This window comes from Mytilus trossulus, chromosome 4 (assembly GCF_036588685.1).
Source record: "Mytilus trossulus isolate FHL-02 chromosome 4, PNRI_Mtr1.1.1.hap1, whole genome shotgun sequence".
Taxonomy (NCBI): Eukaryota; Metazoa; Mollusca; class Bivalvia; order Mytilida; family Mytilidae; genus Mytilus; species Mytilus trossulus.
This window is the reverse complement of record NC_086376.1, coordinates 2,410,903-2,657,089: the sequence shown is the minus strand read 5'-3', so window position 1 is coordinate 2,657,089 and position 246,187 is coordinate 2,410,903. Positions and strand designations below refer to the sequence as shown.

Sequence of the window (246,187 nt, the reverse complement as noted above, 5' to 3'; positions counted from 1 at the left end):
GAAACTGGATAAAAATCGTGTTTTCATGATTTTAGCTAAACAAATGTAATTATAAGTATTGAATACTTCTTTTTGAAACTTTATAGGGTTGTAAAAGCGTTGACCGTGCGTACATTTTTAGAATGAAGCGCTTCCGCGCTTCATACAAAATGTACTTCGGTCAACGCTTTTACCACCCAATAAATTTACAAAAAGAAGCATTCAATTCTTAAATAGAGCATAGCTTAACATGTGGCATTTAGACAAGTAACATGAATAAGTTCATACAAAAATAAATGCCAACAATAGCAACAGTCGATCAATATCTAATTTTTCATCTATTTTCCGGACAAAACATTTCAGATTGCTCTTCCAAAAAAAAGAGATTATACCAGCACTAAATACTGATCATAATTCCATTAAGCAAAATTAAATCCGGGTAATAAACAAATCCGACGGAAAACGTCTATTATAAGAAGAAACCAATGTATACATTTGTTTTTCGTTTGCCAATACAAAAGTAGAAATTCAAGACACAATTTTGACATCATGAATCTGGTCCTTTCATCTAAAATTGTTTTTCTTCGATTTTCTTCTTTTTTCTTAAATATTTTTTTGTTTATTTAGTTATATTCATATATATTAATTCAAATGTTATCAATATTTCTTTCATAATCAGGTTCAATCACTCTTTTTTTATCATCCTTATTTTCATTTTTTTCCAAAATGCATATGCTTTTATCCATTCGTTTGCTGTGTTCCTCGGCGTTTAGTATTTTTGTGCTTTTATTTATTAGTGTGTTTAATGAGATACAATTTGTCGATGAATAAATTGAGAATGGAAATGGGGAATGTGTCAAAGAGACAACAACCTGACCAAATAAGAAACCTATTTTTATTAATGAATTAATGAATGAAACCATTCATGTTTCCAAATGTATTTAATTGCTCACAGCACAATGTTTTACATTTGACAGACATTGATTGATTTTCGCCAAATACTGCTAAGGCTAACATTATATTTAATTATTGTCAAATATGAACCTTTGCCACATAAATGTAGGCTATAAGACTTTTCATCCAACGTTCACATCATTCATGGTGTGTTTCTAATTTTTAAGTCCCATGATATGTGACTAGTGTGTCGAAAAAATGAAAAATGTTAACAATGAATGTACATCGATGAAAGACTTTACAAAAACATATTTAATAAATTAGTACACTTCGGACGCATGATAAAGTGCTGCTTTCATTCCTTGTCAAATTCTTTGTATCCTCTGGCGTACCAAATCATAATTAAGTTTGATGAATACACATAAAACCTTCGCATGCTTTCTGAATATCGACATTGCAATACTCAAGTTTAAGTATCACAAACGAATCTTGTTCAATGAAGTACTTATAAATAAACATAACATAATGTAAATATTTTAGGTTTGGCCTTTTTAAGGGCATACGATACAGTTTTGATCCTATATTTACAAGTTCATGAAAATCTGCATATAGGCTATTTTTTACCTGATTAAATCAAATATGTAATAAAAAATATACCTTCATGTGCTACCTTTTGAGTAAAATGAGGTCGAAATTTTGTATATTTGCTCAAAATTCAGATTTGTGGCCGTAATTTCTTTTTCGAAAGAAAGACATAACTTTTTTGTTATAAAAAATAAACACAAATTGTTTTTTGTTAAATAATCGGCAATTTCTGTATTTTAAAAATATCCTAAAAATATATGCATTTTTTTATTCAGAAATAACTCATATTTATCAAATGTTCATGAATTGAGGAAAAACGTCATTTTTTACTGAATTTTTATCAAAATTAAAAAAAATCCTCTATTTACAGTTTTATAAAATTTTGGTCACATAATCTCCCTGCAAAATGAAACAAAATGCCGTTTTCAAAATTTGGGGTCCATGAACTCGTTCTCAAATTAAATCAGTTTGAATGATAAAAATCAGTCGAAAAATGCATCTTTTCCCGATATGTCACAGTTTGACGTCGCGAAAATAACAAATTACGTTAGCAACGTCATTTACTTCCCTGTAACTGTATCGTATGCCCTTAAATCAAAAAAGGATAATTAGAAAAATTGAAGTGAAAATAGAGCTAAAACAAAGCGTTGTAACTCTATGGTACGATTTATTACAAAGGCAGAGGCCTGCAACATTATTACATTAGTTCAAATTTGCCAGGAAGAGTTGCAATATTATTTTTTTGTTATGATTTTCGATATAAGCATATAAGGTAAATTACTATTAAATGGTTACAAGGATGTAAACGGGCTTGTTTGATATATAAAGTTTCACTAACCTGTAACCTTGTCTGTATGATTAAATCAACCACGCTCTAAGGTAAACATATCCCTTTCAGGTTTGCTGTTTTCTATCACTACATTACCTCATACGATTGTCAAAACTTAGGTCAATGGCTAAATATGTTACACCATGTGTACATTGTCACGATTGTCTGTATTTTTAAATTATTCAAAATGAAAATATTTCAAAAAGGACCATCTTTTTCGGTCTCTTGCTTTGAAATAACAAGGTGCATTAGTCACGATTGTTTAGTAATCTTTTTTTTTAAATTCTTTTATTTCCATTATTTGCTTGTTACATTGTCTTCAACAAGTCCAAGTTACTTGTGAAGAATTCATATTTTAAATTCTATTATATTGTTAAATAAATCATTAACTAAAAATTCATCTTCTTTTAACTTCTTTGAATGATACATTCGTTTTGTGAATTCTCTAATAAATAGACAAAAACATCAAGTGTTTTTCATTTTCTGATCAGATACATAGTTGGATTTATAAATTGAAAATAAAAGTAATAAAATAGTTAAAGCCAAAGTAATATTCATCAGATATTATGTAGCTAAAAACATTATCTTTCAATGTGGAATATTTTTCTATATTTCATTTTTGCAATAAATTATGAATGTTTTTCCCAAAATCATGTAAAAATGAACATACCTAAAATAATGTTGATAAACTTCTTCAGTTAAGTATTTGTTACAGTAATCTTAGTATTCATTCAAGTATTTTTTAGGTATTGGCAATAATTTGATTAAAAAAATTAATGTATGTATTGTTGTAATTTGTTTGGAAGTCAGTTGCTTCAATGGTTTAATAAACTATGGTAAAATACCTTGATATACGATATACTGCAATATGTATCAGTATTATTTTTTTCGTTATTTTGCACACTTCTAGTTACAATGTATAAGAATTTATCAATATCTGATGTACTTGGGATTTACACTGGTTAATTGTGAAATTTGATTGTTCATCCTGTGTATACAAATACGAACATCAACTCATTAATATATGTTGAAATTAGTGTGTTCCATTTTGTTATACATGTAACTGTTATATTAGTTTGTCATTTGAGTGGGATCAAAGATTCCAAAGGGTCATTCTAACTCATAAATCAAAAAAAAAGAGAGAAGAAAGATAACAGAGGGACATTTAAACTCATAGATCGAAAGTAAAATGACAAAGCCATGACTAAAGAAGAAAAAGGCAAACAGACAAATTAAAGTACACATGACACAACAAAGAATAATGACGACTAAGCAACACGAACCCCACCAAAACTGAGGTGATCGGATGTGCTCAGAATGGTAAGCATATTCGTAAATAGGGAACGGGATTATAGTGACGACATAACGAATACATCCGATATCATCTTTACAACGGGTATTACATAACGGTTAACCAAATCGTAAGTCAAGATATCAGAGAGACTTAACTGTATCTGTTGCATTCTTTATCTGTAGTTCGATTCATGGATAGATGCGTTCAACATAGTAACCAAATCTTGCATTATATACCTATATATTGAGAGAATATATATATAGAGGAAAGTAAAGTTAAAGGAAATTGTTAACTTTTTCTTTCTTCGTAACAAGTTCCTGCATGAAGTCAGATGCATAGTAATAAAGGAACTAGTCGGCAAGAAGATGGACACAATGATTGGAACACATACAGTTTGTTGTCAACCATGTAACAAAAATATTGTCAATCAAGAAATCAAGCATCTTCATACTGTCAGTTTCAAAGTATTTTTTGTTTGAATGAGAGTGATCAGAATTTATTAACTGAAAACTCCTGGCTTTGAAAGAAAAAGACGAACAATGGAACACAAAACACAACATAAAAACAAAAAACTAAATAAAGGTAACATGAGTTTACCTATGATTAACAGTCGCAAATCGGTTGAGGGAAAACAAATTGCGGGTTACCAACTAAAACCGAGGAAAACACACAAATAAAGAAAAAACAACGAAAAAAGATAAACCCTGAAGTGCAACAAAAGTAAACGCCAATTAAAAATGTATATAAACAAACAAGAATATATCAACTGTCATAGTCCTGACTTGGTACAGAACATATTAAGATTAAATGATGGGTTGAACCTGGTTGTGTGGCAAGCCATTCTCGAGTGTAATATTCTTAAAGGCAATTTTACAAATACCACGTATGACAACATTACATGACAAAAACACTGTACAAACAAATGCAACAACACTCAGGACAAATACACAAATAAATAATATTATAGTACTGTTCGACCTGTTAGCTACCCAAGAACAACAATTCTATATGATTTATATACGATAAAACACAAAAATAGCCTAAAAGAATTGCGAACTGTGCGTTACACGAATGTATAAACACCACAAAGAGCAACGTCACTGGTCAATTTTTAAATAACAAATAAAGTATACTAGTATCAGGATTCATTCTGCAGTGGAGTCATTTGATGTATTTCACAACAGCTATAAAAATACAAACATAGAATTGTGTCATTAATTGTGTTATGATGTAATTAATTGTATTATCTAAGTTTGCCGGCTTTTCCTCTAAACCAAAAGAGGAAGGAAAGATACCAGAGGGAGAGTCCAACTCGTAGATTGAAAATAAACTGACACCGTCATGACTAAAAATATAAAACCAAAAAGCAAATAAATGTACACAACAAAGAAAAATAAAGACTAAGTAACACAAACCCAATCTAAAACTGGGATTAGCAGATCCTTCTCCACATGCTGTCACCTGTCATGTTGCTCATGTTATTACAAATTAGGTAAATAGTGCAATTTGGTAGGTCCATTCGTGAAAAAGGAAGAGTATTGTAGTTACGACATAAATAACATATCCGATATCATCTGTGAAACGGTTATTTCATAACGGTCAACCAACTCGTGATTGTTGTAAAACAAGTAAAAAGCATGAGCAACACGAACTTCACAAAAACATGAAGTGATCTCAGGTTCTTCGGAAGGGTAAGCAAATCCTGCTCCACATATTGGTTACACTGTATGCTAGTGATTTATTTAATCAATACATTAAATATATAATGTAGTTTACTGACCCAATATATATATAGCATAGCTTAACATGTGGCATTTAGACAAGTAACATAAATAAGTTCATACCAAAAAAAAATGCCAGCAATAGCAACAGTCGATCAATATCTATTTGTTCATCTATTTTCCGGACAAAACATTTCAGATTGCTCTTAAAAAAAAGAGATTATACCAGCACTAAATACTAATCATAATTCCATTAAGCAAAATTAAATCCGGGTAATAAACAAATCCGACGGAAAACGTCTATTCTAAGAAGAAACCAATGGAACAACAAAACGAAACACGCCAAATAACCCAATATTAAATATAGACGGTCTCCTCGCGGTCGTATTTAATTTATGATAGATATAAAAAAAATACTACTAGAAATGAATAATACGCAAGTTAATTGTTCATGTATCTTTTGTCCTTCTCGTCTGATGTCTAAGAGCGCATAAATACTAACAAGGAATATGAACCAATACCTGTCAACGACTTTAAATCATAAAATAATACAAGGTAAAAATATTCTATTTTTCCTTTAATAAAGTAATTTATAACAAATGTCTTTTAATGTTAATCCCTGCTTAAAGTCATTCATAATTCTAATACACAATTTACTGCATGAACTGACTGAAGTGTTTTTATTTTCTTCTTTTTATTCTTTCGTTCCTTCTTTTTTTCTGAAACAGGAGAAATGTTTCAAAGGTTTAAAACTTCCATTATATCATATGTGACGATATAGCCAAAAAATTGCAACCCTTACATCTTTGAATAACATTTTATGTTTCTTTATTTATAGAAAGTAAGGCACAGAAATTGACTGCACACGTTTTAAATTAGGGTTCGTTTAAGCCTGGACATAAACTCAACAAATAAAGAAATTGCACGACATACTGCACAGATTATATTTAAACACATTAAAAAATATAAACTGAATTTCATATTTTCTAGTGAAATGAGTTCCTTTAGTGAACAAACATATACATTTACACCGGTTTGTGTAAATCATTAACGTTTGATTTAAGTCGACAACCAAAACACTTACTCAGCAATATAATATGCAAGATACGCTTGTAAGATAGTGTTACTAGTTTCTTTTATGTAATCTGTTGAGGTAGAATTACTTTTAATAAAAATCATGGTGTATTCAACGTATAGTACTATGAAACTCTGCATTGGTTCACAAATCGTTCATTTTTTTACTTAAATAAGGCCGTTAGTTTTCTTGTTTGAATTGTTTTAAATTGTCTTATCGTGGCCTGTTATAGCTGACTATGCGGTATGGGCTTTGCTCATTGTTGAAGGCCGTATAGTGACCTATAGTTGTTAATGTTTGTGTCATTTCGGTCTTTTGTGGATAGTTGTCTCATTGGCAACCATACCACATCTTCTTCTTTTTATATTGACATGTATTTGTCAGACACACCAAAAATTATAAACTCACGATCGGTTTCCTGATTAGAAACATCATTCCCATCCCTGCATTTCCTCAATTTACGATAAATTGACATGCATAACAAAATTGGTCTGATAACTAGATTTAACGGTGCAGGTATTATTGTACGATAGTCCATTATCACTTCATATCTCAAGTAACGCCATAATTTCCCGGAGTTTTCTTGAACTCGTCTAAACTTAAAGCTGAAATGAAAAAAAATATCTCCACTTTATATCAATAGTGAAACTAATAAAACCTTTGAATACTACTAAATGTAGTAACAGTGATAAAAGTGGTTTTGATAATTATCATTGTGGTTTTCAGTTCTTTGCATTTTGCTCAAAACAATAAAACTGTTTTCTTTATATACAATGTATTCTATAAAAACGTTACAATCTGCGCATATCAACACTTGTTCAAAGATACTGAAAATATTGAAAAATTATATTAAAAAATCAACAATGATGTGAAAAGAACCTGTATTAAGGGTTTATTATCTGACTTAACCTATTATTTACGCACATTACACATGACATTATATTATATACACTAAACAGTTGTATGCATCAATTCAAATTTAAGTGCCTCATAATACAATGAATCTAGAACACCTTTCTTCCGGTATGATAAGATTGGCAATAATAGCCAATCAGTAACACAGTATTTGATGATTTTGTCTACAAGCAAATATTGGACGCATGCAGAAGAATATTAGTATACACTACTTAAAGAGAATTAAATATTTGATAATAAAAGGTCGTAAGTCAAATTAAAAGTTAGATAGTAGAGAAAGCAAAGTTAAGGTCGCTTTAAGTAACCAAAGAATCGTTTAGAGGAATACTTTTTTAATAACTATCAAAATTTCAACCTTTTCAGAAGTTTGAAGATAGAGCAAAAATGTGTCGGACAGGAGACATACTGATGTTTTCGTGTGTAAATAAGTGAACTAGTTATACAAATCCAAGTAGTATCTTAGATAACATTTTGAGATGTTCCCCTTCTGTCAAATCTTATATGGAACATCAGAATGTTTACTGATTGGTAAAGATCTATTTTTAATCTTTTGTTTTCATATTAATCTATTTTTTAATAATAAACTATATCTTCTTTTTTATGTTTACGTGTATAATAACGTTATTTTGTTTTTGTTTTAATTTTTTGACAGGAAATAACAAGGTAAATCTATTTACTGAATGAAACATTTTTTTGTACGAATTTGTAGTTGATGTAAACAGATATCTTGTACAGAGAGTGAAGTATAGACTATATACATAGGTTCAATAATTTCAAAGCTATTACAATTTCAAAAGACACGATTTGTATGCCATTCAAATCTATACACTCAAGTAAACTGTTGTGTTTTTATTCCTGCTCTACAAATGATCGACTCATATGTACATAAAATCTTTACATAACAGCCCAGGATATATAGCACCCGTCAGTGCATTATCATAATATATATTTAACTGATTTGTTTCCTATTATTTTGGAATGTCTAGAAATTGATGGACTGTTTAAAGAATGGGAAAAGATACCATCCAGATATTCAACCTCATATATCGAAATTAAACAGACAACACCATGGCTAAAAATGAAATTAACCAATTAAAAATCAATAGTTCATAAATCGCAAAATAGAAAATGAAAAACTGAGCAACACGAACTCCGAACAGAAACAAGGGGGTTACATCAGGTGCTCCGGAAGGATAAGCAAATCTTACTTCATATGTGACATCTGTCGTGTTGCTTATGTTAAAACAAATCCGGTCATATATAGTATTCGGTATGTCACATTCTTACAACGGGAACGGAATTTTAGTCACGACATTTAGGGACATAGTTGTAATCATCTGTGAAAAGAATAATGCATAACACCCAAACAACTCGTAATGACGTTCGTCAAACTCACGAGAGACTTCAACTTCATCGCTAAGAACTCTAAGTTGTTTAATAGATTCATTTTGTTAGTTGGTTGCAATCACAACCAGTTAAGGTTTTGACTCAGTTTTCCAATTTTTTTTATTGTGTTTCGATTACTGTTAGTCTTTTGGTCGTTTTTATTTTATTAGTTTTTGCTATGGTATTACTTTGTTTTCAAATTATGAGTTTGAATATCCTTAAGGTATATTCAATGTTCTTCAAATTTGTACTTATTTTGGCTTTATAACTATTTTGATATGAGTCTTATGAAGACGAAACGCGCGTCTGGCATACTGAATTATAATCCTGGTACCTTTGATAACTATTGCCTCTCTATTTCAAATAATTTTAAATACAAACCTGAATAGAGCAATCACAAGGTTGACGAGAAGAAGATTCGAAATCAACATATAAAAAGCAGCAATCACAATGAGTACCCAGTCATACCGATTACACCGTTCTATGTCTGGGTTACTCTCCCATTCGCTCTGTATAGTGGTACATGGTGTTGTACTGTTAGCTGAAATGATTTGTTGAATATATTTTATTACCATTAAACATTGTCTCTGATTTATCAACGTTTAAATATACATTGAATGTCAATTGTACGTTAGATATTAACTATGGACAATTGATTTAAGAATAGAATAAACTATTGTGACGAATAAAAAACACGTCTAAAAATATATTGTATAATATTCCTTGATAGCTGTACTAAGTTTTCTTTACACAGCTGAATTGACAAAACATTGTTTTCACTACTGCATGTAAAAACAACAAGCATAACACAATATGTTTCAGCTGGTTACATTTGTTGTTTGTATAAAATAGGTAACAAAGTCCTTGCTAACAATTAACTTAGCTGATAGTGTAATTGGATCTAACTTTATGATAAAAAAAATCAGAAGAAGTAATCGTTTTGACAATCTGCAAATAATTCATTGAACAGACAAAGGAAACTTAATAAAATGCATAACATGCAAGGAGTTAATACAAACATTATTCTCATTGTCTACTTCCTACTGATAAATTGGGGTATGTTGGTGTGAATCATGAAAATGACAGACCCGTCAAACACGTGTGAATGTTATTACTACCACTGGGTCGATACCTCTGTTTGTGGACTGTTAGTCTCCGAGGGAATCACCAGCAAAGTAGCCAGCACTTCGGTACTGGCATGAAAATACTTTTTTTTTGTGTTATTAAAATTTGCTGTAACAAAAAGTTATCAATTATTATTTATCAAGGAATATATCTCCATCATGCAAAGCTCTGATTCTTTTCACGGATTTGGCTATACTTTTTGAACCTTTTTGATTATAGCTCTTCATCTTTTATATAAACTTTGGATTTCAAATATTTTGGCCACGAGCATCACTCAAGAGACATGTATTGTCGAAATGCGCATCTGCTGCAAGAAAATTGGTACCGTTAGTGTTATTACAATGGTTTTTTATGCAACTGAGAGCGTGGACCGATCTCAAAACTTCTGATCGGATTAAACGTACAAATTCTGACCTAACGTGGCTGCCTATATGTACATATCGCACAGCCAAACTGACGCTAAAAGTTGTTTTTTTTCTGTCACCCGGAAAAAAGGTTGTAGTGATTATATATCTATTTCCCAATCATTCTTGAGATTATGAAGTTGTAAAACGTATTGTACAGTCTTTCAGTCTTCAGAACCCGTTTCTTTTGATCAACATATCAACACAAGTATTACCATAATGAATATAAATATAGCACCCACATAAAGATAACACCATTTTTATTCCCAAACTTGTAATCACTTGGAATTACTAAATGTGAGCAGAAATGTGCGAGCATTTACATCTGGAATTTATTCCACAAGTACTGCATATCGTATTTCGCAGTTTTTAAACAAATTACCTGTTTGAATTAACTTCTAAAGCAAATGTTCAGACATATTTTTCATTTACAAGTAAGTTCCATGAGTTAAAAAAAATACCATCAAAAGAATCCAAAAAATTGAATCCATATATTTGCCAGTAAGGCATATACATGATTTTCCAAATTCTCCAGTATGTCCATCCAGCTGGATTCCACATATCCTCGTGCTTTGGATACATGTTTGCATGATAAAGTACACCGACTCCCATCATAAATACCAACAGAATTCCTATAAATCTAAGCAGTTCTTTCACCTAATAGTAAAATATAAAACAAATATGAAATGATTATATAGTTTAGAGGGTTACTGTTCACAAGGAAGCTATTAAACCAAGAGTTCCAAATGGTGAAGTTGAAATCATCCCTTCGTAAATTTTACGGACGCCGTTATGGAATAACCGTTTCACAAATGATATCGGATATGTTCCTTACGTCGTAACTACAATCCCCTTCCCTTTCATGAATGTGACCTACCGAAATAGACTATTTACCTGATTTGTAATCACATAAGCAACACGACGGGTGCCGCATGTGGAGCAGGATCTGCTTACATATCCGGAGCACCTGAGATCACCCCTAGTTTTTGGTAGGGTTCGTGTTGTTTATTCTTTAGTTTTCTATGTTGTGTCATGTGTACTATTGTTTTTCTGTTTGTCTTTTTAATTTTTAGCCATGGCATTGTCAGTTTGTTTTAGATTTATGAGTTTGACTGTCCCTTTGGTATCTTTCGTCCCTTTCTAAACAAAATTATCTGGATTTTTAATTGAAATTCAATAAAGTATTTAAACAAAATATAAACATGTGTAATTTTTTTCAGAAAACGGAGAAAATTTTGTTTTTAAATACTGTTAGAAAATACAAAATATCAGAATTTAATAGCATATGGACTGACTCCAATAGAATTAAGATTTCAAAACAGATTTTGGTATTTTTTTATACGAAACACGGAAGCACTTCATTTTGAAATGAAGACTTTTTGACATATTCACCATTTCCTTTCTCAATTTTATCTTTCGGAATGATGCCAGATTTATGTTCGTCAATCGATATAATGTACTTTAACGAAATATATATAAAATGTAATTATTGTACAGTATGTTCCCTCTAACATTTGCCCTGGTCACCATTATTTGGGATCAATTTATATACTTATAGATTATCGTTGATTATCTCAACGAGATTGATTTTCTGGCTTGAGCTGGAACAGCGAAAGTGAGAAAAGCAATCGAGTTGAGATGACCAATGATAATCTGTTTATCGCTATTTTACCTATGACGACGTTGTCAATTTCAATGTCAATTTCGTTAACAACGCACGTGGCGTCCTTAGTTTCTAGCGATAATTTTTCCATCTCAAGCGAGTAGCATGATATGAAAATTATCACTAAAAAAGATCAAAGAAAAAATGCACAAAATAGCGATAATTTGATTTATCAGTCCCCCATTCAAAAATTGATCATATTTTAGAATACGAAATTCAATGTTTCGAAAAATAATTATGACATTGTTTAATATGTCGATATCGCATTATCAGATTCTGAAGGATGTTGGCTTATATTCCCTGATAGAATGTTTTCCTCGCGTTACTTGAATTTGTTAAATACTAAGGTTTTTCTACCTCAGGAATAGATTACCTTAGCTGTATTTTTGCTCTTCAACTTCGTATTTTATTTTGGCCTTTTTAACTTTTTTTAGTTGGAGCGTCACTAATGAGTCTTTTATAGACGAAACGCACGTCTGACATCAATACAAAATGTAATCCTGTTCTGTTTGAGGAGTATTCATATATTTACAAAATTAAAGTGAATTACAGAATTACAGATTTACAGAGTTTTCTTTCGCACCACTATGTGCTAAGTGGAGGACTTTCGTCTTTATTTTAAACATTTTAATTCTTGCAGATTGATGGTGTATTGCATTAAACGTATGCGTATAAGATCTCATGAAGAGACGAGATTGTGCTCGGAATTTTAGAATAACGGAACAGTCAAACGAAAATTTCTGTTGATCATCGGTTTTACTGCCAGGTGACTATATTTCTATACATTCGTCAATTCTTGGAGCAAAAGTATGATTTTGACGATCAAATGACTGCTTTCGAAAGTTCCTCTCATTGGCAATTGCTAGATTAATTTTGTTTAAACTGGCTTCCCGAAAACGACATTACTGTTCGATGAGTTCAGTATTGTTGTTAGTTATGAGTTTTTGTGGGAAAGAATATTAGGATCTCCATTTAAGTTTATTTGGTATTTACATTGATCTAGTATGTCATTCATATAACCATTGCTATGTTCATTGAAATATAAAAAAATATGTTGTTTTAAGTGAAAACATTATTTGTTTCAAAATTAATATTATATGAGATAAAGATACGTACCATTTCCTTGATCATGATAATTTTTGGTCCTAGTTTTCGTTCTACCAATATGATATGAAGAAATCTCATGTACATTGTAAACAGACTGAGACTATAAAATCGTCTGGTTAGATTATGTGTGGTGGTTGGCTTAAAGAAGCGAATTAAGATAGCAGTTACTGTCAGTATGTATGATGTGACATCAAGAATGTTCCAAAAGTTGTACAGGTAATTCTTAACTCTATAAAACCAGGAATGCCTTAAAAGACATTGTGATCCATTGATCTCTTCTGTTAAATCTGTAGGAAATTTTGGTTCTTTTGGTGCTTCAGCAGCTGTTGTACAAAATGTTGGAAGGAAGAACGACTGAAATCAACAATTCACTAGAGTTTATTCTCATGTATGCTGTATATGTGTATAAACTTACTAAAGATGCTTTAATAGTGTTATTATTGAAGATATGATAAGAGCTTTCCGGTTTGTAGTCCTATTTCTTTCTAGATGACTTTAGACTTATTATAATTGCAGTGATGCAAGCATAGAAAAGACGATTGGAGAAACCATCTCTCTGTCAGTGTAATTGGTGTCTTGCGTTGGAATTTCAGTAACTGTTTATAGCTTTTTGTTACGTTATTTCAATCATTGTCGTTTGCTTAATTACTTCGAATACCTGTTCTAAGATCGGACACAGACTTCTGTTGAATTGAGATCTTAAATGTGTTTTTGCTGTGTATTTGTTAATTCCATATATAGTGACTAGAGGTGAAAGAAGAGGATTGAGATCCCTACAACTGTACACATGTATTCCCTGAAACCTCTCAATTTACTTGGCTAAATCACGTAGTGGTTTTCTTCGTTGGCTATTTCAATAACGGTTTTGATTGTGATGACATGTAGATGTTAGGTTCAACTGGCAATAATCCCTGAAACATGCCCTTGCATATAAGAATCCAACAATAAACCAACTTTTATGTTGACATAAATATGCATAGAGAATGGCTTTGGGTAATAAATCAGGTGCTTGAAATTACCAACATTTCTGAGCTTAACGAGTTTTAGCTGGACAGGACCGAAATTAAGGTAACATCATATCACTAACGCAAATCTGCATATAATTCAATATAACACTGTACTTTGTGTCGTGTAGATACAATAAACCATGTAGAAGTAATGACACTATCACTTCTGTAGTTGGTCTGGACAGACAGGAAGCATGACTAAGTTATCATTTCTTTTCATATAAGAAGTAAGAAAAAATAAGTCATTTTCTAATAACATGGTTTGTAGAAAAAAGATATTGAAATATTAGGGACTATATTTGCATATAAGAATATATAGTTAGCAAATAATAAGCATTCAATCCAAGTCCTTTATACCCTCTACTTCTTGTGCTCGGCAGAATAGATACATATGTTAATAGATGTTTTATATTTACCACATGTCGATACTGTTCAAGAACATCTCCAAGCAAGTGTATGTAGACAATCCATTCATATGTTCCAACAGATTGTATTCCATCAATAAAATCAAGTTCTGTCAAAAGGAACGCACTGTAGCACACCAGAGCAGCAAAAAAGAAAGCCTAAACATCAATAATAAAACTGTTAATATTTCAGATATTTCAGATAATGTGTCGAATGATGATATGTTATAAGAAACAGGTTTCAAACAACATAAACAAACTGCACCCAAAAGTTTTCCTATTGACTTGTTCATTTCCTAACCTGCATTGACTTTTAATTATAGAAACTTTGTTTTACAACTATATTACTTCTTATTTTGGTTTTTGATTATTATGGCAAGTGGTGCCTAGCAAAAGCTGTGTAAGGATTTTAACGTTTTAATTTACACGTCTCATTGTCAAAAAGTAAACTGATATTTTAACAGATAAGCAATTTACTATCAAACTGTACTTTTTTTTTAAATTTCAATTCTATAAACTAAAGCGTATTGCCAATAAATAGATGCAACAAAATAAAACAGAATAAACAAGTAGAACCAATTTCAACATTATTCCCAAATAAATAGGGGCAAACATGTATACAAACAATTATTCGATAACAAGCCTATCATTGGTTATACAGACGAATGTTTCGTGTTTACAAAACACGCAAAATGACTCTAGATTCAGTTTAAAGTTAAAATCATATTAAAAGATTCAGAGGATTTCGAAACCGATACTTCGGAAGATCTGTTTTAATACAGATAAATACATCTAGGCTGTATAGTTGTTGATTTCTGTGTCATTTTTGGTCTCTTGTGGAGAGTAGTCTCATTGGCAATCATACCACGTCCTCTTTTTTAAACTTAAGGTATAATTAGTTATCAAAAGTACCAGGATTATAATTTTATACGCCAGCTTATTTTTCTTACTTAATCTTGTAGATTTTGTTCACTCATCAATTGATTCTGATATCAAATTCATAAGTCTTACATTTACGTACAATGAAACAAAAATGATAATAATTCAGATTTTTACTCACATAATGTATACCGAACCTTGCCAATGGCGAACAAACGAATTTGCGAAGCATGTGAAGTCTACTTTCGTCTTTGGTATCTTTCGTTTCTCTTTCATTGTCCGTGGCGAAACAGAAACAACCAGTCAACAGTCCTTTCTACATAATTCAAATATAAAAATTAACGAAAATTAATGAAAGTTTTAAGTATCATAAGTCTGTTTTATCTGTTCCTATATTTTTGAAAATGATTGAAAAAATTTAATTTATCAAAATCGCAAAAATAATTGCTCCCGTAAAAAGTACATATGCAGTATCTGAAGCTAGATATAAAAAAAAAACGAACAGATATGCTCACAGGCCGACACTCGGCTTGCACTTTTAAATTTAAATGTTCCGTGAATCTCAATTTTTTTTTCAAATCCCAATTTAATATTTGTTTAAGTTACAAGTTTATATACAACTTTATGGTAAACTACCTCATTTCAAAACCTTAGCCTAATACGAGACGGACAGATAAAAAACAGACGGATAGACAGACCTGAATACATAATGTGACCTTTTGACCATAAGTGTAATAGCAGGAAACTCAAATATGTTTAAAGATAAAACTGAGAATGGAAATGGGGAATGGGCCAAAGAGACAACAACCCGACCATAGAGCAGATGTTATAAAAACTAAAACCAAGATATCTCTAGAAAGAAAATAAGTTTTTTGCCTATCCTTTAAGATGTTAAATAAAATTTTATATTTAGAAAACTTCGTTTAACTTACATATACGATGGTTTTATTTCAAAGAGGTATACAATATATAGTACTACTGAATAACTTAACTTGCCTTTAAAACACCTTTCAATGACCCACCTATGTCATTGTACCATATCTTGTTTAAACGTCTCTGACAACAGGATTGTGAAATGAAATCAAGCATCATATTTTCGTGGGCACACTCTAGAGGACTAATTGTGATGTCCCAAACAGAAAATTCCGTCACAACAAGTTCCATTGCAAGTGCAGCATTTTCCTCATATAGTTTTGATTGGAGGTAAACACTCCTTTCTTCGTAAATCCTTTGAGCCAATAAACAAAATATATAAATTGATGCCTCTAGGTTTTAGTTTGAGTGAATTTGCTCTAATATTTGTCCTGATAAACAATGCTAATTCTGTTTAAGAAAAAATGACTGCTTATATATTACATCCCTGCTGGACACAATGTATATCAAAGTGATAAACATGAAATGAGAACCATCAAGTAAAGATGGAATATAAATTCGATGTAGATTGATTGTGAAAGGTTGTGTTTCTTCTAAAGACGTTGAAAATTTGATACTTCTGTGCGGTCTGTGTCTTTAGAAGATGATATTGCTTTACATTTCTTCTAAAGTTTTGTTTAATTCAACACCAAATTGTCTTCATTCTTGGAAATCTAGACCCTAGAAAATTATTATTATAATTACTGATAATTATTCCGGACCTTTGTTAATTTCGTTTTTGTTGCTCTTCTTCTGTCATACTTTTGAGTTTCCGCTTTATATCTGTTAAAGGTGGTACATGACACTACAGGGTGACATCTTTGTAAAATCAGCTGTACGTTCTTAATCACGTTCTATTGTTAAGAAAAAATAAAGCTTCTCAATGATGGTTAAGATGAAACCATCCCTTATACGAACGACATCACGAATTAGTTGACAGTTAAAAAAAGAACATCTGGTTTACAGATTACGATAAATGTGTTCCAATAATTATCAAAGGTACTAGGCGTATAATTTAATACGCCATATGCGCGTTTCGTCTTAACCATAATTCCGTTCTCATTTCCTGGAATGGGACAAACAGAATAAGACTCCGGTTATGGGAACTAGTATTACTTAGTGGTTCCTGGACATTCTCTTACCTGGCCTGTTTTCTCATATCATCATATCGTGACTGATCTTTTGTGCTTTTGACTTTGTAAGCCATTTTACTGTATAGACAACTTGCAAGCAGAGCGCAAACTGAAATAAATACTTAATATATAGTTAATGAAAATTTTCATTTTCAACTTTACTAATTGTAATGATCATGGTAATAAAAAACATACTATATTGTTGCAAATCAAGCGGATTCTAATCTTGAATGAGGTATTGATACTATAATGATCCCAAACCTTTTAAAAATAATATATGCAGGAAAATACAAGCATTATCATTTATTAACAATTTACATTGAAAAAGTAACGTTTTTGTCTATGTCACATAGGTCAATGAACAAGAGTCAAACTCTGTCGTGTGTTAGATTTAATTTTTGGTGAAATACACGTTTGAAGTGCTAACCTATATTATATATGAGTCAGTCGTTTGCTATTTTCAATGAGATAGCTAAACACCGTCAAAAATAAGGTGCCAAATATTTTGGCTTCAACGAGTGTTTACTTATGCAACTTACTGTGCAGAAAAATCATTGTTCAAAATCATCCAAACTGGTTTATATTATCATCAAGATAGTTTAAGGTATGATTAAAGGGCTATTTTGCGTTTGAATTATCGCCTTTTCATTAATATGTTTGATATGCTAGTAGCTCCAGCACTTTTTTTTTATAAATTAACATGATAACTTACACTATTTATCCAACAAACTGGGTGTCAAAACAAGGTTACGATTTCAAGTCTATGTATTGTTATTTGTTTTCTTTTTGTGGATTTTTATTTTGGTGATGTATTTAAATGTATGAGATACGTTAATTTAAAAATTGAAACAAGTTCACGATTGAATAGAAAATATAAAACAGATTCAATAACTCTTCTGTTATTGGTTAATTTTTTGTAAAATATTTTCATAGCTTACTGAATTTGTTTTTTAGAACTTGACTTAGAAAAAATGACGTGAAACTGAAAATAATAAATAAAATATGACTTACGCAATTGATTTTGAGATTTCATCCAGAAAATCGAAGCCAGCTTTGGTCTGTTTTCCAGAATTGCCCAAAGCAACATATCCTCATATGAACAATTGATCTCCCAATCTATAGTGGTACCTGTACATAAAAAAAGTGATTACGTAAGAAAAAAAGGAATTCTTCCGAAACTGGAATCCTAATAATTTTTGTTTGATAAACATCCGTTGGAAAGTCAAAAAGCACAATTTTCAAGGATTTTTCGGTTAAGGGACCGGTCATGGTTGATAAGCTGGCAGTACTTCTGAATTTTTTTCATTAGTATTTTAACAAAAACAAGAATAACATAATTTGTTTTCAAATTATTATAACTGTTTGACTCCCTAAAATACAGACTAAGGTTTTTTTTAACAATTTGCATGTACATATTATTATGGAAATAAGTCACATTACAATTTACTTCCTGTTTCATTGTTTTATATTTTAATGTTCTTTTGAAACCACGATTGAATAAATGAAGTGTTGAAAAACGCAATTGTTTCTAAAATTGTTTTATAATGTTTTATTTTCATACGCCAGATGCGTGTTTCGACTTCACAATGCTCATCAGTGACGCTTAAATTAAAATAAATATACAGCCAAACAAGTACAAATTTGAAGAGCATGGAGAACCCACAAGTCCAAAAGTTATGCCAAATACGGCTAAGGTAATCCATGCCCGGGATAAGAAAAACCTTAGTATTTCATACTTTTGTAATTAGGAAATTTATAAAAATTACCATATACATTATATAATTGGTATTGAAAATTATACTTAAACAATACGAGGAAACCAATGAACAACAGACACATGGAACTACAATAAAAGCAAACGATCGATAAATTAAGGCAACAGTAGTATACTGCTATTTAAAAGTCATAAATCGATTGAGAGAAAACTAATCAGTGTTCCAAACTAAAACCGACTTATAATTAATACCAATTAATTAAGAGTTTATATTTCCCCAGCTCTTTAATTCGACATAAAATTCTGCCAGTAAACGTCACATCTCAACAAAACACAAAAACAAACCAAAACATTTATTTATATTATGAGCTCTTAAGTGATGATATGATCATGTTCTTTGCTCTTTTTCGGATGTTCATGCGATTAAAGTTTTTTGTTTGGTTCTCAGATTTGTCTGGTCAATTATGAGAGTTATGTGATTTGAGCATTGCTAAACTGCAGTAGGCTTAATTTAAGTGCAGCTGTTAGATATGACAACAACCAAACAAAATAGCCAGTTGGTATTACAAAGGGTACTAATGGTTAACTCCTATTAGTCTATTTATTAGCCAAATAGTTGTTGTGTAATGATGTGAAGAAGAATTGAGACAATGTTTCTGAAAGATTAAAAATAATTATCATGTCAAGGTCGTTATTAGACTTTAAAATACATTGATAAAGGCTTCTGTACTGTTTTGCTCTTGCTCGACTTTACAAGCATAAATTTACCATTACATTTGGACAACACAAGGTTGGAACACATAAGCGGCGCGTATCTAATCAATGATTGTTTCTCTATGTTTCATATATTTGCGGTATACCATCTTTTCCGCAAGTTAACAGTTTTCTGTTTGGTAATAAATTTATAATTAGATCCATCTTGTTACATAAGGTGATCCGTTTATTTGGCATTCACCAATGGCAATCAGCAGGGTTTAAGAACATCAGTTGTTCAACCTGTTATTCAAATGCATTTTGTTTTAACATACTTTTACACCTTTTCGGACTTTTGAAAAAAATTGTTTGTTCTTTATTAAGACTCTTCTACCAACAAATTAGTTCTGCATGCACACGTATGAAGGTTGCGTTTTTAATCCAACGCAATCATAGGTTTGAACATTGTTTTCAGTTTATATATGTTTATATAATCATATCTTTTTATATATACCAGGGGTAGTAACCTTGTCATATCGAGAAGCGTTTAGTACAGTGATTTTGTCATAGTTTGGTTAAGATGAACATTGCTGTGTTAAGTGTTTTTGATGACATACAGTGCCAAAAGAATAACTATAAGAATATTTTGAAGAAAAAAAATGGCGAAAACTTCAAGCTAGTAAGTATATTTGTGTATAGCTAATATGTAAGTGCACCAAACATTGTAGCATAAGGTTATTATTTTGACACATAATAATTCTCGCGTATGTCAATATTTGATAGTTGTGATTCGTTTCTAATGCATAAAGAAAAATGGTTTTCTTTCTGTTTGCTGCATCACATATTTTGTAATCATATAATACAGTCGTCAATTTCCCGAAAAACAGCCCTTACTGCACACAATTTGAGATTACAGAAAAATCGGTGTCATGGTTTGGTTCTCTAGTTTCATGGTTTATTTCATATTGAACATGCTCCAGTTATTTGAAGAATAACGATTAAAATAAACCGATATTATACAACTATTAAAATACTCTCTTTTAAAACGTTTTATCTGGACATTTAATGTAGTAGTATATATATATGAAGTACATGCGGTCTGATTGCAAATGAACAAAACTATACACCGAGACCAACATGACGTAGATTTTAGCAACTATATGTCGCCGTACGGCCTTCAACAATGAACAGAATGCACACTTATTAGCAAGGTATTTAAGGCTTTGATAAAATTATATGTAAAAAAATAAATACGAAAACCAACGTATGCGGTATAGCCTATGCTCATTTTTAAAGGTGACCTACTGTTGTTAATTTCTGTGTCATTTTGGTCACTTGTGCAGAGTTTTCTCATTGGCAATCATCCCATATCTCGTTCGTAATAATAATAATTGATAAAAGTGGACATTCAATCGGCTTCATTCTAATTCGAAATGGTGATTTTTCATATATTTCAACTCGGCACTTATGTGTACTAGAAAAAACTAAAACAAAAATTGTATTTTGACTATTATGGACATTGTTAAGGAAAAAAATCTTTGTGAATTAGAAGCAGCGATTTATGTTTTTGTAATTATCATCTTAAAAGACATTCTAAAAGAACAGTTCGACTATTAAAATTATAAAAGCAACCAATGCTCTGATTTAAATTATAAAAGCAAAATAACAAAAATTCGGGACTTCGAGGACAATTCTTATCGGAAAGTTCCTAATCAAATGACAAAGTCAAAAACTAAAACACAGCAAACAAATGGATAACAACTGTCATATTCCTTACTTGGTACGGACATTTTATTCTGTAGAAAATGGTAGATAAAACCTGGTTTTATAGCAAGCTTTATCTTTCACATGTTTGACATTTGCAATGAAATTCAATTATATTCACCGTGGTGTGTGAACAAAACAAACAGACATAATATGTAAAAATAAGGGTACAGCAGGCTACATTGTGTAATAATGTTGATCACTATAACACAAAACAAATATGTCAACACAAAAAAACAAAAAAAACTCATAAAGACAACTCACATAAGCAAAAATAACCACACAAGAATACAATAAATTACCATAGCACAATAGCATAATGACGGGATGTATATAAGTACCGAGCTACGTCAAATGGATTAGCTCAAAATAGACTAAACAGTTAATTAAACTAGTTAAACAAACAAATGAATCAATACAAAAACATGCCTTTAGATGTTTACAAAGTCTCAGTAGCATCTGCAAGCTTTTGAATAGTTATCAAAGATACCAGGATTATCGGATGAGTTGGGAAATGTATATCCCATATGCAGGAGAAGTTGATATATTGCTACTAAGGTTAGGAAACTGACTATTAAAAAAATTAGTATGTTCATGTCATAGAATCTGGAACTGAGATTACCGCTCATGTCGAATTCGAGTTATTAGTCTAAAAAGGAGGCAGAGAAAGCCGTGTTGTTTGTTCCTTTAATATCTAGTTCTGGCGGATATATCAATGGAATCCAATCAGAAAAATTGCGTAACTTAGTTTAATAATAAGTGTTTTTTTTTAACAAACTACCAATATTGAGCTCAAACAAATATATATTAATTTGGATCTAAACCATGACAATTTTCTAGAGACTTAACCGGACCATGTCATAGCTTAACCAAACCATAACAATTTCTAAAGTTTGCGTATTCTGCGTCTCTTGAAAACAACAATTCTAATGTAGATTGTTTGACTATCAAATCAGATTAAAACACATTATTTGTTTTTTATTTACTCATTTACTCAAGAGCTGAGGCAATCTTTTGGGGAAGTAACTTAACACAACCATGTTCATCTTAACTAAACTATAACAAAATCACATACTAACTATTCTGGATTTGACGAGGTTACTACCCGTGTATATAGTATCTCAATTGTTATTTTTAAACGGTACTATTGACATTTGAAACAGATATTCGCAAACATATAAACAAGATATATAAGTTAAAATACATACTTTTTGGATATTCCAGCAGTGATTGACAAATATTTCTACTAGCTAGGATACACATTTTACTCGTAAATACGGGTATGATTGATATTACATCAGATATTGTCTCTTTGCGATTTTTATTTGTCAGTGTCTTCCAATTTTCTCTAAATTCCCTTTCCTGATTCGAAATTTTTTTGGCAGCAGGAGTATCTACTATTTTATTCAATATGCCAATTATTTTGTCAGAAATGTCAATGCATTTCAAATCAAATTCTCTTTCTTTAAGTTTGTACGCTGTCTGTAATCTTTCAACAGCTCTTTTTGAGGCCCACTGAAATAAATAAATGAATTTCCCATTTTGACTTAAATTCATTTACGAGTATCTGAAATTAAATTGATTATAATTACTTTAGATGTATGTTTTATTATAATACGTTATTCCGATTGGCTTAAATTAATCTTTGGTCATTCTGAAATCGACCTTCAATTACAAATAATTGTAACATTCATATTGCCATATGTTTCTACAATAAAGTGCACAGGGGAATCAAAGAAAAACTTAACAGTAATCGTATTTTCATGATCGTAACGAACATATGTAAATATAAATAGTGGATGCTTTACTTATATCGTAGGGTTGTAAAAGCGTTAATGTGTACATATGTTTATAATAAAGCGGTATCGCGCTTCATACGGGTGCCACATGTGGATCAGGATCTGCTCACCCCGCCGGACTACCTGAGATCACCCCAAGTTGTTGGTGGGGTTCGTGTTGCTTATTCTTTAGTTTCTATGTTATGTCATGTTTTCTATTCTTCTATTGTTTGTCTTCTTTTATCTTTAGCCAGTCGTTGTCAGTTCAGTTTCTATTTATGAGTTTGACTGTCCCTCTGGTATCTTTCGTCCCTCTTTCATACAAAATGAACATCAGTCAACGCTTTTACACCCCAATGAAGCTATAAAAAGAAGCATTCAATTCTTAATTAAAGTATAACGCTGACAGTGTCTATATAAAAAGAAGATGTGGTATTATTGCCAAGGAGACAACTGTTCAAAAGAGACTATAATGACACAGACATTAACAACTATAAGTCACCGTACGGCCTTCACCAATGAGCAAAGCCAATGCCACATGTTAAGATTTCGATTGTTCAATTGGCCTAAAAAGTTTAAAATGATGGTAAAATAATAACAAAAATCGTGCTGCTTCTGAAAGTCTAGTTGCAATCAAGGTAGTTTCTGGAAAAATGTTTGATATTGTCAAATTTATATAAGGCATTTCAATGTTGTCTGAATTTTCAAAAAATGGAAAAATGCTGTGAAGCTACGTGCAGAAAATGTATTTAAAGAAAAAAAGATTTATTGTTAGCAAATATATATATAAGGAATATCCCTACAATAATGATAACTCAGATCGAATAATAGAAACGCCAACTATATTAATATACAGTTAATAATCTAAGAATCATTTAAAAAAATGCGGATTCTGAATTGAGGGGATACGGATACAGGTTAGATATTCCTAGGTAAAGCTATAGTAAATTGTAAGATTTCATATGGGAAATCCAAATAAGAAATTCATAAGGCTTTCATCGTTGACATTTTACTTTATAACTACTAAAAAAAATATTAATAAGGGGCAGTCTATTCAAAATGATTCATCTATGGTGTCTTAGGATTTGATTTCATAAATTTCATACAAGAAAGTTGACAACATTTTAATTGACCGAAACCATCACGTTTCGAAAAAGATCAAATAAAAGACTAAAACATATTATGCTTGAACATCATTGGACTTTTATCTGGATGTTATATTATAATCGTATTGATCCTAAAAAAACACTTAATCATAAGTCTGTCTATGATCCTTTGGAATTGCAACCAAGAATGAAGAAGTGGATCTTCCATCACTGTATTGTATACCTAATCTACCTAAGTGTCCTTACAGACAACGGTATATTGCTTGATCGTCCAAGTGCTCCACAAAACTCCTTTATAAATAATTTTAAAACATCTATTTTATCAGCAATCAATGCTGGGCTCCAAAGCTATTAGTAAACTGCCTAGGTGGCGTGAATCAGATGTGGATACTAAAAGATCTTTTAGAGCACATACAATCAAAGACTGACTCTCTCATCTTGCAATAGTATAGTTTGACTTTTCTACACTTTACACAAGTATTCCCCATTCCAAACTGACATTATCAAGATGGAGGAATTTCAATGGGAACCAATTGTGCCCCATTTCTTGCCGACTTTTTTCTTTATTATTTTGAGGCTGACTTTATACAGGAACTTCTTAGGAAGAAAGATAAGATTTCAGCAATATCCTTTAACTTTACGTTCCGCTATATAGATGATGTTTTCTCACTAAATAATACAAAATGTTGTGACTATGTTGAACGTAGCTATCCTATCGAACTAGAGATAAATGATACTACAGATACAGTTAAGTCTGCCTCATATCGTGACTAGCATCTAAAAATTGACAAAAAAGGTCGGTTGAAAACAAAACTTTACGACAAAAGAGATGACCTTGGGTTCGTGTTCCTATGGTGTGTCTTTTGTACTATTATTTCTATTAATTCTCTGTTTGTCTTTTTATTTATAGCCATTGCGTTGTCAGTTTATTGTCAATCTATGAGTTTGACTTTCCCTCCGGTATCTTTTGTCCGTCTTTGACCACTTTAAAGCAGAATGATGTATTGGTACAAATATTATTTTTCAACTGATGTAAAAAAAAAAAATCAAAAACAAAGTTGATTCCTCAGATCAATTTCATTATAGCTAGTATTTTTTCTAGATATCACTAAATGTAGAAACATTTGTTTTTTCTCAAACGTCTGTGAAATTACAAAGTTAATACACCAAACGACCTCCATAAGGACGCAAACAGCATAAAACAACAATCGAAAGACTGCATAGGAATTTTGATATATTTATAAGCGAAAAGAGAAGATATTACCATTATTATAATCATAGGAAAAATGAACTGAAGAATTACAATCATAATGTGTTTTTTGTAAACCTCAAGAACGTGAATATGTTGAAAATAGATATAGGAAGATGTGGTGTGAGGGTCAACGAGACAACTCTCCATCCAAATAACAATTTAATAAAAAGTAAACCATTATAGGTCAATGTACGGCCTTCAACTCGGAGCCTTGGCTCACACCCAACAACAAGCTATAAAGGGCCCCAAAATTACTAGTGTAAAACCATTCAAACGGGAAAACCAACGGTCTAATCTATATAAAAACAACAAGAAACGAGAAACACGAATATATTACATTAACAAACGACAACTACTGTTCAAAGTCTACAAAAGTTACAAGAGAGACAACCTTTAATACTGAATAATTAAACGAAGACTATCAAATCATTCTTTTTTATGAATTTCATGCACTTACCTTGAATACGCCTTGAAAGTCAGTCTTATCGGCTGCCATTCCATTGCGGAGAAGTGTTTTCTTAAAATGAAGTTTTTAAGTTTTTAGGAAAAACGGATTGTAGTATAAATATATTGGTTTTATTTAACACAAAAAAGGTTGACTTTTTTTTTATCTCATGTGTTCAAGCGTAAAAGATGATGGTATGATAGTGTTAAAACAGAAGACCCTAGTTAAACTATCATAGTTGTCAAGTAAACACTTAAATGTTTTTGCTTTGCAAATACAAGAAGCTATACTTGAAACTATCTTTTCGCGGTTCCTTTTTTGTTTTAGTTTAAATAAGGATTAGTGTTTGTATTATCCGTCCAAGTTCACAATTACGGTTACCGTATTATATTTCATCTATCTAAAGACTTTATTCTTATGATATTCTCGATGTATCAAATACTTTATAATAATAAAAGTACGTAGAACGAATGAAATCATTCATTCTGAAAAAATTGTTCTTGTAGTTTTGGTAAACCAATATGAAAAGGCCAATAATGTCATACAACACGGCTTTTGGATTTTTTTCAGAATTGAACTTTTTAATAATGACGAAACATTTTCAAAATTTGTCAAGTTCATCATAAGATGTCGCATTTTCTCAAAGGCGTAAGTCATTTGCAAAATGAAAACAATTGAGTATGTATTAGGACTTATTGTTCATATTATTTTAGAATTAATTACATTTCACGTTGACATGATTGCTCAACGGATTGATTTTGGAAAACAAACCTTTCAGTGTCTTCAACAAAACGTTTTATATAGTTTGTGCTATTACTTGAAACTTCTAAATGTGTTATATCCAAAAACAACATTTTTACGTTTAAATCATCAGAATTAAAAGAATTTTATAGATGGTTTTAAAATTTACTTTGAATTGGTTTATACATAAACATCCATTTGACTTTTTTTCATTATTTTAAATGCAAGAAAATAATACAAATGTCTTGTTTAGAACTCCGACTTTTTTTATATATAATTTCTGCGTTAAATCCAAGTAAGTATTTTATTTAGACAATGCAGTATGTATTCATTAGAACAGAAACCTTTTTTTAAATTAATTTAATTAATAACCTTAAGTCAATTTGAAAATTTCTTAAATAAGAACAAGATAAGTGCTTTCAGAGTATGTATATGTCAACAATCAATGACTGAATATGGGAACTTGACCTACTTAAACTTTATTCCATCTTTGTATTGCAAGATTGTTTCCGATTAAAATACAATTTTTCACATACCTGATAAATATCGGAAACTTGATTGAAAGCTACTCGAACCTTATGTTCTTCCAGCAAAACAGACACATATTCATGCCTATCAGCAATAATCGCTTCCTTTAGAAGTATCTTGAAATTCTGTTGAAAAAGAAAAAAATGAACAAACAGACAGACAAACACTGGTATTGATTTTTGAGTATTGAAAACACTTCATCGAGGTGTGATTTCAGTTTTGAAAACACTTCATCATAGAGATATCGTTTTAAAAACCTAGTTCACTGTTGGAGTGTTGCTTTTTATTTTATTTCCTTGAGTGCCAGTATCCAAACTATATCTTTTGCTACTTTAGCAAGCTTCCTTTACCTTAATTAATAGTCACATTATAACACGGCTTTTAAACAAATAATATTCTATTTTTCAAGGTACCATTTCTCTAGTTGGTAGTATGAAAATAAGATGTGTGGGTATGATTGACAATGAGATTACTTACAATGAAATGCAATTCAAGTGGATATAAGCAATTATAGTCAACAACAAAAGAGATTATTTAATGGGAATTTATACTAAAATATTCCGGCATACTTATAACAAAACAATTTGCACACGTTAACATAACCCACATAGAAGCTGGTACTTGAAGTTCAGTGTGCATCGCATTTTTTTTCTTCAAACAGACAGAAAATATATTACAATCAATTATTATTACCTGTGTTTTGTTTCTTTTATTCATATCCTGGATAGTCTGATATGCAATATAATAAAATAGTGGTAACGATGCAGGACTCAAAGTAGCTTGATAGTTTTCCATAAATGTCCCTGTATTAATTGTAGATGTTTGCAGGGAATTTTCTGTCACTGGTTTAGAATTGTGTATGGTTTTTTTCTGGACGTTTTGTCTTATTCCGTTTGTTAGCGTTGGTAGTTTCCGATTACTTTCACAGGGCTGCTTTACATCCGTTTCCTCTAAAAATTTAGAAATTGCGAGTAAGCATTCATGAATGAACATAAAAATTGTCGTAACATGTAGGAGGTTTTATGTAAACCATTTTCAAACGAGTTTAGCATTAATTTACATAAAGATTTTGCATACAAAATTGATTATTAAAAGGAGCAAGATATTGAAAGACGACAGGGTAAGAGTCCTCTTGTGCATCAGTCACAAGGTCACACATGCGGATCAGACGACTTTACCTGTATCTAAAGATCTGAGACCACAAAAAAATATGATGCGAGTAAGTTTCAGCAGAAAAAGTTAATTAATACCAACCAATTATTAATTATGGTAATTTAAAACTTGAATAAAACCGACGTTGGTCGCCCATTCTTATAAATTAAGCTCTGTTGGTGGGTAGTTGTTTTTGTGTTAAAGCTCACACCTTACATGCAAGCTGTGTTACCTTTGTTAAAGTAAATATAGTGTGAACATGATTTTGCAATTTGATTTTTTTCATGTTTTGATTGTTCCATTTGATTCTGGAATTTCCGTTTTAATTAATCCTCAGCGTTCGGTATCTTTGTGGTTTAGCTCCATACAAGAGTGTAACTTAAAAACGGTATTCTGATTTAAGCCTGAATTTTTCCAAATAAAAGCATGTTTTTTATTATGATTTTTTTGGTCAAAATTACCTTCAGTTCCTTTACTCTCTGAGCTTTTTGTAGAGTTGCAACGTCCGCCATTTGACAATCCATCTCTTGATATATGTGACCAACCGCGAATAATTGATGTAGTTACCGAATCTGTGAAGTGTGATGGTTTAGTTTCCCTGTTTATATCAAGGATGGTTATCTTATAAACAAAAAAAAATAAAAATATTGTTAATTGCAGTTTTGAAAAATAGACAGTAATTTCTTCATCTCTAGCGCTGCACATAAATCATGACATGAAATTACTTCAATCCAAATACAAAACCGTAGACTTCCATCTTATATCCCTCCTGATTTTAATGAAATTCATAGCTTTCGTTTTTGCGTTTAAAGTCTAAAGATTTGCACAACGGTTCTAACATAAGATGGTAATATACGAAGATGATGTTATAAAATCGTGTTCACAAATATTTCTGCTTAACAAATATACTTCGTCAGTGTCATTATTTTTACAAAACATATATGTATATGTATATAATTCGTCTAAATAGCAGCACAACATTGTTAGATCTTCAATTTTTTGGTTTTCCCTGACAGGGATTCGAACTTACAAATTAGTGTAGGATGCAGTCTTTGAAATACTAAGGCTTTTCTACCTCAGGCATATATTACCTTAGTTGGATTTGGCAAAACTTTTAGGAATTTTGGTCCTCAATGCTCTTCAACTTCGTACTTTATTTGGCATTTTAATATTTTTGGATTCGAGCGTCACTGATGAGTCTTTTGTAGACGAAACGCGCGTCTGGCGTATATACAAAATGTAGTCCTGGTATCTATGATGAGTTTATTCACAGAAATAATTATATTATAAGTACGTCTGAAACAGTGACAACTCGACTACTATTCCAGATTTTATTCATGAGATCACAAATGATGGTAATACAAGGCTGAAAACCCATTCTGTATATAGAATCCGTCTAAATAACAGCCCATTACAATGTTAGATTTTCGCAAATATTTGATTTTCCCTGGCTAGGATTCGAATGTATGCTTCTTAAATCGCACTATGCCCGGCGCGCTAACCCACTCAAACTCCAACGTCCGACTAAAATCACGCTTTCGGCAATAATATATAAACATATAATAGCATCATCGATGATTATGTAGAAACTATATACCGGTGGAATAGAAATAAATTTTAACATGGTTTCGAATTATCTTAAAACTGACAAATTACATTACACGTCTTAAGTAAAAAAAGTTATTACATAATGTGTGACATAACAAGAATTTTATAACACTAAAATAAATATTAATAGGTTTTAATGTAATTGAAATTTAGATACCACATTATTTAATTTTTTGTTGACTGTTTTTTTTCTCATTTATATACTATTATATATGAATTACCGTTTTACACAACTTTAAACAGTTATATTTTCCATGGGTTAAATATTTCGCAGTGGTGTCTTGCCATGGCTTTGTTTGGACTTGTTTGTTTGCTTTTTGGCCTTGGATGTTTGTCCCTAATATTTTATTAACTGTGCATTTGCATTCAGATATCGCAGATCAAATTTATTCGTTCATAGTGTATTATTTACGTTATTGGATTGAGTTAAGCCTGCCAATTGATATTTTATTGTGTTTTTCTATATAAAAAAAGAAGATGTTGTATGATTGCCAATGAGACAACTATCCACAAAAGACCAAAATAACACTATGTTGTGATGTTATGCTATTGTTTCAGAAAAAGGGAGAAGGTTTGGTACCATTTAAACGTTTAATCCCGCTGCAAATGTTTGCACCTGTTCTAAGTAAGGAATCTGATGTACAGTAGTTGTCGTTTGTTTATGTAATGCAATGTTTTTCGATTCTCGTTTTTGTATATAGATTAGACCGTTGGTTTTACCGTTTGAATGGTTTAATATTGGTAATTTTGGGGCCCTTTATAGCTTGTTGTTCGGTGTGAGCTAAGGCTCCGTGATGAAGGCCGTATATTGACATAGAGTAGTTTACTTTTTTAAATTGCTATTTGGATGGAGAGTTGTCTCGTTGGCACTCACACCACATCTTCCTATATCTATGTTTTGTTTTTTTGTGCATTTATCGAGAGAGAAAAAATCAAAGAAGACTCTTGTGTATGCTGAAACAACATGCTTAAATGGCTTATCTTTTCAAAATTCAAAGTGTACGATATATAATATTATAGACATATCCTTTTTAAACGATAAAACTAAATTTCAGGGCGAACAACCCCGAAAGACGTATCCATTTGATATCTGGCTTTGTTTTCAGAACAAACTGCTTTGTTTACAAAACGAAAGATGAATTTCAACTTTTTAATCAGGTGCTTGGAATGATACATTTGACAAATTGTAACAGAAATTGTTCATTTCTACAGTTAAATGTTTCTTACCAAATATTTGCATTCATAAATACATTTTAATCCTGCTTTAAGTTTGTTGAGACTTTTATCTTTTGGAGATACTATTCCAAACAATATTGCTGATTTTTCTTTAATATATTTCTCAATGCTTGAATCAGAACTAGTGTTACCATATCTAATATGAGATAAAGATATGAAGTTAATGTACATCATAAATATGATGAAGTTAGGCATATTAAACGTCAGTAAAATGTAAAATCCCAAAAATTCTAAACTCAGGGGAAAATCCAATCGGAAAGTCTTTAATCACATAGCAAAATCTAATGACAAAACTATTGATGCTTTAATATTATGCATTATATAATTATAAATCTAATGAGCAAACCACATAAAGAGAGAAAGATCTACAAATGCAACTTCTTCTTTTTGTCCGTAAAAGGTATCTAATTCAGCAGACTTTAAGACTTTGTTATGGAATTGAATTGACTTACTCCTCTATAAAACCAGCCACAAAATCCGCTGCTTTTCCCGATCCTTTCAACAATAGAATTGGTAGATCAATTTTAAGAACCTGAACTATAGCGTCTATTGTATATAAGTCTCCCTCAGCGACAACTGTTAGAACAGGCAATCTCCAGATAACTGTAATACATCAAACAATTGAATGCATAATTGACGAATTTAAAGAATAAAGTGTAGTTTCCAATATTTTCAAATTTTTCGTTGATGGGTACATTCATTAAGAGTTACACTCTCTTTCAGAATATGATGACATTTTTGGGGTGAGGATTTGAAAACGGAAATAATAAAAAAAAATCTTCGAAATACACACTGAAATAGATTGTATCACTAAAACTTATTGTTCAAGTTGTGCTTGACATAAATTTATAATTTAGATTTCTTCGTGGTTCTATACTATTTTAGGTCTGTCGTTAATTACAAATTGTAATCTACTGATATCTAATGTGTATGCATATTTAACCAGCTAGGTACTTATGTTTCTCTGAAAATTACCAATATATATATATTTACTTAAGTACCATGAAGTTTGTATTGTAATTCCTTAGAGAGAAGCGCATATACTTCTTGTATTGCCGTCACATTGTCTGCAAATGTTTTTCACTATGTTAATAAAAAAAATGATAAAGATTAATTTTTGTGTTTGTTTTATACATAAGCTAACGTCTGAAAGCTTCAGGGAATTTGTTTAAAGACATTAATTGTATTAATCTAACGTGACTCTGTATTTTAAAAGATCCCGTCAGCATGATATTGGTCTATTTTATGCAATCATGATATATTTCTATTAAGAAATACAAAATACGTTGAACCACAAACGTCAAAATCATTCAGTTTCGAGAGTCGGCAAGGTATAAATAGAGGCTCTAAAGAGCCTGTGTCGCTCACCTTGGTCTATTTGAATATTAAACAAAGGACGCAGTTGGATTCATGACAAAATTGTGTTTTGGTGATGGTGATGTGTTTGTAAATCTTAATTTACTAAACATTCTAGCTGCTTACAAATATTTCTATCTATAATTAACATGGCCCAGTAGTTTCAGAGGAGAAGATTTTTGTAAAAGATTACTAAGATTTACGAAAAAATGGTTAAAACTTGACTATAAAGGACAATAACTCCTAAAGGGGTCACTTGACAATTTCGTTCATGTTGACTTATTTATAAATCTTACTTTGCCAACATTTATTGTATTAAAGTTTATCTATATCTATAATAATATTCAAGATAATAACCAAAAGCAGCAAAACTTCCTTAAAATTACCAGTTCAAGGGCAGCAACCCAACAACAGGTTGTCAGATTCATCTGAAAATTCCAGGGCAGATAGATTTTGACCTGATAAACAATTTTACTTCCTGTCAGATTTGCTTTAAATGCTTTGGTTTTTAAGTTATAAGCCAAAAACTGCATTTTACCCCTATGTTCTATTTTTAGCTATGGCGGCCATCTTGGTTGGTTTACTGGGTCACGCCAGACATTTTATAAACTAGATACCCAAATGATGATTGTGGCCATGTTTGGTTTAATTTGGCAATGTAGTATCAGAGGAGAAGATTTTTGTAAAAGATTACTAAGATTTACGAAAAATTGTTAAAAATTGACTATAAAGGACAATAACTCCTAAAGGCATCAACTGAGATTTTCAATCATGTTGACTTATATGTAAATCTTACTTTGCAAAACAATATTGCTGTTTACAGTTTATCTCTATCTATAATAATATTCAAGATAATAACCAAAAACAGCAAAATTTCCCTAAAATTACCAATTCAGGGGCAGCAACACAACAACGGGTTGTCTGATTCATCTGAAAATTTCAGGGCAGATAGATCTTGACCTGATGAACAATTTAACCCCCATGTCAGATTTGCTCTAAATGCTTTGGTTTTTGAGTTAAAAGCCAACCTATGTTCTATTTTTAGCCGTGGCGGCCATCTTGGTTGGTTGGCCAGGTCATGCCACACAATTTTTAACTAGATACCCAAATAATAGTTGCGGCCAAGTTTGGTTTAATTTGGCCTAGTTGTTTCACAGGAGAAGATTTTTGTAAAAGATTACTAAGATTTATGAAAAATGGTTAAAAATTTACTATAAAGGGCAATAACTCCTAAAGGGGTCAAATGACCATTTTAGTCATGTTGACTTATTTGTAAATCTTACTTTGCTGAACATTATAGCTGTTTACAGTTTATCTCTATCTATAATAATATTCAAGATAATAACCAAAAACAGCAAAATTTCCCTAAAATTACCAATTCAGGGGCAGCAACCCGACAACGGGTTGTCTGATTCATCTGAAAATTTCAGGGCAGATAGATCTTACCCTAACAATTTTATCCCATGTCAGATTTGCTCTAAATGCTTTGGTTTTTGAGTTATAAGCCAAAAACTGCATTTTACCCCTATGTTCTATTTTTAGCCATGGTGGCCATCTCTATTGAGTTGGCGGGTCACGCCACACATTTTTTAAACTACATACCCCAATGATGATTGTGACCAAGTTTGGTTTAATTTGGCCAAGCAGTTTCAGAGGAGAAGATTTTTGTAAAAGTTAACGACGACGACGACGGACGACGACGGACGACATTCGCCGGAGCCAAGTGATGAGAAACGCTAAAATCAGTACAAAACCGTTTTACCCCTATGTAAATCCTGTGTGAGCAAAGGAATAGCACCATTTATACAACGACATTACGGAAAGTCAAAGAACTAGAGGCTCCAAAGAGCCTGTGTCGCTCACCTTGGTCTATTTGAATATTAAACAAAGGAGACTGGTGGATTGATGACACAATTGTGTTTTGGTGATGGGGATGTGTTTGAAGATCTAACTTTTCTAAACATTCTTGCTGCTTCAAATTATCTCTATTTTTAATGAACTTGGCCCAATAGCTTCAGTGGAAATGTAAGTGAAAATTTACAAATTTTACAAAAAAAATTTAAAAATTGACTAAAAAGGGCTATAACTCCTTAGGGGGTCAATTGACCATTTTAGTCATGTTGACTTATTTGTATATCTTAATTTGTTGAACATTTTTGCTGTTTACAGTTTATCTCTATCTATAATAATATTCAAGATAAATACCGTAAACAGCAAAATTTCCTTAAAATTATCAATTCAAGGGCAGCAACCTAGCAACAGGTTGTCAGATTCATCTGAAAATTTCAGGGCTGATAGATCTTGACCTGATAAACATTTTAACCCTGTTCTATTTTTAGCCGTGGCAGTCATCTTGGTTGGTATGCCGGGTCACTGGACACAATTTTTAAACTAGACAACCAAATGATGATTATGGCTAATTTTAGTTAAATTTGGCCCAGTAGTTTCGGAGGAGAAGTTTTTTGTAAAAGATAACTAGGATTAACAAAAAATGGTTAAAAATTGACTATAAAGGGCAATAACTCCTAAAGGGGTCAACTGACCATTTCGGTCATGTTGACTTACTTGTAAATCTTACTTTGCTGAACATTATTGCAGTTTACAGTTTATCTCTATCTATAATATTATTCAAGATAATAACCAAAAACAACAAAATTTCCTTAAAATTACTAATTAAGGGGCAGCAACCCAACAACAGGTTGTTCGATTCATCTGAAATTTTCAGGGCAGTAGATCTTGACCTGATAAACAATTTTACTTCATGTCAGATTTGCTCTAAATGCTTTGTTTTTTTAGTAATAGGTCAAAAACTGCATTTTACCCCTATGTTATATTTTTAGCCATGGCGGCCATTTTGGTTAGTTGACCGGGTCACCGGACACAATTTTAAAACTAGATACCCTAATGATGAGTGTGGCCAAGTTTGGTTTAATTTGGCCCAGTAGTTTCAGAGGAGAAGATTTTTGTAAAAGTTAACGACGACGGACGACGACGGACGCAAAGTGATGAGAAAAGCTCACTTGGCCCTTTGGGCCAGGTGAGCTAAAAACATAGATACACATAAGCTCTAATGAGCTTTTAACCGACATATGAGACATTTTAAACAAAACAACATTTATAACAATACAACACATAATATAATACACATGCAATAAATTTCACAACACAAAAATGAGGCACTAAAAAAATATAAGCATAAGATAGGTATTAAGGCTAAAAGCATATAAGTGTAAACTAGGCATAAAAGCTGGCAAAATGCATAGCATAAAAAAAATGGGGAATGATCTAGATGGTATATAAATTTGCATAATATATAAACTAAAAGTCTGCACAAACTGTGCACTTACAGTCATTGAATAGTGGAATTAAGTATTTGTGGATTCTTATAAATTCCATATAACTTTTGGACTACTTTGAGTCTCGGTCTATTTCTAAAATTTATTCTTACATAATTTTGATTTTTTAACCCTGTATGCTAACATTGCCTATGTGAAATTTTAAAATTGTTTGTATGTGCATTGAACGATAAATATATGTGACGTATAAAATTTCTGACATCAGACACGCAAATCAATAAATGTGTTTGTAGATAGATGTTTTTGTGTTCTGTAAAATTGTTCCTTTTAAAATTGTTACACGATGATGACTGATGTATCAATATTTTGACTATTTTAATTATTGTGTCTGTTTAGTTAACTCATCATTGTAAATATAACGAAATTTGATGAGACTGTCACTAAAGTGAGAGGTTTAGCGCTATAAAACCAGGTTTGATCCACCATTTTCTACATTTGAAAATGCCTGTACCAAGTCAGCAATATGACAGTTCTTGTTTATTTGTTTTTGATGTGTTATGTTATTTGAGTTTGCCATGTGATTATGGAATTTCCTAATTGATTTTCCTCTAAGTTCAGTATTTTTGTGATTTTACTTTCTACTTACGATCTTGATTTTCTGCAAGTGTCATAAACTTTATTTCTCTTTCAGCAATGATTTTCATAATTTGAGCGTGAAACATTGCAAATATCTTCTTTTTACCTAAGGCACGTTTCAACTGCATCTGAATAAAACACTTAGTAAGTGGATATGCGTCGTGTATACTGACATGCGATAGGAAGAGGATAACATTGACTCGTTTTAGCTTTTAATTGAATTAAAAAGATTTTATTTCAAATACAAAAATACAAATTAAAAGTTCATTATGACCAATGAAAGGTACAAATATATAAGAAAATCGAAAATAGTACAATACATGTATAAATACATTTCCTTTGAATTACAATTAAGTGATTTTTTTAAATAGCCGTTTGTGTTCACCAAGTATATAACTAATCCCTCACAAATCGTGTTATTTCCTTATTTTAAACCTCTTCGTCCTCATAATTTGTTTCTATCGGTTAAATTTTTATATCCATGCTTTTTGCTTTCGATGTTTTTTTCTTATTTTTCCCCTTAATCGTGATTCTTGGTTATAACTACAAGTAGTGTAGTCTAAATGCATTTTGTCAACTTGAAACTAAAATGGTGCTTTATCTTCGGCCAATGGTTCATCTATGAATGAGCATCCAAGAATATTGACTGGTGGTAGACAATGGTAGATGCGCCTAATTTGTTGAAGAGGATGATATAGTACGTAAGGTGTAAAACAGGTAGAACTAACTGATCAACAACTGCTGTATAAATGGAAATGATGTTCTTATCCTTTTTCAAGTTTCTTATCATTGTATTCAGCTTTCATAAAGCTTATTCGTCCTTTTTTCACGCCTTTCAACCAACAAATTTGTCTTCCAATGTAGTAATAAAATTGAGAACAATTGTATTTGTATCCTTATATACTTGCACCCGGTATGATAATAAGAGATAACTGGGATGTTCTTTTTTAAAAAGTAAAGGGGCATGTCCTCAATATGAACCAATAATGATAACAATAAAATAGGAACAAACCATAGCTTTTTATTTGTAAGACTCACTATTGATTTTAAGTTGACTTTAAACTTGTTATTTTCTGGTACATTGTCTGCATTTTCATCTTCTCGTAAATACCATAAGTCATCTATTGCTTCCTCCACAATAGAGCTTATTCTTTCAGTTGTTCCTTTGTATAATATTAAGTAATCTATTGAATATAATATTGAGTTGTTATGGATGGTTATTAAAACTGAAATAAAACGGTCGACTCAGACAGAAACCAAATATTTCTATTACGATAATCGGGATAGATATAGTGGCTTTGAACAATTATTACATATAACAAAGATACTGGCGTCTAAGACATGGCTTATTCTGAATAAAAAGATGAGGTATGATTAACTTTCCATGAGAGACCAAATAACACGAAATCATCATCTTTTTTTGTTTTTCCTTGGTTTTGTAAGTTTATTTTTGACTTATGAATTTGAATGTTACTTCGGTATCTTTCGCCTCTGTTTGGTAACTATTCGGGAAAATGGGGAAAGTTGGAGCTAGATATAACAAATTTAGACAATTAACAAAGCGAGGCTGTTCGTTCATTCATATTAAAATTCAAAAATAATGTAGTACAAAGAACACCGTTTCTTGGAGCCCAGGATTGAGTATGCTTTATTCTACCTATACGCAAAACATTTCCAGCAGACCTTAATTCACCGACAAATCCTTTGAAACACTATATATACCCTGATAGTTAAAATTTTGATTTTATTTACATTTTCCCTTCTGCCTTCAGAAGCATGGTTATGAGGTTTATTCGACAAACGGTGACAAAAAGACGGATTTTAACAAATTTTTCAGATTTTTCTCAGAACTATACTTTTTCTATACGTGACATATGAATACAGGTACGTGTTTCTTTGAGGGAAAAAACTGTATAGTTATGAAGAAGAGCGACGGAACTAGAAACTACAAAAGTTTAACATGTACCAATATTATCACGAATTGTTTGACTGATACAGTTGGCCTTGTTCTTAACTAACTAGCCACTTGTTCACGTGGTCGTTGATTTTTTGATAGCAGGATTTATTTTAATTAAGCTATTGTGTCCGATTACCGACTGTGAAATTTTGACTCAGTGTATATTTTCATAGCATCAGGGGCATGGATTACAAAAGACGTCTATCTAGTCGAAGCACCAAGTCTTGATTCTTTTAAAGTTCTTGAATTTAGTATCTTCTTGATACATTTATGATAGTTGAATATTTTCAAAATACTTTTGCCTCAGATAATAACACTGAAATTAAGTAAAACAAGTGTGATATACCTTTAGCACCCTTTGCCGTGGCTATTATTCCAGTTTTCAATACAGGTATCAACCAAGGCTTCGGAACAAAACTACTAGAATCACCAATTATTGACAAAACCAGTTTCGGAAGTCGTGATCGTCCTCGAAATAATTCATTTATCAAAGCTGTTTCAAATGATTCATTTGCTGCATTTTCGTGATTCTGATTCAGCATTGGATTGTTATTCGCCATTTTTTCCTGTCTGTTTACAGTCCGAATTTCCTGGCTTGATAACTGGTTCGGTAATATTTTTCATATATTTTGATATCTACTTTGATCTGTCATATCTGTATTAAAATATACTATCAAGGTTTTAAAAAAATGATTTATTATACTTGTGGGTTAACTGTTGGTTTTTTTTCAATTCAAGATTAAATATCATGGTATCGTTAGTTTGTTGTCGACTAATGAGTTTTTAATATCTCTTTATTATTTTTTGCCTCTCTTCAATGAAATTGTTTCGACATTTTTATATGATCTGTACTTTTATCACTGTATGGGTGTCAGTATAAGTATCGTCCAAATCATGTCTTGGGCTTGAAAGACTGCACAAAAAGTATTATAAATTTAACATTACAAATTGAAAAAAAATTTACACATGCATAAAGACACCCTTGTAGATTTCGAAAAAGAGCAGGTTAATGCCGCTACACGGCCTAACTTGCACCCTTAAAGTTGAAAAGGATTCTTATAAGTTGCAATTACGTCTTTTCCAATCCACTATAATTGAATATGCTTAAACTAAACATGCATAAAGTAAAAGATATCAAAATGTAATTCAGCCCTAGTTATCATTGCGGAAGTTAATTTTGATACAATACAATAAAACGCTTTTGGGAAATTTAGCATTTAAAGCAGCTAATTGTAAATAAAGAAAACCTTTTGATTTGTATATTCTAGCGCTAAAATTCTCTTTTCAGTTTGTTAATAGACATTATATGGAGTGTATATTCTATAAAACAGACATACATTTCCAAAATGCGGTGAACTCGAATAAATCCCATTGAAATTTTAAACTTTCAACTTTCTATTTCCTTCTCAAATATGGTTTCCAGTAATCAGTCAGTCCTCTAGTCACAGTGCAAGGGCGAGGGGAAAACTATGATGGAAACGTGTAAACACCTGCTCTTGGAGGTAAATAAAAATAAAAAATTCTTATACAACAAACCATTAAACAACTTTTAAGGAACAATAACAAATGGGGACACATTGAAAATATAAAAACAAATGGCAATATCGTTTATCAAAGTCACGATCCAATAAACTTGCGACCAACAACCACTGAATGAATTATTATGTGTCGATAATACATTGTAGATGTGTACTAAATAATTGTTTATTAAACGTACATGCAAGACCTTTTTAGTTAAGGCATGCATTGGTTCAATAGTTTCGTCAAGATTAAAATTTAACGAAACTCGTTTAATATGTCTTCTATATTTTGCCATTATAAATCTGATATTGTAAAACGCTGTAAACACAAAATTGTCCGAAAATTTTTTTGCTTGTTTTTGGAATGTTAGTGGGTCGTTGACATTCCAAACAAGGATGATATGAAAGCAGAAATTTGAAGTAATTATTTTGTCTTAGCCACTATACCACACGACATTTAGGGGGAGTTAGGCGGATTCCCAAGACGCTTATAGTATGGATATTGACCAGGGACGCCTGGAATGATCCTCCAGATTTCGGATGAAACGACTTAACTTGGGTGATCAATTCATCCTATTGTTTTATTTTAACCAAGTTCCCGAATTTTCACAGGAAGTTTGCATATATCTTGCAATTTTTAACCTGCTTTCATAAAATATTTGACGATTTGTTGTACAAATTTCTTTTAAACGTGGAAACTGATTCATTTTGCAGGATAGTTCATGAACGAGGTTACGTACTTTGTGTAATTAGCTCCCCTCACTGTTATCAACCCATATTCATCAGACACGACGAAGGCACACGTGTTGAAGGCATGAATGAACCTGCCATCATGGAAAAGCTAACATGTCATATTTCAATTATTTATATATTCAAAATAGAACAGGTCTACTGTTTATTTTGGGTTAATCTGCTTTTAATTATATTTGAAATTGATAATATATGATACTTAACATATTGGTTACGTTGAATATGATATCATTGATTATATCAAAGTCGCTTATCGGTCTGAATTGTGGCTTTAAATACTATAAATGTTTATCTCGACATATTATCATGTTTAAAATTAGTGCATTCGGTATTATCCAATTGTTTATAAACTCATCATATACCATACGTACATCATCATTTAATTGCGCAACAATTCATTTAGTTCAACACGCGTTCAACATACCAATACAGTGATGTCTCACATTTCGTGCTTCATTCATTTGACCAATCTCTGGTCTAAATTCGGGTATCGTCAACATGAGTTTAAGGGGGTATGTGTTGTGAAAACTGTAACAACAGTGGTTTTAAAAACCAAAACGTATGAACAAATAAAAAAAGTAACTGACAGAATCAAAGTATGTTGTTGACGGTAAAATCAAATGATTATTTTAGTTATAAGGGATATGTATCTTATGGTATAGAAAGTTCCAATGCTCATTTTCTCCTATAGAAATAACGCAATTTTCGACCATTTCTGCATTCGAAACGTGTCTACTCTTGTAATGTTAGACATATAGTATTGTCTTTTTTCATGTACATAAATGCATTCTAAAATACTGGGGTCACAACTGAACCATCTTAATTAGGAAACTTCGAATAATGCAAAAAATGTATAGAACTCACTTGTCGATGTGTAACAAACCTCTCCTTCTGTAAAACAACAAAATCTATAAATAGTTAGAACATGTTAATTAAAGTTAAAGATCACTGCAAAAGATAAACGTTGTTTTATTTGTGACCTTTAAATATGAACGGTTTGAATGAAATATATGTTTTCCGGAGATCGAATTGTAGAACCTTGACAATGCCTAGCCATTAAAACAAAGGAAGGTATTTTAAGCATTTAAAAATCTATATATATATGACTCGTAGTATTGGAATACAAATCAATTACAAAATGATTACAGTTATGCATCATACCTGCATGTCATGGCTACTAGACTAGATTTTCATAGTGAATTGGCAAACATACAATCTAGTCAATTTACTACGGTGTATGGTATTACGTAATTAGTTTTCAATATTACAAGTAATAGTTTTATATTTTATATATTTATTTATGAGTTTGTATTGTTTTGAATTTTTATCAATGTTCATCAATGTTTGTTTGTTCTTTTGTATTGCAGTTCTTTTTCAATTTGACACAACTTTCAGCTTCATGAAATAAGGGACACAATTAAAAAGTAATACACAAATACATTTTACCTGGTTATCTTTAAGCTACGTACAAAGTGTCATTTAGCTTTATCATCTACTCAGAATACTCAACTGAATCTTGATATCAAAACCACAAAAATCACAAGATATATCAGAATCCCTGCAGCAGCTATCAACACAAAGCATTTCTACCTGTGTTAACACTCCATGAAGTGCATGTGTTATTTCTTTTTGAAATGAAGGTTGTTTTAAGACATAACTATTTCAATCCATACTTCTTGTAGTTACTAAAATGCTATCCGGATGAAACGGAATTTTTGTAAAAACAAAACATTTCAGTAATGCATGATTATCAAATGCGAAATATAGCATAAAAAATATATGGAATTTTGATGTTAAGAAAAACTTATTGTTTTTTTTATTTTTAAAGCTCCCCAACGTTGTATTTTGCCTTCCAACTGTCTTTGGTAATAAAACATTGTGTTGAAATTCGTACTCGATCACATATATCCAATAGGTATTATAATTATAAAATTAACGGTACCAATTTTCTTGCATCATATGCGCATTTCGACAACACATGTCTCTTCAGTGATGCTCGTGGCCTAAATATTTGAAATCCAAAGCTTAAATAAAAGATTAAGAGCTATAATCCAAAAGGTCCAAAAAGAATCCGTGAAAGGAATCAGAGCTTTGCATGAGAGAGATACATTCCTTAATTTATAATAATTTCTAATATTTTGTAGCAGCAAATATGAGCTTGGTTAGTTCAAGATTTTTAATATCAAACAAAATACAGGGAGACGAACTTCCACCTGTCTGGCAATAAAATAAGATAAGGAAGACATAAATAATTATTCTCATAGTTTGACCCAAAAGGCCTTATCAACTTTTCATAAACGAATGATATCTTGAATATGATATCCGAAGTAAATTTATTGGGAGTCTCTTTGAAAATTTATATTGACCCTCGTCACACTGAATCTACTATCTGGTACAAGAATTATTCATCTGTCTCCATTTGAGATATAATATATGGTAATCCGACAGGGAACCAGAACATTTTCTTCTAATTATATAACTTCATCTTCGCTAGCCAAGGGTTACGATCCACTCCCGCTATCTTCACCCTTGGCGGATTGAGCCAACGTTTGTGATAACAATGTTGCGCCATCTATCGGAAGATAAAAATCACGCCAATTCTGAATACATTAGTCTTGACCAATGGTAGCACTTGAACTCTTCAATTTTGGAGGTAAAAACACGGTAGCGTCTAGATTCTACACACTTGGTAAAGCCGGAAATAGAAGCATACGTCAACATTCATGCATTTGTGCATGAAACATACACAGGAACTTCTATTTGTTGACTAAAAACATTCAAGTTTTCACTAAATATAGTCGTATGTTTAGGGATGTAAAGGCTCGTTGCACAAAAAACACGTGGCAATTGTTTACAAACACTTTCTACATTTACACTTGATCATGTTATAGGCGCATTTTGATTGGATGCAGTGAGTTTTGACTGCAACCAATAAAAATCCTTACCTTGTGTCTCCGAAATGTTATCTCAATCCGCCAAGGGTGAAGATAGCGGGAGTGGATCGTAACCCTTGGCTAGCGAAGATGATATAACTTAAAACCAATTCAATTTCTATGATTTGAAATATACTTCCATATTAAAATACAATTCACCTCTTTTGAACTGTATAAAAAGACTTTTAACATTAGCTTTTATTCCATCACACGTGTATGTTGATGTCTTGCAGCCAAATACAGAGGAGCAAATTGATCTCCTCCATATGGAAAAAGTTATCAAATCTACCAAGATTATAATTTAGTACGCCAGACGCGCTTCGTCTACATAAGACTCATCAGTGACGCCCATATCAAATTATTCATAAAGCCAAACAAGTACAAAGTTGAAGAGCATCGGGGATCCAAAATTCCAAAACGTTGTGCCAAACACTTAGGTAGACAAACACAATATGTCACAGAGAGTAACGTTTATAAGCACACCGACATTCTCTAAACATGTGAAAGTATATTAAAGAAAGAATGTAGTATATGTTACATAAAATATAACATCTGCAATCAGTTCTACGTGATATATAAATAAACTAATAATGTAAAGTTTCAATGCCAACGCAATAAAAAAGAAAGAATTTTTTGAATTCATATCAGACACAGAGAGATGGCCCTATATTTTGGACATAAACAGTTTGTTCTACTACTATTATCTGTAAATACTGTTAATGCAACTATGGCACCAAATGAGAATAAATACAACAGATTTAGCAAAGTGATAATTCCAGTCGAATTTGACTTATCCAGTTTCAGTCAAAATTTGAAAAAAACAATCAAAAGTGATACAGAAGCTATGGTTACAAAAACCATGGTATCAAGAGAACAAGAGATGAACGAAACAAAATCTAAACATTCAGCAAAATTTAAGGAGATGAAAAACGAGCTAAAATTTGAAATGAACAGATTATTTATCAAGGAATTTAGAAAATTTATTAAAAGGAAAATAAGCAAAAGGATGCGTTCAACTATTATCAACCTACAGAAAAATATCACTACGATACTTTTGTCTAATTTGAAAACGTCAAAAAATGTTTCAGACTTTCTGGAGTTCAAACATGATGGTACTGCAAAACTGGTATGGCTTTACAAATACATAAAAGGTAAGTTTTCAATTATTTACTTTCAATAGGTATTTCATCTCTAAAATCTCTATATGGTTTGAAAAGAGGTTCGGCCGTTTATCTCTGAATTCATTTCAAATCAACGCCATTGTCAGATTAATCGATTATTAATACAGTTCATCAAGTCATAGCATCATGTGTCTATAATTTGGTCTATTTATGAACGTGATATAAAATTATTAATCACTAATTAACAGATGTCTAAGTACTACCATTCAGATAAATGTATGCTGTCTGGCTTTTTAAAGGCTTTAAGAAGGGTAAAGAATGTTTGGTTTAATTTTTCAAAAAAATAGGTGTTATTTTGTTTATATTCAGGATATATCTGTTTGTGACAAAACTGCAGGCTTTTTTTTCATTTGATGCAACAACTCATTTATCATCGATGGTGACAACTGCGCCAATTCTTATCTACCAAAGTGAAGACTTATGATGCACACACTCACACAAGAAATCATTACTGATTGATCCACACACAAAAAACCTTACAAACCACCAAAATGTGACCGAACAATAAACCTCACTAACCACCAATAAATGACAGCACAATAATGGTTATCAAAGGTACCAGGATTATAATTTAGTACGCCAGATGCACGTTTCATCTTCACAAGACTCATCAGTCGCTCATATCAAAATATTTATAAAGCCAAACAAGTACAAAGTTGAAGAGTATTGAGGATCAAAAATTCCAAAAAAAAATATGACAAATACGGCTAAGGTAATCTATGCCTAGGATAAGAAAATCCTTAGTTTTTAGATAAATTCAACGTTTTGTAAACAGGAAAATATAAAAATGACCACATTATTGATATGCATGTCAACACCGAAGTTTTGACTACTGGGCTGGTGATACCCTCGAGGACGAAACGTCCATAAGCAGTGGCATCGAATAAATTTAACCAACCAGCAAAACATGACAGAACAATAAATCTTACCTATCACCAATACGTGACAGAACAATAAATCTTACCTATCACCAATACGTGACAGAACAATAAATCTTACCTATCATCAATACGTGACTGAACAATAAATCTTACCTATCACCAGTACGTGACAGAACAATAAATCTTACCTATCACCAATACGTGACAGAACAATAAATCTTACCTATCACCAATACGTGACAGAACAATAAATCTTACCTATCACCAATACGTGACTGAACAATAAATCTTACCAATCACCAGTACGTGACAGAACAATAAATCTTACCTATCACCAGTACGTGACAGAACAATAAATCTTACCCATCACCAATACGTGACAGAACAATAAATCTTACCTATCACCAATACGTGACTGAACAATAAATCTTACCCATCACCAGTACGTGACTGAACAATAAATCTTACCCATCACCAGTACGTGACAGAACAATAAATCTTACCCATCACCAGTACGTGACAGAACAATAAATCTTACCTATCACCAGTACGTGACAGAACAATAAATCTTACCTATCACCAATACGTGACTGAACAATAAATCTTACCCATCACCAGTACGTAACAGAACAATAAATCTTACCCATCACCAGTACGTGACAAAACAATAAATCTTACCCATCACCAGAACGTGACAGAACAATAAATCTTACCTATCACCAGTACGTGACAGAACAATAAATCTTACCTATCACCAATACGTGACTGAACAATAAATCTTACCTATCACCAATACGTAACAGAACAATAAATCTTACCCATCACCAGTACGTGACAGAACAATAAATCTTACCCATCACCAGTACGTGACAGAACAATAAATCTTACCTATCACCAGTACGTGACAGAACAATAAATCTTACCTATCACCAATACGTGACTGAACAATAAATCTTACCTATCACCAATACGTGACTGAACAATAAATCTTACCTATCACCAGTACGTGACAGAACAATAAATCTTACCTATCACCAATACGTGACTGAACAATAAATCTTACCCATCACCAGTACGTGACAGAACAATAAATCTTACCCATCACCAGTACGTGACAGAACAATAAATCTTACCCATCACCAGTACGTGACAGAACAATAAATCTTACCTATCACCAATACGTGACTGAACAATAAATCTTACCTATCACCAATAACCTATCACCAATACGTGACTGAACAATAAATCTTACCTATCACCAATACGTGACTGAACAATAAATCTTACCTATCACCAATATGTGACTGAACAATAAATCTTACCTATCATCAATACGTGACTGAACAATAAATCTTACCTATCACCAATACGTGACTGAACAATAAATCTTACCTATCACCAATACATGACTGAACAATAAATCTTACCTATCACCAATACGTGACAGAACAATAAATCTTACCTATCACCAGTACGTGACAGAACAATAAATCTTACCTATCACCAATACGTGACTGAACAATAAATCTTACCTATCACCAATACGTGACTGAACAATAAATCTTACCTATCACCAATACGTGACTGAACAATAAATCTTACCTATCACCAATACGTGACAGAACAATAAATCTTACCTATCACCAATACGTGACTGAACAATAAATCTTACCCATCACCAATACGTGACTGAACAATAAATCTTACCTATCACCAATACGTGACTGAACAATAAATCTTACCCATCACCAATACGTGACTGAACAATCAATCTTACCAATCACCAATACGTTACTGAACAATAAATCTTACCTATCACCAATACGTGACTGATCAATAAACCTAACCAACAACATCGTACTCACCCGACAATCATTACGTACAAACAAAAAGAGACAATAACATCCACTAGATTTATTATTTACAAATAGAACATTTTTTCAACACGTACGATATTGTATTTTTTTCTAATTTGACGGTAACTTTATTCCCCTCATTGAATCCGTTAACCTGGGCATTTTGTGGATTATACCTTATATAACAACTTGCAGTTGATATAGATGTGTCTAAATCAGTATGATTTATGATAACTAAATGTATCCTTTTTCTAATAAGACCTTTTTCAACATGCCATTTTTAATATAAAAAAAAAGGGACACTGCAATGACAAGAATGAGTACATATAGATTATTTTCTCACAATGATGAGCCAGTTTTTTTTAGTTTCTTTTCTTCCTTTTTACCTTTTTTTCATTTTCGAGTAGTAGCCTATTATTGTTTTAGTTACGTATTTTGTTTTGTATTTGTTCTTTGCTATAAACAGCATTGGTATTAAGTGTACAAATATATATATATTAGATCACTATAATAAAAAAAAAAGTGTTTTTTCTATATTTAGATGATTTTGGTCATGGTAAAAAACGAAGACCGACCAGCCATGTGGAACCTAGGACTGCTCCTATCAAAGGTAAAATTATTACTCTATTGAGGTCTCATTTTTGTTTCATAATATTTAGATTAAAAGAACATATATAAATAAATGAAATATAACGATGCTAATTTTTCGTGACACCTATCGAAAAAGGCAATCGGCTTCAATACTATAAAAGAGGGACGAAAGATACCAAAGGGACAGTCAAACTCATAAATTTAAAACAAACTGACAACGCCATGGCTAAAAATAAAAAAAAAGACAAACAGACAAACAATAGCACACATTACACAACATAGAAAACTAAAGAATAAACAACACGAATTCCACCACAAACTAGGGGTGATCTCAGGTGCTCCGGAAGGGTAAGCATATCCTGCTCCACAAGTGGCATCCGTATAAACTATTTAGTTTAAGAAATAATTTGTCAGAAAATAATCTATAGAAATTTTTTACTTTACATGCATGTTTTCATACTCTTTCATTTAAAAAGGTACAAAGTAAGAAATATTCGTTTAGTGAAATAGTCTATTGATAGTTCAGTAAAGTCCAATGAAGATATTACATGGTATCAAAACTAGACTTGCTAATGTTATAAGTTGAACCAAGCCCATGATGTATTACTTTCCAATTGTCAACTTCCCATTTCTCAGCAGTAATATCCTCACTGTTGCATCGTATGGTGTTTATATATGTCAATTAATACGGTGTACTCAAAAACATTGACATTTTCCAATTAATGTATTATGTATTATAATACTATTTTTAATGTCATTTTCATTATTACTACAGAATTTTATTGCGCTATCTTTAACTTTCAGACCATAAAGGAAAAGAATTCATTACAATGTTTCCCTCACATGATGATAATTCAAAATATGCCTCAGCTGTGCAGCTGATTATAACAGCAGATATTCCTACAAAATTCAACATATATTCGGCCTATCCTGGTGTCAACCAAACAGTCAACATTACATCAGGTGTTGCCTACGTTAACCTACCACTGCATTTAACAATGATTCCTATTGGTAGAACGTCCACGTCTATTTTGATTCGTTCAGATCAGCCAGTAAGTGTAGTGTGCTACCGTGCCTTCGTAGAAAATGCACCCTGTGAATATCCTGGCTATACATGTTCATCATACGCCTTTAATGTCTTGCCTGTTAATAGTTTAGGAAAGTCCTATAACCCATTGATGTACGAGAATTCTGACATACATATTGCTATCGTCGCAACGGCTCCGTACACAAAAGTGTGGATCGAACCATTGCAAACTAACTTAACGATCATGGATACGACTATCAAAGCATTGACAAACGGAACAGTTACGTTAGGATATTTAGAAGGTTTACATTTGAAAATAAATAATGGTCGATTCATTGCTAATGTTCAGGCTAATAATTCCATTCTTTTAATATCGGGAAATAGTAAAATTATATATGAAGGCTTTAAATATTATGTCGCATCCATGTATGAATGCATGTTACCGAGCAACAAATGGGGACAGTATTTCGTAGTGCCAATGATGGCAAAAGTGACAAACGTTATCCTGCATATAACTACAAGATATTTTAATACAACTGTAAATATTACCGATAATGTACGTTTTTCTTCAAAAACAATAGTTATTCAATCTGGAAATTCATTATCAATACAGCTATCGCCCTATGTACATACTGTAATTTCTTCGCAACCAGTGCTAGTTACAATTGTCTGTCGGAATAAAAACGGAGTTTTCATGACATCTTTGTCAGCAACCACCCATTTTTCCCACAATTATGTAGTTGCACCACCACTTCTTCTTTATACGAATCTCGAACATTACATTTCGATTATTATACAATCTTCGCAGGCTGCAGGGCTTCGATGTGTTGGTAATTTACTGTCAATGGGTAAATCTGAAATCGCTTTAAGCAATGAAACGTATTCTTCAATTGTCATGAGCATGCGTGCCAATACAGTGATTAAAGTGAACCATATCACAGATAATGTTATGTTTGGAGTTACTGTTTATGGTTTTGGACCTTATGAGGCTTATGGATTTTCGGTGGGTTTACTAATTTAGTTCGAGAATACATCGCAAAATATGATACCCGTATCATGCCAACAACTAGGGTAAGAACAAACGTGTTTATCTTCGATGTAAATACCCTATGAGTGAGTCAAATTGGATATTAGTACAAAAATATGCCTTCTTTAATGACATATTATCAGTACTGTAACTATATTCCACCTGAATAAGTTTGTTTAAAAGTATGGTTATATTTTGGAGTAAATACGACGCTTTTGTGATTTGTATAGAATATTACAGTTAAATAACGGATGTGAAATACCTGACCGAATAAGATGTCTACATGTTAATTTATATTTACAAATGATGAATTTTAGCAAATGTTTCAGCAACACAATTCAAACATCTTGAATTTTATTGATTACAAAATAACATAACAGTATTCGAGCACTGGTAAAGATTCATACATTTCCGAGTATGTATAAACTTAAGTATAAACAGAAACATTAAATATCACTTATGATAAATGCCATACAATCTGTGTCCTCTCATGGTGTTTTTCGTAAATTGTATCCAAAGTATAACACATGTTAAAGAATACATTTGTGGAAATCCAGAAGTAATTATGAAGGACGCTAAACTTTAATACGGCATTACATATCCTTATTATTATTAGGGGTTTGCTTAATGCTACATGTAACGAGTGCATCTTGTTCCAAATCCGTACTTTGGGTTTTAGGGCCTAAACCAGACCAGACACAAACAGCGAATTATCGCACAATTTATATAGCTAAATGGGTGCTTGTTCCGACAAAATTATGCGCCAGAACAGAAGATGTTCAGTAATGTTTGTGTTGTTAGGGTGCGGCATCATTGATGATTATTTAATGTGTCCATTTATTTACTAACAACACAGAAATAATGTATCTCATATTTTCTTGATAATGTGCTAGATGATAATAATTGATAAGTTAAAAAAGAAAATGGCGTTTGCGTTTGCAACGTAAAAAGCGAATAGTTTTGCCACATACATATTTTATTAATGACATAAGATAAAAATAAATGTGATGTAAAAATCTCAATTAAATAAAAATTTTATAATGAGTGAATTTAATGTGGCTTCAAATACAGAGTATAATATGACCAGGGTTCCGGAATGTACAATAAACCTGGATACTTATGTCTTAGAATAGGATCATTCCACAACCAAAGCACCCACACCCCTACCAATACAAAGGTGGTTGTAAATGAATAGAATAGAAATCTGCCATTGACATCCATTTTCTGTCCTTTGCTCTTTTTAATTATTACCATAGCTAACATACATATAAAGGTTATAATGTATACGGAGAATATTTGTCCCTCGGTCACCAAATACCTGTAAAAGATCAAAAGTACTGGTCAATTATTGTACTGGTCAATTATTGTAGTCTATTGACCAAATAAGTGATTATTGTGTTGGATTTAAAGTTTCCATCCGCTTATTACCGTTTATATTACTTAGTTCAAGCTCGTGACCGATTACTCTGAAAGCAAAATGCATACTTAATATTGTGAATATGATACAAAAAAGGGACATAAAACAGACCAGCGAGATCTGATTGAGAAGTTTAATATTATCTTTAAAAGAAATCAGCTTTATATAAAATTCCGAAATTTGTTACTTAACGCTGATGACATATTGCTTGTTTGATTGTCGATTTTTACATCTTTTATTATTACCAATTGTTTCTAGAATATGGCGATTTTGAACTATGATCTTCTCTATTGTTGAAGTCCAAAAGAGCACTTTCACTTAGTTAGTCTGTATTGTATGAATACTGTCATTGACTTCTGTTGTTAATTACGTACTTACCAGTAATATAATCCACTGACTAACATCAGCAGCCACCAGGATACTGTTGAAGATGGAGTTGTGACTTTGGAAGTAAAACAACCAACAAAGTATAAGAAGAAACTGATGAAGAATGGAATATACCTGCAAGAAAAAGAATTATTTGTTTTAAATTTCATCTATTTAAAGTATAGTGATAATTCATTACGTACTTTGACAAAAATTTGTTGTTTTATAAAAAAAGAAGATGTGGTATGATTGCCAATGAGACAACTATCCACAAAAGACCACATTCACACAGACATTAACAACTATAGGTCACTGTACGGCCTTCAACAATGAGCAAAGCCCATACTTTTTCGTATTTTGAACAAGAACCTATGAAAAAAACAGAAGAAAAAAACGGTTTATAATCAATTATATATTTGGCATTAGAAAACATTTATTTCATTTAATAATTATTTAAATCATAAATGTGTTGGCTTTCGTGTGTGCTCTTTCATTTGCCATCTATTGTAGAATTGTTGAAGGGTTAGGTTAAGATTTTTTGTATATGTAAAAGTAAGTATACATCCAATGCAAGTAAAACTATTATCAGTTTAGAAATAAACGTTTAACAGCCTAACGGATGCCTTCAATCACTTGCAATAGATCAATCCTCAAAATCACCATCGGCCTTATAACTTCTGCCAAATCAGTAGTAAAATGTCCTTTGAAGATCCAAAACTAAGCACTCACCACATTAAATGACCTATAACTTCATCGTATAGGTATAAAAGTTCAAAAGAATCCACCTGTAATAAACAGAAATATTAAGTTGATTGATATAATGAACCAACGATTTGAGGGTGTCCCATTCGTAACGAATCTGATGTTCAGTATTTGTCGTTTGTTGATGTGGTTCTTAAATATTTATCGTTTCTCGTTTTCATATTATAGATTATACCGTTGTTTTTCATTTTTGAATGGGTTTACACTAGTCATTGTTGGGGCTCTGTATAGCTTGCTATTTGGTGTGAGTCAAGGCTCCGTGTTGAAGACCGTACTTTGATTTATAATGGTTTACTTTTACAAATTCTGTCTCGGATGGAGAGTTATCTCATTGGCATTCATAACACACCTTCTCATCTCTAAGACAATGAAATCGATTTACTAATGCTCAAATCTTTGTATTTCCGCAATCTTGTTCACTACCCAGAATGTTTATTTCAGCAGTTCGATACATGCATAAAATCTAAATTTAACGTGTTATTGTTTTATATTATTTACCAAATTATCATTTTTGTTTGTTCTGTTAAAGTTTGGACAATCTCGTACTATATGTAACAACATTCTATATAAATACATATCGGATTAAACAGGATGGTACCGTTACTTTTGAATTATTAGTCATTATATTACTATTATGAACGAGTTGCAACAACACTGGAATACGTTAATTGTGGGTCCTAAAACTCTTTAATTTGCAAAAATGCCTGTCTCCAACGCCTCCAACGTTCGTGTTGATGTATTTTTTTTAAACACGTGCTATATGCGTAAAAGTATTTCTTATAAGTTTTTGTTCTTGAGTGAAACACGATCCCTTCAGACGGTCATATACAATAAGTTAAGATCTATTTGGAATGTTGTACTCTTGAATATGGCAACAGATAAAACTAAACATTCTATGTTAAATGCTTCGTCTTATCAGAATTTCTAAATGCATTGAGCCAAAAATAATCTGACTAGACAGTGGGTGTCAGTTTCAAGACACTTATATACTTTAATAATGATAGTTGTTGTTAATGTTGACTTGTGGTTGCTGTTGGTGGTAGTGGATATACGACGGGAAGGTAGTAGACCATAAACGAAATAACAATAATTCGAATTTTCAGAAGATACAATCAAATCAATGCCAAAAGGAACAGCATTTAAAATGCTAGTAAATAGTTATCAAAGGTACCAGGATTAAAATTTAGTACGCCAGACGCGCGTTTCGTCTACACCAGACTCATCAGTGACGCTCATATTAAAATATTTATAAAGCCAAACAAGTACGTTGACTTGAGGATCATTTCCTTGGTAAACGAAATTGTCAATTTGAATAAATACAGTTTATAAATTTGATTTCAAATTTGTTATGCAAGTATTTAAAAGAAGCGAAAATGACATTCGTTGAATTTAGCTAACGACAAAATATTACTCTAAACAACATACAAAAAATAACGTTACTTACCAGTCCTGGTGGTTGCATCTGTTGCATCATGGGATTTTCCCGGACTGACAGATGAAGCTCGTATCCTAGCAACACCAATCTGTGGTTAATAGAGTCTCCTACCAGATGAATGCTGGCACCCATAACAAATGTGATGATACATAACATATTGAATGTTGTTGAGGATTTGTTTGGGCTTCTTTCAAAAAGCTGTAAATATATACATATATTATCTTATAAAAAACAATTACCACCACCCAAAATGACGCAGATGTTTGCAGTTATATGTTACCGTAATAAGTCTTTGAATTATCCTCGTATAGTACTCTCGATTTTGGCGGAAGTTCGTTTTGCTCAAATTTTAATTCAGTCAAACAATCGGTAACAGTTGTGTTTCTTTCAATAGTTATTTTACTTGTACAAAGCAAAATACAAACTATATATTGAAAATAAAGGTAAGGAGAAAATCGGTTAATGTTATGCCTATGCTATATATGCATTAGTGTCAAGTCTAGTATGTATTCTTAAGTTCATTTACATGTATGTACGATCATGTACAAGTTTGACGAAGCTTGCAATGTTGCTCAATACGTTTGATAAATTTTATCCGCTATTGTTTGTGTTATCTTAATACGTTTGATTAATTTTAATCGCTGTTTTTGGTGTGATCTCAAAACTTCTTTTCTGGTTTATCAATCATATCATCTTTAGCAGTCTGAACTGTACGAAATCTGTATAGGATATAATACCTTGAGTAGACAAAATGGTGTAATAACATTGTAAGCCATATGACAATAGTCCCCAACACTAGGGTAGTTCATTGGAAACCATTTCTGGGGCACAAATAACTGGAAAGAAAATGTGTTTTTTAAACAGTTAAAAAGCTTATCAAATAAAGAATAAAAACGTGTCACATGTCTTTGCGTCATTTCAAACAGAACGTTCAGTATTCTTTGATTCGAAAAATGAAATGGTTTCAGGTCCAAATCTTTTATAAGCGTCATTTTTAAATTTGTTTCTATGCTAACTTGGAAAATACTTTTATGATGTATATATAAATATCTTCATTACTGCAATTGACAACATTATTTAAATTGTAAAAAATAATATACCCAAATTTTCAAGATATTCCAAGTAAAATGGTCCTAGGACTTTATCTTGATATTGACGCTATTTTAAAAGACAACTCAAAACTTTTAAGTCTATATCAATCGCTTTGATCTTTGTATTCTACATCGTTGGATTCTCATTTTGGAATAATAACAAGTTTGTCTACATGCATATGTATTTGTTTTTACCATTGTTATTGGTATTGTATATGATTGATTATATATATTTTTAGAATTTGTAAGAATCCCATTCCTTCTTTACATCGTTATTATAAAATAAAATACAAAATATCTAAAAGAGTCATTATATTTGACACTTGAAAATGTTTGTTATTTTCTTATAAGAGTTTGTTTATGTGAGTATATTACTAGGTATATAATAATGTTTGTTCTTACTGCAAATATAGGTCGGCCAAAGTCAAACAGCCAATTCTCTACCGCCAACAACAACCACAAATCCCAGTGGAACTTGTCATGAGACAATGGTTTCTTCTCTTTTCTACAAAACAGTCGTAGTTGAAATGTCTCTTGTTTTTTTATATGCAAACAATTTAATCATGCAATGTATTTCATATGACATGAGATTGATCTTTTATCGAACCATCGTGTTAACTAACTAAGATTATAATCGCTGTTGTGTTCAGGATGTTTCCCTATCCTTTCTTTATAACTTGTATTCCTTTCTTGCTTTTTCCTAGGCTAAAAACGTATTAATTTCTAAATGCCTGTATCTAAAAAAAAATTTATAAAAAACAAACGGACGGACGGACCTATTTCATTTTTTCCACAGTTGTATCATTTATTATACATTTTCATTATTCATGAGCGTTTTTCAATTTGTTATTCTGAATTTCAATACAACTTTAGATGAATAACCCTTTCCGAATCTTAACAAATGCATTAAATAATGTGCATAAAAATACCGGCTAACGAAAATATGCATACATAGAAAATAAAAATAATAGTCGATTCTATGCAAACAGTGTCCTTTTCCTATCAGTTTACTATGTCATTCTCAAAGTTTGTACTTGACCTTTTAATATAAACCATATGTACACGACGAGAAAGACTTATTTATGATCTAACGTTCCTGTTTATATTACCGTATGTACCATTAATCTATTCATTTATTTTTACAGTAGATGTTTCTCTTTTATCGGCTAGTGTTTCAACGTTGATATAGGTATGATTTCTCCAGCACTTACATCCGACTTGTTGAGATAGATAAATTGAGAGACTAAACAAATTGAAAGCGCATTTATCTGACTCACCTGAAATTAGTGTCTTGGTCCTCAACGTCATACGGTAGATTTTGTCCTCTCTTCCGTACTTTCGACGCCATTATTAAAGTATTAAGTTTAGATAAGTTGCAAATGTTTGTTTATCTCATAATTTTGTCAAGTGTATGATTACATGTACATTGTAAATGTGTAGATGTGGGTATGGGATACAAAGATAATAGTACAGGTATAAAAACTTAAAAATATACCAGGATTAACTTATGAAGTGTATTTGTAAGATGAAAAGGCATGGCCATATTTTGATAAGTGTGAATCTCAGGTCATATTTTGAAAAGCTTATCAAATCGGTTTAAAGTCAATTACTGTCCATTTATTATTTTCATTGTAAGCGGCTTATCAATACCGACGAACAAGTTTAAGAACACAACACTATATTTTTGTTTACAATTTTCATTTTTAAAGATGCAATACTTGTAACGTATGTTTCATTTAATACCTGTAACGTCTAAATAAAGTTGGCAATTTTAAAGTTGGAACGATAACATCTCGCCGTTACAGCTAATTTCCTAATGCTTGTAAAGTAAAACTTTAGTTGGCTTGCCGCTTGCTTTGTTTGTATTAAGGTTTGCTCCAATAACTTTATACATACTGAATCCCTGTCTATCTATTGATTGCATATGGCAATTGTAATTATAAAGCTTGAGCAAACATTTAGACAAGCAAAGCAAGCAAGTCAGCCAAAATTTTAAAATACATGCATTAGGAAATAGCTCTAAATGGCCAAACACTGAAACCATAGCTGGTGCTTCTCTTATCAATTAAAACGACTGCTTGTAACCAAAACATAAATGATTGACAGACTGCCGATGGATATATAAACGATACAATCAATATAGATATAAATAGATAGCGAACTCATGCAATCAGATTTTTCTAGGTCTGTTTAAAATCATATTCTAGGTAAAATATATATGAAAATCATCGCTTTACCTGTATAAGAACGAGTTTTATGGATTACTAGTAAATCGTTCAATCAAATGATTTACGATTGTTTACCTTTATGTCATTATCAATGTAGACACTACATAGATCTACATATGATTATTATTTTCTTTTGATAACTGAACCGATGCATACTTAATTCATGCGCAATCCATCTCTAGCTAAGGGGTTGAATTGAAGGTCACATGAGTGCGGATTTAATGAGGTTGAATTATTCACTTGCAAGCATGTGGACAGTTTATCAGTAATGTTTTTAGCTTATTAGTTTTTACCAAATTGAAATTGAACTTGAAATGGTTTAAAACAAAGATTCCATTTGCATCTCTCTGTTATATGAGGGGGAGAACAGGGGGTACCCTTCTCCCTTCTCCCATCCCTCTTCTCCTTTCTCCAACCCCTCTTCTCGTTTCTCCTACCCGCTTCTCCTTATTTTTTTTAATTTACCGGAAAAAAGAGAGATATTTTTTTTTCTTCATATTTTATTTTTTTCTCCAACTTTTTCTCCTTTCTCCCAGCCTTCCTCTCCTTTCCCCTACCCCCTTTCTCCTTTCTCCTACCCCTTTCTCCCTAGCTCCCTGGCTCCCTTACCCCTGTCCTCCCCCTCTTATATGATTCCAATGTGAACAATGCCAACATGAAAACAAATATGTCACAGAAAATACAAGACCTAACTTACTTGTGTTTCGGCTGTATGAATCTGAAATAATAAATTAGATAAATGTGTAATTATTACAGCTTCGTTCGATTATTTTTCTTGGTAACTCAGTCTCTTGTAAGAAACCTACGAAGTGGAGTCATGCTCGAAAACGAAAGACATAATTTACCTACACCATCAAATATCACAATACAATGATCGCTTCTCTCCCTTCCCTTAAAAGATACATACACAGATTTCGATGACAAAAAGATAAAGATGTCAAAGGATATAACAGAAGAAGCAGTAAAAAGTTTGAAAGCAAAGGTGTATGCTTGTGCCAGAGATGGTATGGCTATCAGTATTTTCGCCATGCTGTGGAATTCAGACAAAACAATTATATACGAAGTTCTTAATCACGTTACTGAAGAAAACGAACAGAAAACTACACCATTAATTATTGCGGCTAGAAATGGGTCCGAAAAAGTAGTATCTATATTATTATCAAACTTCAATGTAGATATAGAACAAACAGGCACTGTCAAATTCGAAAATTACACTATTGATAAAGCAACAGCTCTCTGGTGCGCTGCAGGGGCTGGTCATTTTGGAATTATTAAATTACTGATCCAAAACGGTGCCGATGTTAATCACCCAACTAAAACGAATTCAACGCCTTTAAGAGCTGCATGCTTTGATGGAAGATTAGAGATTGTCAAGTACTTAGTCGAACATAAGGCAGACATCAGTCTTCCAAATACTTACCGTAATACCTGTCTTATGATAGCGTCATACAAAGGTCACATTGAAGTAGTGAGGTATCTGTTGGAAAAGAAGGGAAATCCAAACACTGTTGCTCACTGCGGTGCAACTGCTTTGCACTTTGCTGCTGAATGTGGTCATGTCAGTATTGTGAAAGAACTTATAAATTATAGGGCAAAACAAATTGAAAATGATCATAAAATGACTCCGTTGTTAGTTGCTGCAGAGGCTGGGAAATATGAGGTTGTTGACTATATGGTCTCCTTACCTAGTTGCACTAAAAAAGATAAAATTGATGCTTTAGAACTATTAGGAGCTTTTTATGCAAATGACAAAATTGAATATGACCTAAACAAAGCTGTCCAATACTTTGAAGAAGCTATGCATGTGCGATACAGTGATCCAGATAACATTATTTATAAAGAATATTGTCCACCTGTCCCTGCATATGAGAATGTGAAGGAATGTCAAACTTTAGAAGATTTACAGAAAATCAAAGGACATCGTAATGCAATTCACATGCAGGCTCTAACTGTCAAAGAGAGAATCCTTGGTGAAGACAATCCAGAAGTGGCTAGTGCTTTGATATACCGTGGGGCAGTCTATGCAGATAGTGCTAGGTTTAGTCGATGTATTGAGTTGTGGTTTCATGCATTGAAACTGCGTCAGAAGAATAAGTTTTCGGTTTCAAAAGATTTATTGAGATTTGCTCAAGTTTTCTCCCAAATGATTCATGTTGGAGAAAAATTAGCAATAGCTGTTGTGGCTCAGGTTTTTGAAAAGGCTGTAGATGAACTTTTTTTTGATTCAGAGAAGTTAGTATTGGATGGGGAAAATGTAACAGCTAAAGAATTGTTTCAAATTAATATTCACACATCTTTATATCTTTTAGTTATTGCTCTTCACTGTGACCATTCAGGAGAAGAATTAGAAAAACTCAAAGCTTTGACTTACAAATTTGTCAAACTAAATCCTCTATTAGAAAACCACTATACTCCACTTCATATGGCAGTAGATTCCGCAACCATGGTGGATGACTTTCACGTTGAAGAAGTGGTATCATTTCCTAATGGACTGTTGACTGAACTTTTTATGCAATGTGGAGCATGTCCAAATGTAGTTGACTGTCAGAAAAACACTCCATTGCATATCATTGTCCGACACAATGATCCTGAAACACTAAGCCAGTGTATGCTTAGTCTAATGAAGAATGGTGCTCATACAGATATGTGTAATCTTGAGAAGAAAACACCATTAGAATGCTCAAAAACTGATGTTGCATCTTCAATAATGAGGAATAACAGTGAAACTTCTCTAAAGTGCATTGCTGCAAGGTGTATTCAGAAAAATACGGTTCCGTTCATGGATTTAGTGCCAGACTTTTTGGAAGAATTTATAGCTATGCATTAATTAAAACGATCTAGGCTTTAACAAAATTTATCTAAGAAATTGTATTTACATGTGCTAAATGTACCTGATATATTAAAAACCAAACATAGTAAAAAATAAAACCACTGTTAAATTATTAATTAATTATGTTAATGGATCAGACAATTCTATTTAAAATTTAATAAATTGGAACTGTTTAAAAAAATTAATTACATAAGATTCAAATTAAGTTAAAAGGAAAAGAGCTGATGTTATTAAAATTATTAAAATAAATAAACTTTGAACTTACATCATGTACATGTACATACATAATCATGCATTTGCAAATGGGAAGGGGAAATAAACAGTGTGTTTTTGCAGAGCTCTGTGCTTTGACTTTTTACCTGTTTCAACTAAGAATTGGTGTTCCACTTGTATTTCATGTCATTTGTATTTCATGTATTTATAGACTCTTAATCATTGTTAATCTGTACAAATGCTGTATGATAAGATAAGATAAGATTTATTTTATTAAAGTGTCACCATCCATTACAATATCAATATATATATATACACATAAAGTCATAAGAACCCAACATTTATGTAAAAGGATGCCAGCCGAAAACTACTTATGAGACACTATCATTAAAACAAACATCTAATACATACATAAAAGGACAGCTTTGATACATTTAAAATGTATTTCGTAAATTAAAAAAAAAATTAAAAATAACAAAACATATATAATTTCTAGATGACATGTTTTCGTCGATAAAACATATGATAAAGGGAACTAGCTAAAAAAGGAACCATATTCTCATTACACATAAGATAACGAAGTTTTTCAACATCACATAAATTCTCAAAATCAACATTTAAAAGACAGGCTTTGGCATATAATTCATGTCTGATATCAGAGTAAAAACAACAATTAAAAAGAAAGTGTTTTTCATCTTCAATTTGGCTACTATCACAAAAAATACATAAACGGTCTTGTAGAGGTTCTGGTGGTCTAGCATATCGACCTGTTTCAACTTTAAGTTGTAACGAACCAGCTCTGAATAGTGACAAAATACGTCGGTGGCATCTATTATTAACTACCTTTACATAAGGCTCCGTACCAATACAAGTTTTAAACAATCTATAAAATCTTAATTTATTACCATTGACATTGTATGTGTGCATTATTTTATAATTCTGATTGTGAACTCTTTATTTCATTTTGATTTAATTTAAAAACCGAAATCATGTTCTGTAACATGTGTAAATTAAACTATTTTTTTGTATAACAAATTTTTTATTTTATATTTTTCTTTCCAAATTGGTTAGCTTTTATTTAGATTGTAGTAGTACATGATCTTGTCATGCTTCTGTTTATCATGTACATTTTTGTACGTGGTGTATAATATTAACAAAAAAGTATGTGCCATACACAAATGCAATGTTTTGTTTACAACCAATGTTTGTTTTGTTATGTTTGTCATCTGTCACTCATTATGATCATTTACAAAAAGAGTGTATTGAGAGAGATTGATTTTATTTTCCATTTGCCAATTATTTAATTCAAACTATTTATTTGACTATTCAGAATAAACATGTACATGATGTACATGTAATTCACTAACATTGTTTATCATCTTCTGTGATTGTTTGACAAAAACTGTTCTCTTTTATTAAGATATAGTACTAAACAATGATTTGATCTTCCAGAGGCACAATCCCATAATACATGTTTTAACTATAATATAAAACAAATACTGGTCATGCTCATTGCTGGTAAAGTTTGTTTAATGTTTGTACTAGGCAAGTATGTTTTTTTTTCTTTTTCATGAAGTTGTCAACTGGTTTCAACAGGGAAAACAGTCTGATCAAATAACTGTTTGTTAAAGAATCTTAAGGTTTGGCACTAATTACTACAGTCAGTTTGGGTAGGAGAAATATGTATTTTTATGCCTTAGCAGATTAGTAACAATTTGTCATAATTCTATGAGAAATTCATTATTTATCTTATTATGAGTATTTATGTTGAACTTTACAGGCATTTTAAAATTAGCACTAAAGCAATTTAAATGGATTTTTACTGCTGGATTTTTTTTTATGTTGTGTATTTTAACATCTTTGTATCATGAATTTCAAATTAACGAAGTAAATTATATTAAATGTTTGTCAGTAAATTATAAGAAAATATGAGATTTCCTCCTGTGTACATTTTTTTTAATCATACATCTAAAACAGCATTTGATACAAATCATTGTTCATTACTATGTCAAACTGACATCTGAAATTTACATGTAAGAATGATGGAGTTGTCTCTCTTTGTCCAAATGTTGTTGGATATCCTTGAATCCTTAATAAATTAAAAAAATTATATACAATCAATACAATTTTATTCTAATGACCATTATTCTCTTATTAGTTTATTGTTCAGTTTGTTTATTATGCTATGAATAATAACATTGTAATTAATTTGCCCATCGAAGGGCATATTGAATGGTTGAAAAAATCATATGTAAATTAATATATATGCATCATTTCTTCACCTCATAGTTTTATAGAGTATTTTAAACATATATATCATGTTAAAAAGGGGTATTTTTCACAAATACCCCTCAAGAACATGCTATAGGCCCAAGACCACAATTAATGACCCTGCTTTCGTTGTCCACGAATATAGTTCCTTTTAATTGGAGTGTATTTTGCCTTAATTTTTTTTCTTTCCCTTCCTCACTCATTTCTTAGATTTTTTGGGGTGGAAATGGAAGAAGAGAGGTGAAATAAATTTTTGGATGTTGTATTTAAACTGATTTTGATATGGAATGAGTGATTAGGCCAAGTGCAAAAAGGTAATATTTACAGTTTTCGGAACATCTCTTGACTTGTCAATAGGGGTATGGATGTGTATTGGCTAAATTTGTAAGATGTGTGAAAGCAATCTTTCTGAATTTTGGATATATTTTTGGACTTGAACTATACATTACACACACAAAAATTGGACAAAAAGATTCGGTGCAATTTTTTTAATAAGACAAAAAGTTATAAAGAACTAATAGAGAAATTAATTGTGGTCTGTGACCTATACCTGTTTAATTACACTGAATGTCAATGTTCAAAAATGCTTTGATGATTGTGACGTTACAAGCGTCCAGATAGAGTATTTTTTGGCAAATACCACAGAAGAGAGGGCTAAAAAAAGGCATATCCTTTTTGCAAATTCCCTGGTGGCGTTAAAAAAATGAATGATATTCATTTGATATTAACAGTAAATTGTTGAAAAATATACTGACTATCAACCAATCAAAACCCAGGATTCTTACATAAGGTGTATACGTAATTATGACAAGTAACACTTTACAGAGTTGAGTGAAATTCATGTAACATTTGTAATCAGTCATTTTGCTATTTGTTGTCTCCCTTTGTTTGCCAGAACATTAATGTACATGTATAATGTCAGTTAACTATTTGTTTACTAAGATTCTTGTTGAGATTTAAACATTGAGCAATCATGATCAAAACCCTATTGTCATTGGCTTGATGTTGTTATCCATGTTTCATTGTATTTTTCACCATATTTTAGTCCTCCTCTGTATCTTTGTGCCAATGTCATGTAAACATTTGATAATGTATAAATGTATACTTAAATATTGATTTCTAAACCAATTTTTTGTATACGTGTATGTAAAAATACATTGTGTGGTCATGTACTTGTCATGAAAAATATTTTATTTGAAAATATATATAAGTTGAAAGAAGTAGCGCATGAATTGTACATGTAGCTTATTAATCCACTTGTTTACCTACATTATACAATTATAGACAAAGAAAGATACAAGTAAATCAATTTAAAATTTGGCCTAAATAAAAATTGCTGTGCAGAGGCGAATATATCATATCATTGGACCCCATTTATAAAAATTTCTGGATCCGCCACTGCTTTGCTTAATTAAGATTTTCATTTGAGTTATAGATTGGATTGTTTAGAATCAGCTATTAATGTTATAGTCCTCATTTTATTGTTTTGTTCTGGATAACCCTGAAATATTTGCCACTGCTTTAAGCATGCTTAATCAATCAATAAGTGTATCATTGTTATTTAAGAGCTTAAAGCTTGCTCTGTTATTGTTGTCATTGTAAATAGTATGATATTCTGTTATTCTGTGAAATTGTAATTTATTGAATAAGTGTCTTTGAATACAAGTTTTTGATCTACTTTGTGTTTTCTTGTAATCTTTGTATAATTCATTGTATACCCAATATTAATATTATACTGACTTCACAGTGTTCAAGTCCAAATTTAAAAATAATAAGTGAATTGCAGGGGCTTGTAAATGTAGTTGTATCATAATTGTTTTAGGGACTGACACAAGTTTTATCAACAACTAATTCCAAGGAACACTCAGATATGACTACCACTGACAAGGTTCTTAACTTGAGACGGGCACATTAATATGTCGAAGAGTTGAACAGTGGTATACTGGTTTTTTTTTGTTTTTTTTATGTTAAGTTGTGATTATTTCATTCCTTTAAAGAGTAGGCAATATGAATGATAAACTGCCAGTGATTCCCCCTGACCATGATCTAATATTCCTGTTAAGATTCTTATATTCCTGTTAAGATATGACAGGTCAACTATATTTGGTGTATGGGTTCACTGTCATAACTGTAGTATTGAATACATTTATCTTCAATATTTAAGGACCACAGCAATAACCAACTCCTCTGAAAAAAAAGACATACAAACGTTTGTTTCTATTGTTTGAAATTTTTCATTTTCGGCCTTTTGTGTTTGGATAAGCGGTATTGTAATTGCTCATTGTTGAAGACCTTGCAGTGACCTATAATTGCTCACCTTTTTAAATCCTTTGTTTTAAGTTGGAAAGTGGAAAGATTGTGGTTAAAGTAATGTGTAAACCAGTTTTACATGCTCACAAACCTCCCCTTTTCCTATCAAGACAAAATCATAGAACTAAAACTATATGAAAAAAACCATGCTGAATGCACCAATGATCACCAATATAACCAACCAACAGAATTAACACTAAATATAACTTCAATAATGAATCAAAAACAACACATGATTGGGAAAGAATGAACCAAAATACTGGCTCTTGTTGTTATTGATGACACATGGATGAACAACATTTGGTGAATGAATCAGTTTTAAGCTAATTAAGGTGGTATGGGTGTCTTCCTCCATATTGTAAAAAAACAGAGAACCAAAGGTCTAGATTTTCTATCAATTCAGCAAAATTTGATGCAGGAATGCAGATATTTAATATGAATTTTTATTTAAAAGAACCAATTTATAAGAATATAACTTATAAATATTAATATTTTTGCAAATATTAATTAATTTTGGTTGTTTTTATTTTTTTTTAAATTTGCATTTTCAGGGGAAGTAACTCTAAAACAGTGCATTTTCTGAAGGAATCTACATGGAATTTTCCTAGTTTGTATTTTTGTCGGGAAAAACGTACGGTGACCCTATGTTTTCTTTTGATATTCTCAAAGCATTGTCTGAAAGCTATCTTTTCCTTAAGTATTTAACAATTCTATCATTTCGTTTAGTTTCTAATCCCAAAATGGTGTTTTTTCCTGTATAATCCATACAAAATGTGTCATTTTGTCACGTCCTGTAGCTTGAGAAAATGCGCGATGACCTATCATGTTTATTATATTTTTCAACATATATCAATAGATACAACGTTTTGGCAAAGTATGAACAAATTCTATCATTTTTATTTTAGACTCCCATTCCACCTTAAACACTAGTTTAAGTCAGTATTTCATCTACTCAGTAAGTTTATATGGATGACATGCCAGCAGTTTCAAATGGTACTGATGTCTGATTGCTTTAATCTCAAATGTACAGTCCTCATATCTCTAAATTGTAGATGTTCTGTACAAAAAAAAAATCATTTGCATATGTCATTAGACTATGACTTCTAGTCAATTGTATTCAAATGTGATTTTTTCAAATATTGTGACAGGCAAGACATATTGGTATCAACTCTTGTTAGTTATAGAAATGAAAGCAACAGTTGTGGATTTTGTAATTTAATATATAAATGCTGGTAGTTGTCTTATGTTACAAATGCATGTTATTGCATAGTACACAGAAGTTCACACACAGAGTCAGCTTTTCTGCTTAGAAGTCTATAGTATTGACCAATGAACCATGAAAATGAGGTTAAGGTCTGATCAACCCTTCTGACAACAGTGCTCCAGTGATAGCATGTTAGCCTTAAGAGGTTGTCATTGGGTTCTAACTCCTGCAGAGATAAAGTTGGTTAAAACAGCGAAAAACTAAACCTGGACCAATGGTTTATGAAATTGTGGGTCACGGTGAGATTAAACCATTCAGACACAAGATAAACACACTGAAATGTCTTGCCTTGTTTATTAATCATTGATATTATGTTAATAGTCCTTAATATAAAGCTTAATTACATGTACAACTGTCACATAAACTTAAATTAACATTAATCAAGAAAACTTAACATTGACAAATGAACAATGAAAATGAGGTCAAGGACAAATGAACCAAGTCAGGCAGAGAACGACATGTACAGCTAACAATTCTCCCATACAACAAACATAGTTGACCTATTGCTTATATAGTTTATGAAAAACCAACCGAAACACAAAAACTTAACACTAAGCAATGAACCGTGAAAAGGCGGCCAAGGTCAAGTAAAACCTGTGCGTCAAATATATTTCTATACATCAAATATAGTTGACCTATTGCATAAAGTAATATAAAAAAAAGACCAAAACTCAAAAACTTAACTTCGTTTTGAACCATGAAAATGAGGTTAAGGTCAGATGACACCAGTCCAGCTAGACATGTACACCTTATGATCATTCCATACACCAAATATAGAAGACTTTTGCATACAGTATAAGAAAAACAAACCAAAACACAAAAACTTAACTATAATCACTGAACCACGAAAATGAGGTCAAGGTCAGATGACACCTGCTAGTAGGACATGTACACCTTACAGTCCCTCCATCCACCAAATATACAACACCTCTTGCTTATAGTATCTGAGATATGGACTTGACCACCAAAACTTAACCTTGTTCACTGATCCATGAAATGAGGTCAAGTAAAAACTGTCTGAAGGACAAGGACTTTGCAAGGTATGCACATACCAAATATAGTTACCCTGTTACTTATAATAAGAGAATTTTACATTGCCAAAAATCTTCACTTTTTTCAAGTAATCACTGAACCATGAAAATGAGGTCATGGTCATTGGACATGTGACTGACGGAAACTTTGTAACATGAGGCATCTATATACAAAGTATAAAGCATCCAGGTCTTCCACCTTCTAAAATATTAGGTTTTTAAGAAGTTAGCTAACACCGCCGCCGGGTCACTATCTCCATGTCAAACTTTCTTCGCCAAAAGTCTTAGGCTGGACAAAAATTGTAAACTGCACAATAATTCTATACCCCCTATTTTAGATTGAGAATGGAAATGGGGAATGGGTCAAAGAGACATCAACCCGCCCATAGAGCAGACAACGGCCAAATTGAGGCCTTTTGTGGAGAGTACAAATGTATCGGAAAAACAGACAAACTTAAACAAAATTTAACATATTAAGCTGAATATCACAACACTATATTGTTGACCAATTGCTTATAGTATCTGAGATATAGACTTGTTCTAGGGACCTCAATCTTGATCACTGACTCTTCAAATGAAAGTGAACAGACATGTTGACCAAATAAGTACAAAAAATATATATCTTGATTAAATGTAGATAACTTTATAGACATTTTTAAGTGAGTTTGATAGAATGTTACAAAAGGACATGACCACTTGAAAGATAATTGCTTTAACTAGTAGACTTTTGGTTATGAATTATTTGAGTGAAGTTTTATTTTAAAACCAATTCAAACTGTGCATCTTTTTTCTTCTTCTCCAAATGTTTATCTTAGATTTTTTTGTACTAGCTATAGCATCTTGAGTAGAACACATACATTTATAAAAATTACATTATGCATAAAAGTGTTCTTCAAAATAAGATGTATTAAACTCAAATACAAGTAGTTATTCATAAAATTCTTAAATAATTTTAATGTTAACATCCTGATATTGTCACTTGATAAAGCCTCGATTCATTTTCTTGACCTCTACTGGATTTTGAACATCCTATAAAGAGTTGCCCTGTTGGTGTAAAGGCAAGGCAGTAAGGATGAATTCTTTTCATAATCTTGGTATCATAATGGAAAAAAAGTTGTCCTGTATTATTCAGAATATGAAAAACCTCGGTGCCTACATCCACTACAATAACATTGTCTCTGGGTGTTGTCACTATTCTGACTGGTGTGAATGGTATATCCCTGTTGATATCTGTATGTCCTGTATATATATTGACTATATCACCTCCCTGTCCTAAGACCACCACTCTACCTTGGTCACTAGCCTTCTCACTATCTGCCACATGTATGTTCCCATTATTGGTCCTGGTAATACTCTGTGGATAGGTCAAGATCGGTTGGTTGAGTTGATCATGTTCATACACTGTCTCATGATCTCCATTCTCATTCATAACAAACACAGCTGTTCTACCTAGTTCATCATCATTGCCTCCAACGACAACTTTATTACCACTGGTAATGTGAATAGCAGTACAAACGAAAGGGTTCACATTATATACAGTGTCTGTCAATTCACCAGTGATACTATTAAGTTGTTTTAGAGTGGATTCTCCTTCTATACACAGGAGAATATCATTAGATGGAAGTATGGCCATGCCATAGATATTGATGTTGAAAGAAGATAGTATGTTTAGGTTATTTCCTTCAGGTTTTATTTTCACTAACTTTTCATCTGAATCACAATTCATCCAAATTGATCCGTCAGAACATGGAATTATATCCGTTACAATGGAAAGTTCAGTTTGATATTCTGAAATAACTTGGAGTGCAACACCTAATTTAACTGGACTGACTTCATTTTGTAGGACTCCAACATTAGACTGAGTAATCTCCCCTGGAACAAATTTTGGAATGGAATTGTATGATGATTTGGTTCTTGGTATGGGTATATATAATGAATTCTCAAGTTGGACAACTTCATGAAAAAACTTGGCAATATCTGTTGTCTTAATAAAATCATCTATTTTATTGTTCTTGTCCTCAACCTGTTTCATAGAATTTAAAATGACATCAAGATCTGTGTCAATCGAATGTATTGTTGCTTTTTGATATTCACTTACTTCATGTTTTAACCCTTCTATGTGTTTGTCAACTGTTTGCTTTAAAGAATTCCCATGACTTTGAATGTTTTGAATAACCTCTGTGTACTTTTCATTTTCTTGAGACTTGCATTGTTCCAAAAGTTCTTTCTTTGTTGCCAGCTTAGCAACGTTGGTTTGAATTTTACTTTGTCCTCTCTCTAGCTTATCTATTTTCATATTGAATCCTTCACTGATTTCGATTAAATTGTGTCCTTTGTGAATTTTAGAAATGCATATTGGACAAACTAGACTGTCACAGATTGTACAGAAGCGACAACACATTTGTCCAAAGTGATCTGTACACTTTATGTTCAATAAATCCACTTGGTCAGAATGTACACCTATTTGTTTAATGTCAATTATCTTGTGATTTTGAGAATTTTTTATTTTTGAATGTTTCCTATCCCTACAGTTTGTACACAATAGTAATCCACAGTCTTCACATTTCCATTTTATAGTCTCATTTTCACACAAGTTACATTTTACTGGTACTTGACATTTTTGGAATGATTGAGAGGACGCCATTTAAATAGTACTACCGTACAATCACCGCTTCAGATGTTGGTTCACTAGATATAATTACAGATCTACAGTTTATTAAAGACGATGATGAAACTTTTTAACAACCATGACTGGCTAAACTTCTGTCGTCAGGTTTTATGATGATTTCTTCCTGGTATTTAACTAGGGACATCCTGATCTTGTTGTGGATAATTAGGATGGTTTATACACTTATAAGGAAAGACATTCAAACTTTAATATTTGACAAAGTTTTATATTTCTTAGAACAGATAAAATTACTTGAAACTTTAAATGAATTATTATATTGATATTTGTTTATCAGTTGCACTGTATATATAAAGTGATGACTGCATGCATTTTCAAAGGAAAGCAATTGTTGTTGAAATATAAATTGGATGTAAATGAATTAATATTATCAATTTTAACTACATAATACATCATATATGCAATGAGTATAAAAAGTTAACCTTCAGATTGCCCTCTCATAATCTATGCAAAAAGTGCTTTTTTGAATCTTTCATAAGTTTTTCGGTTTTCAAGGTTTTTTTTATTATCAGGAAACCACTGTTTTCATGCCTTATGAAATTTGTTTTCTTATAAAACATTGCCTGTTTAACCTCATATACATCAATATAATTTCAACAGAAACTACTTAAATGTTTTGTGTCAGTATTTCACCATAGTTGTCAAAAAGTCTATCATGATAATAGTGGTGAAAACTGATGATTTGGGGTTAAAATCATTTAAAAAAAAATAAATTCAATGAATGAAAACTAGGAAATTTCAATCATTATGTCATGAATGGAGCAACATTTTGTATCACAATATTTATCTTTTTGACACATCACAATCATGAATGAATAAGGAAACGAAAATAAGTCCAGAAACTAGTAATTTGAGGAAACAAGTAGATCTTTATCACCTTTATCATGAAATCTCTGTGAGCAGGAAACTGGGAAAATTTGTCAATGTAAATGTACTTAAAACCTAACAATCTTTACTGTTTTATATTACCAACTTCAAGAATAAAGTCATGAAATAATTATTTTTAGCCACAAATTATCATAAAATCTATGAAAACAGGAAACTAGAAAATATGACAATTGATATGAAATTAACAAGGCAAGTTAGTCAATATAACCTAAAATGTCAACAGAAAAAGCTATGATATTAAAATTCTTTCATGGCATAATCATTTCTAAATTCGTAGTCAAAAATTCTTTAAAAAAATAAATCTATAACTGGCAAATTAAACTAAATAAGTGTTTAGTTGCTAGTTCTTCATTATTTGGTATGTGGTAGAAAGTTGTCTCATTGGTAATTGGACCACATAAAAATATTTTTGAAATGTAAACAAATTATATATTTTAGTAAATTTGTAAAATCCCTGGTCAAAATTAAAATCAGTGATTTTATAAATTAGGTATAAGGTCAGAATTCAGTGATAATACATAGCTCCTGAAATATTAGAGATTTTACAAATAAACTGTAAAAGTTTAATTAGCTCATAAGTTAGTTAGCTCAGAAGTTTAAAGTTTATATCTGACAACATTTTTAGTATTATTCCAATGATTTTGTATGTTTTTATTCAGTTATAGAATACAATTATTAAATATCAAGACCTTTATTTAAACATAATAATTTCACGTTCTTATTTATCAAACACAAAAAAAAGCAATTTTAATAGGTAAAATATTAAAAATTTAATCAGAAATCATCTTTTAATTTTTTAATCGGTGTTTTATATTGAAAATTATAAAATGCATTATTGATATTGAAAAATATAACACCACATGTAGTTTTTGTGGGTATTTGTACATGAATTTTCATCATTGACAGTTAATTTTTTTGTTCAAGTGAATTAATCAGTGAGTGATAGATTTCTCTTCAAAAAACATCTCCACAGAGAACAATAGCTATTGTATTTATTTAATGGGAAAAATGAACTTACACCGTTAGACCGTTAGTTTTCCCGTTTGAATAGTTTTACACTAGTAATTTTGGGGCCCTTTATAGCTTGTTGTTCGGTGTGAGCCAAGGCTCCGTGTTGAAGGCCGTACTTTAACCTATAATGGTTTAATTTTTAAATTGTTATTTGGATGGAGAGTTGTCTCATTGGCACTCACACCACATCTTCCTATATCTATTTACAAAAGTTTAATCGACAGGTAACTTGCTGGTGAATCTGTGGAAAAGTATCATTGGGTTCGCAATAATCACATGAATTATGTTTACCATAAATCTATTGGAATTTGATGCAACTGTCATACAAGTGAGAGGTTTAGCTAGCTATTAAAGCAGGTTAATCCATCAATTTCTACATAAGAAAATGTCTGTACCAAGTCAGGAATATGACTGTTATTATCCATTCGTTTGAAGTGTTTGGGCTTTTGATTTTGCCATTTGTCTAGAAACTTCCTGTTTTGAATTTTCCTCTGAGTTCAGTATTTTTGTGATTTTATTTTTATTGGTGGTAGGCGGTATAAAAAGTTTATAAAATCACTATTAACTTTGGAAAACACAGAAATAACATTAAACATAAACAAATCACATTCATCATTTTACTTTTTATCTGACAACACATTCATTCAAATCACAATTAATCAAAAATATCAAAACACGCAAAATATTCATTGATCTGTCAATTAGAAAATATGTATTTATCTACATATATGAGAGTATCAAATCAACATTTAAAATATCAACAGTGTTCTTCTTTCCACAATTACATTGACCAGCAATGCATATTGTTATTGGAAAGTTTTAATATAAGGAATACAAATATTTTTTTAAGTTTTGAAAATCGCTACCATTTTCTTTCATCTTTCACTTAAGTCAATTTGGTATATTAAACTGCAGAATATTTACAATATTCCTTATTATGGAAGTTTTTATAATTAAACAAACCTTTTTTTGTTGAGACTATCCGTTGTGTGCTTGAATAAAACATTGTATGTACCTCATATGAAATAACATGGGGTTCATATAACATTTCAAGACACTGTGAAATCATCATAAGCATGGTGTTAAAGCATATTTCATTCATAGCTTCACAAGCTTTGAATGATTTCAGCAAGCAGTTAAAAACGGACATCAACACCCTATTCCTAACAAACAAATAAATATACATAACAGACTACCACCATTGTTAACATTGCTGACTTCAATTTAAGATACTCAACTAATGTTGGGATTAAATCAGTTTGAGAGAATTTAACTATTCTATACTGTAGTTGAAAATGACAATTGTTTAAATAAAAATAAAAAAAAACTACAGTAAAAATGAACAAGAAAATTCTTTCAATAACATCAATTGTAATTAAAAAAAGATTGAAAACCACCATCAGCAAAAACCAACTTACATGATCTTACATTACCTAGACAGAATTGACAAAGGTAAAATATGTTTTTCATACATGTAATTAGTTTAAAAGAATTTACATTTGAATATTTTGACACCATTCCTTCAAATTTATCTCCCAAAGTTCATGTATAATAGGCATATCAAATGCCTTACAATGTAAATGTGTCTTGAACTGAAATAAACAAAAACAAATCAGTATTGAGGTTCACTAAGGAACCCAAATATGATTAAAACACCTTAACTCAAAACAAACAGTCACTCACAAAAAATAACATGCATAACAATAAATTACACATACTCTCATCACAAAAAAATGGAAATTAAAATTCAATTACAAACACAATATATGAAATTATAAAATTACAAATTTAACAAATCAAGTCCATAATAAAGTTGGTCTAAATAGTATAAGACTTGTATAACCATTTTTAATAATGAAATGTATATAAAGTTGATCTGCCTTGTCATAGTTCATTTTCCATGGCTTTATTAGCCAGATGTGGTCCATCAAAATATATATTTTTTATCAAATATGGTTAAAAAAATCTAATATTATTTAGAAATGTACAAATTTGCATTTTACACTTTTCAATTAAATAAGTGATAAGACTAACTGATTTTGTATTGCAGTTGGAAGATGCATTGAGTATTCTTGTAATAAGTATATATGAACATATGAATAAATAATCATCCAAAATAGGAACCGAAAGTTTCTGATCTCCAACAAAAATTAAATTTCAATTTTTTCAAATGATAGACTAGAAATTATCACTATTTTGTGCATTTTTTCTTTGATCTTTTTTGGTGATATTTTCATATCATGCTTCTCGCTTGAGATGGAAAAAATATCGCTAGAAACTAAGGAAGCCACATGGCATTGCTAATTATATTGACATGAAATTGACAAAGTTATCATAGGTAAAATAGCAATAAACAGATTATCATTGGTCATCTCAACTCGGTTGATTTTCTCACTTTTGCTGTACCAGCTCAAAGGAGAAAATCAATCTCGTTGAGATGATCAACGATAATCTATAAATACATCATTTCAGTGTCATCAATGTATAAACCTAATAATGAGATAAAATTGTATACCGGTAATACAAACCAATGGGAAAATAATGTTAAATGACTTGAAATAAAGGAAAAGTTTTACATTTACAGCCGATTGTATTGAGTGTGTAGGTAAAGACAATATCTTTGGTTGTCTTGCTTGCTAGCTGAACAGTAAAGACATAATTAAGTTAGGTAAACTGCCCTCCTTTAAGAGTAGACTAGCCCGATAGATAACCAATCTATATGTCTGTAGGACTAGGCTACTTCAAAAAGAGGGTAGTAAATCTCACCTCATGACGACTACACTGTTCAGCTAGCAAACAAGCTAACCAAAGATATTACCTGTGCAATCAATTTACAGTAGAAAAGTTATTATTAGTACTTTTCACAATAATATAGGAGTCCTTAGAATAAAAAATAACAAATTAGATTTCTTAAATAGCACACATTGTCATATAATAACTTCTTCATCAGAGAGATGATCATTGTCAGCATTCCTAGCCAACATATAATTGTCCATGTCTATAGACCGACAGTTACTAATGGCATATCTAAGTTTCTCAGCTAACATCTCTTTACTGGAATATATAGGTAGCTTAAGCTGGAAGAAACAAGTCTGGGCTGTTGGTAAACCTTCTGGTCCCTGAAACAACAAAAAAATATTATTATATGGTGGATTCATTATCATTTGTTGTGAACCAACTATTAGGATTTTCTAGTTCCAAATCTCCACCAAAATACAATATTCCTGATGAAAAGTTTGTTAGAACAATGAAATAGATCACATACAAAAATACAATGTGTACTCAATCAACAAAAATCTGTATCTAAGGTAATAAATTATTCAACAGTATTCAACATACAAAATCAATAATAAACTGTTGCCAGAATTTAAAATTAGTTTACTTTGAAAACACAATTTTATATAAATAATAAATCAGAAAGATTTTTTTTTCAAATTACAAAAATAAATTTCACAACCTACACTTTTCTGAACAATGGAAATTCTACTAATGACATCAAGTTATTCTAATTTTTATTCTGAAAAGTTTATTTCCATAATGTATATCAAATGGATTTAGTAGTTCAAAAGCTATTCATGCCTGCATGAATGGCATCATTGAGGCATGCAAGTATGGTATCAATACTTACCCTATCTGACATCATAATTTGAAATCTTTGTGATATGTCTGCAGGATTAGCAGGAAGTCTTGTTCTACCAGACACAAATCTTAGGAACTGAATTCTCTCATCATTGGAGAATGATTCTAAAACTTCCCAGAACCAAGTGATAACATCTAACTTCTCATCTATACCTCTGTATCTAAAGAAAACAGAACAGTTCAATATCAATGGTTACCTGCTATTTGTGACAGTTGGTATGAAGTCATACTTAAATAAGATGGAAGACTATAATTTGGCGAGCTATTTAATACAACTTTTGAATTTGATATAGGTGGATGAGAATATGTCCTACCATTGTAAAAGAAGGACATACTGATATTTTCTTAAATATTTCAATAATTTATAATTTGAATTTATTGTATGCATTTTTTATTACAGCTTTTAAAAAATGAACAAAAATGCAAAATTGATTATTGGAATTTAAGCAAAATCTGCTTACAGAAAGATGTTTTAGATATCAAAATGCTAGTTTTTATAATTGTGATAATCACCAAGTTGTATTATTGCCATTAAAGGGAAAATTCACGATTTTTTACTTATGGTTTAAATATGTTCATTATGACATAATATATATATTCACAAAGTTTTATCGCTATATGTGCAGTAATAAAGGAGAAATTCAATATTTAATGAAAAAATATTAACTACTTCCTGTAGGTCGTGACGTTTTCTCCTGGTTTTTGCATGCCGGGATTTAAAATACAATCATTAAAAGTCTTGTTTTTTAATCATATTTTAACGTAATCGTAAGCGCGCCGATGACTTATGCTTTATCTAAATAACCCTCCGATAATAAGAAGATAAAACGCACAGACGTTCAATTGTTCATATTCTTGAGATAAATTTTCTATGTTAAACGTATATATTCGAATTATTTTTGTAGACAACACAAAAAGTTATAAATTTATTTTTAATTAATATATTTTCGGACTGATAAGGTGAACAAAGTAAAGTACAATAATCTGTAAAAACAATATGTTGGTGTACTCTTATTGACCTTTTACTATCTCTGCTATGACTTGGTTGATACGATGTGTGTATTCACGGTTCTGTGGCAATACTCGTAGATGGCTTGTTGAAAGGTAAATTGTTATTTGCACTTCGGTATTTAACCACGCCTCTAGGGCACACCTTGCCAGGTGTGACTGTCTATTCGGATCAGAGAATTATAAGACAAGGGAGTATTCAATACACATATTTAAAATATATATTCAAGTTGGTGACAAATAAAAATTGATCGCCGTGGAATTATTTAATTATGTTTGGTGCTATTATTTATTTGAATTCAAATAAGTTAATTTACTAAGAAATACACAATTTTCGGTTAAAGACGGGAAACTTAAATCATATGTCCGATTGAAATGATTTACACCTTTTGTCCTTGATTGATGTCTAATAAAAAGGAGAACTAAGAAAATATAAATAGCTTTACCAAAGTATTTTTATTTGTCTTTATTAGGCAAATAAATGAATGAGAACACTTAGATTTAGACTTTTTAAAAGCCACGTATAAATTAATAACTGGAACTCACTGAAGGTAACTCTACCGAAGCGGAATATGATATGAACGAATAAAGAAAAAATATTTTTCTACTTGAGAAGTTTTAAAAAATTGACAGCAAATTTAAGGTCTTCTTGGAATGGAATCGAAAAATTACGAATAGATATTCTTTATCAAGTGTGAAAAACGTCAACCAAATTTAATCATAATCGGGGACGTCCTTATTAAAATAGTCTTCGTCTCACAATGTACAATACTTAATAACTATTTGACCAAAGATGTTTAAAAACAAAAGACAACGAATTTAATGTCATCTTTCCCTATTTTTGAATGTAATTATAAGTCTGTTCAACTGGCAAGAATACCCCTAAAGCGGACAAATATCTGACAAGCAGTTTATTCTTTAAATTTGCTGTCAATGAATACTAGTATCAAGAAAGAAAATAAATCCCGAAAATGATTTGAAACTTTAATACTCAATAGCTTTCCTAGAAAATATTCACATCCCTCGGGGATTATTAGTGTACGTCCAGTTGCATATGTCGGAACAATTGTGGTGATGACGAATTTCTTTCTTTATTCGAGAACAATCAATTGATATATAAATCTGTGATTTTACTATGTTCATAACTTCGATGAACCAAACCAAGTTATAGATCGACCTGTATTTAAATCAAATTGGTCCTCTTCTTCTTCTTCTTCTTTTGGTATACAATAGTCTATCGAATTGGATGATTACATACTGTTGGTATACGTGGACTAGTCTATTTACAAAACTTTTACCCCAATTTGCACAAAATGTATGTTTCTTTCTTATGTTCAATGTATACATGTATATATTTTAAATTGCGCTGTAGTTCCGTAACTTTCTATCCGGGCGTATAAACGAATCGTCGACAAGTGCACACATTTTTTTAATCAACATTTCTGGAATGATCCAACTATGACCTTTACTATTGACAACGAGTAAATATTACATTTTCCCAGAGACATATAATACAATTATATGTCTCTGATTTTCCCAAATTAACCCTTGGAAAAAATACGTATATTTGTATATCTTCAATTTTTTTTTTTTTTTTTTTGTATCATTTTTTTTTTTATAAATAATATTCTTTACACCAGAAATTTTATTTATAAACAAGTGTATGAGTTAAGTAATGACTAGTATATTATATCACGTTCGGACTCGCAAGACAGAGATGTATACATATTATACATGCACCTGATAGTTCAAAATGGAAAGTTATAAGTTATCGGCCGTGTACACTGATCAATACCTACAGAAGTGAAACGATGCATGAACTTGCAAGCCCGACAGGAAATCGCTTGAATACCTGGACGTGTCACCTTACACCCCTCACAATACCTTTGGGAGTAATACCTTAAGCCATGCGGGTGACCAGTGGAGCGAAGATCCTAATTTATTTGAATAAAGTATATTACTTTAAAGAATTATGAACGAATTAGATTTTCGAAAACAATTTTCACGGAACACTTATTTATGATTTGAACTTTGACTTTTAAACTAATTCCAATATAAACAGTTTAAAAATAACAGACTATATGGTTATTAAAAAAATAAGAACATTTTCCGTATCAAGTTAGTTAGTCAGATAAAACAACCGCTCGATTGACAAGATATCGACACGTAATTAAGACTACATCGGTTACTGTAGTTTTGTTTCTTTGTGGTTTATAGACATATCGTGATTTTTATTTGGACAAGATAACAAAATGGCGGAAGGCAAAGAACTGATACTCAAAATTTAAAATCGATGGTGATCTCTTATCTAGCGGAATAAAACTTTAATATGTATAAATTTGAGCATTTTTATACAGAATGGACATAATATCAATTTTTGATTTTTTTGCGAAGTTTCCCTTTAATATAAACCTTGCAATATTTTCTGAATTTATGGTTATTCAGTTACCTTGTGACTTTTCTGAGTACATCCACACTCATTTCCTCCATACCACAGACCAGCTGTTCCAGATTTTTGGGTGTCAACAAAGTAAGTAGAGGTACAGGTATTATCCATGACATACCTTCCCTTACTGCTGCAGCCTGCAACATAAATACATCAACAAGGTAAGTAAAAGTACAGGTATAATCCATGACATACCTTCCCTTACTGCTGCAGCCTGCAACATAAATACATCAATAGAAGCTAAATTGTTAACTATCACATAGATTTTTTTTCTCAAATTTGATTGATTGACGGATATTTACTATGTATTTTAACACTTCTACTAACAATATACACTTAGTATGAATTGAGTTAATTGCAAAAATACAGGAAATTTATGAAAACTATTTCTACTGGGTCCATCTAAACAGACTTTTATGTTAGTATGTTTTTTAAGTTTAAGTTTAAAAACTGTTTGTTCTATTTTTCAGGCTTCATTCATAGACCCTTGGTAGGACAAAGAGAGTCTTAAATTGCCACCATAGATGGTTAACTTATTTTGAAAGTGCCTTCCCGGAGTATAAAGTAGTTTTAAATGGATAAGCCCTTTAAAGATTTATGTTATCCACATGTTTCATTTCTATTGTTTGTTTGTGCAAATATTAGGCGTGCTGACAAGAAAAATCATAATATTGATAATTGTGGGATTATATCATTTTATCACATGGAAGGAAATAAATGGTGTTTTTTTCTTTTCATCCTATTGCTGAATTATTGCACCTGCTGGTTCATTGTCCTAAGTCTGTAATTAAAGACAGATTCTACTGTACCTGCTGATTCATTTCCCTAAGTCTGTAATTAAAGACAGATTCTACTGTACCTGCTGATTCATTTCCCTAAGTCTGTAATTAAAGACAGATTCTACTGTACCTGCTGATTCATTTCCCTAAGTCTGTAATTAAAGACAGATTATACTATACCTGCTGATTCATTTCCCTAAGTCTGTAATTAAAGACAGATTCTACTGTACCTGCTGATTCATTTCCCTAAGTCTGTAATTAAAGACAGATTCTACTGTACCTGCTGATTCATCTCCCTAAGTCTGTAATTAAAGACAGATTCTACATATTCCTTCCTGTTGTTGAATGTAAGTTGTATAGTCCTACCACCTGGTATTACTGGGACTAGCTGTCCTGTAACACTCTGTCCTTCAAACGAATCTAGTGGGATAAACTAAAAAATACAAATATACTTTATAATAAATAGTTAGAATAAATGTTTATTGTGTATGGTCTGATATTGTCTACTGTCTTTTTTCTCATAGAAATTAATAAAATTATCAACATATTCTAAAATTTATATTAAAGATTAATTTTAAAATTTGCATTTATTTGCCTTGAAGGGAATATCTCCTTTTGTAAATGTTTAAATTGAAATAATGTCCTTGAAGTTTTTGTGTCCATTTTATCATAAAAATTTTGCTAAAAAAACCTAATTAATTCCAATGTTTAGCATAAAAGTATAAGTTTAAACATATTTTATTGTTCAAAATGACAAAAGGATCAGACACAAGTTTTACAACTTAGTAACGTCTTCTCCAAAAAGTATTGATATTGTTTACCTCATGGAAGTTTGTTTCGTTGACTCCACTTTCATGGATATCAATAATCCCTTTCAAACTCTGAATATAGATGTGGTCAACCTAAAATTAGAATAAACCTAGAATATATCTTTAAGATCTTTATTTATAAATGCATCCATCCATGTATTCATGAACCAGATGCTCCGCAGGACGTAGCTGTATACGACCGCAGAGGTTGAACCCTGAATGGTTGGGGCAAGTATGGACACAACATTCAAGCTGGATTCAGCTCTAAATTTGGATTGTGATTAAATAGTTGACACAGCATAGGTTTCTAACACAGAATGAATGTGTTCTAATGAACTTAAATTTTTTGTTTTCTCTTAGAGCAATTCACTATGCTGTTGAATATTAATCCTCTCAAAAAAATGTTTGAAGAAATTTTCTTTTTATTTATGAAATTTCAAATGAGAAAATTGAACCCAATTTTTTTAATCACATCCCCTTTCCCTTATTCCAAAACTAATCTCAATTATAATTTTGCAACAATAACTACTCATTTAAATACATCATAAAATATTAAGATGTAAAAAAACTGGTTGTTATCACTGAATAGTAAAGATTATTTTAATTTATCAGTTGGTAGTAAAAAGTGAATATACATTGTATATTGTATATAACAAAGATTTAAGTTGATTCTGGACAAAGAAAGATAACTCCAAAATTCTTGCAATTGCACAATATTGTGCAATTAGATATTTCTTGCTTACTATTCTGGACAAAGAAAGATAACTCTAATTAAAAAAAAATTGCTATTTCACAATATAGTGCAATTAGATATTTCTTGCCATTGCGCAATACTGTGCAATTGAAAAGACTTGCTATTGCACAATACTTAATATAATAATTTTAGATCCTGATTTGGACCAACTTGAAAACTGGGCCCATAATCAAAAATACATGTACATGTTTGGATTCAGCATATCAAAGAACCCCAAGATTTCAATTTTTGTTAAAATCAAACTAAGTTTAATTTTGGACCCTTTGGACTTTAATGTAGACCAATTTGAAAACAGGACCAAAAATGAAGAATCTACATACACAGTTAGATTTGGCATATCAAAGAACCCCATTTATTCAATTTTTGATGAAATCAAACAAAGTTTAATTTTGGACCCCGATTTGGACCAACTTGAAAACTGGGCCAATAATCAAGAATCTAAGTACATTTTTAGATTCAGCATATCAAAGAACCCAACCGATTCATTTTTTGTCAAAATCAAAATCAAACAAAGTTTAATTTTGGACCCCGATTTGGACCAACTTGAAAACTGGGCCAATAATCAAGAATCTAAGTACATTTTTAGATTCAGCATATCAAAGAACCCTACCGATTCATTTTTTGTCAAAATCAAACTAATTTAATTTTGGACCCTTTGGACCTTAATGTAGACCAATTTGAAAACGGGACCAAAAGTGAAGAATCTACATACACAGTTAGATTCGGCATATCAAAGAACCCCAATTATTCAATTATTCCTAAACTGTTGGGACCAAAACTCCCAAAATCAATACCAACCTTCCTTTTATGGTTATAAACCTTGTGTTTAAATTTCATAGATTTCTATTTACTTATACTAACATTATGGTGCGAAAACCAAGAAAAATGCTTATTTGGGTCCCTTTTTGGCCCCTAATTCCTAAACTGTTGGGACCTAAACTCCCAAAATCATTACCAACCTTCCTTTTGTGGTCATAAACATTGTGTTTAAATTTCATTGATTTCTATTTACTTAAACTAAGAGTTATTGTGCGAAAACCAAGAATAATGCTTATTTGGGCCCTTTTTTGGCCCCTAATTCCTAAACTGTTGAAACCAAAACTCCAAAAATCAATCCCAACCTTTCTTTTGTGGTCATAAACCTTGTGTCAAAATTTCATAGATTTCTATTAACTTAAACTAAAGTTATAGTGCGAAAACCAAGAAAATGCTTATTTGGGCCCTTTTTGGCCCCTAATTCCTTAAATGTTGGGACCAAAACTCCCAAAATCAATACCAACCTTCCTTTTGTGGTCATAAACCTTGTGTTAAAATTTCATAGATTTCTATTCACTTTTACTAAAGTTAGAGTGCGAAAACTAAAAGTATTCGGACGACGACGATGATGCAAACAACAACGCCAACGTGATAGCAATATACGACGAAAAATTTTTCAAATTTTGCGGTCGTATAAAAACAAGTGAATCTGTGAGCTATTGCTCACTAATGATACACCCGCAGACTAAAAGTATAACGTGAGCAGGAGGTTGTTGAGTGAAACCACATCACTCAGTATAGCTGACTCATATAAACCATGAAACAACATTTCAGAACTCTTTGTAATATAGTTCATTGGACAGACGTACAGATGGACTGATGGACAGATAAAGGTAAAACAGTATACCCCCACTGGATTTGTAATTACGTTCTTATCAATTTTATGTTTTGGCAACCATGCTTTAAAATAGATATATCTTATTCTCTATGATTAAATAAAACATGCCTAATAGAAAGTTTTAAAACAATTTTACTTTCATTTGTTTTCTGTCCTTATATATTCACATACATTTTTTTCAAAACTTTAAAGTCACTACTAAGTAATTCTATGTTTTTCTTTATATTTGAAATCACAGAGTTTTAAACTCTTGTAAACAGATTGCTATCTGACCCTTAAAGGCATGAGTACCTCTTCTAAATCTTCAATTCTAAGTGGAATTCCCACCAAAAGTTTCCAAACACTTGGTGCTAAATGTAGATCTAATGGTTTCTTAGTTCTGACGGCCACACCAAACAAGATTCCCATAAATCTAAACATAGCTAGATCTTCATCTGAATTCAGTGATGGATTTAAAAGGAACCTAGAAAAAATATGATATTAACATTATTAAAACAACAATCATAACAATATTTATTTCACTTTATTTAAATGAAACATTTAGAGCTTGATCTCAATGTAAAAGACCATCACAAATGAAACAGACTCATTGAAACACTGCATTTAAAATTACTTTAGAATATACATTATCTGTCCAAAGATTCTTGTCAATAATAAAACAAAAATAGCATCCATTTATATGATAGTTCTCCATTTCAAGAGTTCCATCAAATTATGTGTTTTGATTTATCCTATTGTTTACAAAGAATAAAAGGGCTTTGGATTTATTGACAATGTCTTCAATCAAAAATATAATTACCTATCTCTGTTATTGCCAGACTCATTCAGACAATTTGGTGTAGGGATCAGAAATGGTACAACTCCAGTCTCTAACTCCTGCAAAAAGTATTAAGATGATGTTAAAACCATTTGAATTTCCACTTTAGTATTATAAATAAACAGTAAAGCAGGAATTTTGTTTGCCAAGTTTAAAAGTCTGTCTATCTATAGTTAACTTCATATGGACAGACTGATAAGATGTATGTTATTATGAATTTTCACTGCAAAAGAGATTTTTCAAATTTTTATTATCATTCAACATCTTGAGATGTTTTTCACCCATACCCAGTGCATAAAATAAGTGAAAACAGCATGAACAAGAATGTGTCCACAGTACACAGATGCCACATCCACACTATCATTTTTCTATGTTCAGTGGACTGTGAAAATAGGGTAAAATCTCTAATTTGGCTTTAAAATTAAAAAGATCATATCATAGGGAACATGTGTACTAAGTTTCAAGTTGATTGCACTTCAACTCCATCAAAAACTACCTCAACCAAAAACTTTAACCTGAAGCGGGACAGAGGAACAAACAGACGGATGCACAAACCAGAAAACATAATGCCCATAAATGGGGCATAAAAATCTGAGACTGTAGATGAGCTGCTCATCATTTACATCTGTTTAGCAAACTATGCCATCAAATATCTTTTTCTAAAACAAAGCTTATCAATAAACCTCTGTCTACTGGCTATATACATAGACATTTCTACCCCCATATAATGAATACAGACAGTTTTGGTTAATATATATCCAATGAGAGAAAAAGTTATATATAAGTAATATAATACGCCCAATATTACCTGACACATTTCTGTGATTGTATCATCAAACACGCCCCCAGCATCATCTGCCCCTTCACCAATCAGTTTAACCTTCCATGCTCTAGCTGGTAACCGTAAGTCTTCCTGTCTTAACTTCACAACCTGTTGTCCTATCTGGGTATACACTGGTTTACATTTCTTTCCTCTATAAAAGTAAATAGATCAATTTTACAAATATATAAGGGTGCAAATTGAAAATAAGCAAAGATAAAAAAGGAAGAAAACTAAAAAATACCAGAATAGTTTGTCTAGAAAAAATCTTGGCTTTAAATGACCAATATTTGTGAAATTAACTAATTATGATGTCACTCTGACTTCATAATTGATAGTGAGCATATCAAATTATTGTTCAATTTAAAAAAAAAATAATATGAGAATTTTAGAATTTTTAAGTCACACTGAATTTCAGGACAAACAAGCTAAAATCATACCAACTGCCTTGATCTTAACGTTGAAAAGAGCATTTATTGTATATAAAATAATTTTGGCAGATAGTTTTACCTTGTTGAGAGCCTTCTGACTGTTATCTGTGGACCATAGTTCTTACCCTGAACCATAGTTTTACCTATAGCTCTAACCATGGGTAATGTATATACTCTTGGAGATAACAACATTCTTAGTCTACCATCAATGATACCCTCCATTCCAGCATCATATCTGTTTAACTCACTCTACAAAATAGTGGTGTAAAGCTAATTTAAGTTAGGAAGTGAACAGTGTTACACATGGTATTCAATATTTACATGTTTAATTCTGTTTTAAATCCTACTACTTGTTGTCATGTACTATCAATTCATTCAATTTCTTAATTGTAAAAACTGAAAATAATTCAATTAAATGTTTTAAATGTAAAACTGAAAGTCAATTATGCTATATCTCTTCCTAAACTCATTCACTTGACATACAGCCATGTAAATCTTGACAACAAATCTGTCTTATGTATCTCTCTATGTTATACATATAAATAATAAACTCGTATATAAACAGAGTACAAAGTGCAAGTAATCTCTTATATCATTGATAGATCCTATTTATTTACTAACCGACAGAGTAGTAAGAGGGAGTAATCTCCATGATGTATAAATCAGATCTGAGAAATGATGAAGTAGTTTTAGTCTGCCTTGAACCTCCTCTAGGTTGATTCCCTTCAGACTACCAAACTGAGTAGGAACACTATCTGGTAACCCTAACTGTAATGAGACTGGTACCCCGGGTACTCTAGGTAAAGCAGGTACAGCTGTCCAGGCACCACTGTGTGTTCTACCGGCAGATATCTGAAAGGAGAACAGATTATTTTCTTTATACATATTTCATTTGATAGAAAGATAAGGTTGAACACAACACAAAAAATTACAAACCTCAATTACTGAGATATCTTGGGGACCAAGCTTCCATTTTGAAAGTTAATGACAGGCTTGATGAATAATCAGCTCAAACTTACAACACTGATTGTTTCATGTAGAACTTCTCAGTCATGACAATGATTATAGAAATTTTTACCATCTTATGTTCCTATAATATAATTAATCAAATTACTAACTTTTAAATTATTTTGCATATCTTCCAACTAAATGATCTGCAATGCAATTAAAACAATGGTTTTTACAATTAATGCATAAAAATAAAAATACCTGTTTGATATTTTTGCCAGTTAAACAAGGTACCAGTTGAGGTTCTCTGACAGGTGAATTAGTGTGACCTAGTCCCAATTGGCCTTCATTATTGTTACCCCAGGCCCATACATCTCCACCACTGGTCAGGGCTAAAGTGTGATCTGACCCGCATACCACATCTTCAATATAATACCCTGCCAATGATGGGACTTCCTGAGGTCTTGTACAACTTCTGGCTCTTATATCTGGTTGGCCAATCAAGCGATCTAAAAAATCAATATAGAATACATATAGTTTATCCTTAATATTTAAAAAAAAAAACAATATTTTCAAGACAAACAAATGAATTAAGGATGACAAAAAAGTTACTGTTCATAAAAAAAAATGTTTGGCCAAACAATAGGCAATAGATGTTCTTGGCATTGCTGTTTTTTCTTTTCAAATGGTAATTTAGACTTCACCGTGACATGGAGTTGAGTTTTAGATATTGAGTGAGTTAGTATTAAAGTAGATACTATAGAAAAAAACAATTTTATCATACGAAGAATTTCAAATTACAAGTGATGTATCTATAAGGATCTCAAGGAAAATAACATTAAACAGTTGGAACAACATTCTCAGTCCATCAATTTGATATTGAAATTCAAGTCTTGTCTATGTAAGGGCTATTCCAGAAAAAAATGTATGGGGGAATTGGAAGGCACATTGTATTAATAATACATGGGTGATGGGTATCAGAGCAACTTTTCACACTATAATGTACTATAATTCTTAATTACAATTGTCTGGGTGGCGGCTGCTGACAAAAACTGCCTTCCAACACCCCAATACATTTTTTTCTGGAATAGCCCTAAGAAAGTTTCAGAATATTTAGAAAAAAATACATAGTTATCAAAGGTACCAGGATTATAATTTAGTACGCCAGACGCAAGTTACATCTACATAAGACTCATCAGTGACGCTCATATCAAAATATTTATAAAGTTAAACTAGTACAAGTTGAAGTAAATATTACCTTGTCCCCATGTAAACACTCTTCCATCTTTAGTCAAGGCAACAGAGAACTGAGCACCACAAGCTACTTTTTTGATGAACTGTCCCTGTAAAGCCTCTATCTTTGTAGGTACCAGTTTACCAGACGTATTACCCAGTCCAAGTTTACCATAGTCTCCATCACCAAAGGACCAAACTGTAGCACCATCAGTGGACACACAAAGGGTATGGTTCAAACCACAAGCAACCTTATAGAAATAAAAAAAACATTTAAAATTTTTATTTTGGAGGTAGAAACAAAGTGTCTTCATAATTTCCTTGCTAAAAGAGAATTCAAGTTTGTACAGAAAATCCTTTTGGCTGTAACTCCTTGATGAATTAAAACAAATCTTGTTTATTTCTGGGCATTAATGTCAGAAAAATCTTCAGCATTGTTGTCTATGCATTTTGTCTATCTATAATGATATCTTCATCTTGACACAAATGTCTAATATTGAATATATTTTTCAGGTATGGGATATTTTTGTTGTTAATTAAAGTATTCTATATGACAGAGTCTTCTGTATACAATAATAAAACAATAACCGCTCTAACGTAAACTTACGTAACCAACTGGATGACCATCAAGGCCCATAACTCTTTCTGGTATTTTCTTGTTAGATGTTGACCCATGACCTAGTCTGCCATAGTCGCCATTACCAAAGGTAAACAGTTTACCATCAGATGTTACAACAGAACTGTGTTTAAATCCACAGGAAAGCTGCAATTAAATCAAGGAATATAATTTCTAGGATTGACTGTTCCAAAGTCTAAGAAGAGTTGTTGATATTTGTGCACCAATGACCATTATTACAGACTTAAGATCAAATTGTTTTAACCAATACTTTATTTTGTAACTGTTTTAAGGTGTTTTTTTAAATAGCTGACTCTTTATTTTGTTGTTTTCACTGATATATTTATATAAGGAAATGTCCAGTTTCACTTATTCGCAATGATTTATGTTCACATTCTTTTTCTACTTGCAAAAGTGGCTTTAAAACAAGTTAGTTTACAACAGAGTTAATGGTATTTTTGGTACTTAGATTCACCATAAACGCATCATTAATACTACTCTACTTCACATTAGTTCAAAAATCATAACAATTCAAATGGAACCTATAGGAAACCATGGCACAAAATAAAGACCCTATAGTGTGTCTAAAATATATGGCTTTATAATTGGAGTTAACAAACAAACAAACAACTCATGGATGGATCAGTTTGAAGAACAACCTTTGAAAAACTTAAATTTGATGAATTTGAAAGTTGATATGAGTTGTAAAAAGTTTATATTGTTACTTGAACTATTTCTTCCCCTTGTAGAGCCTCAATTTGTCTTGGTCTCCTCTGTCTATCACTGTTACCATGACCTAGTTTACCATAATCACCATCTCCCCAGCTGAATACTTCTCCACTCTCTGTCAGAGCCAAACTGTGACCATCTGATCCAACCGAGGAACACAAGTTAGTCACCACAAAACCTGAAATAATGAAGAAACCTGTATTAACAGAACTCTTCATTTTTTAAGAAAATTCTTTATATTGACATGTTATAATGTATTAGACTGAAAGATTGTCTACCTTAGTAGTGTAATCATATAAGAGAAAATACAAGTTAACACTATTTTATCTACTGGTAAAAGTTGAGTAAATAAATCTCTTTCGAAATCTACTAAGCTCACTGTACCTTCAATGGTAATAACCATTGCATACTGAAGACTGTTCCCTTTTACTCAATAAAAGCCCTTCTCAACGATCTGATGACAATCTGAAACCTACCTTGTATGGATGATATCACAGTTAATGTATGGTGGTCATCGGAGTTACCCTGTCCTAGTCTCCCATAACTCCCCTCTCCACAAGCCAACACTGTCCCACTACTTTGTACTACAAAAGTACAATTCTGTCCACATATAATCTGGAAAGAGAAACAGAGTTTTTTTTTGTTTTTTTCAATACATAAACTTTCATCCAAACTTTAAAGCTATCATAATACTGGGCAAAATATATAAATATCAAAAGTGAACAAACTGAAATCTATCCCAAATAATATTAGACTTTTTATTTGGTTTACTATTATTGAACATGAACACTAGAAGAAAATGACTTAAACCTGACAAAGAATAAATGCAGATATTATTTTTCCATAAATACTTCACTGTTAGAGAATCTTGAATTCACTACCAAAATTTAGTGAAAATAGCTATATGACCTCTTACAAATTATTGTTTGTAACTTTGTATACATGTTTATTTTTATTTACAAGTTAAGAAAGATTAATACCGTTTGTTTGGATATATATATATACCTGCTGTGCACAAGAAAAAGTTGGTACTTTAGTTGGTACAAAGGAAGCTCTTCCTCCTTCACATATCTGACCATGTCTACCATTACCCCACAGATAGGCCTCACATTTCCCTCCAAGCTGCCAATCTTCTGGTCTCTGCATTGCCCACACCATGATCTGGGTATCCATATTTAAATCCCATTTCACATTGTCCTATTTAATACAAATTAATATTTATTATCAAATATATCTTGATCTGCACATGCTAACATAAAAACAACACCAAGGCTGAATGATTAGAAGAAAATCTATAATTTGAAGAACAAATGCTTTCAAATGTTCTAGTCTCAACTGAATAAATCTTTGTTCTCATGAAAAGAGTAATCAAGTAAAAAAAAAACTACATATTTTTCAACACTGTTCAAGATCTAGATTTGATGTTATTATTTTCAACAAGTTTTTCAGTTACTTTAAATGAGGGCTATTCCATTTAAACATACATCAACCCCCAGGAAGGCACTATGACAATAGGGCAGCCACCCAGAGAAGCATTTTTACAAATTTTGAAGGATTGTCCTCATCACAACTTTGAAAAGGGCACCCACCACTAGAAGTGGTTTCAAAATGCCTTCCTGGGGGTTGATCTATGTTTAAATGGAATAGCCCTGGTAAGTTATTTCATAAAATTCTAAAATAAAAGAGAGTAATGTAAAAATCTAAATAATTAAACATTTACCAGAATTTCAGGTCTTCTTTCTGTCATTTCCCTGTTTAACAACTTAAAGGATTCTGGGAAGTGTGTTCTCTTTGTTAATGCTTCTGTGGATTTCAGTGCAGTTGAAAAAGCCAGTAACCACTGCCACTCTGGAACAAGTCTTTCTATATCTATAAGTAAAAGAATTATTCCATGATGTGCTTCCAATAAATTATTTATGTTTCATTATGCTTATAGTTTTCCTTGGACTAATTAATTGCCAAAAACACCCAACAAAAAATTCAGGAAAACATGTGACAGTGTGTATTAATTTATTCATCTTACTACCATATGCCTCATTATCTCTGAAAACTTTTCTTTTTTTCATAAAAGAAATATCCGTACAAACAATAAAGACTAAAATTTTCAACTTGACCAAATCATAAACACTTCAACTCTTCAATGGCAAAAAAAAAGCAACTATTTTTTTTTCTTCTCTACAACGGAATTTGGTTGCTATATAATTATCAGTTCAATAAATTATATTGTCATCAAACATAGCTTTGAAGATGCCTCTTTTGAGATATATGCCAAATTTCAAATCCGAATTTAACCTTTATATTTTTTGAATTTTCATTTAAAATCCCTATAACTTTGCCACATACTAGAAGTGTTGATGTCATAACACTGAATATGGAACACATGTACTTACTATTAACATCCTGACAATGATGAGGAGGAACAGGACTGTAACATAAAGCTTTCTCTAGATTCAGTCCTACGGCTAGTACTGCTAGGTACTGTAAGAATGGACTATGTACTAACTGCTGTCCTGATACAACAATTGCCTGAAAAAAGAGCACATAAATATATTAGATTATAAATATGAACTATGTAGTGATTCAGCAAGCAAATCCAATCCAGAATCAATATTGACTGAAGAATACAAATTAGTTTTGAATCCTGATTTGAAGTAAATGTTATTTTAAATACATTGTAATTCTATGTGTCAATAATACTGACAATTGTTCGACCACTTCCTTTGGTATTAACATAAAATAAATATAACATTGATAAACATCTAGATCATCCATTTTCTTCCTTTTGAAATTTGAGTTATGGAGAACTAATGAACAAGTAAGGAAGCCAGCTGAAGCCAGTTGAGGGTCCAGATGAAGGACGCCTCCAGGTGCGGGAATTTCTCGCTACATTGAAGACCTGTTGGTGACCTTCTGCTGGTTTTTTTTTATTTGGTCGGGTTGTTGTCTCTTTGACACATTCCCCATTTCCATTCTCAATTTTAACATCAGATTAAAAAATATGTAAAGTAAAAATAATCCCAATATTCCTTCGAGACAGTGAAGTGATTGTTGTATACTGCATTTGCTTTTTTTAACAAAGTTTTGGGTTCAATTTGCGTTGCATTGTTATTCCACCAGTATTACCCATCTTATATTAATTGACAATAATTATTACCTTTTCATGTAAGTACTGGTCCTGCAGAATATTAGGAAGACACTGGAGCAGACCTTGAAGACATGGTGCCTGACTCAATCCCACAATGCCTTGTTGTTTTAGTGATTTCCTGGCAATAGCCTGTGCTCTGTATTTCAAGTATGTCTCAGGTAAATAATGTAACAGAACAACATCCTACAAGTAAATATCAGCAGACATTATCATTGGTGGATTATAATGGATAGTTATCACATATTTTTTTTAATTTTCAAATTGTTTCTATGTTTTATATAAAGTCCTTTTTCATTGATGAGCAGCATGGCAACCATGTTCAATACATAATTTGAAGATCCCTGCTCTTTACAAAGGCAACTTTTGAATGAGTATCAGGGAGAATTTCAAACTTTACTAAAAAACGGTGTGCATCTGTTTAAACATCATATATTACCTTTACTCTATTGAAGCAAGCAGCTAATCCAAAATCAGCATACCAGCTAAGATCATTAACACTGCCATTCTCTATATGGGTTTGTAATAAACAGCCATCCTGTAAAAAAAAAAAAAAAAAATAGATGAAATGAAATGAAATGAAATGCTACTGTTAGTGCATAAAATTTCTTTTAAAAGTTTTGTTTTTATTTCAATTGTTTTTTGCTTAGATTAAGAAACTATCCTTATCAAAATTTCAATTATTAATTTTCTTATAATTTTTGCAGCAAATGTGAAATTAAGGTTTCACTAGCAAAATATAGCATATTCATTCTCTAGAAATCAATTTCACTCAGTATAATCAAAACATTATTACAACTTACTGGAAGAGACCAAATATTTAACCATCCTCTAGTACATCCAGAAGATAACATCATTCCATTAGGACTGAACGATAGAGCTGTTATTCCTGTAATGTGTCCATACAGTGATACTACGGGAGACAGAGTTATCTCCTCATGGCCGTCATACTCTCCATTCTCAGTTTGTTCCTGTAATTATATTCAGTTTAACACATAAATTGTTTACGCAGTAGATTATAAAACACGAGCATTTAATCATTTCTATACAACTGATATCATTCTAACTTGTAACTAGTTATTTTGTTTATGTGTTATTTATTTGTTTATGTGTTATATATTTGTTTTTCGTTCATTTTTTTACATAAATAAGGCTGTTAGTTTTCTTGTTTGAATTGTTTTACATTGTCTTATCGGGACCTTTTATAACTGACTATGCGGTATGGGCTTTGCTCATTGTTGAAGGCCATACAGTGACCTATAGTTGTTAATGTTTGTGTCATTTTGGTCTTTTGTGGACAGTTGTCTCATTGGCAATCCTACCACATCTTCTTTTTATATTATACTGATAATTAAAAAAAAAAATCTCTAAAAACAAAGTAGCCTCCTTGATTGATTATCTTATCACTGCAATACAAAATATTTAAGGAATATATAGCACAACTGACAATGTGATTATGACTGTAGGGTCGCTGTGTCTCTTTTTTTCCAACAAAAGTCACAGGCTTAACAAAATCCATAGGATTTAAGTACAAATAATTTTAAAAACTTTTAATTAACTTTGAATTTACTCTACAAACCTTGAAAAAGTAATTGAGAAGTGTTATTTTGGTCAACTGACTTTGCCACTAAATTGCAGTGTCAATATATGTCTACCAAAATGCAATCATTTTAAAATCCCTTTTATATTGATATGATATCTTATACTTTTTTTCAAATGAATCTAGTAATATCTAAATCCAATATTTATGTTTTTTATGATTTACCTGTCTTCTTCCTCTGAATGGGGAGAGGTTGATGTCACTATTCATTATCTGTTTTACCGCCCAAATATTAACACAACCAATATCACTTCCACTGTAATAAATCCAACATTTTAACACATGTAAATATTGATATGATAAAGTAAAGTCTGTAGCAGCTTCATATATCTGATCTAATGTCCTTAAATTATTTTTTCTTCTTTCATAACAATAGGACAGATAATAAAAGTATTTCTTAGAAAAACCTAATCAACATTTGATATTTTGTTACAATATCCAATGGTAAAACAAACAGATATTAAACTTACAATATTTAACACTGTCTTCAAAAAATTGGTTTATGCCAGAAAATGTGAATTATTACTATTTAGAGGTAAAATATTTTTTTTCCTTTCGTCACATTTCAATATCAGTTAACATACCTTGCTAACATGAGTTGTTTATTATCTCCCTTGCCAAGCATGTTACACCATTCCAATGTTCCAGCAGGAGTAGTATGGGGAAGTACATACAACAGTATTAACCCCTCCCTTTGGGGGAACCAGAGTTTAACATTCAGGTCACCATCAGCACATGTTGCCAGTATATGACCAGTGGGATCCCACTTCAGACTCGATATGGCACTCTATAATAGCAATATCAAACTTTTACTTTTAATATATTTCATTTTTCATATTGTGGATTCTGAAAGAAAAATGTACTTTCATCTAACATTAAAGTTTGTGGTTTGCCTATCACAATGAAATCCACAAAAAGACACTAATCAAAATTAATCAACAGGATGCAGGGTTTAAAAAACACCCCTGGAACTTTCATTATAACATACATGTATCAGAGGATGTACTTATATTTTGAACCTTTATGTTCTATAAAATTTAGACCTAACAAATTATGACCAATGAACTACTGACCTGATGAGCCTCTGTTGTGACAGGCTGCTCTATATCTAGCTTACTACAAAGAGAGACTACTCCATCACTGTAGGCAACAGCAAAGTTTTTATCCTCATCAAACCAGGCTAGTTTTGTGACCGACACTACAAAATTTAAAAATGTATTTGGATACTAATAAAATATCATAGGTATACTGTAGTTATTTATGTTTGCATTACTTAAAATTTACAGGAATTTAAACTTGAAGTTGTAGAATTTAATGTTCCTTTTTTAAAAGTTCAATATAATTACATTGTATCTGAAGTTGTATTTTATCAGTGTTTCACCAAATTTTGTGGTTTATTTTCCTAAAAAAGTCTACTTTCTTTTACATTCCTTCTTACATACAAAGTCCTACGAATATTTATTGGAAGAAATCCTTTGATTATATGATACTTGTTATCCAAAGATTATTTATAAATGTTAACATCCTACCATTTCTTCTATAGCACTGTTCTAATTCTTGTCTTCTAAAGCTACTGGTATCTAGAATATCTATACAAGCTAAAGAGCCATCTAGACGTCCAATTAATAAACTGTCTGTAGTTAAACCAAGACAGCCACCAATTACTCCTTTATGTTGAGGCCAGGCAAGGGCAGTCACCCAATGTGGTTGTACATCTAGATAGCCACGTCCACCTAATGAAATATTTCATAAAATACTTCAGTTTAAGCAGAATTTTTAATTTCTTAAAATGTTTTTTCTAGCACAACTAGTCATGTTCATTAAAATCATTCACATCAAAGAACTACATAGCTATTTTTTTCTTTGCCTAAAAAAAGAATTAATAGAATAAAACCCAATGCTATTTGGTGCTGGATGTTGTTTTTTTTTTTAATTTTCATGTACTGTGAAAGTACTTTAATTCGTGGGTATCAATTTTCGTGGTTTGAGCAATATTTACATGTTCGAGGGTTTTTTAATTCGTGGATTTTAGTTTTCTTGAAGAAAAAAAAGAAACATTATAAAAAAGAAGGTTACAAATATTCTGGATTGAAGGAAATTGCAAAGTAAACATTGACCGTGTAAATCGTACTGATAACACTATTTAACCCATGATAAAGTGATCAACGGATTAAGGACCATCAAAGGTGTTAATGAGGCCATAAACATGTCACATTAAGAAAACAGTAACATAAACAAATGCCATAAACGTAAATTGAATTATCAAATATTTCTTATCAAAATCAAGCACAGCATGATATTATTATTTCCCATATGTACGAGAACAATGATGATATAAAATGACCACTTTATCATATCAGCATATCAATACCGGAAATCTGTCTTTTATCGATCAAAATATTTTTTATGAGAATTTAAAGATCAAAAGTTATGCAGTTTAGGTTATTAAAGATTAAATGGGTATAATCTTGCATGCGGTTGTAGTTCTGTGACTGCCATTAAAATATTCTCAGATTTGGCGTTATTCAATATATTCTCTAGATCATATCAGTATTCAAACCTTCCGATGGGGATCTGTCCGTGTCTTGATTTCAAATTTTGGACAATGATTGTTTTATTTCGTTGGACACTTAAATTCGTGGATAAAGTCATCCACGAAAACCACGAAAATTGGTACCCCACGAATAAAAGTACTTTCACAGTAAATCTATTTATGGGAATGACATTATTAAAGAACAAATGAAAAGAAGATTGAACAAATTGTATGCAGCCCTCACTTCAATCAAGAGTCACAATAATTACCTCCTGTAGTCCATATATTGACTAGACTATCCATAGATCCAGCCAGTAACTTTCCAGTACTACTCCAGCCTACATTATCTAGTAAATGACCATCTAAATCTTCCCCAGATATGTCCTCTCCTCTGTTGAATATACAGGTGTGTTGTAAGAACTGGTGGATTCTGTTTGGCAAGTTCCAAAATCTCACAGTTCCATCATATCCACTGGAGATTACATACAATATTCAAAGTTAAAATGAAGAAATAAAATTTGTTCAAATTTGTACTTTTATAAGGAACACTTTCAAAGCAACCTCTTGTGTGTTGTATACAATAAGTCAATAGCATGCTCTTCATTCTTTAAACAGATTGCACAATATCAATTGGGAAAAATATTTCATAAAGCTTTAACAATTTTATATTTTTTATATGAGTGTCCAAAGTCAGATGCCAATAGTACAGTGTTAATTTTGTTCATGTCTGCCATATTTGTTTTTCGTGAAGTGTTTTGTGCTATGCTGTTAGATTTCTTGGTTGAATTGTTTGACATTTTTCATGTTGAGACTTTTTATAGTCTACTACAGTAAAACCTGACTATACTGAACCCTTTCAGGACTTGAGATTTTGTTCGGTTTTGACAGGTATTCGGTTTCATCAGGTTTACAATGCATAAAATGTGATATGATTGGACTTCAGAACAAGTTTGGATTAGACAGGTTTCCAGTTTATTCAGGGTTCAGTCTAATCAGATTTCACTGTATATGGTATTCGGTTTCCTCATTGTTAAAAGCCATACAGTGGCATATAATTGTGTATTACCCGTTCAAATATCCTGTCATTTCTTGATAATGTAAAGCGTCTGGATACAATAAATTTGATATTAGTTTTAAAAGTTCTACCTTGTAGCTAACAGATTCTTCTTATTACTCCATTTACAACTATCTAATCTGTTTTGGTGAGCTTCTAATTTGGACACCTGACAATGTGGCAGGTCTCCACCTAGATCAGCCTGATTCTCCAGCCCCTGGGGGATTATCACCTGTGTAGATAGGGATTGCAGCAAATGTTTGGCAGCCCATTGTTTATGATGGGCTAATAATTTAGTTGATAATATACATGCTGACAGAGCATTAATAAGCTGTAGAGGTGATACATCATCTGATGTTGGGAAGTTAGATGTTGGACTTGATGGTACTGATTCTACTACAGGAGAGATTGATTCACCTGTAATTAAATATAAATAATGCTATCTATATGAGTAAACAAAAAGTCACACTAAAAAAGAAAACAAATTCAGTTTTGTAACAAATGTATGACAAATATATATGTTAAAGTAGATACAAAAAAAGGTTTGCTAATTGGAATAAGTGTGAAGAAAAAGATGAACACTTTATACCATGATAAAAGCTAAGAAACTAAGGAAGGCCTAAAAGAGAATAATCAAATAAGCTTTACTGTTTTCATTTACTATTTCATTTTCTTATTTCTCATTGACAAAGACATGAATTTATTTTAAAATCTACACTTTCAAAATTTTAATGTCTCACATTTCCTCCTATTTTCTATTAATATGCAAAACACTACAACATTAAATAAGTGCATTAGCATACCTCTTAATAATCTGGCTCCAGATAAGTTACATGATCATACCTCTTAATAATCTGGCTCCAGATAAGTTACATGATCATACCTCTCAATAATCTGGCTCCAGATAAGGACCTGACTAATTTTGACGTCCATCCTTTCTGTGTAAGTAGAGAAACTAATGCCTGAGTAACAGCAAATGTTGAAGATTCTGTGACTTTTGTCAAAACTTTTGACTTCTTCCTCACAATCATATCACTCTTAGAAGAGACCCCCATGGCAGCACCAAGTAATTCCTAAAAACATAAAATATTGATTGCAACATGTTTACAAATTATTCTGACTGTACAAAGGCTCAAAATGAATATTAAAACTGTTTTCAATTGTACATTCAAACCTTATCTCATTAATTCATAGTAAATTTAATGCACAACTCAACCCTGTTTATCATCAACATCTGAATAGAAAAATCCTTAACCATAGATGTGTGGGGTCAACATGTGCCCCTGTCTACTGCCAAATACAATTTTGACAAGTTTTTTAAGATTATAAGTTAATTTTGGAAAGAACTTCATCTGAAAATAACTGTTGGAAAATTGAAGGATAGAGATACCTTGGTAACACTATATCAACAGCCACTAAGTATAGGGACATAACAATGAATTCTACCCCTTTACCCCCTCCAATCTTTTGGTATACAACATTTCACTTACATTGTTATGTTTATATAATGAGATACACAGATTAAACCTAATCAGCTTCCTGGCTTATGCATATTATTTTTGAATCATGCCTGACTGTTTGTTTCTAATAAAGTACAGCAAAATGTCATACCTGTGTGCAAAGCTGAATCAATTGCTTCAATGCTGAAGTATTTTCCTGAACCAATGCTCCAATGCTCGTAGTCAAGTGAGACAAACTCTCATTAGCATCTCTTGGAGAGGACAGGGTTGTTGTGTACATTATCTTTCCTGTGGCACACAAACACATCATTTGTACTATTAACATTACATCAGATAGACCAATGTTCTCCAAGGCAGCTGGTAAACTACAGGACGGACCACTAGAATGTAAAAAATAACATTTGTACAATTAACATTACATCAGATAGACCAATGTTCTCCAAGGCAGCTGGTAAACTACAGGACGGACCACTAGAATGTAAAAAATAACATCAGTACAATAAACATAACATCATACAGACCGATAATCTCCAGGGCAAAACAAAATATGAATTAAAATCTAACAAAGCTTCTTTATATTGAATTTTGTATTACATTTATTTCTATCTCCTTAAAGAATTTTGGGATAAGCTTCTTTGGAGTAGCATCTTCTTATTACCCTTAACATATATGCTTACCTTCCTGCCAATACTGAGAGGACTTTGACAACCATACTCCTGGCTAGCATTACCATCATAGATGATGTTACCCTTTTAAGAGCTATTTGTCTGTCTACAGAGTTCTTTATATTGGCTGCCTGCTCTCCTAACTGTTTCTGTCTAATCTCAAGTCTATTTGGTTTCTTGGGTGTAGCTAATTAATATAATAAAAATGCATTTATACTCTTAAATTTATATATGTTTAATGATGCACATAAGACTTATAACAACATTACCAAAAACAATAGTTTCATTTACTGATTTACACTTGGTTAGTGAATTCCTTACAGTATTTTTTTTCAGAATAATTTGTGGATAAATTCAATTTTCAAAGTGGAACCTAAATTATTGTTTGGCTTTTATTGGCTTATCAATCAGTTAACAAATAACTTAACCATCCATTCATCTACACAATTTTGGTCAAATTGACTCAATTTGTAGTGACAAAATATCATTCTCTACCACAATTTTTTTTCAAAATCATTCACTTGATTTCAATGGCATGCAAAAAACATCAACAATAATATAAAATGCAGTATATACCCTAAATTTTTAGGTGAAAAGACAATATATTTAATTTTTGCTGAAGTAGGCTTAATCTTCCTTATAACATTTTGAAATAGAAGCAAATCTTTAAATACTCTATGTGATATACCACATTGTTGTGTAAACCTTACTTAATGATTCAATAGCAGTAGTTGCATTATTTTTAGAATTAAGCATCAGTTTGGAGCCCAGTGGATCATTCTCAGTAAATCTGATCGGATCTGGTGCTGGTTTCCTGTCTGTCAGTCCCAGTCTGCTCATCACATTGTCATATCCACTCATTGAGGCATTGTGATGTTCATTGAATGGAAAAGGAGTTTCTAAAATATAGATGTTAAAACATGACTTTTGCCCTTACATAAAACAATTTTTCAAGCACATATGTTAGTAAAAGAAAAACTTAAAATGCAGTATTAAGCCATTTCAATAAAACCATACATCACTGAGTGGATCATCTATAGAAATACCAAGTTTTTGAAAGGTAAAAAAAGAAAGAGATATTTTTTTACATAACTGTAAATTATCTTAATGTGAACCATAGATTATTTTTGTAATGTTATTCTGACTTAATTTTCAATGTCATGTTTGAAAACTATTTTTCTTTAAATCACATGTCCAATAAGAAATTAGCAATAAGATTGAGTAAAGAGCTTACCATAACCCTGATCTATAATATCCAGAAGATCTGGTGCCCTGTTATAAGCTTGGACATTAGAATAAGCAAGTTTATCAGTGGGTGGTTTGGCTTGGGATCGTGACGGCTGATCATTATGGCCACTAGCTAGCATATATCTATCACGACAGTTCTGACACATCAGGAAAAAAGGATTTCCGAATCCACACACTCCACCAAACCATCCATCCACGTAAACACCATTACTTCTGTATCCATGGTTACCACAACTTCCTGTTTAATAAATAAAAATTAAGACTTAATTCATATTTAATATTTATTATTTATTGCAAGTCTATCAAGCATGATTATATTATTATGATTAAACAAGGAAAATAGTTTTTGAAATAAACAAGAATGTGTCCCCTGTACACAGATGCCCCACTTCCATTATCATTTTTTATGTTCAGTGGACCGTGAAATTGGTGTCAGAGCTCTAGTTTGGCATTAAAATATAAAGGTCATATCAGAAAGAACATATATACTAAGTTTCAGGTTGATTGGACTTCAACTTCATCAAAAACTACCTGGACCAAAAACTTTAACCTGAAGTTGGACAGACAGACGAACGAACGAACTGACGGACAGACGGACAAATGGACGCACAGACCAGAAAAGATAATGTCCCTCTACTATCATAGGTGGGGCATATAAATACATTTTTTTGAAACATGTATACAAAATTAGTGAGTAGAAATAATAATGACATTTACCTCCACAACCCGGATGTTCTAGTCTCATGTGTCTATTGAAGTTAACCGTCTCTTGTCCACATAGTTCACATGTTATTGTACTCTGTTCCTCTATCTCTCTTCTCTGAAAAACACAAAACCACGTTTTAGATATAATGAAAACTTATGTAAATATTTCTCATAAGATAAAGGTATATATATATATCTTCAAGGCAAAAGCAAAATAACAGATATTACATTGTTGGGTTGATGTTTAGACGATCGCAAATTATATATCTTCTTCATATACTTCATTAAGCTACAACAAAATCTAGTGATTTTATACTGAGAATTTTGGAATACAAAATTTAATAAGATTTTTTCTTTTTAATTTAATTTGCCCCTATCTTGTCTGTAAAAGAGTGGTGTTGAATATGAGACATGATTCATATCTGTCAAAAATAGTATCGCCACCCTGGAAAAGATTTATTTATTTAAAAAGCACATAGACTTTTATAATGATCAGTACACTGAAGAGGTCCAAGTATCAGTAACTTTTATAAATTGATTTGGTTACTTCAGCGCAACAATTCTAGATGATTTAAATTTTCTTTGCATTATAATCTTTTGTTGCAGTTTTTGCATAAATAATTACCAGAACATTGAAGAGGTCCCATGTATCTAGAGCCTCTGGTTCCATATCAAACAAATCACTGGTATCATGATCTCTGTATAGCTCTTCCTGTAGATCTAAGATGTCATCATACAGTCCTACCAGTGACATGGCTTCATTAGAGGTGTCTAGACTATCTGGTCTCTCCAGGAAGTCAGAGAAAGATACAGCATCATTGGAAGGAAATGGTGGTTCAGATCTTTGGGCCTCTCTTTCATTATCTGGAAAAAAATACAAAATATTAGCAAGCTTTTATTTGTTTCCATGATTCTGTCTTTTCGAAAAAAAAAAAAACAGCGGATAAAATTTTACCAGACACCTTTGAAATGTAAGCTTATTTTCTTGCAATAGTTCATTCTTTTTTAAGGGGGCTGCCAAAGTCATTTATTCATACTATCATACTGGGCACCTTTTAACAGCCAGTATAAGTTTATCAAACTTACGAATATTTGACAGGAAACTTCTGATATCTACATGTCTGGTCCTTGTCAGAGGTCTAGGGCGTCTTGTAAATAAAGAACTTCTAGATTCTTCTTCTTGGTTTGTTTCATCTGAAGCACTCATTAAACCATCAATTGACATGGACCTTCTGTTACCAATCTGTCTGCTAATTCAACATATAACAATACTCAATTAAAACTATTTAGGGCACACACAAGCCCTCTGACACATGAAATCATAGAAAGAAAAAAAAAATGTTTAGACTAAACTTTAAAGTTGTTGTGAAGTTTATTGCAGAAATTAATTTTGGCAATTGCAAAGACCAAAGAATTGAAAGAAATGTCATTTATGAGATTAACATAAATGCAGATAAGATGTATTTCTTCTAGCTCTCCTTTTTATTAACTGATCAAAATATCCTTTATCTGGGTACTAGTATTTATGTGAATACCTCTGCCTAGTTGGCTCTGTAGCTGATTCCTGTACTGGACTGTCCATCCTGATTCTGATTTCAGATCTATAATTAGGTTTAGCCAGATCTTCATTACTATCTTCCTGATTAGGGTGTTCTAGTATCCACATGGCTACAGTATTAATACCCGACAGTGAAACCTCTGATGGATTTACACCTATAAGAAAGAACCATTTTCATCTATTGAAGACTTCTTTTTTTCATTGGAACATATTTTCTTAGTTTGAGCAAAAATTCCCTTTTCCCAGGAAATTATAGATTTTTGGTTTAAACAAATTCTGCATAAAAGTATAATTTATACCAAAATTTTATTTTGTTGAACACTTCATTGATTGTTCACCTTTCCCCAAGAAATCCATGAAATTAGAACCCAATAAACCGTAGTGAATTCAAATTTCTTACAACTACGATCGGTTTCATATAGTCTTGTTTGGTCTCTTGTAGAACCAATACATTGTTTTTTGTTTTGTTTTTGCATTTAAACTTTCTTCTAGTTTTAGTTTTATGAAGTGTTGATTCCTTAGTTTTCATAGATGTTTGTGAATTTCTAATTTTGTGGTTTTATCCGCAACAAATAATAATAATGAATCCACAGTAGTCTTTTAATACTGTAGATTTATTTAGTTTTGTTTTTGTTAAATATGGTGGATGGACAAATTATGTTTCATACTAAAGAAATCTTTTCATTCTGTCAAAAGTTTTAATAGTACAAACCTGTTTTAGTTATAGCCTTTTTAATAGAAGGCATAGTGAATCCCATTTCCAGAAGAGGTGTGGCTATGGGAGGTGGTGGGGGTGATGGAGATCGTGTCCTGATTGGTGGGTGTGGTGGCCTCCTCTGAGGAGGTGGAGCTACCCTCAAGGGAGGGGCTTGTGGTGGTACTTGTATGTTATTTGATGCTCTTGTTGATATAATGCCTGCAGGATGTCGTTCTCGTCTTGTTCTTCTGCTGAATAAGTTTCTTGATAAAGTACCTGCACTTTCTTGTCTAAAATAAAGCATTGTAGTTAGAAATATTATGTCACAATCACATACCTTCAAAATTCTACAGAGCACCTGTTAGGCTTAAGGTTTCCTTAATATCATGGTCATGCAATATCTTTTGCAAAAATGAAAACATTAAACACACGATAGGATTTCCTTTTGAGATAAGAGATTGCTGTTACCTTAATATGTAATAAGTGAGAAACATTTAATAAATTTGACTATTTGGAACTCTATCTTAAGTCAAGGCACTGATCGGATCAATAAGTAAGTAATCCATACCCTCTTCTTAAGTATTTCAGTATAGATGTCTGTGAATTGCCATTATTTCTGGTGTCTTCGTTTTCTCCTGAGATCATCTCCTCTGTTCTATTAGCTAAGTCTGTTGTAGAAGTTTTAGTAGAAGGAGGGATGTCATTTATTATCTGTTCTGGTTTTATTTCTAATTCTTCTATTGACTTTGATAATAATGTTACTTTGGCTGAAAAAAGAATAAGATTCAGTTTTACCATAAAATCAACCTTTCTGTAACACAGCCATATTAGAAATTAACACACTGTTTATCTTGCTATTTTACAAAGAATGTATTACCGTATAGACACCATTTGTGTACATGAGCTTTGATGAGCCTTCATTTTTATGTAAATGTCCATTTTACTATTGTATCTTTATAATTGACCATATAGGACATAAATAGCAGTGATTGTGTTTGCATATACATGTATGGGTTTTTTTTGTGTGTTTTTTTGTCTTAGTGTTTCATTATAAATATGGGATCATAAAGGATATATGCACTTCTCATATTTTGAAGTAAAGATTGTTTATGCAATTCTTGCTAAGCGATTTTGAATTTACTATATCTTGTGAACTCTCTCTCTCAATTAAACTCTAACTGTGACTTTCAAGACAAAGTGATTTTTTAAGATTCTGTTACACTAGAATACCAAGAGAAACATTTCTACATGTCCTGCTTCTTGTTCACATATTGTATGTTATGTATGTCCCTTACTTACCACATAAATCACCAATACAAGACTCCTCCTCTGCTGTACATGTTATTAACCTTACTTACCATGTAAATCACCAATACAAGACTCCTCCTCTGATGTACATTTTATTAACCTTACTTACCATGTAAATCACCTATACGAGACTCCTCCTCTGCTGTACACGTTATTAACCTTACTGACCATGTAAATCACCAATACAAGACTCCTCCTCTGCTGTACATGTTATTAACCTGACTTACCATGTAAATCACCAATACAAGACTCCTCCTCTGCTGTACATGTTATTAACCTTACTGACCATGTAAATCACCAATACAAGACTCCTCTTCTGCTGTACATGTTATTAACCTGACTTACCATGTAAATCACCAATACAAGACTCCTCCTCTGCTGTACATGTTATTAACCTTACTTACCATGTAAATCACCAATACAAGACTCCTCCTCTGCTGCACATGTTATTAACCTGACTTACCATGTAAATCACCAATACAAGACTCCTCCTCTGCTGTACATGTTATTAACCTTACTGACCATGTAAATCACCAATACAAGACTCCTCCTCTGCTGTACATGTTATTAACCTGACTTACCATGTAAATCACCAATACAAGACTCCTCCTCTGCTGTACATGTTATTAACCTTACTTACCATGTAAATCACCAATACAAGACTCCTCCTCTGCTGTACATGTTATTAACCTGACTTACCATGTAAATCACCAATACAAGACTCCTCCTCTGCTGTACATGTTATTAACCTTACTGACCATGTAAATCACCAATACAAGACTCCTCTTCTGCTGTACATGTTATTAACCTGACTTACCATGTAAATCACCAATACAAGACTCCTCCTCTGCTGTACATGTTATTAACCTTACTTACCATGAAAATCACCAATACAAGACTCTTCCTCTGCTGTACATGTTATTAACCTTACTTACCATGTAAATCACCAATACAAGACTCCTCCTCTGATGTACATTTTATTAACCTTACTTACCATGTAAATCACCTATACGAGACTCCTCCTCTGCTGTACACGTTATTAACCTTACTGACCATGTAAATCACCAATACAAGACTCCTCCTCTGCTGTACATGTAATTAACCTTACTTACCATGTAAATCACCAATACAAGACTCCTCCTCTGCTGTACATGTTATTAACCTTACTTACCATGTAAATCACCAATACAAGACTCCTCCTCTGCTGTACATGTTATTAACCTTACTTACCATGTAAATCACCAATACAAGACTCCTCCTCTGCTGTACATGTTATTAACCTGACTTACCATGTAAATCACCAATACAAGACTCCTCCTCTGCTGTACATGTTATTAACCTTACTGACCATGTAAATCACCAATACAAGACTCCTCCTCTGCTGTACATGTTATTAACCTTACTTACCATGTAAATCACCAATACAAGACTCCTCCTCTGCTGTACACGTTATTAACCTGACTTACCATGTAAATCACCAATACAAGACTCCTCCTCTGCTGTACATGTTATTAACCTGACTTTCCATGTAAATCATCAATACAAGACTCCTCCTCTGCTGTACACGTTATTAACCTTACTGACCATGTAAATCACCAATACAAGACTCCACCTCTGCTGTACATGTTATTAACCTTACTTACCATGTAAATCACCAATAAAAGACTCCTCTTCTGCTGTACATGTTATTAACCTTACTTACCATGTAAATCACCAATACAAGACTCCACCTCTGCTGTACATGTTATTAACCTGACTTACCATGTAAATCACCAATACAAGACTCCTCCTCTGCTGTACATGATATAAACCTTACTTACCATGTAAATCACCAATACAAGACTCCTCCTCTGCTGTACATGTTATTAACCTGACTTACCATGTAAATCACCAATACAAGACTCCTCCTCTGCTGTACATGTTATTAACCTTACTCACCATGTAAATCACCAATACAAGACTCCTCCTTTGCTGTACATGTTATTTACCTTACTTACCATGTAAATCACCAATACAAGACTCCTCCTCTGCTGTACATGTTATTAACCTTACTCACCATGTAAATCACCAATACAAGACTCCTCCTCTGCTGTACATGTTATTAACCTTACTTACCATGTAAATCACCAATACAAGACTCCTCCTCTGCTGTACATGTTATTAACCTTACTCACCATGTAAATCACCAATACAAGACTCCTCCTCTACTGTACACGTTATTAACCTAACTTACCATGTAAATCACCAATACAAGACTCCTCCTCTGCTGTACATGTTATTAACCTGAATTACCACGTGAATCACCAATACAAGACTCCTCCTCTACTGTACATGTTATTAACCTGACTTGCCATGTAAATCACCAATACAAGACTCCTCCTCTACTGTACATGTTATTAACCTGACTTACCATGTAAATCACCAATACAAGACTCCTCTTCTGCTGTACATGTAATTAACCTTACTTACCATGTAAATCACCAATACAAGACTCCTCCTCTGCTGTACATGTTATTAACCTTACTTTCTATGTAAATCACAAATACAAGACTCCTCCTCTGCTGTACATGTTATTAACCTGACTTTCCATGTAAATCATCAATACAAGACTCCTCCTCTGCTGTACATGTTATTAACCTGACTTACCATGTAAATCACCAATACAAGACTCCACCTCTGCTGTACATGTTATTAACCTTACTTTCTATGTAAATCACCAATACAAGACTCCTCCTCTGCTGTACATGTTATTAACCTTACTTTCTATGTAAATCACAAATACAAGACTCCTCCTCTGCTGTACATGTTATTAACCTGACTTTCCATGTAAATCATCAATACAAGACTCCTCCTCTGCTGTACATGTTATTAACCTTACTTACCATGTAAATCACCAATACAAGACTCCTCTTCTGCTGTACATGTTATTAACCTTACTTACCATGTAAATCACCAATACAAGACTCCACCTCTGCTGTACATGTTATTAACCTGACTTACCATCTAAATCACCAATACAAGACTCCTCCTCTGCTGTACATGTTATTAACCTGACTTACCATGTAAATCACCAATACAAGACTCCTCCTCTGCTGTACTTGTTATTAACCTTACTTACCATGTAAATCACCAATACAAGACTTCACCTCTGCTGTACATGTTATTAACCTGACTTACCATCTAAATCACCAATACAAGACTCCTCCTCTGCTGTACATGTTATTAACCTCACTTACCATGTAAATCACCAATACAAGACTCCTCCTCTGCTGTACATGTTATTAACCTTACTTACCACATAAATCACCAATACAAGACTCTTCCTTTGCTGTACATGTTATTTACCTTACTTACCATGTAAATCACCAATACAAGACTCCTCCTCTGCTGTACATGTTATTAACCTTACTTTCCATGTAAATCACCAATACAAGACTCCTCCTCTGCTGTACATGTTATTAACCTTACTTACCATGTAAATCACCAATACAAGACTCCTCCTCTGCTGTACATGTTATTAACCTTACTTACCATGTAAATCACCAATACAAGACTCCTCCTCTGCTGTACATGTTATTAACCTTACTTACCATGTAAATCACCAATACAAGACTCCTCCTCTGCTGTACATGTTATTAACCTTACTTTCCATGTAAATCACCAATACAAGACTCCTCCTCTGCTGTACATGTTATTAACCTTACTCACCATGTAAATCACCAATACAAGACTCCTCTTCTGCTGTACATGTTATTAACCTTACTGACCATGTAAATCACCAATACAAGACTCCTCTTCTGCTGTACATGTTATTAACCTTACTTTCCATGTAAATCACCAATACAAGACTCTTCCTCTGCTGTACATGTTATATCCCTTACTTACCATGTAAATGACCAATACAAGACTCCTCCTCTGCTGTACATGTTATTAACCTTACTTACCATGTAAATGACCAATACAAGACTCCTCCTCTGCTGTACATGTTATTAACCTTACTTTCCATGTAAATGACCAATACAAGACTCCTCCTCTGCTGTACATGTTATTAACCTGACTTACCATGTAAATCACCAATACAAGACTCCTCCTCTGCTGTACATGTTATTAACCTGACTTACCATGTAAATCACCAATACAAGACTCCTCCTTTGCTGTACATGTTATTAACCTTACTTACCATGTAAATCACCAATACAAGACTCCTCCTCTGCTGTACATGTTATTAACCTTACTTTCCATGTAAATCACCAATACAAGACTCCTCCTCTGCTGTACATGTTATTAACCTTACTTACCATGTAAATCACCAATACAAGACTCCTCTTCTGCTGTACATGTTATTAACCTTACTTTCCATGTAAATCACCAATACAAGACTCTTCCTCTGCTGTACATGTTATATCCCTTACTTACCATGTAAATGACCAATACAAGACTCCTCCTCTGCTGTACATGTTATTAACCTTACTTACCATGTAAATGACCAATACAAGACTCCTCCTCTGCTGTACATGTTATTAACCTTACTTTCCATGTAAATGACCAATACAAGACTCCTCCTCTGCTGTACATGTTATTAACCTGACTTACCATGTAAATCACCAATACAAGACTCCTCCTCTGCTGTACATGTTATTAACCTGACTTACCATGTAAATCACCAATACAAGACTCCTCCTCTGCTGTACATGTTATTAACCTGACTTACCATGTAAATCACCAATACAAGACTCCTCCTCTGCTGTACATGTTATTAACCTGACTTACCATGTAAATCACCAATACAAGACTTCTCCTCTGCTGTACATGTAATTAACCTTACTTACCATGTAAATCACCAATACAAGACTCCTCCTCTACTGTACATGTTATTAACCTTACTTTCCATGTAAATCACCAATACAAGACTCCTCCTCTGCTGTACATGTTATTAACCTTACTTACCATGTAAATCACCAATACAAGACTCCTCCTCTGCTGTACATGTTATTAACCTTACTTACCATGTAAATCACCAATACAAGACTCCTCTTCTGCTGTACATGTTATTAACCTTACTTTCCATGTAAATCACCAATACAAGACTCCTCCTCTGCTGTACATGTTATTAACCTTACTTACCATGTAAATCACCAATACAAGACTCCTCCTCTGCTGTACATGTTATTAACCTTACTTTCCATGTAAATCACCAATACAAGACTCTTCCTCTGCTGTACATGTTATATCCCTTACTTTCCATGTAAATCACCAATACAAGACTCTTCCTCTGCTGTACATGTTATTAACCTGACTTACCATGTAAATCACCAATACAAGACTCCTCTTCTGCTGTACATGTTATCAACCTTACTTACCATGTAAATCACCAATACAAGACTCCTCCTCTGCTGTACAAGTTATTAACGATCTGTACAGTACAGTTTGGGCTCTCTCTAACTCAGCCAAGGAAAACACTTTGTTAAGTAAGGAGGTACACAAGGCAACTTTCACCATCTTCTTCATGAACAATCTCAGCACAGTCTTCATATCTTCATTCCTTCTAACTACAGTGCCATCAATTAATGCCTTGTTACTATCAGCAGCCAGATCAGACTTTGGAACCAATAACATTTCTGAGAACTTGTTTGTCCAGATAATATTATTTAATGCTTTCAGAGCACTGACTTGTACAAACGAGGCTTGAAACTCCTTCTTTTCTGATATTTCAGGTTCTAATAAGTCGCAGCTCTCAGATAAATCCTCTGGCTCCAGTACTGGCTGTATATCTGGTTCTTCTATAGGGTGTGTTTGTTCAGCAGATTCTCTAACTTCTGGTGGAGACACTGCAGGTAATTTACTAGAATAAGAGGCAGATTCCTGCTCCCTCTCCTCGTCCACGGAACTTTCCTCTCTGGGAGAAGACACAGTAGAACCAATACTACAGTCCTCTAGTTCTAATGTCTCCAGTGAAACCAAAGGGGCTTTCCTTTTATCAGCATTGTGATCTTCTTTACCTTCTTCTAATTCCTGCTCGATTACCCTGGCTATGTCTTCATCAAGTTTCTTCATCAAGGCATCTGTGGCAGCTTTTTCTTCTTCTTTATTTTTAGAATCTTTTTCTGTCGTTGTTTGAGTATTAACATCCTTAGTTGGCTTTCCTACTTGGTTACTTGGGAGGGACAACAGTTTTACTATCGCCCCTAAGTGAGCAGCTGTGAAACCATCTAAATGATTGGCATCAAACAGGACTGGTTCAACTGGTTTCAGCTTGCTTATTAGAACATCACTGAAAATAAAGCAAAAGATAGTCTTACTTTTGTTTCAAAAACATTTTAGACATTAAAATTCTAAAATGATAAGAACACCCTCAACAATATCAATAACAAACATAGCAGAAATGGATTTTTTTCTTTTTATTTCTTGCTTATTGTGCTGAATGTGCTATATAGGTGCACCACTGTTTGGAAGGTTTAATTTTGGAGAATAAAACCATGGACTATATAACCCTTTTTTCAACAAGTCTCTTATAGTTACTAAAGAAACATAGGCTCAGCATATAATAACAGTCAAAGAGAAAATCACAGAGAATAATCTTATCCATAGATTGACATTGAGAAAGCGTTATTTTTCTATTGTATTATCTCAATTACATTTGAAATGTGTGAACTATTTATATTTTTATGTTAAAATGGGCTATAATACCTTTGGGTTTATAAGCTTCATAACTATAAAATTTGGAAAAAGAAAATTTTTGAAAAATATAAAGTCAGGAACATTACAATTGTCAGCTATGTAATAATGGTTAACAAACCTGCTTGTAGAATCTCCATCATCCCACTGGACTTTAACTGTGGTGGCTCCCTCTATAGACATACCCATTATATAGCCTCTCTTTGATGTAGAGGTGTGGATACATCTTCCTCCAACACGTAGGCCTGGATCTAAACCACCTATCACAGCAAGACTGGGCCATACCTCAAATGATACAAAAATAATCAAATCTGACAAAATTGCATGTCACAGTGAATATATAAACCATCAATGAGCCAGACATTCATCTCACTTTAAACTGGATTTGCACATGCAACATATCCAAAAAATTCTGTTTCAAGAAAATATTTAACACTTGTATGGTATACTGGTATGAGTAAAGTCTTATATACCATTGTAAAAAATTGCAAATGATGATGATTGCATTTGATTATATTAATGCTTTCAACATTCCATAGTAGAACTGACCAAGAGAATTTACTGAACTTTATAAATTACTTGCAATATTCATAACATGTGCAACCAAAAGGTGATTCTTAAAGTTATTGCCCCAAATATCAACGATGTGCAACTTTCATACAAATATGCAACAAAAATTGCATAATTTTTTCTCGAACATCAATATGACATTTTACAATACCTCATTACATAAGACTTTAATTGTTTCCTCATCACTGTAGTCAACAGTTTCCTCCTCTGTAGTAAGTTCAACATTGTCTTCAGACTCCACCTTTTCTCCTGTCTCTTTGTTGTCAAGGTCAGGTTTGGAATTATCCTGATCTAAAGTAAGGAAAATAAAATTCACATTCACGGATATTGTTTCAAATTGTTTTAAAACAAAATTTCAGTTATGGGTTGGGAATGCCATTACTACCATGTTAATTTAACACTTATCAATTAGAAAGTTGTTAATGAAAATACACTGAGTTTCATTGAAATTCTGTCCCAATTGTTTTTTTTTATAATAGACATCTTGAATTTGTATTAACAGTAGCAACAAGAGGGAGATCTTACTCTTTTGATGCACCTGAGATCATCACCAACCTCTAATGGGATTGGTGTAGTGTTTAGGACTTTGTTTGTCGTTGTCTTTCATTTTTTATGACAAGGTGTTGTCTGTTTTTCTTTGACTTGTTAGTTTTTAATATCCCTTGGTATCTTACTTCTCTATATAACACATTTAACCTCCCCCTTTTCCCAAATGAAAATCAAAGAGCTGAAAGCTCTGAAGAAAAATGACGCCACTGTCTCTAATATTGGGATAGTTTTTATGCAAGTCTTGATTTTCACATACCGTAATTAGTTTAACAATGCAACATGTATCGTAAGCATATATTTGATATTCGTATATGTGTGTGTGTGTGAAGTGAAGGTGACAACTGGCTGGTTTTTTAAGACAAATGAATAGGTCAAGACTAGCTGAATTGTACAAATAAATACCGTAGAAAGGCTTGTATATTTCTCACTGGTACATAGTCTGAATCTGAGTCCGTTCGCTTCCATTCACGTTTGCGCCCACTCATTTTCACCCCTTTCACTTTCACACCCTACATGTTCGCACCCAATCTTAATTGGTTTTGTGTTTAATAACTATGTAAGCAAGTGTTTTCTTATAAGTATAATTGTTGTCATTGTCTCAAAATAAAGTGAGACAGCAATTTTTTTTTTTGTGTTGAATAAATCTTAATTATGTTTTGGATAAGGTATTGCTAAAAATAATAATAATCCTTTCTAAATAAAGTGGTATTTTGTCAACGTTTTATTTTGTGTTGAATAACTCTTAATCATGTTTTGGTTAGTGTATTGCTATAACTTGTTTCATTGACTTGTTTCAAAATGAAGTGAGATTCTGACTATGTTTGTTTCTGCGTGTTGAATAAATTTTATCATGTTTTGGTTATATTAGTGGATTGCTATATTTTGGTTTCTATGTTTTATTGTTTCGTTGTTTCAGATCAATGGGACCAAGCTGTTAAAAACAATTATCTTTTGTGTTTTTTCCTTTAAAATCTTCAATGTTTTACTCATACCAAGCTATAAATACATTCAGTATTTACACCAAAGCAATTTAAAACAACAACCATAATTTTCCAATTATTCAACTTGAATTTGAATTAAAATTGGGCGTGAATGAGTAGAGTGTGAATGTGCGAACGTGTAGGGTGCGAAAATGAATTGGGCACAAACAGACCTGATGCCAAACAGTCTGAACCCCCTTCTCCCACAAAATATTAAGTAAATAATCTTTTTGTTACTGCTATCAAAGGTCTAATGAAACTCAGATAGTTTCAAACATTTGTCAAAGAATTCTAGTCAAACTGGCACCTAGTTAAATTGGCACCTGAACGTCGTAGGAAGGCGTCCCAGAAAAATGATAAAATAGCCTTGCCAGACGTCATAATTATTTGGACTTATACATGAGATATTGTGTATTTTTCTGCATTATTTTAACCAGTTGAGCATTTTACAGGATTGTTGGTTTAATGCTGTTTAAACTTTACTGAAAAACAAACACCTTAAATTTGCTAATTATTTGGCATGAAAGTTTGATTTATTGAAAGGGACTCATAGTTTTCCATTTTATTTTAATAATTGACTTGTTTTTACAATTACACAAATTGTCTAATTGTTAAAACAACAGCTTTGGTAGGGCTTTGTTGTTTACCTTTATACACTACATATTCACTTTCGTTTCGTGGTTTACCAAAATACACAACAACATATTCACTATGTACTTGGTAACAGTAATTAATTAATTGAATAGAAAATATTATATCAAATATTATTGGATGCCGAATTGACGTCGAATAGGTGACGATTTGACTAGATGCCAATTTAACCAGGTGCCGACTTGACTTGTACGTTTCAATTCCTCTGCGATCGTTTGCGGTATTTTCTTGAGAAAACATATTTTCCATCATCAAAGAGAAGAAGAAACTGCTTTAAAATGATTCTGGAACGCTTCATGATTGTTAAAATAAGTTTAATTCACTCAAAAACAATTTTAAAACTTGCGATTAAACAGGAAGTTTCCAAAGCACGTGTAAAAGAAGAAATTAACCGGTGAGAGTGGAAATCCGTATATGACAGATATCCCTATAGTACGACTTTGAAAGTAAAACGGTTCAATCCTTTTGTAAAACAATCTTTAATATACCTATCACATTAATGTTTGAATGGTCTTAAGCTTATTCAAACCATATAAGTCGGTATGAAACACCAAAACGGAATGAACAATAACCGATTACGTTTTGTAGTTTACAAATTCTAAAACTGGTTCCCGTCAAACTACAACACTTTGTTCGAGTGTAGTGGAATACAAGCAAAAACCAGTGTAAACTGGGTCCTGGCTGGTTTAATACTACACAATGATGCATAATGATAACACAAGCAGATTCCAGTTTGTTTGGAAAATAGGAAATACGAAACCAAGCGCGGTAGGCAGAGCAATGTAATGAAGTTCAGGTCGGCAGTTATGGAACAATGACTGCGTCATTTTCCAAAAATATACGAATGTGCACAATGTCATTTTGTAATGGATTGAATGGTTCTATGAGTTCTATATATAGATTATGTAATTGATTTAGAAAAAACATATTTGCAAAGATGATAAACCTACTTTTAGATGGTGGTGTAATTAGTTCTTTGACTTTGCCTAACTGTTGAAGCATTTTCTCACAAATATGTGCAGCCCAAACTTCATTTCTGTGTAACGTTCTAATAAGAGAGATATTGGCCTCCACCATTACTGCAGTAGCTGGGGCACACTGAGGGTCTCCTGCTAACAGTTCATGAGAGCTTTCACACATCTGCATGTCCCCCATTCTCACCTAAAATTGCCAAAAGTTAAAATTAGAAAATCTATAACTACAGTTAACAGTCTTTTTCACACAAATTATAAGGCTTGAATAAAATGGAGCAATAAAACCTTTAAATGTCAATTAATGCTATTGAGAATTTTTCCATAAATTTTGTCTCATAGCAATATAACTGGATGCTGGCTTTTTCACATTTTCATGTTCAAGTTTTAGGTTTTCAATTAAATGCAAATCAAAGTAATAGAAATGTTTTATTGTGGGTAGCCTACTTAAGCCATATATAAATCTTAATTCTAATATGACGTCCTTATTACACTTTGTTGACAAAGCCGTGTTCTAATGAGCACAAAAAATATGTTTGACACATGCGCACGAACTTTTTATAAGTAACGTTATTTCCATCGTTATCCTTTTAAATATTTACATTTAAGGTTCCACTAAAGTCAAAATATAGGACACTTCATAAACATCTAAACTTTGCCTGTATTTTTCAACCTATAAGGAATAAAGTCATAAACTATGAGAACATATGTTCATTTAAACATACTTTATATATACACATTGTGTAAATTGTAAATAAACTTGAAATTGTTATGTTGTGGCCAAACCGGTTCTTGGGGTGAACACTAAATTTTCAAAAAAATCTGCAGGCCTGCAAGACGACTGAATTTGCGTAAAATTGGTATGGACGAATACTATTACATGTAATGCAGGGCAAGCGGATGCTGATTTGTCACATACATATGTTTTAAAGGCATATTTGTCCAATTTCTGTATTGTACCTTCGATATTCGTTCACTAAGATACATGAAATTAACTGAAACTCGAAAATCAATACATTTTATAAAAAATCAACATCCGCTTGCCCTGCATTACATGTAATAGTATTCGTTCATACCAATTTCCGCAAATTCAGTCGTCTTGCAGGCCTCCAGATTTTTTTGAAAATTTAGTGTTCACCCCAAAAACCGGTTTGGCCAGAACATAAAAATTTCAAGTTTATTTACAATTTATACAGTGTGTATATGTAAAGTATGTTTAAATGAACATATGTTCTCATAGTTTATGACTTTATTCCTTATAGGTTGAAAAATACAGGCAAAGTTTAGATGTTTATGAAGTGTCCTATATTTTGACTTTAGTGGAACCTTAAGCAGCTAACATAAACTTTTATTACATATTTTCATCAAACAACATATATTTACCCTGCTCGTAGTTTTTAAACTTATCAAATATGAAATGTAATATACAGACTCCTCGGGGAGAAAACGGGAACAGCCAAACATTCTCACCTTATTTTCGTACGCTTCCACCTATAAATATATTGTATTTGTCATGTTAGAATCGAAATAATTCCTTCATGTCATGCTCTATGCTCATTTTAACATGGGTAGGCATTATATTTGACCACATTTTACACCTCGCTAACGCTCAGTGTAAAATATCGACAAATATAATGCCTTCCCATGTTAAAATGAGCATAGAGCATGACATGAAGGAATTATTTCTTAATTAATAATTAGATTTACATAATTACACGAAATACATATAAATAAAACTACTGCAAATACTGCAATTCCCATGGATTTAACATGTACATTACCTTTTCCCATGGATTTCCACTATAAAACATAACACAAGGATAAAGTTCTGATGCATCAATATCTTCAAATGCCACTCTCAAATCCTACAATATCATATACCAATTAAATTAAAGGAATAAAGAAATAATTGTGTTACAAAACCACTTTTTGAAATTGGATATACATGTGGCTGAGAACATTATTTAAAAATAATGAACATAAAAAAAGTCTGCTGAAAAAACATTGACAACAAGAATGTGTCCCCAGTACACGGATGCCCCATCCACACTATCATTTTTTATGTTCAGTGGACCATGAAAATAGGGGAAAATCTCCAATTTGGCATTAAAATTAGAAAGATCATATCATAGGGAACATGTGTACTAAGTTTCAATTTGATTGGACTTCAACTTCATCCAAAAACTACCTCAACAAAAAACTTTAACCTAAAGTATGACAAACGGACGGACGGTACAACGGACGGACAAACAGAAGTACACACAGACCAGAAAACATAATGCTCATAAATGGGGCATAAAAATCTATGACTTTAATCATTCAAATATTCAATATTTCAAATAAATCTCAAATGGAACCAGTATTACCATTAACAGCAAATGTATTAAAATTCTTACCTCTCCATTTTTAGCAAAAGCTAATGTTCTAGCATCCATGTCCAGAACCACAGTGATACAATCTCCATGTGTATAACATGGTAGAGTCAGACTGTGTTCTCCACCATGATAAACGTTCCCACTGTAAGCTCTGTACAACCACATATCATGGGTCGATCTGTGGGCGTAGTCATGGACAGGCCATTTAGCTACACCTAAACAAGTACCTTCATTTCCTTTGTTTTCTTTCATTACATACACCTACATAATAAAGCTGAAATTGGTCAAATATATATCTGCAGACCTAAATTCACATTTCTTTATTCTATTTTTTTCAAGTGTAAATAAAAATGAAACACATACTTAGATTTTTTAATTAGATTTGCAGGTGATTTAAGTGACTTTAAGACTTGTGCATACATTTTTTTCTTCATGAATAGCCCTTTCTTGGGAAAGACAAAAAACGTATTTAAACTTTACGATTGAATCAGTCAACACTACCAATGATTAAACAAAATTAAGTCTTCTTTTTTAAATAATAGTTTAAATCTAGAAGTTTTTTTAATTATTTTTATGTATTCATAGATATTTATTTCAACACAATGCTTTGTTTTATAATGTAAAAGCTATTAGAGGAGGCTTTAACTCATGGTACAAGACCTTACACCTAAAAATATCTAAAATTGGCTGAAAAATTAATTATATTTTTTTAATCAATACTAATTAGTACACAATAAATGATTTCACTCATTAACATAATATCTGACCTTCCATTTGTAACATCCATTTCTCATGACAGTTACTCCAAGTCCATAGCCTTTCCCTGAGGAGCTGTGTGTCAACACATTGTTTCCTTCGACTGTACAATTTACACATTTGTCAGTATCAAACATGGCATCCTGGATGTTGGTCTCAGTTACCTCCCCTTTCTCAGATAAATCTTCCTGTCCATCCATGGCAGACAGTTTCCATAACAACTGGTTTTTCTTGGTATTTACTTCCTGGTTTGCTATTTTCTCAGGAATTATCCACATGTTGTTAGACAGAAAGGTAAAGAGATCATCAACAACCTGAAATTAGATATATGTGAACAATAATGATAATAACCAGCAATACAATAATAATCATGTGCAAATTTTAAACCAATAAATTTGAATTGTTTCAATCATATTGATGAATAAAATACATAATGTTGTTAACACAGTTAATCTTAAGTTTCAAAAATTTCTGTTTCAGTAAGATTGTTTATTTTTATAATATATTTCAGAGCTTTAACATCAATGCTTACATACCATTTTTCAAGTTATTTAGCATATCCATTGTGTTTTTTCAATACATATGATACTATTGAAATGTTGAAACAATACTTTGACTTAATCTTCAGGCAACACAATTTCTTGTCGTTGTTGTTGTTAATAAACAGACTTGTAGGAACAAATAAAATACAAATTTCAAAACATTTTGATGAATTAAAGTTTAAAATGCAATTGTTAATATCTAACAATTTTCAAACATTAAAATAAAGACCTGTTTTTAACTTACTTGTTTTAGGAAATCCTTATCTGTTTCTAGTGTTATAGAAGACAATACTGTTTCTAAAGTATTCATAGCTATAAGTCTAGTCCTAAGTTTGTAATAAGTGTTAGTCTCTGAAATGTAAATATAATTCTTAATATAATGTGACCCCAAAAAAGAAAAGTACAATTACTTAACCAGACAAATCATAAAAAAAAGTAAAAGTTTCCTCAATCGAGAATGGTGGTGAAAATTGAATTAGTTTCGTTTTATAAATCTATGAAATTTTAGCAAATAAATATATTAGGTGTGATACATGTCTTCAAGGTATATACATACATTCTCTTGCATTTGAAGGATCTTGGTTGAAAACTGTGGTAGAATTTGATTTCACAAAAACGACACCTTCTATCATTAATAGTAATACTTCTGAAATTTTACCATCCGTAAAATCTGTAGAAATTTTACAAAAGTGAATACAATTATGTACACATCTCCTATGTTTACAGTTTTGAACAACTTCAACGGCTCTGGGTTAATTTCTATAGGAATAATTAATTACAAACAACAGGACCCTCTTTATGCCTTTGACTACATACTCACTAACCAATCTGCACACCCAATATTCACCTTACTATAAGCCAATTAGAAACCTAGAAAAATCAGTAAGCATGCTTCATAGGGTCATAATTTTAACTAGAAATTTTCAATAACATATAAACTATATAGTTTCATCTGATTCCTTGAGCACTCTTTTAAACAAAATACTGTAACACAATTCACAAAGTTATTTCTTTATGCCCAATATCTTACCTAAACCATAGCCAGCTATGGAAAGAAACATATTTATCCACTGCTTAGATGACAAATGTTGTTGTATTGTTCTAGTTGATGCAACTCTCTGCAGGAACAGCAAGAAGTCTCCTTGCACAGTTGGACTATATTTGGTGTTACCTATAAACAAATGTAAAAGCAAATAATTTACCATTGTCAATTTTTCTACTGTCATTGCTTTAAAATTTACAGAGATATCTCTTGCTTTTATTATGTACATTAAAATAAACATTTCTACCAATTGTATAGAGATATTGGAGATGAAGTGTGTCAACATAGTTGGAATGAGTAACTGGACAGATACCATCTAAGCAAACAAAGTAGGTAGAAAAAGCATTTGCTGTATATCTGAAGAAAATGTCAAAGTCATTATCAAATTGTTTAAACTGTTTCTGTTTGAAAAACTGGTTATCGTAAACAAGTTCAGTAATGATATATCACATGGAAATAAAAATAACTTGTTGCAGATGCTTGACACAGTAAAGTTTACTATACAGAGACGCATTCTTACAATCAGTTTTAGCTGTTATACACTTAATCATCTGTTGTTCTACATTACATAGACTCTGAAGCTGTCTCCATAGTAAGTCCAGTACTCCTTGTATTACACCACTACCAAGCTTGTCAGCATATACACTGTAATAGATTCATAAGTCAATATATAATATTGATATCATGTACAAGAAAACATGTACAAAACTTTATTTGTATGTTCTGTGCCATAATAGACATTTCCATTTAAAATTCTTACTTTAATAATTGCAACTTTACAGAGATGAAAACAATGAAAAATTACCCCCATGAGTAAAACAATACATGCACATTTTTAAAGAACAGCTTTCAATTGTTTAGTGACATCTTCTATTTCATACTCTCATCTGTATCCATAAAAACAAAAGAAATCCATGTTCAAAATGAAAAATTATATTGTACTATTCTTAAAATGGATAAGTATATAAAGAATAATAGGTAGTTTCGTTTTTGATACTGACTATATCATTTGGAATATCAAGATGAGCCCGTTAGGGTGAGTTTAGATATTCCACATGATATAGTCAGTATCAAAAACGAAACTACCTATTATTCTGTTTATCAGTAATTATGACTTCACACAATGTATTCCCTAATACTTTCAGTGATACAGCCAGTACGTTGATACTCGAAAATATTAGGCAGTAAGATCAAAGGGAAAATTTACAAATTACCGATAATCAAAGCTATCACAAGATATTAATGTGCAATTAATTCTTATTCAATTCATACTGGGTTGCTTTCTATATTTATTTTTTTACCACTTTTCATAAAAGAAGAATACAAAACGTACATTTGCATAAAAAAAACTGTCATAATATTTTGAATAATACATACCCAGCTGTCAATGTAATAAGTCTCATCAAGTTTCCACTGGACATCTGTAATACTAGGCTCAGCTGATCTTCCTGAAGTTTCCAGTCAGCTGAGGGCATTATATAGGACATATGTGTGGTCCCACCACTCAGTGAGAACAGTAATGGTAGGAGTCCACACGAAACAGCTAGAGAGATATCTGATGGACAGTACTTCATTGACAAGGAATACCCAGTCCATAATAGGAGCTTCTTTTTCACATCTGAAATGACATTTTTGGTACTTAATAAAGTGCTATTCAGGAAAATTAGTATTGTGGTTAGACAATATCTTATATAATACATTGATACAGGGAACCAGGCTAATTCCAATATATGATTTACTTTGATTCCCTAATTTTAATATAAAATGCAACCCCAAATCCTAATTCATTTTTTTCCCAGGAATACCCTTAACACAATTACACAAAAGTAGAAAAAAAACAATGGAATCATGTATACAATATCTATTTGAAAATACATTTGTTTAACATGTTTAAAGAGGACTTATGTGATATTTCTCACTTTTATAGATATGGGTTTTGTTATGAAAAATTACAAAAACATCTTGGACAAAAATATAAAATTAGAGGTGCTCTATGCCATAATATACCAATTTTTTCAAAAAGTTTTCATTGAAATGCTGTTTCTTGTCTAGAAAGACTTATAAATACAAAGTGTAGGTATATAAACATGAATCATTTAGACCCTTCTACAACGAAATTTGTTTGACATGCACACGTATAAAAATTGCGGTTTTTATCCAACGCAATCATAGGTTTGAACGTAGTTTTCAATTTAGACTCGTTTATATTTTTTGTTTGGGCATGTATCATATTTTCCCTCCGGTTGATATGATCCGTTCATCCTATATTGACTATTAAATTCAAGAGTCAATCTTAAATTGAGAGTAAATTATATTGCCTTCCAAATACCGTTTCGATCCCTAACATCACTGAAGAGACATTTATTGTCGAAATCTAGATCTGGTGTACTAAAGAAATATTGACACCGAATGTTTGTGGCACAACATCGTGGTCACAAGTAAACAATTTTTTTTTCTTTCTGTGACGTATTAAATTTATATTAAGATCCATTTTGTTACATCTTGTGATCAATTTTATTTGGCAATCGCCAATGGCAGTCAGCAGGGTTAAAGAACATCAGTTGTTCGACCTGTTAGTCAAATGCGTTTTGTTTAAATATACCTTTTCACTTTTTTGGTCTTTTGAAAAATGTTGTTTGTGCTGTTTTTAGACCCTTCTACAATGAAATTTGTTTGACATGCACACGTATAAAAATTGCGGTTTTTATCCAACGCAATCATAGGTTTGAACGTAGTTTTCAATTTAGACTCGTTTATATTTTTTGTTTGGGCATGTATCATATTTTCCCTCCGGTTGATATGATCCGTTCATCCTATATTGACTATTAAATTCAAGAGTCAATCTTAAATTGAGAGTAAATTATATTGCCTTCCAAATACCCTTTTGATCCCTAACATCACTGAAGAGACATTTAATGTTGAAATCTAGATCTGGTGTACTAAAGAAATATTGACACCGAATGATTGTGGCACAACATCGTGGTCACAAGTTAACAATTATTTTTTTCTGTGACGTATTAAATTTATATTAAGATCCATTTTGTTACATCTTGTGATCAATTTTATTTGGCAATCGCCAATGGCAGTCAGCAGGGTTAAAGAACATCAGTTGTTCGACCTGTTAGTCAAATGCGTTTTGTTTAAATATACTTTTTCACTTTTTTGGTCTTTTGAAAAATGTTGTTTGTGCTGTTTTTAGACCCTTCTACAACGAAATTTGTTTGACATGCACACGTATGAAAATTGCAGTTTTTATCCAACGCAATCATAGGTTTGAACATAGTTTTCAATTTAGACTCGTAAACATGAATCACTATATATTGCCACTTCAGAACCGGAATAATAATCAATAAAATAATTTTAAACGAAAAACCAACCTGGATTATGCGTATTTATTTTGTCTGTGTTTATCAGATCTTTCACTAATAATTCATATATCTGGTGCACAGCTAATTGTATTTCCTGTTGTGTTTCAGTCTTGGCAGACTTGATCTCATCCTAGAAAGAAAAACAAAACTCTTACTAAATAAACTCATCATAGATACCAGGACTAAATTAAGTAAATATGCCAGACACACGTTTAGTCTACTTAAGACTCATCAGTGACACTCGAATCCAAAAAAGTTTAAAATGCCAAAGTACAAAGTTGAAGAGCATTCAGAACCAAAATACACTTTGACTTCTTATTACAGAATTATTTTTTTTTTTTTTTCACCTGTCTGTACACTTGTACACAAGAAATAATTCTGATACCTTGTTGCTGAGCTACTTGCACTAATAAAAAGTTCTGTTTGTTTCTTACATATGAATTATAATAATCAAGTGTTGTAAACTCTCATTTGGACCCCTCGTAATATGCAACTACATGGTGCTTTTTGTACAACCATGGCACATACAAACTTATAAAAGATTTGTAAAACTGTTCTCATTAATATACAAAATTAAATATCATCACCAGCCAAAATTAGTACACATAAAAACTATGTCTAAACATAGCTTAGATAAATAAAACCATCATGAAACACAAGAACTCAAAACTGATTGTTAAATTTTAGTTATTTTGATAAATATCTAATGTGTATTACCTGGTAGTGATATAACTGTGCATTTTGATTGGCTACATGCATGTCTAAAGATGAGCCGAAATTAAAACATGAACCAAAACTGAAGCATCCTGACAAGAGTTGTACATGTACAGAACATAACAATGTTGTCAATGTGGTCGGCTGGTTATCGGATTTCTCCTCTAGTTCCTGTTGTGTTGATAGTAACTCTCTTATCTGATTCAAGGCATATAGTCTAGCCTGAAAAATAAAAAAATAAACACATACCAGAATTTTAATTATATTTAATAAATATACACAAAGTTTATATATATATATGCATTTTTTTTTAAAGAAATATAGTGAAAGGCTTAACTATGTTAATACACATATACTACATTAAGTTTCATTCCTCTAGAAAAAGACTGTACAATGACCCATAGTTGTTTATTTCTGTGTGGAGAGCTGTCACATTGGCAATCATACCACATCTTCTTTTTTTATAATTGATAGGTAGGGAACACAATCTATAAATCCTTGACACAATGTAAATGTACCTCTGCTCTAGATTGTTGATGTTCTAATGCCCTTTTAACATAGTAAATGTACCTCTGCTCTAGATTGTTGATGTTCTAATGCTATTGCCATCTCTTTAGGATCAGCATTGGATATCTGTGCAGCACCCTCATGGTCAGACACACCAGAACTACAGCCTTTGACGTTCTCTCCACAAACAAACTTACAAACATTAGTGGCTACCTCACCAGCAAATGACCTCTTCCTCACATGTACAGATGAATGGCCATCTCCAAGTCTCTCTTGCTGCCATCTTAATCTTCTTAAATTCTCCTTCACTCTTTGTAATGACAAAAATTGTATTCCTACAAAACAAAATAAATTATCTTTAAGATGTGAATAAAATTTGTAATCATTTTTAACTTGAAAGGAAAATCACCCAGATGTTTAAATAGTTCTCATTGAAAGTCTCCATATAGTCTTCATGCTTCTGGGTTTTCCCTCATCATAGTAGGACAATAACATACCTAAATGAAGTACCTTTGTACAATTTTTTATAAAGAAGTCAATAAATTTAAACTAATGATAGAAGCAAGAATAAAACATATAGCAATACCAACATCTTTTCAATTTTAAGCTATTTATTTTTCAGTGTCATAATTATTCATTATAAAAGCAATACATAATTTATTACCTCTTGTATTTTTCATAGAGTTATCTGTCTCCAAGTTGATAATACCTTCCTGAAACTATATAATTTAAAGCATTTAAAGTAAAACTTTTTTTTAATGTATATTGAAAATGTATCGAATATGTAGATTTCTAATAATATATGGTAATTTTTACTCAATTACAGTTTACAGATTTTGTTTCTTCACCATCAATTTAAATGTATTTAATTTACACAAACATAATATTAAATGCATCAATTTAATAAATGACAACTATTTAAGTACATGACCTATAAATTAAAGGATGATATATACTAGAAGTATGTTGATTGGCACGAAACAAAAAATGTTTAAATGTTAAAATATCTTAATTATATTGAAACGGGTGATATTGTATTTGAAATCATTAATGAATTTACACTCCCCTTGTGTATAATTAAAGCTCTTTGATAATATGGTCATATCATTTTGATATTTAAACTAGGAAGATTTCAAATAAAATTTTAAGATTTTTAAACATTAACTTGGTCATAATCAGATTAACATTGGTCAAAGCGAGAAAATCAATCTCCTTGAGATGACCAATGATAATATTTAACTATAACAAACCTGTCCACTGATACTTCTGCTGAGAATATCGGGAAAACTTCCTCTTCTGGGCAAGGTGAATAAATTTTCTTCTTCTGACTTTGTCTTTTCTTCTGTTTCATAAAAAAAGACAAAATAAACTAACAATCTTCAAACATGAAAATATTTTATAACATATGAATTTTTATACAATATAAAATTGAAAATGGAAATGGGGAATGTGTCAAAAAGACAACAACCCGACCATAGAGCAGACAACAGCAGAAGGTCACCAACAGGTCTTCAATGTAGCGAGAAATTCCCGAACCTGTAGGCATCCTTTAGCTGGCCCCTTAACAAATATATACTAGTTTAGTGATAATGAACTCCATACTAATTTCCAAGTTGTAAAGTATTTTTAGAAATAAATACACTCTCTAAGCATTTCTATAAACAAAACAAATGATACCTACCATGGTAAGATGTTGTCTTGTCATTTCTTTCACTTATTGACTGTTGACTAGGTGGATCTGGAAAAGATATAACAGTCAATAATAAATCAAATACTTTTTAAGAACACAGAAATCAATATAAGTGTTAGGGCATTGCATTGTCAGGTAAACAATAAGTTAACAAAATTAGCAATACATGAACATGATGAAATGTACTGGATTGTTGTTGGGCAGGGAGTAAACATGGGAAAGCAGTTCACCAAAAAGAATATGTATTCATAGGAAACAATGCCCTCTCATTATATGACAGTTTTGTATTTATTGAACTTTGAACTATTGGTCAGAACACCTACTTTGGCATAAAATCTTAAAAGTAATATAAAAATGGACATGTGTACTTCATTTCCAAATTTTAACCCAAAACAAGGTGAGCTCAAACATATCAACGTAACTGGTCTTCATAGTTTATAGACCAAAATGTGAACAGACTGACCTAACATTCAAGTAAAAGTAACATTTTCCGGATACCTTTTTACTTAATGCTAGCGCAGCCACAAAATAACCAAATAAACCCAGGTTCTTTACATAAACTATGATATATCAGAAAACATAACACTCCCTTACTACCATAGTCTGATCATAAAATTGTGTATGCCTGGACTCTATTAATTTTTTCATTACATTTTCTTGCAAATATTCTATATATTAAATGATTTCAAACCTGTGACTGCTGGTCTGACACCAAGTAATATGAACAAACATCTATGTTGATATTCTCTACACACATCTTCAAATGACGTCTCCTTCAGTGGGGGAAACGCATCTTTTACTGTTCCTTCATCATCTGGAAATTATACAAAAAATAGCACAACTAAATTATTTAACACAATGTTTTTAGAAACAGAAGGGCTATAACTTTTTTTACCAATAAAGGCAAATTCATTCTGTCTCCCAAACACATAGTTGATCAGAAATAAAGTCAAAAGATTGGTCTAGAAGCATTTTTTTAACTGTTATTTGGAAACCATGGCATGATAAAGATCAATAAAATTAAGGAATAACAGTACTGTAGTTGAAGAGTTGCCACCCTCAATTGTAGATTTGAAAGTTGCAAATGCAGTTTTACTGGCGACTCGTAGGGGAGACAGTAAAACGGAGATTTGCGACTGTCAAATCAAAATTGACGGTGGCAACTCTTCAACTACAGTACTGTTATTCCGATTCTAATGCATTACAAAAAGAAAAAATACACTAAAACTTGAAAAAATGTCTAAATTTGTCAAATATAAAAAAATCCGCGAAAATTCATGAGTGATTTTGGCACAAAGAAGCAATGGCTAAATGTGACGTCATACAAATGAAAACTTACAAACTGCAGGTTATTACGTTACCTGTACGCTTCATATTGGGATAAAATTACATTGGTTGCAATGAATTACATTGCAGGGATCTCCATGGATGAAAATTGAACGATGGAGGAACTTTCACAATCAGAAACCATATCTACGCTGTACAGTGTAGCACTATCGAAATTATTTCATCCCTCCACATAAGGAAAGGTGAACATGCTTATTCATTGCTTATTTAAATTATATTTATTTGAATTTTCTTTATAAATACTATATAGAAGTATATATATTTTCAATAATTGCCGTCAGTTGTAACCCTTCAAAGGCCAAGCCCTCATGCCCCCTCCCTTAACCTTAGTCGAGAATGACCAAAAGCTATCACGAAGTTCCCCATGTAGTTTTCTTGCTATTTTTAGTAATTGTTATGGGGGTTTAAAATCATGTGGAGCTGATTTTTCACGTACACTGTCAAATTCAGAAGTCATGAACCCATTACCGGTATGGCTGGTTTGCAGCAACGACAAAACGAGTCGTACGGGTTATGTAAAAGGTTACAAAGATTTGTAAAGCAAGCGTATTCAAATGAAAAGGTTTTTAATGACTTTATCTAGCAAATCGATGCTATGCAAAATGCATCTTTCAAGTCTGAAAAGAAACCCGAAATGCGGATGTATCAATTTGATTGTAAACTACGGAATGAATTCGGAATTACGATACGATATTTCTTAACGGGAAATATTAAAAGTTTTACTTTTTAACTTTTAAAGTAATTCTTTATTATGGTTACAATACAGCAGTACTCGAGTTATTTGCGATGAAATAATAATTACTGTTTTACGTCTTATTTTGTACTTCTTAAAAAGGGGGATGCTGATTGCGTAAGTCAAAATAAACGCACGTGTTCGACTTGTTAAACTTTGTTACTGGATTATTAATTCATTTATTTAATATGAATTATCATAGGCATTTGCGGAAACTTTGTTGAATAATTCCACAAATTAATCGCCCAACTTCAGATAATGTTCTCCTGTCTGATTTGTTGATCTACCTGTACAAGCTCAGGTACAAGTGATTAGCGATTTTAATCCGGATATCCCTCAGGCGTAAGAACTGTATTGGATTATACTATAAAAAAGCCTGAGGTTATGCAATTACATGCATTTGATTATAATTGCTAAAAAAAAATGGCGTCAGGCTATAAAAACGATCACAGTTTTGAAAGATGGCGGAAGACAATTGAACCATAGCGTGAGTCATTTGACGATGGCGCAAGACATTTGAACGATGCAGGGCGCCATCGTTAAACAGGCCATGGAGATCCCTGCATTGATTTCCCAGTGAAATAAAAACCGATAATTTCACATGTGAAATAAACGTGCTTATTTCACTCTCTGACGTCATACAACAATAGGCGTTGTCAAGACGTCGATAACGGCGGATCAAAACAAATTGTGAATGCCTAGAAAAAAGATAAAGTTCCTGATATGTTTAACTTTAATTTCTTAAAAAAAGCTATTTGCCAATGTAATAAAAAGAATAACTAATTAAAGAATTCAAATATCGAAAAATATTCAACTCGTGACCAAACAACACTGATAATTAACTCATGCGCTACACACATTCGTGAATTAATGTGTTGTTCGGTCACTCGTTGAATATTTTTCTCTATTTGAATTCTTCGATTAGTTATTCTATAACTAAAACGCTGAATTCAAGGTAGGTGTTGTTTTATTTTCGATTATATAGTAGTAATCGAACATTTGTTGATTCATCAATTCAAAATGGCAGGTCTCTCCTTAGTTACGCCTGGTCAACTGTGGATTTGAAGACAACTTTTAGCCAATGAAAAAAATTGCTACATCCAAATTGCGTCAGAATTAATGTTCTTAAGTACTTTACTGCTATTCATTCTTCTTCTTGTTTTTTTGTTCTAACATTATAAATGAACATTCCGTGTAGGTTAACAATTGGTCCATCTAGTCAGTTTCCAATAAATAATCATATATCAATGTTTCAAATTATGACATTTGAGTATTTTTCAAAAGATTTGTACCTGACAATTGTTCATATTCTGGCTCTTCCTTTCCCTCCTCCTGCTTCCTTACCTGACAATTGTTCATATTCCGGCTCTTCCTTTCCCTCTTCCTGCTTCCGTTTATGTTCTACTTCGATCCTTTCCCCAGTCTCTGCTCTCTCGACATCATACTTAGAATCCTCATCTTTCTTCTCAACATGTTCAAATTTATATACTGATGGATCAGCTTCATCTGGTGTGACTGCCTCAGAATGGTCAGATTCTGGTGATGACTTAGATCTCATGAAAGCTCTTAATCTGCTTCTAACTTTGTATACATGGTGGAATATGCCTAAAAGCTGTTTTGATGGCTCTCTGAAAATAGAAAGTAACCATTAATCTGTGAATCTAGTGATTTTCTGAAGCTCACAGTTTTCTTTTTAATGGAAATAATTACAAAATTCTCCTATCCTTATTCACACTTGGAAACTTCCAAATTTTAACTAAATATTATCATTAGCAAAATAATTTAACTTTTTCATCAGTTAAGCTTTTAAGGTTATAAATACATTTTAATGAAAGTCTTGTCTGCTAATTAGCACAAGAGTGCACACACTGAAATGTCTCGCCTTAATTATTAATCCTTGAAACTATCTTGAAACCGAAATATAAAGCTTTATTTCAACTGTCACATAAACTCAACATTAACTAAGAAAATGAAAAATTGATCATTCTAACATGACGTCCTTCAAACGCTTTGAGTACACACCCGTGGTAAAATATGAATATATTGCATTGGCTGTTCCGATCGTACTCCCACTTCATGTTTTTTTTTCATGAATGAAGTACCCGACGTCATAGAATGATGACGTTATAATTTAAGCATTTTACGGGAAAATACACGCTTCTGATACCGAAAATCATCACAACAAGGAAACGTCAACAAACGATGTTAAAATGTGGTATAAGCCCATTTTTTTTATACATAGAAGACATATAAGTTAATTATCATTAAAATTCATCCAAATCTATCTAAATAAGTTTTGTGAATAGTTTGAGCATGTCACTTTTTCTGTTTGCTCCGTTTTTTTACGCCAATCTAAAAGTGCGTTAATTTATGAGAACGGCAAATAATGGCCTCCACCTAGAGCGCTTCGATCCAAAACAATTGCCGTATTTGTCCTATTAGAATCGAAATAATTCATGGGGGCTTGAATATATCTAGATTTTACCACGGGTTGTCCCTTTATGCCGATATTTTACCCCTCGCTATCGCTCAGGGTAAAATATGTGTCATAAAGGGCCAACCCGCAAGGTTGGCAAAAAAGCGGTCAATACTAGTATTGACCATGCCAGTGGTAAATACCGGTATTTACCGGGAAATACTGGCAAATACTGGGAAATACCGGCAAATACTGGTCGATTGAAATTTTGAGTGGTCATTACTATAAAAAAACACTATCTACTTGGTCAATTATAATTACAATTAATAACTAATTTATATAAAAAGTGTTCAAATCAGTTTTAATGCTTTCATTTCTAATTCTTTGTAAATTCAAACAGGGATCTACATTGATTAGGTGTACATAATAGTATAGTAAAAGATAAAAACTTTTTGTCCCTACTTCAAATATCCATTTCCAGCATTAAATATTTTTTTATCTCAACGTTAAATAGCTATAAACAGGAAATAATTCATTGTTTAAAGGAGTCTTTATATTTCAATTTTATTACTTTCAACCCATGTACTGTCAACTTTTATTGGGGGCTGTTGTTTTAGTAATTAAATTTTCACACCTAGCAATGCCAAGTGATCTATATAGGTAAAAAGACCCATGGAACTTCATTTACAATGTACCTGTAGTTTTATTTACCTTTAATTTTATAAAATTATACATTTTGAATAAAAATTTATTGATTAAAACATGTTGAGATAAAATATGAATTTGTCTTAGGTATGCAATTTCATAATTCATAAAAACTAAATTTTAAATCAGTAAGAATAAGTGTTATAAATGAATAAAACATATCAAATTTATTAATTTTATAAGCTGAAACATTATATTTGACTTTTATCAAGATTTTACTTCAATTAATAGTAGAAAAAACCATGAAAATTTCAATTGACCAGTATTTGCCAGTATTGACCACTTGGGGAGCATTGTCCGGGGCGGTAAATACCGGTAAATACCACTGGTAAATACCGGGGGTGGTATTTACCGCCCAACCTTGCCAACCCGTGGTAAAATAACGATATATTCAAGCCCCCATGAATTATTTCTTAAATAAACCATGAAAATAAGGTCAAGGTCAGATGAACCATGTCAGGCAGACATGTACAGCTAACAATTCTTCAAAACAACAAATATAGTTGACTTATTGCTTATAAATAAAGAAAAACAGACCAAAACACAAACACTTAAAACTTAGCAATGGACCGTGAAAATGAGGTCAAGGTCAAATAAAACCTGTGTAACCGACATTAAGATCATAAAATATTTCCATACACCAAATATGGTTGACCTTATGCATAAAGTATTAGAAAAATTGACTAAAACTAAAAAACTTAACTTTGACCACTGAACCATGAAAATGAGGTCAAGGTCAGATGACATCTGTCAGCTAGACATGTACACCTTACAATCATTCCATACATCAATTATAGTAGACCTATTGCATATAGTATAAGAAAAACAGACCAAAACACAAAAACTTAACTATAACCACTGAACCATGAAAATGAGGTCAAGGTCAGATGACACCTGCCAGTTTGACATGTACACCTTACAGTCCTTCCATACACCGAATATACTAGACCTATTGCTTATATTATCTGAGATATAGACTTGACCACGAAAACTTAACCTTGTTCACTGATCCATGAAATGAGGTCGAGGTCAAGTGAAAACTGTCTGACAGGCATGAGGACCTTGCAAGGTACGCACATACCAAATATAGTTATCCAATTACTTATAATAGGAGAGAATTTAACATTACAAAAAATCTTAACTTTTTTTTCTAGTAGTCACTGAACCATGAAAATGAGGTCAAGGACATTGGACATGTGACTGACGGAAAGTTCGTAACATGAGGCATCTATATACAAAGTATGAAGCATCCAGGTCTTCTACCTTCTAAAATATAAAGCTTTTAAGAAGTGAGCTAACACCACCGCCGCCGGATAACTATCCCTATGTCGAGCTTTCTGCAACAAAAGTTGCAGGCTCGACAAAAACTATTCTGAGTTACACCTACTTCTTCTGTGACAAGGCATGTTTTGTTAATCCTAAATGCTTCAATAATGCAGCCAATAAACATCTGGATGTACAGTCTAAATCTGGCTCATTCTCCAGCTCACAAGTATCCCAATCTGTAAATGATAATTAGATGTCTTATATGGTGAGAACTAAAATGACAGCAAATATCTAGCTTTAAAATATAAAGATTACTGTTTAGTCATCTGAGGAAATGTTGCTCACATTACAATGTTCATTTGAACCTGTCAGGACAAAAACATATGATTATAAAAGGGACAAGTATTTACTAATAAAGACCATAAATTCAAGAAAATTAGCACCCCAGACACAATAATGAAGTCACAGTACTAGAAAATGTCATTCAAAGAAAAACAAACAAATAAGGCCGTATTTTGACCTATATTTGTTAACTTTTTATATATTGTGACTTAGATGGAGAGTTATCTCATTTGCACTCATATCTCATCTTTTTATTTATACTGTGACTTAGATGGAGAGTTATCTCATTTGCACTCATATCTCATCTTTTTATTTATATTGTGACTTAGATGGAGAGTTGTCTCATTTGCACTCATACCACATCTTTTTATTTATATTGTGACTTAGATGGAGAGTTATCTCATTTGCACTCATATCTCATCTTTTTATTTATATTGTGACTTAGATGGAGAGTTATCTCATTTGCACTCATATCTCATCTTTTTATTTATATTGTGACTTAGATGGAGAGTTGTCTCATTTGCACTCATACCACATCTTTTTATTTATATTGTGACTTAGATGGAGAGTTGTCTCATTTGCACTCATACCACATCTTTTTATTTATATTGTGACTTAGATGGAGAGTTGTCTCATTTGCACTCATATCTCATCTTTTTATTTATATTGTGACTTAGATGGAGAGTTGTCTCATTTGCACTCATATCTCATCTTTTTATTTATATTGTGACTTAGATGGAGAGTTGTCTCATTTGCACTCATACCACATCTTTTTATTTATATTGTGACTTAGATGGAGAGTTGTCTCATTGGCAATCATACCACATCTTTTTATTTATATTGAGGATTGAAATGACAATGCAATACATCCAATGTCAAATCAACAAATAGAAGACAGTTCAAATGTAATTCTGAAGAAGTGTGAGTCTTGGCACAAGATCATTTATTAATTTATTCTCTTTGCACAATATTTGAGAATGTTATTTTCAGGAAAAAACTAACTGCCTGTAAATTTTTTATACATATATATATGAAGAACCAAAAATTTGCAAAAGCAAATTAACAGATCTAACATTGTTGGGTTGATGTTTAGACGAGTTGTATATATGAATATATATATACAACTTGTCTAAACATCAACGCAACAATGTTAGATCTGTAAATTGTTGGTTTTTCCCTCGCGGGGTTTCAAACCCATTCTACTGAGATATCGTGACACCAAATCACCTGCACTATAACCGGTGCGCTAGACCACACCACCACCTGAGCTCCAGTTCATGTGAAAATTAGTTACCTTCTAGACTAGCACAGTCTAACATCATTTCCCAGAGATTGCTAGTAACATCAGATTTTAAATCACAGCAGAATTCCAGCAAGGTCATTGTATCTTGATCAAGGTCAAAATCTCCAACAGAAATGTCTATTGATTGCCCGGACTTATCTGCTATCTTATTTATCAATATATCTGAAAATAAATGGAACTCATTATAAGACATAATACAAGCGGATAGATATAATTTAGGAGGTATTTACAACTTATTCTGATTATAACGATTTATAATACAACAAATTGTAGATTCTCATCTCCTTGTCTTGATTATTTGCTATCTTTTTTTATTTAGCTATTAGGTTTCACAAAATTTTGCAAATTTATAAAAGTCATACTAACCAAGTTGTAAAGCTGTCAGCTGAGGCCCATTTCCAAATAGAATATTATCTAACCATGAGGAGCAATTCTTCTCCTGTGTTGATAAAGGACAACCAACCAACATACTGCCTAAACATTGGCCAATCAATGTAGAGCATGTTCTCTCCATATCAATGAACCAACTCCAACTGATGGATTTATCTGCTGCAATAAAAACTAATGTTAAACTTCGAAATAATGGAAGACAAGGTTTGTTTGTTAAAATGAGAAATTGATTTATGGAATGCTTTAGGTTTGATGGGTAGTAAGACCCCTTTTTGGCCCCAAAATATAGCAGTTTTAAAAAATTGTTAAAATGTAAACTTTTATTTATTTAGTGTACAGGAGAATGCTACTGCTACATAAATATGGGCTGTTTTTGACAATACAATGCACATATATCAGGTACTAGCACCATTAAGTCATGCTAAATTACTGAAATCTTCACATTCTAGCATTTTAGACCGTTTTCGTGTGAAACGAAAGTGGCCGCATTCGTGTTCATCCTTAATATTAAAATGTAAGTTGTATTTTATGATAACACATAACATATATAAAGATTGAGGATGAACACAGATGCAGCCACTTTCATTTTTGAAGAAAACCATCTGAAAAGTGACATTTTTCAGCATATTTGGTAGATTTTTCATATTTCAGCTTGAATCAGGTCGTTTTAATGACAAAATCAGTTAAAATCTTTCACATAAACTAATTGATTCATATGAAATAGACACATAAGTGTTTAAAAAGTGGTCAAAATCTTTCGTCAGATGAACCTGAAATTTGAGGCCAAAATCGGTCCTTACCAGACCTACTCCTTTATTAAAATAAAAATATAAAATGTTCACAGGAAGTTATTGTAGCCTGACAAGTTGTCCTGATTGATATTAGACAAGCCTTTTCTACATTTTCAATCAAGAACTTATATTTATTCACAAACATAATACAAGTTTAACAATAACTGTTTTTACCATCTTTATTTTCTAGTTCTGCTGACTCTATTGTATTAACTTCAGGTAGAAGTCTAGAGATCTGGTCCAGTTTAGACAACAAAGACATCAGCTCGTGCATCATAGGACTGACTTTCTCCATGGGCAGTAATAACAAGGCATGTAACATATGGAATAGTATAGCTCCTGCTGGGGACTGATAGAGGATATCTGAAACACAAATACATAAACTGAAATGACATATAGGTAATAATATTAAAAGAAAATCAAAATTCAATTCAAACGGACTATAACATAATACAACATTAACATCCCTATGACAGTCAGGGGCATTACTTAAACAAGCAACAATTAAAATTACCTATACAAGTAATGTTGTAAACGAGGCTAATTTAAATATAACTTATACAAGTTATTTTTCTGAATATTATTTTTATAGGTGTCCAAGAATACAGATTGTACTAGCTTTACAAGGCTCCGTGTTGAAGGCCGTACTTTAACCTATAATGGTTTAATTTTTAAATTGTTATTTGGATGGAGAGTTGTCTCATTGGCATTCACACCACATCTTCCTATATCTATTAAATAATTTTCACAGTTATCTGGTTATTTTTCCCTTGATATATATAAACTAATTCTTCTGAAACACTAATTAACTTTCCGACGCACTTATCTTTCATACCTGGGTCAAAGATTGGTCTCTTGGGACTATTAAATTATCATTTTCCTCTAAAATCTTGAAGGTAGACTGATATAAATAGATAGATACTTGTGAATTAATTAAGACCTGAAGTTATTTATAATTTGTAACCTAAATCAATTAAATATGTGCCTTAGATAAGTGTGATAGCTATTTTTTCAAAAATGTTTAAAATAACTTATTCAGGTTATATTTTTGTCATTATTTTCAAAGTAACCCTTTATCTCTTTACTCCTCTCAAATCTGATAAATTCTTTATTTTATGATATAAAATGTTGTTTAAAGTCATGAAATCTACATTTAGTGTAAGTTTCTATTGAAAATTAAAATAACTCTATTAAGTAATTTTATTATTTTTTAAATAAAAATTACTTATATAAGTAAATAAAAAAAATAACTTGTTTAAGTAACGCCCCTGACTGTATGAGTTTCTATGTACTTTTAAAAAAAAGCACTGACCAAGGCCGTTGAACATGACCAGTTTAAGATACACATTTAAAAATAAGAGTGCATGTGCTGAAATTTCTCTCTTGCTTTAAGACATTGTGATAAATTTTCTATTTCTATTGTTTTTTTATATTATTTTGAGTACCTTAATTTTTTTTATTGAAATATGTATGACTACACTTTAAGAATAATAATAAACTGTTATTGTCATATTACAGATGAAGATTATTCAATATAATTATGATACATAAAAATCCAAATAAAAAACAATAATTTACCTTCAATAGTTGTTAGGAGCGAGGCTGACAAGGTATTATCAGAAATCAGCTGTTCTACTTTACTCAGTATGTTCTTTACGACGGGTAACATCAAAAATAAATGTTGGTGTAACAGTTTTACTACAGGTGATATCTGGCAATATAAAATTAGATAATAACAAACCAATGAAGTTGATCAAAGAGATACATTCCATCCTTATCTCAGAAACAAAGATCAATTACCAACATATTTTATAAAGATATTGGCAGGATAATCATTGATAAATGTGACAGTATTCTGTATACTTTTTGTCTATTCAAGTCATTATTTAATTGATATAACCCTATCATATCAGTATTCTTAAATGCACAGAGGTAGCTATCCATATTTATCAAAGAATTTGGATAACACCCATCTTGAACTTGCAGTTAGTTTTGGTACTTTGAAATAGTGTTTAAGGGTTCAATGTGAATTAAAGATGAAGAATGTTCCAAGTCAGGAATATGATAATTGTTTTCCATTTGTTTGTTTGTGCTTTTGATTTTATCATTTGATACAGGCTTTCTGTTTTAAATTCTTCTTGGAATTTTGTATTGCAGTTTTTTTAATGTTTGATGTTGTCAGTTTTTATTGACTTCTTCTTTAAAGTCATATGAAACGAGTGAGTGGTGAAAACTAATATTTGTCCAATTCTTGAACCAAGGCATGTATACATCATAAACTAAGTCCTCTGTGCAAGATTTGATCATTATTTTCCCAAATATATCACATAATTATCAATTTTTTTTCTCTCTGTTTGTTATGATTTAACAAATATGGCTGCTCATTAAATGCCGTGTTTTGAAGCCGAGTTTTACCGATTGTCACCTTATGGTAAACAAATCACAAAAAGCATGTATTGAGAACGTGTTTAACATGTGTAATCAGATATTTGTTTATTTCAATGACAGATCCATGCATATTGTGGTCACCTGATTTTTAAAAGGAGGGTTACGCTCGGGTCACAATGCATATGGAAAATATGTCGGCAAATTGCTTCCTGGAAGCAAGGAATTAAAAATAAGTAAACTTCTTCTAAATGTTGACAAATTAAAGAATTTTCCTCAGAAAAAAGTATATGTACACAAGTTGTATAATGAAAACTAACCATTTAGTTATAAAAAACATATGTTTATTTTTTTTAAATTTGCGGTTTCTTATGACTTTAATTTACCTTGGAACTTGGTATTTTTATGGTTTTGACAAGAACTATAGAGATTTTCTATCATGAATTAACACAACATATGTCCAACCATCTTGATTTCTTTTCGGAAGAAGCTCAGATATACAAAAAAATAATATATATACAAACCACTTGATGATCAGATGATCTGTTATAACAGAATGCTAAGAGATGTTTATGTAGTGCCGACAGTAGAGTGTGGAGGTGTGGAGGAGATTTATATTCAAAGGACTGCACATCTGTAACTTTATCTACGTTTTTACCCAAATCATCAAGGGTCTGCTCCTGTGGAAAAAATACAAATGTCTATCATTAATAAAAGTAAGTAATTTCTTTTAGATTAATGAGTTAACATTTAAATATATTCTGAACTATTATTCAGTATTTCTACATTGATTTTGTTTGATAGTTAGAAAGAGTCCTATTCAGAAAGTAATTAAAAAAAAATCAAATTTGCATGATATATTTTCTCTCAAGTTCTAAAATATATCTTCAATAAATTAAGTAAAATATTTTAAATAATTGACTCCATGAACGTGTGTAGTTTCTAACTTTCACCTACTGTAAATTCAGAAATTATTGGGTGCATTTATGACTGCGATTTAGTCATTTAAGTCAAAAAAGGCGATATAAATTTTTGCAATATTGTGAAAAATCTTTGTGATTCTGACCCTGTCGTATTTTTTGCAATAATTAAAACATTGCAATAGTTTCTGAATTTACAATATTTAGGAATGATCTAGACAACAAGAACATGATCTTTACCGTTTCATAAGCTAAATTTCTGAGAACTGTCTTCATAAGTATTTCTGAGAGGTGTAAGTCTGAGAGTTCTTTCTGGCTAGTACTACCACCTCCCATTCTTATATCCTGGGTATCACTAAAACCAAGTAATGTGGCTATATGGTTACTGTCTTGTAGACTTATTAAGATAATTGTCAACTGCATCTTCTACAAAAGAAATAATAAATTTAATTATTTATTTTATATTCAAATACCTTGCAACGTCTATATATGTTCCAGACCATATGAGTATTTAGACAGTACACATATGGTCTGGACTGTATGCAAACTTATTCAAAATACTCATACAGTACGACTGTATGACTAATATAAGGAAGTTAGTCAAGTTTATTTTATACAAATGCATAAAATAGATCAACATAACTTAACTCTCAAATTAATATAAAAAAGTTCATTTATAATTGAAATAAAAACTTTGTATTTTAACTATTTAAAAAATTCACGCTAATCAAATATGTTATTCTCTTGTATTTAGCATGTCTATCAGTAATACATTAATTGAATTATGGTCACTAAAATTGAAGATAACAGAAGTAAACATAATGTCATTGTAGGAGAACAACTGTTTTAGAATATTTAGCAATTTTAGAAAACAATTACTTGTGGTAGCAAGAGTCACCTTGGACGAGATTACCAAAATAGGATTCAGATATACAACTAAACAAATATCAAATTTCAATTGTTCGTTTGTTTGTTTTATCCATCTAATTGCAAAAAAAACAATTTGTAAAACTAAAAATAAAGATGCAATATTTTTTTGTTAATTTTTTTTATTATCATATGATTTCTGCACCTTACAACTTAATAAGCCATCAATATTTGTAATTGTTCTAAATGACCCAGTATTTACCTGTCCCAAGGATAAATCTGTCCATCTCTCCTGTCCTTTGGGTAACAATGAGAGCAGAAGTTCCATTCTTTCTCTTAGAGGTGGCAAAAGCAGAGGAGCACCCACAGAAAGAGTTTCTGCAACAAGCTACAGAAATAAAGGAAATATTTTATTAATAGTAGCCAGCTGTTTAATAATGAGTGCAAATGTGTAGATACATTGCTTCTTACTTTTCTTTTATATCTGAATACCAACAATTAGGTTTGTGTCTAAACCCAAAAACTATATTTCAGGGATATTTTTATTTTTGAGTGAATCTTTTTTCTTTCATATATTTTAGAATTTTTCTAAATTATTTTAAATTTCCCATAATTCAATTTCTATTTTTTTTTTTATTTCCACAAACTATAATTAAAAAAATACATTCTTGGATTATTTCTTACACCATTCCACACCAATTTCATTTTTGTTACATTATAATTAATAAATCATGGACCACAATCTTTTAAACAAATCAATTGTTTTAAACCATAGAGGACCAAATATTATTAATGACAAATAGTACCTGATGGATTGACTGTGGTAAGTTACTATCTATCAGCCTGAACAACAGATTCCTTAGAGGTGAAGCTTGGTCTCCCAGTAAAACATTGGTCATTCCTCCTGCTACAGCTAAGGATAGATGGGTACTTAACATCTTAAGACATAACACTACAAAGTGGTAATGCTCTCTGAAATAATAAATACATATGTACATAGATAAATAAGTTTTTTTTTAAATCACTACTGATCAAAAGTTAACTAATAAATCATAAAAAAAAATTCTTAAATCTGTTAAATGCATTTTTTTCTATATAAAGCATTATATGTGGAAACAATTTTCGTTGTGACGTGCGTTTACTGGAAAAAAATGAAAATAAGGATTTGAGGAGTAAACTAAAACATTTTATCAGAAATCTTCGTTTCCTCTGATGTACTTTAAAATGTACAACATGAATAGTTGGACATTCTATCAATTGTTGAATGATTTATCAGTCTCTGCATTGATTTGGAAAATGTCATTTTTTAGAAGAAAACTGTGCTGTTGCCCTAGCTTAAAATACTATTATTTACTTAGTATAGTTGTATTTCCTCTATGTGCCTACAAAATGTACAAATGTTTGTATGTAATGGCTTAATTGACTTCTCATTGGTATAATTTATTCTCTGGTGAATAAACTTACTGTTTTGTAGGAAATGGAGGGAGAGGTGAATCACTACTAAATCCTGTACAGAAATGTTCTAGGAAAGATCTCATAGAAGAAAATGTTGCTTCTTGTAAGTCTACACAGAATGGTCTATGCCATGGTATAACATGTCTGAAATAACAACAATAGTGTAACATATGTAGCATTGCCAAAAATGTTTTTTGAATTCAACATTTAACAAACAATGTTATACAAATGAACTGATTGAATTTGACTGTGAGTGATTCAATCAGGTTTTGCTAAGAACTAATGTCGGAAGAATATTATGTTCAACATCTTGTCTACATATAAAATGCTTATTTATCATGTTTATGTTATAAATTTTATCTAAGTAAGCAGGATCTGCTTACCCTTCTGGAGCACCTGAGATCACCCCTAGTTTTTGATGGGGTTCGTGTTGTTTATTCTTTGGTTTTCTATGTTGTGTCATGTGTACTATTGTTAGTCTGTTTCATTTTTAGCGTTGTCAGTTTGTATTAGATTTATGAGTTTGACTGTCCCTTTGGTATCTTTCGTCCCTCTTTTACAATTCTATCATATTTTTCAAAACCATATATTTCCTAAAACAAAAACGAAAAAAAAAAAAAAATGTTTTCACAATTTCATTGCCTTTTTGTAACTATTTTGTTTATTGTGGTGTGTATACTCTGAACTGCAGTAATTATGTTTGTCCAGTATTCTGTTAAATTATCATTAAATGCACAGAATTATAGGATAGACAAAATTACCAGCCAGTGTAGTATTTACAATCTAAAGTACTGTGGATTCATGATTATTTGTTGGATAACCATGAAAAGATTTTATATATCCACGAACATGCAAGTTTTCCTTAATCCACATAAATTGATATCCACAAAAAGAAGTGAATCCACAGTAAATCAATATTTTTTTAAACAATACCTGTCAATAGGTAATGATGTCCATGCTACGCTGTGAGATGTTCCAGCTGATATCTGATGAATATTTACACCATCCAATCCTATCACCTTCCTTGGTCTGGTCAGTGGACTCTGAGCATGACCTTGACCACACTGACCCATGGCATTATTACCCCAAGCATACACTTCATTATCTGTAAAAAAGTTGAATACAAACAAATTTTATAATTTTTTGAAATAAAACATTGAAAATACAGAGATATGGAAATGAGAAGATATGGGATTAATATCAATGAGACAGCAACCAAAAAACACAAACCAACCATAAATAATCTCTAGTAGTCAAAATAAAGTTATCACTGATAGATCCACAAACATTTTATAATGAGAACTTCATTATGTAGTGTTCTCTTTTATCAACCTAATTAGTTTATTTTCGGTTTTATTCAATTGTGCCCATTTTTGTTAATATCCTAGATCTGTCTAAGACAACTTACCATGGGACAAGGCCAAGCAATGACTGTCTAGATCTGTCCAGGACAACTTACAATGAGACAAGGCCAAGCAATGACTGTCTAGATCTGTCCAGGACAACTTACCATGAGACAAGGCCAAGCAATGACTGTCTAGATCTGTCCAAGACAACTTACCATGAGACAAGGCCAAACAATGACTGTCTAGATCTGTCCAGGACAACTTACCATGAGACAAGGCCAAGCAATGACTGTCTAGATCTGTCCAAGACAACTTACCATGAGACAAGGCCAAGCAATGACTGTCTAGATCTGTCAAAGACAACTTACCATGAGACAAGGCCAAGCAATGACTGTCTAGATCTGTCCAGGACAACTTACCATGAAACAAGGTCAAGCAATGACTGTCTAGATCTGTCTAAGACTACTTACCATGAGACACGGCCAAGAAATGACTGTCTAGATCTGTCCAAGACAACTTACCATGAGACAAGGCCAAGCAATGACTGTCTAGATCTGTCCAAGACAACTTACCATGAGACAAGGCCAAGCAATGACTGTCTAGATCTGTCCAAGACAACTTACCATGAGACAAGGCCAAGCAATGGCTGTCTTGATCTGTCCAAGACAACTTACCATGAGACAAGGCCAAACAATGACTGTCTAGATCTGTCCAAGACAACTTACCATGAGACAAGGCCAAGCAATGACTGTCTCCACAAACAATATCAATAATTCTTTTTGTCTGTAAATCTTCCACATTTCTTGGCCTCAAAGCTGTAAATTCTGCAGAACCACATCCTAAGCAGGGGCCACAACCCCAGGTATATAACTAGAAAACATAACAAATAAAGAAAATAATTTTATTCTAGAAAAAAATATCAATCCTGTATCTATTTTGACCGCACTGTTTCTTTGCTTTTTGTGTGTTTTTGCTGTTCATGGACTTACTTTTTCATTGTAGATACCTCATATCCTTATTTTATTTTATGAAGAAAAAAAAATTATGAAATAAACCAAGGCCACTGATAAGTCCTCAATCTTTAATCTTTTAAGATAGTTTAAAGATATTTTTTTTCTCATCTTTTTTTTTCTTTTGGGTATATATTTTTTTCTCTTTTGTATTTCGACAACAAGATTTAGGGGCCCTCTGTAGCCAAATTCTAAGTAGTCCAACTACTGTATCATTAGCCAGTCAGCACTGAGGTTGTCAGTTTAAACTCAGCTCTTGGCCAGTCCACTTGAATCCAATCTCAATAGACAAGGATTTTCCTGCCGAAGGATAGTGGTCTCTCTGGGAACTCAAGTTTAGGCACCAATAATAACTGACATTCATGAATGTGCAGCAAGTGACAATAAAAACCAATCAATCAACTAGACTTTTTCCTGATAAACATTTTGACTCTATTCTATACAACAATATCCCATACCTGTCCTGTTGATGAAAGTGCCATGGAACACTGACTTGTACAAGCCACCTTCCTAATGTACAGTCCTACGAAGGCTTCTATTATCTTTGGTTTATATTGTCTATTAGTGTCACCATGTCCTAGCTTACCTAAAAATATATCACTGAATTATGTTTATTTCGTGTATATTATGTAAACGTTTACTGTTTAGCTGATTTCAATTTACAAATTGTATAAATAAAATAATTAAAAAGATGCACAAACTTTCATTCCCTTTTTAAAAAGCTTCCACTTGTCTGGTGACATTATCTATGTTTGTGCTGAAATCTAAAGTTAAAACAAGAATGTGTCCATAGTACACGGATGCCAACTCGCACTATCATTTTCTATGTTCAGTAGACCGTGAAATTGGGGTCAAAACTTTAATTTTGAATTAAAATTAGAAAGATCATATCATAGGAAACATGTGTACTAAGTTTCAAGTTGATTTGACTTTAACTTCATCAAAAACTACCTTGACCAAAAACTTAAACCTGAACTTCACACTATCATTTTCTATGTTCAGTGGACCATAAAATTGGGGTCAAAATTATAATTTGGCATTAAAATTAGAAAGATCATATCATGGGGAACATGTGTACTAAGTTTCAAGTTGATTGGACTTCAACTTCTTTAAAAACTACCTTGACCAAAAACTTTAACCTGAAGTGAACGGACGCACGGACGCACAGACGGACAAACGGAGGCACAGACCAGAAAACATAATGCCCCTCTTCTATTGTAGGTGGGGCATAAAAAGTATTATTTTATACCATTAAGGTAATCTTTATATTAACTTTAGAATTAGTTCTTAAATGATCATTATTTTATATGAATTTGGTTAAATATACTTACCATGAAATTACACATTTATATTATATAGAATATGTTTGCCCTCACAACATGTTCTCATCGAAATTAACTAGGTGATTAAAAGTTACATCCATGAAATGTACTCACCTAGTTCATAGTTCACCTGAGTAACATACACTAGCTTTAGTTTTAATTCAGTTTTAATGCACAAAAAAATTTAAAAGAATAATGCTTTTTTGTGTTTTACATACTGTGGATTTTTGTTTTTCAGTGAGTGTCAATTTTCATGGATTATGGAAATCTTGCATTTCGTGGCTATTTAATTTTGTGGTTATGACAAATACTTCTTTCAACCTTATATAAAATGTGTCTTTCATTTAACATTTAAATTTGTTGAAATTAATAATGATAAATTGGTTCGTTATTTTTTGCCCTTTTTGTTGTTATTTGTAAAACCTATATTTTCTTAATATGATTTAACAACACTCTGTAGCCTATAAATAATTACCATTATCCCCACCTCCAAATGACCAGACATGTTTACCGTCTTGAGACACAGCCAGAGTGTGTGAACTACCACATGTAACTTGTCCAACTGGTCCTATATCCTGAACTTTAGTAGGGAAATTCTTACTGTTACTATCACCATGACCTAAAAATAGACAAAATACATTTTCTTTTGTTTCAGTATCAACCAATTTTTTTCTAAATGATACAAATTTACAGTATTTGATGCATCTGTCTTTTGGATACTGTTGATTCATTTATTTTCATGGGTACCAATTTTCGTGGATTGATTAAACTTACATGTTGTGGATATTTAATTTTCGTGGCTTTGGCAAAATCTGCATACAAGCCTGTAGAAAATTGGGTATTCGTTGAATATTTAATTTCGTGTTTTATCTGCTCCAACAAAATCCACAAAAATTGGTATCTAGCGAATAATAATGAATCCACAGTATTTCATTTATATATATATATAAGGTTAATAACTGTACATACCTAATCTACCATAGTCCCCTTCTCCCCATGTATATATAGCTGTACATACCTAATCTACCATAGTCCCCTTCTCCCCATGTATATATAGCTGTACATACCTAATCTACCATAGTCCCCTTCTCTCCATGTATATTTAGCTGTACATACCTCATCTACCATAGTCCCCTTCTCTCCATGTATATATAGCTGTACATACCTAATCTACCATAGTCCCCTTCTCCCCATGTATATATAGCTGTACATACCTCATCTACCATAGTCCCCTTCTCCCTATGTATATATAGCTGTACATAACTAATCTACCATAGTCCCCTTCTCCCCATGTATATATAGCTGTACATACCTAATCTACCATAGTCCCCTTCTCCCCATGTATATATAGCTGTACATACCTAATCTACCATAGTCCCCTTCTCCCCATGTATATATAGCTGTACATACCTCATCTACCATAGTCCCCTTCTCCCCATGTATATATAGCTGTACATACCTAATCTACCATAGTCCCCTTCTCTCCATGTATATATAGCTGTACATACCTAATCTACCATAGTCCCCTTCTCTCCATGTATAAATAGCTGTACATACCTAATCTACCATAGTCCCCTTCTCTCCATGTATATATAGCTGTACATACCTAATCTACCATAGTCCCCTTCTCCCCATGTATATATAGCTGTACAAACCTAATCTACCATAGTCCCCTTCTCCCCATGTATATAGTTCTCCCTCCTCAGTAACTGCAGCACTGTGTCTGTATCCAGCTGATATGCACTTCACAACCTTAAATTATTATATAAAGTAAATCAATTTGTTTATGTAAACTAACTTATTTAAGCGAGCAGTTTACCTTTGTGACTTTTGCAAACAAAAGAATAACATGATTTTAATCGTCACAAATGTGTAAAAATATCTTTCTGTATTAAAACACATGATTTAAACTTGAAAATAGAGAAATTAATTGTAAAAATGTATTCGCAAAAATATTTGATTTTGTAAGAGGTGAATGACAGTAGTCTGGAATGACCTACGTTGGAACATTTATTATTGTAAGTTCAGAAGTTAATGCATTCATTGTTTAATACATATTAATACATAATCTTATAATTTGTCAAAAATGTCAAATCTAATATATGAGATGGAAAACAAAATATTATCAAAATTATTAATCATTTCTTATGAACATATTAAAAAAGTTCCAAACCTTTCCAGACAGCAAGCCTTGAATCACTTTTGGACTTTTCTGTGTCGAACTTGTTCCATGACCTAGTTTTCCATAATCACCTTAAAGAAGTAAATAAAAGAGTTATAATTTCATTTTGAAAAAAAAAGAAATCAAAAACTTTAACCTGGTTGTTATTTAATTAAAAATTATGTTTAACTTACTAGCTATTCAAGTGTTATGTTAAAGTATAGTTCTACAGTTAGTATATCTACAAATAGAGACATTTTGCATAATTACTGTTATATAACACTATAATATCAAATAAATATTATTGAAAAGATAATATTTTTTTTTAGTATTATTCATAAAGTTCTTGCTCTTTTGCAAATAAAAATTTCTCTTTCAAATACCAGCCATTATGTTGTATGACAAGACAATTTTATCAAAGGGCCACCTCTAGGTGCAGGATCTTCTCGCTGCATGGAAGACCCATTGTTGGCCTTCTGCTGTTGTCTGCTCTTTGGTCAGGTTGTTGTCTCTTTGATATATACCCCATTTCAATTCTCAATTTTAAAATTACCATCTCCCCAGCTGAAGACCTCCCCTTCTGTTGTAAGGGATAGAGTATGACCGTCAGATCCCTTAGAGGACGTGATTCTCTTGATACATCGTTTAGGGTCAAAGGCTAACTTCTTAGGTACAGCTCTGTTATTGGAATCTCCGAGTCCTAGTCTTCCATAACTGCCCTTCCCACAGGCACTGACAGAGCCATCTGGATGAATTATAAAAGAACAAAACTGTCCAGCTTCAACCTGAAATGGAAAATATAATATTATATCATTTAAATGAGCTCCACATCTTATAAGTTAACCTTACAAAAGACATTATTTCTAACACTATATTTTGTTTCAATATATCACAAATAATTTGTATAAGTTGTCTTAACTTGCTGTTACAATATTTCAATATTTTCAGGGAAGTCAGTATACTGGAGAAAGTATCCTAAACCTTTTGAAATTGACTTCAACCCAAGATTTTAATGGGATCATATTACACAACTTTCTGTGCGATGTTTTATGAACAGTTTATTTTGTTTCCACTCTTTTTTATGCAGTGTTCCAGCTTGAATATCAGGGCAGAAGGGTGCTACTTGTCTGAAAGGGCACTTTAGCGCTATAACTCAAATTGTAAGGGCACTGTTTGGCAGTGTATTAATAACCTTAAATACATGTATATATTGCTAGGCTCAGCTGCAGAACATTACTTGTATTTTAACCTTATTCAGAAATTAATGTGTTCCAAGTGTTGGTTCCAGTAAGATTTTTTTATTATCAAATTATCATACCATGACACAAAGCATATCATTTTAATTATGTTAATTTATGCAAACTGTGCATTTTGATCATGAAAAAAGTCCTTAAAAAAATCTTTTTTTTTTATTTTATAATTTATATAACTTAATTATACAAGTCTATAAAAATAAACAAGTAGTTCTGAAAGATGGAGCTAAACAAAATTGAATTTGTTATGTAATTAAATTATCTACATTAAAATTACTTTTTTAGACATATAGTATTTGTGTTATTGAAAGTTACCTAACTTGTAATCATTTAAATTGTTACAAAAAAGTATAAAGAAGTGCACACCAAAGTGCTCCTAAGTAGGGAGTTTTCTTCTTCCATATAAGAGTTGGGTTCCTTTAATGAAACGTTTAATAAATATAACAGGTGATACAAGAGATGATTATATTATAATGATGCAATAATCCATTGCAGATATTACAGTAGATATAAACTCCATTATGGTTAAAAAATAAAAGCATTTGTTAAGTGCTCCTATGTAAGGAGGATTATAATACAAGAAATAAAACAGGAAGTGGTGCAATCTTGTTATGTTCAAATACAAATTTCTTTGGTTCTTCTTTTAATTTCATACTCGTGGTTATAAATCAAAACGTTTTTACCAATCTACCAATTTAGTCAAAACTTAGTATGCCTTTTAAATTGTTTTAAACTTTTATATTTAAAAATATATTTTTTTATGTGTACATATGCTATGATACGTAAACATTACAAATGGCTAACCATGTGGGCATTTTCATTCTGTATTAAATATCTAGTATTTGTTCAATTATTTTAAATCCACTAATTAGCAGTGAACAATCATTAGCAGAGGTGATAAAACTGCCAAAGGCATTAGGTATTTAACTTAATCCTATTGTCAGTTAATTAGTGTTACACAATCAGGTAACAATTTTACCGGAAATGCCAGAAGGCATGAAATTTGTAAAATATATCTTTTTAAAAGGCAGAGGGGGGTATTCTTTGGCTTTGGAGGGCAGAAGGGCAGGGGTAAGGGCACCAAGGGCGGGGCGCCCTTCTATTTAGGGCAGGCGGGAACACTGTTATGGTGTTACCTTTTCTTTTTAAACTGTATGTTTTATCTTGCAACCTTTGAATCCAACTACAATAGACACTTTATAATAAGACTGCAAGCTAGCAAGAAAAAAATATGGCATATTAAAGACTTTGCATTTTAACTTATCCTTAGCTTGGTCAAGCCATATATATTGTATACTGTCAATGACTGTGGATTCTTCCAATTTCATGGATTGAGGACAACATTTGGTATTCGATGAATAACAATGATTCAACAGTACATGTATATGAAAGTATTTCATGCTTTTTTATTTCATATAATCATATATCTTTTTCCCTTAATACATCTTTATCCTTTACCTGCTGACATTCTCCAAAAGAAGAAGCCTGTTTAGGTGTAAGAATTTTTTCCAGGCTTCCCTCAGCCAACTGATCACTTGTGTTGCTGCCCCATACATAAACATCACATCCACCACTTACTCCTGTATTACTATTGGAGACTGACGAGTTAGAGTTCTCATCAGGCCCAACACAATAGTTACTGGCATAATCAGCCGCTAAGTTGTACAGCTAAAATATATATAAACTGTGGTGTCAAATATGGTCATATTGCATCAATAAATTGTACCATTAAAGAAACATGAGCATGATGAGCAACAGTCAGATTCAACTTTGTTTTGTAAGACTGAGGTGTTTTTAGTGACACATGAAATGAAGTATAGCTAATATAAATTAATGTATATTGAATATGAGAAGTAAACCATTGTAATACAAAAACAAATTAACAGTTATCTACTTTTTTATCACTACAATGCTCCAAATGACAGAGACACCTCAACTCTTTCATTTGGTACAGGGTATTTGAATAAATTGAAATAACAATAATTCTATTAAGAAACACATTCTGATTCATGACATTACTCAGTATTTAAAAATTTAAGTACAATGAAAACTCATCTCAGAACTTGCTTAAATATTTTTCTTGTGACTGATTTTCTTTTACCTCTTCAAGAAGTACTACAGCAGCAAAGTACAAAGACACCAGATTATCGCCATCTAGTGGTGGATTTCTAGTGAATGCGCCTCCTGTCATCTCTGCACCTCCCTAAAATGTGAAAAAAAAATATTATAACTACATATATTTCAATATTCATTTTCCAAAGTGAATTGCATTGCAGACTTTTAAAAAGTTTTAATAAACTGTTGTGTGTTGCTTGTTTACTTCTTATTGCGGATTATTTTATGAATCCTTTTTTAATTGACACATACATTTTGTACATGACATACATTGTACAGGTACATGTATTACCTTGAATTCATTATCATTCATTACAGACCAATTTTCATGTATTTCGTTGTTACCTGGAAACCATAAATTTAAATTTCCGACGAATTTCAAATGGTATTCACTGGTATATAGAAATGTATGCATACTTTGGCAAAACTACAAAATCAAATATCCACGAAAAAGAAAATTTGCATCAATCCACAAAAATAAGTACCCACGAATACATTTTTTTAAATGAACCTATGTACAGTATTCTCATATAATCACAAGCATTTTTCAAATATTGTACTTAATAATATTTACATGTTTCCCTGCAGTGCTCTCTTTAAATAAACAATTCTTCTGTCATGTCTGTTAATCTACAAATGTATCATGAATACAATCTTCTACACAACTTACCACAGATCTTATCATTTGTTTAACTGTATCTGTGAAATATGTCCAACTGATGCGACCTCTTGATGATCCAGATTCTGTTCCTATGGTAACTGCAGAATGCATAGCCATGTTAATCCATTCTAAAGCATAGCATAGGGAACCTCTTTGTGCAGCCAATGATATCATAAGTTCTGCAGCTAACTTTTGGCCTACAGGATCTGCACCAGCTTGGGAACTTGCAACTCCATGGAGGAAACTATTGACTTGGTTCAGAGATTCAATTCCTAAAGGAGTCAACTTAGCTTCATTTGCAAGGGACAATGGTGGAAAGCTAGATACTATTGACACTGCTGTTTGGAGAATTTCATTAGAAAATGATAATTGTCCTATTTGTCCAGCTAAAACCCAGTTCTGTTTTAACAAGGAAAACAATAAAGTCAAGCCAGTTTTTATACCCAATTCCATCAATGCATCACTGCCTTGTGGAAAATGGACGTTCAGATTGGTACCTTCATGACCCTGACAGACTGACTTTTTGTCATTTATAGTCTGATTGTCTACCCCTTGGTTATATTGCCTGTGATGTTGTTTGCAATACACAGCATGATAAATACGTTGAAGCACAATCAGCCTTTTTTGTAAATGCTGAAAAAATCTAGATGAATTGCATACTACTCTGGCAAGATTTCGCTGACAACCAAGGAAAGCATTAATTAAATGTTCCTGCTCATCAGGTGAAACCATATCATGTTCAAAGTCTGGTAGTGATGGACCTTTTAGACTGACTGGTTGCATGGGAAGTATAGAGATTTCTTTGTTGGACTGAAGCCTTTCATATAAACCCTCCAATCCATAATTAGATGAAATACTCTCGCAGTCTTCATTCATCCAACTCACATTGAAATGGTCAGTGAACTTTGTATGAACTTGTGAATTCATACTGGATGTCTACAATGAAAAAGAAATTTACAATATCATTAAAATCTCTCACATGAACAACAACATCAACATCAGGTGTATGCTTTCTTATTTTAGTTTTCTCTTTCAACAAGAAATATGCTTTGATTTTTTTTTGATTTTTTTTTTTAATTTAGTGAAACAAAATGTTTATAATTTAGCCTTCATTATCACGATTATGGAGCCAAATAACATCCAGTATATTTTGTATCTTCACTTCAGTATGTTATTAATATATTGTTCTTTATAAATTAGAGCTAATTTCTTTAATTTACTCTAATAATTTTTTTTAGAACAATGTCACATTGTGTGCAGTAATTCTTGCACATCATGCACATATTACACTTTGAGGTTTATGGTTTAAATTTTTGACACAAAATCATTGTAAACAAAACACATGTACAATCAATGATTTTCTAAACCTTGAAATAAGTTTTCTTTGATCTAACTAAATAATAGAAAGCCTTATCTGTGCTATTATAATTACAGATTATGGAAAAAGCTAAGTCCAGATATCATAAAATTCTAAATCAAAGACAATACAGGACAAGTTCCAGAGGGCAGATGGGGATGAACATGATAGATTAATACACCTTCATTATTAAGTATTGTCCCCCATTACTCATGTTAATTGTCATCATAAAGGTTCTTGTAAAGTTATAATGTCTGACACCACAATTGAAAAGTGATTCTTGTAAATAGACAGTGGTGAAGACCTGGAGATATGAAGGTTGCCTAGCTAGTTGAGTTAGTGAAGATCTTCTTTGGCTCAATTTGTTAGAGTTATGCCTTAAGATCATGAGATGGAGGGTTTGAATTCCGCTAGTTCTTTCATTTGTCTTTCCATGGATTTACACAGCCTTTTTACTTTAAATGGTTTTAATTTAAAAAAATATATTTCTAGAATGGGTTTTTAAAAGGTTGTTACTTATATGACAGCTCAGGAATATGGTTTTAAAACTCTGTCATGTGATTTCCTTCGCCATGTGACAAAAAGTATGCATCATCATTTCCAACACATGTTGAGCAAACAGGTGAAAAAGTTTGATTAATTACTGCACAAAATATTCATTTGATATTTGGCCAATTAAACATGCGTTAAAAATAATAATAATGTCACCCTCCCTCAGTCATACGGGAATCAAGTTTACTTACTTACGGATCATAAATTAATTCTATAATATTGTTTACTACCCTACAGAACCATGGTTATGAAACAGGAAGAGAAATACGGGTTGGTTCACGCCAATTCACGTTCACACCCACTCATGTTCGCCCCTTTTCACTTTCGCACACAAAGTCTGTTCGCACCCTACATATTCGCACCAAATTTTAATTGGTTTTGTGCTTATAATAACTCTGTAATCATTATCAAGTTTTGGCAAGTGTATTCTTTTAAGTATAATTTTTGTCATTTTCTCAAATAAAGTGAGACAGCATTTTTTTGTTGTTGTGTTGAATGTTTTGGATAGGGTATAGATAAAAAAAAATAATCCTTTCAAAATAAAGTGAGATTCTGTCAACGTTTTATTTTGTGTTGAATAAATCTTAATCATTGTTAATTATGTTTTGGTTAGTGTATTGCTATAACTTTGTTTCATTGACTTGTTTCAAAATGAAGTGAGATTCTGACTTTGTTTTTTTTTGTGTTGATAATTTTATCATGTTTTGGTTATAAAGAGTGTATTGCTATATTTTATTGTTTCATTGTTTCAGATCAAAGGGACAACATGGACAAAGCTGTTAAAAACAATTATCTTTTGTGTTTTTCAGTTAAAATATTCAATGTTTTTCTCATACCAAGCTATAAATACATTCAGTATTTACATCAAAGCAATTAAAACAACAATAATGATTTTGCAATTAATCAACTGGACTTTAAATTAAAATTGGAAGCGAAGGTGTAGAGTGCAAATATGCAAGATGCATATGTGTAGGGTGTGAAAGTGTATTTGGCAGGAACGGACTTAACAGTTTGACACCCAGAAAGAGCTGAAAACTTTTAATAGAGCAGGGATACAGGCAAGCCTTCTGTCTGTGCCATTTCAAAGCATTGATAAATGGACAGTACCAATGGGATTCAAACCCTCAATCTCAGAATCTAAAGGCAGTGCCAACTTTCGAGTTCGATGAATCTGGTTTTAGTAAATTGACAATAAGCACTGCTGTCATTAGGGAATTGTCATTAAGTACCTACAGAACAACCATTATTTCTAGTTTATCCTGCACAATGTCAATGACGATCACTAAGACGCTTGATGAAGGTAAATAGTGCAGGGATACGGGCAATCCCCTCTATCTGGTAAATGACGTCATAAAGGCATGCATAATTGACAAGTTTTTGCCGGAGAAGGATGAACTCGACAGTGGTCTATTGAGCCAAAGAAGATCTTCATTATGTTTTTTTATAACTCAAGTTTCAACTATTTAGGCTCCCTCTGTTTATGTCCAGGTCTACAACAGCATTTGCCATTAAAATTAAAAGATTAGTTAAGAAGTTTCGTTTTTTAACACTAAAAAATTATTTCTCAAATGCATGAAGAGTTGTCCCCATTGGTGATCCTGTTTTATATGAGGATCTTTTTTAGTTGTCAAAATGGATCGTATCTTGTCACTTGTGTTGGGTTTTTGGTTTTGCACAGAGTTTTCTACAGGTTTTGCACGTTTTATTAAAATACCAACCTATCACTTTAATTGTAAATGCAGCATTTAGGTTAACTTCAAACGAATCCCGAACATTATTTTGATAGATGCCTTCCAAAATATTGTTTACAATTTTGTAGTCTGCAACTTTACATGCCGGAAACAGGAATTTTACAATGAATGCGCATGACTGTATAGTAATTTCCGGTATATTACCACGTGGGTTTGTTTACAAACAAACTGAATGAGAGACTTCGAACACAAGGTCAACAGTTCCAACAAGTGGTTGTTAATGTATGCACAGTGTTTTGCAAGGCAACGTTTTGTTAACATATTTTCTCTCATGCGTCTCGTGGAATCCATGATAAATCGCCACACTTTTTCACAAACTCGCCCCACTTTCTAAAAATCGCACTACTCTTGTTTACTAACTCGCCCCAACTATGGAAAGTGTAAAATCCCATTGTAAAAAGGTTTAATTACATGCCCCACGTATGGAAATGGTGTAAATTCCGTTGAAATAAGGTCTGCCAACTCACCCCACTCGTGAGAAAGAGATAAACCATGGTGAATTTACTAGTGCCAACTTGTCCCACTTATGAAAAAAAAATGAAATCCCTTTATATATCTATGTCCCTGCCACAATTCAATACCTATGAAAACCTTAGTGAAGTGCTATAGAAAAAAATTGCTGTTACTGAGTATAATTGAAATCCTTCAATTGTATGAACAGGTTTCCTTTCAAATGTTATACAAATAACCAGAGACATATTTTGGAATAAGAAGGTTTCTACTTGAAACTTTAATTTTTTGCTGACTGTACCTCACAATAGTTCGAAATACCTACATTGCACCCCTTTAGAAGAATATTTCAAAAAAATTAACCTCAAAAAAAATTGCGCCTCGCTGCGCTCGACGAATATAAAAATTGCTCCCCCTTAATCTGAAATCATGGATCCGCACCTGAATGGTTAAATAAATTTTAGTAAAATTCAGTTATATTCTGTGTAGATTTGTATTTATTTAATTGGAGCTAGTTGGTAGACCTAAAAATTATACATTGAAGTAGATTCTACCTTTTTCAATAATAATGGGGCAAGTTGACAGACGAAAAAATAAATTAACGGGATTTAATCCTTTTTACAAATGTGGGGCGAGTTGGTAAACCAGTTTAGGGCAAATTTTTTTCAAAGTGGGGTGGGTTGGTGAAAAAGTGGGGCGATTTGTCCTGCCTCCATCTCGTATTTCTGGAAATAGACAGAGAAGTTATATGAACAACTGAAAATTAAAGACATTTTGGTCTTGATCAGTTGTTTGTTTCTGCTACTAGTCTAGATACACTTTAACCATGTATTGAAAAAATAGAGATTTTGGTGTAAAATGTTTATCTATTACTGATGTATCATTTATAACTTATTTTTGAAAGTCAATTTACAATGTATATATACTATATATATGCAGTTCAAAGAATTCTACATGATCCTACAAGTATTCAAAATTTAGTAAAATTTAAAATGCTGATGTGACGGGATTGCTACCCTTTGTATATATAGTTGATACTTTGAGAAGGCTAAAGTTGGTTTTACTTGGAAAATTTATGTTCTAAAAATATGCTGATAAATCTACCAAGATTAATTCTTAGTCACTGTGGTAGAACATGATATAAAAATGAAGCATATATTATTTGTAGGTAGTCATGTTCCTGTTCCAGAAATCCATCAAATCATGGAGTCTACTTTTAAGTTCACCAATAATGAACATAAGGAAGATGTCCACAGAACAATTACTACCAATTCTGACATTATATACCAAAGAAAATTGTTCCCTCTGTGATGACGCATTGGAGGTTCTTAGACCATACAAGCACAGGGTGAGCATGCTACTTCAATAAAGATAAGTTTGTTCAATAGACCATACAAGCACAGGGTGAGCATGCTACTTCAATAAAGATGTGTTTGTTCAATAGACCATACAAGCACAGGGTGAGCATGCTACTTCAATAAAGATCTGTTTGTTCAATAGACCATACAAGCACAGGGTGAGCATGCTACTTCAATAAAGATCTGTTTGTTCAATAGACCATACAAGCACAGGGTGAGCATGCTACTTCAATAAAGATAAGTTTGTTCAATAGACCATACAAGCACAGGGTGAGCATGCTACTTCAATAAAGATCTGTTTGTTCAATAGACCATACAAGCACAGGGTGAGCATGCTACTTCAATAAAGATCTGTTTGTTCAATAGACCATACAAGCACAGGGTGAGCATGCTACTTCAATAAAGATAAGTTTGTTCAATAGACCATACAAGCACAGGGTGAGCATGCTACTTCAATAAAGATCTGTTTGTTCAATAGACCATACAAGCACAGGGTGAGCATGCTACTTCAATAAAGATAAGTTTGTTCAATAGACCATACAAGCACAGGGTGAGCATGCTAATTCAACAAAGATGTGTTTGTTCAATAGACCATACAAGCACGGGGTGAGCATGCTACTTGTACTTCAATAAAGATATGTTTGTTCAATAGACCATACAAGCACAGGGTGAGCATGCTACTTCAATAAAGATAAGTTTGTTCAATAGACCATACAAGCACAGGATGAGCATGCTACTTCAATAAAGTAATGTTTGTTCAATAGACCATACAAGCACAGGGTGAGCATGCTATTTCAATAAAGATGTGTTTGTTCAATATACCATACAAGCACAGGGTGAGCATGCTACTTCAATAAAGATAAGTTTGTTCAATAGACCATACAAGCACAGGGTGAGCATGCTACTTCAATAAAGATCTGTTTGTTCAATAGACCATACAAGCACAGGGTGAGCATGCTACTTCAATACAGATAAGTTTGTTCAATAGACCATACAAGCACAGGGTGAGCATGCTAATTCAACAAAGATGTGTTTGTTCAATAGACCATACAAGCACGGGGTGAGCATGCTACTTGTACTTCAATAAAGATATGTTTGTTCAATAGACCATACAAGCACAGGGTGAGCATGCTACTTCAATAAAGATAAGTTTGTTCAATAGACCATACAAGCACAGGATGAGCATGCTACTTCAATAAAGTAATGTTTGTTCAATAGACCATACAAGCACAGGGTGAGCATGCTACTTCAATAAAGTAATGTTTGTTCAATAGACCATACAAGCACAGGGTGAGCATGCTACTTCAATAAAGATATGTTTGTTCAATAGACCATACAAAGACAGGGTGAGCATGCTACTTCAATTAAAATATGTTTGCTTAATAGACCATACAAAGACAGGGTGAGCATGCTACTTCAATAAAGATAAGTTTGTCCAATAAACCAAATACAAGCACAGGGTGAGCATGCTACTTCAATAAAGATATGTTTGTTCAATGGACCATACAAGCACAGGGTGAGCATGCTACTTCAATAAAGATATGTTTGTTCAATAGACCATACAAAGACATGGTGAGCATGCTACTTCAATAAAGATAAGTTTGTTCAATAGACCATACAAGCACATGGTGAGCATTCTACTTCAATAAAGATATGTTTGTTCAATAGATCATACAAGCACAGGGTGAGCATACTACTTCAATAAAGATAAGTTTGTCCAATAAACCAAATACAAGCACAGGGTGAGCATGCTACTTCAATAAATATAAGTTAGTTCAATAGACCATACAAGCACAGGGTGAGCATACTACTTCAATAAAGTAATGTTTGTTCAATAGACCATACAATCACAGGGTAAGCATGCTAATTCAATAAAGATAATGTTTGTTCAATAGACCATACAAGCACAGGGGGAGCATGCTACTTCAATAAAGATAAGTTAGTTCAATAGACCATACAATCACAGGGTGAGCATACTACTTCAATAAAGATAAGTTAGTTCAATAGACCATACAAGCATAGGGTGAGCATGCTACTTCAATAAAGATAAGTTAGTTCAATAGACCATACAATCACAGGGTGAGCATACTACTTCAATAAAGTAATGTTTGTTCAATAGACCATACAAGCACAGGGTGAGCATGCTACTTCAATTAAAATATGTAAGTTCAATAGACCATACAATCACAGGGTGAGCATTCTACTTCAATAAAGATATGTTTGTTCAATAGACCATACAAGCACAGGATGAGCATACTACTTCAATAAAGATAAGTTTGTCCAATAAACCAAATACAAGCACAGGGTGAGCATGCTACTTCAATAAATATAAGTTAGTTCAATAGACCATACAAGCACAGGGTGAGCATACTACTTCAATAAAGTAATGTTTGTTCAATAGACCATACAATCACAGGGTAAGCATGCTAATTCAATAAAGATAATGTTTGTTCAATAGACCATACAAGCACAGGGGGAGCATGCTACTTCAATAAAGATAAGTTAGTTCAATAGACCATACAATCACAGGGTGAGCATACTACTTCAATAAAGATAAGTTAGTTCAATAGACCATACAAGCATAGGGTGAGCATACTACTTCAATAAAGATATGTTTGTCCAATAGACCATACAATCACAGGGTAAGCATGCTACTTCAATAAAGATATGTTAGTTCAATAGACCATACAAGCATAGGGTGAGCATGCTACTTCAATAAAGATAAGTTAGTTCAATAGACCATACAAGCACAGGGTGAGCATGCTACTTCAATAAAGATAAGTTAGTTCAATAGACCATACAAGCACAGGGTGAGCATTCTACTTCAATAAAGATAAGTTAGTTCAATAGACCATACAAGCACATGGTGAGCATTCTACTTCAAAAAAGATAAGTTAGTTCAATAGACCATACAAGCACAGGGTGAGCATGCTACTTCAATAAAGATAAGTTAGTTCAATAGACCATACAAGCACAGGGTGAGCATTCTACTTCAATAAAGATAAGTTAGTTCAATAGACCATACAAGCACATGGTGAGCATGCTACTTCAATAAAGATAAGTTAGTTCAATAGACCATACAATCACATGGTGAGCATACTACTTCAATAAAGATAAGTTAGTTCAATAGACCATACAAGCACAGGGTGAGCATACTACTTCAATAAAGATAAGTTTGTCCAATAAACCAAATACAAGCACAGGGTGAGCATGCTACTTCAATAAATATAAGTTAGTTCAATAGACCATACAAGCACAGGGTGAGCATACTACTTCAATAAAGTAATGTTTGTTCAATAGACCATACAATCACAGGGTGAGCATGCTACTTCAATAAAGATGTGTTTGTTCAATAGACCATACAAGCATAGGGTGAGCATGCTACTTCAATAAAGATATGTTAGTTCAATAGACCATACAAGCATAGGGTGAGCATGCTACTTCAATAAAGATAAGTTAGTTCAATAGACCATACAAGCACAGGGTGAGCATGCTACTTCAATAAAGATAAGTTAGTTCAATAGACCATACAAGCACAGGGTGAGCATTCTACTTCAATAAAGATAAGTTAGTTCAATAGACCATACAAGCACATGGTGAGCATTCTACTTCAATAAAGATAAGTTAGTTCAATAGACCATACAAGCACAGGGTGAGCATGCTACTTCAATAAAGATAATGTTTGTTCAATAAACCAAATACAAGCACAGGGTGAGCATACTACTTCAATAAAGATATGTTTGTTCAATAGACCATACAAGCACAGGGGGAGCATGCTACTTCAATAAAGATATGTTTGTTCAATAGACCATACAAGCACAGGGGGAGCATGCTACTTCAATAAAGATATGTTTGTTCAATAGACCATACAAGCACAGGGTGAGCATGCTACCTCAATAAAGATAATGTTTGTTCAATAGACCATACAAGCACAGGGTGAGCATACTACTTCAATAAAGATAAGTTTGTTCAATAGACCATACAAGCACAGGGTGAGCATTCTACTTCAATAAAGATATGTTTGTTCAATAGACCATACAAGCACAGGGTGAGCATACTACTTCAATAAAGATAAGTTTGTTCAATAGACCATACAAGCACAGGGTGAGCATTCTACCTCAATAAAGATAATGTTTGATCAATAGACCATACAAGCACAGGGTGAACATGCTACATGTACTTCAATAAAGATATGTTTGTTCCAAATACAGACTTGTACAGAATAATTAGTTCTCTTACCTTAGGAGATATACTTTGGTTTCTTTGTAGAATGTAAATAAATATTTAGAATGATACAAAATGTATATAGTTTTTTGTATGATTAATGAATCCATGAAAAAACATTTTTTTTAGAAATGCATAGTATAATGCTTTACATAAAAGAGACCTACAAAGAAAAAAATTACAATTGAGAATATAGCTCTATAGTTTTTATTAGCAATATTAAAGCTGCATTATGGGATGTCTGAATTGAACAAATCATTTGTTTACTGTAAAATAATTATTTGTTTAAATTTAGTTCATATATTTACTCTTTATATGTAGATTTTCTTAATAATCTTATAATCCTTTAGTTTCAGCTAGAACAGGTGGACATTAAGAAAAAGGAAAACAAAGATTGGTTTAATAAATACAGATATGACATTCCTGTGTTTCATTTTAATGGAAAGTTTTTAATGAAACATAGAGTAGACTTACAAGTATTTGAGAAAGCACTTAAAGAATTTAATGATGCTAAAACCTGAAATTATATGGTTTATATTATATAAACTTTTGATTCTCAACTTGCTTGTAATATATTATTTTTCTGCCCCACCTAGGATAGTAGAGGGGCATTATGTTTTGTGGTCTGTGGCTCCGTCTATCTATTTGCTCGTTCTTCCGTTCGTCAGTTCGTCCTGCTTCAGGTTAAGTTTTTGCTCAAGGTAGTTTTTGATGAAGTTGAAGCCAAGTCCAATCAACTTGAAACTTAATACACATGTTCCCCATGATATGATTTTTCTTATTTTAATGCCAAATTAAAGTTTAGACCCCAATTTTACGGGCCACTGAACATAGAAAATCATAGTGCAAAGTTCAGGTTAAAGTTTTTGGTCAAGGTAGTTTTTGATGAAGTTAACGTCACATCAACTTAAAACTAAGTACACAATTATGTTACCTATGATATGATCTTTCTAATTTCAATTCCAAATTAAAGTTTTGACCCCAATTTCACGGTCCACTGAACATGGAAAATGATAGCGCGAGTGGGGCATCCGTGTACTATGGACACATTCTTGTTAAGGTTTAGATTGAAAATGATGGCCAACACTGGACAACTATAAGACTGTTAAAGGATCTTTGATGATTTAAACTTCAAAGACCTTACAAAATTTTAGGTAAGGGTTCTGGTATGCTCTAAAATATTGTAGGTTTACCACTAAATGTTTTTTTGGGGGGAAGATAGCATTAAATGCAATTAAATTCCTTATGAGTATGGCTTGATATTTATATTTTCCAGTCTCTACCTTTGAGTTCTGTCAAATATTTGCAGCAGTGATGTGAACATTCTTCAGATCATATCAATCCAATGTCATGCTATTTATTCATGATATGAGGTGTGTACTCATGTTACAATCTAATGTGAATTGTTTTTATTTAGACTGAATTACAAAGTTTTGTGACATGTATAAATTAACCTGTTATTCAAATAAAGAAGAGTGCACACACTGACATGTGCTTTACTGATCATTGAATTTATGTTGATAGTCTTTAATATAAAGCTTTACTACTTAAGTATCACTTAAACGTGACATGATCCAAGAAAGAGTTCCAAGGTCAGATTAACCAAATCAGAAATTCAAGCATTCCATACAAAAAATATAGGTCAAGGTCAGATGTACCTTGCCAGATAGACATGTGCACCTTACTATCAATCTGCATTAAATGAAGTTGACCTATTGCTTATAGTATCCAAGAAACTAACTTAACCATGAAATTGTTCATTGACCAATGTACCATGAAGAAGATGTCAAGGTCAACTAATACATAATTCCATACACCAAATAAAGTTGACCTATTGCTTATAGTTTAAGAAAGACAGACCTAACAACACACAAATTAACACTCAACAATAATCCGTAAAATGAGGTCAAGGTCAATAAAACCTGCCAGAATGACAAGAACATCTTATAATATTTCAATACACCAACAGTTGCCCTCAGCATTGCATATAAACTTAGTATTTCGGGTGCTTGATTTTCTCACTGTGTTGAAGACCAATTTGTAACCTGTTTTCTGCTCTTTGGTTGGGTTGTTGTCTCTTTAACACATGCCCCATTTCCATTCTCAATTTTGTTAGAAAAAATACCAAATTACAATAACTTTACTTGAACCACTGAAGCATTAAAATGAGGTAAAGGTCATTATGTCCTTTATCGGACTACTCTGTGAAGCACAAATTTTACACATTTTTTTCAATAACTATCACAAAATTTCTAATTTCATATTAATTTATTTCTTTTTAAAAAAAAGCCACGGCAGGTAGTTGATGCAGGTTCATGGTATCCTCTAATTTCAATTTAAAGTAAATAAATATGATCTTTATGTTTGCACTTTCCATACAAAGCCATCTATTTTCCACGTTATTCGTCCTTCATGGCTCGTGACTTTAAGTCTTATTTGATGTTTGTGTAATTTATTTTCCTTTCTGAAAATGAACTGAATGTTTGACTTAACAATCGATCGCTTAAACCGTTAAAAGATCGTTTCTGTAATAAGTGTATGAATATTTTAGAAGATGAAGCCCATGTTGTTTTATCGTGTCCTTTATATGACGATGTTAGAAAAAAAATAGTTGATGAAGCAACGCATTTTAATAGTGATTTTATGTCTCTTGATGATAAACAGAAATAAGTGGTTTTTTTACAGATAATAATATAATTCGTAGCTGTGCCAAATAATGCAATCTTATTTTAAATAGACGATAAAATTTTTTATACCTGGGAACAGTATATCTAAGTTAATATATATGTTCCTGTTTATACTGAGTCTGTAAATATAAATGTGCTTTTCAATATGTTTTTATAATAGATTAATTCTTCAAATAATGTTTTTAATGTTATAGTCTCTTATTATTCTGTACAGAATGGCTAACTTTTTATATCTATATATTTTACATTGAATGTAATGTTGTATTATATATTATTATATACTCTAAAAGATATCAAAATTATCTCCCCCTTTGCCACTGATTCTTTCCTCATGCATTTGAATTATTATTTTATGTTTCTTTAATCACTTTGTAATGTTTATGTCATGTAGTAATTAATGTTATGCTCTTAATGGGCCCTTTAATTTGGAAAATAAAAATATTGTATCGTATTGTATTGTATTATAATTGAGAGATGAAACTTAAAGGGGCACTAGCTACGATATATATAAAAAAAATAAAGTATGATTTTTTTTAGATCAATCATTAATCAGATTGGAATAATGAAATAATAATTTGCTTTTAGCAATCAATTTCCTTTAATTATGTTGACATAAGCGATTAAACATAATTTTTGACTGATTCGCTTGCAAGTGAAAACGTCATCATCATTCTAACCGGTATTCATGTGAACTTCAAGTTAACCTCTAGCTAGAGATTGACAACGCATGCATTGTACGTGTACTGGTTATTTAAATAAAAAGAATGTCAACAATGAAAGTGAAACTACGGTAAATCAATTGATTACTAATTCGATGCACATAAAATCATTCTTATATGGTTAAAAACAATTAGAAACATCTATTTTTAATCTATAAAATAAAATCAAACAGACCTATAAAAATGCAATTGCACGTGTTGTTTTAATCTATTCGTATCTTTATTTTTGTTTACATCGCTTATATGGTCATCTGAGGTCAAATCGATAGTTAATTAGATGGCGTCTGGACTAAAATACACACGAAACGAACCTATATATTATCTACCCCATGCTCTGTAAACTGTTTATTTTAGACTTTTGATGGTTTGGATAAATGTTTTACATTGTTATAAACCAAATATGAGAATTTGAGTCAAATCGGTTACAATGAATTTGACAGCTAGTGCCCCTTTTAAATAAAATATTGAATTGGATAGACAGGTTATATATTATTAAAACAAACACAGACCAAGTTGGCCATTTTCCCTTTGATTACTTTTTGTCCATTTTATACTATTGTTATTAACAATGAGTTACATGTAATTATGTAATTAAACACAATTCACGTATTCAGGCTATTGTCGATAATCTAAATAAAATTGATTTGTTGATTCGTAAAGCTCAAAATGTTAACAAAGGAAAGGTAAGAATAAAAAAGTGACCACTTTTGACATTGAGTTACAAAATAAAGATTTGTTGAAAGTGTTCCTGTGCGGTTTGAGCAAGAACATGTTAACTGGAGGAGTATCATCATTATCTGTTACAATCTACGTAATTCTAGGTTTATGCACGGGTAAGTTATTTATTTTGCAAATCTCAGTCAACTTTTTTAAATATAGGAGAAAAGATGAAATTCTATAAATGCATTTTTTGTAATTGCTAAGATTTTCAGGAATTTGTTATTGTTAGTTTAGTATACACTAGAACACACCCGCGAAATCGCGGGCATTCAGAGCGTAGTTTTAACTTACATAATTTCAGCAAAAGTATCATAAGTCATAGGTTATTGGGGACAGGAAAATGTTTTTTTGTTTATCCCTCCTCCTTTATTTCCAATATTCCTATTTTTTGGTTTTCCATCAATTTAATATGAACATACATTTAGTATGTTATGAACATTGAAGTAAGGAGATTGTAATTCAGTGGTTGTTTTTTGTTTATGTGTTACATTTTTCGTTCATTTTTTTGTAAAAAAATAAGGCCGCTAGTTTTCTGGTTTGAATTGATTACATTGTCAGTTCGGGGCCTTTTAAAGCTGAGTACACGGTATGGGCTTTGCTCGTTGTTGAAGGTCGTACGGTAACCTATAATTGTTAATATCTGTGTCATATTGGTCTCTTGTGGAGCCGAGTTGTCTCAACATGGCAATCATACCACATCTTCTTTTTTGTGAATAAATCAATGAATTTTGTAAAAGATTTAACGACTGGAGAATTTCAGAAAAGGTATCAAAAGCTGTTCACATGAATATTTTTTGCGCTTATCTGTATATTATGAACATTCATTACTATATAAATGTGGTGTATTTACTTTCAATTCTAAGTTTACTAATCGATCCATAGTGGTCATTGATATAGTATACAGACCCTCTCTATTTAATAAACTCTGTGCTGCCGTGGATAGTAAACTTGAAATTGATAGCAGATAGAATTCTTAAAATACACTAACTTTATTCTTTGTATATAAATAAAATTGAGAATGGAAATGGGGAATGTGTCAATATGTTTGTTCAAAGTATACAGGAAAAAAACGCAAAACGGAAGTCTAATCTGACTTAAAAGTTCGTCCAATGACGGGACAATATCCGGATGACTTTTTTCTCGTTTTTCTCCAAAAATAACTGAATCTGAATAATCATATGAATGGATGACAAATGGCACTATGCACTGTACCTATAGGACACAGAGGCGTGTTGATCAATTAATCGTGGAAAGAAGAGAAGCGACACCAAAAATGAGGTCTTCTCGTTTAATAGTATACATTTAACACATTATTTTAAAAGGGACCATTGAGCTTATTTCTTCTCTCTGTATAATAACTTTTTGACCACAGGTGAAACACTAATTGGATGATAAAATACAAACATAATACAATTCAATTCAATTCAATATTTTATTTAAGTCTCATCTCTCAATAATATAGGGTTATTGCATGAATATTGGGGAATATTGTCCCGAGTAGAATCTTATATTGCACGAGCTTGGGAGTGCAATATATGTTCTACGAGGGACAATATTCCCTAATATTCATGCAATACCCCTTTTATTGTATAGCAATATGATATTTAAATGTAAAATTTGGTTTTAACTAGATTTTGACGTTGATGACGTCATACATTTTTGAAGATTTATTGCACTAGTGCAATATTGGAATTTATTGCACGCTAACTTTTGGTTGCTTTCTGTGGGAAATATTATATTGCTATACAATAATATATAATACAACATTACATTAAATGTAAAAATATATAAATATAAAAAGAGAGCCATTCTGTACAGAATTATAAGAGACTATAACATTAAAAATTATATAAAGAATGCATCTATTATAAAACATATTGACATTAACATTATTTACAGTATAAAACATTTCTACGTCTATTTAAAATAAGATTACAGGCTTTGGCACAGCTACGAATCATATTATTATCTGTAAATAAAAACACTAATTTCTGTTTATCATCATAAGACATAAAATCACTATTAAAATGTGTTGCTTCATCAAATAATGTTTTTCTAAAATCATCATACAAAGGACACGATAATATAACATGGGCTTCATCTTCTAAAACATTCGTACAATTATCACATACTCGATCTTTTAAAATTAATTTTTCAAATCTCCCCGTTTCTATTCTTAGTGGTGCTACACCACATCGAAATTTGGCAAACGAACTCCTTTGCGAAAATGGCATTGGAATTTTACAATAAGTTTCCGTTTCAAAACTGTTCTGAAACAAATTATATGTGCGAAGTTTGTTACCTCCTTTACCAGATAAAGCTTTCTCTGATTGTAAATTGCCTTGCCACTGTTCGACATATTTACTAAACATTTTAGACATAACAGTATTGACAACTGAGGTACTATCAACATAATCTGTAATGATACACAAATGTTCTGCATTATACTCAGAAAACGTTTTCCTTACATAAAAATTCCAATTTTTTATACACTTATGTTTTTTACTCATAATGTCTGCCCATATGAAAATTTTTCTGTTTAAACGCTCAGAACTCATATTGTTCAAACGGCACCATAGTCGAATTAAGCATTGCCATTGTTTTTGAAAGATAGGTATCCACCCCATATCCCCTGCAACTGCAGCATTTGGAGTATATTTACCCACTCCAAGAAAAAATCTGCAAGCTCTATTATGGATGGCATTTATAAAAGAAAAATTTTTGCAACCCCAAATACCAGCACCATATTCAACAATTGGAAGCACCAAACTCTCATATAATTTTGAAAAGACATTATGAGTAACACCACCTAAAATTTTGCACTTGGCTATAACAAGGCCAAGTGCTCTATTTGCAGAAGCTGCAACAGCTTTAGCAGTTACATTATAATCTAAAAATTCACTTAAAACTAAACCCAAATATGTATAAGTAGAAGAATATTCAATGATATCATTCCCACATTTAAATTCAACATGTGACTTATCAACAGAAGGTGTTCTAAAATGCACAATATTACACTTTTTGGAATTGATGGTCATACAATTATCTCCACACCATACATCTAGTGCATTTAACAAAATTTGTAATTCTTTTTCATCGTTTGCAAGTAAAACCACATCATCAGCATATAGCAAAATACAAACTTTTTCATCATCAATATCAATACCACACTCATATGATTTCAAGAATGAAACTAGGTCATTAATATATAAATTAAATAACAAGGGAGATAATGGGCATCCTTGTTTAAGACCACTGTTAACATTAAACCATTCTGATAAATGGCCGTTTAATCGTACTGAACATAATATATTTGAATAAATAGACTGTATAGCAGCACAAAAATTTTCAGCCACCCCCATTACATTTAACTTGGACCATAGTATATTTCTATTGATGGTATCATATGCCTTTTTAAAATCAATAAACGCACAGAAAGTAAATTTACGAAGCTTCTTTCTGACTTCAATTATGTTTGTAAGACTAGACAATTGGTCTATAGTGCTTCGATTTTGACGGAAACCATTTTGTTCGTCGACTAATATGTTATTGTCATCTATCCATTGCACAAGCCTTTCGTTTAAAATATTACAATAAAGCTTATAGGAAACACAAGCTAATGCAATTCCTCTGTAAGACAAAGGGTCGCGCGGATCTGTCATGTTTGCTTTAGGTATAGGATTGATAATAATTTTGTTCCATAATTCTGGCGTTTTTTGGAACCTAAAGCAAAAATCAAATAAATGGTACAAAAACAAAGTTGAGCAATTATTTTGCAAAACTTTAACTGGTAAATTATCAAATCCAGCAGATTTGCCTTTCTTTGCTTTGTCAATGACACTAGCTGTTTCAGCAAACGAAATGGGTTCCGTCAATAAAAAGTCATTAAAAGTATCTTTCGTATATGCATAATTTTGCGTTTCAGAAACCTTGGTTGAAATCTTTTGATTCAGCAAATTACTATATTCCGACTTCCATTTATCTAAAAATACACACAAGTCAAGTGACTATATGCATACAATACATGAATTTACTAACATGTTTAACCCTGCCATATTATTTATGTATGTGGCTGTCCCAAGCCAGAAGCCTATAATTCAGTGGTTGTCGTTTGTTTACGTGTTACATATTTGTTTTTCGCTCATTTTTTTTTATATAAATAAGGCCGTTGGTTTTCTCGTTTGAATTGTTTAACATTGTCTTATCGGGGCCTTTTATAGCTGACAATGCGGTATGGGCTTTGTTGAAGACCGTGTGGTGACCTATTGTTGTTAATACCTGTGTCATTTTGGTCTCTTGTGGACAGTTGTCTCATTGGCAATCGTACCACATCTCCTTTTTTATATTAAACAAGTCAAGTTGATATTAAAAGCATATATAATTATAATTACATAGATAATTTACCAATGTGGACTTTATTCCATGTGTTCCTCAACATAAAAAATACACAAACTTTACACACTCTGTATGTTTGTTAAAGTTCACGACTATTAAAATTGTCTATATTCTTCAAGTAGTCTTCCAGGGTCTTCCAGTTAAGTTTCATTTTAAAGTTTACTATAAAGCTGAATCGATATTTGAAAGTTTTTCAAAAGTGATTGTATCATACTTTTTGTAACAATATGTTTGAAAGTTTTGAAAGTGAATATAATATGAAGATATGGTATGATTGCCAATGAGACAACTATCCACAAAAGACCAAAATAACACAAACATTAACAACTATAGGTCACCGTACGACCTTCAACAATGAGCAAAGCCCATACCGCACAGTCAGCTGTAAAAGGCCCCGATAAGACAATGTAAAACAATTCAAACGAGAAAACTAACGGCTTTATTTATTTTAAAAAACAATGTATGAAAAACAAATATGTAGCACATAAACAAACGACAACCACTGAATTACAGGCTCCTAACTTTGGACAGGCACATACATAAATAATGTGGCGGGGTTAAACATGTTATCGGAATCCCAACCCTCCCCTAACCTGGGACAGTGGTACAGTATAACAGTACAACATAAGAACGAACTATAAAATTCAGTTGAAAAAGACTATCATGCATCTAAGACTAAACTAAATTTTTTATGAGTTTAAAAGGTTTATCAATATCAACATATTCTTCTTCATCAATATTAAATTCTTTAAAAAAATACTTGGCAAAAGTGTACCAAGTATATACCATCTTCAGACATGGACTTATTTACTTAGGAAGAAAAATTACAACATACAATGTTACATAATGTTCAAATATGGGATTCGGAAACAAGTTTGGAAAAACTTTTATAAGTCTGTCTCCATTAAGAAACCAACGGTCTAATAATCTATATAAAAAACGAGAAACACTTATGAACTTAAAAAAACACTAACTTATGAATACATGTATCAGATTCCTGACTTAGGACAGGTGCAAACAAAAAGCGGGTTTACAAGTTTTATTAGATACCAACCTTCACCCCGGCTTATTTGAAACAACAGTGTCACACCACAATATAGAAATGCCGTCTCTCTATGAACAGCACCCGAAGCATGGAGATGGTCTGGTGTTACATTCTTTATAAAGGATCATTAAGATAAGATGATTTGTTTCTATTATGAAATTAACTAATATTGATTTATTTTGTTTTAACTTTTTGGCTCACCTGCGACAAAAGCCGCAGTATGCCGAGACATTGGTAGTTCCCCATTCACCTGCGGAGGCGCTAACTATTTGCTTATAGCTTTATATTTCAGAAGGTAGAAAACCTGGATGCATGACACTATTAACCTCAATGGCTAAGAGGAACTGTTTTTATTCAGTGCCTATTTACAATTTGAACTGTCTTGTTTGGGCCAGTTCTTTTAATACAACTACGAACGTGACTTCGTCACCAGCCCAGTAGTCAACACTTCAGTGTTGACATGAATATCAATAATGTGGTCATTTATCTAAATTTCCTGTTTATAAAACTTTGAATTTTTCGAAAAAATAAGGATTTTTTTTTTTTATCTCAGACATAGATTACCTTAGACGTTTTTAGCACAAAATTTTGGAATTTTGGATTTTAAATGCTCTTCAACTTTGTTCATGTTTGGCTTTATAAATATTTCGATATGAGCGTAACTGATGAGTCTTATGTAGACGAAACGCGCGTCTGGCGTACTAAATTATAATCCTGGTACCTTTGATAACTATTTAATTTAGAAAGAATTTTGTTTATGATAGGTACTTACTTTTAGAAAGCCTAAAGCCACAAATAAAATTGTTCTAAATAGCGGTAACCATTACATTTGGACCATATACTTAACGTTAGTAAACCTATTAAAGTTAAATCAACCGCCTGTGACGAACGCGTGAAAAAGCAATTGTTATATTTTTTTTTTTTTTTTTTATGTTAGAACATTTTGGTGAAAGGTAAATTTTTGCATCTGACATAGTTTCTTAGATGATATTTACTTGTAAACATACGTATCAGAATATGTAGACATTCATGTTGGTTTTTTTAGTTGGACATGGAAAAAAGATCATCAGCAACACTAAGGATGACGACGCATCAGCTTCAAAGTCTTTAACATCCTTTTATAATGGTAAGTGTATATCTATAAAAAATCTCGGTATGACTACATAAGCTAAAGTGAGGTACATACAACATATCAAAACAGACGCTTAGGACTTTTCTAGCATAACTAAAACCTCGTAATAGTTTAATATGTTTTCTCTACAATACTTAGTTTTCTTTATAGTAAAAAAAATATATTGACCAATTTATTTCAATCAGACGCTAATTGAACCAGAGTAAGATATAACAAGGCAAAATCTCGTAATTTCACGAACACCTCAGTGGTTTCGTGAAAGTGTGCTGGAGTGCGGGAAGTTATGGGATCGATTTCCGACCAGGTGAACCTGATCGGCTTAGAGTGGTCATTAATCATGCCCCATGTAATAATTTTAATTTTTCGCCACCCTTTGCCAAAACATCGCCATCTTGTACATGCATTCCCACCTCCTCTATAAAAATAACGTTGGTTGGAAGCTGCATTGCAACTGGAATGGCAACAGCTACCACAGCAGAAAATCCGTCGACTGCCATTTAAAGAAGAAGCGCGAAATGTAAAAATTCGCTAAAAAAACCTGTCAAAACGACGTTAACTTTTAATTCATTTTAACAAATATGAATTTCTAATGCGAATTGGATAATGCGATAAAGCCAATTCGAAACAAATCGAATTAAAAAAAAGAAGAGTGTGTGAACGAGATTATCGAATTCGATTCGATTTCAAGGCGAATTAAATCTAAATGTACGTGTGAACAAGGCATCAGTGATACCACATCTTTTTATTTTTATACTGAGTAATTTTAACCATTTATTTTAGGAACTGTTTCACCCCTGGCGAATCTTTCATCTATCATATTTAGAAACTACGACTCCGGTGTCCGCCCGTATTGTACAGGGGAGGAAGAGATAGTTGATCTCTCAGTGGACTTAGCTGTCCGACAACTTATTGACCTTGTAAGTACGATTTAATCAATATTAAGAATGTCTTAAAAGGGTGGAATTTTATTTTAAGACCACATGAAAACTTTATATTTTACCAATTACAATTTAATAGAAAACATTAATACCATAAGGCCCATCATAGGGTTAAAAGGTCAGGGGTCATTATCATTATATTTTTTTTTACTTTTGACCTGAACATAACGTTTCAAAGTATCACGAAACCTAACACAATGTTTGTAATCTAAAGAACGAAAAAGGATTAAAATATTGAAATTGCTGGTTAGTCCAAAAGAAGTCATCCCATTCCTTTACATGTGGGAATTTGTTATAAAATCAGTAAATTTGAATATGAACAACTAATGTTAAGACAAGGATATTTGGCATGTAGTTGTATTGTCAGTATCATTTCCATGAAGATTTATGATAACACCCTTCATCGTTCATTGTTTTTGAAACTTTAATATAGTAGTTTAAAAGTAAGTTTGTGTGTAGTCTGATTAAAACCAGCCGCCAGTATCCACTTGCGTCTACCAACGCAAGTGGATAGTGATTGAGAGCTGGTTTTCACCAGACTGGTTTGTGTTTAGGATCATTTAAAGGGAACCACTTATGGTAAATTAATTGTATTGGTGTGCAATTTTATAAGCGTTGATATTTCACATTTCCATGGATTATTACTTGTATAATATAAAAAAGAAAATGCGTGGTATGATTGACAATGAGACAACTCTCCATAAGAGACCAAATGACACATGTAATAACAGATATAGGTCACCGTACAACCTCCTAAATGAACAAAGTTCATACCGCATACTTTAGTCAGCTGTAAAAGACCCCGAAATCACAAATGTAGAATAATTCAAACGAGAAAACCTGCGACCTAATTAATGTAGAAAAAATGAGCGAGTATGTAATACAGCAACAAACGACAACCACTGAATTACAGGCTCCTGACTTGGGACAGACACATACATAATGTGGCAGGGTTATACATGTTAGCGGGATACAAACCCTCACCTAACCTGGGACAAGGGTGTTACAGTACAACATAAAAATGAAATATAAAAATTAGTTTAAAAAGGCAGAGTGGACGTGATCAGGTATTTGTCACACATTATTTTGACAACAAAAAGACACTAAGTGCAGATCTGAGTCAGAGAGTTATCGCAGTTACTGACAGTTAGTAAAAAGCCAATAACAACTGCACCCGACTTCGAATGATATGCCTACATGTAGTTGTAAACACAGGCACTTGTCTCAGAAAAAAAATTCCTTTATACCTAAACATGTTATATTAAGGTACATAGGAATTTTTTTCTGAGACAAGTGCCTGTGGTTATAAACATGTATTTAAATGTTGTTATTTTAGTTTTAAAATTTGTATATTACCATATTACCACTAAAATTACAAAACGCGAGACACATATCTCTATTTAGTACATTCTAAATTATATTCAATCCTATTTTTATTTTTTTGGAACATTTTAAGTAAAATTTCTACACTCTCACTCCTTTGGTCATTTTCAATGTTATTATTTTGTATCATTATGATATCTTAATTAATTACACCCCATCAACATCTACCTCTCTTGTTGTTTACCAATACGTTAACAGTTATACTTATTTTTCTAGGATGAACCAAATCAGATTGTGACAATGAATGTTTGGATGCGTTTGGTATGTATATAGCACTTTAAATCCTTTCTTTCTATTGCGCTTGTCAATTTGAGGCGATTATATCACATGGAATCTACCGTCCTTCCTATGTAACCTAGCTTTTTCTTGTAGGCTTTGACAATTCCAATTGCTCAAATGTTTACCAACATTAAAGTTTGAAGCCATCTTAAAGAAACTGATACTACATTTTTGAACTAATATCTAGTGAAATGATGTCACTACAATATAGAATTACATATATATTATTAAGATATGAATTCCGCATCTTTCGTGCAAATTAAACGATGTTTTTTCTTGTAAAGGCAAGCAATCTGAAGTTGCTATATTAATGTTCCACTTTTTTAAAGTTCAAAAGTTTAGAAATTATCTTTTAAAGTTTTAATTTTCTTTGATTTGTCTTTTAGTCGATATTAAGGACACACAAGATGTGTTTTAATTTTCTCTGAGGTATGTTTCTTTTTAGTTTCAAAAGTCAGATCATTAATATATGATCATATATGTAATTTTTTTTGTAGTTTCAGATTGTACCCATAAAGTCTTATTGACAGCTTATTTTAATCTCTCATATATTTTAATGAATATATCGATGCTCATGCTTCATTTCAAGTTGATTTTTGTCTCGTAAACAATCTTTTTAGCCTTAGATGCATGATTTTTTTTATTAGTTGTTAGTGGCTTTGAACTAGCTGTCAGATAACTGCGAGTACTCTCAGATCTGTTCCTATTGTGTTTTTGTTGTCGGGATGTACAAGTACCCGGCCACGTTCACTTGTATTTTTGTCCATCTGACGAGTTAAGCCTTTTTCAAATGATTCTTATTCGTTTTTATGTTGTACTGTTATACCAATGTCCCAGGTTAGGGGGAGGATAAGGATCCTGCTAACATGTTTAACCCCGCCACATTATTTATGTATGTGTCTGTCCCAAGTCAGGAGCCTGTAATTCAGTGGTTGTTGTTTGTTTATGTGTTACATATTTGTTTTTCATTCATTTTGTTTTTTTATTTAAATAAGGCCGTTTGTTTTCTCGTTTTCTCGTTCTCTTACATTGTCATATCGGGGCATCCTTTTATAGCTGACTGTGCAGTATGGGCTTTGCTTATTGTTGAAGGCCGTACGGTGATCTATAGTTGTAAATGTCTGTGTCATTTTGGTCTCATTGGCAATTATACCACATATTTTTTTTTTTTAATTTTTAATAGGAAAAGTTTTCTTGCAGAAGGTCGATTTTTTATTGCGGACACTGACTTCCTCCATCAATAAAAACTAACCTCTACGAAATAAGAAAAGGTATTGAAAGTTGCATTTTACACTTACCCATTAATCAATCGACTTGATTCGTCTTAGTGTATCGAATGTTATCAAGAGTCAACATTTCAATTACTTGTTAAACTATACATATATGTACAGTCCATCTTCTATTAAACAATTTGGAAAAAAAGGAAACTAACAGCAGGGTATCATACCTTTATAGTATCACGTTATACTTTTAAAGCCGTTTATGTGTTGTTGTTTTGCAGGCTTGGAGGGATTGTCAACTAACCTGGGATCCAAATGAATTTGAAGGCATCACAATACTTCGAGTGCCTTATTCCAGATTATGGATTCCTGATATAGCGTTATATGAAAGGTATTAAGTTCACAAAATGAAAAAAGAAAGAAAAACATTTATACACAGTTATAAACTTACTCGCAACTGGCACGTCTTGTAACAAAGTCTTTATCAGAGCAATTACACATATTTTGTGGCCATATAATCTGGTATGTTTAAATGCACAAATTAATATTGAATATAAACCAACCAGCTGTCCTCATTTGCAGATATATTGCACAGCGCTGTAACGTTTGGTTATAATACATAATCCTATATTGAAACTAGAGGCTCCAAAGAGCCTGTGTCGCTCACCTTAGTCTATGTGAATATTAAACAAAGGAGACTGATGGATTTATGACAAAATTGTGTTTTGGTGATGGGGATGTGTTTGTAGATCTTACTTTTCTAAACATTCTTGCTGCTTACAATTATCTCTATGTATAATGAACTTGGCCCAATAGCTTCAGTGGAAATGTAAGTGAAAATTTACAAATTTTACGAAAACTGTTAAAAATTGACTAAAAAGGGCTATAACTCCTTAGGGGTTCAATTGACCATTTTTGTCATGTTTTACTTATTTGTAGATCTTACTTTGCTGAACATTTTTGCTGTTTACAGTTTATCTCTATCTATAATAATATGAGGATAATAACCCAAAACAGCAAAATTTCCCTAAAATTATCGATTCAGGGGCAGCAACCTAACAACGGATTGTCTGATTCATCTGAAAATTTCAGGGCAGATAGATTTTGACCTGATAAACACTTTTACCTCATGTCAGATTTGCTCTAAATGCTTTGGTTTTTGAGTTATATGCCAAAAACTACATTTTACCCCTATGTTCTGTTTTTAGCCGTGGCTGCCATTTTGGTTGGTATGTCGGGTCACCGGACACAATTTTTAAACTAGATACCCCAATGATGATTGTGGCTAAGTTTGGTTAAATTTGGCCCAGTAGTTTCAGAGGAGAAGATTTTTCTAAAAGTTTACGGACGACGGACGACGGACGCCAAGTGATGAGAAAAGCTCACTTGGCCCTTTGGGCCAGGTGAACTAAAAGAAGATATGATAGGATGACCAACAGAGAATTCTCCACAAGAGACCAAAATGACACAGAAATTCAAAACTATAGGACATCGTACGACCTTCAACAGCGAGCATATCGCATAGTGAGCCAAAAAAAAAAAAAGGCCCCGCAGTAACAAATGCAAATCATTTCAAACGAGAAATCTAACGACATAACATATTACAAAATTATCTTATCTTATCTTATCTTATTACAAAAAACAAAATGTACGTAAACAAATATGTAACACATCAATAAACGACAACCACTGAATAACAGGCTCCTGATTTCGGACAGGCAAATACATACAGAATGTGGCGGGGTCAAACATGATAGCAGGATCCCAATAAACCCTCCCCTAGTCTGGATGTAACAGTACAACATAAGAACGAACTATACAAATTAGTCCAAAAGGCTCAACTCAGCAAACGGATACAAATAGAAATACAAATAACAAAAACACACAGTGGACGTAACTGGGTACTTGTATATCCCAACAAGAAAAATAAACTTAGTACTAATCTGAGAGTACTTGCAATTACTGATAGCTAGTTCAAAGCCACAAACAACTAATAGAAAGTCATGCATCTAAGACCAGGCTTATAATTATTAAATAAAACTTGCATACTAACTTGGTGAAAAAATGTTATAGTATATGCCACAAAACTGATAACTTGTACAAAATAACATATTCAAATTACAATTTATACACAAATCATGTACAACTTTGGCTTTATCGTCATATGGGATGTAGTAAAAAATGACGTCCGATGACTTTGCCCTCTTAAAACAAATATGGTCGCCAAAATTTTCTTAGGTTGAAAACCTAAAAAATCTGTAAGTGAGAAATTGCTATCAAAATTTTTGGGGAAAAGATAAATTTGTGATTTTTTTTTTTTGTGGTTTGTTGACACCAACTATTTCCAAATTATCCACAGCTATCATGAAAAGTTTATTTGATTTACACCTGTATTCTACGTCATTGTAGGGTCTCGGACGAATTTTACGGACTGAAGGATTATCCTGTTCAACTTCATTCAGATGGATCGGTCGAATACAATTTTCCATCTACCGTACAAGTAGTCTGTAATGTCGACGTAACCAATTTCCCGTTTGACACTCAAGTTTGTCCACTTCAATTTAGTTCTTGGACATACCACGGACTTCACCTGAATATCACATCAAACAACATGGCCGCCGACTTAAGTAATTTAAAAGAAAATGTAGAATGGATAATAAGAGAAGGACCTGCTCATAGACGTGTGACGTATTTTGAATCTATGCCATATCCATATCCAGATGTTACATTTAACATCGTCCTCGAGAGAAAGCCAGGTTATTACGTTACAAATATACTGGCACCTTCATTATTGATCACATGTGTCGCTATTCTTGGTTTTCTGCTTCCTGTTGACAGTGGAGAAAAGATTGGTTTGGAGTTGACAGTCATGTTAGCAATATCAGTGTTCCAGTTACTCGTGGCAGATAAACTACCGCCATCATCGTTCAGTACACCCTGGATAGGTAAGATTGATACAGCATTCTACTCCTCGTTGGATAAAATTAATACATAATAAAATATTTTGGCCACGAGCATCACTGAAGAGACATGTATTGTCGACATACGCATCTGGTGCAAGAAAATTGGTACCGTTAATTTTATTACTACCACTGGGTCGATGCCTCTGCTGGTGGACTATTAGTCCCCGAGGGTATCACCAGCCCAGTAGCCAGTACTTCGGTACTTCGGTACTGGCATGAAAATACGGATTTTTTTATGTTATTAAAATTTGCTGTTACAAAATATTAGAAATTATTATAAATTAAGGAATGTATCGTCCTCATGCAAAGCTCTGATTCCTTTCACGGATTTGGCTATACTTTTTGGACCTTTTGGATTTAAAATATTTTGGCCACGAACATCACTGAAGAGACATGTATTGTCGAAATGCGAATCTGGTGCAAGATAATTGGTACCGTTAATTTTATTGATACACCTGGTTAGATGAAATTGATACCAACTTCCAAGCAAGGACAGAAGCTCATAAACAATTTTGATTTAAAATGCCCCCAAACAGCAATATAAAATATATACAACTATTAGAATCTTTTTTAATACGCACGATATGTGTTAAAAATATCCAATATACAAAATTATTGACACCTTTTAATTAAGTACCGATCTTTTTCGTGTTTTACAGAACACAGTTGTAGAATGATACTATATGTATCATAGATATAGTCGAGTTTGAGGATTCTAAATCTAATACTAATAAGCATATGTAAAGGCATGAGGTAGGCCCAAATATATTTTTTATTTAACATTTTATTTTATATTATATTTTTTCAGTTGTCTACTTCAATTTTACACTGTTCCTTTCTGGAATAGCTTCGTTTATACAAGTCATTGTCTTAAATCTTCATCATCGTACAGATCAACAAATGCCTGAATGGATTGTTTTCAATGTGCTGCAGCCACTAGCAACAATAACATTAATCGATGTGCCAGGATTTACAGCTTGCAGATGTATATCTAAACAGGTAAGAAATCGATCATTTATAAGAGAGCCGAAAGATAACAGAGACACAGTAAAATTCATAGAACGAAAATAAACTGACAACGCCATGGCAAAAATCGAAAAAGACAAACAGACAAATAATAGAAAACAACACACAACATAGATAACTAAAGACCAAGCAACACGAACAAAAATGGATGTAATCTCAGGTGCTCGGCATAGGTAAGCAGATCCTGCTCCACATGTGGCACCCGTCGTGTTGCCCCGTCGTTTTGCTCATATTATTACAAACTCGGTAAAAATTCGGTAGGTCATATTCGTGAAAAGGGAAGGCGATTGTAGTTACGAGATAAGAAACATATCCGATATCATCTGTGAAACGGTTATTCCATAATGGTCAAACAAATCGTGACAACGTCCGTAAAATTTACAAAGGGATGATTTAAACTTTACCATTTGGAACTCTTGGTTTAATAGCGTCATTGGGAGCAGCAACCCTCTATCAAGGAAATCACGATAGGACATACTAGCACGGAAATATCGTATCAATTGTGAGATATATACTTCGTATGTAGGCGATGCTGGAATGCTGCTACATAGAAATCGAAAGTTCACAATTATGATGCTTAAATCGTCTCTTTTGTCGTAAAGTTTTGTTTTCAACGACCTTAATTGTCAATTTCTAGATATAAGTCAGGATTCGAGGCCGACTTATAATAATTTAGAAAGAGGTTTCGTGGAGCCCTTGGAAGACCAAGCAATATACTGTTGCTTGTAAGGACACTTATGTAGTTTAGGAATCCAATACAGTGATGGAAGATTCAGTTCTTCATCTTTGGTAAAAATTCCAAAGATGAAAAGAACAGACCTATGATTGTCCAAGATTTCCTCTTTTGTAAGTGTCGTGAGGGTATATGTTGAATTTCCAAGTGAATTGTCATTATCTGATTCATTTATCAAGCAGTTTATGTAATGAGATTTACACACAAAAAGGTGTTGTTTGGAGTATGCGGGGACAACAACAAAGTTGTCAAGGAGGTAGGAAAAGTGTTTTGCAACATTTGAGTCTTAAAAGTATGACGTAGCATTAATATTGATAGACCCATTAATTTTCTTATTTCTGATTTGTAGGAACAACCTCACAGCCTTAATACATTTAGAAAGAGTATCTATGTCTTCTTTCTGGCGTTTAGCCCATTGCCTAACATAATCCCCGGCTGAATCCATCAGTATTTTAAAGTTGTATTTCAAATTGATGGATTTCGACTCACGATATTTCTGACCCTTTGATAACACATTTCGCAGGGAAGTGTTATTGACAATCTTGAGGTCATCGGTAATATCATGTTTGTATTGTAATTCAAAATTTTAGTTGCAATTAGACTGGGAACTGACGGAGAAAGTATAATAAATTCACTTTACTGTGGCATACAATTTTGAAGATAAGCACATTTGGATTATTTTACTGCATGAAATACCGTCCGACATTTCTGAACTACTGGTATGGTAAAATGGGTGTCAAGGGGGTCTTTGTTCAAAACCATACGAAAAACAGTTCATGATGTTTTATCATTAGTGACACACTTACCGTCTCTGAGCTGTGATCGTGGATTGTTTTTTAAAAAGTAAGAATCTCATTGCATAATAAAATTGAGAATGGAAATGGGGAATGTGTCAAAGAGACAACAACCCGACCAATTAAAAAAACAACAACAGAAGGTCACCAACAGGTTTCAATGTAGCGAGAAATTCCCGCACCCGGAGGCGTCCTTCAGCTGGCCCCTAAACAAATATATACTAGTTCAGTGATAATGAACGCCATACTAATTTCCAAATTATACACAAGAAACTAAAATTAAAATAATACAAGACTAACAAAGGCCAGAGGCTTCTGACTTGGGACAGGCGCAAAAATGCGGCGGGGTTAAACATGTTTGTGAGATCTCCCCCTCCCCCTATACCTCTAACCAATGTAGAAAAGTAAAAGCACAACAATACGCACATTAAAATTCAGTTCAAGAGAAGTCCGAGTCTGATGTCAGAAGATTTAACCAAAGAAAATAAACAAAATGACAATAATACATAAATAACAACAGACTACTAGCAGTTAACTGACATGCCAGCTCCAGACTTCAATTAAACTGACTTAAAGATTATGATTTCATCATATGAACATCAGGCACAATCCTTCCCGTTAGGGATTTAGTATCATACCATCATAACATTTATGAGAAGAACATAACCCGTGTCATGCCAACAACTGTTTTTAGCATAAATGTGTTTAGTTCCGACGCAAAGACCATATCAGTGATTCAATATTAACGCCAAAATATGCAATCTTTAATGACTTGACAACAGTATCGTAATTATATTCCTTCTTAATAAGTCTATTCAAAGGTTTTGTAAGTTTATGAGGTGAATACTGACACCTTTGTGCTTTATAAAGAATATTTCCATAAAAAAAATGGATGTGAAATACCTGAACGTATAAGAAGTCTGCATGTTGAGCGATATTTACGAATGATGTCTTTATACCGATGATAAAATTTAGTAAATGTTTTGACTAGTTTGTGATATCGAAAACCCTGGTGTAATAATTTTCCAGTAATACATAAATTTCTCTCGTTAAAATCTAAAACATTCATTGTTACATACACGAGCGAATCGTACAAGTTGAGATATATAAACACCGTAAGATGGTGACAAGGGAACGTCACCATCTAAAAACGGATAATTAACGATAGGAAATGAAAAATCATCCCTTTTATCATAAATTTTAGTATTCAGCTTTCCGTTAGTGATATAGATATCAAGATCGAGGAAAGGGCAGTGGTCATTGTTAGTATTAGCTTTATTTAAAGTAAGTTCACCAGGATAAATTTCATTAATATACATACTGAAGTCGTCATTATTGAGAGCCAAAATATCATCGATATATCTAAAAGTATTATTAAATTTGTTTATCAGATGTTGTTTTGATGGTTCTTTGCTTATTTTTGTCATAAATTGTAACTCATAACAATACAAAAAGAGGTCCGCAATAAGTGGTGCACAGTTAGTCCCCATTGGAATTCCGATAATCTGACGATATACGGAATCCCCAAAGCGAACAAAAATGTTATCTAGTAAAAATTCAAGGGCATAAATAGTATCAAAGCATGTCCAATTAACATAGTTTTTATGTTTATTGCTACTAAAAAATGACCTAAAAGAGTTTGAACATATATATTCACATTCTGATTTTTTGAATGCCCATTTAATTAGGTGTGTGAATTTTTTCTTAATGAGAATGTGAGGCAATGTGGTATACAGGGTAGAAAAATCAAAACTATGAACCGATTCAAAATCACCAATATAAGCATGCAATTTATCAAGTACTTCCAACGAGTTCTTGACACTCCAAAAGTAATTTATTCCACTATTTTCGAAGGCCTTATTTGAACAATTTATTATCAGGTTTTTAATTGTACCAAGTGTGCTGGTAAGAATAATAGACAATTTAGTAGTTTAACAATGGCTTGAAGACGAAATAAATCTATATTTGGAAGGGGTTTTGTGTAGCTTCGGAAGCCAATACATAGTTGGGACTTTCATTGTATTTGGCTCTGCTTCTAAAGCGGTGGCTAAAAGTTTGTTTGTTACAGATTTCGTTTTCTGAAAATGGAGTCAGTTAGAATGTTGGTGAATTGGTGATTTCCTTTTTCAGAACCTCAATGTAAAATTTACGTCAAACAATAATAATATTATTAGCAGCTTTATCGGCCGGGACAAAAACAAATTGTATTATTATGAACAGAATTTGCAGACTTGCAAGTAAATGTCAATACTAAATGATACCACGAACATCACGTTCGCAGAATGAAAGACGAACGGACGTTGAATGCACGATGAATGATGCACACATGATGAGTGTTGATCGTTACACGGAAGATGCATGTACGTTGAGTGATTAGTGTTACACGCACCATGACTACACGTTGAGTGAAGAGCGTTACACGCACCATGACTACACGTGAGTGAAGAGCGTTACAAGGACGATGAATGTACGTTGAGTGTTGATTGTTACACGTACGATGAATGTACGTTGAGTGTTGATTGTTACACGTACGATGAATGTACGTTGAGTGTTGATTGTTACACGTACGATGATTGCTCGTTGAGTGTTGATCGTTACACGGACGATGCATGTACGTTGAGTGATTAGCGTTACACGCACCATGCCTACACGTTGAGTGAAGAGCGTCACACGTACGATAAATGCACGTTGAGTGTTGATTGTTACACGTACGATGATTGCTCGTTCAGTGTTAATCGTTACACGGACGATGCATGCACGTTGAGTGATTAGCGTTACACGCACCATGACTACACGTTGAGTGAAGAGCGCCACACGTACGATGAATGCACGTTGAGTGTTGATTGTTACACGTACGATGATTGCTCGTTCAGTGTTGATCGTTACACGGACGATGGATGCTCGTTGAGTTGATTGTTACACGGACCAGGACTACACGTTTAGTGAAGAGCAGCACACGGACGATTTATAAATATCATCTATCACATCAAATGTAGATCCAAGTTAGCACTGTACATATATGGATATTGCGGCCCAATAATGTACATTATAGTATACACTTTTTTATATTTGTATTATTTAAATAGTTTTTCTATATGAACTTGATTTTGAATTAACCGTGACAGCATATTTACCCTAATGAAAGTGATAGTCATCGAGCTAAATGTCACATGCTTTTACATGTATAATTATGGTAAAATAATTGATGCCCATTCGGTTTTTATAAATGAATGTCAAAACATATTATCTTCTGACGTAATGTTCAGAGAATTAAAATGAAGTTAAGGTGCTTCTGAGAGTACTATAATACTATATGTGTTAACTTATAGTAGTCTCAGGGTGCTTACAATGTATTTATTTTGTGTATTTGCAGGATGAGAACATGATAAAGCAGAAGATATTTATCCCAGAAGATGCCCAGCTATGGATATTATTAGCAAAGTGTGTTGATAGACTTGGTCTCGTGCTGTTCTTGTTGACATTATCAGTCGGTACAGGGATAATTTTTGCATCTTTTTAAACGAAGGAGCACCATTCGTCTCAACTTGGCCGCTTCCGAGAGTAGCGGAATCTACCGAGGATGGCCGATTGGAGGGAGCAAATGTGTTGATGAACAAATATATTGCATATCCTGTCTCAAGTTTAAAAGAAACTATCGATCACTATCATTGACCAGTGGAAAGTTGATGCATGATTCATTTATATATAATCTCACTCTTGCTGATTTTATTGTATGCATTGTCGTGTTATCTCATTTTGAATCGTCAGAGACTATTATTGTTCTTAATTAATTTAGTGATAAAGAAAGTTTAGTATTCTGTGTATGTCTTTGTTTATTGTGTGTGTGTCTGTGTTTATTATGTGTGTGTCTGTGTTTATTCTGTGTATGTCTGTGGTTTTTTTTAGAGAATCTGTGTATGTCTGTGTTTTTTTAGAGAATCTATGTATAACCATGTATTTGTAAAAAAGTGTGTTTGAATGTACAAGATAAACGTACTTTTAAAGTGTAAAGATAGGTTTTTAATTACATCATTTTTTGAAATACCTTTTTATCACATTAGTTTAGTTTTATGTTTTGAAAGGACTTTCATAACAATAAATTTTAAAACCTTGTTTATTTTTGCTAATTTATCTAGATATCTATTTATGCAATGAAGCACCTCATATAAATAATATGCAGCCTCCAGATCAGAAACAAAAACATTAAGATATTTTGCTATTGGACAGTTTCAGATTGGTCGATATACATTGCATAAGATCGCTTAATTGCAAAACGACACCATGGCTAACTGTTATCAGTAGCCACTAAGAAGTGACGAAAGTACAAGTATGGACTTTTTCAATACAGTAGTGTAAAAGAGAAGCGACAGATACCAAAGGAGCATATTAACTCATAAGTTCTAAGCCAGGAATCTGTTGTAGTATAGTTGTCATTTGTTAAGGTGATTCATAATTGTGTTTAGTTTTTCATATAGATTAAATCGTTGGTTTTCTGCTTGAACTGTTTCACACTATTCATTTTGAGGCTATTTATAGCTTGCTGTTCAGTTTGAGCGAAGGCTCCGTGTTGAAGGTCATACTTTGACCTAAAATGGTTTACATTTTACTCATAGTGACTGGAAAGGAGAGTTGTCTCATTTGCACTCAAGCCACATCTTCTTATTTCTATCATAAGAAGAAAATAAAACACCATGGCTTAATAAGAGTATTGTATCAACTAGGAGATACTAGAATTTTGCTACCTTAAAAATGGAAAGTTCACAGTTGGAAAGCTGAAATTATCTCTTTTCCGAAATGTTTTGTTTTTAAACGAATCTTGATGTCATTTTCTAAATACAAGTCAAGATATGACGCAGACTTAACTGTTTTCGTATCTCAAGTTCAATGGGATATATGTATTACAAAATACAATTACAAATTCATGTTCAAAAAAGAGGGACGAAAGATACCAAACCCATAGATTGAAAATATACTGACAACGCCATGGATAAAAAATAAAAAGACAAACAGACAAATAAAAGTACAGGAGACTAAACATAGAACACTAAAGACAAAGTAACACAAACCTTAACAACAACTACGGGTTATCTCAGGTGCTCCGAAAGGGTAAGCAGATCCTGCTCCACAAGTAGCACCAGTCGTGTTGCTCAGGTTATTACAAATCCGATAAAAAGTCTTAATTCGGTAGGTCACAATCGTGAAAAGGGAAGGGTATCGCAGTTACGACATAAGGAATATATCCGATATCATCTGTGAAACGGTTATAATCCATTACGGTCAACCAACTCGTGATGGCGTCCATAAACTTTACAAAGGGATAATTTCAACTTCACCAGTAGGAAGTCTTGGTTTAATACTTCCTTGTGAGCAACAGTTCCCTATCAAGGAAATAATGTTAGGAAATTACAACCCGGGAATATCGTATCAATTGGAGATATATACTCCATATGTAGGCGTTGCTGGAATGTTGCTACATAGAAATGGAAAGTTCACAATTTGGAAGCTAAAATCATCTCTTTTGTCTTAAAGTGTTGTTTTCAACCGACCCTTATTGTCAACTCCTAGATGTTAGTCAAGATATGAAGCAGACTTAACTGTATCTGTAGTATCCTTTATCTCTAGTTCGATGAGATAGATTCGTTCATCTTAGTCACCAAAGTGAGAGACCATCATCTTTATAGCAGAACGTTAAGTTAAAAGATGTTTCTAACTTTTTATCTTTCTTCCTAAGAAGTTCTTAAATGGAATCAGCCTCATAATAATAAAGAAACAAGTCGGCAAGAAGAGGAACACAATTGGTGTCCATTAGAATTCAGACAGTCTGTTGAAAAACATGGCATCTAAAAAAATATGTTGTCATTCAAGAAATCAAGCATCTTGATAATGTCACTTTCAGAGTGATTCTTTACAAAATAGGATTTATCCCTCCCCAAGACAAGATACTTGTATCTACGTTCGCCATTCTTTTTAATGAAACAAAGCAATAACAAATCTTTCAATTTGTCTTTTATTCTGGAATGGGGAATAATTGTGTAAAGTGTAGAAAAGTCAAATGTTTTAATACTATAGTAAGATGAGAGAGTCTTAGATTGTAACTACTCTAAAAACAAAATTAGGAATTAAATACAGTGATAAAAGATCCAGTTCTTCATCTTTGGTTGAAATTCAAAAAGAATATAGAACAGATCTATGATTACCTCCTTGGTAAGTGTCATTGGAGTTGAAATTCCAAGTGAATTGTCAATACTTAGTACCCAATTCGTTTACAAATATCAAGCAGTTAATGCTATGTGCTTGAAACACAAAAACGATGTAATAGGGGACTTTATCTGGTGACAATAACATATTTGTGATGGAGGTAAGACAGGTGTTTTTGAAATATTTGGGTCATTAAAGATTGATATAACATGGATATTCTTAGACCCATTCATTATTTATAGATTATCGTTGATTATCTCAACGAGATTGATTTTCTCGCTTGAGCTGGTACAGCGAAAGTGAGAAAAGCAATCGAGTTGAGATGACCAATGATAATCTGTTTATCGCTATTTTACCTATGACGAAGTTGTCAATTTCAATGTCAATTTCGTTAGCGACGCCACGTGGCCTCCTTAGTTTCAAGCGATAATTTTTCCATCTCAAGCGAGAAGCATGATAACGAAATTGACATTGAAATTGACAACGTCGTCAAAGGTAAAATAGCGATAAACAGATTATCATTGGTCATCTCAATTCGATTGCTTTTCTCACTTTCGCTGTTCAAGCTCAAGCGAGAAAATCAATCTCGTTGAGATTACTAACGATAATCTATAGTTATTTCTTTAAATCAACCATTTCACAGCCTTAACTCATTCGGAAAAAAATATCTACATTTTCTTTCTGGCGTTATATACCAATTGCATGATTTAATCATCGTCTGATTACATGAGGGTTTTTAAGTTTTCGGGGCTTTGAAAAAAAAGCATTTTGGAGATGAGTGTTATTGGCATCGTAAAGGTCACCAGGATTAACATTGCCAACCAGATTTTATATGAATGGATAACTAGCACAGGTTCAATCAGTAGGTTTAGACTTTAAGTCGTCAATATACAAATCCTACAACACATGTTTTTAATTGAAAATTTTAGTTTCAATCGATTTGGTATAGGTATAAGAAATGATGGGATAGACTGGACTTTGAAATAGAGAGGGCATTTTCGAATGAACTTATTCATGATGAAGGATGTTGCCAAAGCTGATGACATCATGATCTGTGTTGGCAAAGAAAAGTTTCAGAATTATTTTTTCTCTTTTTCATTTTTTCCAATGCGAATTGGCTGGAAAAGTATGTAGACTGTATTGGTTTGGATAGGAGTATGTAACAGTGGTTTCCGAACATAAGTTGTACAGAGAATGAAGTTTTGAAAAGAGTAATGATTAAATCTTCGTGTGAATGGGACGAATACCTATTAAACGTATACATTTATAAATGACAGCAGGTCATTCATAGACTCATCATGAGTAGGTGATAGGTACAATGACCATAACCATGACCGGATCCATACCGAGGAGAACACTTGAAAATATTCATCACTTTCATCAACTACAAGGAGGACTAGATACAATACCTATACCATTAGTTTTGTCATTTCAACCTTGAAAACAACCGGTTGAAAACAAAACTTTACAACAAAAGAGATGATATCAGCTTTGCAATTGTTTACTTTCCATTTCTAAGTTGCAACATTCCAGCAGCACCTGCATACGGGGTATATATCTTCAAATTAAAACGATATTCCCGTGCTTGCATTTTGGTTGCTGCTCACAAGGAAGCTATTAAACCAAGAGTTCCAAATGGTTTTTGGTGGGGTTCGTGTTGCTTATCCTTTAGTTTTCTATGTTGTGTTATGTGTCCTATTGTTTGTCTGTTTATCTTATTTCATTTTTAGCCAGGCGTTGTCAGTTTATTTTCGATTAATGAGTTTGACTGTCCCTCTGGTATCTTTCGTCCCTCTTTTATGGTGTTGCAGTTCCCAATTGTCGAATCCTGCAGTATCCTCTTTATCTACGGAGATGTTTTTGCTAGATGATGATTGTTATTCTTGTAGGATTTTTTTTTCGATGATGCAAACTTGTATAGAAATGGTTGTAAACCATGTCGCTTGCAGTGTTGTTGATATCTTATCTATGGACGCTCAGACGTTTATTTAGCCTTCCTTTCGTTACTCTAATTTGTACCAATCCGCACAGGTTACACTCTAATCCATAGACAATATTTTTTGATTTACAATTCATATGCATTTTGTTATCGTATATTTTTGTAAAATTTGACTTTTTATCTATATTACTAGTGAATTGAATGTCTGTTTTTAAACTTTCTCAGGTTTTTTGATTTTACAATTCAAAATGAGACAGTATTGTTCGGAGTTTTTAAAGTGATTTAATCCCAAAACCGAACACGGAGATTATTGAAGTTGTAATTAGGATGATGATCTAAATGCCACTTTAGAGATATTTGTCATGTCTGGGGATTAAGGGGCACCTGCTATATACGACACCATGTTCAGGTGAATGTCTGTTTCTGGGTTTTGCATACTGGGCGACGTCCAAGCCAGTGCCATGTTTGATCTTCGTATAATTTTATGCATAGTATGCTACTTGGCGCGATAATATGTCCACTTGCAGAGACATCGATCAGTTGTTGTATAAATTATTCATTTGTTCTCGACCGAAACACGAATGTAATATTTGCCACTGGTCATTAATCAGCCAACAATCAATTATTTTCTGATAAGACGTTCACACCCGCTGCATTTGTATTCCCCTGTCCTATGTAAGGAGCATGTTGTTCAGTACACGTGGTTATCATTTGTTGGTGTGGTTCATAATGTTTTCTTGTTTTTCGTTTTTTACTTTGAATTTTCGAAAAACTAAGGATTTTCTTATCCCAGGCTTAGTTTATCTAAGCCGTATTTGGCACAACTTTTTGGAATTTTGGATCCTCAATGCTCTTCAACTTTGTACTTGTTTGGCTTTATGAATATGTTGATATGAACGTCACTGATGAGACTTATGTAGACGAAACGCGCGTCTGGCGTACTAAATTATAATCTTGGTACCTTTGATAACTAATTATATAGATTAGCCAATTGGTTTTCTTGTTTGAATAGTTGACACTAGTCAATGTTGTGTTCTCTATGAGAGACCATGATCTAAAATAGTCGTGCTAAGTAATAATCTTCTTCCCGATATTTAAAATTACTTAAATAATTGCTATTCTATTCTCGCAAACCACATACCGATAGTTTATTATGACTATACATTGTGATTTGGATGGAGAGTTGTCTGATTGTCACTCCTACTACATCTTTTTATTCAGACTTAACTGAATTGGTCTCCGCTGCAATTATAGAAAGGCCGTACTTGTAAAATTAAACTATTGTTGAAATCAGATTGTAATCGCACATGCTTTAGAGTTGGTATCTGATTGAATTGTTCCGTATATATTGGCCTCATGTGCATATTTCAGTGATTGATTTTGCTTTTTGCATGAACCTTAGAAATTTTTAGTTGCAATTGATTTTTGTATTTACCTTAGGTTAAATTTTAATTTCCTGTATTTTTATTGCTAAATTGTGTTCTGTGTATGATTTGTAGAACTTCACCGTGACTGGAAATTTGTTACAGGTGATGCATGGGCAAGTGATCCATTTTTGAGGGGATAATTTTAAACCAAAATAACTATCACTAGTCATGTCAAGTTTCAAACTATAATAATAATACATTCTATTCAAGTTAAACATTACATGCCTTAAACAGCTAACAATATAAGATATATATCACAGTTAGAATTAACAATGTCTCTTGACTTAAACATACGTATTCCTAGAACAATTCCTACACGGTGGATCCACATGTTCACATCTTATGGGATCAACGTCGTTCACTTGATATCTATATCTCTTTGGTTCATAAAAGTTACTATGTCCATTAGGAACATGTCTATCCTTATAACTGCCATTGTGGCATTGGTTTCTAAGACTATGACCTTTAGTAGGTTCGTTTCCTTCTTCTACAAGTGAGAGGTTCTTCCTGTAGCTCGTTGGATCTTCTAAAGAACGTTTAATATTACTTTCGGTCAAACGTAAGTGATGATAGATTTCAGGTGTTGCTTGTCTTTTGGGTGAATTCATATTTGTTGATACTTTTATTTTGACACTACATAGTTTGACGCGCTGCATGTGAACCTTTCCAGATGGTGAATTTCTTAAAGTCTCTTTCTGTAGCTCCGACGATGGTTCACATATTATTCGGACATTCTGGTTAAACTGTTTCCAATCTTTCCAAAGGCCGTAATTATGGCGGAGACACATCTGTAAATAAAGGACTATAAAATTTCAACATGTAAACAGAAAATAATGCTTTCATCGATCACGATGATAGAAAGTTTGGTATTTTTTAAGTCTGTGTTTATACAAGCATGTTTGCTTTGAAATTTCTATATATTTTTTTCTAAACATCTGGAATGGTGAATAGGCTTACTGCAGCAGGAAGTCTGACGTCAATATTCAACACTAGAATTAGAATATGCATAGGTTTTTGATAACTGTATCGATTGGGTAGATGCATATCTTATTGACATTTTCTTAGGTGTCCTTTTATTCCTATTCTAGGTGATAAAATTACGAACCCGTCTATAACAATACTATGGTAGTCTATGACAATACTATGGTAGCATGCAGAACCAGAATGTTATAATTATGCGTAGCAAAAGATGAGTACGATACAACTTAATTACTGAGACGACGTTACTCAATTTTCAATTTTAAAATGTTCTTCGTCTTCAAATAATCCACAGCAATAATATTACATCTCATAACGTATATATTTTTTCAAATGAATTATCTTTATAAGTGGACACAGTACAATACTTTAAAGAAATTTACCGTAACCCATGCACTGAACAAGACCATAAGATCAAATGTCAGACAATAAAGCAGGACCGCTTCTATCCTTCCGGCGTCGTACTTTCCGTAACCCATGCACTGAACAAGACCATTAGAGCAAATGTCAGACAATAAAGCAAGATAGCTTCTATCCTTCCGGCGTCGTACTTACCGTAACCCATGCACTGAACAAGACCATTAGAGCAAATGCCAGACAATAAAGTATGACTGCTTCTATCCTTCCGGCGTCGTACTTACCGTAACCCATGCACTGAACAAGACCATTAGAGCAAATGTCAGACAATAGAGCAAGATAGCTTCTATCCTTCCGGCGTCGTACTTACCGTAACCCATGCACTGAACAAGACCATTAGAGCAAATGTCAGACAATAGAGCAAGATAGCTTCTATCCTTCCTGCGTCGTACTTACCGTAACCCATGCACTGAACAAGACCATCAGAGCAAATGTCAGACAATAGAGCAAGATAGCTTCTATCCTTCCTGCGTCGTACTTACCGTAACCCATGCACTGAACAAGACCATTAGAGCAAATGTCAGACAATAGAGCAAGATAGCTTCTATCCTTCCTGCGTCGTACTTACCGTAACCCATGCACTGAACAAGACCATCAGAGCAAATGTCAGACAATAGAGCAAGATAGCTTCTATCCTTCCGGCGTCGTACTTACCGTAACCCATGCACTGAACAAGACCATTAGAGCAAATGTCAGACAATAAAGCAAGATAGCTTCTATCCTTCCGGCGTCGTACATCCTGCTTCCAACGATACATAAATAAGCAGTTACTATGGAAGATGGTGCCAAGAATGAGAAACAAACAATGTCACAAATCATATGGCGCTTGTCACGTCGTCTACCTGGGTTCTTTAGAAACTAAAAATAAAATATTGTTAGTAGGCATAAACTGAGCAGCACAATATAACTAGTAATCCTATCGTTTTATTTTTTACATTTGACCTTATAACAATTATTATCAAATTAGTTAAAACATTATTTTTAAAATCTCTTTTTATTTATATATGACAATAGATCATTGACAAGACAATATGTTAAGCTCTGAATCGTCCAGAAAAGCTGAGAATGAATTAAACATATTTTAACAATGAAACAATTGCCACCTACGCTATTTTTTCCAAATAACAAAAATGTCATACGACAAGCAACAACTGACGGTGTTATTGCCTTATACACAGTTTTGTTGCATTAAAGAATTTCAGCACAAAGACCGGACGGTCTACTAATAAAACAATACAGTTAACGTTGACATTTCCATTTGGAGCTCATTTTATAGTGCATAAACTTTCCTGAGAACAAAAGGAACTGTGGTTATTCACAAAATATAACTTAAAATACGATTAATGCAAACTTCATTATTGATATTAGTTCGTGTTAACATATTTCATGAGTATATTGACACAATTTAGTTTCAAATACTATGCACATGAATGTTACAGATGTATTAATCATTCGTTGCTTTTTGAATTTGAATTTATTGAATAATATGCATATATATCTCGTTTGATCTAATTCATGGTGAAATACGAACTCAATATTCTTGTACCATCTACAATATAACAACTTACAAGACAAAATGGTTTCGGACTCCTTTCTACTTTGAACTGGAAATGACAAAGCTCACAACAAGTCTTGTTTGACGATCCCAGCCATCTTTGTAGACACGAAACGTGTAAAAGACCTATACTTCCGGAACAGTAACATGGTGAAAAAAGCTGCTCAGTGCTTCCACCTTCATGACATATTCTGCAAACAGCTTCACTTGATGAGCTACAAAAAAGTTAATATGAATTTTTCATCTCTTTGTCACTAATAACAACTAAACTACGTCAACATAAAATTGAAAATTATTTTCCGTAACGAGATTTATCTCTCAGTTTAATCAGTTTATTCAGTCCCCCGACGGCCCCCGCACTGTTATCTCGTTAATACAGTAACCGCAGAACAGCGGAAAAGACTAAATTTCGAGTACCGAACAGTTTTATAATCATAAATGGTAAATAGAAAAGTGTTTCAAGTTTTTTTATATTGTTGTGTATTCATATACTTAAAACCAACTGAAATCTACATGAACAGAACGATATACAAATATCAAATAAGGCAAACACACGTCAACGACTTGCCCGGGCGTTGGTTATATATTCTATTCATTTTGGTTTACTTCTTCATCTTTTGATACGTTTGGGACTCTCTAATATTTTGGACTCGATCACAAAAGAAACATCGTTTATTGTCGATATGTGCATCTGATGGAGAAACATGATTGGTACCATTAGTGTTATGTTTAGCTGAATTTACTATGCGATAAAAATATGTTAAACTTTATCCCAAAATATTTAAATATTTCGAATTGTCAAAAAGACAAATTATAAAATAGATATTAATATGAACATATTATGATAAACTCAGGAACCAACATTTTAAAGTTCTCGTTTGCAATGAATGTATCAACTCTGAATATATACCTGTCCATACTCCTTCTTGCTTTACTAGTTTGTGTTGATCTGCTGGATGAGTCAGTTCTATGAGTGTGAAGTTCCGGGGAGAACGATCTTGCTGGAGACATTAATTTGCTTGGTGTAGAAGCTGTCCTACTGCGACTTGGAGATGTTGTTGGAAGTGACCTCAAACTGCCAACAGAAGATGGTGTCTTTGATATTTTTAAATCTGTTATTGGTATATACGCCTGTATATTTGATGAACAACTGCGGTAGTCAAGTTGCTTTTTTGTCTGGCGATCTTCGTCAATATATATATCTTCGTCGTGACGGGACTGATTTTTGTAATGAATTGCAGCTTGTTGACTAGAAGTAGAAGGTTTTTCATGTTCTTTGTTGACAGCTGTTTTTTGGATTTTAGGAGAGTGTACATCAACGGCATATTTATTCCTTCGTGGCTCAGTTGTTTTACTTGGTGAACATTCAAACCAATTATCGCAGGATTCCGATTGCTATTAATTAAAAAAAAAATGATAGATTGTTGGTTGCTTAACATCCAGTCGCAAATATTTCATGCATATTCAGGACGATAAAAAAATAATTAATCAGATAAATTGCCAATGAGACAGCTATCCACAAAAGACCAAAATGACACAACATTAACAACTATAGGTCACCGTACGGCCTTAATTAATATTTTGTGTAGTTTTCGTACATTTTATATTTTAAGCATATGTATGTTATATATATATATACATCAGATCCACGTCATTTGAACTCTGGTAATTATTTAAAACCATACCATTTCCTTTTATATATGTATTGTAGCAGGTCTGACCGAAACTTTTACTATTTTGACCGACAGCATAAGAGCAGTAGATACCTAAAATACTTGTAACATTTTTACTCTTTGAGTATGTTTGTTTTGTTCATACATCGTTGACAATGTAATGGAATTTGACGCGACTGTCATACAAGTGAGAGGTTTAGCTAGCTATAAAACCAGGTTCAATCCACCATTCTCTACATTAGAAAATGCCTGTACCAAGTCAGGAATATGACAGTTGTTATCCATTCGTTTGATGTGTTTGGACTTTTGATTTTGCCTTTTGATTTTGGATTTTCCTTTTTGAATTTTCCTCGGAGTTCATTTTTTTTGTGTTTTTACTTTGTATTTATATCAAATTGTTTATAGTAATTTTTACAGAAACAGGAATATTAGCTGACAAATATTTGTACCCAGTGAACAGAAAAAGTAAATCAAGTTTGGTACATTGGTATTTATTTTTTCAAAATAGAAAGATCGTTACAATTCTTTTTACATAACACTCTGTTCTTTTCTAATTTTATGAATTATGTTGGGAGAAAAATCATATGAATTTGAAAAAAGGAGGAGTAAGACATTTAGACGGCAAACATGATGTAAAAAACGAAGCAAGGCTATTTTATATTGATGCCCGAATGTTTTCTTGTAAAATCATGATCTATATGTCCTCCCATAAGTAGTGTCAAATATGAAATTGTTCAATTTTGAAAGAAGATATTGTTTTTGTCATCACAGAAGCCATTGTCCCAGTCTAAGCATAAAATGGCATATTTTATTCACGAAATTAAGGATTTCAATTATTTTGTTAAAATATTCTATGTACTAGTCCAGCGTCCAAGAATTTTTAATAGCCTTGTCAGGCGTCATAATTATTTAGACTATTTATGTAAATAAAAAAATAGAATTATGATAACAAAAACATATTAGTTGTTAGTAGTTACATCATCCTTCAAACCATTCAAATAATTCTTAAAAGGATAATGCTCTATCTACAATAAGCTTTTTATTTTACTACCAAAACCGATCCTGAAATATAATGAAATGAAAATAATAATAGGCCAAAACATTCCTTCATATCACAATGTAGTCCAAATAATTATGACGTCTGGCAAGGCTATTTTAATTTTTTTCTGGGACGCCTTCCTACAACGTAGGAAGGCGTCCAAGAAAAATAATAAAATAGCCGTCCCAGACGTCATAATTATTTGGACTAATCACAATGTAGCTGCAAAACCGTAGCTCTTTATGTCCTTATGTTATTTTTATAGACTTTTCATTGTCATTTTAAACCAAATGTGAATAGCGATGAATTACAATTTGGTTTTTGGTTTGAGTGTCCCTCAAGTGATAACATATCAAAAGTCGTTTAACCATGCTTTGATTTTTTAAGATTTCTGTCAGATTCTGACTAAAAATATTTGACAAATATCACACTATCCATACATTAATCATGTTCAGTGTAAATTTTTATGGGATAGACTAACTACGAATATCGTAATCTTACAACACCATCTCTATTTTCTTGGATTGGCCTGAAACGATTATCATCTTTATCCATTTGCTTGCTTGTAAAAAAATTGCTTGGTTTTCTAGATGTTTAATTCAGTTGCGTCGATTTTCGCATGATAAAACGCGTAAAGGAATATTGGGATACGGTGAGTGACGTCATGTGAGTAAGTAAAATCTAAACCTATGTCGGCTATGATTCCGCTAGTTTCATTCAGTGTTTCAAGACATTTTTAGATACACGTTGATTTTTCTTTCCAGCTGAAAACAGAGAAAGCCCCAGAGTAGCAATGACGGAGCCGAATAATCTACTGCAGAGGAGTAACGTTAGCACTTTTTTTTCATTAATAATAGAATTTCATTCTTTTATTATCGTTATTAATTTATGACTTTTTTAGATATTCTACTAACTCAGAAAAAGAAAAGCCAATTTCTTGTTAAAATTGTTATATATTGGTACATGTGTAACATACTGAATATTGCAATCAGGGACTAGTTTAGCCTTAGCCCTTGAAATAACTTATGTTTACTAGGTGATTTTTCAAATTTGTTTATTCGTTTGCTATTGTAACGCGTTGTATAATTATTTGTCTGTTTGTCTTTTTTTGGCCATGGCGTTGTCACTTTGTTTCCGATCAATGAGTTTGAATGTTCCACTGGTATCTTTCTTTCGTCACTCTCTTTTTCTGTATGTGCATGTGCTTATTCAGGAGCCTGCAATTCTGTTGTTCAGTGTCGTTTGTTGTCGTATATCAATTTGCTTTCATTCATGAGTTTCAACTTTGTATTACAGTTTGTTTTAAATGTCAAATTGGATTGTTTTTATGTTATTCATATGTTTTTTATATTCGGTCAAAAGCTCCTTAGAGCTTGTGTTGTATATCTGTACTTTAATGCCGAATCAAAATAAAGTTTTCTTATTTTATCTTATCTTATTCATTGTTTTGACCACAAATCAAGTCATAAGTTTTCTCGTTTGAATTATTCTTAATTTGCCATTTTGGATGAATTTTTATAGCTATCTATGTGGTTTATGGGTTTTGTTCATTGCTGAAGGTCCGATGGTGACGTATAGTTGTTAACTTCTATGTCAGATAGTAGCCTCATTGGCAATCATATACCATATTTTGTTACTTTTATCTTTAGAGAGTTAGAAGGGAGTTTAATTTATCTGTATTGCCGGGGTGCACAAGTCTTCCTTAGAATACATGTGAGTATAAAAAGTTGAGCGAGAGACAAACTTACCACCAATAGTATATCCTTCGACGACCATGCGCTTAGCATAACCAATAACAGAGGTTCTAACCACTACACCGGATCAAATCATCAAAGAGGAAGTTTCACTTGGGTAATGTTACCTTTGCTAGTCACGAAAAATTTCTAATTTGAAATTGTTAATTACAAATAGTGTTTAATGCGGTCACGAGCTTAGATAAAACACTTGTCTCAGAATTCTTTTCCCTATATATGCCTTGATGTGATGATATGACTCAGGTATGCAGGATGTTTGTTCTGAGACACATGCTTGTGTTCACTTACTGATTTAAACCTGCTGCAGGTATATATGTAAATACATCATAGTTTTGAAATATTCCTTTAAATTGCAGTTTAAATTCATTTGTAAAACCATTTTATCACCAAGCGTTATCATGGTTATATGTCTGTATATACAATTTTAAAGATAAACAATTGAGTGACTGGGGCTGGCTTTTCAAGCAAATGAATAAAATTTTAAGAAACGGAGAATTTTATGTTTTTTGGAAGCATATTTTTCAATAATTATACATTATTATAATTCTTATAATTATAAAATCTATCTATTTTTAGATGAACTCATTAGAATTAAGATAAGATAAGATAACTTTATTTTGATTCTGCATAAGTACAAATAAGCAACATAGACTAGAAATTTCATATACTGTAGTTCGTGGAGATATGAATATTAGACAAAACTCCATAACAGCCAATAGATGACGAAAGCATATTATCTTGTTGAAATGCTGTCATAACGACCGCTACAGCCTAGCCTACAAAGCAGAACATTGCGGAATCACAATCATTTAGTGCACTAAAAATGGAGTAATTAATGTTAGTAGTCATAATAATTCATTTTATACAAATACACTTGCTTATGTAAGTCCACTTCAAACTAAATCTATACTTTAATTATGAAAGCCAAAAATGATTTAAAATCGTATTTATTTAATGGGAAATTTAGTATAAATCGAAAGTGAAATCAATTTGCTATTCACTTCAAATAGAATGCTTAATGGCGGTTTTGAATAACTTGTCGAACGAACATCATAGTAGAAAGGATCATTAACTATATAGCTTGTAAAAAAGTTATTGAATATTCCGTGCAAATTTTCCTTGACTTATATGTACTACAGAAACAACTTCAATGAATAATAAAAAAAATTAAAAGTGTTAAGTGTTATGGAGGGTAAGGGGGAATATCCTAGCTAAATTTCAATGTATGGTCTAAGAATACACGTACAGTAGCTGAAGGTTAACTATTATGTGATTCCACTTTGGGAGTTGGACGTGAAAGCTTACAAGGCGTAAGGCAAACTTTCTGTCATACGCCAGTTCTTGTTCTTGTTCTTGTTTGTTTTTGCATTTATGTTCCATACATCCTGTGTAAACTAAACTAAATTTACTTTACTGGATCTGGATCTGGGAACAGTATATCTGTTCCTGACTGGATCTATAGGAACATTATATATGTTCCTGAGTTACTGATCTATATATAGGTACAGTATATCTGTTCCTTACTGGATTATAGAAACAGTTTATATGTTCCTGACTGAATCTATAGAAACAGTATATCTGTTCCTTACTGGATTATAAGAACAGTATATGTGTTCCTGACTGAATCTATAGAAACAGTATATCTGTTCGTGACTGGATTATAGGAACAGTATATATGTTCCTGACTGGATCTATAGAAACAGTATAACTGTTCCTGTCTAGATCTATAGGAACCGTATATCTGTTCCTGTCTAGATCTATAGGAACAGTATATCTGTTCCTGTCTAGATCTATAGGAACAGTATATCTTTTTTTGTTTAGGTCTTTTAGGATCATTATATCTGTTCCTTACTAGATCTATAGGAACAGTATATATGTTCCTGATTAGGTCTATAGGATCATTATAACTGTTCATGACTAGATCTATAGGAACAATATATATGTTCCTGATTATGTCTATAGGATCATTATATCTGTTCCTTACTAGATCTATAGGAACAGTATATATGTTCCTGATTAGGTCTATAGGATCATTATATCTGTTCCTGACTAGATCTATAGACCAGTTTCTATGTTCCTGACTAGATCTATAGGATCATTATATCTGTTCATGACTAGATCTTTAGGAACAGTATATCTATTTCTGACTGAATTTATAGAAATAGTATATCTCTTCCTGACTGGCTCTATACTTAACTCGTTTTTTGTTCAAAATGTTCTCATAAGTGTACACATTTGGTACAAAATGCATTACATTTTCACCAAAAAATGATTGCGTTTGCGCTCCACTTTTTATTATAACATTTGTTCGCATTCCTTTTGCACAGTTGAATACCTATAAGTACCCTTACCGTTAATCTATGCCCGAAGCTTACCAACGAAGAGGTCGGAGTGGGGTTCCTAAAGCAATATTTGTTCGTTTTATTTTGCAAGAGCACCAGGAATAAGACTCGTGAGAATATTCGCAGTAAGAATGGATGTGAATGTTGATCATCTTCTCTATTTTTTTATAATTCAATATAAAAAAGTATAATTACAAATAATAAATATGTTCAAAATTAAGACATTTCTACATGATTATCGTGGAGTATCTCCTGTGTTAGCTGTGAAACGAATGCATACATGTATGTAACAAATAACGCTGAGCGCTGACGTTTAGATGGTAATTTTTTAAAATTTACTGTTTGCAAAAGTAAGAATTTTTCTAAATGTACTAAGGATGTTCTTATCCTAGGCATAAATAACCCTAGTCGAATTTAGCACAACTTTTTAGAATTTTCGGTCATCAATGCTCTTCAACTTTGTAATTCAGTTTGTTTTGTTTTCTTTCCTATTTTGATCTGAACGTCACTGGTGAGTCTTATGTAGACAACACGCACGTATGGTGTATTAAGTATAAAACTATAAGCATGTCGAAATGTCCTATTGTAATATTTATTAGTGTAATTCTCTGTCCTGAATGTTCTTGCATTTATTTGTACTGTAGTCCTGTCATGTAATGTTGTCATTTTAGTGTTTTATCTTTTATTGATATTAAAGGGCGAGGTTTGGCTAGCCACAAAACCAGATTCAACCAACCATTTTTTCTTAGAATATCCCGTACCAAGTCAGGCAGTTGTTATCTTATAGTTTGTTTCTGTGTATGGTGCATTGTCGTTTTTTTGTATTGTTGCACTTCAGTGTTACTGTTGTTTCGTTGTTTACCTCTTATAGTTGATATGTTGCCCTCGGTTTTAGTTTGTAACCCGGATTTGTTTCTCTCAATCGATTTATGACTTTCGAACAGCGGTATACTACTGTTTCTTTTTTTTAAACCATAATCCTGAAATGCGCTCTTGTTATGCACCCTTTGCTACTGGGCGTAAATCAAAAATTATCTGACAAAGCAATTAATTCATTAACGATAAAATTAAGAAAATAGAATAACCTGATACCTCTTATACCTTTAAAGAACGTATCATTGCATGTCACTTCCTACTACATAAAAACTTTTAATTGATTTAGCAAAATATTTCTGTCTAACAACAAAGAAAGCCATAATCGATACCTATTGATATAGAAGAGGACAAATATATCAGAGGTGCTATTTTTAGATTTAATTATTATTTTTCTATTTAATAGTACATTTTTTCTGATGTCGTTTTTATATCACCTTAGCAATCAGTAAAACATTGACTTTGCTGCAAACATTTAAATGGTTCAAATGTTAACATAGCAATAAAAATCATAGTATACACGAACAGTGGCCAATATAAGCATTTAGTTGAATAAGGAGAGTTATTTTTTCCCCGTAAAATTTAACTCTTATTTTGCTACAAATATTTTATGATTTTCAGACTTAAGCCAACACAAACGGCGGTCAAGAATTGAGCCGGTTCGTTGTTGGCATCCGATGAATAACCATCCTTTCCCTTTTAATTGTTAAGAAAAAATAAATATGCAATGAAGTTACTCGAGACTCGAGGTATTATAATTCTTAACCAAACAAAAAACAAAACTCCGAAAATAATTAAATTCAACTCATCGTCTTACAAAATCGACCAAATTGTATCAGTCGGTTAGAAACCAACCGACCCGATGTCTTCATGTGAATGTCGAAACCAGTTTGTAACTTCACCTTCGATTGTAATTTGACTAAGTATTTGTAAAACATTGGCTTTACCACCAATTGACTAAATATTTGTAATCTATGTAGGATTTTCATTCATTTAGTTTTAGAAAACTTGACCTACAAATATCAAAAGTAGTAAGTATTATCGTAATCTTAGATGTCGAGTTCTTAGACTTCTACGACAGGGATATAACAATCATAACAGTTTTTTCTTTCAGCTTTTTGTCTTCTTGTTACAAGTCCTACAACTCCATTTGTCCAAATGTTGAGTCTTCAATTATTTATGATGAATTTAAATCACATATTCTAAAAAAGATAGGATTTGTGAATGGTATTTCCAAAAGAACTTGACTGTAGTCGCATATTCACGTAACAAGAGTATACAATGAAATGGGAACATTGATAGAAACATTATATTTTATATTCTATCTTATATGATTACCTACAAAAAATATTAAAAAAGTCTTAGTAAAATAAATTGTTAACCATTCGAGTGAACTGGATTTCTGTTAGTACAGAAGTAGAACTTTATAATGCTTACTGGAAAGCAATTCTTCGGTGAATTTAACGACGACCAATTATTGAATATCACGTAAGTTACATATCAAAGGAATAATTGTGAAAAAATAAATATGAAGTTTACTTTTAAGGACAAAACTTTGATTAGTAGACGTTAAAGTAAACTCAAATTCCCAAAGATCAAATACAACCTATATAAATCAAATGTGACCCCCTTGCGTCACTAACGTTAGCATTTATGTTTTGTAGTTTCTTTTCCGGATTTTTATCGTTAAAATTACCATTTCACATGTGTAAATATTGCTTTATTTGTATATTTACTCAGCCATGCGTTGTCTGAATAAGATCAATTGAAACTTTTCTTTGGGATCTGTTAAAATTAAGCAAATTTACATAAGGAACTAGTCCTTGACTACAATTTCAAGTTCCTATTGTATTTTTTCTATTAGAAACATCAATACTACTCCTGATTTAGAATATGTTTTAATGTCGATTATGGTATTTCGTATCGACTTACTAAAAAACAAAAGATCAATTTTAAATCTCAGTAAAATTGCTGTATCTGTTTTTTTTTTATTATTATGAATACAATATATTTCAAGAACAGCCAATCTTCATAAGGCTGACTCGCAACATGACACAGTTTAGCTTATGTTGAATGGCCAATTTCATAAGCCTGTGTTGACATTAGATTTTTTAGTACTTATATTTGGATATATATATTTACGTCACGCACAAAGACCATATTATATATGTAACTATGGAGGTGACAGGTTCTAAAAGTAAGGTAAGCAAGCGGCTTTTAGTTTAGATTTAGTTTTTTCTTGATGTAAACATATTTGAATAATATGATGAGGTTACATGGTCGATTTTCAATCAGTTGTAGCATTTGTCAGTTGAATGATCAAGAAAAAACATAAAAAGCCAGATCAGTCGTCATCAGCCTACATATGTTTGCTTAGCTTCAACTTTGATTGACTATCCAATTTTACCCGAAATTCTTAGCTGGTTTCCGGTTTCAAAGGAGTTAAGGGAGAACGAGAAAAAATGATGTTATTAGAATTGATTGAATAAACACAAATGCTTTCACATCTTAATTAATGAATTGACAGTCATGGAGCTTCGTGGAAAAATTTTTGCACATCTTCACATGAGTGAAATATTAGATGGGTCAATTATTTTACAGATGGCATAATTTAGATTCTAAGCTTTATTAAGGAATTGTAAGGATTGCATGATTAATTATTTAATTCTTATGGAATTAAAATAGTTTGGAAATTAATAAAGTTATAAATTGGAAGTTTTGTAAAATGAGACGTAGTGAAGTTTTTTTGGTGGACTACAAACGAAGTCAGAAAAGCAGACTACTTATATCCAGAAAGGTAATTACCCCTTCCATGTACTTTTGAATGTCATATTCCTGTCTTTTCGTTTGAGTTTTCCAGTTATCAATTTTGATAAGCTTGTTGTTTTTAAGACCGTTAATCTTTGGTGGTGGTGGGGTAATATGTATGACGTACTTTTTCGATTTCGTTTTTCAAATGTAATTTTAAACATTTTTAACATGCATGTAAAGAAACAAGAATCATTTGCTGTAAATAAAAAAAAATGTTTTTGCTAATAGACAGAGATCGTTACCTTTTTATTTTACTTCACGCGTGGAGCAATTTTTTTTTTGGGGAAGAAATTTCAAATCAAATGACCAAAACAAAAGATGATTGATCGGTGCAATGGTCCTATGATATAAGACTTCGAAGGTTCATATCATTTAAATTCTTTTTTTTTATCGGATATTATTTTTACTATCAATTCGAGGTTCAACATTGATGATAAGGGAGGGTTATACACGCGTATCATATCATTGAACAAAAAGGATAATGTTTTTGTTTGGTTCTTAATTTTTTTTCTCAACTTGAACACATAAAGGGAGGTAATTCAGATAAAGTAACTTTTTTTATAGAATGTGTTGTGAATTTTATTATACAGCAAGAAAACGAATCCGGTAACTAATTTGTTCCTTTTCTTATTTGAATGCATATTATAAGAGCTAGCGCCTGATATCTTATTTTATATTTCTCTGCTTAGATTCCTTATTATTAAACAACATTGGGTTTTCCTTGCATACTTTATACAAAACACTGACATACTTTACCAAATTTTGAACAAGCTGTAGCGTGAAAAAAAGGCCCGAAAAAAAATAGCATGAAATAAACTACATTTTGACAAATTATTTAAATATTCTTTGGATTTTAATTTAGACCTCAATCTTCGTATACTTTAAAGGAGGTTTATATAAAATACAAACCAAACTATTGTCAATTATATTTTAGATTATAAAGCAATTTATCCGGATATTTTTTTCCTTTATACAAAATCTATTTCTAAAACAATCACAGACATTGATCTCCGCCACCAACATGATTTACCAATGATTTACCGATTGCTGGATAACGTAATGAGACTAAAACGCATCTTTAACTTCAATTTACGACAGAAACAAACTTTTTAAGTGTTTTTAGTGTTTTTGATCTTTGATACGTCGTATAATAAATGTTTTGGTTACAATTATGGCATATGTTGATCAATTTTACAAAATCAATTTGAATCAATAGTCGACTTTTAATTGAGGGTCCCAAAGGGGGATACACTTAATTTGAACCAATAGTCGACTTTTAATTGAGGGTCCCAAAGGGGGATACACTTAATTTGAATCAATAGTCGACTTTTAATTTAGGGTCTTGAAGGTTGATCATTCGATCATTGGTATAACTCTTGTCTACCGACCGAGAAAACCCAGAATATAACGAGGGAAAATACGACGGTCTGAATACTGAGAGCCTCTTTTAAAACTTGAAAATATTGCTTATTTTACATCATCATGACAAAATTCAGGTCAAGTTCGATTTTGACATTTTATACTTTTTGATTGATTGAATAAGTCGGACATATCTTCATGGTCCAGTGTCATACGTATTTCATACAGCTTAAAGCACTTGTATGAGTTTAAGAGGTATTAAGTCTACACACAAAGATTAATTTGTAAGAGCAGTACCCTTAGAAGTTATCGACTAGTATTTAATAAGGTTTTTAGGAATAAAGTACAATCAATTCGATTAGCGATTTCTGAGGATTTAGCAATACCATTCCTTCCAAAACAAACGGATCGATACGTACCATAAAGAAAAAAAGGTCACACTTACAAGATAACTATAATTTAATCAAAGTGCTGAAGTACTGAACATCGGTTGACCGCAAGTTCTTGTGGATGGTCTGACAGGCACTTATCTTAGAAAAAAAACACATCTCTATAAATGAAAGTGAGGTTAATGTACATAAATATATTTTTCGTGCGTGAACGATAAATTGATGACAGGAATACAACCTAACCGTATAATGACTATTATAAGGTTTTTTTTTCTGGTTTATTGTTATATATTATAATTACAGTTACATAGATATAGGAAGATGTGGTGTGAGTGCCAATGAGACAACTCTCCATCCAAATAACAATTTAAAAAGTAAACCATTATAGGTTAAAGTACGGCCTTCAACACGGAGCCTTGGCTCACACCGAACAACAAGCTATAAAGGGCCCCAAAATTACTAGTGTAAAACCATTCAAACGGGAAAACCAACGGTCTAATCTATATAAACAAAACGAGAAACGAGAAACACGTATATATTACATAAACAAACGACAACTACTGTACATCAGATTCCTGACTTAGGACAGGTGGAAATGTATGTATACTTTTCATGCACTTGTATATCATTATATTCTGCTATATTAATAACAGTGCAGTGCAAGTGTATGGTGGACACTCTTCTGTAATAATTCAATTGTTTTAATAGAATGGATTTGAGAAGGCATTCGTATTTTCCTGCAAAAAATATTTTATCACAAATGCAGAGTTATCGTTCCTTGAGATTGCAAACGTTCTTAAAAGTTTTGAATTTAAAGATATTGTTTTATTCAATTGAAATTCACTGATTTAACTAAGACCTCGTTTACACTGGCAACGAAATTGGATCGATCTTTATTTGAATCGATCTTAAAAAGACCAGGGTTGAGTTCAATATCGTAGCAGCTACGTAGTGCTACGTATATTTTTGACTATTGAACGTGTACAGCTATATACTAGTTGTTACATATATATTGATAGCAGCTACATGTACGTAGCCGCTACGTATCTGCTACGATATTGAACTCAACCCAGTGCGGGTTTACATTGCACTAGCAAGATCTTATTTAATCCAGTGCGTTTAAACTACAACATAAAAAGAACCGGTCTGACCTTTATTTTCCTATAGAAATATAACAAACACCTGAAAAAATATCGATTGCGATCGGTGTTTACACAAAAAAAAAATCATTCAAATAAGATCTATCTTTTTAAAACCACCTCTAGAGGTAGACTTTTTAAGTCCGATTGAAGATCTTACCCGTTTACACTAGACCAAAGATCGATCTTAAAATTTTTATGATCGATCTTAGTAAAGATCGATATTTTTTGTCAGTGTTTACGGGGTCTTAAAAAAGTAGTATGAAAGAAAAGGAATGTGTTCTTCCTAATACATAGCACTAATTTGTTCCTTGTAAAAGTTTTAAAATAACGTTGATCCTTTACTGTGACGTAACTTTACAGATTTGGTTGTGAAAATGTTTGGCTTTGAGCCCCACTGAGAAGTCTCAAGTGTTTCCGTCACTTTCAACAAAACTTTGAATTTTTCGATTAACTAAGGATTTTCTTATCCCATGCATAGATTGCCTTAGCCGTATTTGGCACAACTTTTTGGAATTTTGGATCCTCAATGCTCTACAGCTTTGTATTTGTTTGGTTTATTATTATTTTGATATGAGCGTCACTGATGAGTCTTATGTAGACGAAAAGCGCGTCTGGCGAACTAAATTATAATCCTGGTACCTTTGATAGCTATCAAGCAATAAAAATAAAAACAAAAACAAACTAAAAAAGGAGAAAAACACCCATGCACAAACCTTTTATATCTATTACTTGCTAGAAGCATTTATTGAGGTTTGTCAAGCTATCGGTGTACAATCGCAATCACTCCATATGAGATGAAAGACATCCATGTAATGTTTCCTCAAACCATTGGATTATAAAATGAATCAAACTTTTTCTGTTCACAAGAATTTTAAGAGAAATGCATGCTAAAGCGTTTTCTAGTAATTGCTACAGCAACATTACTAAATGATTGAATATGCGCGTGTCTCTTTGTCTGGTCTACGTTAAGGTACATACTAAAATAGACTTCTGATATAACCGGTTTTGCTGTACTTGAGATCCAGTATTCAGAATCGATATTACAACGCTCTAAACATCATTATTCAGTTTGTAATTTAAAGAAAGTTCCATTACAATAAGCAATATTTTTTTATTTTAACACTACATTAACATGGCTACGGAAGAAGCCATTGTACACCTTTTGATTAATGCATCTTAATCAAAATTGTGATGAATATATTTGCTTAATGATTAGGTTTGATTAAAATTAACTTTAATTATCCTATGTAAACAAAACGTAATGCAAATTCCATTAACCTATACTCTATTCTTCTTTTAACAGACAAAATGCATTTATTTTTATTTGCTTTAATTCTTAAAATTAGGAGAACAGCAAACTGTTTTACAAAAAAATAAATGTGATGACGTAAACATTAGGACGGTTGAAAACAGTTGTTAAGACTTTTAATTCAAACTTTTATGTACACACATGACATTGCGATTGCTTAATAAGATCTGTGATTAACCATCATTTGCTTACTCACAAAGCAGACGCAGAAAAAAACGTCGACTGTACAAAAGTAAGAAATCAATGTAATGTCTTCAACAAAAGACAACTGCCTTTGAAAAAAAGATGCATTTTGCACAATTTTCAAAAGAATGTCAATTGATAAAAGACTAGTAAGCGAGAACACAGTGGTGGCATTGCCCTTGCAGTTGTAGTGACAGCGTATTGCCCTAGATATGCATTTTATACTGAACACACAATGATCCAATGCGATTCCAGTTTAACCTTTAAAGACCATTTCCAGCAAGAATAAAACAAATCTGAAATATTTAGTTCAATGATCACGAGCACTTCAATAATTGCCCATAACCATCGTTACCACATGTCATTGTTTCAATAGTATTAAAATAAACGGCAAATCTCCCTTGACATATACTGATGTAGATAGATACTTTATTCTCTAAAAACTAGATACAAGTTTACAGAGAAACATACAATATAAATACAGACACAATAGTTAAGGTAACAAATACAGTTAATATGATGACATACATGTTTAGTAACATGTATAATTAATGATATAAAAAGGAAAAATGATCGGTAAGATGCTTATGCGATTACATTTACATGGAGGGACAAACGTTTTTTTATTAATACACTTTATAAATAAACACAGTTTCCTTAAGACACAGATTGTTTTTTACTATTAAATAAGAAGCAAAATGAAATTATATTTGGATTATTTGAAAACTTAATTTGTAGAAATAATTGTCTTTAGTTCTTCAAAGGCGAACAGCAAAACAAATAATGAAATTCGTCGCCTATCTCAGCGGAACTACACAACGAACATGTTCTTTAATTTCGGGCAATGTTTTGCCATCTTCCCATTTCTATAGGTAACGAATGGTTACCTGCTCTGTGTCTACATAATGTAAACAAATATTTATCTTCAAGAATATTCAAGTAGTTCTCAAACTCCAATGTTTTTTTGAACAGTCGATAGTTAATGCATTTCGGTGAGTCTTGTATTGAAGAGTACCACGTCTGCTTGTATTGGTCGATCAGCCTCATTTTGATGCTCTGATTTAGCCACTTTGAGAAATGTCCATTTTGTGGTTGAAAAATATTTGAAAACCCGCTCGTGTTAAGAATATTTTGAACATACTTGATCCATTTAATGCCTTGATTTTTCACACAGTGTTGGTAATATGCAGTCTTATAAATTAATGAAGACAGTTTGTTTTCGTCTGAACATAGTTTGCACCAGAACGAAATAGTTCGGCCATTTTATGCTGATGTCAAGTGGGTATCTGCCCGTTTCACCATACACAATTATGCTTGGTGTTGATTTTTTCAAGTGCAAAATATGTTTTAAAAATTTCAGATGAACTTGTTCGATGACATCATTTTTCTCAGATCCCCAAACTTCACATCCATACAGAAGGATAGGTTTAACTATTTTGTCGAACAGATCAATTTGGCATTTTATTGAAAGGTTAAATAAACGGCTTTCGTTGCTTTTTCTGCAATTTTTTTCTTTGCGTTTGTAAATGTCCCTGTCCTGGCAAGATTTATACCCAAATAATTGAACTCGTTTACTATGTCTAGTTTGTTTATTTTATACAAGAAATGTACGTTACTCGGAGGTCTTCCCTTTGAAAATATCATAACTTTTGTTTTTGCCACATTTACTTTAAATTTCCAAATATCACAGTATTCACTAAATATATCTAATTGGTTTTGAAGATCGTCTTTATTCTCTGACATAATGACGGTGTCATCAGCATAAAGTAGTATAACTAATTTTAGGTACACATTTAGATCATTTTCCAAACATAAGATGTAAGAAATCAAATAGATAATGTTTTTTTTTACGAAAGCTTATAACCTTCTGTCTTTTTTTAATTTATTATTTTTAATTTTAAAGTTGTCAGTACTACAGTAGTCCTTTAGCATGCAAACAGAACATATGTTTGTTTTTAGATATATAGACCAAGGTGCTAGTATTGTGATAGTTAATAATTTTTAAAATGACGGTGTTATGCATTAAAAGAAAAGAGTGGATTTTGAATAATATACATGATAAAAACTATTAGTTTATTCTCATAAAACCATGCAAGTACATAGGTTACACTGAAGTTAAAAATATGCATACACACATTTATATAAGTGCCTATGAATAGCAGCACATGACATACAAATCTATGGGAGTGTGGATTAATCCACACATTTATATAGATATAAGATGATTTGGTATGAGTGCCAATGAGACATCTCTCCACCCAATACATGATTTTTAAAAGTAATTATGATAGATCAAAGTATGGTATTCAACACGGAGTCTTAGCTCACACCGAACAGCAAGCTATAAATGTCCCCAAAATTACTAGTTTAAAACCATTAAAACGGGAAAACCAAAAGTCTAGTCTATAAAAGTACAAATAACGCATATATTTATCAACTTTGTACTTTTGATGAGTTAAATACGTCAAATATGGACCTGTTCTAGCTGTTCCGATTATACTGGCCGAGGACGAACCAAGATCACTTGCGTCCAATCTGATCACCTTCGTTGGCTTTTTCCACGTCACAGTTATAATTAAATTTCATTCCAAACATATTCGTCTTTCCACCCACATTCACAAGGATATTGATGGTACATTTAGCAGTTATGGCAGTGCATTAATACATTCAATTAATTGAGAGAAATAAAGTACAAAACAATTAATTATCACAGATATAACATTTATATCATTATTCATCAATTATCAATTATAAATAAATTGAAATATTACTTCCAAAATCAATTTTAAAGTGATGTTTGTAAAAACTAAATACTCTTTACAAAAAATAATAGAGTATACTTTTATTCATTTTTGTGACAAGTTATCTTGTTGAACAATCTTTTCTATTAATTATCATCACGCTTAGTGTATTGAGCATTTTAGTCTAATGGGTTTATAACTTCGCTTAATATGTTAGCGCTTTGTCGTAAATCTATATTAAATATTTTTGATTAAAATTTGTAATTCCTCTGGCAATACTTTAATGTAAAATTAAATGACAAGAATATCCGGCAATCGCGATAAAAATTCATTAAAACTACAACTTTCTGCAACTATCTTGAACAATACTTTGCTTTGTCGGAGACGGTTCTCTTTCAAAATCCTGTTTTTTTTTGGGTATTTTACACGTACAACTGCATGTAGCAATATAGTAGCAATTAATTTTGATTATCGCACAGTGAAAAAAATCCATAAATCGATTTAATTGAAGGACAAATAACAAACAAACCGAAGCAAGTACAAATGTTAATACACCAAATATTGACTAATTTGTTTCAACAAAGAGAAATTGCAGTGTTTTTATCTCAAAGAAAAGTTGTCCTCGTATAAATTACTTTTGACAGTTGTACTTTCGTTTGGTGTGTTTTGTCATTTGTTTTTGCTATGTGATTAGGGACTTTCCAATTGAATGTTTTCTCGGAGTACACTTTTATTTGGTGATTTTACTTTTTACTAACTTTCATTGAAGTTACACTGTAAACAGCAGATGCTACGTAATATTTGGGAATAAGATATTCATAAAACTCACGAAATAGTCCACAGTTTTCGATGTGCATTTTAAGTTAAGTCTTGTGCTCGATGGAAAATGTAACACAAATAACAATTCCCCAACAAGAGAGTAAATATGGGAGCCTTTTAAAACACGGTAAACGAGGAAAGTTGATAATATGTGTAGAAAAGGGAAATAATTCAGCTCATTATTTTACACTGTAGTTAAAAAAAAATAATGTTGTAGACTCGTGTAAAGAGAAACAGGATACGAAATAGACCTTTTCTGTATACACCACATTAATAAAATGTTACAGCTTAAAAGTTACATTCATCTTCCATCTATTATCAAAACCATTTTCAAATCAATACCATGTTTGTTTTTTTTTTTGTTTTTTTTTGTTTTGTGTTTTTTTTAATATCAGAGGAGAGTTTCTATATCCTTATTAGTGTTGGATAGAAATATTAAACGCTCATATATGATGATATTGGTTAGGCTAATTTTTATCAATAAATTCAACTTGGCTATACAGACTAAAATAATTTTATTTCAAAGACTTGTTTTGTGAGGTGGGTGAAAGTGTATTTTCGGTTACTATGAAGGATAACTCCTTGAAGCAATCTTAACACAATGGAAAATTGCCATGATTGACTAAGCTGAGCAGATGATTATACTGCCTTTGGTGTTAGTTTGCGTTGTAGACACAAATAACCCCAAGACTCTCATTGCCAAGACATAAAGTAAAGAAAATTATTATTCATCCTATCTTTTGAAATATGAGACTTATTATATGATTTGAAAGAATTTCTCTACGAATGAAACGATAGTAAAGATTCGTCAGAAGTTAAGGAATTACATATTTAGAAAATCATCCACCCGTATAACGAGCAATGCATTTCCATTTCTCTATCTATCGTTCTGTCATTTTCCAGAATTTTGACCCATTTGACAAATAAGAAATATTTTTTCTTAACATAGATGTTATTTAAAATTATCATTTCTTTCGAAAGGTTTGACCACCTTTCCTGAGAATGTTTAATCTTTATTCTTTTTGACACTTTATCATGGTAACTGAGAGGTTATATTCCATACACATGCCTCTATCATAATGTTTTGACGTTAATCACTCGTTGATACCCCGAGTGTATAACAAGCCCAGTATTCAGCACTTCTATGTTGACATGAGTTATCATTTATATGTTTTATAATTATAAATTAACTGTTAAAAACATTGAATGTTTGAAATACTTATGCTTTTCTATCTCAGGAATAGATTACCTTAGCTGTATTTGGCAAAATGTTTAGAAATGTTTGGTCCTGAATGCTCTTCATACTTTTTTTGACCTTTTATTCTTATTATTTTGATTCGAGCGTCACTGATGAGTCATTATACACGAAACTTGCGTCTGGCGTTAATATAAAATTTTAATCCTGGTATCTATGTTGAGTTTATTGAATTCTTTATAAATGTTAATGATCGTGCATAGAGGATTTAGTTTATTAAATATACACACATTGTTTAATAATTTTCTTAACATTATAATTTCAAGAAACTCGTTACATATGACATTTTTCATCTTTCCTGCCACATTCATAAGTATATTGATAGTACGTTTATCTGTTTTACCACTCTTCTTTACTATACTGTTTATCATGTATTATTTGATATTTTCATCTCATCTTGTCATGTGTGTTTGTGTTATGTTATATGACTTTTGATGAACTTCTTTGTACCATTGTATCTTTATGGTGTTTAAGAAATAAAGAATCTTGAATCTTGTTTTAGAAGTACAAATCAATTAAAATTTCAAAGTAAACATTTATATTATATATGCATTAATTATAACAGTTATAAATTATTTAAAATATAATCACTGCATAAATTCATTTTTAAATGACGTTTGATAAAATACTAAATACTCAAAATAAAAACATTCATGTCCAGTGCATGATGTTTATTCAATATTGTCGACATCGCGATATCTACAATGTTAACACGATATCGTGTCAACATTGTTTACATTGTTTGAACCCTTTTATAATATTTACATCGTTGACATCGTGATGTATACAATGTACACACGATGCCGAGTCAACATCGTTGACATTGTTTGAACTTTTATATAGTGTTTACATCGTTGTCATCGTTAACATCGCGATGTTTATAATGTTAACACGATGTCGTGTCAACATCGTTTACATTGTTTGAACCATTCTATATTATTAACATCGTTGACATCGTTAACATCGCGATGTTTACAATTTTAACACGATGTCGTGTCAACATCGTTTACATTGTTTGAATTCTTATATATTGTGTACATCGTTGACATCGTTAACATAGCTATGTATACGTATAAGAAGATGCGGTATAAGTTCAAATAAAACTACTTTTCATTTAAGATACACGTTTTATACGTAAACCACTATAGGTCAAAGTATTGCCATTAACACAGAACTGTACTACTGAACAACATATTCCTGACTAAGGACAGGTGCAAACAAATGCAGTTAGTTTAACGTTTATATACGTACCATAGACTCAATATATAATATAAACACGATTTTGACACAATATTGTTAGCATTGCTTTGTCAACAATTTGAACTGAAAGAAATATATAAAAAGGAGAGTTGGTATGATTGCAAATAAGTCAAATTTCCAGTACATACATACGAAATGGCACATCTATAGATAACCGTATGGCCTTTAACATTGAGCAAAGTTTATATCGCATACTTAACAGTTATAACCCCGACATGTCAAATGGAAAACAATTTAAACTATATAACTTACTGCTTAACTTATTTAAAAAAAAAGAACGAAAAAAAATGTATATACAACAACAACCACATTTGACACTATATTGTTAACATTACGATGTATACGATGTGAAATATGTAAACAGAAAGGTATAGACTCTATATATACAATATAAACACGATGTTGACACAATATTGTCAACATCGCGATGTATACGATGTGAACGATGTTAACAAAAAGGTATAGACTTTATATATAAATATATATACAATATAAACACGATGTTGACACGATGTTGTCAACATCGCGATATATATGATGTGAACGTTGTAAACAGAAAGGTATATACTCTATATATATACAATATAAACACGATGTTGACACAATATTGTCAACATTGCGATGTATACAATGTGAACGATGTAAACAGAAAGGTAAAATATATACAATATAAACACGATGTTGACACGATATTGTCAATACACGATGTATACGATGTGAACGATGTAAACAGAAAGGTATAGACTCTATATATACAATATAAACACGATGTTCACACAATATTGTCAACATTACGATGTGTACGATGTGAACGATGTAAACAAAAAGGTATATACTTTATATATAAATTTATATACAATATACACACGATGTTCACACGATGTTGTCAACATCGCGATGTATATGATGTGAACGTTGCAAACAGAAAGGTATAGACTCTATATATACAATATAAACACGATGTTGACACAATATTGTCAACATTGCGATGTATACAATGTGAAAGATGTAAACAGAAAGGTAAAATATATACAATATAAACACGATGTTGACACAATATTGTCAACATTGCGATGTATACAATGTGAACGATGTACACAGAAAGGTAAAATATATACAATATAAACACGATGTTGACACGATATTTTCAACATCGCGATGTGTACGATGTGAACGACGTAAACAAAAAGGTATATACTTTATATATAAATATATATACAATATAAACACGATGTTGACACGATGTTGTCAACATCGCGATGTATATGATGTGAACGTTGTAAACAGAAAGGTATAGACTCTATATATTGTTACGGCCAGAAATCGCCTTTAAATTGTAGCCAACAAAAGACACAAATCAATAGTAAAATTTAACAATATTTAATATACAAAAGTTTACAAAAAGGTATTACACAAATATTACTGTTAACTTAACTGTCAAAATATGAGTCCAATCTGTTATCTTTATCTGTATCCGGAAATCTTTCGGAATCCAATTTGAATATTACGTTCACTACTAATGTCACAATCCAGTATGATGTTGTTTGTAGAATAAAAGTGTCAATCCAAATGCTGTGAATACTAATGTCTATCAATGTCTATGTCCAAGTTTAATTTATAAGAGTTTAACTTTAGTGTCTGTATATATAGTGTTGTCATGGAAAATTCTAGAACACTCTATAATGGAACATTGTGGAAAATCCTGGAAAGTTACAACGGAAGTTCTGGAATAACGTAGAAGTTTAAATTACGCATCTTTTATAAGGATCATTCAAGAAAGTTCCAATCATTCTGTGATTGTTCCAGTGATTCCTAAACTGCACAGTTATAAGATTGGTAAACAACTATCAGGCCATACAACACAAATTAGGCCAACATAAATAAACATAATAATTACAATATCATAACAATATACAATATAAACACGATGCTGACACAATATTGTCAACATTGCGATGTATACAATGTGAACGATGTAAACAGAAAGGTAAAATATCTATAATACTAAAATTACGAGGTCCAATTTGTCAGCCGTCATCACGTAAATACGACGAATCAAAGAATTCAACTTTATATATAACTAATATAGTACAAAGGTGTAGATTAAAAATTACATCACTCTCGGTCCTTTTGTTTTCCACGTAATTAATATTGCCAATAATTAAGAAGTTCCGGGTCGATTCCGATATCGATACCAATAGTATATTCACCTGTTACCTATTACTTTGTCTGTACGTTCCGCATCTGACAGGCGCACCACCAAACGGTGTATTCAGGATTAATATGCCATATACACGGGTCATAATCACAGGGTTGACACTACTGAATTGTCAAATTGTTACCTATTGTAGTATTTTAATCAGTAAGACTTTATAAGATAACAATACGAATACTAAAAATCTGGACTAAAAATAAGGCGTATAGGTACAGTTTTTAATTTGTTAGCGGGCATGACGCAAAGTGATATACTTTAATTCGGTAACGGACCCGCGATATCACGGGTGTGTTCTAGTATACAATATAAACACGATGTTGACACGATATTGTCAACATCGCGATGTATACGATGTGAACGATGTTAACAGAAAGGTATAGACTCTATTTATAATATAAACACGATGTTGACACAATATTGATGAACAGAAAGATATAGACTACTGTGGATTCATTTATTTTCGTGGGTACCAACTTTCGTGGTTTGAGGAAAATTTACCTTTTCGTGGATATATAATTTCGTGGTTTTGACAAAGTACACACTCATTTCTTTAGAAAATTCGTAATTCATTGAACATTAGAATTCGTGGTTCTCCAGTACCCACGAAATCCACGAAAATTGGTATCCAACGAATATTAATGAATCCACAGTATATATTCAATATAAACACGATGCCAACACAATATTGTCAACATCGTGATGTATACGATGGGAACGATGTTAACAGAAAGATAGAGACTATATATTCAATATAAACACGATGTTGACACGATATTGTCAACATCGCGATGTATACAATGTGAACGATGTGAACAGAAAGGTATAGACTTTATATATACAATTTAAACACGATGTTGACAGGATAATGTCAACATCGCGATGTATACGATGTGAACGATGTAAACAGAAAGGTATAGAACACATTGATAGGATACAATGTAAACACTATAACGACACTATAAAAATGACATTGCGATATTGACAATATCGACAAAACATCGTGCACTGGACATAGTTCAATAAAAAATAAGAAAGACTCAATTATCAAAGTATACTTTTATAAATTTTGGTGACATATTATCTTTTTAAACAATCGTTTTGATTAGTTGTCGTTGAGTGTATTAAACATTTTAGTTTAATGGGTTTATTACTTCGCTTAATATATTAACTCTTTGTCGTAAATCTTCATTAAATTTATTTGATAAAAAATTGTAATTCCTCTGATAATACTGTAATGTTAAATGTACTCAAGCGAATATCCGACAATCCCGACAAAACTTCATAACTACGAGTTTCTGCACTTATTTAGAGCAATAATTTGCTTTGGAGAGAAGGTTTCTAATTTAAAATCTGTTTGCTTGTAATTTACATACAACGGTATAACTATAAAAGCAATAAAATATGATAATTGGGCAGTGCAGAACTATTTCAAAGATCCATTTAAATGATGGACAAAAGACAAACCATTCGAAGCAAGTACATATGTTAAGAATATATTATACGCCCAGGTGTAACACTATTTAATATTGACTTTTTTGTTTCGAACTAGGAATATGAAGACATTATTAGTGTCTTTAATATATAAAAGAAAAGTCGTCCATCTTAATTAGATTACTTTTATTGACGCATGGTTATCATTGGAGTCAAACTCTAAAGTACGTATGATACGTATGATACGCAACATTTGGCCCGATATATTCAATAAAACTCGCAGGTATCGATGTGACTGTAATATCAAGACAGCAAAAAAATCAAAACCAAGGAGGAAACAAAGACTCATAAAACCAAAAGACATTTACATCAACAGTTGGAAATAATAAATAAAAAACAACACGAACTCCAATAAAAAACCGGGAGTGAAATCAGGTGCTCCGGAAGGGTAAGCATTTCCTGCACCATATACGGCACCGTCGTGTTATTTCTTTGTTCAGTTCGGTAATGATCGAAGGTTGTTATGTCTGAGAAAGAATATCAGATATGATTTTTGACACACTTTTGTCACAATGGCCAATCAGATCTGATTAACACCACTTTTGGAATATGCCGTTTCGGAATATTTCTGAAGTCCTTCTTTAACTACAGCCAGTATGGCATTAAGAACTTTAGAAAGGGGTTTAGTGGAACACTTGGAGAAACTGCAATATACCTTTCCTTATCAGGGTTCTCGTGAAGCTTAGAAATGCAATAAAATGATGGAAGATCCTGGTCCTCATCCTTTAGATTAACACCAAAGGAGATTAGAACCGATTTGCGGTTTTCCAGGATCTCCTGCTTCGTAAGCGTACTTAGTGTATATGTAGGATTTCCAAGTGTGTTATTTATCCCGAGTTCCTTAATCAGGCAGTCGATGTAGTGTTTCTTGCTTACAAAAACAATATTGTTTGAGGCTTTGTTGGCTGGAACGACAACATATTTGTTATTGAGGCAAGGCAACTCATCTATGACCTGAGGGTCTTTACAGAAGGAAGGAGCTTTGGTGATCATTGATCCTTTAAGCTTACTTACTCTTATCTGAATCAATGACTTTACTGATTTTACCCACTTCCAAATGGTGCCAACTTCAACCTTTTCCTTTTTTGCTCAGTCTGTTGCATATATGTCTTATATTGGAAGGAACATCTTATACACAAAACCAAATGGTATAACGCTGTCCCAGGTAAGGGGGAGGGTTGGGAACCAGCTAACATGTTTAACCCCGCCACATTATTTATGTATGTGCCTGTTCCAAGTCAGGAACCTGTAATTCAGTGGTTGTCGTTTGTTTATGTGTTACATATTTGTTTTTCGTTATTTTTTTTACATAAATAAGGCCGTTAGTTTTCTCGTTTGAATTGTTCTACATTGTCTTATCGGGGCCTTTTATAGCTGACTATGCGGTATGGGCTTTGCTCATTGTTACCTATAGTTGTTAATGTCTGTGTCATTTTGGTCTTTTTTGGATAGTTGTCTCATTGGCAATCATACCACATCTCCTTTTTATATAACGCTGATTTCACAAAAGAGTAAACATGTGAACCTTTACGTGGTAAACGAGGAGTGCAAATACTATGTGTAGATAACGGGCGTTATTTAGCTCGCAATTTTTCACTATAGTTTAATAATCATATTTGACCCTGTTCGTGTAAAGCGCATCAGTTAAATTTTACAGTACAAAAGTCACATTTGATTTCCGATCATCGAGATAAATGATCGACTTATAAATGTACCATATGAGTGTGTGTTTTTATATGAAAGGAGAGTTTTTTTATTAAGTTTGTGATAGAAATACAAAATGATCATATATTATCATTTTTTCTATGCTTAATCATCAATAGATTCATTCTGGTAACTTTTTCATTCTTAATTATCAAGACTTAAATCGTAATTGAGGAAACATACTTGTGTTGTCCTACAAGCGAAATTGAATACGATTCCGTAAAGAAATAGTAATAACCCAATTATTTAGTAGCAATCAAGGACGTTCTCCTTGTAGAAGTCCTAACACATTTGAAAACTGCCATGATTGACTTAGCTGAGCAGATGTGCTACCTTTGGTGTTCAACTGCGTTGTAGAATAAACAATTCCAAGACTTCCAAGGCCAAGCTGACATTCAAAGTAAATAAAATAAATATTCTCTTAATCTCTTGAAATATGAAATGTATTTAAAATTTAGTAAGCCTTTTTTAATGACTGACACCATTCAACAAGAAAACAGTACAAGGCTGCAAAATATAATTGTTCCGATATTGAAATCGATGTGAGGTACCAAATAAACAATGTACAATCATATATTATGTGAATGAGTTTTTCTTTAGATGAGAAGATAATAAAAACTCGTCAGAAATGCATGCAGACAGATCCTTATTAAAAAAATGTAGTTGTATTAATCCAAATATAGATACTATGAAAACGACAAACTAATCACCAAACAATATTACGAGCAATGAATCGCAATTTCTCTATATATCGTCTTGTCGATTGCAGACAATATGTTCCACAATTTTGACCAATTTGACTAATGTGGAATGTATTCTCTTAAAATAGATTTTATGTTATAGATATATTATGTCTTTTGATAGGTTTGACTCTATTTCTTTAAATTCTCCCTCGCCCTGCTCGTCCGAATTTAAAGCATTTAATTTCTAATTCAATAGGCTATAAACAAGACAAACACAGATATAGGATTAGTTGCTCGCAGTAACATCTTATTTTCTCTTGCGATACAATATTTTATTTTACTGAATTGTACATATTTCTTCAATCGAAACATTATATAAACACATGACATATAACATTGTTCCTCTTTCGCATCGTTTCTTTTCCCCCGGCTAATGCCTCCAACGCCTAACGCCTAACGCCTAACGCTAAACATAGCAGCAACTGCACATAAACCTATGTGACCAACTTCAATCCGACGTAACTGCGAGCACCTTCGATACTAATACATTTAAATCCCAAACTTTATATAGTACCTTTAAACCCCACCCATAAAAAACGCCAAAACTTTTCTCGTGCCTCCTGCACCTAACATCAAACTTATAAATAGTACATACTGTTACAAAACCAGTATCCGAACTAGTTATACTAGTTCCCATCTGTAAATATTAACTACAAATAGCAAACGGGAAAAACCCTATTTCAAACGAAATAAAATACATTGATAATGCTCACTTCAAATTTAGGCTTTATTTTTATGACACAGTATCATTGTTATTGTTTATAATATTTCATACACATGGTTCTATTAATGTTGACAGAATAGTGTTTGGTGACATTCTTTGTTACTTTATAAAGGTCTTTCATTATATCTTCGTACTTGCTTCCGTGACACATGATATCAAGACAAATTAAACTGCAATACAAATTTAAATTGATTCCTCAATCTTTGTTTGACTTGACAATTATTTTCAAATGACTTGTAAGATACACAAATCAAACAAATAAAAAGAATTATATGAAACGATTCGATATCTTTGTCAAATCAACACGAACGGAAATAAAGTGATTAACTGCAAAAGACAAAAATTTTGTAGACTTCAAATATTTGCACGAATTATCACGGAGAGAAGCAGTAGCACGGTATGTTTAATGGTGAGTTTATAGTATGATTGGAAACGATTAATATTTTGCCTTGACTTCTTCATGTGAATGTCTTTGTCTTAACTCTCCATAAGTGCTACTGCTTTCAATTCTAATACTAAAAGATAAGACTATGTGGTATAATTGTCAATTCGACAACACTCCACTTGAGATAATTTGACCGGCATAGAAGTAAACAACTATGGGTTACGGATAGGCATTCAAACGTAAGCATAAGGTATAAAAGGCCCAAAAATTACAAATTTGAAACAATTCAAAAGAGAAAACTAATGGCATTATTTATGTACAAATCAATAAACGAAGAAGTATATTCATATACAACAACACATGACAACTACTGAATTACAGACTCCTGACTTCTAACGTAATTTTAGCTTCTACGGTACAATAATAGAGATCAAAAACGTGTAATGTTCGTAATAGTAACAAGAAGCAATATAACATAATCGTCTGTTTCCAGTAGGAAAAGTGCATTTAAATGACATGTTTACAGTTAGATAGTAACATTCTTTATATTTATACATACATTAGGCCCTCTATTATTATAATGATTACAATTTCTTTAAAAGAAATGACAGGACAAAGACATTGAAAACAAACAAGTAAAATAAGTTGGTTTAATTTAAAATAAAACAGTGTGTAAAACTTAGTATTAAAGCCAGTCAACAAGCAGACGAGACCGATGTTTAATTCATAAACATATCTTTTAGATCTCCTTGTTCCGGTTGGAGTTTAAAAAAAATACTCGATCTTCGAAAGGAGTTTTTTCAATTTTGAAAGTTTCATTTTTATGTTTAACGTGACGGTACCCAAATTGCACCTATTTTGACAGTTTTTTCAACTACGTTTTCTTATGATCCAGACAACCATTTCCATTTTGTGTTTATTTTGTAGCCGTATCCTTCTTTATTATATAGGTACACCAATTTGATTTTCAATTCATATGGAATCATAGAAAAATTGGTCTGAACTAACCTCCAAACCATCAATGATTCTGTAATGAGGAGTACCAAAATTGCATCCATGCTTAAATTTGCATCGTCAAAAGTCGAATTACAGAGCTTTTGTTTATTTTTTTCAAATATTTTGAACAATTGGATATTTGTTCATGCTTACTCTTCTTTTTTAAAGAAATGGATACTTGAAACTTATTGTATTTGCTAATTTTAAAAAGATGACGTTTTGATGACGTCGCATGGCGACGTTTCAGTACATTTTGCTTTTTCAGTAAAACACTTCTTCTGTTGATAAATACTGTAAACGTTTTGTGTATCTCTAGATATATTTACCTAAATTGAAAGACGTGCATACTATCGGATCATAAAAATACAACTTGTTTAGTCTCTAGGAAATCTTGTTATATTTTCACTGCTATTTTTGCTAAATACGAGCAATTTAGGTACTCGTTGCAATTTGGGTACTGTTACGTTAGTCTTAAACTCCGAAATAGCGAAGACGTCTCTATACTGAACGAACCGTCAAACGTCGCTAAGTAGAGACGAAGTAAATCTCTTGCAAAGTATATTAGTTCCGTGCTATATATAGTACGTATCATTCAACCGAATCAAAGTGGAATATTGCAGAGCACGTACGGAAGAAACTCTGCAATAGAGATTGGTGTTGCGTCGGAGTTTATCTTGCTACTAAATTGTATCTGACATCATCTTTAAAACTAGTGATTGCCTAATCATTTTGTATTGTACGTTTTAATGCATTGTCACTTCAACTTTATTTATTTCATGGATTTCATTTCATTGTGTAGATCTTCTGTTACATGACTTGCTCTTCACACTTCAATGTTTGTGTCCTCAATGCTCTTCACCTTTGTAATTGTTTGGCTTTATCAATATTTCGATATGAGCGTCACTGAGGAGTTTTATGTAGACGAAACGCGCGTCTGGCGTTCTAAATTATAATCCTGGTACCTTTGATAACTATCTTCATAAATGAAACCATAAGGACACAACGTTTGAAGATTTTTATTACAAAGTCGTTGACTGAAAATGTTGCACTAAGTCTAATTCATTTTTATACACTTCGGCAGTAACGACTTAGGTGCTATGTCTCTTTTTTGGTTATATAATTCGCAAATTGAATAACAAAATAACCAAACATAAAAGAGACAGTACATCATACGACAAAACATTTCCTAATCAATTTCATTTGGCATTTATCACTATTAAAGACTTTGTTCTGAAGAGAGATGGTCGCCAGAAGTAAGAGTTCCCTGTTGATTTTACGAAAAGTGAATTCGATTATGTAATTATCTAACTTGGTATTTGATTTAGAAGACTTTCTTGTTAGAGAAAGTTGAGATTGTGACAATGATAATGAGAAAATGTATTTGTAACAGCATGTGTTTAACGATAGGATGCCTTAAAGTATGGAGAAACCAGATTTAAATGCCAACGATTAATCGAATGTAAAGTGATTTTGATTGAAAACTACAGCTTCGAGTAATACAGCTTTCTATGTTGCTGACAACTTCAAAGCGAGAAATCAATTATAAAAGAACTTTACACTATCAATTGAAGTATCATCTTATGCAACATGTTATTTTTTGAACGGCTGATAGAAATAGCTATGACATTCTCGCCGTTTGAAAAGTGTCGTTTATATGTTATCGGTTAACCAATAATATTAACAGTTAAACAACGTATCTTCAAATAAAGAAACGTAGCGATACACATATTTACGATAATGATTTCTATTTCAATACATATTTTTTTCAGTGTAATGAAATTTAACACTGACGTCAACTTGATTCCGAAAACGACCCTATTACATCATATGATGGATCAATGTTTTGCCTGAACATGTTAGAGATCCAAATGGCATATAGAATTTTATTTTTAATTCCACTAACTGATTCCGGATTCCAATGAATACTTTCTTGACGAGACGGTCATTAAAGTGAGAGGGTTAGCGCTATAAAAACAGGTTTAATCCACCATTTTCTACATTTGAAAATGCCCGTACCAAGTCAGGAATATGATAGTTCTTGTCCATTCGTTTTTGAAGCGTTTTGTTATTTGATTTTGTCATGTGATTATGGACTTTTCGAGCTGATTTTCCTCTAAGTTCAGTATTTTTGTGATTTTACTTTTTTCTTATCACATCCGCATCCCCCTAAACTGCACTCGTATTAATATTGCACGGTAATTTTTGCCATTTCTAAAATCTAATACTAATGATCGCGAAAAAACTCCATGCAACCAATACCAGAAGAACATCCAATATTACAAAAGAAAGAAAACTAACGGTAAACCCTAAATCTTCATATATCAATTCAAACATCTTACAGGGAAAGTTTAAGGTTGAGTATTTGTTTGTTTATTTTTTCGTTAATATTTATTTTCTGTGTAATGTTTTTTTTTCGTTACAGAGACAAGTATTTATCAAAGTATCATTTCTGAAAATCGGCGAAATTGACACGCTTAAAGAAAATTTCTCAGCAGATGTTTACATACAGTCCAGATGGAGAGAACCCCAACTTGACAAACAAGCAGCTAATGTGAGTTATTAATTTAAAAATGAAAATATAACTGCTTCGAAAATATTATTTCTTTAAATTGTGTCACCATGGTCGCTTAATAATTTAGTATTATCATCAATATGTTCACAAGCCATGTTTCGACAATTTTTAGTCGCATCATGGTTGAACTTACGTAAAAGGTAAAATAACAGAAATACTGAACTCCGAGAAAAATCAATCAAGGCATTCTAAAAGGCATTCAAATACAATCAAAGCTGCATAGACTGCATTCGTCCAAATCTTACTATCAATATTTAGACATGAGAAATATCACTTCAAAGGCGTATTCTGTCACAAGGTGTTATATTGTGTAGACACAGGTGGTAATATATACATTCAATATTATTTAGAGTTCTTCCTACAAACCATGTAGAATGGCTGTTTTTGTCATACAGACGTATTTACTATGGCACGATTATGACAAAGCTGTGTCTGACTTATAATTATACTATGTTGAAACGAATCTTATACAGTTAAATATTATATTATTTGTGCTTATATTTCTTTTATTTTTTCAACAAAAAAATAAATTCCTGTTGGCTTTTTGGTTCTATTGACCTTTTATGTTAACATTTATCATACATATTTGTTTGGATATACATTGTAATTAAAATACTAAGCACATTACAAAAGTCAATAGCCTTTGCTTACACATACACTATTTACAAAATAGAAAACAAATGCAGCAACAGATTATGTATTGGTCGTTATAAGGAATTGAAGGGTCAATGTTCTCATTTTTAAACATATTTACAGGAGTCCTTGTTGACATAGTTGTTTATATTTTGCAAATAATGCCTTTCTAGACGTATTATTCCTATCGGATAATCAAATATATTGTAACAAAAAAGTGTTTTAATTAGTGTCTTTATAGAAATAAATATCACATACACTTGATATTTTAACCAACTGTGAGTTCTCAGTTGATAGTTGTTTATTTACATAATTTATATAATTATGCTTTAAAAGAAATCTAATGCAAAATATATTAATAATAGACCATTCTTATTCAAACCCAAAAACATCCTAAGATGCCTGATGTCTTGATTGACAACATATGAGTTACGTCAGGAGAAGTGTTAAAAATATCAGAATCCATTTGCATACAACATGTGCTCTTCTTTTGCCGACTTGTTCCTTTATTCATAAAAGGCAGTCTTTATACAAGAGCTTCTTTGTAAGAATTAAAGCTAGGTAGAATTAAACGTTTACTTCCACAATATTGATTATTATCTCTAGTTGAAAAGTTTGGTGACTGAGTGTGCTGAAAAAAGTGTGTAGAGACCGGAATAATGATTGTATACCTTCGAAAATTTTAAGGAAGCCATCTCGAGTTTGTTAACCGTTATGTAATATATGTTTCGTAGATGACTACCAATACGTTATAATTGTCATAACCATTTTCCATAATCTTATACGCGGATATTACATAGCCAAAATGGATTTAGCTCTGAAAAAACAGTCTAGTATACATACACGAACATGACGTCGCGAGTGCCATATGTGGAGCAAAATATGCGCAAACTTCTGTAGCAAAGCGATTATCATCGGAATTTGTTGGGGTTCATGTTGCTTAGTACCTGTATTTCTCTGTTTGTGTTTGGTATACTGATTTTTGTATTTATATCGTTTTTTTGTTTTTTGACATTCCGATGTCAGAATAGGTAATAAAAGAATCTAAATAAAATAACAATGATGCATAAATTAACAATGGACTTTTAGCAGTTACTGATATGCCAGCTTCAGACCTCAATTAATCTAATCAAAAGATGTCCATATCATATGACTACTAAGCACAATCCATTTCGTTAGGGTATAATATGATACAATCATAAAATATACAAGTAGAACATCACCCGTGTCCTGCCAACAACTGGTTTTAGAATAAATGTGTTTATTTCCGCTTGGTTATTTCATTCCTTTGCATAGATTTAATACCACCCATATTGTTAACGCATGTCATTACAATAGAATGATCACAAAATCTCTTCACATGAATATCTGAATATATTTTACAGAAAGCATTTAGAGTATATCATTTTAACTTGCGTGTATTTCCTGGTCTGTAAATAAAGCACCCCAACCTCTTAATGATGCATCACATGTCAAAGAAATACCTTGAAATGTTGGTTGTTTGTAAATATCATTAATAATTTTATTTGTTTATTTTTTCAAGTCCACAGACATCGACTGGAAGGCTTACTGGGATGCAAAGATAAAAGTGCAGAATGTCCTATCGGAGACTAGACATGATCATTGGAAAGTTCTACAGTTAGAAAACGGAGAAGCTTTTGTTATAGATAAACAAAGAATCAAGGCGACATTCGCTGAAAATTTAGAACTCTTGTTGTTTCCATTTGACATCCAGGTACTTTTTTACATCATATAACTTTGTGTTAATTAGAGTTACTCCTCTTTGTGTACAACAGACGTAATTTCAGGATCAGAAATCTAAGAGATATTTCAATATAACCCGTTATAGATACCTCAGCGATCATTAACAGACAAGCTAATCAAAACGTTCAAAAGATAACTGGTTGAATATCATCAGAACATGTTATGAAGCTCACACAATAAATCAAAGTTCGGATCCCCACAAACGGTAATCTATACAGTCTCTTATATATCAAAAGTCATTGACTGATAAAATAAGACCTTACCTTGTAAGTTACGTGAAATCCGAACACGTAAGTTGAAAACGCCCGCTTTACACAATTGTGTTGACTATGCTTCTTCTTACTTTTTGTTATGTATGACATGTTTTGGAAAAAGGTAAATGAAACCGAAGAAAATTGGCTAAGAGCGACCCTTTTTCTTTTTAAAAGAGGAATTCTTAGATGGTAAATTAATGCTTGTTAATTGCAGGATTTATCAGTGAATGTCAGTACAGAACATTCCGAAGCTGATGTAGAACTGTTGGAGGAAGTTAAAGAAATCTCAAGTGTTCATACAGAAACTTTTGCAAAACAACAAGAGTGGCATTTGTTTGAGTTTGTTGAGTTCACACCAAAGGTTTCAACCAAAGAATATGCAAATACCAAATACAAACATCCAGGTCTGATAATATCATGCAATGCAAGACGCCGTGCAGGATTTTTTGTTTGGAATGTTTTACTTATCATGGTAAGCCTTTGCATTTAGTTGTTTAATTTTAACCATTTTATTATCCTAACCAAAAACATGTTTTCCCGAGTGGGGGTAAACATATCCCCATTTGACATCGAAAATAGTTATCAAAGGTACCAGGATTATAATTTAGTACGCCAGACGCGCGTTTCGTCTACACAAGACTCATCAGTGACGCTCAAATCAAAAATATTTATAAACCCAAACAAGTACAAAGTTGAAGAGCATTGAGGATCCAAATTTCCAAAAAGTTGTGCCAAATACGGCTTAGGTAATCAAATTTATTTTGTGTTTAATTTGTACTCACCTACATGGATGATTTAACCCTCTACTTCAAGCAAAAACAATACATCGTCTTTTATTCAATTATTTTTATGCAGAAATTAAAAAAAATAGTATAAAATCTACTTGAAATAATTAATATCTATTGTTTCAAGAACTAAGGAAAGAAAAGATAGATGTGTAGTCCATGTGCGTATGTGATTAGTTTTTAAAAATATAGAGAACTCTTTGTCGAACAATGTCGGTTTGATTATTCTGTATTTGTTAACAGTACAAATGTAAATGCATATTAAGCACGTTATCACACATTGATTGGATGAATCTAAATACCCAGAGAAATAGTTGCTTTCGATCAACTCAACAAAGTGTATTTAGCAAGATGTTAAACTATTTACTTTACAGAAAATGATCTGATCGGATATACACAAATAGAAGACTGCACTGTTCTGAAACTAGCACAATGAACGTCATTCTCTCGACATGTAGCGTAGAATAAACTAGATAAAGTACATCATTGGAGAAATATGAAATCACTGTATTGACATGTCTAATACAAGAGGGACGAAAGATACCAAAGGGACAGTCAAACTCATAAATCTAAAACACAATGACAACGCTATGGGCAAAAATGAAAAAGACAAACAGACACACAATAGTACACATGACACAACATAGAAAACTAAAGAATAAACAGCACGAACCCCACCAAAAACTAGGGGTGATCTCAGGTGCTCCGGAAGGGTAAACAGATCCTGCTCTACATGTGACACCCGTCATGTTGCTCATGTGATAACAAATACGGTAAATAGTCTAATTTGGTAGGTCACATTCATGAAAGGGAAGGGGATAAAATAGGCAACACCGAAACAAAAACTACAATATTTTTAAAAAAATTAAATCATGATTGAGCAACATGAATAGAACAAAATGCTGTTTAAAATTTCTGAATTAAATCAATTCAGACGATACTGAGTCCTTATACATCATTTTCTATTAGAACGCACGTCCCTCAGTTATTTATTATATATTTCTCATATATCGTGTTTGTCTATTAATAACCGACACAGTTCAGATGTTCATGTCATAAAACAATAGGTAAAACTTGTTTTAAAACTCAAACACATGTATGAGTCCCTCGAATCGCTTGCAAAAATAAATAGTATTTTTACGGTAAAATAATAATGATATTGATATGAAGATAGGATTGTGGTTTTCTTTTGATATTTGTTAATCATGTAGTTTTCGTTAGTTGTTCTAATATGAAAAGACTGAAATCAAGCATCGACCATGTGAAAAAGAAACGTCAATATTATTTTGATACTACAAACAAATATTTGGGGAACAGCTAGACGTTTAATCATTTTTAATACTATTATTTAGAATTATTACATAGGAAGAAAAAAAATCATCTGTTAAATATCGTCTCCTCCCCTATTTAATTCTTGCAAATTCAGTACATTCACAACTTTTCTACCAATGAATTGTACTAAATCAATTATTGTCTAGAATGACAAAACATCTTTGTATCTTGCAATGATGACAACATAAGGAGTGGTGCCATCGTAACGACTAAGACATTTTTAAAGATTTTCCTCTCTTCTGTCGCGATTCAACTGACTTATTATTTTTCCATAACAGAACTTATTACAAGTTCAGTAAGTCTAAAATCCCATATCTATTTCTATACCGACATGAAGATATTAGTTATTTTATCTTATAAAGTGTAGTGATATTGAAATATTAATGTGAAATGTTTTATTTTGTAGACACTTATTAGTTCATTGTCGATAGCCACATTTTCTGTAGACAGGAACAAGCCACAGAATCGACTTCAGCTATCATTTACACTTGTCTTAACTGGAGTTGCCTTTAAATTCGTTGCAAATCAAACTATACCAAAAATATCTTATTTGACACAATTGGTAAGTTGAATTAAACAGATTGTTTACTAGACAGTTCACGAGTTCCTAATATTCAAAAAGAACAACCATAAATAGAGTAGGTACCATATGATAATGTGCAGAAATACAAGATAACATTTCACAATATCAAATCGTAATATTAAACGTAAAATATGTGAAGACAAAACGAAACTAAAAAAATATGAAGTAAAAGGAAATTATAGGGATTAGAGATGAAAAAAATGCCTTTTTGTATAAAAGAGAGAAAAAAATCTGACAAAGGTGTATAACTGTCTCACAAACATGATCTTATCGAGTAGACATTTTTGTGATTTAGATAAATAGCGGAGTTGTATTTAACGGTCATTATGTGATTATGTATTCATCGATAGTGCCAAACATCCTCTATAATTGACAATGAATGTCGATTAAAAACAAAACTTTACTACAAAAGCGATGATTTAATAGGTTTCTGATCTGTATTTATTCGAATGTGTCCTATTTCCGATTGTGATAATTTTCTGAGTGAATTTGCATGGCGGGTGGTCACGTCACATGCATTGCAGGAAAAACGTGCCCTGTCGACACAACCGGTCCCGTTCTTTTTGGAGTTGTTGTGCGTCCATTAATTTCTGTTAGTTACCTGGTTTTGTCTTGTTCTTAATTGATAGACGAGATTTGTAGATCAGTAAACTACTGTCGTCTCATTGTCATTCTGTTTGATTTCCCCAGTGGTCTGCATGAATGATCTACTTGACAACGCGCGTGTCTATCAAACTATATAGCATAGATTTACAAGTATGTTTGACGGTCGAAATGTACAAACTAAAGATAATTATCTTAGAAATCGGCTTCTTCAAGGCATTATCAACCTTTTCAAGTGTTCATGTTATTCAATGCATTTCCCTTACGCTTCTGATTCTGGCTGTCAGCACTTCTGAAAATTAGTAAATGGTTAGTCAAGTATCATTCATACAAATATTAACAGACATATTTCATTCAATATCTAAAAATAAATTTGATTAACAAAGAGGTTCAGTTGTAATTTAACCACAATTCAGTGCTATGTGTCAAATCAGGTTTTTACACTGATTCTCAGTAATTGTTTCAATCGTTGGCTTAATTTGTATGGTATCCCGAAATTTACGAAAAATCAAAAGTTGTATTTTCATCTACCATGAAAATAAGTACATGTTTTTGCCCCCTATTCTAAGACGTGAAAGTAATAATCAGTAATATGTCAAAATGTATTCGACCTGAAGACGTCCACCAAAAAAATATGTATTTTGTTGTCAATATTAGCAAAATAATATATAACAAAAATCCCCTCTATTAAAAAAAGAAGAAAAAAAACGAAATCGAAAAGGTTTTCTCATGAACATGAAATCTGAAATGTACAAATTCAAATATAGTTTCATGGGATAGGACGCTTAGAGTGCGCAATGCAGTTTAATTTCTCGACTTCGTTCATTTCAACAATTTTGATCCATGCACAACCTGAAACATGTAAAGTAACATGTACAATGTACGTGAATGGAAGGAGATTCAATGGATTTTCATAAATCTATGAATGGAACTAGGAGGAGCGTCATATAAACACTGGGAAAACTCGTATATGTATATGACCTCTAGGTTTGAGCAAATTTATTATTCACAAATTCGACGTACACATGTATATAGTTAAAATCCTCAAATTCTTTATTAATTTTGAGCCTTACGGCTCATCAGTATAATCAAGTACATGTACATTGTATACATATGCCATATTACAAACAATATTAACAATATGCATAATTAACAAGAATGTGTCCCCAGTACACGGATGCCCCACTCGCAATATCATTTTTCTATGTATAGTGGACCGTGAAACTGGGGTCAAAACTCCTATTTTGCATTAAAATAAGAAAGATCACATCATATGAAACATGGGTACTAAGTTTCAAGTTGATTAAACTTCAACTTCATCATAATCTATCTTGATCAAAACTTTAACATGAAGCGGGACGAACGGATAGACGGACGAACGGACGTATAGACCAGAAAACATTATGCCTCTCTACTATCGTAGGTGGGGCATAAAAATAGGTGACGTCAGAAGTTTTATCAATACAAAAATTTAAAATAGAAATGTGTATACTTTCAAAAAAGTAAAATCACAAAAATACTGAATTAGAGGAAAATTCCGTTCCATACATTTACAATGATGCGTGAACCAAACAGACATAACAAACAAAATAGTCAAAATATGGATACAGCAGTCGTTATCGCGTTACAATTTTAAAAGGAACAATCCAACAGATCACAAAAAACATCTATTTACAAACACATTCATTGATTCGCGTGTCTGACGTCAGAAAATTTTATACGTCACATATATTTGTCGTTCAATGTATATACAAACAATTTTAAAATTTCATATAGGCAATGTTAGCATACAGGGTTAAAAAATCAAAAGTATGTAATTTTATTTTAGTTTCTTGTGTACAATTTGGATATTAGTATAGCGTTCATTATCACTCAACTAGTATATATTTGTTTAGGGGCCAGCTGAAGGACGCCTCCAGGTGTTGGAATTTTTCGCTACATTTAAGACCTGTTGGTGACCTTCTGCTGTTGTTTTTTCTATGGTCGGTTGTTGTCTCTTTGACACATTCCCCCATTTCCATTCTAAATTTTAAGAATTGATTTCAGAATTAGACCGAAATTTAAAATAGTCCAAAGGTTATATAGAATTTATATGAATCCACAAATAGTTCATTCCATTACGCGATTGAATAATTTTGACTTTTGTGGTTCAACGTATTTTGTAATTCATAATAGTAATATATTATCATGCCATACAATAGAACAATATCATACTGACGGGATCTTTAAAAGTGCAGAGTCACGTTTTAAGAACCAGAGAAATACAAAAAAGTTACAAAGATGTTTTGTGGTTTCACCTGACAATAGTTCTATTAATTTAAAAGTTGATGGCCTAACCCAGTAATCATTTTTTTAAATTCTTTTCGCAAATCAGTATTTTATTTTAAACATATTTATTTATAGTGGATTGGGAAACAAGTTTTGCAACTTATATTAATCCCTTTCAACTTTGCGGGTGCGAGTGCTGCCTTGTAGCGGCATTAGCCTCCTCTTTTTCGAGATTTACAACGGCATCTTTAACGTGCAAGAGATATGGCTCTCTCTTGACACGTGTCATCCATTTATCGTCTTTTCCGACGGACTATCATCGTTTCCTCAAGAACATTCTCGGAAATGGTGTCAAGGGAGAGAAAATAAGTATATTAACTATATGAAGGATGAAATGAAATTCATCTTCTATTCCCCCTAAATCACAAAATATAAAATTGCTTTCATTTCTATTAGTACCAATATAACGTCCAATTTCAATAGAATACACGTTATTTTCGTCAAATATCGTTATAAAACATAATTTAAGCGCTCAACCTTTCACGCAACCTGGCACTTTGGTGTACCAGAAAGATGTAAGAACAAACCGTAAAAATCATTTTAAAATGGGTTGACTTACCTTGTCGGCAAAAAGCAGAAGAAAACTCTCAACAACGACAAAAGACAAACACTTTTTGAATTCATTAATTCAACATAACCTCTAGCATAAAGGTGCATTTTTTTCATTTGTTCTTCGTCCTGCAAGTTATTCAATTTGCTTCATCTCGGAAAGTATTATAGTATTCAGTCCTGTATGCTCTACACTTTCCAAAGTTTATAAAAGACGTACATATATGTTCCCTTTTACCTTAATATCTCTGCTTCAAAAACGTTTCTAACAAAAACCGTTCAATGGCTTGAATAAATGATTTTTTTCAAGTCAATGATGTCGAAAACATATTATTCGATACCCGAATCATCAGAATTAGCAGAATTAAATCATAGGCATATTCAGGCGTAAAAAAACATAATGTGTCAAACTCAGATTATAATTAAGGTCTTTCCTCTCCGTGAGGAAAGACCTTATTGTTTTTCTAATGTTTTTTTTTCTTTTTTTTCTTCCAGCATTTGTTTGGCTCGCCCTCCTACCGCTTCTATTGGAGTTATCAATACCAAAATTAAACCATCAATAGACCTCAACATGAACTTTTACCAGATGAACTTTTGTAGGATTTCACCTTCCCCTTAAGAAGTTATCTCCCTTTTGTTGATTTTTTTCAACATGGTCCCCCCAAAATGTGTTAAAAGATATCACGACTTTATTTGGACAAAAGGTAGATCTCATCATAATGTATTACCATATGAGGCTGCATAGGATTTCATCATCTACTTTGAGAGTTATATCCCCTTGAATCAATTTCTTTTATTTGCATTTTTTTCAAAAAGTATTAGAGATAGAATTTAATTGAAAATGACAGCATGTATTAGAACAGATGGCAATGTTTATAAACATAAACAATTTATTTGTTATTAACCCTTATAAGGAGTTATTTCCCTTTAGAAATTAAAAATATATTTTCAAAAATTTATATTCGAGAACCGGAAGTCATAGAGACTTGTAACCTTCACCAATAATCTTAAATTCATATGACCTTTAATATGCACCCAAGGTCAAAGGTCACCGAGTGCAAACAAAAATTACGCTGCAATTTCAAGCTTACATATTAGGAAAACGATAAGACTTTGCTGCATACATACAGCGTATGAAATGTTCTTCTCGACAAGCTCTACATTTTATACAATAAGCCCAAAAATGTCCGACCGTCTGTTCAAAAGTTACAACGGGATGATTCTTAAAAGTATAGTATTGTGTGAATATCTTTTTAAAGGTAACAGATATCAACCTACTATAAACTGCAAAGATGATCAGTAGTTCGAGACCTTCAATTTGAGGTCAATGTCAGGTCATGATGAAATTTCACCTTGACCTTCACAGTATACTATGACCTTGACCTTGTGATAGTTGAAAGGTTAAGTGGTCCTGAGTTGAATGGTGCTAGTCCCATGTTTCTACGACTTCCGGTTCTTAAGTTTAGTATTGCATCATATATTTGATGATAAATTGTGACCTTTATGAACTTTGAAATTGTCCCAATTCTTTTTCTATAATGTTGTTGTTCAACTGTATATCGTTTATCATTTAACATATTTGAAATATCTATAGTCCTTTTAGAGATAATGCAGTTTGAAGTTTTGCGAGCGGAGGCATGTATTTCTGAATCATCAAGAGTTTACCACTTAAAATGTCTTAGAAATTGAAGAGGTTGACATAGTTATATGTTTGACCAAATACCAAAAACATTCCATGGAAAAAAACACCAAAAAATCAATTTGAAATTTTCAAGTTTTGCATTGACTTTGTAAGTTTCATAACTTCTATTTATATAGTTGATATTGCATCATTATTTGCACTTTGTCAAATGGGGTCATCTGATATATCAAATTGAAGGTCTCAATAAACTCTACTTAAAAATGAAAATTTTAAACCTCCTTTTCATCCCAGGGGGACGGGTGGGGTCATTTAGTGCAAACATTCAAATTTCTCAGATGGTAAGGTTGTTGCATATCAAATGAAAGAACATAAAGCGTACATTTCAAATTTCAAATTGACGTCTCCAAAAAATTGGTTGGATGGGGTCATTGAGTGCAAAAAATAAATTTTCTTTTAAGGTAGGGTTGTTGTATATCAAATGAAAGGTCATGATGTGTACATTTGATATATCAAATTCCCGACCTCCAAAAATTAGTTGGATAGGGTTATTAAGTGCAAAAATCAAACTTTTTAGAACATGGTGTTGTCGCATATCAAAAGAAAGCTCATCTACTCTGTTCCATGTATCATAATTCCGATCTCAAAAATGTAGGCGGATGAGGTCATTAAGTGTAAAAAGCGAAAAGTTTCAGAAGGTATGCTGTCTTATATCAAACGAAAGGTCGTACAAATTACAATACGAAAACATCACTTTTACAGGAAAGACCTTTCAATTGTTTTACAAACAATTGAGATACTAGTTTGTTTTGATTTTTCTGTTATTCATTGTTTACACTATTTTATTAGGACCGGTATATACTTGGAAGCATGACGTTTCTTTACCTTGTGTGTATATGGCATTCCATAGTTGTTCTGATATCCGACGAAGATGACGGAAATTCAGCAGATAAATGGGCATTAGTCACTTTCATCATACTGTTTTCAATCTTTCAAATAGCATTCTTTGTAAATGTATTAATACAAGTAAGTATATTCAAAAAGTTCAAAATAAATTCCGAACTCCAAGTTAGATTAAAAACAGTGGATAATACACCAAAATATTACAAAATCAAAACAAACGCTGGACTTTATCAACCGTGAACGTAAATTGTCAATGAAGGCGATTTACTTTATTAAAAAAGCACAGTGTCTTGATATTTGTACTATTCAATTTGTTGACTGTCTATCAAAGAACAAAATATAAATCTCTTATATGACCAACACGCAGCAGAGGGTGCAATTTGTGGCACTTCATAAATACCAAATCACTCACAACGTAGATTAATTTTAACAGAAATTGTTTACAAGTAACTGAGATTCGTATTTTGATTAAAGACAAACACAGAGCAAGGACAATACGTTGATTAGTTTTATAATTTTGATTTACATTAATATAACCGTACACAATAAACTTTAACATGAAAAAAAACCCGGACAAAAATAGCAAACAAAGATGGTCAGGCATAAAAACAGAAAAATAGCCTAACAATACCACACAAAATATATGTCTTCATTAAGTATGCTCTAGATCTAAAAACATGTTCACGAATAACACACAAAGTCAAGAAAACAATAACATGAGTGTTGCTAACTCAATGGAACGTATAACTAAGGTGTACACGATATGTGCTTCTAATTCAAACCTCATCGAGAACGTTCGATTTCTTATTTACTAATTAGAAACTAAATACATAATACGATTGGATCGTTATATAGTTAAAGCCTTGTTAACCAAGAGATCCCCTCCACCTCTACCTATGATAGAAACCACGTCTTCAGTGAACATTGCAAGGAAATGATTTTTTAATGTCCTATATTTTAAAGGGATATAGAAGATGGCGTCATGCAAAAACAATAGAAGAAAAATATGAGGTAAACTTTATCTTAATCATCTCTGACATTTAATATAAGTCTGTGGGATTAAATACATCTTTTTGTAATATAAAACAAGACACGTTAGTGTTCGTTAACCCCTTTGTAATTTATTGTCAGTAGGAAATGAACTTCATTGAAAAAGAAGAAAAAAGAGAATGCATGCTTTTCGTAATTACCAATACCATTGAATACTAATGCAGGATCCATTTGAAATAACCAAATGATGAATATGTTGTTCACCTCGCAGAAATATTAAACAAAATGTCGATTCCGTCTGCAAATCGAAGTATACAAATTGATTGATAAAGGCATTTAAAATGAACGCATTTATATACAAACCTGGGATTGACAAAACCGAAAGTAGTCAGATATAACTGAAGAGGAAGTTCTGAATACATTTAGATAAGTTATATATTCCTATGGTTCTCAATTTTTCAACTAAGGATGAATACAGAATATCCCGTTACTTCATTGGATGCTTGACTTGTATAAGTGCCCTACACACAACATGTTTTTATAGTTGCGCACAGACGTGTTTATTTTTGCGGTCAAATGTAATGGTTATTCGCTTAAATGTCATGGTTAAGCGCGCACATTTAGTGCACTGGACACTTTTTACACAAAAGCCTTACAGAATTACAAAACAATCTTCCATATCGGCAATCACTATACATATATATTTACCGTTGTTCCGATTTACTGTATAATCCCACCAAAATTACAAGCCTGATAGTTTTGTACGCTATCCGCAATATTGCTTGAATAAATCAAATTTAGTAAATTTAAATTTGAATTTGTTTTTGTCCACATGCATTCAGTCATTTTCCTGATTCATCAGTATTGACAAAAATAGTACCCGGCTTATAATTGTCGATTCCAGATATAAGACTCACCATCGTACTGGAAACAAATTGACAGTGGACTATGTCAAGCTAACAGCAAAGTTAAAAACATCAACACTTAAAAAAATCCAAAAGGTTGCGACAATAATGTCATAGAAGTTAAAAGAACTCATTGCTTTCTATAATTAAACATTAAATACACTGAAAAGATATAGGAGAGGGGTAAAATATACAAGAGGGACAGTCATACTCATAGATTAAAAATAAACTGACAACGCCATGGCTTAAAATAGTAAATTTAAAACTAACCAACACGATTTCAACTTAACAAATTGGAACTCTTGGTTAAATAGCTTCCATGTGAGCAGCAGCCCACTTTCAAGGAAATCATGATAAGAAATACAAGCCCGGGATTATCGTATATACTCCTCGGAATGTTGTTACATAGAAATGGAATGTTCAATTGGAAATCGGAAATCATCTCTTGTGTCGTAAAAGTTTTACCATTACAATGACATTTCGAGCTAGGATAGGAGTGCTAGCAACCTAAACATTTCACTTCAACCTGATAGCACTAATAAATGATATCATTATCTAATACTAGGGGAGGGTAGGACATCCGAATGACATGTTTAACCACGCCGCATATGTTTGTGCCTTTCACAAGTTAAGAGTCCTAAATTTAGTGGTTATCGTTTGTTGCTGTATATCATATTTGTTTTTTGTTTATTTTGTTCATTAATCAAGCCGTGGAGTTTTCTCGTTTGAATTGATTTATATTGGACATTAAGGGCCTTTTTCGCTTTCTTTACGGTATAGATTTTAATCCTTGATGACGTCAGTATGTTGACATATGTATGTAGTTGCTAACTCCTTCGTCATTTGAACTCTGATGAAAATTTTCTAAATAGCTACTATACCACGTTTTTCTCATTTTCATGCGAAAGACACATCTAGGATAAATTCAAATTAAATTTAATCGCCTCCTTGTGAAGTAGACTTAAATAGTAGTATTGTTTTTATGAAAAAAAGGAAGCTAACACTATCATTTAAGTTTGCTTCAAATTTCACAAAATTTCAGATAAAGTTGTGACTTTTGTGTATCAAATGGCCAAATAACATCCTAGATCATGCAAGTACCAGTTGTAAGCGGAAATGTTTAATATTTCAGGAAAAGTATAAGAATATTTGTGGAGAGAAGATGTCACCCAAGAAAAAAAAGAGTAACCCGTTCAGGAAGATGGTAACAGTCGGATCAATAGCTCTCTCTTCAAAACTTTTATAAATGTCATGTCGAAACAAGAAGATTATCAAACGTATACAATCCACATTTTGTATACATATCATATTTGTAAATTAACTTTCATACCAGTGCCTATCGTGAAAACAAGTTATCAGAGCGATGTTTTTTTTTAATTTTCATTTCTTTTCAACAAATTACTTTTTGATCATTTTAATCTATAAGCTGAAAAACGAACTAGGCATAAAAGCACAGCATGAAAAGAGTTAACTTGTACGGAAATAGACGAACAATCTTTTATAAGCAACGTTCATTAACGTAAAGATTATCTTTCTAGCAGCATTGATTTCTTCATAAAATTGACAAAAAACAATTACACTATCATATATTACTTCTGTTATATATATTGCCAAATATGTCAGCTTTTCCTAAAATATTGATGTGAAAAGAATAATAAAAGCTATGTTGATGAAATTCATTAGCCAAATCCAAGTTATATTTTTATATAATTCTTCCGTATAAGGCAATATAAATCACCAACATCAACATTAATGTACACCCATAAAAAATATATAGATTGTAAGTTATATGAGAACTTCAAATAAGTTTAATTTTACAGATGTAAAGGTTTATTCTGTAGATCTTGTGATACAAATGTATTATATGCCAAAATAAAAAAAAAACTTGTTAACTTTGAGAATGATATGATATGGCAATGTTCCAGTAGCTTTCTCTTAAATCATGTTTCGTTTTACATTTCATATCTTTGAACTTGAAAACCTGTTGTTTTAAGGGACATTGCTGTCTTTGTACATATAAAATATTGTATAACGGACGGAACATGCATAGGAGACCAGTACGCTGTCGACAAAACCGGTTTCAATCACTTTCAGCTCAGTGTTTGTTTAATTTACATCATACTGTTGTTCGAGAAAAAAGTAAAATCACAAAAATACTGAACTTAGAGGAAAATCTAATCGGAAAGGCCATAATCACAAGGCAAAATCAAATAACAAAACACATACAAAACGAATGGACAAGAACTGTCATACTACTGAGAGTTTGACATCGCTAAAATAACATCGCCTTTTTTTTAATTTAATAGCATAATACATTTATGACTTTAATAATAACGCGAGTCATTATATCATTGGCTTTCATGGGTAGACGAGACATTGAACACGTTTTAGGGATCAGCATGCCCCTCCTTGTAACTAAAATTATCGAAAAAAAGGATGAAATGTCTGTAAGATCTGATGAAAGCTTACACGTGACAAGTCAACCATGTCATGCTACAGACAATATAATAAGAAGTAATTATACAAAGTTGAACTATAGAAATATACTGAACGACTTTAGAAACGCAACACTAGACTATTTTTGTGTTATTTTTGAATGAATGTGTCAACGTCAAAAGCGATGACCGCCTGTTACTATCATCAAAATGATTGTCAGAAAGGTCAACAAATTCTGTCGGACAATTTTTCGGGTCTATTTTACACCTTCTAATTTTGCATTTGTTCAACCCATTAATTGGTTTTGGCAATTAAGCGGTTGGAACTTGAGGGCTTTACAGGTTTTCCGTCAGTCAATTCTTTGGCGATGCGGTTCATGGGAAACATTTATGGCATGAATCTGTACTCAATGGCACTCGGCAATTTGGTTAGCAGTTGACATTGCAGCCGTAAACATGATTGGCAAATGCCATTGCATAATCAAATTATGTTGATGTTTCATTGTCACTACACGTTGATCTGTTCATTGATGGCCAGCAACAAATCTTGTCTACTTGTATCGTTGTCGGAAGGACAGTAGAACGAGTTTTTGAAGTCATACGGTATGGTTTGTTGTTTATTCTTTAGTTTTCTATGTTGTGTCATGTGTACTATTGTTTTTCTGTTAGTCTTTTTCATTTTTAGCCATGGCGTTGTCAGTTTGTTTTAGATTTACGAGTTTGACTGTCCCTTTGGTATCTTTCGTCCCTCTTTTCCTTTGCAACACATTTATGTTTTCATGTTTGCAATATTATTAAGGGCTTATTCAGGTCTTTATTATTTTTATTTCTCAGACTTGACAAAATTGAGATGCAACATTTAAAAAAAAAGTAAGTTAAGCAAAGGATTGAAAGAACTGTTACACAAAGCAAAAAAACTGAAAAAAACCATTCATAGGACCAAAATTTCGCTTTAAGAAATTCGTGCGACTTCAAAATTTCGATATGTTCAATAGCCACAGGTAAGTCACATTTTGATTTTTTTGTAAGGAGAAAGAAGCATGATAAGCATGAAAAGTAGTTGTAAGACAATCAAAAAAGATTTGGTAAAAAAAATCAACAAAATGAGTGTTGCGTTTCTAAAGTCGTTCAGTTGTGTGTCGAAAATATTTAGTTCAGTAGACGTATCGAAATTCTGGTATCGGCTTATATGACTTTAGTGTAGGAGTGGTCACCATCACTGCTATCTAAAATGAAGTTAGTGTTTTTAAGTTCTGTGAGATAACTGGGATGAAAAAGAAATCGCTTTTTCATTTCTTAGCATTGACATTCTTTGCTTCATTATTTATAATTCGTTAATAAAGCTTTATAAGTAAATGATGATGGTTAACTATGGATGAAAATGTAGCAATGTATTTTTTGCATGCAACTTTAAATAATACAAGATATTATCAGATCGTCAGTTATTTTTTGTATTATGAAATTGCTTCAAAAATGCAATATCAAACATGACTTTTATACTTGAATTCTGTTGAAAATCAGAATGGGATTTTAGCAAAATCTGGTCCTCTCTGGGCTTTGCTGCTTCTGTCAACAATACAAACTGATCACCACGACAAAGGCAGGTGGTGTGTAACACAAAAACGGTAAACAATTAATCAATCAACAAATCACAACATTATTCTTACTATAAGTTTTGCGTTACGTTTTCCATAAGAAAACAATCAGGACAGTGACCTGATGATTATTTTAATATAAAATTCAGAAAAACGCTTCAGACGCGCAAAGTGCAGTTTTTTTTTTCAAAGTAAATAATATAATATCATACAATTAAAAGCAGTATTGTGGTATACATTTGTTCCAAAATGTTATTATTTGTATCCCTATATATATGTAAACAAGAAAATGTTGACAAGGGACAGACTTAGCGAGAAGTCTGTTAAATCAATATTGGCGAAAATGTTTGCGGGCGTACGTCGGACGCATGAAATGTATAGCCTGTTGTTTTCATTTCTTACAGCGCTTAGTCGATTTCTCTGCTATTAGACAGTCGCAGGGAGGACTATCATATCAGTTGTCAGATCTTCGATACTGACATGATCTAAACATGCACGTTTATGAATTTTTATATTTCCTCAGGTAGAGGATTTTGGTTTAGATGGCTTTGGCTATTTTGAGGTACTTTTTTGGATTAACGTTTTGCAACGCGTTCGGTCTCCATATATTCTTGACTTTCCAATAGTCGACTTTGAGCGTTCTTGAAGAAGATAAATCCACAAAAACTTTCGGACGCACATCATTGATGGCGTGTTGGTTTCATTTTTTTTACTAAAATATTCTTGCAATTATTAACTTATGAACGGAGAAAAAGTTGAGGTTGGTGCATATAGACTGTAAAGTTCATAAATCTTAGTCCGAGATTACTCTGACGTCCGACGGCTGTTTTGCCAGACAAGCTGGGGCCGTGGGACGTCAGAGCTTGTCCCATATCAAAAAGTGGATATTTGCCCACCCAAAATAGATGCGCGACTTTGACGCTTCTGGAGCCGACTGAGGGCCTTGGAATTTTATAAATCGGGCATCAATCTCTTCATTTTTCATTTATCTCTTCATTTATGTAAGTTTCACCTACCTGCCAACCTTTATTTTTCTATATTTTAACAGTTTTCATAGTGACCCCCTATTTCAGCATTTTCACGATCATTTTCAAATATTATCACGTGACCACGAGAAAACAGGGCAAATGACCATAATGTAACACCTCGTTCATTTACGATGCACCTGCCTAAAGATCCGAGAGCTTCCGATCGTTATCGTGGTCGGAACTAAATGTTGATTACCGAAAAAACGTGGTTGCTTCTAGATGTTAATCATCGATCTCCTATAAAGGAGGTAAAAAAATATAAATATTTGCATATTTGAGTCTCGAGGCTACGAACTCTCTCGTAACTTGACGTCCATATTTGAAAGTGAAAGTGAAAATGCTGAAATGGAGGGGTCACTATGAAAACTGTTAAAATATAGTAAAATAAAGGTTGGCAGGTAGGTGAAACTTACATAAATGAAGAGATAAATGAAAAATGAAGAGATTGATGCCCGATTTATAAAATTCCAAGGCCCTCAGTCGGCTCCAGAAGCGTCAAAGTCGCGCATCTATTTTGGGTGGGCAAATATCCACTTTTTGATATGGGACAAGCTCTGACGTCCCACGGCCCCAGCTTGTCTGGCAAAACAGCCGTCGGACGTCAGAGTAATCTCGGACTAATAAATCTGAGCACTATACTGAAAATTAAATTATTTATTTAATAGATATTTAACACAAATAACAATAACTGTATGTATACAATTATTTACAATTATGTTCATCATGTACTCATAAACAATTGTATAAAAATACCTCACAATGTATTTGAATATCACAGTTAATAAGAATAACAACATAAACAATACTTTAAGAAAAAGACAATTTTTACTTTAATGGATATAGGTGTCTTTTTGATGAAATGGCTACCAATATGCAAATCATTACTTATTTGCATCATGATTAAAACAATTTTATAGCGAGAAACTTTATATTGTTGGAGAGACAATATTAAAAGAAATGTTTAATTTTCAAAGCAGGCAGACATAGGTATATTATATTATTGTATCATTATTACTTGTTGTGTTTGAGTTTAGTTTGTATTACACAAGGAAAAAAGTTATTCTTTTTTGGGAATCTACGCCTTATCTAAAAATCTTGACCATTCATAAGACATAAATATGCAACCAATTGTTACATTTGACATGCAACTATAAAAATTATGTAATTCGTTTTAACAAATTATTATGAAAATGAAATATCGCAGGTGACCGATGTGAAATGAAAAAATACATTCAAGGCCTTATGTGCCAAATATTGACCATTTTGAAATGCTACTAGCAATTCCAACTCTTTCAAAAATATTCATGACAATACATCTTTACTATTGCCACATAAATAACAATTTAGAAGAACAAATATAATATACACTATCTACAGAACCAGTTCTCAAAATTTCAAAAAAGTCGTGTGCATGTACAATGTAGTTGTTTTTAAATTATGACTGATATAATTTTATTTTATATAAAACATTTCTGTGAATAGGGACATGGCATAGATACTAAAATGATAAAAGAAAACATATTGGTAATTAGACATACTAGAGAATATTGTGACCTGATAAAGGATGGGGCAAAGATACTAAAACGGCTAGTTGGTATTGCCATATAAGTCAAGAGAAATAGAACGGGTGATGAGATATAAGATGTATTGTTACTTTGTTCGAATGCACTTGTCCCATAGTCTTTTCTTGTCTTGTCTTATATTTAATTGTGTCTGTGTGTAAGTGCATGGATGACTGTTAAATTGGTCAATCTGCAAATACTCCTTATTTGTTTGTTTTCAATCTGTAACTCTCTCGATTACATGAGCCAACATTTGAAAATATTCAACTTTAATCAATATCTCAGTCCAGTCATATAAATGTATTTTATATATTTGAATGGTTGAGTTTTACCATATGAAACAAGTGAAATGTCTTGTAAACGAAAATCCTTTGTATTATCAAAATCGTCATAAATGTACTGATATTTAATTATGGTCTTCCCCTTCTATAATTTACTGTTTTTTTCCACCATAATTGACCTTAACTACGGGACCAGTCGTTATGACACAGCGCACGTGTGAAGGGAACCATGATGAAAGAATGCAAACAAATGTCCACTTGAAGTTAAATGGTAGTTTGTAAAGAACAATTTGATGTAGCAAATCATTTAACAACTGTTGAGGAAGCTTTTTATTTATAAACGGGAACGCAGGGAAAACATAAAGAACATCATTGATCTATGACCTATTTTTGTTGGACATTCTCTGTGTTGATTGTTCATCAATGTCACGATCAGATCGTCTTCAGCAGCAAACTAAAAAATGTAAAATTTATTGAAACTCGTTTCATGTGACTTAACTGACTAAGAATCATATATGAAGTGAATATCTGGAAATATTCTTTAAAAATGACTGGACTAATATCTACGTCCAACGACCTATAAACAGCCTTGACAACTATATTTTGGTACTGTAATAATTTTTATGAAAATACCCGGAGTCAAATCTTTCGATCAGAAATTAAACTAAACACTCTGCCTACCATTTTGAAGTTGTCCCAGTATAATATAACAGTATCATAAAAACTGAAAGCTTCATTTCTCAGGTTTTGCTTACAATTTGTATGGTTATTTTGCAAATTTTAGTCACTTATATTTCAACATGAGAAAATTGATCATTCCTTTATAAACGACTTTCTTTCTAAAGTTTCAGAACCATAACAAGTGAAAAAATCATTCCCATAATAAAACCACACTAACTGCAAAACAACAACTTTGACAATCGTCAAATTTTTAAGGGATCTTTAATTTTGTTCTCTAGGTATTACTATTTCATTAATATCTGTCAAAACTTAGACGTATAAATGATTGTTGAAAGTGGACAATG

The 246,187-nt window shown here is 32.2% G+C and overlaps 11 protein-coding genes across 13 annotated transcripts; 4 read left to right on the top strand and 7 right to left on the bottom strand.

The window, feature by feature from the left end:
- Positions 1 to 5,920: 5,920 nt before the first annotated feature.
- On the bottom strand, positions 5,921 to 13,215 carry LOC134713681 (transient receptor potential cation channel subfamily M member-like 2). Its single transcript, XM_063574969.1, has 5 exons — positions 12,987 to 13,215; positions 10,669 to 10,864; positions 9,060 to 9,219; positions 6,786 to 6,982; positions 5,921 to 6,021 (listed from the first exon to the last, which is right to left on the bottom strand). The coding sequence occupies exons 1-5, from the start codon at positions 13,059 to 13,061 to the stop codon at positions 5,936 to 5,938; spliced, it is 714 nt and encodes a 237-aa protein (XP_063431039.1). The 5' UTR covers positions 13,062 to 13,215; the 3' UTR covers positions 5,921 to 5,935.
- Positions 13,216 to 16,254: 3,039 nt separating this feature from the next.
- LOC134714380 (transient receptor potential cation channel subfamily M member-like 2) lies at positions 16,255 to 22,985 on the bottom strand. The gene is made up of 4 exons (XM_063575622.1): positions 22,692 to 22,985; positions 18,324 to 18,440; positions 17,322 to 17,421; positions 16,255 to 16,495 (listed from the first exon to the last, which is right to left on the bottom strand). Exons 1-4 carry the CDS (start codon positions 22,744 to 22,746, stop codon positions 16,255 to 16,257), a joined length of 513 nt encoding a protein of 170 aa, XP_063431692.1. The 5' UTR covers positions 22,747 to 22,985.
- A 4,680-nt stretch (positions 22,986 to 27,665) lies between these two features.
- Positions 27,666 to 39,134, bottom strand: LOC134714379 (uncharacterized). The gene is made up of 8 exons (XM_063575621.1): positions 38,921 to 39,134; positions 37,656 to 37,801; positions 36,628 to 36,745; positions 31,782 to 31,932; positions 31,321 to 31,465; positions 28,947 to 29,106; positions 28,072 to 28,283; positions 27,666 to 27,683 (listed from the first exon to the last, which is right to left on the bottom strand). The coding sequence occupies exons 1-8, from the start codon at positions 39,132 to 39,134 to the stop codon at positions 27,666 to 27,668; spliced, it is 1,164 nt and encodes a 387-aa protein (XP_063431691.1).
- A 12,198-nt stretch (positions 39,135 to 51,332) lies between these two features.
- Positions 51,333 to 56,930, bottom strand: LOC134713680 (ceroid-lipofuscinosis neuronal protein 6 homolog). The gene is made up of 7 exons (XM_063574968.1): positions 56,689 to 56,930; positions 55,814 to 55,916; positions 55,058 to 55,156; positions 54,330 to 54,518; positions 52,853 to 52,908; positions 52,136 to 52,258; positions 51,333 to 51,658 (listed from the first exon to the last, which is right to left on the bottom strand). The coding sequence occupies exons 1-7, from the start codon at positions 56,757 to 56,759 to the stop codon at positions 51,391 to 51,393; spliced, it is 909 nt and encodes a 302-aa protein (XP_063431038.1). The 5' UTR covers positions 56,760 to 56,930; the 3' UTR covers positions 51,333 to 51,390.
- A 1,554-nt stretch (positions 56,931 to 58,484) lies between these two features.
- LOC134714489 (protein fem-1 homolog B-like) lies at positions 58,485 to 60,681 on the top strand. Its single transcript, XM_063575776.1, has one exon. It carries the CDS (start codon positions 58,574 to 58,576, stop codon positions 60,464 to 60,466), a length of 1,893 nt encoding a protein of 630 aa, XP_063431846.1. The 5' UTR covers positions 58,485 to 58,573; the 3' UTR covers positions 60,467 to 60,681.
- A 7,765-nt stretch (positions 60,682 to 68,446) lies between these two features.
- Positions 68,447 to 70,381, bottom strand: LOC134714487 (uncharacterized). The gene has a single exon (XM_063575773.1). It carries the CDS (start codon positions 70,200 to 70,202, stop codon positions 68,517 to 68,519), a length of 1,686 nt encoding a protein of 561 aa, XP_063431843.1. The 5' UTR covers positions 70,203 to 70,381; the 3' UTR covers positions 68,447 to 68,516.
- A 2,365-nt stretch (positions 70,382 to 72,746) lies between these two features.
- Positions 72,747 to 154,729, bottom strand: LOC134714488 (probable E3 ubiquitin-protein ligase HERC1). The gene is made up of 78 exons (XM_063575774.1): positions 154,602 to 154,729; positions 150,984 to 151,910; positions 150,300 to 150,401; positions 149,657 to 149,866; positions 147,499 to 147,730; positions 146,958 to 147,037; positions 146,440 to 146,536; positions 145,260 to 145,403; positions 143,921 to 144,048; positions 143,178 to 143,322; positions 142,040 to 142,211; positions 141,116 to 141,250; positions 140,458 to 140,623; positions 139,914 to 140,039; positions 139,025 to 139,210; positions 138,389 to 138,544; positions 137,058 to 137,190; positions 135,654 to 135,842; positions 134,665 to 134,847; positions 134,290 to 134,460; positions 132,775 to 132,889; positions 129,611 to 129,894; positions 126,878 to 127,000; positions 126,178 to 126,234; positions 125,747 to 125,838; positions 125,161 to 125,215; positions 124,560 to 124,831; positions 123,993 to 124,211; positions 123,285 to 123,405; positions 121,285 to 121,525; positions 120,428 to 120,552; positions 119,896 to 120,036; positions 119,110 to 119,216; positions 118,335 to 118,637; positions 117,589 to 117,828; positions 116,974 to 117,057; positions 115,172 to 115,382; positions 112,193 to 112,332; positions 111,593 to 111,756; positions 110,157 to 111,067; positions 104,057 to 104,255; positions 103,504 to 103,778; positions 102,769 to 102,946; positions 102,320 to 102,483; positions 101,859 to 102,097; positions 101,246 to 101,348; positions 100,515 to 100,766; positions 99,991 to 100,179; positions 99,293 to 99,467; positions 98,767 to 98,995; positions 98,039 to 98,228; positions 97,248 to 97,572; positions 96,371 to 96,573; positions 95,098 to 95,301; positions 94,642 to 94,766; positions 94,153 to 94,355; positions 93,734 to 93,824; positions 92,772 to 92,939; positions 92,408 to 92,506; positions 91,981 to 92,154; positions 91,217 to 91,352; positions 90,547 to 90,695; positions 89,832 to 90,023; positions 89,303 to 89,441; positions 88,823 to 89,004; positions 88,089 to 88,244; positions 87,507 to 87,732; positions 86,510 to 86,757; positions 85,922 to 86,152; positions 85,380 to 85,549; positions 84,858 to 85,023; positions 84,032 to 84,108; positions 83,524 to 83,695; positions 80,837 to 80,917; positions 80,296 to 80,448; positions 79,240 to 79,373; positions 75,772 to 75,943; positions 72,747 to 75,262 (listed from the first exon to the last, which is right to left on the bottom strand). The coding sequence occupies exons 2-78, from the start codon at positions 151,899 to 151,901 to the stop codon at positions 75,071 to 75,073; spliced, it is 14,439 nt and encodes a 4,812-aa protein (XP_063431844.1). The 5' UTR covers positions 151,902 to 151,910; positions 154,602 to 154,729; the 3' UTR covers positions 72,747 to 75,070.
- A 45-nt stretch (positions 154,730 to 154,774) lies between these two features.
- LOC134714486 (glutaredoxin-like protein C5orf63 homolog) lies at positions 154,775 to 161,226 on the top strand. Its single transcript, XM_063575772.1, has 3 exons — positions 154,775 to 154,856; positions 156,253 to 156,432; positions 161,017 to 161,226. The coding sequence occupies exons 2-3, from the start codon at positions 156,259 to 156,261 to the stop codon at positions 161,185 to 161,187; spliced, it is 345 nt and encodes a 114-aa protein (XP_063431842.1). The 5' UTR covers positions 154,775 to 154,856; positions 156,253 to 156,258; the 3' UTR covers positions 161,188 to 161,226.
- A 3,449-nt stretch (positions 161,227 to 164,675) lies between these two features.
- Positions 164,676 to 184,813, top strand: LOC134714485 (neuronal acetylcholine receptor subunit alpha-10-like). 2 transcript variants are annotated; one of them, XM_063575770.1, is made up of 8 exons: positions 164,676 to 164,905; positions 171,278 to 171,358; positions 172,145 to 172,281; positions 173,902 to 173,946; positions 175,466 to 175,575; positions 177,594 to 178,129; positions 178,956 to 179,146; positions 184,074 to 184,813. In XM_063575770.1, the coding sequence occupies exons 1-8, from the start codon at positions 164,842 to 164,844 to the stop codon at positions 184,218 to 184,220; spliced, it is 1,311 nt and encodes a 436-aa protein (XP_063431840.1). In that variant the 5' UTR covers positions 164,676 to 164,841; the 3' UTR covers positions 184,221 to 184,813. The 2 variants fall into 2 exon arrangements, with proteins under 2 accessions (XP_063431840.1, XP_063431841.1); XM_063575771.1 differs by lacking the exon at positions 173,902 to 173,946.
- A 5,735-nt stretch (positions 184,814 to 190,548) lies between these two features.
- On the bottom strand, positions 190,549 to 196,572 carry LOC134714378 (uncharacterized). Its single transcript, XM_063575620.1, has 5 exons — positions 196,428 to 196,572; positions 194,125 to 194,609; positions 193,228 to 193,429; positions 192,314 to 192,517; positions 190,549 to 191,052 (listed from the first exon to the last, which is right to left on the bottom strand). The coding sequence occupies exons 1-5, from the start codon at positions 196,479 to 196,481 to the stop codon at positions 190,549 to 190,551; spliced, it is 1,449 nt and encodes a 482-aa protein (XP_063431690.1). The 5' UTR covers positions 196,482 to 196,572.
- Positions 196,573 to 202,853: 6,281 nt separating this feature from the next.
- LOC134713678 (cys-loop ligand-gated ion channel-like) lies at positions 202,854 to 239,853 on the top strand. Of its 2 annotated transcripts, none has more exons than XM_063574966.1 (8): positions 202,854 to 203,097; positions 224,844 to 224,972; positions 227,170 to 227,361; positions 227,859 to 228,116; positions 230,168 to 230,323; positions 236,313 to 236,489; positions 237,330 to 237,377; positions 239,394 to 239,853. In XM_063574966.1, exons 1-8 carry the CDS (start codon positions 203,071 to 203,073, stop codon positions 239,505 to 239,507), a joined length of 1,101 nt encoding a protein of 366 aa, XP_063431036.1. In that variant the 5' UTR covers positions 202,854 to 203,070; the 3' UTR covers positions 239,508 to 239,853. The 2 variants fall into 2 exon arrangements, with proteins under 2 accessions (XP_063431036.1, XP_063431035.1); XM_063574965.1 differs by lacking the exon at positions 202,854 to 203,097 and adding an exon at positions 203,474 to 203,692.
- Positions 239,854 to 246,187: the final 6,334 nt, after the last annotated feature.

What these genes read in the sequence shown, in the direction of transcription:
- LOC134713681 (XM_063574969.1), bottom strand. Translation starts at nt 13,061, where the DNA reads ATGTACATGAGATTTCTTCATATCATATTGGTAGAACGAAAACTAGGA. An exon ending in TTTTTTGGATTCTTTTGATG is followed by an intron (nt 9,220 to 10,668) that starts GTATTTTTTTTA and finishes AAATCATTTCAG; the next exon opens with CTAACAGTACAACACCATGT. An exon ending in CTTGTGATTGCTCTATTCAG is followed by an intron (nt 6,983 to 9,059) that starts GTTTGTATTTAA and finishes TTTTCATTTCAG; the next exon opens with CTTTAAGTTTAGACGAGTTC.
- LOC134714380 (XM_063575622.1), bottom strand. Translation starts at nt 22,746, where the DNA reads ATGTGTATCCTAGCTAGTAGAAATATTTGTCAATCACTGCTGGAATAT. An exon ending in ACTGCTGGAATATCCAAAAA is followed by an intron (nt 18,441 to 22,691) that starts GTATGTATTTTA and finishes TTTTATGTACAG; the next exon opens with GTACCACTATAGATTGGGAG. An exon ending in GAAATCTCAAAATCAATTGC is followed by an intron (nt 17,422 to 18,323) that starts GTAAGTCATATT and finishes TATTTATTTCAG; the next exon opens with TTTGCGCTCTGCTTGCAAGT.
- LOC134714379 (XM_063575621.1), bottom strand. Translation starts at nt 39,134, where the DNA reads ATGGCGAATAACAATCCAATGCTGAATCAGAATCACGAAAATGCAGCA. An exon ending in AAGTCAACTTAAAATCAATA is followed by an intron (nt 36,746 to 37,655) that starts GTGAGTCTTACA and finishes TGTTTTATTCAG; the next exon opens with ATGCAGTTGAAACGTGCCTT. An exon ending in GTGGCTGGTTTTATAGAGGA is followed by an intron (nt 31,466 to 31,781) that starts GTAAGTCAATTC and finishes ATCTCATATTAG; the next exon opens with ATATGGTAACACTAGTTCTG.
- LOC134713680 (XM_063574968.1), bottom strand. Translation starts at nt 56,759, where the DNA reads ATGGCGTCGAAAGTACGGAAGAGAGGACAAAATCTACCGTATGACGTT. An exon ending in AGATGCAACCACCAGGACTG is followed by an intron (nt 52,909 to 54,329) that starts GTAAGTAACGTT and finishes TGTTTATTACAG; the next exon opens with GTGGATTCTTTTGAACTTTT. An exon ending in GTTATAGGTCATTTAATGTG is followed by an intron (nt 52,259 to 52,852) that starts GTGAGTGCTTAG and finishes TTTTTCTTGCAG; the next exon opens with GTATATTCCATTCTTCATCA.
- LOC134714489 (XM_063575776.1), top strand. Translation starts at nt 58,574, where the DNA reads ATGTCAAAGGATATAACAGAAGAAGCAGTAAAAAGTTTGAAAGCAAAG.
- LOC134714487 (XM_063575773.1), bottom strand. Translation starts at nt 70,202, where the DNA reads ATGGCGTCCTCTCAATCATTCCAAAAATGTCAAGTACCAGTAAAATGT.
- LOC134714488 (XM_063575774.1), bottom strand. Translation starts at nt 151,901, where the DNA reads ATGAATTCACAAGTTCATACAAAGTTCACTGACCATTTCAATGTGAGT. An exon ending in TATTATAGATCAGGGTTATG is followed by an intron (nt 100,180 to 100,514) that starts GTAAGCTCTTTA and finishes TCTATATTTTAG; the next exon opens with AAACTCCTTTTCCATTCAAT. An exon ending in TGTGATATCATCCATACAAG is followed by an intron (nt 89,005 to 89,302) that starts GTAGGTTTCAGA and finishes TCATTATTTCAG; the next exon opens with GTTTTGTGGTGACTAACTTG.
- LOC134714486 (XM_063575772.1), top strand. Translation starts at nt 156,259, where the DNA reads ATGTTCCTGTTCCAGAAATCCATCAAATCATGGAGTCTACTTTTAAGT. An exon ending in TTAGACCATACAAGCACAGG is followed by an intron (nt 156,433 to 161,016) that starts GTGAGCATGCTA and finishes ATAATCCTTTAG; the next exon opens with TTTCAGCTAGAACAGGTGGA.
- LOC134714485 (XM_063575770.1), top strand. Translation starts at nt 164,842, where the DNA reads ATGTTAACTGGAGGAGTATCATCATTATCTGTTACAATCTACGTAATT. An exon ending in GTTCAGTACACCCTGGATAG is followed by an intron (nt 178,130 to 178,955) that starts GTAAGATTGATA and finishes ATATTTTTTCAG; the next exon opens with TTGTCTACTTCAATTTTACA. An exon ending in GCAGATGTATATCTAAACAG is followed by an intron (nt 179,147 to 184,073) that starts GTAAGAAATCGA and finishes GTGTATTTGCAG; the next exon opens with GATGAGAACATGATAAAGCA.
- LOC134714378 (XM_063575620.1), bottom strand. Translation starts at nt 196,481, where the DNA reads ATGGATAAAGATGATAATCGTTTCAGGCCAATCCAAGAAAATAGAGAT. An exon ending in AAGAAAATAGAGATGGTGTT is followed by an intron (nt 194,610 to 196,427) that starts GTAAGATTACGA and finishes TTTAATTAATAG; the next exon opens with CAATCGGAATCCTGCGATAA. An exon ending in GCAAGAAGGAGTATGGACAG is followed by an intron (nt 193,430 to 194,124) that starts GTATATATTCAG and finishes ACTTTTTTGTAG; the next exon opens with CTCATCAAGTGAAGCTGTTT.
- LOC134713678 (XM_063574965.1), top strand. Translation starts at nt 203,621, where the DNA reads ATGAGACGTAGTGAAGTTTTTTTGGTGGACTACAAACGAAGTCAGAAA. An exon ending in TTGACAAACAAGCAGCTAAT is followed by an intron (nt 224,973 to 227,169) that starts GTGAGTTATTAA and finishes TATTTTTTCAAG; the next exon opens with TCCACAGACATCGACTGGAA. An exon ending in TTGTAAATGTATTAATACAA is followed by an intron (nt 236,490 to 237,329) that starts GTAAGTATATTC and finishes TATATTTTAAAG; the next exon opens with GGATATAGAAGATGGCGTCA.